Source organism: Hyperoodon ampullatus (genome assembly GCF_949752795.1).
Source record: "Hyperoodon ampullatus genome assembly, chromosome: 1".
NCBI lineage: Eukaryota > Metazoa > Chordata > Mammalia > Artiodactyla > Ziphiidae > Hyperoodon > Hyperoodon ampullatus.
Window position 1 is genome coordinate 17,459,737 of NC_136914.1, and position 232,840 is coordinate 17,692,576.

At 42.9% G+C, this 232,840-nt stretch overlaps 1 protein-coding gene and 1 pseudogene across 2 annotated transcripts; one reads left to right on the forward strand and one right to left on the reverse strand.

The window, feature by feature from the left end:
• Positions 1-24,497: 24,497 nt before the first annotated feature.
• On the forward strand, positions 24,498-199,827 carry TSPAN5 (tetraspanin 5; the record flags this gene model as incomplete). Its single annotated transcript, XM_079701806.1, has 8 exons — positions 24,498-24,578; positions 168,918-168,968; positions 187,929-188,075; positions 192,074-192,244; positions 194,508-194,633; positions 196,641-196,688; positions 196,785-196,901; positions 199,562-199,827. The coding sequence occupies 8 exons, from the start codon at positions 24,498-24,500 to the stop codon at positions 199,625-199,627; spliced, it is 807 nt and encodes a 268-aa protein (XP_079557932.1). The 3' UTR covers positions 199,628-199,827.
• Positions 182,549-183,145, reverse strand: LOC307052599 (large ribosomal subunit protein uL22-like; annotated as a pseudogene). The gene has a single exon. The product of its transcript is annotated as a large ribosomal subunit protein uL22-like (transcript).
• Positions 199,828-232,840: the final 33,013 nt, after the last annotated feature.

Consider the following 232,840-nt stretch of genomic DNA (forward strand, 5'->3'; position numbering starts at 1 on the left):
AGTAGGTCCCTATTACTTATCTATTTTTATCTCCTATTGCTTTTCTTATCAGTTTGCATAAACTCTTTATGTAGAAAATATATCAACTTTGACATTGTATTGAAAATATTTTCCCATTTTAACCTTTACTGTATGGTTTTTCGTGCATAGCATTTTTTATTTTTATATATTCAAATCTGTTGGTCTTTTGCTTTATAATGTCTTCTGTTATTTCCAAGCTTAGGAAATCTTCCCCCTTGTCGAAGTTTTATAAATAGATGTTGTATTTTCTTTTTTTAAAATTTTCTCTCTCTTTTTTTTTTTACTTATTTTTAAATTGCAGTATAGTTGATTTACAGTATCATGTTAGTTTCAGGTGTACAGCACAGTGATTCATTTATATGTATTGAACCTGGGCCATGGCAGTGAAAAACTCAGAATCCTAACCACTAGGCCACCAGGCAACTCCCTAAAGATTTAACTTTTAATCAATCTAGAATTTACTTTGGTGTGTAGAATGAAGTGAGAAAACAATTTAGTTTTCATATTTCTCAACACTTGTCCCAACACTATTTATTGAATAATTTATGCCTGCCCAATGGTTTAATATGCTTTCTAATGGCATAATAGTTTCTTATATAAATAGGATCAATTTCCAAGTATCAAAAGCAAAATTTTTTAGACAACTTTTTCTCAAACTCCTGCTACATTTTATTAACTTGCTGCAAGGACACCAGCAAGGTGACTGAAACAAGTGTGCCCGTATAAAATGGAGGGGTTGTATAGTGGAAGACAGAGTGCTTACATAGGCAAATAGATTATTTTTAAGTAAGAAAGATTTCATTTTACAAGGTCATAAAAACATCATGTCCATATCAGTTGTTAAACAGGAAATATGTGGCAGGATGGTCCATTATCCCAGGTGTGCATTAAGCTTTGCTGGTATGTTTTAGAATGATGCTGTCAGTTAATAAAAATAAATCATTGATATTTTTGATGGGAATTATATTAAGCTACTTATTTGGCTTCTGAGACTCCAAACTCTCCCAGGTTCTGTCCTATTTTATTAGCTGCTTCCTTTCAGTCTTCTCTAAAGGATCTTCTTCCTTGTCTCAAACTCTGAACACTGGTGGGCCCTGGGTCTCTCTGTGCATTCTCTCCATAGATGACCTCATCCAGTCTTCTGCCTTTACATTCCAGCTACATGCTGATGGCCTGAGAAGTTCCCCTGAGTTTCAGATTCATGGAAACTGCCTGCTCAACATCTCCATTTGGAGTCTGATAGAAGTTTCAAATTTGACATCTTCAAAACACAGCTCTTGGGCTTCCCTGGTGGCGCAGTGGTTGAGAGTCCGCCTGCCGATGCAGGGGATATGGGTTCATGCCCCGGTCCGGGAAGATCCCACATGCCGCGGAGCGGCTGGGCCCGTGAGCCACGGCCGCTGAGCCTGTGCGTCCGGAGTCTGTGCTCCGCAACGGGAGAGGCCGTGACAGTGAGAGGCCCGCGTACCGCAAAAAAACAAAAAACACAGCTCTTGATTTCAGTCCCCCAACTCCTGCTCCTTTTCCAGTCTTCACCTCACCTCATTAAGTAACACTATGATCCAGCCAGTTGCTTCAAGACAAAAACCTAGTGGCCAACCTTGATTCTTCTCTTTCTCTTACCCCTCTTACTCAACCCATCAGCAAATCTTTTATGTCTACCTCCAACCTATATCTGGATTCCACTTTGGATTACTCTACTCCACTACCCCATGCAGGCCTATTTTTTCCAGCCTGAATCATTGAAATACCCTCCTCATTGATCTCACTATTCTCCCCTCACCTCTACCTTAACTCTTCTCAGCACTGAGGACAGACAAATCTTTTTTAAAAATGTAATTAGATCACATTCTCACCTGATCAAAATCTACCAACGCCTACCATCAGACTTAGGACAAAACCCAAAGTCCCTATGTGGTCTACAAGGCCCACATAGGATCTGCCCCTCATTACCTCTGTCCTCGTCCCCTACCAATGACCACCTCACTTGCTCTGCTTCAGCAACCCTGGATTACTTTTTATTCCCGGAAGACGTCAAACATGGTTCCATGTCTGGGTCTTTGCATTTGCTGTTCCCTCTGCAAGAAACACTATTCCTCCGGACAGCCACATGGCTCTCCACTGCACTGTATTCAAATATCTGTTTAAATGTGACTTCTTCAGAGGCTTTTCATGACCCCTCTATTCTAAACAGCATCCCTGTCCTTCATTCTCACTTGACCCTGTTTTATTTTTATTCAATGCATGTATCATTTCCTAACGTTGTATAAGAGTAAGACTTTATATGTTTGGTGTGTCAACTCCATAAATATCTAAACACCGTGTGGGCAGAGTCTTTGTGTTACCTACTGCTTGCATGGTTATCCTCAGTACGTAGAAGTTTGTTAGGCATATAGTAGGTGGACTGATTACACTCGTGATTAAACCTATATTATTTTGAAAATATGTAAATATTTGTAACAATGTCCTCCTGCTCAGAAACACAGCATATTTTTCCATTTTCTCAAGCTTCACTAAATATATCTCAATAAGAATTTGCTCTGTTCTTTGCATAGATGAAAGAAATTATGCATTAAGTCTATTTGTAAGATGTTTTATATTTTTGTTGTTACTGTGCATGGGCTCTCTGTATTCATTTTTTCTCACAACCATTTCAAATCTGTTTTAGAATTACATATAAATATATATTTTTAAAGTTTCTAGCTTATAATTTCAACTGTATGGAATGCTTTTGATTTCTGCGTGTTTATCTTACATTCATCCCCTTGTGTTTAATCAGTTTTTAAATTATTTCTTTGGACCTATATAATGACTTCATCCCCAAATAAATGTCTTTTTATCTCTTCATTATTAATAATATACTTTTAATTTTGTATTATGTCATATTGTATTGGCTATAACTTTCAGAACAATATTAAGTAATATTCCTTCTTTTGTACATATTTTTTTAAATTAATTAATTAATTTGTTTGTTTGTTTTTGGCTGCGTTGGGTCCTCGTTGCTGCACGTGGGCTTTCTTTTAGTTGTGGTGAGCGGGGGCTACTCTTTGTTGCAGTGCGCAGGCTTCTCACGCGGCGGCTTCTCTTGCTGCGGAGTACAGACTCTAGGCGCATGGGCTCAGTAGTTGTGGCGCATGGGCTTAGTTGCTCTGCAGCATGTGGGATCTTCGCAGACTGGGACTCGAACCTGTGTCCCCTGCATTGGCAGGCAGATTCTTAACCACTGCACCACCAGGAAGCCCCTTTTGTACATATTTTTAATGGTGATATCACTAATGTTTTACTATTACATATAATGCTAGCTGTTAGTCTTAATCTTATACTTTTTCTTTCTTTTTTTTTTCGAACACTATCCATCAATAGAATTTACTAGTCATAGTTAGACACAAAACATGAAAAAATGTCAAAAACATAATGTTGAACAAAGTAATTCAGATAACATGATTACATCTGTATACCTCAAAAAGAGGTACATTTATTTAATGTTAACAGAAGTCACTTCTTTGCACAGATGCAGCTAGAGAATGGAATGGAAACATGAGGGCAGCACCTTAAGTATAGAGCATTATTTGTCTTTTATTCTGCATTCACATTTAATTTTTGAAAAATTTATTGAGCTATACATTTATCATTTGTACACATTTCTGTTTTAATGGAGTTTTTCTACAAAAAGCTGAACATTAATAGTCAGATTTTCTACTATTACATGTGTTAGAGGAATATCAGACTTACTTCTTTTTTATTTTTTTGAATTTTTTATTTTTATTTTATTTATTTTCTTATACAGAAGGTTCTTATTAGTTATCCATTTTATACAAATTAGTGTATATATGTCAATCCCAATCTCCCAATTCATCCCACCACCACACCCCCTGCCCGCCACTTTCCCCCCTTGGTGTCCATAAGTTGGTTCTCTACATCTGTGTCTCAATTTCTGCCCTGCAAACCAGTTTATCTCTATCATTTTTCTAGGTTCAACATATATACGTTAATATACGATCTTTGTTTTTCTCTTTCTGACTTACTTCACTCTGTATGCCAGTCTCTAGATCCATCCATGTCTCTACAAATGACATAGTTTTGTTCCCTTTTAAGGCTGAGTAATATTCCATTGTATATATGTACCACATCTTCTTTATCCATTCGTCTATCGGTGGGCATTTAGTTTGCTTCCATGTCCTGGCTATTGTAAATAGTGCTGCAATGAACATTGGGGGGCATATGTGTTTGTGAGTTATGGTTTTCTCTGGGTATATCCCCAGTAGTGGGATTGCTGGGTCATATGGTAATTCTATTTGTAGTTTTTCAAGGAACCTCCATACTGTTTTCCATAATGGCTGTATCAATTTACATTCCCACCAACAGTGCAAGAGGGTTCCCTTTTCTTCACACCGTCTCCAGCATATGTTGTTTGTAGATTTTCTGATGATGTCCATTCTAACTGGTGTGAGGTGATACCTCATTGTAGTTTTGATTTGCATTTCTCTAATAATTAGTGATGTTGAGCAGCTTTTCATCTGCCTCTTGGCCATCTGTATGTCTTCTTTGGAGAAATGTCTACTTAGGTCTTCTGCCCATTTTTGCATTGGGTTGCTTGGTTTTTTAATATAGAGCTGCAAGAGCTGTTTATATATTTTGGAGATTAATCCTTTGTCCATTGATTCATTTGCAAATATTTTCTCCCATTCTGAGGGTTGTCTTTTCGTCTTGTTTGTAGTTTCCTTTGCTGTTCAAAAGCTTTGAAGTTTCATTAGGTCCCATTTGTTTACTTTTGTTTTTATTTCCATTACTCTAGGAGGTGGGTCAAAAAAGATCTTGCTGTGATTTATATCAAAGAGTGTTCTTCCTATGTTTTCCTCTAAGAGTTTTATAGTGTCCAGTCTTCCATTTAGGTCTCGAATCCATTTTCAGTTTGTTTTTGTGTATGGTGTTAGGGAGTGTTTTTAATTTCATTCTTTTACATGTAGCTGTGCAGTTTTCCCAGCATCACTTATTGAAGAGACTGTCTTCTCTGCATTGTATATCCTTGCCTCCCTTGTCATAGATTAGTTGACCATAGATGCTTGGCATTATCTCTGGTCTATCTATCCTGTTCCATTGATCTATATTTCTGTTTTTGTTCCGGTACCATATTGTCTTGATTACTGTAGCTTTGTAGTATAGTCTGAAGTCAGAGAGTCTGATTCCTCCAGCTCCATTTTTTTTCCTACAAGACTGCTTTGGCTATTCAGAGTCTTTTCTGTCTCCATACAAATTTTAAGTTTTTTTGTTCTAGTTCCGTAAAAATGCCATTGGTAATTTGATAGGGATTGTATTGAATCTGTAGATTGCTTTGGGTAGTATAGTCATTTTCACAATATTGATTCTTCCAATCCAGGAACATGGTATATCTCTCCATCTGTTGGTATCATCTTTAATTTCTCTCATCAGTGTCTTATAGTTTTCTGCATACAGGTCTTTTGTCTCCCTAGGTAGGTTTATTCCTAGGTATTTTATTCTTTTTGTTGCAATGGTAAATGGGAGTGTTTCCTTAATTTCTCTTTCAGATTTTTCATCATTAGTGTATAGGAATGCAAGAGATTTCTGTGCATTCATTTTGTATCCTGCAACTTTACCAAATTCATTGATTAGCTCTAGTAGTTTTCTGGTGGCATCCTCAGGATTCTCTATGTATAGAGAATACATATAGAGTGTTAGCTCTTCTCTAAATGTTTGATAGAATTCACCTGTGAAGGCATCTGGTCCTGGACTTTTGTTTGTTGGAAGATTTTTAATCACAGTTTCAATTTCATTACTTGTGATTGGTCTGTTCATATTTTCTGTTTCTTCCTGGTTCAGTCTTGGAAGGTTATACCTTTCTAAGAATTTGTCCATTTCTTCCAGGTTGTCCATTTTATTGGCATAGAGTTGCTTGTAGTAGTTTCTTAGGATGCTTTGTATTTCTGTGGTGTTGTTGTAACTTCTCCTTTTTCATTTCTAATTTTTTTGGTTTGAGTCCTCTCCCTCTTTTTCTTGATGAGTCTGCCTAATGGTTTATCAGTTTTGTTTACCTTCTCAAAGAACCAGCTTTTAGTTTTATTGATCTTTGCTATTGTTTTCTATTTCATTTATTTCTGCTCTATTCTTTATGATTTCCTTCCGTCTACTAACTTTGGGTTTTGTTTGTTCTTCTTTCTCTAATTCCTTTAAGTGTAAGGTTAGATTGTTTATTTGAGGTGTTTGTTGTTTTTTGAGGTAGGATTGTCTTGCTATAAACTTCCCTCTTAGAACTGCTTTTGCTGCATCCAATAGGCTTTGGATCATCGTGTTTTCATTGTCATTTGTCTCTAGGTATTTTTTAATTTCCTCTTTGATTTCTTCAGTGATCTCTTGGTTATTTAGTAACATATTGTTTAGCCTCCATGTGTTTGTGTTTTTTATGTTCTTTTCCCTGTAATTCATTTCTAATCTCATAGCGCTGTGGTCAGAAAAGATGCTTGATATGATTTCAATTTTCTTAAATTTACTGAGGCTTCATGTGTGACCCGAGATGTGATCTATCTTGGAGAATGTTCCATGCGCACTTGAGAAGAAAGTGTAATCTGCTGTTTTGGATGGAATGTCCTATAAATATCGATTAAATCTATCTGGTTTATTGTGTCATTTAAAGCTTGTCCTTCCTTATTCATTTTCTGTCTGGATGATCTGCCCATTGGTGTAAGTGAGGTGTTAAAATCCCCCACTATTATTGTGTTACTGTCGATTTCCTCTTTTATAGCTGTTAGCAGTTGCCTTATGTATTGAGGTGCTCCTATGTTGGGGGCATAAATATTTACAATTGTTATATCTTCTTCTTGGATTGATCTCTTGATGATTATGTAGTGTCCTTCCTTGTCTCTTGTAACATTCTTTATTTTAAAGTCTATTTTATCTGATATGAGTATTGCTACTCCAGCTTTCTTTTGATTCCCATTTGCATGGAATATCTTTTTCCATCCCCTCACTTTCAGTCTGTAAGTGTCCCTAGGTCTGAAGTGGGTCTCTCGTAGACAAGATATATATGGGTCTTGTTTTTGTATCCATTCAGCAAGGTTGTGTCTTTTGATTGGAGCATTTAATCCATTCACGTTTAAGGTAATTATCGATATGTGTGTTCCTGTTACCATTTTCTTAATTGTTTTGGGTTTGTTTTTGTAGGTCCTTTTCTTCTCTTGTGTTTCCCACTTAGAGAAGTTCCTTTAGCATTTGTTGTAGAGCTGGTTTGGTGGTGCTGAATTCTTTTAGCTTTTGCTTGTCTGTAAAGCTTTTGATTTCTCCATCGAATCTGAATGAGATCCTTGCTGGGTAGAGTAATCTTGGCTATAGGTTCTTCTCTTTCATCAGTTTAAATATGTCATGCCACTCCCTTCTGGCTTGTAGAGTTTCTGCTGAGAAATCACCTGTTAACCTTATGGGAGTTCCCTTGTATGCTATTTGTTGATTTTCCCTTGCTGCTTTCAATAATTTTTCTTTGTCTTTAATTTTTGCCAATTTGATTACTATGTGTCTCGGCGTGTTTCTTCTTGGGTTTATCTGGTATGGGACTCACTACACTTCCTGGACTTGGGTGGCTATTTCCTTTCCCATGTTAGGGAATTGTTTGACTATAATCTCTTCAAATATTTTCTTGGGTCCTTTCTCTCTCTCTCCTCCTTCTGGGACCCCTATAATGTGAATGTTGTTGTGTTTAATGTTGTCCCAGAGGTGTCTTCGGCTGTCTTCATTTCTTTTCATTCTTTTTTCTTTATTCTGTTCTGCAGCAGTGAATTCCACCATTCTGTTTTCCAGGTCACTTATCCGTTCTTCTGCCTCAGTTATTCTGCTATTGATTTCTTCTAGTGTGGTTTTCATTTCAGTTATTATATTGTTCATCTCTGTTTGTTTGTTCTGTAATTCTTCTAGGTGTTTGTTAAACATTTCTTGCATCTTCTCGATCTTTGCCTCCATTCTTTTTCTGCGGTCCTGGATCATCTTCACTATCACTATTCTAAATTCTTTTTCTGGGTGGTTGCCTATCTCCACTTCATTTAGTTGTTTTTCTGGGATTTTATCTTGTTCCTTCATGTGGTACATAGCCCTCTGGCTTTTCATCTTGTCTATCTTTCTGTGAATGTAGTTTTTGTTCCACAGGCTGCAGGATTGTAGTTCTTCTTGCTTCTGCTGTCTGCCCTTACTTTTTCTTATATTAAAGACATATTTTTTCTATTTCTACTCTTAAAATAATGTTACTAGGGATTGGTGTTGAATCTTATCAAATACACTTTAAGCATCTATAGAAGTAATTTTTTTTGTATTTGATGTAATGATTTGATGTATTATGTTAATAACTGTCCTTTTATTTAATGACTTCTACCCCCCTGACTACAGTGGCTTATTCCTTTACATACTGCATAATGTAAGTTGATAGTATTTGCTTGGCAAAATTGTGGCCATTTTATGTGTCTCAGTATGTATTGCTGGATATCTTAATCCAGTGTTTTCTTGCTGCTCTTTCTTCCCTTTCCTGTCTACCAACCATTTCACTATTTCTACCAACCCTTATTATTATTGGCCAATAGATAAAAGGGAAGAAACCAATATTTTGTGTCAGAATCTTGTCTCAAAATTTTAAATAGCCTTTATGATCTTAATGAGTAAAAAGTACCAGGTGGTGAATATCTATAGAGGAAGATTCCCATAAAGCTGGGTTAGCAGGACATCACCTTCCATTATAGATGAAGGCCTGTCCAGCCTCCATTTGACATTTGCTAGTGGGAACCACAATTTTTTGAGGGTCTTTCTTGTATCAGGCACTTACATGTACCATATTATTAAAACTTCACACTAATCCTAGGAACTGCATATTAATATTCCCATTTTACAGATGGGGAAACTAAATCAGGGAAGGGGTAAATAATATGAACCAGTTCAAACAGCTGTTGGGTGGCAGAGCTGGAATTGCAACACAGGGCTGTCTGGCTCCAAAGTCCACTCTCTTTCTATATAGCTACAAGGCTCACAGGACATTCTCTGAAGAAGCAATGGCTCAGTAAAGGGGATAAGATATGGCCATAGATAACTACACTACAAGACAGGATATAATGACTGCCATGGAAGAGGGCCAAGCACAATGTTTTCCATTGTGCTTCAGATTCTTCAGAGAGAGCCATGCTCTTTGGTTGGTGTATTGTGTTCATGCTGCTATGTAATTGAAGATGAGGCTGGAAACTTAGATTGGGTTCCTACTGTGGAACCTAAAAGATGAAGGGGTTTATTTTTTTAAGGGTAGGCCATAGGGAACCATTGTAATTAGTTAAACAAGGGGCTAACAAAGTCAGATTAATATGGATCAAAGAGGGTAAAGATGGGAAAATGAGAGTTCTGTAAGTGGCTAAAACAATATAGACAAGACATAAAGGGAACGTGGTTGAAGAGTGGCAGTAGGAATAGGAGGCTGGGATCTGACTTAGGGTCAGATACAGGGTAGGTTTGTGAAGTTTGTGCAGATAGCAGGCTGGGAGCACAGGAGTGGCGGAATCAAAGATGCCTTCAGGTCACTGGAACATTAGACACTGGAAGAAGGGCTGGGCCACTAGCAGAATGATAGATATTGGAGACAAGGCTGGTTGGTGGGTGAAGAGCTTCTGAAACACTGAGATGGAAGATGGATGTCTCTTTCGAGTTCAATTTGGGGTCATCTGCCTAAAAATGATAACTGACATTGTGGGAGGTCATTAATGTCTTTTAAGGGAATGGTCTTAGTGATGGTTGGAGAGCTGAAGCCAAGCAGAGATTCTCAGTCCTAGTTGCACACCAGAGTGACCTATGGATCTTAAAACAAAAGCAAACTAAAATGAAGTAGCTGAAAAAACTCTGTCTCTACGTCTGTTGACTCAGAATCTCAGGAGCCCAGATCCCTGAATAATTTAATAGGCTAATCTGTTAGACAGTCAGAATTGAGAAGCACTGAGTAAGGGGTAGATATTGGCTGTAAGTAGGGAAGGAAGAAAGAGTGATACAGGTCTCCTTCCTAACCTGGAAATGAGATGCGCCATCTGGGTTTCTCTAAATTTCCTCTTTCACATCCTTCAAGCATCTCTTCAATTTGCAGATTCGATCAATATCTAGGTAATACTCTAACTGAGAACCTTCTGGTTGCTTTAGCAGGCATGCATCCCTCTTATCATTGAATGTTAAAGAATCAGAGGGTGTGAGAGCTGGAAGGAAGCATTTGTTTTAGTCCAGGGGTTTGCAAACTTTCTTTAGCATGGGATACCTTTCAGAAATCTTATATGAAACACCAACTTGGAAACAGAGAAAAGCAGAAGTGTTCTGAGAGAACCACAGCCTAGAACCCACTTACTTTTCCCACTCGCCCCAAGCAGGGACTTTAGAGAATTCTTCCAGATCAAGATCTTTATCCCACCGGTTTGATCTAACCTCCCCCGTTTCAGGTAAGGAGACAGGTTTTTGAGTAGTGACGTAACTGATCTCACGTGGCAAATGAGTTAGGGTAGATTTCCTAAGTCCTTATACAGTTTTCCTTCCTTCACAGGGTCTCCCCCTCTAACATCACCCTAAAAATCCATGTTCCATTTCAACAGAGAAAGGTGTGCAGGGAATCAAATTACCCACAGCAGCTTTGGTACAAGGTTAAGTGAGGGAAGAGGCCGCAGCTCCTGACTGCCCTGAATGATGTGCTTTATCTGCGAGGATCTCATCTGTCTGTACTGCCCCAGTTTCTGCTCTCTCTGGTGATTCTGAGTGGCCTGTAAACTCGTTATCTGGCCAACTCAGGGAGATAAACAGCCTTGTTAGTTTTAAAGGGAAAGTTTCAGAGGTTGAAATTTTGTCAGCAGGGTGGGCATGAAAAACCTTTTTTTATACATATCTGAGGAAAAAAGTGATGAGACCTAAAGAAGTATAATTGAAGATGAGAATGGTTAAGTGTCTCTTGCATATTTTATGTGACTCTCAAAAGAGGCTGCTCTGAGGCGTATTGGTCATTTAATATACTTTTGGCATCTAACGTATTTCCTAATTATCCCAGAGGCATCTCCTGGCTGCAACTCGACTCCTTGGGAATGTTTGTCACAACAGGAGGAACCAAAAAGTCTAAAGAGGCTGAGGTACCTTTCTGGTTTTGAGGAGCATTAACTGTGAAGTCCTGTATCTTCTAAAATTTATTCAGAGACTTGAAGGATTCTTCCCAAACAGTTGCATTGAGGAGATGTAACTGTCATGTTATTTATTTGTACTATGTGCCTTTGTTGAGTTGAGTTGCTAATATTTAGTCGTATAATCATGGCTTTAGATGAGATCATGAAAAGCTAGTCCATTTCTCTGTTACTATGCAGGAACATATTCAATCACAGAAGACTGCATTCATCTTTTTTTTTTTTTTTTTTTTTTTTTGCGGTACGCGGGGCTCTCACTGTTGTGGCCTCTCCCGTCGTGGAGCACAGGCTCCGGACGCGCAGGCACAGCGGCCGTGGCTCACGGGCCCAGCCGCTCCGCGGCACGTGGGATCCCCCCGGACTGGGGCATGAACCCGCGCCCCCTGCATCGGCAGGCGGACTCTCAACCACTGCGCCACCAGGGAAGCCCTGCATTCATCTTTTTAAGGAGACTTGGAGCATGATGTTCCTTTTCTTAGTGCCAGGTGATTCTACAGGCTGCTATTTAACTCACAACTTCTTGTTCAAGTCTCAGAAAAGAGTGGTTGTTATTTCTAAATTATCTCCCAGCATCCTGTAAGAATATGCACTTCTTTCATTTCTGGCATCATTGCAAATTTTCTTCATCAGTATTGTAAGGAAGGCCCTGGTCTTTGTGTCCATGGGAGAGGCAGTGCTCTAACTACAGATCCATCTTTAATTTATGGTAAGCCAGCAGCAAAACTGCCAGCCTAGAGGCTTTTCCCCAGCTGTGGCAACCTCATGTAGATGACTAAACCTCACAGGCTACTTTGCGTGGTGACCCATCATGCAGGTGCTTATCTTAGTATTGAGTTGTGTCTCTGAGTCCAACTCACATTTATTCATGTAGTAGTACTAAAAAATAAAATTAAAAGTTTAATAAAGGAATAATTCAGCTAACACATTCAGTCCTTAATATCTGGAAAATTCATGCTGTTAACATTTTCTCCCTGACTCTCCCTCCTTCTTCCTTTAATTTATATCAGCAGCCAGAGCAGCTGTGGATTGAAATACATATGTATTAATTTCCACATTCCAGCTTTTGCTTCTCCTCCTCCCTTTCTCCTCTGCTTTTGGCCACTCCTTATCCGCAGAGACTGGGGCTGGTGCTTTAGCCCTGCACACTGAAGAGACGTGTACCCCAGCTATCCATGTTGTCTGGGGGCTGTGGCTAGAGGTATATAATTATGATAATGATAGCACAGCTTGGATTTACAGAGAATTCCCAGTATACAAAGTACACTCACCTTCATTATCCCCAGAGATGACAAGGCTTGAATCCACACAGGGCAACTCCCTCCTACCAGGAGACTCAAGGAACACTTTGAAGAATGTGCTGAACTTAGTATTTCCCCAAATTCCCTGGTGAAGAGCATTACCTGAGCCCTTGTTAAATAATCAGATTCCTGGACCCCGTATAGACCTACTAAAAATGCACATCTAGGGAAAGGGCCTGGGAATCTGTGTTTATGACAATAGCCCTAGATGATCCTCATCACCAGGCAAGGCTAGAAAACACTGCTCTGGAAAGATTTCCATTGTCCTCCGTGGCTCAGTGCCGGCAGTCCTGGGAGGACCCAATGACCAAAGTGCTGGGTATTTATATGTTGCCAGAGGTATGTCAACAGCCATACCTGTTGTGCAAAGAGAGGCCGGGTGCCAGAGATTCTACCCAGGATACATCCTTGGTCCTAGAGCAGTACTCCAGATGGTGGCGAATCCTGAGGGACTGAGGAGTAAAGAGGAAGGGGCAGGGTGTCTCTCAGTAACAATGATTGACCCCCGTTTTTTTTTTGGCTGTGCCAGGTGGCTTGCAGGATCTTAGTTCCCTGACCAGCTAATCGAACGCGGCCCCTGGCAGTGGAAGCCCAGAGTCCCAACCACTGGAGCGCTAGGGAATTCCCTTGACCCCCTCTTAATTGTCTTGGGCCCAACCTAGGTTTGTAGTTTGGAGGTGTTCTTCCTCCCAGGAGGGTTGACAGGTCCATTAGTATAACAGTATACGGAGCAATTCTTCTGCTTCCCAGAGAATCTTCCCTGCTCCAGGGAGGAAATGGACTAGCTTTTCATGATCTCATCTAAAGCCATGATTATACGACTAAATATTAGCAACTCAACTCAACAAAAGCACATAGTACAAATAAATAGCATGACAGTTAAATCTTGATGCAATTGTTTGGGAAGAATCCTTCAAGCTTCTGAATAAATTTTAGTCTTGGAGAGAATGTGGTGGTGACGGACCCGTGGGAGCGGAGGGGCAGGTAGAAGCTGAAGTTCTAGAAGCTGCAACTTGAGACCTTTCACATTTCTGGGGTTATATAAGGCAGCAAGGTGCTAGGGTTCAACATGCTGTACTTTGGTTAATCCTCATTCATCGTATTGAAGGAGGATGGTTCCTGTTCTATACCTCAAATTTTAGCTTCCCATGGTGACATTAGGTATTTATAGAGCAAATTTGAGCATAAAATTTTAGATTCCCAATGATCTTATGCCTTTTTTATTTTTAGAGGATAAATGACCATTGAATTGAAATAAAACAAAAGTTAGCTTTTAGTTATAAACCATTACTGTGTATTTTATTTCTAATAACAATCATGTCACTGGGATTGATGAATCTGAAGAAACACGGAAATTTATTGGCTGTGGCTGTGAATCTAGTGATGTGGAGGTGCTGGATTTATGTATGTTAATTTGATTCATATGCAAGTCAAAACATGCATATTTTTAATCAGCGGATGGTTTAATATGCTTTCCACACTTGTAAAAAATGAAAAGTACTGCAAGCTATTTTTTGCCTTGTCACTCATTCTGTTGACAGTATTTATGGTGAACCCAGTGAATGGGGTGCATTTGGGTATAAGACAGAGTTACAAACACAGTAGAAAATAGGTCCCTTTTGCAGGAGAAGATAGGACAAGCGTGGACAGAGATTTTGCTCACTTTATGCTTTGAGGAGTGTTTCTCTAAGATTGTATGTGTCGTTTGAACTTTTATGACTCAAGTGCATTTCTTGTATATTAGAATTTCAGAGCTGCTTTATAACTATTTTTGTTTGACCTTCCTTTGCCATTTTGAACTAAAGTTATTCATTCATTCACTCATTTATTCAGTAAATAATATTATACACCCAGCACGTGTGGCATACTGGCAAGGCAACACACTACATAGAAATTTGATCCCTGCCCTCAAGGAGTTTGTGGTCTAATAGAAAATGTTGCTGAGCGATTGATATAAAACCTCAGATCATCAGCTTAGAAGGTAGCTAATCCTCTCACCACTGTATCCCCAACTCACAGCAGCTATGTTGGATTCTCCTAGAAGGCTTGAGAGGGCCCAGAGCTCCTCTGGGAAGAGAGAAACACAGGTGGCTGGTCTCCTGTGTGAGACTGTGCACTAGAGAGCAGCCCCAGCTTCCTGATACCTCTTTCCAGAGAATGTTCTGCTCTCAGCAGCCTTTGCTGTGTTGCTCCTGATCAATTAGCAAACAATTAAGTTTACAGGGGAAGCTCCTTGTTTAAAAGAATGCTTGGATAAATCCCTCTGTAAAACAGATCCTTTTATATGCAATCATCTCTGCGTTTATTTTTACACTTCGATTAGATTTCCTAAAGTGAGGACACACACAACTCATAGCCTTAGAATGCATATATTGGACATTTAATTTTGATCATATTTAGACTTGAGTAACGTATTTCTATATTTTGAATGATTCTTCAGTTTGTTATTTGTTATAAGTGTAGACTTTTTTTATTGTGCTAAAATATATAGAACATAAAATTTACCATTTTAACCATTTCTGAGCATATAGTTCAGTGGCATTAAGTATTCAGTGTTCTGCAACCATCACCACTATTCATTTCCAGAATTTTTCATCATCTCAAACAGAAACTCTGTATCTATTAAATAATAACTCTTCATTCTCTTTCCCCTCAATCCCTAGTAATCTCTGTTCTACTCTGTGTCTCTATGAACTTGCCTTTTTTAGGTACTTCTTATAAGTAGAATCATACAATATGTGTCCGTATGTGTCCATCTTATTTCACTTAGCATGTTTTCAAGATTCAGCCATGCTGTAGCATGTATCAAAATGTCCTTCCTTTTTAAGGCTGAGTAATATTCCATTGTATGTATACTGTATCTTGTTTATCCATTCATCTATGAGGGACACTGGGCTGTTTCCACATTTTGGCTCTCCTGCGTCTATGAGCATTGGTAAACAAGTAGCTCTTTGGTTCCCTGCTTTCATCTCTTTTGGGTATATGTCTGGGAATGGAATTGCTGAATCATATGTTAATTCTGTTTAACTCTTTGAGGAACTGCCAGACTGTTTTTCACAATGGTTATACCGTTGTGGTTAATTATAAATTTTAAAACTTATTCATTCAGAGTCCTGAACTCATTCAAATAAATGATTCAGATATAAGACATTCAGTCTTCATAAATGGAACTAGTTTTTGTCCCTAGTAGTTGCACCTTAATGCTACTACTACAGAAAAGAAAAAAAAAAAAAAAAGAAAAGAAAAGGAAAGATAGAACTGGAAGAAGTTTTTGCGGTACGCGGGCCTCTCACTGTTGTGGCCTCTCCCGTTGCGGAGCACAGGCTCCGGACGTGCAGGCTCAGTGGCCATGACTCAAGGGCCCAGCCGCTCCGCGGCATGTGGGATCTTCCCGGACCGGGGCACGAACCCGTGTCCCCTGCATCGGCAGGCGGACTCTCAACCACTGCGCCACCAGGGAAGCCCTGGAAGAAGTTTTTTTATGACTCTGTATCACACTCTACTTCGTTGGAATTGTAGCACTTAGTCCATTCTGACCTGTATCCTTACCTCTGTCTATTTCTTCCAGTTCACTCTTAGGGCAGAAATTATGACTACAGGTGCCTTAATGGGAGATGTGCTCAGTAAATATTTGTTGTTGAATCGATTGATTCTGCCTAATAAAACCTAAATGGATATCTGATGAATCTGCTAATATCTATTCCCTGCTTCTGGACATTAAGTTCAATGTTCCACCAATTATAGTTCCATTGGAAAGAGATATATCACAGAAGCAAAGTTTTTGTTTGTTTGTTTTTATAGATTTTCCAGCAGGGAAATCTTTTTTTTTTTTTTTAGATGTTGGGGGTAGGAGTTTATTAATTAATTAATTTATTTTTGGTGTGTTGGGTCTTTGTTTCTGTGTGAGGGCTTTCTCTAGTTGTGGCAAGCGGGGGCCTCTCTTCATCGCGGTGCGCGGGCCTCTCACTATTGCGGCCTCTCTTGTTGCGGAGCACAGGCTCCAGACGCGCAGGCTCAGTAGTTGTGGCTCACGGGCCTACTTGCTCTGCGGCATGTGGGATCTTCCCAGGCCAGGGCTCGAACCCGTGTCCCCTGCATCGGCAGGCGGACTCCCAACCACTGTGCCACCAGGGAAGCCCCAGAAGCAAAGTTTTTATATGGTGAAAGAAACCAAATGGTGAAAGAGGAAATTACTAGATATGATTAGCATGCCTAGTGTTAAATGGGGGCAGATTTTTATAAGGAGTTGAAATGCTTAACTGCAATATAATTTGATTTGGTGATGGATGAAAAGAAGGGTGGAGTTCGTGGGGTGGGAATGGAATTTTGAGATTGTTTGGCGGTAAGAGTGAGTTAGGAATGTAAGGGAGCATGCAAGACTGTTTGCCTTAGGAGAAAGGAAACAAAGACCGATACGTGGTGGAAAAGGAAAACACTCAAGGGTTAGAGATACAGGGCAACGAGGTTAGAATCTTGACTGATAACCACAGCCTGGAAAATGAGATGGACTTGCTTCTATTCTGATGGGGGATTTCTCCGCACTACTTGGGGGCACTGGCAAATGGAAAATGTAGTAGGTTTAAGTTTTTTTCTCTACAGAATGAGATCAGTCATACACAAATATTTGTTCATGAAGAAAATATGTCAAAATATTGACAGTAGTTTTCTTTGGAAATGTCATGCGGAGTCTAAAATTTTTTTCTGAATTTTCTAAATATTGTACAATAAGGCCATCCTACTTTGGAAATCAGAAAAAAAGTTAACATTTTTCTCTGAAAGTGCAGTTTCAGAAGTTCACCTAGGACTTCCCTGGTGGTGCAGTGGTTGAGAATCCTCCTGCCAATGCAGGGGACACAGGTTCGAGACCTGGTCCGGGAAGATCCCACATGCCGCGGAGCAACTAAGCCTGAGTGCCACAACTACTGAGCTCACGTGCCACAACTACTGAGCCCACGTGCCACAACTACTGAAGCCCATGTGCCTAGAGCCCGTGCTCTGCAACAGGAGAAGCCACTGCAATGAGAAGCCCGTGCACCACAATGAAGACTAGCCCCCGCTCGCTGCAACTAGAGAAAGCCCACACACAGCAATGAAGACCCAATGCAGCCAAAAATAAAATGAATAAAATAAATAAGTTATTAAAAAAAAAGTTCACCAAGTGTTGATTAGGAATTTTTTGGTCTAAGCCATTGAAGCAGGCTGATTTAATCAGAAGGGAAATTCACTCGAGGAAATAAGCTAATTTACGGAGCTAGAGGGAGGGCAGAAGAACCAGGAGGACCCCGAAGGTCCCAAGGGCAGCCTCAGACTTGTCCAGGGGCTGCAGTGAATGAACTCCAGGTATTTTTTGGTCTTTTCCTCCCTCTGTGTAGTAGCATGAAGGGAGCTTCTGACTGGCCAAATGTGTGTCACGCATCTGCCCCTGGTAAGGTGAGGGTAGGGCCTGGCACCTTGATTCAGACGGAGGCCTCGCTGACTATTTCCAAAGCAGTAGGAAATTGAGGTGGTATTTCCAAAAGAAGGTGGAACAGCAACATCAACAAAATCAACGCCTGTGCTGTCATGTTTTGTAAAAGATGGAATTCATTTTGTTACACAAGCAATTATAATTGATTTTTAAAAGTGAAACAACTGTGTTCTGCATATGCTTGTTTAATCATATTTATGAGACAGATATGCTTTCTTTTTATGTTCTTCCTGGGGCCCTGAAAACTAGACTTCTTTAATGGGTATGTGTGGGCGTGAGGTGAGAGGGGCGCGGGGTGATACTGATTCTGGGGGATCCTTTGTTTTTTAGAGAAATATAATATTTTAATTTACTCACTTTTTGATGCAAGAACAGTAGGCACAATATTTGATTCATTAACTACAACAAATATTTAGATTATGGCCAATTAAAAATGTTTTCAGTTGACCTCATTAGATAATGGATTTGAGGTGGGATGACTTGTTTTAATCAAGGTTCTTTGATTTGCAGATATGAGATGCCCACTCCAAAGTAGCTAAAGCCAAAATGGGGTGCAGTGGAAGAATCCTATCTAAAAACTTCTTAAACCTCAAGGATAGGGTCCTCTTGTAGAAATCCAGAAATAGAAAGCCTTTAGCAGGGCCGGAAGCTTTTCAGAGCACAAAACGTACAACAGTTTGCGTGGCTCACATTGTCAGAGACTCTGCCCCTGTTTCTCTTGGTGTTTGTGCTTCCTTCCTCTTTCTGCAGAGAGAGTGTGAGAGTCTTCCTCCTGGAAACACAGGCCCCTCAGCTCTCCTAAAAAAAACATCACCTCCATTTCAGCCCCATGCAGGGATTCCTTTGTTTTAAGGAACGCCGACATGGAGAGAGACAGACTCTGGGGCTGGCCTGGCGTGGATCCACCCAGGCCTGTCAGCCGTGAAGTATGAGTGTGGTCGGAGGTGGGGAAGCATTTTGTGGTTGAGAAAGTGAGAGAAAGGGGTGGGTGTAAGCTGGTCAGACTGTGCTAAACGTTCCCCCTGTGTTGTTGAAGACGGACAGGAACAGTTGGGGAAGAGATGAGAGGGGAGGGAGAAGGAGAAAAAGGGTGGTACAAACGTGGAGACACTGGTGGTGAGTCAAGAAGAGAAAATCAAAGGGTCAGGAGAGGACGCCAGGAGGAGAGTGGTTACAACAGAATACTTTGAGCTGCGCGAAACTGAAAACCTCTCTCACGGCGCCTTAACGAACAAGTTCTCTCCTGTGACAGGAAGTCCTGAACAGGCTGAAGTCAGCCAGGCAGTGATGGCATGAAGCCTAGGCTCTTTGCACTTTCTCACTGCCATGCTTGGTATGGTCTTTCTTATTGTCAGGCTGTAGGGGCCTCAGGTGTCACATCCAAACCCAATTACACCCAAGGCCACAAGGAAAACATCTCTTAGATGTGAGGAAGCTCCCAGAAGATTCTCCTCATTGGTCAGACTTGTGTCTCATGCCCATTTCTGAACTGAGCACTGGCAAGAGCCAGGTTCGGCTCACCCATTGGAGCTGACCTTCCCAGGCCTATGGCTGTGAAGAGAGGGGGGACATTGGAACATTAGGTGGGTGGACAACCACCCGTGCCGGCCACAGAGAAGGAAAAGAAAAATACAGGACTAGAGGAGCAGAGAGACAGACAGTGAAAGAGAGGGAGGAGGGAGGCAGAAAGTCGGTGGGGAGAGTGAAATACTGAGAGAGAGTCAAGCTCACTAAATTTGGTGTCTTAGGTTAAAATGCTCTTGTCATATCCTGCTTTTTAGGCAACTGTTAGAAGAACGTGCTTTACTTGTTCTTACTGCCGTTTGAAAGGCTGATTAACTTTTCAGTAATTAAACTTATTAACCATTTTTTCAACCTCAGAATTATAAAGGAGATGGCTGTAGCTGTCTCCAGGGAGAAAATGACTCTCCTTTTTTTTCCTGCTTAAAATAGGCCAGAATTTATTGAGTCATGAAAGGTGGTGCCGAAATAAATATAATGATTACTTAGTTATTTGTTTATGTCTTTATTTATAATTTTATCTTTGTCATTGTAAAAGCAGTATAACCACATTAAATAAAAAAGAAACCAGAAACGTGAAAACAAAATCACCCACAATCCCACAGTTGAACAACCATTATTTGTCAAGAATTCACGCCTAACTTTTTTCATAGAATTGCATACAATTTTGTAGATTGATTTGTTTTTCAAAACAGGTATATCATATACATGATACAAATTTTGAAAACAAACAAAAAATATATATATTTTTTATATATTGAAAAATAAAGCAGGCCTCCCTCCCATCATATCTTTAGGCCTCTAGTCTGCCCCCTGCCCCTCAAACCACTACTACCAGTTTATTTTCTTCTATACATAGCCTACCCATTAACAAGGAAATATGTGCATATATAAATTTTCCACTCTCCTTTGCCAACCTGCTTTATTATTATTATTTTTTACAAAATGGTAGCCTACTCTGTATACTATTTTGCACCTTGCTTTTTTCATCTAACTTTATATTACTTGGAGATATTTCCACAAAATTAAAATTGAACATTATAATGTATTCACTCATTGCCACATCCTCTTTATAATCATCCCTTTTTAAAATTAATTTTTATTGGCATATAGTTGCTTTACGATGTGTTAGTTTCTACTGTAGAGCAAAGTGAATCAGTTATATGTATACATATATCCCCTCTTTTTTTGGATTTCCTTCTGATTTAGGTCACCACAGAGCACTGAGTAGAGTTTCCTGTGCTATACAGTAGTTCTCATTAGTTATCTGTTTTATACATATTAGTGTATATATGTCAATCCCAATCTCCCAATTCATCCCACTCCCCCTTCCCCCCTTGGTATCCTTAAGTTTGGTCTCTACATCTGTGTCTCTGTTTCTGCTTTGCAAATAAGTTCATCTGTACCATTTTTCTATATTCCACATATAAGCAATTAGAATCAACATCCTTAATGTCTGTAAAAGTTTTGAGTAAATGATTTATCCTTTTTTTTTTTGGCTGTGCCATGCGGCATGCTGGATCCTAGTTCCCCGACCGGGGCTCGAACCCATGCCTCCTGCATTAGGAGCCCACAGTCTTAACCACTGGGCCACCAGGGAAGTCCCTGATTCATCCATTTTTAAATAAATATTTATCAAGCACCTGAAACATTGGCAGGATGCTAGTAATTCTAAGATTAAAAGGAAATGGTGCACACCCTTGAAGGAGATGTAGCAGAGTGGAAGAGACAGGGAGGGAAATGAGTAATTATAGGTAGTCTCCAAGGGCCAAAAGGGAAGAGCGTAGGAGGCCTTGTGGGGATGAAAGAGGGAGCCTGGAAAATGCTGATCAAAAGTGTTGAGGATAAGTGAGAGAAGAAAGCTCAGCTCACAGACACACGGCAAGGAGTGTCCTTGAGGTAGAGACCAGGAATATGTGCAAAACAGAGAAACATGAAGTAGCATCGTGGTCCAGGTGGCTACAGGGAGTTGGGTATAGTCCCTACCTCTAGCATCTTTAAGTTGTGGCCTAGTCTTCAATATAAATAATGCTGTGATATATAACTTGCAGCATATAACTTTCCCCATATTTTGGAGTATGTCTCTGGCTAGATTCCCAGAAGTGGGACCTCTGAATCAAAATGTAGGAGCACCCTGACCTATGACATATAGTCAAAATGCTTTCCAAATGGACAGTATCATTTTATAATGACACCCGCAGTGTATGAGCAAACCATTGCTTATTATCTCTATATCTTTATCACTGGTTTGTTTTAACATCTATTTCTTTAATTACTATAAGGTTAATTTTCACCATATATTTATTACTATTTGATGTCTTTGTATGTGATTTGTTTGTTTTCTGTTTATACTCAATAACTGAGATTCTATATTTTACTTTAGCTGTATGAGCCCTACTTATAGATATCCATACTTTTTTTTATATTTGCTGCCACTTTTTTTCTTTTTTTTGGTTTAGGTTTCTGTCTAAAATAATGTTTGACACATAGGAGTTTTAGGTATTACCCAGTCATATCCATTGATCCTTTCCTTCTGTTGCTTCTAAGTTGAGGAATACTTCTAGCCAGAGGTTTAACAAATAGTATTTTCTGGTTTGCTTTAAAAAATACATTTAACTCATAAATCTGCCTTGAACTTGCTTTTGACATATGAAATGAGAATTCAACTAGCCCCCCTGCCCCAAATTACCAGTGAGTTATCTGAACTTCCCCTTCTCTGTTGAGTTTTATTTCAAAGGTAAATTCTGCTTAGGGATCAACTCAGTCATCAACTGGATCTAATTTCTAGTCCTTTTCTGAGTTGTGTCATATCAGCTTAAGATAGACCTTTCCTTTGATTTATCCAGGAATCTGCAGGAACTGTTTTATTTATGTACAGAAAGAATTACAATATAGCACCAGTAGGCTTAGGTAAAGCTTGTCAGTGCCTTCCTGTCAGTAGGGAATCTGCTGCTAAGAGCAGACTTTACCTTTGAAGCCCACCAGATTGGTGGTAGTGCTATGCTGTGCGTTTTGGGTGGGTGGAGGACACTTTGGAGGTAAAGAGGGTTATTTCATCCAAACGGCTCAAGTCACTGTTAACCAGTGTCATAATTCTAGAATCTGCTGGTTCTTCCACCTTTGTGGGGACCCTGGCTCCTACCTGTGGCCTCAATATAGCCCCAATCCCTCTCAAGGCCAAGTCTACTTAAGTGCGATTTTTATTGCAAGAAAAAGTAACTTCTTGCTCTTCCACGTAACAGGTTGTCAACTAGCTAGCTCGTTTTTGAGAAAAGTGAGAAGTAGTTAACCAGGGAAGCCCTACGACAAAGGTTCTCAAGCATACTTAAGTATCACGTGAGAGCTTAGGAAACATGCAGATTTCTGTGCCCAGTACCAGGTTACACGGGGTGGTACTGGAAAAACTTCCTGATCTCATCTCTTTGTTTCTGAAGCTTTCTGAAGCCTTAAAAAAAATTCCCACAGATGTTTACACACAGTTCTGAGCGGTTCTTCATTCTATTTCTATGAAATACTGGTACCCGCTTGTCAGCACCTATGAAAGTGCTCCAGGCGGGAGGCAGATACACAGCTAACGGGCACACCTTCTCAGGTAGGGCTCCAATATAATTTCCAGGCACGTTCCATCCTTCCTCAGAGGTCAAAAGCGTAACCGTTCATGATCTATAAACTCAATGCGGATTCCCCGGAAGACCGTCCTGGAACGCCTTGCTGGATTCCTTCTTAGAGTTAAGACCAGTCAAGTTCCTTCGGCACTATTCCGTCTCGTGGGAGCATTTGCAATCCTGGTTTCTGTTGTTGGCAACTGGCCCTAGGGCAAGGATCGTAGCCCGGGTCAGGATTCCTTTGGGCCATCTCTCCTTCCTCGTCCCCATTTCTAGGATAAGCCTATTTCCCCCGCAGGTGGGGAGGTTGGGTTGGAGCCGCACTGGGATTCGGGGGCCTTTCCTATGCAACCCTCCCGATTCGCTCCCCCATTTCCCATCTCTCTTTTCTCCCCCTTCCCTAACACCTTATCCTTCCCCTTTGCTCCCAGCAAAGTTTACGACCCCTTTCCTCTCCGGCTCAGTGGCCCGGCGTCTTCTCTTGCCACAAAACCGGGTGGTGGAGCAGGGGGCGTGAGTGTGGCTACACCCAGAACGGAGGCTCGTCCGGGGGTCGCGGGGAGGATTCTCACTCAGGATCCCTACTGTCGCCCCAAAGCGACCCTTTCCCCCGCGTCCCTCCAGAAGCTGCCTGCTGCTGCCGGTGGCAGAGGGGGACCCGCTGCTCCTCAACCCCCGTCACTCCTCCAGGCTGCCCCCAATGGGCATGCTCCCCGGGTACCCATACTTCTCCCTCCGCCCGGCCATCCTCCCCACCTACCCCGCTGCAGAGCTCGCGGGTCGGCGGCGCTCCGGGCTGGCCTGAGGAGGGGCGAGGATGGAGGGAGCAGCAGGAGCGGAGAGCGCTGGAAGGAGGGGGCGGCGCGCGTACTTCGTCCCACCGCCATCCGGGAGAGCTCGAGCCCGTGCGCGCGCGCACCTCGCCGAGGCTCCGGCGGCGGGAGGCGGGGAGGCGGGCGGAGCTGCGGGCGGCGCGGGCGGAGCGATCGGCGGGCGGAGCGAGGGGTGGGAGGGAGCTCGCGAGCCGGCAGGCGGGCGAGGAGCGTCTCCTCCAGCATCTGCCGCGGCCGCGTTTTCCCGGAGACTGACCGACGGACGGATCTTCTGGCGGACGGGCTTGGGAGCTCGCCTTGTGCTCGGGGCCAGCTCCAGCGAAGCTCGGGGCTTGCAGCACGCGCTTCCCCGCCCGCTCGCGGCCACCCCGGCTCCGGCGGCCTCGGCGCGCGAGGGGCTGGACGTGCGGGAGCCGCTCTCCGCAGGTCGGTCCTTGCGCTGTTCAGCCCCGACCGCTGCGCTGCGGCCCCCGAGCGGCGTCCCTGAGCCCCAGCACCCCGCCGTGCTGCTCCGAGCAACGGTGCTCAGGGGCTCCAAACTCGGGCTGCCGGGGCAAGTGTCTTCATGAACCCAGAGGATGTCCGGGAAGCATTACAAGGGTCCTGAAGTCAGTTGTTGCATCAAATATTTCATATTTGGCTTCAATGTCATATTTTGGGTAAGTTGGAGCGCTTCTGGGATTTCGACTACCGTGGCCGATCGATTCGCGACGATTTCCCCCACGTTGCTCTCTGCGTTTACTTTCCGCAGCCCCTCGGGCGCTTGCGGTAGCACGGAGAGGCATTTGCCTTCCGCCTTTTCAGCCTGCGCGTTGGAGAGATAAACATTTAATCCTTTCTAGGAACGCGAAGAGGTAAAAAGAAAAACCGAGCCGGAAAGGGGGCACCCAGGCCTTGGGGTGGCTTTTTAAGGGAGGAATAGCGTGGATGCAGATGAAAGAAAGGGCTCGGCAGTTTGAGAGATGAGCAACCACTCGAATGAGATTTGCTCCGGGTGGGATATGGATGTTGGGCTGAGCGTGGTGTCATAATAGGGAAGGCTAATCGGGCAGACCCGACCCTGAGGTCCACCTTCTAACAAGGATCTGATTGGACGAGGGCTTGGCTCCGTGTTGCCGCGGCTGATCTGTGCCATGTTCAGCGTGTATCTTCTTGCACCATCTCGGGCTTTGTGTAGGATGCAGATGCGATGGTATACGGTTCTGTAATGTGCACGTAAATAACGCTTCCTGCGCGCTCTCCCCCTTCATCTGGAAAGCGCTCCTTTTGCGTAATGGACTGACCAGTGGGCGAGTGGGGTGGGGGGATTTATTTCTCTCTCTGTATTATTGTCAGGATAATAAGAAGTCACCATCAACATATGTTTCAGTGTGTTCGTGCCTCACGTCCTCCTTTTTGAGGAGTGACATAGAGCGGGCCGTTTGGGAGAAACCTTGGAGAAATGCAGAGGACAAGGTGTACGAGGCTTGTTTTATGGGGCTACCGGGAGAGCAAATGCTTGAAGGAAAGATTCACACCATGCTCTGCTGGCACTACAATGTGCTGGGCACCTATTGTAATTAGGCTGGGATGCCTACTCTTTTGTTTTGTTTGAATTCTTTTCCTTGATCTCACAAACATGTTCAGCAACCAGACAAAGAGTTCACTAGGACAAGAGGAAAACGTTGGTCCAAAGACCGTGTTATTTTTCCTTTCCATCCCATCCCATCCCATCCTCTTCCTTACTGGGCACTCCTCCTGCCCCCCACTCTTCCCCCCATGGAAAGTAAAGATGGTGGCTATCTCGGGGGGGGGCGGTTCTCCAAGTTGCTGTTCAGTGTAGGTTCAGTGTGAGATAAACAATAATCCAGTGGTGAGATGAATAATAATCCACAACAGTTTTAACACAGGGTGTATTTATTTTGATTCTCCTTTAATTTTGGCCATACGCTGTAAACATATACATCGATGAGAATAGTTGTCAATACAGCTCTTTATATTCTTCTTTTTTTCTGCCACACATTTACTAGGCTACTTTATTTTTATTTTCTGTTTTCTATAGGAGTACCTTGCACTGCTCATGAATGTTTTGCAAAAGGAAATGGAAGGGATTGGAGATCACTTTCTGTGTCAGCATGTCATCTGACCTCAGGACTGATGATGGAGGGGGACACATGAATAAATATCAGATCTAGTCTTTCACAGGCCATTTTTGCCAGGGATTGGACATGATTCCTGTTAGCAGTCACCCCCCTCCCTGCAGTCAAACGCTACTACAAATATAGGAAGAAGAAATTATTTTCTTTCCTTGCTTCCTTTTTTCAACCCTTGTTGGAAATGTTTAAAAGTCACATTTCTGGGTGAGGCATTTTGATTTTATCTGAACTTGAAACTTCCATAACTTTGAGAGTCAAGGACTACCGAATTGGGACTGGATCTTGTTGGCGTAGTGAGTCCAAGCCTCTTGACTCTACTTGAACACTTCCAAAAGTTGCACATTTCAGCTACTAGGCAACAAAAAGTACCCAGGGGCTTTCTCTGCAGTTTCGTAGCAGGAGGTGGAAAAGAAATAAAGGGATTTGGGCCTGTTTCCCTGACAGTTTGGTGTAATTATGTAGTGTACAGAGGCACATTGAGTATTTTCTGTGGATTAGGTTGTAGCAAAACCTCTGGAACTGTGGAGAGCTTCAAAGAATTGCAGAGTGCTTGCATAGAGAGTTGCAGAAGAGAGTCACGTCTTGTCTCATTTTGAAGGTCTTCATCTCTTGGGGGAAGTTTTATGGGAAGCCTGAAAAGAGATGTAGGCTGTGGAACTAAACCAGCTACCCCAGGCAGAATTGTTATGTAGATGCCTTTGTTACAAGGGCCCTTCTCTTACTCTGCTTTCTACACACCTTGTCCCTCCTTTCTGTGCCTAAAGCCTTCCACTCATATACGCCCTCATAGCTTTCCTATCCTGCTGTCTGCTTCAAAATTACCCCATATTGGAATCTCTGAGTTTTTAGTACCCTGGTCTCTAGAGTGATGATCAGCAGGAAGGTAGTCATGATACTTGATCACAGTAACTCAGACTAAGATGTTATTGGCTGAAGAACTGGGGTCAGGAATGGGCAGCCTGCTTTTGTAAATTTGTTATTGCCATTACAAATTCTGTAAATTTGTTTTTGCTACGTAACAAACAACCCCAAAGCTTAGTGGTTTAAAATAAAACTTTATTATATCTGACAGTTCTGTGATTTGACCAGGCTCATGTGGGTGATTTGCACTTGGAACGGCCCATGCAGTTGCAGTGAGATGTGGCTGGGCTGGAGTTAACTGAAGGCTCACTGGAGTGGGATACCCAAGGTGGTACCCTCACGTGACTGGCAGTTGATGCTTGCTGAGAGTTCAGCCAGATTTGTTGGCTAGAGCACCTAAACGTGGCTTCTTCCTGTCTCTGAGACTGGCAGAAGAAACTTCCAGCCAGTGAAGGCTACTCCCGGAACTGGCCCAGTGTCAGTTTCATCTATTCTACTGGTTTAAGCACGAGTGGAGCCTGCTCAACTTCAAAGTGCTGAAGAAGGAAATTCCCTCTTTTGTCAGACAAGTGTCAGGGTCGTGTGGGTTGTGGCCATCTTTGGAAAATACAGTCTTCTGCACTGAGCCTTAATTTCATTTATAAAGGAAAGATAACATTATCCAATAGAGTTGTAGATTCAAGGATGCAATCAGATAAGATATTACCCAGCACAGTGTCTCAGTATTTAACAAATGGTGAATATGGTCTGTGTCATTGTCTCCAGATTTTGTACTAGTTCCATCCTGGCTATAAAACTTCTAGAATACCTTAGCCTGGTACTTTGGCATCATTACTACCAGGTAATGATGCTTCTCTTAATATCTGCCAAGGAGATGAGGCGAATGGATTCCATAGATTGGATCATCACGTATTTGAAAAAAGCACTGTGGATCAGTGGAAGCCTTGAATGACTTGGGAGAACCAAGTCATTTTTCTCTTCTCTTTGCTGTACAAAGATTAGAAAGCCTTGGATCCTTGAGGCCAAATTTCTCTTTGATGTGCTTGCAAATATTACATGGTATCTTTAAGTGGAGGTTTATCCAAGTTTGATGGCAGAATGTTGCATCTCATTTGTTTCCACAGGGCTTAAATTCAGAGAGGAGAGAGATTTAGGGAACCTTGCCGGGGGCATAAGTATGAAGTCTTATCTTATGATTCACTATAAATTGTAAGATGTTCTGGAATGCTGATACATCAGCAGTTTATAAGTCATAATTTTTGTTTTAATTTGCTAGACATCTGTTAGCTTCGATGGCAACCATATGGGAGTCTCAACTGCCTTTTGAATCACAAGGAGATGGTATGAAGAAAGCTAAATATGGTTATGAAAGTGTCAAATGGGAAAAGTGTAAGAAGGGTGTATAGACCTAGGTGGGGAAAGTCATTGAATACTGACTTGCTTGCTCTGGCCTCTCACTCCTGGGTTAGTGAGAAAGCACTGAAGCATTCTCACTTGATGATATGCCTGGAAGATTGAAATAAAGCCAAGGGGAAAAGTTGGAAAACCAAATAGTGTTTCACCCACCATAAAATTGCCGAGGTGAGCTCATTTAGATGGATCCCTCTGTCTTACTTAATATGTCCACAGTAATCGTTAGTCCCTGGCAAAAGGTGAAAGTAACCTGTATCTTAACAGAGCTTTATAATTACGACGTCTTTCTTCTAAGCATCTCAAAGCATCTTCCAAGCATATTATGACATCTTTGTGACAGATGTAGAAATTGGAGAACAGAGACGTGGAGTGACTTTTGAAGAACATATCAGGGTTCACTTTTGGAGTGTTAAGTCTCTTTCAATAACTATAGCCCTAGCTTCTCATTTGAATCTTATTTTAGAAGGTGCTTGTTATTCTAAAATAAAACATCAAGCAAGTCATTTACATCTGTTCATAATTGAAAAGTGATAAAGTTTTTGCATATGTCTCAACACCACCCGCAAGCACAGAAAAGTTAGGATGAAAATGTTAAAGAGTATGATAGAATAATAAACCATTGTGTAGTTTCATATTCATAAATATGAAATATTTAAATATTCATAAATTTAAATATTCATAAATTCATATTCATAAATGAAAAATGGAGTATTAAAGACTGTTATTAAAGTGTTATTAAAGTATTAAAGTGTTCTTGAGTCACATGCTTCTTTCTATATGTAACACTGATGCCCGTCTTAAAATTCTAACTGCAGGCTTCTGAATCACCATCCTTCACTAGAATATAAGGTCTCCAACTGCAGGGACTGTCTCTCAGTTATTTTCATAAGCTCAGTGTCTAGCATATTGTCTGAAACAGTAGGTGTTTAATAAATGTTTGTTGAATGAATGAATGATGAAGTCATTGGAGAGTGCATAGGCATCATCTCCTCTACCTTACTATTCAGTGAGGCATTTTCTCTCTTACATCCTGCCAACCCTCCTTAGGATGGATCTGTTTGGGGACCACTTTAATCATTCGAGAGTTTCATTTTTCCTGCAGACTAGGTGTAGTTTTCCCTTGGAACTTCCATCTTCCTAATATACTGTTGTTGATTTTTAATTTTATTTTGAAACTGTCTCATACCTGCAGAGAAATTGCAAGTAGTACAATTTGTTTTTATCCTGAATCATCTGAGAAAAAGTTGCCAGCATGATGGCTATAACACCAATACTTCAGTGTATATGTTCTAGGATGTTCTCCTAGATAACCACAGTATAGCCATCAAAGCCAGGAAATTACCACTGATACATTACCACCATCTAAATCTTAGATCTCATTCAAGTTTCCCGGTTGTTCCAATCATGTCTTCTAAAGCAAAGAAATTCAGTTCAGAGGACACATTGTATTTAGTTGGATCTTTTTAGTCTCTTTCAGTCTTTCACTGTCAGGTTCTTGATGCTTTTGAAGATTTAAAACTAGTTATTTTGTAGAATGTCCCTCAATTTGGGTTGGTCTGCCATTTTTTCATTCTTAGATTCAGGCTGTGCATCTTTGGCAGGAGAATTACAGAAATGGTGCTGCGTTCCTCTCATGGCATCCATCAAGTGGCACTGATTTCTGTTTGTGTTTGTTCCATTACTGATGATGGTCACTTGATTCAAGTGTTGTCTGCCAAATTTCTCCACCATAAAGTGACTCTTTTCCCTTTTGTAATTTATACATATTTTGTGGCAAGTTATTGTGAAATTATGTATTAAAAAGCCCATTCCTCATGAGAATTTTGATTGATTAATTAATTAATATCGGTAAGAACTTTTGATCTCTTTTGTTCCAGTGTGTTTTAATGAAACGGTTACTCTCATTACTTACTTTGATGTTCCCATTAGTCCCAGGTTTGGCAGTCTTTTCATGCCCTTTAACTCCCATCACTCTTTGAGCCCTTCTGTGCTTTCTGGCAGAACAACATGTTCCAAGCTCATCTTTTGTATCAGCCATTTCTCCAAGGAGCCCTGGTTCCTTTGCATAGAGAATGATATTTAGAAGCCAAGATCTGGTTGCTAAGTGTGCTCATTGCTTTGAGGCTATCACCACCCCTGGGGCCTCTCAGTGGACAGGACTATGGAATATGTGTATGTATATACACATAGGTACACACACACACGTTTACATCTGCATTTCTATACCCAGCTATATATTTTGAAAACCACGAGCTCACACTGGTATCTCAAATCCCTATCTGACACGACAGGGTTTATTTTAGGTTTTTCCTTTTCCATATGTATAACTACCTTCTTTGACAGTGAGAATCCTAGCTCCCATTGTTCTTAACGATTGACTTATTTGATTAAATCTCCCCTTATGTAGGCAGTCTTCCACTGCTGCCCCTGCCCGGCACATGGTTGCCCTCCTTAACTGCTTTTGCTCCAGCATGCCGTGCCACAACCTACTTCCCACCGTGAACACCTTTCTCTGATACCCTGCTCTGGGCTTCCACATCCCTCCCCATACCTGTTCCTGGACAAAGGCTTACCTTCCCTTGTCCCCACTTTAGGACTGAATTTTTCAGGAAAGAGGAGGGGAAGGGCCTAGGTTACTCTTATGCGATACAATATAAGACTTATCTCCCTGTGCATAGACCTTCGTTATTTAAAAACAGCCATGATGTCATTCCTAAACCCTCTGCTTTCCATCTTTAAAGGCTCTTGGTTTTTCCATGTCTTCTTCATACACTATTTCCAGATTGTTCTTTGCCCTGATTAAGGTACTCTGCCTATGGTCCCATTTGGACACACCTCCATTAATGTAGCGACCAGAATGAAACACGTTTTTCACACACCATTCCTACCATCCAGAGAGCGGTGGGTTGTTATTCTCAAACTCCCCCTTAAGTCTGTAGCCCAGGAGGCAGAAGCCTGGATTCATCTTTGAGTAAGTTACTCTCACACATTATTTTCTCAGTTGCTCATCTAAAATATGGTGAAAATAATTCCAGTAGCTTGCAGAGTTATCCAGTATTAAATGAGATCATGCATATGAAGGTGCTTTCTACAAGGTACATCTCTCAGTACAAATAGTAGTTATTAACCCAGGCTAAACTGCACACGCTTTTCCTGGTAGCCAGAGAACATAGTTGGCTCAAGTTGTGTTTCTAGTGAAATGAAACCTTCATCTCTTTTTCAAGTGAACTTCTGTTAAACCCATCTCCCTAGACTAAGTGCTAATCAGAAGCCATAACCCTCCAGTTAATTATTTGAATTTAGATTTAGTACTACATATTTATTCCATCTAAATGTCTTATTCTGACCCAGTGGTTTTCAAACCATGCTACCAGCAGCACTAGGCTTCCTTGAGGTGTACCAGGGCCTGAGTGGGTTTCTGCCCTCTCTTTCCCCTGGAGAAGCTCAGCCAGTAGGTTTGATATTTTGAGATATCGTGAAGGGTTTTGCTCGCAAAAAGGGGTCTACTGCTTAAACAAACAATTGAAAACCACCATTCTAGCCTTCAGATAATTTTAAATCTTGAAGGTCAAGGCATGTTTGGAAAAAAGTATTCCTCATATGGGTTTTTCTCCTATGGGTTTTTCTTCATGTATAGGACGTCCCTCTCCCTGATCAGGGGTGACTTCTGTAGGATTAGTTGATATTTCAGGTGCCCTTATAGACACAGCAGCATAATCAGTGAATTGTTAGGAAATTTCAGGCTGATTCTGATTCTGTAGGTCCGGGATGGGGCCCTGGACTGATTCTGTAGGTCCACCAGGGAATCTGATTCTGTAGGTCCAGGGAATCTTGATTCTGTAGGTCCGGGATGGGGCCTTGGACTTAGTGGAGATTTTTTTGTTTTTTTTTGTTTTTAACCCCTGCAGGTGATTTTTGCCTTTTGGGAGGTCTGAGGTCTTCTGCCAGCGTTCAGTAGGTGTTCTGTAGGAGTTGTTCCCTGTGTAGATGTATTTCTGATGTATCTGTGGGGAGGAAGGTGAGCTCCGCGTCTTACTCTTCCGCCACCTTCCCCCTCTCCCCGCTGCAGGTGATTTTGATGCCCAGCAGAGGTGGAGAAGCTCTAGCTTGTTTTTCTTGGCAAGATGTGGCATCTCTTGCCATTACTCTCTGGAGGGGGAGCTGGGCGTGGGTGGTATAGGGCTATGACCAAATGGTGACTGATTTCACCAGCACATGCAGCTAGTGTTCTTTGCTTATGAGAAAAAAATAATGTGGCCTATTTTATCCCTCATGGAATTGTTTTTATTAATCCAAAAATGCCAGTTTATTTTTAAACCCGAAAGCCCTAAAAACAAAATGAGAAAATCTCTGCTAAAGAGAACCTCTTGTGCTGCAATTAGTAGGCTAAAAATTAGCATCATATTGGGATAGGAGCTAGTTATTTATTCGACAGGAACATTGAGGAAATAGACATTTGTTCCTTTGCCCTTGCTGTCCTGCACACTTCAGCACAGTGGACTGGGTCTAACCACAGATGCAAGACAGCGAACGGTCCTCCCCTCCACAAACCAGCCTCCCTGTCCAAGGTGCCCTTCCTTTCAGGCTGTTTCCAGAGGCTTCCTTCCATGCCCCCAGCCCTGAGTATCTTGATCTGGGGGTGGAGTTGCTTTCTGCACCTCTGTGGCAGTTCCGTTGACTTCCCTCTGCTGTCATGCCAAGCAGGGACATTTCTTCTCTCGTATCCAAGTTTGCAGCACTGTCACGGAGAGCTGACAGTAAAGCAAACACAGGAGACCCAAACCTGATATTTGTCAGTTTTCCTTACAAAGAAAAGTTTCAATGTAGAACATTCAGAGTGTGCACAGTGAAGTCTTTCATTTTTTCCCCCGATGTCTTCCTTTTCATCTACCCCTTTTAGAAACAAAAAAATTAGGTATTCAATTATGGCTAGGCACCTAAAGTGGAAATCTTTCGAAAGAAATAAAATTTTGAATAAAAACCTAAATGATTTCTCTGAGGTGTTTTACTGGGGCGTACTTATCAGCACTCCTAAACAAACATACCCAGAATGGCATACACACCCTGTGTTTAGCGCTATGGTATTATCTCTCTGTACATAAAGGATTGTTAATTATGAAATATAAGGTATAATTTTTAAGTAATGTAATCACCAACCTCAATAACAAAATATCAATGGCATTTGGAAGTGTTTGGCCAAACATTTTGGCTCTTCTCATTGAAAAGGCATAGTGATGTTCTATACCTCTTCCAGCTACTATTTACTATTTGGATAAGTATTGCAAGACATAGGGCTCTTTTTACTTGTTGAAAAATTTCTTTCTAAATTATAGTTGGCGCTTAGTCCTGAATTTCTAAAAATCTGGAGGGAACAGCTGTTGCTCTAATGAATATTCAGGCCAGCTATTTTAATGCTTTGTACTTAAGTCATCCTAATAAAAGAGGAATACTTGACTTGAGCATTTCTCAAAGTATAATGTTTTGCTCCCAACAAAAATTTCCCCCAACTGTTAATATTTCCCCCAAAGCAGCCTTAAAACTTAATTCTGCCAAGTGAGTAGTTCTAATCACTCCTGAAGCATTTAATGCCCAAACTCAGTTTTCCTGTTTTAAGGTACAGTTCTATCAATATAGCTCAGTCCCTTAACTTGTGAAGATTCCACAGTCACTGACCTTTAAGGAAAATTCTTTATAGGGTCTAGTATTAGAGAGTGATAGTTTTATGCTGAGTTGGGCATTCTGGTGCTCTGGGGGTAGGCAGGCAGAAGTCTGGTGTTAAGAAGTTTGGATTTTGAGGATGTCTGGATTTTTACGCAGCTCCATTCGCAGGCTTGTGATCTTAGACAGGCTACTTACTCACCTTAAGGTTATGTCTCCCCATCTGCAAAATGGCTTTCTTAGCAGTAGTATTAATGTTGTTATGAGTAATATTAAGACCCAACATCTACCTCAGAGTCATGAGGATGAAAGGAATTGATATGTATAAACTGCTTGGAATAATCCATAGGTATTAGCAATTATTACTCTATTCTCCTCAACACCCATGATTTCATTTGGTGGTTTTTTTCTTGACTTCTTTCAGAACCATTACAGTAATCTTACATTGTAACATGTATTTTTTGTTCTCTGTAATGTTCTGCCTACATAAGTACATTCCCAAAATAACTAAAGGAAAAAAAAAGATCTAACAAATATTCACAATGTTCTTTTCATTGTAATGAATAGCATGTAATTCTTATCATGGATACCAGACCATGAATTCATGTCTATTGTTTGTTGTTAATTTTCCCATTTTTCTTTACCCGTTAGCTTCACTCTTCTTCATTTTCTTTGCAAAATGAAACTGTCTCATATTGGTGTTTTGTACTGGGAAGTTGAGTTTCTGATGTTGGACTCTGGTGTTAGGCCTAACACCTGGGAGAAATAGAAACATTTTTATTAAAATCTGTTAAATCTGGATATCTTGGAAATACCTAGATGGCTATAAGTATATATATTTAGCTTTTATGGTGTCGTAAGTCCTGTATATTTTGGTCATTGTTTTCCTCTGTATTTCCGACGCATTCTTTAGGCTGTGAAGGTGAACGCTGAGTCAGCAACACAGGTAATTCAGGCTTTCCCCTTGGATGTCTCTCCAGCTGATGAAGGAGTAGGATTTTGGCCTGAACTACCTGGATCATTGGCTAATTGGGCCACCCATCTTGGGAATGAGTGACTGCCTGGCTTCTCCTTTGAAGCGTTACTGGGATGCCCTGAGAGCTGTGCTCCTTTGCTTCCAGTCCTGTCACCTGACGCAGAAGACCTGGGCTGCCCTATTTCCAAAGCATAATTCTCTAACGGGGCTCAACTCTGGGAGAAAAGGCCAGGACTTGCTGATTCAGTAGGTCCAAGGAGCCTTGGCACTCATTCCCATGCTGAAGATGTGCAGAAAGCCCCAGCCCTTGAGGGGGGAGAGGAGGGCTGAAGGGGAGGGTTAGGTAGAATTTTTACTGTAGTATTCATTAGTAACAAAGATGATTTATGTGGCATGATAGGACATTATAGGAGCGTATTTAAAGTCATTTTAGCTTCCTGTAGCATCCCCAACGCTGCCACTTTAGACCCACTCACTGACCTCACAGTCCACTGATGGTTTGTGACTCCCCGTGGGGAAAGCACTGAGTTTCCTCCTGGTCCGCAGCCCTCCGCTAGTTGGTTTCGCTGAGTGTCTGAAGGATGGCCACCTGATTAGCCAAAGCAGCGAATCTCAAAGCTCAGTCATTGGCAAACTGCCTGCATGGTTTTGGACAAACTTTTGTGCCACCCCAGAGTTTTGTAAAATTTAAGTCACGTGGGGATCTCGTTTAAAATGCAGATTCTGATTCAGTAGGTGTGAGAGGGGCCGAAGATCCAGTACCTTAACACGCTCCCAGGTGAGGCTGGTGCTTCTGGCCCGCTGATCTCATTTTCAGTTTCAAGGATCTAGACCATTTCAAACGTATTCTTTCCCTTTAAATCGACTCCGTGTTTAAACCTTAAATACAGTTATTTAAAAAGGAAACTTGAAAAATATCACTATTCAAATACATACAATGACAGTAGTATGGCTTGTTAACTTCTAGGTAGGTCTTGGTGCCTGCTGGCAGGCCTGACTCGAAGGCTTATTTTCCTTTGTTACAGTGGAAGTTAACAGGTGTAAAAGTATTCAGCATCCTGGGATCAAATGGAGACTTTCTCCTTGACTAGACCAGAGGATTAAAAGAGAGTTGAAAAGGAAATGACTTTCTTATTTAAGGTTATTTAATGCTGTATTCTAAAATTGTCACCTCTGGCACCCCAGGTCATTCCCCAGGGAATCTCACTTTGGGGAACACTGTTTTTAAGTAATTTGCAGGAAGACATGCATTTATAAGCTGAAACCTATTAGCAAGATGGGTGACTCTCTAGAGGTAAAATGATTGGGGGGATGTGTTCAAATTCCTGCCTACTCCAGGTTCTGTTTCCTGTTGGGAAAAAAAGAGGGGTACCCCCAATTTCTGAAAAATTGCTACCCCCAGGCCCAGTGAGTAATTACATCTTAGGTATAAAAGGGAAAATGCTTTGGAAAATTGGATTTCAGGCGAACAGAAAGTCAACCTGAAATACGTAGGAAATCTGTCTCAGTGGGTTTCTTTACTCCTCCGTCTCCTCTTCCTTCAAGTTACTATTGATTATGTTCAGTTTGGAATGAATCCATTTATTTGATGCATTTTTTAGAATAGGGTACTTTCTTTATACTTTTTTTATTGTAAAAACAATACAGCAACAGTAATATACCTTTTTTTTAAGGAAAAGAAATTCACCACATTCCAATAACTTTCAGTTCAGTTATATTAAAAGTAGAGACTCAGTCAAGTGCTCTGAGAGCAGTGAACAAACAAACAAACAAACAGCCCATTTTAGAGTTTCAGTGGTAGTCACTTACAAGGATTCAAATTTAGCAAACCGCAGTTACTTAACTTTGTAAAGGAAAAATGTGCTTTTCCATCACTAGCTTTTAAGCATTTCTTCTGACCTTACCAGTATTTCCCCCCTCAGGACAACATTTAGAATAAGTGTTTCAACATACAGAACAAATACCTTGTGAATAAACATCAATTTCACACAACGAAAAAAAAAATCAATAAATTTGCTTTAGGCATTTGAAAAACCCTGTACTTTTAAAGGAAGGAGTTATAGTGTTAAGTAACTGAAAAACAAAACCCCCCAAAACCCAGGCTCTTAGCTTTAAATGTTTTTCAACATGACCTTTACTTAGAAAAATGTAGTTCAAACTTTCTGAACACCTGCCTGCTTATTCAAGGATGGACAGCAACTGCTCACATGGCAACTCATGTGAGAAATTCTACTCAGTATTTTTTTTCTAATCTCATAACTGGAATCCTATGGAAAGTAGTGTTTTTTTTTGGTACCAGTTCTTTTTAGCTTTGTCTGTTGGGGTTTTTGAAAGAATAAATTGAATGAAGAGGTGGCTAGATAATATGTGGCATTTAAGGTTTTTGCAAGTCTGCAAAGATTTAATAATCCCTAATATTCTCACTGTATGCTTTGAGAGTTTCAAAGTTGCTCTCCAGTGAGGGTCTGAAACAATTGCATAAAAGTTTGAAAATAATGTTTTACTCATTCATCTTTTTTTAAGATATAGAGTCAATATTTTAGAAATAAAAGGATTGGTTTCACTAAAAAGAGGACTGAAATATCTTTTATATTTTGTGAAATACATACATTCCATTTAAAATTGACATATATCCTTGGATATTTAAAATATATATTATCAGTGTATATCCTTCATGCATATTAAATATTGATTTATATCCTTGGATTTTTTTTATGAGTAGATATATGCTTTCTTTGGATAAAGAAAGAAAAACTACCTAAATGACCATATGACCTCCAAACAATTTTATTCGTGATAAAAGATTAAAATTTCCTTATTACAGTATCCTATAAATATGCAAACTAAATGAAACTTTTTGTAAGTTAAAAATAAAAACCAGAGATCAGTCTTAGTACCTAAGACATAAGCAGGAAAAAACACTATTCTTGCTTTTTTGGTTCTTAGATGAAGACTAGAAAATAAACTCTTTTGAATTATGAAATTACTACAGCCTAGCTGGAGGCACCAACAGATCATTAATTATTGCTAAGAACCTTCAGAATGCAGTTTTTTAATTTCAAATATCCTTGCTGTTGAATCCCATCCTTCCCCCTGCCCCCCATTTTCTGGGAATTTAATTCCAGAACGGAGAAGATAGGGCTTTTTGCTTTGGGGGTAACTAAATCTCTTTCTTACTCTTTGAAAACGTTAACCTGCTGATGAAAGCACAGAAGGTTGGAATTATTTTGAACAGGAATGGCTTTGCAAATATTTAACTGAGTGTTCTTTGGCAAGTCTTTTCCTGCTGAAGTATTGGAACTATCCTTTAATTGGTCTTTTGCATTCTTGATTATATAATCTCAAAACATATGTTGAAACGGACCTCAAAAATCAGTTAGGCTTCTAGTTTTTACCCCCTTTCCTCACCTGTTTTCCATCCAAACTTTTCCTCAAAACACCCAATTTATAAAGCAGCCACAGCTGGTGCTCTGGGCGCAGAGCGTCTCTTTGGGCTCCGCGCGTCTCCGTGGGCTCCGCGCGTCTCCGTGGGCTCCGCGGTTCCCAGCCTCGCTGCGTGGGAAGAGCGTGCAGAGGGGACGGCGGCGGTTGTCTTGGAGGACTTGATGTCGTGCTGAGGACGGCGGAGAAGGTTTCTGTGTACCATTTACGCGTTGAACGAGGATGAAGTCGGCATTTGGCCTAGTAGGCTGTGTGCTGGTTGAATTGCCCAAGTTTCCAAGTCCCAGTGCTTTGACCGCATTTGGTTCTACTAAACAGCTTTGGCGCAGTCATTTTGATTAACATCAACTTGCTTATGTTAAGTAAGTATTCAGGTTATTTATTATGCATTACTCTTGCCTTTGGAATGAGTAGACTCGAAAACTCCTGCTTCATATGGATTCCATATGTGGCTTTTAAGTCAGCAGAGACGCAAAGGCTTCCAATTATATTGCACGTGAAGTTGCATATTGAATAGATTAATCTTGATGGCATAGGTATTATCTGAAATTCTTTGTCATTTCTAATATTGTTCATATTTCATTTAAACAAACTATTAGGTGTTGGAAGATTCTGTGGTGATGAACTTAACTTACGAATTCATGTGTCCTATTTGGGTTTTTTATTACTGAAAGCAGATACCCATGGTATTTGTTACTTGGTTTGCACTGATGTACTCCAGATAGTATGAGGTGACATTTAAAAAGAAAAAAAATCCGGTACATTTGCTCTTTATCCCCACACCTCCACCCCAGCCAAGCTGGGTAGAGAATATTGCAGTGTTTAAGACAGTGGTTAAGAGTGAGACTACTTGGGTTCAAATATTGGCCTTGGCACTTCTAAGCTGTGTGACCATGGACAGTTATGTCATCATTCTGGACTGTTTCTTTTGGGCAAAGAGTGGGTAACAGTAACCCTACCTCTGGGATAACTGTGAAGATGCAATGCGATGATGCATGTGCCAAGCCTCAGCGGGGTGAGCGCTCCGTGACTGCTGACCTTGGAATCAGGTGTGGAATAGGTGACTACTTGGGACAGGTGTAGGCTTTTGATTCAGTATCAGCCAGGAAAGATGTTGTCGGAGTCCAGGAACCTCAACTTTCCTTATTAGGGAAGCGCTGTCTGTATAATAGCACTTTTCTCTCACGTCAAACTTTGTTTCCTTTGGTGCTTCACCTACTGGAGGAGACTGCGTCTCCACACTTTCCTTCGGCAACTAGATCTGAGAGTTTAGTTTTCTAGCTGGGGCAGCTGCTCCATTCCCCTGCCTCCTGGGCCCTGATTTCTTCTCACGTTTAGCTGCAGCTGTTCACCATGTCCATTGCTGGCATGACCTGATCAGCCCTCTGTTTCTTTATCACAAATGCCAGCATTTCTCGTGTCTTGCCTAGAGGGTCATTTTGAGGCCACGAACCTACCTGTTTTTTTTTTTTTAATGGTAGTATATGCAGAATATTACAGTTCCCATAAAATAATAATTCTAATAATAGAAATATGCCTGGAAAAATACCTAAAATATAGCAGGTACCCAGTAATTATTAATTGAAATAAGTTAGTTGAATCTAAAGTAATTTTTTTAATAACCATTTTTTAATTGAAGTGTAATTAATTTACAGTGTTAGTTTCAGGTGTACAACAAGGTGATTCAGTTATATATATCTTGATATATATCTATCCTTTTTCAGATTTTTTCCATTATAGGTTATGACAAGATATTGAATATAATCCCCTGTGCTGTACAGCAGGTCCTTGTTATCTGTTTTACATATAGTAGTCAGTATCTGTTAATCCCGGAATCCTAATTTATCCTCCCCCCTCCCCCCATTCCCTTTGGTAACCATGAGTTTGTTTTCTATGTCTGTGAGTCTATTTCTGTTTTGTAAATAAGTTCATTTACATCATTTTTTAAGATTCCACATATAAGTGTTAGCATATGATATTTGTCTTTGACTTACTTCACTTAGTGTGATAATCTCTAGGTCCATCCACGTTGCTGCAAATGGCATTCTCTTTTGTTGCTAAGTAATATTCGGTTGTATATAAATACCACGTTTTCTTTATCCATTCATCTGTTGATGGACACTTAGTTTTCTTCCAAGTGTTGGCTATTGTAAATGATGCTGCTATGAACATTGGCGTGCATGTATCTTTCTGAATTAAGAGTTTTCTCTGGATATATGCCCAGGAGTAGGATTGCAGGATCATATGGTAATTCTATTTTTAGTTTTCTAAGGAACTTCCATACTATTCTCCATAGTAGCTGTACCAATTTACATTCCCACCAACAGTATAGGAGGGTTCCCTTTTCTCCACACCCTCTCCAGCATTTATTATTTGCAGACTTTTTGATGATGGCCATTCTGACTGGTGTGAGGTGATACCTCATTGTAGTTTTGATTTGCATTTCTCTAATTAGCGATATTGAACATATTTTCATGTGCCTGTTGGCCATCTATATTAATTTTCTCCGTTTAGGAACAAGATTAGCGTTCATCTGGGCCCCTCTACAAAAATTGTTATACACAAGTAGGTATGCTTATAAAGTTTAATTTATTAATATATAATTTATTCTGATTGTAATTACAAATTTTCTAACTGAATTTATATTTAGATGCTTACAAGTTTTTGTTACAAATGGTGTTTTATTGGCTGCTGAACTTTAAGGAATCTGGCATTTTAAATTGCTTTTCACTGTTTGGGAAATAAAAAAATGTAAGTCTGAAAAATCATTGACATTATAGTAAAAGAAAGCAGGTTCCCTCCCTGAAGTCAGTTCTTTTCAGAGTGTATTTGTCAAGTGGATTTTTGTCTCGTTTTTCATTTTCTGAACTATTGTAAGTGGTTTCTCTTCCTTCAGCTATATAGATGAAGATTTCTGGAACTAAAGTTTTGCCCAGATTGAGACTAGCTTCTATCTTGTACACTATATATATGTGAGTGTGTGTGTGTATATATATATATATATGTATATATATGTAAATGTATGTATATTTATGTATATGTATATATATAGTTTATTTTTTGATTTCTTGTGCATTTCTAAATATAGAAATGTTTCAAAAAGTGGGGGAGGTGAAACAGAAAGGGAGAGGAGAAGCAGAGGTGGTATTGGGCCACTGTATTGAGGGAAGGATATGCCTTGGGGTATCCCAGACTGTGCTGTTGAACAGTTAAACTCTGGAGTGTTTCAAAGTACCTTTCCAATGAGGGGCATAATGCTGCTGCTTTTGTAACCCATGACATGAAGAGTGTAGCGGGGCTCACGTGGAGGAGTTTTTGGGACCCGGAACCCCATAAGGACAGTCGTGTAAATTGAGGAATGTACACAGGTTGCTCAGAGACACTCCTCAGTGGGTCTCTTGTGCTTCGTTCACTATGTCTTGCCGGGTGGGTGGAAAATGCTCTTCACTTGGGCCATTTCTTAGGGCTGTGTTTGTGGTGAGCCTTGAAGGATGAGGTGATGTCTCTTGCTGGGCAAAGAGCAACCTCACCCACACTTGTTATTGAAGCAGCAGGTCCCCAAAGCATAGGTTCCACAGCTGTGCCGCAAACATAAAGCAGCACATGCAGCTTCCATCTGGGCCCCTCAGTGCTACGGCCGTTGGACTTTGGGGTGAGGAGAACTGACACACATGGCGCCCATGCTGCCTGCTGCGCTGCTGATAATACGGTCCTTTGTCTCTGACCCAGGAGTCTTGTGTCTTCTGCCAGCTTCCATGAAACAGTACTGAGGCTAAGGTATTACCCTGGAAGTAGGGTAAAAGCAAATCAAGACCAGACACAGGTGTGCTGTATATAAGTTAAATACATAGCCTGTTAAATGTGTTCAGATGTGTCCTGTTTAGAGCATAATCACCTGGGCCTCACCTACAAAGAATGTGTTTAGGAAGGCGACAGTGGGTGGCTCCTCAGAGCTTCCTTCTCAGATTTCTAAGACCCGATGAGGGCTTCTCAGGCACTTCACAGCTGCGCCACTAGTCGGTGCGACTCCAGGGAACCAAGGAGACCAACACATGGCCACCGAGAATATTGGTGCATCCTGATTGAGGTAAGCCGCAGAGCTGACACACGTGAGTGGCTGATTTTGAGAGTGTCGAGCAACAGGATCCAGAATTCTTGGTGGCAGTGGAGGAGAGCACAGAATATTGGGAGCCTGGGCAGCCCCAGAGGGCACAGGCAGGGCAAGATGCAGAGATGGTCAGAAGTCTGGCCCTGAAAGGAGAGAGATGGGAAAGTCCAGGCCAGGGCAGTGGGCTGCAGCTGAGGAGGAGGGGGAACAGCTCATCTCAGAAGCAGCCTGGCTCTGTTGAATTGGGCTGGGGAGGAGGCGTTCTGTGTGCCTTTTTTTTTTTTTTTTTTTTTTTTGCGGTACGCGGGTCTCTCACTGTTGTGGCCTCTCAGCACAGCCTCCGGACACGCAGGCTCAGCGGCCATGGCTCACGGGCCCAGCCGCTCTGCGGCATGTGGGATCCTCCCGGACCAGGGCACAAACCCATGTCCCCTGCATCGGCAGGCGGACTCTCAACCACTGCGCCACCAGGGAAGCCCTCTGTGTGCTTTTTGACACTTGTGGAATGAATTGTTTTCAAGCAGTCAGTTAACCAGCCTCTTGGAGAATGACACTGAGATCACCTCCAAGCTGGTATAGGCAATTTAGAGAAGAGTTTGTAATGAACGGTCGCGCAGCTGATGAGAGCCAAGTAAGGACATTTGTTCAGAGCAATAATTTTTGTGTGTATGTGTTTTTTAAAATGTGTCTGTAAAAGTGTATTTACCGGTTGTCTGCAGTAGGTGTTTAGTTCTTCCCCCATCAAAAGACTAATATGTCTGTCTGGTAATTAGGCCTGACATTAAGATTCTTGATGGAGAGAGGGCTCTCAGGGCTCAAATACATGAGATGTTGAAGCCCCACGCCTGGTGTTTCCAGTGTGAATCTTACTGGCAGTTAGACCCAAATTCTAGATAATATTTTTCATTCACTTAATGATGTGTGAAAATGATTAACTTCCTGCAGCCATCAATTGAGATCCATGATGACTGCTGAAATCTGGGGGTTCACGGATTAGGTAAAAAAATTCATGGGTCAGGAAGTGGATTTTGAGGGGGAATATCGCTCGCTGCCACACATAGCTACGCAGGTTGTGAACTGTATAACTCCCCAGGACGTGCATAGGGCTTGCTCCCTGGATTGTGCAGTGTGGCAGCTTGTGTGCATTGGGCAGCCATCCAAAGGTTTAAACAAGTGGCCTACAGGATAGAAAGCCCAGAGATAAACCCACGCACATATGGTCACCTTATTTTTGATAAGGGAGGCAAGAATACACAATGGAGAAAAGACAGCCTCTTCAATAAGTGGTGCTGGGAAAACTGGACAGCTGCATGTAAAAGGAGGAAATTAGAACACTCCCTAACACCATACACAAAAATAAACTCAAAATGGATTAAAGACCTAAATGTAAGGCCAGACACTATACAACTCTTAGAGGAAAACATAGGAAGAACACTCTTTGATATAAATCACAGCAAGATCCTTTTGGACCCACCTCCTAGAGAAATGGAAATAAAAACAAAAATAAACAAATGGGACCTAATGAAACTTAAAAGCTTTTGCACAGCAAAGGAAACCATAAACAAGACCAAAAGACAACCCTCAGGATGGGAGAAAATATTTGCAAACAAAGCAAGTGACAAAGGATTAATCTCCAAAATATACAAGCAGCTCATGCAGCTCAATATCAAAAAACCAAACAACCCAATCCAAAAATGGACAGAAGACCTAAATAGACATTTCTCCAAAGAAGATATACAGATTGCCAACAAACACATGAAAGGATGCTCAACATCACTAATCATTAGAGAAATGAAAATCAAAACTACCCTGGTCCTTAAAAAACTACAAATAGAACTACCATATGACCCAACAATCCCACTACTAGGCATATACCCTGAGAAAACCATAATTCAAAAAGAGACATGTACCAAAATGTTCATTGCAGCTCTATTCACAATAGCCCGGAGCTGGAAACAACCTAAGTGTCCATCATCGGATGAACGGATAAAGAAGATGTGGCACATATATACAATGGAATATTACTCAGCCATAAAAAGAAATGGAATTGAGTTATTTGTAGTGAGGTGCATGGACCTAGAGTCTGTCATACAGAGTGAAGTAAGTCAGAAAGAGTAAAACATACTGTATGCTAACACACATATATGGAATCTAAAAAAAAAAATAATGGTTCTGATGAACCTAGGGGCAGGACAGGAATAAAGATGCAGACGTAGAGAATGGAGTTGAGGACGTGGGGAGGGGGAAGGGTAAGCTGGGATGAAGTGAGAGAGCGGCATGGACTTATATGCACTACCAAATGTAAAACAGATAGCTAGTGGGAAGCAGCCGTATAGCACAGGGAGATCAGCTCGGTGCTTTGTGACCACCTAGAGGGGTGGGATGGGAGGGTGGGAGGGAGACGCAAGAGGGAGGAGATATGGGGATACATGTATACGTATAGCTGATTCACTTTGTTATACAGCAGAAACTAACACACCATTGTAAAGCAATTATACTCCAATAAAGATGTTAAAAAAAATAAGTGACCTATAAAGTGGGTGATCCTTAAGCTGAGTGGATTCAGACATTTCTGTTAGTGTGATAAGTATCACCTGTGCCTTTCACTCCTGGTGGAGGAACCTGGTGGTGATGGTGGTGAGGGTGGAGGCTTCTCATGTGGAGCTGGGAGCTCCCTGCCAAGCGAGAGGGTCCCCCCCGGCTGGCAAGGACTGCTCAGAGACCTTGGGACCTTGCAGACTGAGGTAAGAAACCTCAGACTAGCATCTGCAGTCCAGCTGGTCCCCACTGAGCCCAGGGAGACCAAAAGACTTGCAGGTGCTGAACCTCTGTTACTGTCCCCTTGAAGCCAAGCAAGTCATTTGTTCACTTTTATGTTAATAAATGAACTCTATCACTCATGTTCAAAATAATGAACCCCATTTAAAAAGTAATTGCCTGCAGTTACGTTTGATTCTTTTTTTAAAACGTTTATTTATTTTTGTCTGCGTTGGGTCTTCGTTGCTGCGCACGGGCTTCTTTAGTTGCGGTGCGTGGGCTTCGTATTGCGGTGGTTTCTCTTGTTGCGGAGTGCGGGATCTAGGCACGTGGGCTTCAGTAGTTGTGTCTCGCGGGCTCTAGGGTGCAGGCTCAGTAGTTGTGGCGCACGGGTTTAGTTGCTCCGTGGCATGTGGGATCTTCTGGGACCAGGGCTCGAACCCATGTCTACTGAATTGGCAGGCTGATTCTTTTTTTTTTTTTTTTTTTTTTTTTTTTTTGCGGTACACGGGCCTCTCACCGCCGTGGCCTCTTCTGTTGCGGAGCACAGGCTCCGGACGCGCGGGCCCAGCAGCCATGGCCCACGGGCCCAGCTGCTCCGCGGCATGTGGATCCTCCCGGACTGGGGCACGAACCCGCGTCCCCTGCATTGGCAGGCAGACTCTCAACCACTGCACCACCAGGGAAGCCCCAGGCGGATTCTTAACCACTGCACCACCAGGGAAGCCCCTACCTTTGATTCTTGAATCTGGTATGTTATCAAAATGAAAAGGCTGCCAACCAAATTCTTTTCAGTTTCTTATACAGTTACTTTACTTTCTTTTAATTATGTATGTGAAGTGTTAGCTAGTTTAAATGCACAGTTGAAGAGAGATCATTTTTATATGGAATGTTATTTTATTGCATACCTCTGTAAGTAGTTTTAGGAAATAAAGGCCAAGTATTCACATATAAACGTTTCTTCACCATTCTGAATGCATTCTCACCTAAAATTTAAAATTTTGCCGGGTGGATTTAGGAAGGGGCTAACGAAAGACTTGGGAGTAGAACTTTGCCACCGCATAGAGATGCATCACTGCTGTCTCCTATAGCAGCCTAGCTCTGTTGTGTCATTCGAGTTTTGAGCCCTATGACCCAGGGAGAACCTATATCCTTACGGCTAGGCAGAATTACCAGCCCCTAGTATGTCCCTTTTCCCTTCCCATGTGAGCTGACAACCTCCAGGAAAACCTGGAGGACCTATTTATCACCCCCATACCCGCTTCCGCTAGCAGAAACCCGTATGTTTTCCGTAATAGGATTTTGAATAATGAAGGGTAGTGGGACTTGGCATCATGAGGTCTGGGTTTGAATCTCACTTCTGTTACCTTCTAGCTATGTTACCCTGACTCCTCTTAAGCTTTTTGAGTCTCAGTTAATCCTCACAGGCAAAGTGAGTATGTCGGAAAACAGTTCTCCATACATTTCTCATGTTTCTGTATATCTTGCAAGCGGAGGTACTGACTGCCTTTGTTCTGGACCACCTTTTCAAGGATATTTGTAGAGTGAAAAGCCTTGGAAGGTAGACACACGTAAAAAAAATATTTGGGCTCCCTAAGTTCAAGGGTCCTCTCTTGCAGTGCAGTTCACGGTGTGACCCCTCTGCATGGTTCTGTGGGAATTGTTGCTTGGGGAACTGGTGCAGATGCTGATACTATGGCTACTGTATTGCTGTGAGTAATAAACCAGTCTTTGCCTTTGACCCAGGAGTTGCACGAGTCCTGCCAGCGTCTGTGAAATGGTGGTAGGCTGACTTGTTAGCTTACTAGCAGGTTGAAATCTCGGACCCTGAACGGTACTGTCAGCAGTAATACCTGCTCAGTCTGAACTCAGTGTGTTCTCTCCTCCTCCTGTCCACCACCTTTCCCTGCCTTGGTTGAGGCCATCAGCATTTTTCACTTGCGGGATTGTAGCACTCCCTTCCTTCCCCAGCGCTCCATTCTCCTGCAGGGAGGGTTCTCCAGTGGTAAATCTGATTGTGTCCCATTGCCTACTTTAAATTCTTAAATGGCTCTTAATTTGGACAGGATTAAAGCTAAACTCCATTATAGGAGTCTATTTCTCACCTCTCATCCACAGTCTGTTCCCCAGCCATACTTGTATGGAGCAAAGGGATAGGCATATATGATGTCCGTTATAAAAGTCGGGTTCCCTAAGTTCAGGGGTCCTGTGCTGTGAGGCAGTCTGTGGTGTATGCAGGTGTCACTGGGTTCTCTCCCCGTCACCCTGTGGGAATAGGGGCTTGGGAACTGGCCCCAGATTGTGAGCTTATTTATGTTTTCTGACTGTAACTTTGCACTCACCTCTGCTTTCAATGATATGTCCACCATTTCTGTCTACCTTCTAAGGAAGGTGTGGTATCTACCATTAAAAGTTGTAAAAAGCAAAGAGGCCATGAGTGCGAAGCACTTATCTCGGGACCTGAGTAGCTGCTGCTAGTGCTGCTGTAATTGTTCTTACAAGAGCTGGTTCTAGAATTACAACCTTCGAGAACTCTTTGCTAAACTTCCTCTACCCCCACCCCACTCCATCGTTTAGCTATATTCCATTTAGCTGTTTTGTCTTCAGCATAAATTCCTTATAGGTCTTTTTCAGAAACATTTTCAAAACCATTAAACATATACCAAAATCTACTATAATAGTGAAAAGAAGGAGCTTATATATCTTGCTTCTGGCCAGTTGGATGGCATATATAGAGCAGGGCTGTGGGATGCTCTTAGCTACAGAGTTCCAGCCTGGCACTCTGCCTTTCTCAGTTTGAGTGGTTCTGGGCAATCTGTTTTGTTTTGTAGTCTCTTTTTTTTTCCCTTTCAACACGCTGTTTTTTACCTCATTGTCTTTGATTCACAGCAAATTGTTTGTTTTTAAAAGGATACATCAAAGGTGGGTTTAAATGGTTAAAATCCAAGCTGGCTATTGTGAGTTTTACAAGCTATCAAATCACATGGATTGTGTTCTGTCTAGCTAGGTCCACCCTTGGAACCATTTTAAACAATGGTGAAAAGATGAAGACATCTGGCAGTAAATGCCTCCCTTGTGTAAGGATTAGGCTGGTGGAATTGCACCTCCATGGGGTGCTTGCCACAGTGGTTGTCTTTGGTGCCAATTTGGTTAGGGGGCCCGTTTCCACTGGTCTTTGAGGTCCTTGTGGGGCAGCACCTGAATGGGGTTTCGTTCCAGGTCTTGGCAGGGCCTGGCTCTTAGAAGGCATTCCAGAAATTGTTTTGAATGCATGAATGACTAAATAAGAAAATGTGAGAGTGCTTAGCTAGCTGTAAACCATTAGCCCAACGCGAACTAATTTGTTCCCACTTCCCTGATGTGGAAAGATGTGCTGGTTCTGGAGTGGGGCCTGACAGCGGGGATTGGGTGTGATGGGAAACGCCTGATTTTACTTGGCTTTCTCTCTGCTGTGCTCCCGTCCTCCTCTTAACCCTCTCCCTGAAAGCTCAGCAAGCCTGGCTGTGGAGGAAGGCCTCAGTGCTGTCGTCCTGACTTCTGTGATCCGTTCTAGCTCAGACCTGCAGGACTTTCCAGAGATTGGGCATCTTTTGTCTCTTCTCCCACTCCTCGCAGTTGGGTTTATAACCCCTTTAGTCCCTTACTTCTCTCCACCTCTGTTCTGACCTCCACCTGCAGAGGCTCTGATGCCGTTTTGCGTGTCCCTTCCAGAACCACAGAGCCCTCCTTTGTGTTCTAGGGCCTTTCTGTTTCGCAGTGAGTTAGGGTATGTCTAGTAAGATAAGAGAGTGGTGACTATATGTTTTTAAAAATTCAAATTGGGACAAAGCATCCACACAGATTTTTTCCCCACCTGTTTGTGGACTGCTTTTATAACAAACACGTTATAATCACAAACAGATTAAACCTCATTTAATGAATTGGTATTATTGCAAAGAATACAGTTACTCAAAAAAGGAAAAAAAAAAGTGCACATATGTATGTGTCAGTTGACAGTATTTGACTATTTGAAATCTGGGTCACAGCACTCTCAGATAGGGAAACTTTATGTACTGTAATCCAGACTTTGGTCCCAGACAGTTTTCCTTTGTTGGCTCATGTAGGGCCCTTGTGAAAAATCTTGATAGTCAAGTGCATATTTGCCTGCTTGTGCTTTCAAGGTAACTGAAAAAAGTTAGAGCTTTGCAAACTAGAGGGTATGACATGAATGTAAGTTGTAAGTAATTTTTACTGTGATCATTTTTAGTTATGTGCATGGGAATTCTTGACATACAGGAGAGGCTAGGCAATGTTCTATTTTCTATTTGTGATATATTTTATGAAAAGCTAATCTTTAGGGGTAGTGGTACAGGGTGGTATAACCACTGTAACCAAAATGATTCCTTTCCATTTATTTATCATATCCTCTCAAAGGGTGACTACCAGTCATTTTTAATTCTGTTCATCGAAGTGATGAACATCGAAATAAATGGGGACCAGATGTGATTTTACAGATTTTCAATCCTAGAAAGGATCTGCAATTTGAACACCATCTCTCAAGATGAAAGGCAAACTTCCCGTGTCACTCAGAACTCTTAATAACTTCATTTTCAATTGTATTATTGGGTGACATAACTGAAGAGGTCACGACAAACTGAGAATATTGAGTTGTTGAGATCTGTCTTGTTTAGATTTGTTGAAAGATTCATTGATTTGTGGGAGAGAGAAAACTGTGGTAGGGTAGCTTTAGCATTTGCATTTCATTTTAACATTATGTTGCTCAGGGTTTTTGAGGCTGTGTGAACAAGGTTACAAGGCAAGCCTAGGCAATTTAGGGTTGTGTAAGGAACCGGCTTTGCTGTCTTACGTTCAGGCACATTTTTTTCTGGCTGCGCCAGAATCTTGGCAACCTTCTCCCCCATCACCAGCATCGTTGGACGTTACATCTCAATTTTTTTCACATCTGCTCTCATTAATCCATCTGTATAACCATTGTCCTGGTCTGAGCTTTCATCCTCCTGACTGCCCTGACCTCCTGCGGTCTCTTACCTGCCTGTGGTCCACTTTGCCCTGAGCCAGAGTGGTCCAGTCCCAGGTCTGATCATGACGCTCCAGACTGAGTGATCTCCCCGGCTTCCCACTGCCCTTGGTCTCACCTAAAATCCTCCCTGTCATCTTTTCCTTCTCCGGTGCCCACCTTGCGGCCTTATCCCCTCCTTCCTCCTCTCCCACTGCAGGCCTCTGGCCTTTCTTTTCTCCCTGGTATTCCTTCCTACTTCAGAGCCTTTGCATATGCTCTTCTCAGAGCACATGGGATTCTGCCCCGCCCCCCCAAATCGGGTTAAGCCTTGAAATATTCTGTCATAACACCCAGGACTTTTCCTTCCCAGCACCCATCATAATTAGGTTAGATCACCATTACTTATTTGGGTGATTATTTGTTTGTATACTTCACTGGTCAGTCAGCTTTGAGAGGGTGTGGGCTACCCATTTAATGTGACTTTGATGGTAACCTCAGCACCCAGGGTTGCATCTTTAAAGTGCTTACTGGGTCTTGGTTTTCTGCAACAGTTTTGGTTTATACCTGTAGTCCCCATGTAGTGATTAATAGTGTCCCCTTTGACTTTGAAAATTACTCATTTTGGATGACAGCATACATAGTGATCCTACTGGAAGCTCAAGGGTGTTAAGTCACTCCAGTAAAGGGTTCCACTGTCAGGCTCCTAGAGCAGGAGACCCTCGCGCAGTGTGTGGGCAGGAGGGAGCTGTTGCTGAGTTCTGATTCTGGCTGAAGATAATTTATGTTTTTGAAACCCGGGCAGCATATACAGATATGCACGTTTGTTGTGTTTTTTTTTTTTTTTTTTAACATTTTGAAGAAGTGAGAACATTCCCTGTGCACCTTGGATTTTAGAATATGATAGCAGAGGCATCAGGGCTGTTAAAGAAATGGAAAATAAACACAGGGTAGCGACAGGTAGGTGCTTCCTCCATCAGAGGCTGACAAACTTTTGATCGGAAGGGCTTGAGGATGCTTTTACCTTTTGTTTGGCCAGCAAGCGAAGTCCCTGCTGCCCTCAGGTTAGCGTGAGCTGGTCTTAGTGGACAGTGTGTCTGGGGGGACCTGGTGGGAAGCACAGAGATCGTCTGTGCTCCAATTTCCCTCCCCATCTGTAGACTCAGAAGGTGACGTGGACAGTGCCATGTGATCTTGTTGAATTAAAAAAACAAAAACCTAAAAGGCAGCATGAGGAAGGCCCTGGTTTGTTGTACGGTCTGTTATGGGCCAGGCCCCCGGAGACTCAGTATCCTTCTGTCTGACTTGGAGCTGCCACGTGCCTGCCTCAGGGAAGGCTCTGAAGACTAGAGCAAGAACATGCTTTGCGAGACACTTTCAGATTGCTGGGTCCCTTTAGGGGAAAAGGGATTTTTGTGACACTAGACTGAAGACAATTTTTATCAGATTCCATAGCCCGAGGTCTCAAAACAAAACAGCTAGGGGCCCCTCTCAGGCCTGGCTTCTGCACAGTAGCCAGGCTGAACCTTGAAGCGGTGGCTTCCTTCATGCTGGCCCCGCAGGGCCGGGCAGCCCCTGAAGACCCTCAGAGGCCCAGGCAGGCAGAGGTGCCAGAGAACAAGACAGACAAGGGAACCACAGATGAGAGCGCAGGTGGGGTCATTAAGGGATGTAAGCACAGCCAGCCAGAGCCAGGGGTGGGAAATGCGCGTTAGGGTCCCAGGCTTCTGGGGTGTTCACGTGGACCTAACCAGAGTCCGCCATGGGCTCCGTGAAATTGAACACAGCCTGCCTTGCTTTTCTGCTGTCTTTCAGTTGGAAGGTTGTGTGCAAGGGGTCTCTCTTTGCTTTGCCCAGTCAGCTTAGGCCTGACCATCAGAATGTGGGAGATGTGAGGCCTTGTGGAGATTTTGCCAGTTGAATGATTCAGCAAAGCACTTGCAAGGTTTCCCTAATAGTTACCTATCTACAAACCTGTCTACAACAGGCGGAATTTGGATTGGCTGGAAAGAAAGGTGAAATAAGGTAATCGGAATTATAGGATTTATTTTTCTTTTTTTAAAGTTCTGGCATCTTGTGTTCTCTGCCTACCAGAAATATTCCAGCAGAACCGTGATAATGCCTCTCATGTGCTAAGCCTTCCAGATGGCAGCTGCTCAGCCAGTAAGCAAGAGAGGGAGTGGAGCGTTGGAGATTTATGAGTAAGTTGATTCCCTTTCTCGGTGTGACCCGGTGAACTCTCACTCGCTCTCTGTATGGTGTCCTGAAGTCCTCAGCCCTGCAGCGTCTTGGAAGACCACTACCCCTCATTTTAAGGGGAGGGGTCACGTTCTTCACGTTACTGGTAATGAATGGCTGTCTCGAGAGCGCGCTTACGGTGCTTTCTCAGACAGCTTTTTGGAGGCTGAGTGGACTCTAAGATCCTTGAGGACCGAGGCTCTGCCTTCTGCTGTGCAGCACCAACGTGCAGGGGAGCTTGGCGCTGGAACCTGTGGGCTCTACCTCAGTGCCTCCCCGTGTGTGTAGGACCCTTCCCCGGCTGAGGCGTCCTCCCCGTCACTCTCTCACTCCAGGGATGTTCGCTGAGCCTGCAGACCTGGGGCTGCAGTACCAGGTGGTTTCACGTCACTCTTGGAGCTCTCGGTCCAGTGGAGGAAAGACGTGTAAATAAATACACATCCAGGGAAGCGGCGTGTAAGCCCCAGGAAGGAGTGGTCAGGGAGTGCTCGGGGGAGGTGGTGTTGCTGTGTGTTTTGAGAAGGGTTAGGGAATTGCTGAGCAGAACAACGCTTGCTGTATTTGTTTCCAAAAATAGCAAACACCACCCCCCTCAGACCCCCAGCGAGCCGCCCCAGCTTGCTAGGAGGCAGCATGAGTTACGCGTGTTACGCTTTGCTGTGTGTAGCCTGGTGGACGGGGACGGCTGCAGTGCTGTTGCTCTGGGAGCCTCCTCCTCTGTGTGGATCCTGTTCCCATTCACTTTAAGGACACTTGCAGCATCCGCGGGGTGCACCTCTCTGAGAACTCTTACAGCGGATACTCAGAGGTCACAACTTGGTCTCTGTTAGTTTTGTTCCCCAGCTAGATTTTAGATTCAGAGCGGGGACCACGCCATCAGCATTAAGCACAAATGCATCAGTGCATACGGGAAGCATTGAGGGAATGCTAGTTGAGTATTTTTCATACATCATTATTACCTGGCTCTGTAAGTATGATGGAACAGTTCGGCATTGACTCTTAAGTATAAGCAGTATTTTTTCGTTGTTGTTGTTGTTGTTTTTAAGGATAGCACAAGTTTGTGATCAGCAGCGTGTCACCAGTTTGATGTTCATTCGTGGTCATTTATTTATTTTTTTTTTGTGGTACACGGGCCTCTCACTGTTTGTGGCCTCTCCCGTTGCGGGGCACAGGCTCCGGACGCGCAGGCTCAGCGGCCATGGCTCACGGGCCCAGCCGCTCTGCGGCATGTGGGATCTTCCCGGACCGGGGCACAAACCTGTGTCCCCTGCATCGGCAGGCGGACTCTCAACCACTGTGCCACCAGGGAAGCCCCATTCATTTATTTTTTAATTCATTCATTCACTTACAGGCTCTACCTTCGAATAATACTTGTCTTTTCCTGCATTGAGGCTTTTTTTTCTTTTTTTGAATGCTACGTTTTTACTGCATTGGGGATTTTATTCTTCAAACTTGATAATTGTTTCAATAAATCTCTATCTCTTGGCTACTGGCTTAGACCTAATTCTTTTCTATTAAGTACTTTTGAGAATGGTTTACCATAAACCATTTGAGATATCAGTGCTTTTATTAATGACTTTTGAGATTTGGCAGCAACTTAAATTGATAAAAATGGAATGTGCTTTGGGTAGAAAACTGTTATCAGACAGACAGTGTTTTACTCTGCAAACCAGGGCAGAGATGAGGATGCTTCCGACAAGAGAACATAACTTTATCAGTAATTTAGGTCATTGTGTCAAGTAATACAAGGCTGGGCAATAGTGATTGTTTCTTTTTAATTCTTACATGGCGCTTATGACGTGGTAGGCACTGTTCTGAAGTGCTGCTTGTGTATTAACTCATTTAATCCTCCCAGTGACCCCATGAGGTGTCTGTGCCGTTCTTCACATTGTACTGATGAGGGCACTGGGGCACAGAAAGTGTGTGACTTGTCCGTGGGCATGGTTGTGTGCCCACAGACAATCCCTCTGGGACTAAAGATGTTCTGATTTTATATAGTCTGCAACTGGAAAGTTGGGAAATATTCAGAAAGAAATTAGTATAGTCATTCTTAGGACGTCCTTGGTGGCGCAGTGGTTAAGAATCCTCCTGCCAATGCTAGGGACATGGGTTTGAGCCCTGGTCCGGGAAGATCCCTCATGCCACGGAGCAACTAAGCCCATGCACCACAACTACTGAAGCCCGAGTGCCTAGAGCCCGTGCTCTGCAACAAGAGAAGCCACCGTAGTGAGAAGCCCACACACTGCAATGAAGAGTAGCCCCCGCTCGCCGCAACTAGAGAAAAGCCCGCGCGCAGCAACAAAGACCCAACGCAGCCATAAATAAATAAATAAATAAATAAATTTATAGTAAATAAATAGTCATTCTTTTGACAGTTTAGGACAATTATGTTTGTTCAGTTGTTTCCATTACAGTATGTATGTGTTTATGATGGTTATTATTTTTTCTTTTCTAAATTGTGGTAAGATATGCATAACTATGATGGTTAGTTTTGAACTCATGTAGAGGGCTTCTAAAACAAACAACTTCACGTTTTGATAAGCTAAGAGACTTGCAAAACATTCCTGCTTCCACAGCAAAGTGGTTTCAAATGATAAACTTTGCCTCTGCCAGTGATGCTCGTGAGAATGACTTTGGAAGAATGTGAGTGTAATTTATTATACATAATGTTATTAATGTATGCTTTCTCTCTGAAGTCTTATTAGAGCAGAATGTGTAAGATACAGTTCGGTTTTGGTATCCTCTGAAGTTGGGTGTTTTGTCATCACTGTTGTTGTTCTGGATTTTTTCAAAGCTGGGGTTGCAGATTCCTCTGCTTTGAGGGACCAGGCAAAAGGCAAGCCATTGAGGGTCAGAGGTGGGAGTGTGGTAAAGGGTCAACCATGCTTCTGCCCAGTGTGGGTGGAGCCGCTTTCCTCCAGCTGTTGGTTGACTAGAGAATATGAGCCGGTGTTGCCAGATCTCACCATTTCCCAGGACCAGTTGAAACTTCATGTTTTTTAAATAAGCAATTTCTCAACGTTACTGCTTTGGAAGAAAATTTAAATCAAAACCAACCAATCCCAGAGAGCATGGTGGATTCCACATACAGAGGAGAGTAGGGAACTTGGAAGGGGCTCTGCATGTCTCCATAGACCCTTGCTGTGGCACTGAACTTCTGCTTTCACTTGCCTGTTGGTGTTTTGCTTGTACAGTGCATAGCTGCATCCCTGAGAAATTGTATGTAAACTAATTTCATTTCTTTGCTGTATTTTAGAATAGACTTGTACCTTATTATGGAAGATCAGGGAACTTCTGGTGAGTCCTTTGTATAGTCAGTGTATTTCTTTTGTATGTTTGTACTAATGTGTTTAAAATGGGGAACGCTGTTAGCTATCATACACTGCTTGAGTTAAGGAAGTCATTAGTTAGGTATGCTTTGGGTTACTCAGAAATTCTTGTGGCTGTGGTGTTTGCTGTAATGATATTTGACCTGTCACGGGAGCTGTAGCCGCTTGGAAGAGCGTTTGGTCCTTAATACTGGTGTCTAAATTCTAGGCATGTTGCCTGTAACTTCCAGTTTCAAAAAAAAAAAATCTATGTCAATCTGTTTCTTTATATCCCAGTGCTATTCCCGACCACCCCCCCCCCCCGTTTTATATTTAATCATTCTCTTTGGCTCACAACAGCAATCCAGTCCAAAGATTTACTTTTTCTATTTCCAACCCCATCATTATTTTTATGTAAAAAGTATGTTTTGAGTTACAGCAATTCATGGGGATCAAGCCTCTGCTCTGTAGGGAGAAGAGAGATGTCATTTACTACAGAGTTTATACAGACAGATGTCCTGCTGCATGCTGTGTTTCCACTGTAATCCAGGGGGTTTATCTGTGTTACACTTAAAGAAAAATGACCATATTTGGCCTGACTCTAAGCCAAGATGATATAGGCCCAAAGTTTTTCTTGGAGGAATGGGGGAGCAAGGGGAATAGAAACATTTGGAAGAAGTAGTCCTTTTTCCTCGTATTGTATTCTTTGGGCATTTAATTCACAGATTATTTAATGCATTACACTTACTCATATAATCCTGGTTCCTTTTGTGTTTTCCTAGCCTCCCCCTCCCACCATTTTTCTTCTTTTGAAACAATTTCAAACTTATAGGAAAGTTGCAAGAATACTAAAAAAAGAACTGCTATGTATACCTTTAATGATGGACTCCAGGTTTCTCTGGTTTTCCTAATAATGTCCTTAGAGCGAAAGGATCCAGTTCAGAATCGAGCACCACACCCAGCTGTCACGTCTTTCTAGTCTCCTTCAGTCTCGAAGAGTTCCTTGTTCTTTCCTTGTCTTTCATGACATTGACGTTTTTTTTCTTTTTTTTTTTTTTTTTTTTTTTGTGTGTGTGTGTGTGTGTTACGCGGGCCTCTCACTGTTGTGGCCTCTCCCCCTGCGGAGCACAGGCTCCGGACGCACAGGCTCAGTGGCCATGACTCACGGGCCCAGCCGCTCCACGGCATGTGGGATCTTCCCGGACCGGGGCATGAACCCATGTCCCCTGCATCGGCAGGCGGACTCTCAACCACTGCGCCACCAGGGAAGCCCCGTTTTTTTTCTTTTTAAATTTTTAATTTACTTATTGTATTTATTTTTGGATGCGTTGGGTCTTCGTTTCTGTGCACGGACTTTGCTCTAGTTACAGTGAGCTGGGGCTGTTCTTCGTTGCGGTGTGCGGGCTTCTCATTGTGGTGACTTCTCTTGTTGCGGAGCATGGGCTCTAGGCACGTGGGCTTCAGTAGTTGTGGCACGCGGGCTCGTTAGTTGTGGCCCACGGGCTTAGTTGCTCCATGGCATGTGGGGTCTTCCCGGACCAGGGCTCGAACCCATGTCCCCTGAATTGGCAGGTGGATTCTTAACCACTGTGCCAGTAGGGAAGCCCGACATGGACGTTTTTGAAGATTGCAGGCCAGTTGCCATGTAGGATATCCTTCCTTTTCTTAGAGCGTGTTCTCCGTTCTTCCTTCAAAACCCAGCTTGTGTTACCTTCTGTGAGAGGAGGCGGGCTGTTGCCATGAGGAACTGGTTGTCTCTCCTCTAGATTCCTACAACACTCCAGTGATACCTTTATTCGAGCATTTATGATATTCATTCATTCTTTCAGTGAGTACTTTTTGACTTCTGCCAAATGGGTTACATTTAAGAACAAAAGAGATTGAAAAAAAAAATCCCAGCTTCTTTTGAAGCTTACATTTTAGTGAGGGTAACAGACAACTAATAAAGATACAGAAGTATTGTAAATTGGTAAGTATTTCAGTTACTGGTAAGTGCTAAAGAGGATGCAATCAGAAAAGGGTACGTGTGGGCCTGGGGGGAGTGGTCCTTGATAGGGTGGCCAGGTGAGGCTGGAGCAAGACTCCCCAGGAAGTGAGGTGACAGGCTGTGCAGGTACCTGCAGGAGAGCAGTCTGGGCGGAGGGAACCTGCAGGGCACAAAGGCTCCGCCTCAGGTGGCCAGGTGTGAGAGGAAGCAGGTCGGTGACTGGCCGAGGGGAGGGGAGCGTGGTAGGAAAGGGGTCAGAAAGACAAAGCAGGAGGTCATTCAGAGCTGTGGCCGTGAAGGGGATGAGAAACACTTGGGGAGTTTTGAGCAGAGAAGCGACATGACCTGACCTTTAAAAGGAGCCCTCGGGCTTCCCTGGTGGCGCAGTGGTTGAGAGTCCGCCTGCCGATGCAGGGGACACAGGTTCGTGCCCCGGTCCGGGAAGATCCCACATGCCGCGGAGCGGCTGGGCCCGTGAGCCATGGCCGCTGAGCCTGCGCGTCCGGAGCCTGTGCTCCGCAACGGGAGAGGCCACAGCAGTGAGAGGCCCGCGTACTGCCAAAAAAAACTAAACTAAACTAAACTAAAAGGAGCCCTCTGTTTATAGAGAATAGCAGGTGTGTGGGGATAGGGAGAAAGGTAGAACCAGGGAGAGCAATTAAGGGGCTGAGATAAGCTCTGTGCATAGTTGTTTGAATCTTGTCGATGTGCCATAGAGGGCCTTGGTTCTCAAACTTTAGGGTACCTAAGACTTGTGTGCGCTGTTTGTGGGCGGCACAGAGTTCTTCACTGGGAATAGAACTCATTAGGCCTCACCTGTGTTAACAGCAGCCTCCAGGTGATTGTCATGTGGTTGCTCCTTGAACCACAGGCTGATAAACAGAGTAACAAGTGATTTTGGATTGAGTGAATAATTGGTTTATGAATATCCTTTAGGGACACTTAGATATGAAGTGTTTCCACTCTTATTGATTGATTTCTTATAAACATATTACTCCAAAAAATTATATGTGGTAGTATAAGTCTCCTCTTATGACTTATCTGGTATGTAAAGATCTAACTAGGCAAGGCTATTTTTTTCTTTTAAGAGAAGATGTGTATTGTAGGAAATAAACATAATATTCCAACAAGCTATTTTTCTGCCTCCAAACACAGGGTTTCAGAAGGAATGAATAAATTGTGCTAATAGGATTCATTCACAAAGAAGCTATTAAATGTATTCAAGAGGAGATTGCATTCAGGGAGTAGTAGCTTGGATGAAGCCATTAAAGTGTGAATGAGTATTTTTGATACAAATGAGTATTTTAGAGCTGGAGTGGACCAGATCTGGCTTGGCATTTTATCGTACCAGAGATCCACGGGACGTGTGTCAGAAGGAGCCCTGGAAACAGGGTTGAGTGCAAAGCATTAAGGGATTTTTGTTTCCTCTCCTTGGTGAAATAAGTTCAATCTTGTGTGGTTAATCCCAGGTTGAACGTGAAAACAAGTTGTGCCTTGTTTAACTGTAGCATGTCGTGGTCAAGAGCATGGACTTTGGAGCCGGACTAGCTCTGAATCCTGCTCTGAACTCTCAGTGTGACTCTGGGCAGCTGCCAGATCCAGGAGGGAAGTAATAGTACCTGCCTCACAAGCTCATAATGGACATTAACTGTTAGTCCTCACAAGGTACGTAGAGTGAAACGGTGTCAGGCAGATTGTACACATTCAACAATTATTAACATTTTTCCTTCACCCTCTACGATTATTATTATATTTCAGTGCTTTCAAATCATATGTTGCCTTCTGGAATACCACAGATTTTCAATCACTGTTGTTTGGGGATGAGTGTAGTTATTGTGTCTGAAAAGATGCTCATCCATGCCTCTGTATATATGAAGAATTTAAAGGCTTCAGTGTCGTGTTTGTCCTTTGTATTTGGGACGACACTTTTCTGGACGTAGGTTGCCATCGCTTTTGTAACACTGTTTTTTTCCCCCTCTGTGAAAGAGGGATGCTCATACTTGCTTCAGGGACATGTGGTGAGAATTAATGAATGAGTTAATATTTGTGGCTCTACCCCATTAAGTACTAATTAGCATTAGTTACTGCTCTTTTATAGTCTATAAGTACCAACATCAAACTGACTCTCTGAACTAGGGGCATCGAGAGGCCTTTTCCTTATGTACTGTGGGACATGGTGTTTTATAACACGTTGGCTGTTTCATTACTTCCCACATCTAAAACAACATGAAAATTACTCCCCATATCTAAAATGTTTATACCTCCCAACAGTAACAACAAAACTTAAACCATGTAACAACTTCTTGTAGAACTCTTAGTAATAAAATAAAATAATAAAATAAAACTCTTAGTAATAAAGTAAATAAAATTATAAAAATAATTACTTTATTAAATAAGTATTAAGTCATTATTTTTTCCTCTGGAAGATCACCATCTTTCATTTTTGACTTTATTTTCTCATTGTCATGCAGCAGTTCTATTTGTACTTAGCAATAACATTCTGAAAATTCCCACAACAGGTCTTTGAAGGCCTAGTGTGGTAGGGGCAGTTGTATTCTGGTTTAAAAAAAAAAAAAAAAAAAAAGTTTGTATTTCAATTCTGTGTTACCAGAGGCAAGATTTGGAGTTTCTGCAATTCCGGACCTTTGTCTGTAAAACAGGGATAATGATACCTTTGGAATAACACATGTCAAGTACCAGGCACTAATACCAGCGTACGTGGCTGACTGTGGCTAATACTTGCAGTGATTTTATTACTTTTTCAAATGTGATTCATTTTTCTAATGTAACTGGAACCAATTTCATAGTTTTCATATAAAGCAAAAGAATATATCTTCTAGGTCCTAATGTCAGTTGGATTTCTGCCTGACATGGACTTATCTTAAATAGCTAGTTTCCAAACTTACCCTGGGAGGACACCTCTTCTATCAATCGATAACATTAAATCTTTCAAAGGATGTGAATATAGAGTGAACATGGGAATTGTGTGTTTTATTCAAGTAAAGGAATTCAGTGTAATGTAATTTTACATTCCCCGATTTTGTATTAGTGTTGCAGGTCACCAAAAGGTGTAGCTAACCTGGGGCACAGGCCTGTATTCACATGTATGCAAAGAGGGCCATGGACTCAGCAGAGAACTCATTCCTTTGCTCCTCTAAAGGCAATGTTTATTTAACCCCAAAAGTCCTTTGTTCACCTAGTTACAAAGTTAAAATTCAATTCCTTGCAATGTAGGCCTGAAAGGATTAGCTGCAAGAGAGGTTTATAATCTCTGGATATGGCTTTTGAGGAACAAAATAATCTAAACTATAATTTTGAAATGGGACAGAAGATGTTATTATAGGTTTATTCTTAGGATTCTCATCTTTTGATTTGCCTCTGTCATTAAATACGTACTTGTCGGCAGGGAGAGTGTGTAGGGGAATGATTTTTCTCCCACTTTAATAACCTCTGTGGATTTCTTACTTTGAAGTGGTGTGTGACTGTCTTCCCTGGCTTGCAGATGCTTTGATGAAATAGGAACTTGTTAAGTATGTAACCAGATTCTTTCCACGCAGCTCCCTTACAGGAGGCCTATTTTAAATTAGGTTTGATGTCCAGACTGAAAAGCATTTATTCACCAGTTCTGATAAAAGGTCAAGTAGTTTAACCTCTCACAACATTAAGACTGAGGGAACTAAACTGCTTCCTCTCCACCACGCTCCCCTTTCCAAAAAAAAGGAAAAAAAAAAGGAAAAATGTAGGAAGAAGTAAAATGTAAAATGGTATTTATCTGATTCTTAAAGTATCAGGATTTAGTCTCTTTTCAGATCTTCTGTTTCTTATTACAATTTTGTCTCTTTTTTTGCTTTCTTTTCTTTTTTTTTTTTTTTTTGTGGTTTGTTTGTTTTGTCTCCTTCCTCTTTCTTAATCTACCAGTTTTACAGTTTTGTTCCATCGGATTTATTATGCTCCTTTTTCAGACTCAATTTTCCTCTCTCCCACCATTCATTTGGAGGTCCTCAAAGATCAGACCAAGCTTCTCTTTTTCTACGTTCTGTATTTTCTCTTGAGGAATCTTGTCCATGCTCTAGGCTGCTGAGTCTCGAATTTTAACTCAGAGCTGACTGACCTCTTGTCTAAGCCTCTCCTACCTGACATTTCCACTTGAATGTTTTAAAAGGCATGTCAGACCCAGCAGTACCAAATCAACTCACATTCTTTCAGAAAAGCTGATTCCTATTTTTTCAAAGCACAGTTCTGATGTTTACCCCTTTTGCTTAAAACTTTCCAGGGAACCCTAAGACTTTGCTGGTGGCAATGAAAATGGTGTAGCCACTGTGGAGGACACTTTAGTGGTTCCTCAAAAAGTTAAACATAGAGTTGCCATATGACTCAGCAATTCCACTCCTAGGTATATGCCCCAGAGAACTGAAAACTTATCTTCGTATAAAATGTGTCTAGGAATGTTCAATAGCACTGTTATACATAATAGCCAAAAAATGGAAACAATTCAAATGTCCATCAACTAATGAATGGATAAAATACACACAATGGAATATTAATCTGCTATATAGAGAAATGAAGTACTGATGCATGCTACAACATGGATGGACCTTGAAAACATGTTTCTTGTGAAAGAAGCAAGACACAAAAGACCACATGTTGTATGATGCCATTTTTTTTTTTAAAGAAGATGTTGGGGGTAGGAGTTTATTAATTAATTTATTTATTTTTGCTGTGTTGGGTCTTCGTTTCTGTGCGAGGGCTTTCTCTAGTTGTGGTAAGTGGGGGCCACTCTTCATCACGGTGTGCGGGCCTTTCACTATCGCAGCATTTCTTGTTGCGGAGCACAGGCTCCAGACGCGCAGGCTCAGTTGTTGTGGCTCACGGGCCTAGTTGCTCCGCGGCATGTGGGATCCTCCCAGACCAGGGCTCAAACCCGTGTCCCCTGCATTGGCAGGCAGATTCTCAACCACTGTGCCACCAGGGAAGCCCCTGTATGATGCCATTTATATGAAATGTCCAGAAGAGGCAAATCCACAGCGACAGAAAGGAGATTAATGGTTGCCATGGCAGGGGAGAGAAGGGAACAGGATTTCCTTTTCCAATATGAAAATGTTCTGGAATTGGATAGCAGTAGTTGTTGCACTATATTTTGAAGATGCTAAAAATCACTGAATCACACACTTTAAAGTGGTTTAAAATGGTGATTATATTAGTTCCCCAGGGCTGCTGTAACAAAGTACCACAACCTGGGTGATGTAAAAAGCAGGCATCTATTGTCTCACAGTTCTGGAGGCCACACGCCTGAGATCCAGGTTGGCAGTTTCCTCTGAGGGCTGTGAGGGTTAATCTGTCCCATGCCTCTCCCCTGTCTTCTGGTGTTTGCTGGCAGTCCTTGGCATTCCTTGGCTTGTAGACCCATCACGCCGATCTCTGCCTTCATCTTCACGTGACATTCTCCATGTGTGCTTGGCTGGGTCCAAATGTTCCCTTTTTATAAGGACACAGTCCTATTGGATTAGGACTTACCTTAAGTACCTCATCTTAACTACTTATGTCTACTGTGACCCTATTTCCAAATAAGGTCACATTTTGAAGTACTGGTTTTGACTTCGTATGCATTTTGGGGAGACATAATTCAACCATAAAAGTGACTTTTATGTTATGTGAATTTTGCCTCAATTGTAAAAAACCAAAAACCAACCCTTCAGGAACTTGCAACTGCTGACGAGTAAGAGACCAGAGCCCTGAACACCGTCTGGCCCCTGCCTAGCTCGCCAGCCTTTTGCTCTCTTCTCCCTCTGTGCTCTGGCCAGCTGGCTTTTTTCCTGTGCCAGCCATGTTTCCTCTGACCGCAGGGCCTGTGCTACAACCTACTTTTATTCCTTTTGGACCATCCCCTCCCCTTCTGTTTGTTGGAAGCCTTTTCACCCTTTAGCTCTCAGCTCCAGTGTTACTTTCATCCAGAGTGCTTGTATGACTTGCCAGGATAAGGCAGGCTCTTTTATTATAGACACTACCTTTGATTGGGTTGTCTACCACTGGGTAGCAAAGCACTCCAAAACTTCCTGGTGTTAAACAACCATTCTCTTATGCTCTTGGATTCTGTGGGCCAGGAACTCGGACACACTGAAGAGGACTTGTTTCTCCTCCGGGAAGACATGCCTCAGCTGGGAAGATTTGAACAGCTGGGGGCCGCAATAAGCTGGGCGCCTCTCCACTCGTGTGTCTAGGGCCTGGACTGGGGCGACTCAAAGACCAGGCTCGGCTGGGACTGTTAACCAGAGCTCCTACCCAGGGTTCCTTCATGTGGCTTAGACCTCCTCACGGCAGGGTGTCCTCAGGATAGTCAGACTGCTTACAGAGCAGTTCAGGGCTCCAAGACTGAGCATTAAATAGAAAGGAGCAAGAAGCAACATGACTTTTGTGACCTTGCTTTGGAAGTTACCTAGCATCGTTTCCAGCCTACTCTAATGATTGAAGCTGTCAGAGCCTACCCAGATTCACGAGGAGGGGACACAGACCTCCCCTCTCAGTGGGAGGAGTATCAGAACCTGCAGCCGTGTGTAAAGGCTGCCAGGGTACTCACCCTTTGCAGTGCTCCTTTGTAAATCACTCACTCCTTTGTGTTCTTATTTGGTTAATTTCTGTCTTTCCAACTAGGCAATAAGCTCATTTCACTCACCATAATATTCCCAGCCTCTAACACTGCAGACAGCACAGAATAGGTGCTTGGTAAGACTCTATGAAATGAAAGTCAACTGTGAAGAATTAGAAACGGTAGAGAGCAAGGAAAGACATTGGCTTAGATCGTAAACATCACAAGCACGTGAGGCTGATCTGAGCAAGATCACCAGTAAGTGTGCCCAATGGCCTGTAGCTTTATTGTTCCATCCTTCTGATCTGAGTTGTTCAGCAGTAAATCTGTGGCTGCCTTGTGACCATCGATATTGTCTTGAGAGCTGCTACCCAGGAGAAAGTCATATTGACGCCTGCAGTAAAACATAGCAACAGAAGTATAAGTGAAGCCAAATGTTTGTCGAATGAATCCCCCCAAAGAGAATAAACAGAATTAAAAATGTAAGGTTTAAATAGGCTAATATTAATAGGGTTTGTGTGTGTGTGTTCATGGATTTCTGTGCTCCTTAGGGGAAGAAGGGAAGGTTAGTAAGGGATACGGTTTCTGATTTTTTATTTTTAACCGACTGCCTATCAGAGCCGTATGGGACCGATCATGTTTATTTAACATTCTCTGCAGAATTTAGATTGAGAATCTCCCTCCCATCTCCTTGGCTTCTCATTACTTTTAAAAATTTCAAGCCTGAGACAGATGCCCGTATAACTTTGCCAGGCACACAGTTCACTCGTCCCTCCAACTCCTGCACAGCTGCTTGGCGTCTGTGCTACAGACTTGGTAGAAGAGTGCCAATTTCCCTTCCTTGCCTATAAAAATTTTCAGGGCAGTCATTTACACAGAACCTCTTAAAATGCAGAGGGATGTGGTTCAGTAAATTAAGATGCAGTTTTAGTTTTTGCTCCTACACACCAAAGACCCCAAGCCCGAGTGGAGTAAAGTTAAGAAGACCAGCTTTGGAGTCACAGGGACCTAGGTTTGAACCTTGACCCTGCTGCTTTTTATTGCTGTGACCTTTGGCAAGTTAGTTACCCTCCATATGCCTCCTTCACTTAAAAAAATGGGGGAGATGATAATAGAGCTGTTAGAAAAATTCAGTGAGATCATACATAAAAAGATCCTAGTGCAGTCTGGCCCGTAGTGAATGCTCAATGTTAGTTATTATGACTATTATTATACAAATGTAACTGCTTGGGGTTTACTTGGAATTTAAATGTAATACGATTGGAGTGGCTTTCAAAGAATGCTCAATCTCATTCTGGTTTTGCTCTTCATTGGAAAGTTAAGTTTTTGCTGTTTTAGGTCTGGGATATTAGTGTATTATTAGTGTGATCGTTCCTACCTTGTCTTTAATACTTGTGACTTTTGCTTTGAAAAGTGACTATTAAAGATAAATAAATGTAAATTGAAATGGAGACATGGTTCAAATTCTAGGACTTAGCAAATTGAATGTGTTTTTCTCGCATCTACTGTGGTTAATACCGCCAGACAGAGTACATGAAGGTGTTTGTTTCAGGATGTCTGATGTAAAACTGGTGGCTCCCTTGTTTCTGGACAAGGTCAGCGTGGGTGGTGTCCTCTCCAAGGTCGCCCGTGAGAGCTCCACATCCTCGGTTCAAAAGGCTCTCGCTAATTCCCACTTGCATAACCAGGGATGGTGGGAGATGCTGTGGTGTGTTTTGAAGTGAAGTTGGAGGAGGGAGGGTTTTGTAACAGATGGTTTCTTGGATATCTGGGGCCTATCCAGCTCTAAGCTTTGAAAACGATGGGCTAGACCCCGAACAAGCACAGATACAGTCCCGATTGCCAGAACAGCAAGTGAGGGCCTAGGGTGATGTCTTTGGGCAGCTGCTGCCGCTAAGCTGGTGGGCTGGCACGGCAGCACTGGCTTCCTGAGGTTTGGTGAGGTCATTGTATGTGGTGTGATAACAGAGATGAGGTGGGAAACACAGCCTGGAACCTGAGAAGGTCATAACCACTTGGGAGCTGTTGGCCTGTTTTGGAAGGAGTGTCAGCTACTGGGCCTTAGGGGACTTGGGCCGCCTTTGGCACAGATGGAAATGTGTGAATATGGGAGCCAAAGATATACGTGTCCTGCACCAATCAGCCCAGTGTTCTGGCTTTTGCGGAACAGTAAGCGGTGCTTTGTGGGAGGGCTTGGCTGTCCTCTTTGACATTAGCCTCCAGAGACTAGGAGCTTATCCCAGACTCTGCTAGCATCCTCTGATACCTTTCTGGAACGATTAGATCATTCTTGGCTGGGTTCTAGTATTTGGCCTGCCTTTCACTGGCTGGGTGGCCTTGGGAAAGTTACTTAATCTTTCTGTGCCTAACTTTTATCTGTAAAATGAAGAGGCCGGACTAGATGAAGTCATAGGTATGAGATGACCTTTAATGCCCAACTCTGATTAAATCATTTTATGTATCTATTCATATATTTTGGTATTTGCTTCTTTGAATAGTGGGCTCCACAAATTTAGTTTGGTACAAAGTGAAACATACACCTTTTCTTTTGCTCTTTAATTCTTCCTTAAAGATTCAGGTGGTCCTTCCCCATATCTAGTATTCAGGAGTTTGGAAATTAGAGTCTGTATCATTATCTCATGGAAAGAGGGACCCAGATTTTCTCTCTTTCTGCAGCCTGGAAATGATCTCTTCCCATTTGTTGTTAGGACAGTACTGATCAAAATTGCCATTGGGGAGGTAAGGTATAGAAAGCATGGTATAGAATTATAGAGGTGTCATATGGCAATGGCAGTAGAGGCCATCTGATCAACCCTCTCATGCTGAGAGAGGACTGAGGCCCTGAAAGGTTTCACCACCCGTCTGAGACTGTGCATCTGGACCCCATGAGGACCGAGGCTGTACTTGCTTCATCTTGACATCCCCAGTGTCTCTTGGGCATCCCATCCAGCTAATTTCTTTATCAGTGCTTGTCAGAGTGACCTTAGGTAAAGATGCTTCACGATAAATTCTTCCCTGACCCATTAGGTTCTGAAATGTCAAATCACCCATGTTTCAAAGAATTATCTCAAGGTAGAGCCAATTCCAGGAGCCTTGGGTTTCCTCTTCCGTATGGTCTATGTACACATGGGCTGCTTCTCAGGAGCTGGGCTCAGGCCCTGGAAGTGCTCTTCATGAGAGGTCACTTCTTACCTCTTCCTCCTCCACAATTCCTTTTTTTCTCTGGGGTTTTAATTTGTAAGAGGAACGCAGAGGTACAGTTCTGAGGAGTGATGCAGATTCTATGGAATGCAGGAGAAGCAAGAGCTAAGTGGGTTGGGTTCATATGGAACTAAGAAACCATTGTGAGGGAAAAGTGCAACCAGGAAGGCCTTGCAAATCTACCTAGTGTTTGGATCAGGTTCTTGTGCAGGGCTCTGGGAAATTGGAAACATTCTCTAGAGATTGCATGCGCATTGTCTAGAGTTCCAAGGTCTTTGTCTCGCTTCCTTTTGATTCTCATTGTTTTACTTCTTACCTTGCTGCAGCTGTCAAATGCCCCACATGACATGTCCTAGGACTCTGCTGCCAGCCAGATTTGGTCATTCCTGCTTTAATTTAATTTAATTCCCTTCTCCCTAACTGAAATAGACACACTTACCTTATTTTCTTCATTCTAAGACATTAACTGTAAAAAAACATGCCTGAAATTCCGGTGAGTCTAAGAATCAATGTGTATATTTAACGTAGTGTTTTTCTTTTCCCTAGAAACACTGTTAGGAAATCTCTGCATCTGAGCATCCAGAAATAGCAAGAGTTACACACTGGACTTTCTTAGTGAGGAGAGAAGCTGGGGGATTGAGAGCAAAATGATTAGAAAGAAAGGGCAAGGAAACCATGAAGGTGGGGATGATGTGCTAAGTGAGATGGACAAGCACCGTGTTCGGTTTGCCCCTTGAGGTTTTCCGGCTCGTGTAAATTTTGCAAAGGGGCAACCTCTCAAGGGTTTTCAGAAAAGCTGTGGCATTAGGCTCTCTTGGTCCCAAGGCACTTGGGTTATCATACAGGTTACATGTGGCAAGGGAGGTGGGACTCCCAGGACTGTCTAAGGGTATAAACGGTGTTACAGTACTGGGCTGACAGGTTGTTTTAGACCCAAGGCAGCATTGGGGGTGTCATCAGCAGGGGTTTATGACGAACGTTTCCTCCTTGAAACCTGCTGGGATGACTTAGGGTGCGTCTCGCTCATTACCAGCCTCTCCGTGTAAGGAGAACTTTGACTTAAATGCGTTGTCCTCCGCTGCTGGCCGTGGGGGCCTCAGCGTGTGTGTGTGTGTGTGGTCAGGGTGGATGGTAGTGGTGGTTGACTGCTAGACCATTCAGCTGGGGCTTCACATTCGTGAAGGGCCTCAAATTCATCCCTTTAGTGTTACCTCCGCAGGAACTTACACATTCAGTCACAGAGACAAACCGGCAAGATGGAAAGAAGATGGCATTCATCATCCACATTTAAATTTGTTTCTCATTCATAGTCATTTTGCCTGTAGTGCCCTATGAATTAATGTGTTTTATAAATCCCCTAACTGTCTTATGAAGAGCATAATTAGTCAGAAGTGTTTGGGTGTTAGAAATGTTAATTTATTCAATGTAGGCATTAAAATGTCTTGTCATCTCTTTATTTTTAAAGTAACTGGGAGCGTCAACAGTGGAGCCTCGCTCCATCCTCTTGACTCCGCAAGGCCCTGCTGAACTGTCTTCACATTGGCTGTCCTGGGTCACACGCTCACTTCTGGTCCAATCAGCTAGGAGCAGGGCCTTCACCTGATACAGAAAACTTTGCCTCCTGGGTACATGGACCAGCCTGGCACCTTTTGCCTCAGAAAGTGCTGTGGGTATGGCAGGCTCATGGCTGAACTGAAGCTGAGGAACCTGGGGGTCTGACTGATAAGACTGAAGAGGAAGGCCCTCAGCAGAACTCTGGTTGAGGCAGGAGATTCCTAAAGTTTTAGGCAGTTCAGCTCATTTCTCTGCATCTCCTCTTGTAAACTACAGATGAATGACACCAAATGACTTCTGGAAACTGAACACTGTAAAACTCATTTGTGCTTTGAGATATCAAGCCACTGCTAAAATACTTTCTTAAAAATGGAGTAATTGTTCAGGCAGTTGGCAGTTGTTTTGGTAAAGTTTCAGAGTGAAAGGCTCTATGAGAAAAACAGTTCCAGAAATAAAAAGGGGATAAAGAGATGCAAGGGGCCATTTAGTCAGCTAGATGAAGGCTGGAAATGATAATTTGTTGTGCTCAGGGAGGGATAAAATTGGAAAGCAGGGACTTCCCTGGTGGCGCAGGGGTTAAGAATCTGCCTGCCAATGAAGGGGACACCGGTTCGATCCCTGGTCTGGGAAGATCCCACGTGCTGCGAAGCAACTCAGCCCATGTGCCACAACCACTGAGCCTGTGCTCTAGAGCCCTCAAGCCACAACTAGTGAGCCCGTGAGCCACAACTGCTGAGGCCCGTGCACCTAGAGCCCATGCTCTGCGACGAAGAGAGGACCTGCGCACTGCAGCAAATAGCCCCCGCTCAACGCAACTAGAGAAAGCCCGCACGCAGCAACAAAGACCCAGCACAGCCAAAAATAAATAAATAAATTTATATTAAAAAAAATTGGAAAGCAATGTAAAAATGCAGCTTGAGTCATTGTTGGAGGGAACTCTGAAATGACAACCTGGTATTTAGTAGTAATAGTGACCGTGCATTTTAAATTCCTAAGTCTGCCTCCCTACCCCCATTTCTCTTTATCAACCTGTAATGATTTATGTCATAACGATCACCACGAGATACCGTGGGCAGGGCTGGATTGCATCAGTCACCATTTTTGTTGTTGTTACAGCAAAGCTTTGATGTCTGTAGTAGGGACTAGAACTAGAAAATTTTATGGGGAAAAATTGGCATGTTAACAGACGTTGAGGTAAGCAGTCTGGGACCTTGCTGCATTACGAAGGAAGGGATTTTGGACCTTGGTGTTTTGCAGAGACCCATTTGCATGATTAGGGAGCGCAGGATGATTTATGGGCAAAATGGTTGTAAGAACTAAATTAGCCAGTAGATGTGGATTCTTGTTCATTCACAAAATAGGTTTTTGGTGTGCTTGTGGAAACTATAATATCCTGGGTAGGTTTTATTACAGTCATTTGTGGTGTAGTCAACATGTCTGGAAATAGTATAAGAGGGTAGAGCACAGGCACCGCTTGTGTAAGCCTGCTGCTTTCTGGACACTTTGTGCTTATCAGAAATTGTTGCATTACCGTAAATTTCTCTTCAGACTTCTTTCAAATAGAGCAATTGACTTGGTATTTCAGGATACTATTTTGCCAGGAAAATGTCATGTTAGTACTCCTCTCCGTAGGGCATTGTGCATCTCAGTCACCCGTGGAGCTTAAAAAGGGGCTCAGCCCCGAGCTGTTTGACTTAAATCTCTAGGGCTGGGCCCATCCCTGTCCTTTCCATTCTCAGGTCTCTTGCAGCTGCCGTTCCTTCAGTGAATACATACTTGGTGACTGTCACTGAGCTGGGTATAAAACGATAAACAAAACCAAAAGGATTCTTGGCTTATTGTGTTTACGTCTCTAAGGGAGCAGGGAATAAATACATAAATACTGCAGGAAACAAATGCATACATTGCAGTGGAGAGAGAAACAAAGCACGGGGGCCATGAAAGAGAAGGACAGGAAGAGCAGTTTAGGCGGCAGGGAAGGCCTCTCTGAGGAAGTGATACTGGCAGCTGATCCGGGGATCCAGAGGGTTAGCCCTTTGAGGGGAGGGGCACTGTGCTGGAAGGCCCTGAAGTGGGAGGAGGCTCAGGGAGTTAGGAGGGCGGAGATGGGGGCCTTGTGGAGGGAGAGGGGGCAGTGAGAGAGGACTGTGTTTCTGGGAGAGATGGCTGCGCTGTGCCTATTCTGCGTTCACCGTTTAGGTCCGTTAAGCAAAATGCTAGGTGTCTCTTGGCTTTGTTTTGGGAGTTGTAAATGGATTTCACTTGAGAACATTACAAGAACTGAAAGATTAGTTTAAGCAAAAGAATTTAACTGAAGGACGCATCATTGTTCTTGCAAAGACTTTGATGCTTGGCCATTGTCTTCTAGCCTTTTCATTCAGTGTTCGCTCTGCTTGGAGTACTGGACGGCAGCCTTCACCTCCAGCCCGTCTTTTCGTAATGCTTGCAGCTTTCCTTTTTTTTCCCCCTAGCACACGGAAGGGAGATGGGAAAAAGTGTTCACTTTATTCCATTTCAAAGAAGCTATTCTTCTTTGAAATGGAGTATACCTCAGTTTCCAATGAAGGAATTCTGGCAGATTTAGTGACAGGGAGTGGATTCCCTCCAGAATGGGGATCCCCAGGAAACATTAGGTACAACTACCTTTATTAATAACGATGCCGTATGCACTTTAAATTTGCGACAGGGCCCTGTGTACAGTTATAGGGTGTTTCTTGGCAAAAGGGCCCCATGGCTGAACCCACTGAAACGTAGCCCACTCTCCAACCCAAGGCCGTGGAGATGGGTCAGCCTGGAGGAAGGGGTTGCCTTTTTCTGTTTGTCACGAAAGCAACCGAGCAAGCCAAGCCTATTTCTAAAATGCCCCAGAGGGGCCATAAGGGCTGGCAGTGGCCCTGACTGGGAGAAACCTCAGGACGCTGCCTTCCTTCCCAGGAATGCCCTGCCCTGCCCTGACCTGGTGGGAGGGGCCTAGAACCATGTTTAGTCCTTGTTACACCACACAGGGCTGCCTCACTTTTCTCTCCTGGTGTGTCACTGGTTTTAATGGACATAATTGTGCAGTCAGTGCATACAAATCGTATCTGTAAGTATTCAGTATATTTTAAAATATTTTCATCACTATGCTAAACTCCCATTTTAGCTGGTCCAAAATTGTACTAGTGTGGTATGACTCAAACCTAATTTCCTTTGGGGCAGTACTTTCCCCAAGTGTGTCGTGCCTGGATTACAGTTATATCATCTTCGTTCAGAGGCCGCCTCATATAACTTTCCAAAGCGTTTATACTTTAGTATTGCGTTTGATTCTTCTTATTAGTAAGATTGAGCAGGTAGTTTTGTCCCCTTCTTTTTTTTTTCTTTTTTTTTTGGTACGCGGGCCTCTCACTGTTGTGGCCTCTCCCGCTGCGGAGCACAGGCTCCGGACGCACAGGCTCAGCAGCCATGGCTCACGGGCCCAGCCGCTCCGTGGCATGTGGGATCCTCCCGGACCGGGGCACGAACCCGTGTCCCCTGCATCGGCAGGTGGACTCTCAACCACTGCGCCACCAGGGAAGCCCTGTCCCCTTCTTTATAAAGGAGGAAACTGTGGAAGGGGGGAAGTTTAAGAGGCTTGCCCCGAACAAATTAAAGGTTGGAGTTAGGGCTAGAAGATGGGTTCTCTGCTTCCTTCTGGAATTAGTCATGATGTGGTTTAATATCTTTTTGTGACAAGGGTACCTCCAAGTCCAGTGGTCCTCAGATCATAGTCCAGAGGTGAGTAGTAAGGGCTGGAGGGCTGGCTCTGCCTTCTTCCACTCCTGGCACAGATAGCTCCACTTGTCTACCATGTGTCAGCCAGTGGTGCAAGTGGCTGTGTCTTTAAGAAAGTGACCCCGAAGATGACATATCACTTTAAGTCATATCATATCACTTAGTTATAGGAGCTACCCAGCTTCAAGGGAGCCGGGGAAATGTAATCTTTACTAGGGGGGCCACGAGCCTGGTTAACAGTAGGGGGGCTTATTACCCAAAGGAGCAAGAGGAGGATGCTGGGAGACATCTCCCACATTAGCCCTCATCCCCCCCCCACCTTTTTTTTTTGTGGTACACGGGCCTCTCACCGTTATGGCCTCTCCCGTTGCGGAGCACAGGCTCCGGATGCGCAGGCTCAGTGGCCATGGCTCACGGGCCCAGCCGCTCCGTGGCATGTGGGATCTTCCCAGACCGGGGCACGAACCCGTGTCCCCTGCATCGGCAGGCGGACTCTCAACCACTGCGCCACCAGGGAAGCCCCCTCATCCCCTTTTTTTATTCTTATTTTTTAAAATTAATTTTTATTGGAGTACAGTTGATTTACAATGTTGTGTTAGTTTCTGTACAGCAAAGTGAATCGGTTCTACACATACATATATCCACTCTTTCTTAGATTCTATTCCCAAATAGGTCATTACAGAGTATTGGTAGAGTTCGCTGTGCTATACAGTAGGTTCTTATTAGTTATCTGTTTTACATATAGTAGTGTGTATATGTCAATCCCTCATCCCTTTTTTTAAATTGAAGTATAGTTGATTTATAATATTGTGTTAGTTTCAGGTGTACAGCATAGTGATTCACTATTTTTGTAGATTATATTCCATTAGAGGTTATTACAAGATAATGGATATAGTTCCCTGTTCTATACAGTGTATCCTTGTTACTTATCTATCTTGTATACAGTAGTTTGTATCTGTTAATCCCGTGCCCCTAGTTTGTCTCTCCCCCTTCCCCCCTCCTCTTTGGTAACCACAAGTTTGTTTTCTGTGTCTGTGAGCCTGTTTCTTTTTTGCATATACATTCATTTGTGTTATTTTTTGGATTCCACATATGACATATAGTATTTGTCTCTCTCTGTCTGACTTATTTCACTAAGCATAATATTCTCTCTGGGTCCATCCACATTGCTGCAAATGGCATTATTTCAATCGTTCTTATGGCTGAGTAATATTCCATTGTGTGCATATGTGTATGTATATATGTATGTACGTATATGGATACACACACACACAGACACACACACACACATATATGTATGTACGTGTTTTCTTTTTTTTCTGGATATATGCCCAGGAGTGGAATTGCTAGGTCATATGGTAGCTCTATTTTTAGTTTTTTAGGGAACCCCTCCATACTGTTCTCACAGTGGCTGTATCAATTTACATTCCCACCAACAGTGTAGGAGGGTTCCTTTTTCTCCACACCCTCTCCAGCATTTGTTACTTGTAGTCTTTTTTTTTTCAAAGCTTTTTTTGGATGTGGACCATTTTTAAAGTCCTATTGAATTTGTTACAATATTGCTTCTGTTTTTTTATGTTTTGGTTTATTGGCTGCGAGGCATATGGATCTTAGCTTCCCGAGCAGGGATCAAACCCACACCCCCTGCATTGGAAGATGAAGTTTTAACCACTGGACCACCAGGGAAGTCCCCCACTTGTAAACTTACGGATGATGGCCATTCTGACAGATGTGAGGTGATACCTGATTGTGGTTCTGATTTGCATTTCTCTAATAATTAGCGATGTTGAGCATCTTTTTTTTTTTAACATCTTTATTGGAGTATAATTGCTTTACAATGGTGTGTTAGTTTCTGCAGTATAACAAAGTGAAACAACTATACATATACATATATCCCCATATCCCCTCCCTCTTGCATCTTCCTCCCTCCCACACTCCCTATCCCACTGCTCTAGGTGGTCACAGAGCACCGAGCTGATCTCCTTGTGCCATGCAGCTGCTTCCCACTAGCTATCTATTTTACATTTGGTAGTGTATATATGTCAGTGCTACTCTCTCACTTTGTCCCATCTTACCCTTCCCCCTTCCTGTGTCCTCAAGTCCATTCTCTAGTAGGTCTGCGTCTTTATTCCCATCCTGCCCCTAGGTTCTTCATGACCTTTTTTTTTAGATTCTATATATATGTGTTAGCATACAGTATTTGTTTTTCTCTTTCTGACTTACTTCACTGTATGACAGACTCTAGGTCCATCCACCTCACTACAGGTAACTCAATTTCGTTTCTTTTTGTGGCTGAGTAATATTCCATTGTATATATGTGCCACATCTTCTTTATCCATTCATCTGTCAATGGACACTTAGGTTGCTTCCATATCCTGGCTATTGTAAACAGAGCTGCAGTGAACATTGTGGTACATGACTCTTTTTGAATTATGGTTTTCTCGGTATATGCCCAGTAGTGGGATTGCTGGGTCATATGGTAGTTCTATTTTTAGTGTTTGAAGGAACCTCCATACTGTTCTCCATAGTGGCTGTATCAATTTACATTCCCACCAACAGTGCAAGAGGGTTCCCTTTTCTCCACACCCTCTGCAGCATTTATTGTTGGTAGATTTTTTGATGATGGCCATTCTGACTGGTATGAGATGATATCTCATTGTAGTTTTGATTTGCATTTCTCTAATGATTAATGATGTTGAGCATTCTTTCATGTGTTTGTTGGCAATCTGTGTATCTTCTTTGGAGAAATGTCTATTTAGGTCTTCTGCCCATTTTTGGATTGGGTTGTTTCTGTTTTCGATGTTGAGCTGCATGAGCTGCTTATAACTTTTGGAGATTAATCCTTTGTCAGTTGCTTCACTTGCAAATATTTTCTCCCATTCTGAGGGTTGTCTTTTCGTCCTGTTTATGGTTTCCTTTGCTGTGCAAAAGCTTTTAAGTTTCATTAGGTTCCATTTGTTTGTTTTTATTTCCATTTCTTTAGGAGGTGGGTCAAAAAGGATCTTGCTGTGATTTATGTCATAGAGTGTTCTGCCTATGTTTTCCTCTAAGAGTTTTATAGTGTCTGGCCTTACATTTAGGTCTTTAATCCATTTTGAGTTTATTTTTGTGTATGGTGTTAGGGAGTGTTCTAATTTCATTCTTTTACAAGTAGCTGTTCAGTTTCCCCAGCACCACTTATTGAAGAGGCTGTCTTTTCTCCATTGTATATTCTTGCCTCCTTTATCAAAGATAAGGTGACCATATGTGCATGGGTTTATCTCTGGGCTTTCTATCCTGTTCCGTTGATCTGTATTTCTGTTTTTGTGCCAGTACCATACTGTCTTGATTACTGTAGCTTTGTCGTATAGTCGGAAGTCAGGGAGCCTGATTTCTCCAGCTCCGTTTTTCTTTCTCAAGATTGCTTTGGTTATTCGGGGTCTTTTGTGTTTCATACAAATTGTGAAATTTTTTGTTCTAGTTCTGTAAAAAACGCCAGTGGTGGTTTGATAGGGATTGCATTGAACCTGTAGATTGCTTTTGGTAGTAGAGTCATTTTCACAACGTTGATTCTGCCAATCCAGGAACATGGTATATCTCTCCATTTATTTGTATCATCTATAATTTCTTTCATCAGTGTCTTATAGTTTTGAGCATCTTTTCATGTGCACGTTAGTCATCTGTATGTCTTCTTTGGAAAAATGTCTATTCAAGTCCTCATCCCTTCTTGATGTAACATGAGGGTGAGTGAAAGACACTAGGTGAGTGGTTCGCTAATAAAGATATATAATGAAAGGCTTCAACAGAACATTTTATGATGGTTGTACTATAGCTGAAAATTTAGCAGACTGCTTTTTATACATATAGTTGAATGTGTTTCTTGGGGTCCAGTTCATTCACTCAACAAGTACATGTTGAGTATTGACTCTTCCTGAAAGGTCCAGTGATTGATGGTACCTGTAAGATAGCCTGGAACAGCCCTGCTCACGACTCACTACAAAGGTCCTGCTTTGGCAGCTAATTTTGAACCTTAGACAGGAAAGAAGGAGGTTGGCTTACCTGTCACCAAGTTTTAAAAGAAAGATTTTTGCTACTGATAACAACTGAGTGGAGCTTGAGAAGGAGGGAGGGCTGTGTGGGCCTGGGGCATTTCCTGTACCACAGCTGGGCTAATGACTGCAAATTCTTTTAGCTTGTTTGTGTTGAATGAGGGGCCCTCCTGCTTGTTCCATGAGGGCAGGGTGCTCACAGAGCCACAGAGATCAGATCGTTAGCCTCTGACTTACTGCATGCTCTTTTTCTGCTCAGAACCCGTGAGCTGGAGCTGGCTGTCACGCTCACTTTCACTCAGTCTTGGCTCTGTCTCCCCTGGTCTGTCCCAGGCCTGTGTTTTGGGGGGCAGGGGGGCTTCCTGCCTCGTTAAGGTAGGGGACAAATTCCACCTTGACCTTCAGGGAGAGGGAGTTTGGGGCATCAGGAATGCTCTGAACTGAGAGGTGGTAGTGATGGTGAACAGCTGCTGGAAGTGTTGTCCTTTAACACACCCATGAGTGAAAGGGACATGTGCACCCAGAACCCCAGAGGGTGGAGACTAGGTTTGGGGCCATGTTCTTGTCCCCTGTGCTACATGGGCTGCTGTCTGTCCCCACGATTGCTCAGAGAACAGATGCCCTGCAAACACCTGGCGTTGTGTCAAGTTGGTGATTGTTACTGGGAGGACCAGCAAAAAGGGACACACAGGGACAGTCTGATTTTTCCCTCCAGCATTCCAGGCACCACTTCTGCTTTTGCCCTGACGCTCTTTCCTACCCCCATTTCCCTTAGCAAAAGGGCTGGGTTGGGTGTTTCTCTACTCTGGCCTCCACAGTGGAGTAACACAGGAGCTTTAAAATATCCAATGTCCAGCTCCCACCTCTGGCAATTCTGAGTAAATTAGTTACAGATGAGGCTTGGGAAACAGTATTTCTTTAAAAAAAAAAAGTTCTTTTTAGTTGAATTTAATATTGTGATTGGGATTGAAAATTCTGGTCTAGGTGGACTGTTTAGTGTTGGTGTTTTTTTTCCTTTCTTTGTCTCCCTCCCTCCCTCCCTCCCTCCCTTTCTTTTTGCATCCATTTGTTTTACTACCCTCAAGACCATTGTGATTTACTAGTCTACCATAACATGCTATATAAAACCCTCTAAATTTAAGTCTTACACAAGGGAGTGATGTAAGCTTTGATTTACGGTAAGAGATACCTTGCTCAATAAAAAGAAATAAGTACCATTTATTGATAACTGCAGTTGTATCTGAGGGAACAACAGGAAAGATTTTAAGGCAGTGATGGGGGAAAGAAGAAACAAACAGCTGTCTTTGAGGGCAAGTACTAAGGTTTCGGACTTAGTGGAAAAAGTCCTCAAAAAATTCAAATCATGGGTGAATTTTATCAAACATTTAAGAAAAATTAACCCCAGTCCTTCTTAAGCTCTTGCAAAAAATTCTAAGCTCATTTTTTGAGGCCATTGTTATCCTGATACCAAAACCACAAAAGGACACTACCAGAAAGGAAAACTATAGACCAATATATTTTTATGAATATACAGTGGAATATTATTCGGCTATAAAAAATGAGGAAACCCTTCCATTTGCAACAACATGGATGGACCTTGAAGGCATTAAGCAAAGTGAAATAAATCATACAGAGAAAGACAAATACTATGTGATCTCATTATATGTGGAATCTTAAAAAAAAAAAAAAACCCCAAACTTAGAGAAAAAGGATCAGACTTGTGTTTACCAGTGGCTGGGAGGGAAACTGGAGGAGGGTGGTCAAAAGGCACAAATTTCCAGGTATAAGACAGTTAGGTACTAGGGATGTAATGCAAACATGATGACCAGAGCTAACACTGCTGTATCTATATAGGAGAGTTGTTGAGAGTGTAAATGCTATGAGTTCTCATCACAAGGAGAAATTTTTTTCCTTTTTGTTTTCTTTTTATTGTATCTATGTATGAGAAGTTGGATGTTAGTTGAACCTATTGTGGTGATCATTGACATATGTGAATCAAACCATCATACTGTAGGTCTTAAACTTATACAGTGATGTAGGTCCATTATTTCTCCAAACTGGGAAATAAATGATTCAAATCAGGGAGAAATACTCAGGGGAGAGGCTGAGGGAAGCACTGTGTGAATTTTTTTGTGGTTAAAAATAAGACGCTGCATATATCTAATCTGTTTCTTCCACAACAGCGGTAAAGTGTTAGAATGCGTCTCTTCAGGAAAAGGAAATCTATATCGCTTAATGGTAAAGATAGTGAAAATCATTAGAGCTCCTGGTGAGGTCAGGAGACCGGGGCTTCATTCTGCCACTGTCACCCACCAGTGTTGGGACTCTGGTCTCTCACAGAAGACTGGTCCTCTTGGTGGGGATTCACTGGGACAGGGACAGGAGGTTTAGCTCCACGTGGAGCTGCACTGCTGGGCTTGCTGGGTACAGGAAGGACTCCATGTGGCTTCCTGCAGTAGAAACCGACCATCTTCCCTGTCATTTCTCTGGCAAGAAGGAACCCAGATGGGGTGAGGGGTCTGTGAACACCTTAAATTATGTGTTAAACGTTGTGTGTGTGGATTCGAGGGCCCATGTTTTTCTGGGGAAGAAGTCCCATGGCTTTTAAAAATCGGAATCCTAAAGGGGTTCAACTGACTTTTAAGAGAAGGATTCCTATCATAGGTGTGTTTGTCTGTGTGGGGAGAAGGGGATGTCTGTATAATGTAGTAGAGAATCCCGTGAATTCAAACAGGGTTTTTTTTTTCCCTCAGTCACACACTGGCAGCTTATGTCTAGCATGTTACTCTAGAATGGATAAGGTTCCAAAGTTAAACTCTTTCTGACACTTTCTCAGAAGATACAATGCCGTTTTATTAATAGTTACAGTGTATATAAATTTTATTTCAGACGTTACAAAAGTTTTTCAAACTGTACTCTAATTGTAGGCAAAAAATATTTAAGGAAGATTATAACAATGTAACTGTAGACAAAAGGACTGATAAAATACAAATAAATGATAAAAACCACATAGAGGAAGGGGGAAATAATTGTACCAAATAACTTAGGCTAGTGAAGTTACTGCAAATGAGCATTACATTTAAATCTGAGCTTCCTGGAAACCAAGGTAAAAAGAGAAACATGGTGGGTATAAGAATTTTCTTATTTAAAGAAAGCAAATTATTTCAGTAGGTGAGATACTGTCTGTGGTTAATGTCTAAGATTTTATAGCATGTTTCCATGTATGTGTCATCCTCTGCACTTTTACCAAACATATGGAAATGCTTCTCTTTCCACTTCAACAAATGTTTTATAGGGAAAGTCTTTGTGTGGGATACCTAGCTAATGGGATCCCAGCATGTGACTCTTTGAGTTTTCTCTCTCATCTTCCTGAAGACTTAGTTGTCTTAGCTGCCAGCGATTGTAATAGCTGACAATGCAAGATTATACTCTGGAACTGCCCAGGGCGTGATAGTGTGCTTTGCTTCAGGACCTACCAGCATCAGTGATGATTTTCTGCTATGGGAATTCAGGATCTTGACCAGAATATCAGGGAGCTGAGCTGCGGGAAGGCCCTTTGTTATGGCCAGTCTACCCCTTGCCCCTTACGAAGAACTGTTTCTCTCACCTTCTTGCAAAGGACATTCACTTCATGACTGTTCATAAACGCCTCATGAAGGTGAAAATATATTTTAAAATTTGGAATGCGAATCACAATAAAGCCTCTTTAAAATCGAATTACCGAACTTCAAGGCTTTCTTTCTCTGCTGCTTTTCCTCCTTACGAAAGTCATAAAAATTCAGGAATACAAAAGATGTTTTATTCAATTCCTCATTTCCTTCCGTATGTGTTGAATAGTTGGATAAACTTTGGCACTTAAGCCATTACTAATAATAGCTTTTATGTTTTTTTTTTTTTTTTTTTTTTTGTGGTACGCGGGCCTCTCACTGTTGTGGCCTCTCCCGCTGCGGAGCACAGGCTCCGGACGCGCAGGCTCAGCAGCCATGGCTCACGGGCCCAGCCGCTCCGCGGCATATGGGATCCTCCCAGACCGGGGCACGAACCCGTATCCCCTGCATCGGCAGGCGGACTCCCAACCACTGCGCCACCAGGGAGGCCCTATGTTTTTTTTGAAAACAAAAAATTTCCTAATACATAAATACTTCAAAATGTATTTCCTTGATAATAGTGTTTGATCTGGGGTGAGGGGTAGAGAATGAGGTAGGGAGTGGAAAATATTTAAATACTTACATAGTTTTTAAGAATTATCTGCCTCCATTATGATTTTATCCAGAAATAGTATGTGGTGCAGACAGATGTTTCCTTATCTTCCTGGAGTAGCTCATGAGGAGAACCTAATATTGCGTTGGAAGGTTTTGTTGTGTGAGTATTTTGTGTTTGTCCTGGTTGTTTGTTTGTTTTGCCACCCCACGCAGCATGTGGGATCTTAGTTCCCCAACCAGGGATGGAACCCACGCCCCCTGCATTGGAAGCGCGGTGTCTTAACCACTGGACCGCCAGGGAAGTCCCCAAACAGGAGGCATTTTAAATTAGTTCATTTATAAATGAAGTGCGGTGTCCTGTAGAATACTTTGCTTAAAAATTGTTTGCTTGGGCTTCCCTGGTGGCGCAGTGTTTGAGAGTCCGCCTGCCTATGCAGGGGACACGGGTTCGTGCCCCGGTCCGGGAAGATCCCACATGCCGCGGAACGGCTGGGCCTGTGAGCCATGGCTGCTGAGCCTGTGCGTCCGGAGCCTGTGCTCCGCAACGGGAGAGGCCACAACAGTAAGAGGCCCGCGTACCACAAAAAAAAAAAAAAAAAAAAAAATTGTATGCTTGTTGTCTTCTGGGTGTTCTTTGTGTTAAAGGCTCCGAGTGTCCTACAGGCGAGCAGGTGAGAGCAGCTGCCATGGGAAGAGGTAAGAGGACAAAGGGGACTTTGCTTTTCTCAGCTGCTGTAGTTGTATGTCAGGGGCATTGTCCACAGGTCGGTCCTGGTACCAGCTTTGGAAGGGTGATGCAACTTTTTTGGGGTGAATTAATTAGCGTCCCCACAGTTGAACTTTAACCAAGTTGTTGCTTGATAATTGGCAGATTTTTTCCCCTGACATGCTGATAATCCAGTTATTGCTTCAAGGTTCTGTTAAAATGTCTGTTTGGCTCTTTCAAGCCTTAGGGTTTATGATGATGTCAGTAGATCACTAGACTTTGTGAAATAGTTCTTTGTTTTAAACCACTCCCCCCAAAAAAAATCACCAAAAAAAATTTTTAAAAACCCAGATGTGAAGACACATTAAGCAGTAACCTACTATTATTGATTGTTAAACCATCGTGAACTGTCTTCTTTCATGCATGGAAATATTTATTTAAAATTTTTAGTATACATCCTAATTAAAATGTGGAGCAAATGGGATGTGAATTCCGTTTTGGACCTGGTGAATTTGCACTGCCTGAGAGTAGCTGGATGTTGTAAGAGTGAGTCTGAGTGGGAGAGAGGGATGAGGGGTCCTAGTTGGATGTCTCTGAGCAAGCTGCTTCATATCTTTGAGCCCTGGTTTCCACAGTTTGTACAAAAAGCATGAAGACTGCTTTTTAGGATTGTATTAGAGATTAAACAGAGTCATGTAAAGAGTACTAAGCACATAGTGTGTGCTCAAGAAATATGCTCTTTTCCATTTCCCTTCTTTCTGGGTTTTGAGGATCGTTGTAAACTTTTTTTTTTTTTTTTTTGCGATACGCGGGCCTCTCACTGTTGTGGCCTCTCCCGTTGCGGAGCACAGGCTCCGGACGCGCAGGCTCAGCGGCCATGGCTCACGGGCCCAGCCGCTCCGCGGCATGTGGGATCTTCCCGGACCGGGGCACGAACCCGTGTCCCCTGCATCGGCAGGCGGACTCTCAACCACTGCGCCACCAGGGAAGCCCCGTTGTAAACTTTTTTACACATTTGGGAACACATCTTTCTCTAAGTGCAATAAGCCTCCTGGGCTTGTCCCAGTATCTTGAAAGTTGGAACCTCAGACGGCATGTGGTATGGTAGGGCGATTGCTTCCTAGTCCTTACATGCCTTCTTCCTACTAATACGTCTGATGTCATGTTAGCTGTTTTATAAGTTGATTCATTGCTGATTCATCTCGTCTCTTCAGTTCCAGGACGGCATAGTGTCAAGGATGCAGTGACTCTGTCATTTTGATGAGGAGATGTTAGAATGATTTTCCAGTGTGAGAATCTGCTTAGTATTACAAAACACTCATTTTTGTGGAAAGGAATCTTCACAAAGCCCAGGAATTGACTAAAATAACTGTTTTGGTTTAGATTTAAGAAGAGAACCTATTTGAAGTTCGGGCGGTTGGTGATAGGGAGAGTGATTATGTGAACTGTTTTGGCCTCGTTTCCTGGAGCGATGGTAACGAGTTGACCTGGTGCTGCAGCACCCCCGAAATCACAGAGCACCCAGAGCTCGCGCGATGCTGGATGATTGAGGGTGCTAATATCCCCTCTCTTTTCATCCTGGCTCACGCTATTTTCGTACAGCTCCAAAGGCTAAGTAAGCGTCAGACAGGGAAGAGGAAATAGCAGGCGAGCTGAGTGGTAGTTGAAAACGGCCAAATAATTCCCCAAATTCAAGAAAGTAATTGTTTCTCAAGTGCCTATAAGGATCGGGCTGCCTTAGAGTCTGCCCAACTTGGAAGTGGTTGGAGGGGTTTTGTGGCTTTTCTCTTCTCTGCTGGCTGGAGCTGGCTTCAGACTCCAGAGTAAGTAGTAGGCGAGGGAGATAAGAAATGCTGAGGAGCCAGTGCGGCACCGATTCTCTTTGCCATCGTGAAGGAGAGCTGTGTCTGGAACCTGCCACAGAATCAGCCTGCCACCTTAAACTGGACTCTTGCGTGGTACATTCACTTTACGCTATTTTATTGAAAGAGTTCTCATCCACTTGAAAGTGTTTGCTCCACTCGGACTCTAAGACGGTTGCGTAAGCCAGAAGTGGTTTATCCATTTCCTGGCTGTCCATCTGAGCTCTGTGGGTAACTTTATTCATGGGAGTTGAGATAGGAGAAGACAAAAAATCCACAGTGGCTTGGGTGTATCAAAGGCACTGGGTTTTTCTTCCATGCCCTAGTGCCGCGCTGGCTACCTAAGAATGGTTTCAGGCTTGCCCTCTATTGATAACAGACTTGTTTTGATAGTAAAATTGCTTTCAGGCTTGAGTTTCTGAAATCTGATCCTTTACAATAGGCCCATGGCAAGTGCCCTCTCAGAACGTCATGAAAACACGTGATGTTAATGATGTGGCTGGGGGATTCTTCAACAAGGTATGTGTGTATTTGTTGCAAGAATGCCATATAGCAAAGTACCTGGTAGGATGAAGGCTAAAGGAACTAGTAGGTAAAATGATTGTTCAAGATCTTATTCTAGTCTAGATGGCAGCATCCAGCTTACAAGTGACATCTCCTTGCCACCATCATGCTTGCTGTTACTACGGGTTTAGCGTAAAAAGAATCTGAGACTTTTTGAGAATTTGTGAATTCAGAGGTACAGGGGAAGGAAAGAAATGGTGAAAACCAGAAATAATTTTGGGGGACAGAATATCACTAGGCAGGTCTAGTTTATAAAGACAGTGAACTTTCTATCCTAAAATGATAAAATATATCTTCTCCTGCCTTAACTTGTACACCCACCTTTCATTATTTCACTCTACTTTATTGCACTGCTGTTAGGGACTCATTCGGAATAAGAGCAATATTGTAGAATTATAGACAGCCATCTCTAATCTTTTTTTGAACATCTTCATTTAACCAGTCCTTCATGCAAAGGTCCGCTTAATGAGATTGCCTTCCTAATTCCTAAACGCGAGCAGTTAAACAGAGGAACAGAAGTTTTGATTTGTAATGGGAGAGGAAGGCAAGGGGAGGAATGTAGCTTTGGAAAATGGAACACTTTGGAAGTGAGCTGGGCCAGTTCTGTAGCTTCATCAGGGGTTTAGAGTAAGGTTAGTATAAGGGCTGTGAGCACTAAGGCATCTATGGGGAAGGAGGAGTGAGGGAGAAGTGCTTAAATGGCACTTTGTCAAAAAAAATTTTTTTTTGAAATGGGCAAAATGCTTCTACTTTTGCCAATAGAAAAATAAGAAGGAATTTCTTCTCAACAACTCTCTTATACTGCAGGCCTTTTTTTTTTTTTTTTTTTTTTTTTAAACTAGGATAGTATCAGGCACAGAGCAGATTGAAAAGACATTTGTGGGTCAGCTTTTAAACTTTACCATTAATTGCAATGTAAAATGGTACAGTCATGTTGGAAAACTATTTAGAGTTTCCAAAGTAATTAAAACATGTGTCCACAAAAAGACTTGTGTGTGAATATTCACAGCAGCATTATTCATAATAGCTCAAAACTGGAAACAACCCAAGTGTCATCACCCAGTGAAACAAATTGTGGTATATCCGTACAACAGAATCCTGCTCAGCAAAAAAAAAGAAAAAAAAAAAAAGGACTGAACTATGGGTATAGACAGTGACATGCCTGAGTCTCAGAAATGTTGTGTGCCTAGTCAAAGCAGTGAGGCACAAAGGAATACATACTACATGAATCCGTTTATATGAAGTTCTGGAAGAGGCAAAAGCAGTCTGTATTTATAGAAAGCAGATCAATTGTTGCCTGGGGCTTGGCATGGCAGAATTAACAAAGGAATTTTTTTGGGTGGTAGAAATGTTCTATATCTTGATGTGGAATGACTACATGGTGTATATAATTGTCAAAACACCCTTTACTGTGCATCCTGAATGAGTGTATTCTAAATAAATATACCTCAAAGTTGCTTTTTTAAAAGTTTCTGTTAAAACGTGAAGACATTTGTGGGTTTTTTTGGTAAATATTACTACTCCTTATTACCTTGCTCTATAGACATATTACTTTCCAAGTCAAAAAGTCAATTTAAAAATGACTTTTTAGATTATAATCTGTATGAAATTGGGGATTATCTGCACTTTATATTGTTGGTCCATTTTGATTCTTTCTAAATAGCCTTCTGGATTATGTGCTATTTTCAGAAAGCTTTTGGAGACTTTTTAAAGTGTATGTTTTAACAGGATTTTCCTGTAGGTCTTTGGCAAATTTTACACTTCTATTGTTTAAGGAGTATAAATAACAACAGGACAGAATCATTTGCTGGCACATCTTCCTCTTGTCCTGATTCTTTTATGTTAAGTAACTCTTCAGTTCCTGTTGCTCCTGCCTTTGAACTCAGAAAAACAGACCATCTCTCATACACCTGAAATTAAGAGAAAACACAAAATACAGGAGAAGCTTGGCAGGGCAGAGATACTGGTTTCTAATGAGCTATCATTGACGGCAAAAAACAAGGGAAGTTGATTTCCTACCTGATCCACACACAGATATTTGAGGTTTTTACTGAATTTCCCAAAATGTGTGTTCCTTCTTGCCTTCTCCGTTTCCTGCACTGATGGCTGGTTATTTGGAGAGTCAGTTATTTTAAGACCTCAACATTTCCTAGCTGTTATCTTGTCAAGGTAAACCTAAATTTGTTGAACCCCAAATTAAAGGCAAATGTTGGAAGAAGTCAGTATCTTGTATGTTTGGCGTGGAAAACATGAGTTGAGGTGGTTAGGACAGGTTGTTGAATTTTCAAGGGGGTGAGGTCTGTTCATTTAGATAATACTTTGGCCTCCAAGACCAAGTCCAACTGTATTGCTAGACTGTTTATGGCCCAGAGTTATCCTACCCTCATAGAAGCAGATTGGATCACAGGCAGTTCTCAGCTTCTTCAAGATCAACTGCAGTCTTTCTTCATGCTGGTTGCTAGGTTAAACCACTTCACCCTGGTTTAGGAAGTGAGTAGAAACTGCACTAGACCTGGAGTTTGACCCATGTTCAAATCATGACACTGGCCAGCACTGTAACTTTGGACAAATTAGTTCATCTTTTGAGCCTCAGTGTCCTCATCTGTAAAACGGGGATATCAACTTCACAGAGTTTTCTGGAAAATGAGATGCAAGAAGAGACAGTGCTTGGTGTTGTGCCTGGCACACAGTAGGCAGTTTGTAAACCTGAGTCTGTTTCCTTTCTTTGTTGAGTAGCTCTTTCTGACTCTGGTCCCTGTTACATACATACAACTATATGTCCAGTAGCACCATATTCATTTTATAAAATGCTTGAATGATGAGAATGAAGTGAGAAGAGTTTTAGACCACGTGCTAAATGTTTGTTAATACGTAGTACCTTTGGAAATGGAGGTGGTGCACCTTCATTTCCTGGCCTGTGTTGTGTACTTTGCCTTCACGATATGCAGCGATGTGACTGGAATTGCGGACAGCAGGCTGGGATGCGGAGAATAAATCTGATCATCAGAGGCTCATTACTTGTGACTTCAGTGCGGGAGAGAGGAGGTGCGACTGTGTAAATGGAGCTTGATGTGCTAATGAAATAACTCAGATTCTTAAAAGAAAAAGAGGGAGGAAAACCTCGCCTTCCATGGCAACATTTTCTTGATATGCTTCTACTGACACTGCAATGCCAGATAGAGATTCAGTGTATTTTGCTCCAACATTTTACAGTTTGGTCAGAGAAAACACACTTAACACAAGGTAATGAATATTTTTGTGCCAGGGCAAAGTATTTGTAAAAAACTTAATTATTAAATCCATCATGGGTGTTTCCATTCTGAGTCTAATTCTGGTAGTCCGCATGTGGATGGTGTGCCAGTCCCTAGTTGTGGGTCTAGGCAATTGGAGAATGGAAGCGATTATCCAGCTAATATAAAGAAATCCTGCTACGGAGTTTCGAAAGAAAGGCGCCCTTCACCCTCTCATCAATTACTCAAAATTCGCGTTTCTAGAGAATTAAATTCTTTGATAATCGCCTGCTCTCTTCCTTTGTCTGTTAGCGCCATCATCAGAGGCCTCAAGCAAAAGCCCTGGGAGTATTTCCGGCCTTTTCTCTAAGTCGGGCCAGCGATCAGGCTGTGAAACACGCACTTGGATGGGGATGGGGCCCGAGGGCTTCTGTGGTGCTTCCAGGCCAGGATTGGTTTTAGTTCTAGGGGATTAGTTGACCCTTAAGAAATATTATAATGCAAATATATGCCCACCCTAATTTTCCGATCAGTGTGCAGGAATTCACAATGTGGTGGCCTGCAACTGGCCGGTGTTAAAGGTAAGGTGCGTCTTGTTTCCAGAATGGACCAGTCCAGGGTGATTTCTCCCCACCTAGAGAGCATTGCTGGTGGTGGTGGAGGAGTTGTTGCAGAACGAGCTCTGGATTAGGGGTCAAGGGTGTGAAGTTGAGTCACCTTCTAGCTGTGTATCATTTTCTAGGCCTCTTACCTGTTCTGGGGCTCACTTTTCTCATCTGTAGAAGGTGATAGTAGTAGCTTACTTTCCTGCCAGCCTCCTAGGGTTTTTATCAAAAAATAAATCTGACATTTATAATGATACATGATAAATGAAGACACCTTAAAAATCAAAGCACTCTACAAATGCAAGATGTTATTAACTGTAAATTCAATGACATCATTTCAATGCTCACGTTGGAGAAACAATATTTGTAGACTTCTGAGAGCGCACAAATAATTGTGAAGCTTGAATTTCCCCTTGGTGAGGCTCATTTAGGACAGATCGATATGCTGTAGGGCAAACTCATCTCTATGGACATCATAACTGAATTTTGTTTGGCTTTCTTTTTCTGTTGTTTAATCCTATTATCTCTGCCCTTTATTTCCAAGCATTGGGAATAATGGGAAAACTGGAAGATTTTTACACATAGTGAAGAATAAGTTGAAAGACCTCTGGGAAGAGAAAAGAGATTTTTTAAAAATGGGCAATGGTAATTTAAAAGTTTATTTTTTCAGAAGTGACAGACTCAGGAACAGAGTTGATTAAAAAAAAAATTTTTTTTTTTAAGTCAACACCCAGCACTGCCCTTTCTTTACTTAGTGAAACATATGGTAGAAACAAATTTTGTGATCCTCTGCGGGCTCCATTACCGGTCACCGCATTCATGTGACTCCTGGCACAGTTGGCTCATTTAAAAGATTCAGTGATGTCTTGGAAGCCTAATGACTCTCTATTTTGTGTTTTCGTCCTGCAGGATGTGGTGAAGCTAATTCCTTTTCAACTTTCGACCACTTTTTTACAAAACAGGAAAATGAAAGGACTTTCAAAAGTGAGACACCGAATATCCAGTTTGCAGAATAGACAGTACAGGGCTGCGCTCGGCCGGAGGCCGGCCATGGGTTTCACTTAAGAACTCCAAGTAAAAGGACAGGGGGGAAAGTGTAGGGAATGCCTTCAGGGAAATGCCAACGGGACTGATTATTATTAGAAAAGTTGGAAATGGCTGGGCCTCGGGGACCAGTGTCCAGGCGCCCTGGTCTCTCTGGAGGTGGCCTGAGCGCCTTGCTTCACTGAGGTCTGGACGGAAAGCGTTCCTCTTCCTGGCTTGACCGTGTCTCCCCGACCCCTGCCCACCGCCTTTAGAGTAGTGACATATGCTTACTCTTCACGAAGCTGAGAAAAAGGCAGACAGCCGAGGAAGAGACTAATAATTAGGCCTCTTTGGAAGGTGTGAGACAAATCTGCCCCGGGAAAACACAATGGGTCTTTGTTTTCAACTAAGAACACTAGAAATCATGGTGTCCCAGTGCTTCAGGGTCCTGTCGCTGTGGGGAGCCCGGCCCTGCCTGTGCGAAGCAGGGCCCTCTAATTGGTACACACACATGTTTCTTCATCATCTCTGGCCCCGTCTCTGCAGAGCATCTATTTGTTTTTGTTACTGCAGGATTGTGAATTGACCCATCGCGCCCAATCCCCCCCTTCTGTGGCTTCTTTCGTTCTTCTTGAAGGAGGGCTGGGAAGCAGCCGTTGGCGTGTGTGGTGGCAGCGCTGCAGGCTGGCCATCGGAGGATAGCCATCAAAGGAAAAGCTGCTCCCCCTCGGCCCCTCACCCTTGGCTTTGGGCCCCCCCGCTGCCTCCCAACTGCCAGCGCATTCAGCTCCCTGCCTTTGTCCAGGCGCAGGACACAGCGCCACCTCCTTGGCTTCCCTTTCCCATTTGGAAGCCAAAGTCACTGCTCCGGCTCGGGAGCTGTGAGTCTCTTGTGAATGCCACTGGCTTGGTGGGAAGATCAGGATTCTGGCTGCCTGTTGTGTGGCCAGATGCAGTCGGCAAGGATGCATGTGCTGTGCCGTTGTTTGTTATCTGTAAGCAAACTGCAGAAACAAGTGTCTAGAATTAGATGCATTGCTCCGGGACCCCTTTTCCTTTTTCCATTTAGACTTTCTCAACAGAAGCTCCTTTTCACTTGATTAACTATAACAAACTCTCTTTGGAGTTCTGTGTTTTGGAAACAACGTTGCCAGAGAAAGAATCACTGTGTCTGTGGTAAATGCCTCAAATAAATTCTTCCTCCTATAAATGGAGAAGACAGAATAGAAGGCTTTAATCTATCGTCTTGCCTGTTAGTGAAATACTACTGAGGGACCTAGTTCCTCTGCATGTCAAATGTGCTAGACCTGTCTCTGTTTTTTTTCCCTTACTTGTTACCTTGGAGATAATGCCCTGGCTCAGGAATTGTGCGAGGCATGCTGCAGACCTTCCGTATGGCTTCTGCGCTCTGAGAAGGCAGTTAATGGGGAAAGGTTGGATTTTTCCAGAGTGTCTTCAGTGGTTAATAGAGAAGGGAGAGGCAGGAGAAAAAATGAGAGAGGTTTATTCTTCTGGTAATATTTCCAGACTACTTTTAAATTAATTGCAGGCAGTTTACCTAGATTTCAAAAGAAAGTCAGACTGTGGCCTCTGATCACGTGAGACTGCTTTTAAGAAGAACCTTCCAGTGCCTTTGGCAGCACTGGCATAGGAAGATCAGCTACCAATTGACACTGCATTCCAAACCTACCATTAGGGAGTCTCGCCTCTCACTGCTTTGTTTAATAGCACTGTTCTTCCATATTGTCTCATGGCATCTTATTTTCTCAGGCCAACTTTTTCAGGAGACTGAGAAGCAAGATTTAAAAATAGGATTCAGTCAGCAGCCAGAGAGCAAAATTGGCCCACATTCCCAGCTGAATATGTAGGCTGCATGTCATGGTGCAGCAGGGAGCCTTCACAATCTTCTGCGGTCTCAGCACCCAGGTGAGGAGATCACCCACGGCACGCCTCTGGTTGGGGCAGGGTCTGGATTATACGTCAGACTTCCTGACTCCACGTGGTGGGCTCTTTCAACGTCAGTCCTGACCTATTAAATCACTTGCTCTGAGTTCTGTCCGAGGTGAAGTTGTGTGAAGGAAGTGTGAGAAGAATGCTCTTGTCTTGAACGAAGCCAGCCACCAGTCAACTTGGGAAACTTGGGAAGGAGGAGGGACTGTGTCCTCAAATTTTAAATCTCTTCCTGTTGGTATTTGTTGTCAACAGACGGAATTAGATCGAGGCTGGAACCACGGGTGCTCTGAGGATGAATTGTCAAAAGTGTGCCTTGCCATTCAAGGCACATTTGGTTCTCTTGGTAACTCTGTCTTCCCTGAAGTCCCGTTGACCACGCTTTGCCATGGCCGTAGTTTGAGGAGACAAGATGTCCCTTAGGCTTTTTCTCTTGAAAACTTGAATATGGACAAGTTAGCCCGAGGCAATCACAGAATCTTTAAAAAGAAACTTATAGCTAGGGAATGTTTTTTTTCGGTAGGACACGGGATTCTGGTCTTTGTGAACTGACAAGTCTGCAGGTAAGAGTAGGAGCCGTGTATAATATCTTCCGTATATTCGTTCCTCATTTATAAATGTTTTCTTACCTGCTGGTTATTTATTCATTCAACAGGTATTCAGCTTGTATTGATGTGAAGTGCTACGTACCATGAAGGTGCTTGGGAAGCAGAGTTGAGTATTATACATAGTCTCTGGCTTCAGTAATACGGAGGCATATGCTTGTTCAGTAACTGGACGATTTTAAAAAGAGATGAGCGTTTTGTTTTGACTGCTCACATTTAATGTGAAGGATTGAGTAACTTTTTAAAAGATGGCAGTGGTTCAGGCATCTTTATGATACTGAGAATTATTCAGAGGTCTTTCTTTGTAGGGTCTCACCACTCATTTTCCTCAAAACCAGATCTGGGTGCCACAGGGTATATGGGGTCCCATGGCCTCTGGCTGAGGGGGTTGTTTGAGATTGGAAGGTAGGGGCAGGAGGAACCAGGGCCAAGTATGGCAGAGTTCCCGAGGACGTATGGGTGTAAATACCACGGAGATGGGAACAGGGACGGGGAAGCAATGAACAGAGGCAACGTTCAGTGCCGTTTACTCTGACACCTGCCATGACCCAGGCTCCGTACTAGGCACTTTATATATATATATTCTCCCACTTATTTCTCTTAGCAACCCTGTGAGGGTGAACTGGTCGCATATTCCTGTATTGCTGGGGAGGACCCTGATGCTGTGAGCATCAGCAACATGGACAGGGTCCTGTGGCTACGTGGTGGAGCAGGTGTTTAATCCGGGGCTCTCTGCTGTCCGAGCCCGCCAGCTCTGGCCTTCGTACAACAAACACTCCTAACTCTCTTAATAAGTTGGAAGTTGGTCAGGACCATGGGGCTAACTTTTTCCCTCCTTTTAATCATTAAAATGGGATCTCTGTGGACCCTAAAGGGGAAACAGACTGAAGGAAAGTGACACTGCAGTGTCAAGAATAGAAGCGAAAATCTAAGACCCAACTGGTACAATGAAATAGGCATGAAAGGAATCCCATCCATACCTTTGACTCCCCATCCACTTTGCCTGAAGTCATTTCAGTCAACAGGGAGCTGGTGAGTTCTGGATAAATACAACTTTCTGTGTTCTAGATGGAAGTAGGTCCGCCCCCTCTTTGTGTATGGTCCCAAGGAGTGTGTTTTGCTTTCTTCTCACGTAGAGAGTTCATAATTAATGGTGGTTATTTTTACCTCTTCAGTGGGTACCATGCTACCACGCACACTTTTCGTCATTCTAGGGACTCATGCTTTGATGCAATAAAGCCAACATAATCCCTGTCTTTAGAGAGTTTGTAGGGGATGTGTGATTACAATGTAGTGGGATTAGTGCTGGGGAGGCACCAATAAACATAGTGTGAATTCATATTTAAACTTAAGTGATGTGGAAAACAAGCTAGTGGAAAGGTATTTTGGACTTTATTTTACAAGGAGCTTGAGGAACTCCTAAAAAATTGTTCTGCAGAATCGTTTGCCCTAAGACTTGTGATTTTCAGTTGTGATTTAGTGTTGATCATGGTGAGATTTCTTTGTCAGTGAGGCTTCTCTTCAGATCTGTGTGGTGGATGCCCTCCTGCACTTACTATCAGAACTGCAAACCAGTCTCTTGCGCACCCTTTTCCATCTCATTTCCTTTGTTAGTGCATGTGTAGTGTGCATTTATTTTCCTTGCTGGTTTGCCTGAATTTGGTCCTAGATAGCATCACAGTTTGAACCAGATTTTAGTGGTAATCATTCAAGGCATCTGAATCATCCTGGTCAGCATTTGAGTTTTTCCCTCCTGGGCCCCTAAGTGACCTCAACTGGTAACCAGTCTTGTGAAAAATAGTATAATTTGGTTTCACACAGCAGGTCTCTTAGGCAAAAATCACATTTATAGGCAAATTTACTGGCTGTGCAGGTTACTTTGAAATATTTTTAGTGCTTTAAAAAAAATCAGAAAGCCAGTGGAGCTGAAGGCAAAGGGAAAGAATTATATTTTTCTTTTCAATGTCCAACATAATATGCACTAATGATACAATTACAGTGTATTAAGTTAATACAATAAATACAAAGTTAATCCATTTTGGACTTTCTTGTGTTGTCCTTGTTTGTGGAGTAATGTAATTGTGACAGAGTAATTAATACCCTACAGGGGGATTAGCGGTAAAGATTGAGATAAAAGAACAAGGAGAAAAGAAGGACTGAGCTGTCTAGAAGACAGGGGAGTTTAGAAAGTGCTGAGACATGGAATTTCCTGAGGGTGATTTTAGGCTTTCCTGACTCTAATTACTGTATACATTTTTCTGTCTGCTAGTGATAATCAGCTGGGTTAGACAGGTAAAACGTATTAGAAATGATGGAGTCCTGGGATGGATCAGCAAGAATGATCCAGCCAGGCCACCGGCCCTCAACTGGGCCTTTGCTATTTTCTCAGAGGTTTTCTCATCTCTGTAATTTACATGTTTTTGTTATTAAAATATCTTTTGGGTCATTATCTCATCTACACAAATCTTAGAAAATCAGGAGGAGTTCCCCTAAACGAGTTCTTGGTTCCTCGGTTTTCTATCAGAGCATGGTGGGCCTCTCAGGGCCAGCAAACTGTTCCAGTTAATTTTTCTTGCCCCTTTTATTGGCTCTGGAGTTTCTCGTGGTCAGCCTGTGCTTCACATTGAGATCATTAACTTGGACCCAAACGAAAGGTATTTGAGAAGAAGAAGAGGCAGTAGAGAGGAGAAAGTGGAGATCTAGCTGGAATTTCTAGTTTTCCACAGAAATAAGTGCAGTTGGAACCAGATTAGGTGAGCCTTGCCCTTCCGTCACAGCCCCTGTGCAGGCAGCAGCACTTCTTTCTATACCTGTCTCCACCTGGCTGACATGGTAAATATTTTTTAAAAATATTTTTTAAAATTGAGGTCTAGTTGATTTACAATGTTGTGTTAGTTTCAGGTGTACAGCAGAGTTATTCAGTTATACACACATAGATGTATGTGTGTGTATATATATGTGTGTATATTCTTTTTCCTTATAGATTATTACAAAATATTGAGTATAGTTCACTGTGTTATACAGTAGGTCCTTGTTGGTTATCTGTTTTATATGGGAGTGTGTATATGTTAATCCCAGACTCCTAATCTATCCCTCCCTGCCTCCTCCTTTCCCCTTTGGTAACCGTAAGTTTGTTTTCTATGTCTGTGGGTCTATTTCTGTTTTGTACATAAGTTCATTTGTATCATTTTTTTTTAGATTCCGCAGATAAGTGATATCATATATCTGTGTTTGTCTAACTTACTTCACTTAGTGTGATAATCTCTAGGTCCAGCCATGTTGCTGAAAATGGCATTATTTCATTTTTTTGTGGCTGAGTAATATTCCATTGTATGTGTATGTATATATGTATGTGTGTATCTATATATTTCTTTATATATCTCATGTCTTCTTTATCCATTCATCTGTCCGTGGACACTTGGGTTGCTTCCATGTCTTGGCTATTGTAAATAGTGCTGCAATGTACATTGAGGTGTATGTATTTTTTCAAATTATAGTTTTCTCTAGATCTATGCCCAGGAGTGGGATTTCAGGATCATGTGGTAACTCTGTTTTTAGTTTTCTAAGGAACCTTCATACTGTTCTCTGTGATGGCTGTACCAGTTTGCATTCCCACCAACAGTGTAGGAGAGTTTCTTTTTCTCCGCACCCTCTCCCGAATTTATTATTTGTGGCCTTTTTTTTTTTTTTGGCCACTCTGCACGGCATGAGGGATCTTAGTTCCCCAACCAGGGATCGAACCCATGTCCCCTACAGTGGAAGCTTGGAGTCTTAGCCACTGGACCGCCAGGGACGTCCCATATTATTTGTAGACTTTTTGAAGATGGCTATTCTGATTCATGTGAGGTGATACTGCATTGTAGTTTTGATTTGCATTTCTCTAATAATTAGCAATGTTGAGTAAAAGAGTGGGTTTTTAAAAATAGATTATTATTTTTTTAATTGAAGTATAATTGATTTACCATGTTGCGTTAGTTTCAGGTATACAGCAAAGCATGGTAAATATTCTTTAGTGGCAGGATTCTCATTTTTGAATTGAAAAATAGGCTTTCATATTCAATTATTAAAAATTCTGTGGTTTGGCTTTAAAATCAAATAACTTGTTCACAGATGAATTAGACATTAGTTTTAGCTTTCTTTTAATTTTTTACCCTTCCTCCCCGCCGTGTTGTTCATCTCGGCCTTTTTGGCTATCGTCTTGATGTTCAGGTGTCTGCACTCCTCCTCTCCTTGGCACTGCTGCAAGCAGTCTTCTCCACGTTGGCTGTTGCGCTGTCCCCCACTGGTCCGTTCAGGAAGGTTGGAGCAGGTACAGGTGGGGCTTCCCATCTACCCTGGAAGTCTGAGCCCAGAGTAATTTTACCCTCAAAAATCTTTCCACAGTTGGCATCAGAGTCAAGGAGGTCAGCTGGACAGCTCAACCTCACTGGACCCAAGCAGTTCAGCCAGGTGATGCTTCCATGGACTGTTTTGTTGGGTCAGATGGGCTTGTCTGTCTGGTCAGCCTCCTCAGCCCCCATCTGCACTAGCCTGGTCATAGTGGGCGGTCACTACCTATAATATTTCTCAGAGACTTCTGCGTGTAAAACGTACATCTAGACATGTATGTTTACAATTGTGATGGGCAAGAGCCTTTTTTTCTTAAAAAGGGTAATGAAAATTTGTTTCCAATTTTTTTTTCCAGTTGTTTCCTATTTTCCTCTGGGAAAACAGGTGTGATTTTTTTTTTCCTAGACAGAAACCTGGAGGGAATCACTAATGGAAAAAAAATGCTGTTGTGTACTGTTAAAATGTCACAAAGCAGATATCCTAGCCAGTTATCATATATACATATAAATTCTTTTAAAGGATGATTTAATCATCCCTTTGGATTTATGGTGTTTTAAAAAATAACTTTACCTGGCACCTAAATACAAATGTATGAACAATTTTACATAAATTCTCACATAAAATTTCACATAATAATTGCAACTGAGTTATTTGCTTTTTTTTTTTTTAAACGTCTTGCCTTTCACATTGTTTATGCAGATCTGACTTGAATAAACACAACCTTGGGAACCTTTGCTTTATATAGATAAGCCGAAATGCTATCCTGATACTGCATAAAATAGCTAGGATTAGAAGAACTCTTGAAAAGCAAGATTGGTAATGGGGAGCGATAGCTGTGTGTGAAAGCCTTAATGTTGAAGTATGTTCCTGTAATGCATTTTTCTCATCCTCCTTGTTATCTTACAATTTTAGTGGGAAAACTAACAATAATGTTATTTCAAAGATGTGGTTAAAAAATAATCAAATTGGGGCTTCCCTGGTGGCACAGTGGTTGAGAGTCCGCCTGCCGAGGCAGGGGACACGGGTTTGTGCCCCTGTCCGGGAGGATCCCACATGCCGCGGAGCGGCTGGGCCCGTGAGCCATGGCCGCTGAGCCTGCGTGTCCGGAGCCTGTGCTCCGCAACGGGAGAGGCCACAGCAGTGAGAGGCCCGCGTACTGTAAAAACAAAGAAACAAACAAAACCCATAAAATTTAACAGAAAATGGAGCTCTAGCTTTTGGGTAAACATTCATTTACTTCTCTCTCTCTCTCCCTCTCTTTAAAAAACAGAACCATGGATCCTTTTTGTGCACAGTTGCATAGATTGGTGTTAACTCTTTCTCAGGTTGCTCTTTGGTTTGGGACTCCAGAGATTTAACTGGCTCCTGGTTCATGTGTGAAATGCTGCACTTGGTATAGGTTTGTCGGGTTGAGAATTTATTTTCTTCCTCCAATTGTTTTTTTTTTTTAATTTTTATTGGAGTATAGTTGATTTAAAATGTTGAGTTAGTTTCTGCTGTACAGCAAAGTGAATCAGTTATACATATACATATATCCACTCTTTTTTAGATTCTTTTCCCATATAGGTCATTACAGAGTATTGAGTAGAGTTCCCTGTGTGATACAGTAGGTCCTTATTAGTTATCTAGTTTATATATAGTCGTGTGTATATGTCAATCCCAATCTCCCAGTTTATCCCTCCCCCTACCCACCTTCCAGTTGGGTTTATGGAGGTTCTGACATGGAAAGAGGATGCTGGAGAATGTCAAGATGAAGCCAGGAACATGGAGGCACCAGAGCCAGCTTCGGCTCCCTGGGAAAGCAGTACCATTGTAGATGTCCTGTGGCAGTTGATGGTGCCCTTTCTGGGGACCTGGGGAGGCAGCTGTTCTGCTTCAGCCACTTTATGAGAAGGAAAGCTGCCCCCCACCTCAGCACATCCCCTCATTGTCTTGACATTCATACCATATCGGGGATATATATTTATGTATGAAAGAACACAGGACAATGTGGTCTGTGTTATGGGGCATACAGCAGTGAAAAAATAGACATCCTTACCCTTTGGAAGCTTTCAGCTGGTGTGTGTCGGGGGAGGTGTGCCTTAAGGAAGTGCTATATTTGGATGAGAGGAAAGGATTCCTGAGGCGGACTGGGGGAGGAGGTGAGAGCTTGCAACAGATCTGGAAGGAAAAAGGTGGCACTGTCCACCTGAGAAAATGGTAGAAACAAATATCTTCGGGTGGGTCCCTAACAAAGGGAACATTCCCTTCCTCAAAGGGAAGATGGGGAACGAATGTTCAGGTATGTGTGGACGTATAGTTTGGGATGTATAGTTTTGTATGCCATGAGGACCCTTTCGTCAATGCTTGTTTCACCCAGTAGCCCAGCAGTCCTATCTATTCCACATAACTTCACATTACTCTGAAGTGAATTTTTAAAAACTTAAATCTAGTGGGTATGGATTTTCTAAAGGGGAAAATGCTTCTCAGATTTCAAAAAAGGGAAGGGACTGTGGCTGTTTTGTTTGCATCCTATCCCCAAAGCCCAGCATAGGGTTTGACATATAATGAGTGCTAATAAATACTGGTGCAAAGAAGGAAAAAAGTCTAGGGGTTATAATTTGGGAAAGAGCTAAGAGAGGAATTCAGTTTTGAGTAGATAAACTGAATATAATTTCAGGATTATTTTCTCTTTAAGCGTTTGGGGGGACTGTGATGAACTTCCTTTGCAGGTGGGTTGGCTCCGCAGGGATAAAGGGGGTGGGGTTTTCAGCTCACGTTCCAAGTTCATGTCTCAGGGGGAGGTTCGGTGAGACTTAGGGCTGCCTCCGCTGACCACACAGCTTTGCATAATTGATTAACACTGCAGAGCTGTTTGCATTTCTTTCCTAGAATAAATTTCATTTTCTAATGGACTATCTGGAGTTAATAAGTGCCCAAAACCAGGATGTGTGTTGAATCTTGTGATCTGATGTGATACACCCAGCTCCTCGAAAAGGTGTAATTAATGGGGCTTCCCTGGTGGCGCAGTGGTTGGGAGTCCGCCTGCTGATGCAGGGGACACGGGCTCGTGCCCCGGTCCGGGAGGATCCCACATGCCGTGGAGCGGCTGGGCCCATGAGCCATGGCCGCTGAGCCTGCGCGTCCAGAGCCTGTGCTCTGCAACAGGAGAGGCCACAGCAGTGAGAGGCCCGCGTACCGGAAAAAAAAAAAAAAAAAAAGTGTAATTAATGATCTTGAATCTCGGGGCATTCTTAGTTCCTGAGTTGGTAAACAGGTCTCTGAAAAAGCTAGTATTTATTGTTTACCATGGGCCAGGCATTGTTCTGAGGGCTTCACCTAATTACCTCCTTTGATTATCTTTTTAAAAAATCATCTCAGACACTCTAAGAATTAGCACCATGAGTATCTCCATTTCCAGCTGTGAGAACAGACTCTCAAAATGATGAAGTCACTCCAAGTTGACACAGCCAGTAAATAGTAGAACTGGATTTGAGTTGAAACCGTCGGGCTCCTAAAGGCCAGGCGACATAGCTTCTTTCTCCTGGGCATTTCTGTTTTTCTTAGAACTTCCTCATAGCTTCTGTCTGTCATTCTGATACTCTTGTCAGATGTGATAAATAGCATTTAAGTGGGTATGGCACAGGTCCTAAATTAACAGACCCCCGAGGCCATAACACAGTTTAAGAAAGATTTTGGCAAATCACATCACTTGTATAAAGGTAGGTCATGATCACGTAGTGCGCTGGAGGCCAGTTTTGGAGCAATACTATGAGGAAAAGGTGTGTGATTCACACCTGCAGAGACCTTTGGGCTGAGAGAAGCCACATGATGAGGGGACTTAGGGTTTCAAGGGGGAAAAGATTAAGGATTCTGGTTGGCAAGTCTCTTGGAAAATTTAAGAGTAGTAAACATTTTACATTCAGTACATCAGTAACTTCTGAATGAGGTGTTCCAGGTACTTCACAACACTTAAGTTTAATGTGTGAGCATTGTGGTTGGTAAGTGGGGATGACACCAATTCTCTCTTCTGTGTTAACAAAAATATGAAAATGACAGAAGATGAATTTTTTTAAAATTGAGTTTTAGATTTTGGTAAAGCAGAATATAAAACAATTGAATACCAGGATAAAAGACTTAATAAAAAGCAATAGCTAAGTTTATGCTAGAAATAAAATCATTAGTCATGACATTTTTTGGATCAAAGTGTCTAGATAATCAAAGATAATCAATATATTCAGATAATCTAATTTGATGTACAACTTATTTTCCTTTTTTTATAAAAGGCAAATTTTGTGCATGTTATAGACTTGGTAGTACAACTTTATTTTATTATTTTATTTATTTATTTTTTATTTTTGTCTGCATTGGGTCTTCGTTGCTGCATGCGGGCTTTCTCTAGTTGTGGCGAGCAGGGGCTACTTTTCGTTGCCGTGTGCAGGCTTCTCTTTGCAGTGGCTTCTCTTGTTGAGGAGCACAGGCTCTAGGCACTCGGGCTTCAGTAGTTGTGGCTTGGGGCCTCTAGAGCTCAGGCTCAGTAGTTGTGGCTCACAGGCTTAGTTGCTCCGGGGCATGTGGGATCTTCCGGGACCAGGGCTCGAACCCGTGTCGCCTACATTGGCAGGTGGATTCTTAACCACTGTTCCACCAGGGAAGTCCCAGCAGTACAACTTTAAATAGCTTTTCTAGCAGTACAGGTTGATTTTGAGTTAATTGAACAGTTTGAAGTTTTAATAACATTGGGAAAGTGGATATGTGCACATAAATTTTGGGGAAAAGAAAAAAATAATACTGTTTGGTTTTGAAAACAATCCTCTTGTAAATAATGTGAATATCCAGAAGGTGAGAAGATCACCTTCTGATCACCTTCAGAAACAAAATGACATTTTTTTTTCTTTCAAGGGGATGGCATTGGATACAATATACAGGGTATTGTAGTTTTGAATGAAAGAGAAGAAGTTCCCAGAATATTGTGTAAATATTGTTTTAAGTGCTGATTATTTAGGAAAAAATTTAAATGCTAAGGAGATTTTTTTTTCATTAGTTAAGGTATGTAAAAGAGTTTAGATATTATTCGTGACCCTCCTTTGCAATCTGAAGAAACCCAGGGATAAACCCCAATGGCTCTGACTGGCCAAATCACTCAGTAAGTAATCATAGACAGCTTTGTAAGTAGGAAGAGAAGAAATAAGTAGAAGGAGCTAGGGAACAGCATGCTCTGAGGGCTCGCAGACTCTCAGGTCATACGTGTATTGAAGAGTTTAGATTTCAAAGATTAGCATTTCTCTTGTCTCATTGGGAAGGGGAATGACAGCGTGGGCTCTTTCTTCTTTCAAAACAAACTCACCCCCCACCCCCATTATAGATAATACTCTGTGTTCAAATCATTCCGGAAAACTTCGAACTTGTATATAAATAGAGAGAGAGAGAGATGGAGAGAGGGAGAGAGAGGGTGTGTGTGTGTGTGTGTCTGTGTGTTTGTAGTGGTTATCCCTGCTGATCTATATTTTTAAGCACTTTTCCACATTTTTTGTTTTTCAAATATTTGTATACATGTATCCACACCTTTTTATATAAAATTATATTTATTTTAAATATAAAATTATATATTATATATTTATATATAAAATATATATTATATTATATATATAATAAATATATTATATTATATATAAATATATAATTATAATTATATATCATTATAATATATTATAATGATATATAATATATAGTTATATATAATTATATATTATATATAAAATATATATTAAATATAAAATTATATTTTTAAATAAATTTATAAAATATAAAATTATATTTATTTTTATATTTAGTTTGTGCTTTGTTTTTTTCACTGTACCAGTATGTAGTGAGCTTTTCCCCTGTATCACTAGATATTCTTTGAAGAAGCGATTTGTAAGCTTTGCAGTTGTGTGAGTTTGGTGAGCCCTGATTTGTCCATCAGCAGTCGGCACTCAGTGCTCCAGCCTCTACTCTGCTCTCAGCTCCTGCATTTATTTTTTAATGTCTGAAACATTTATATTAACATATTTCCATACAAATAACCCAAAGAAAGTTTAGTATTAGTTGTTTTTTGTTTGTTTGTTTTTTTATACAGCAGGTTCTTATTAGTCATCAATTTTATACACATCAGTGTATACATGTCAATCCCAATCACCCAATTCATCACACCACCATCCCCACCCCACCGCGGTTTTACCCCCTTGGTGTCCATACATTTCTTCTCTACATCTGGGTCTTAACTTCTGCCCTGCAAACCGGTTCATCTGTACCATTTTTCTAGGTTCCACATACATGTGTTAATATACAATATTTGTTTTGCCCTTTCTGACTTACTTCACTCTGTATGACAGTCTCTAGATCCATCCACGTCTCAAAAAATGACCCGATTTCGTTCCTTTTATGGCTGAGTAATATTCCATTGTATATATGTACCACAACTTCTTTATCCATTTGTCTGTCAGTGGGCATTTAGGTTGCTTCCATGACCTGGCTATTGTAAATAGTGTTGCAGTGAACACTGGGGTGCATGTGTCTTTATGCATTATGGTTTTCTCTGGGTATGTGCCCAGTAGTGGGATTGCTGGGTCATATGGTAATTCTCTTTTTAGTTTTTTAAGGAACCTCCATACTGTTCTCCATAGTGGCTGTATCAATTTACATTCCCACCAACAGTGCAAGAGGGTTCCCTTTTCTCCACAGCCTCTCCAGCATTTGTTGTTTGTAGATTTTCTGATGATGCCCATTCTAACTGGTGTGAGGTGATACCTCATTGTAGTTTTGATTTGCATTTCTCTAATAATTAGTGATGCTGAACAGTTTTTCATGTGCTTCTTGGCCATCTGTATTCCTTCTTTGGAGAAATGTCTATTTAGGTCTTCTGCCCATTTTTTGATTGGGTTGTTTGTTTCTTTAATATTGAGCTGCATGAGCTGTTTCTATATTTTGGAGATTAATCCTTTGTCCGTTGATTCGTTTGTGAATATTTTTTCCCATTCTGCGGGTTGTCTTTTCATCTTGGTTTATGGTTTCCTTTGCTGTGCAAAAGCTTTGAAGAGTCATTAGGTCCCATTTGTTTATTTTTTGTTTTTATTTCCATTACTCTAGGAGGTGGATCAAAGAAGATCTTGCTGTGATTTATGTCAAAGAATGTTCTTCCTATGTTTTACTCTAATAGTTTTATAGTGTCCGGTCTTACATTTAGGTCTCAAATGCATTTTGAGTTTATTTTTGAGTATGGTGTAAGAGAGTGTTCTAATTTAATTCTTTTACATGTAGCTGTCCAGTTTTCCCAGCACCACTTATTGAAGAGACTGTCTTTTCTCCATTGTATATCTTTGCCTCCTTTGTCATAGATTAGTTGACCATAGGTGTGTGGGTTTATCTCTGGGCTTTCTATCTTGTTCCATTGATCTATGTTTCTGTTTTTGTGCCAGTACCATATTGTCTTGATTACTGTAGCTTTGTAGTATAGTCTGAAGTCAGGGAGTCTGATTCCTCCAGCTCCGTTTTTTTCCCTCAAGACTGCTTTGGCTATTCGGGGTCTTTTGTGTCTCCATACAAATTTTAAGGTGATTTGTTCTAGTTCCATAAAAGATGCCATTGGTAATTTGATAAGGATTGCATTGAATCTGTAGATTGCTTTGGGTAGTACAGTCATTTTCACAATATTGATTCTTCCATTCCAAGAACATAGTATATCTCTCCATCTGTTGGTATCATCTTTAATTTCTTTCATCAGTGTCTTATAGTTTTCTGCATACAGGTCTTTTGTTTCCCTAGGTAGGTTTATTCCTAGGTATTTTATTCTTTTTGTTGCAATGGTAGATGGGAGTGTTTCTTGATTTCTCTTTCAAATTTTTCATCATTAGTGTATAGGAATGCAAGAGATTTCTGTGTATTAATTTTGTATCCTTCAGCTTTACCAAATTCATTGATTAGCTCTAGCAGTTTTCAGGTGGCACTTTTAGGATTCTCTATGTATAGTATCATGTCATCTACAAACAGTGACAGTTTTACTTGTTTTCCAATTTGTATTCCTTTTATTTCTTTTTCTTCTCTGATTGCCGTGACTAGGATTTCCAAAACTATGTTGAATAACAGTGGTGAGAGTGGACATCCTTGCCTTGTTCCTGATCTTAGAGGAAATGCTTTCAGTTTTTCACCATTGAGAATGATGTTTGCTGTGGGTTTGTCCTATATGGCCTGTATTATGTTGAGGTAGTTTCCCTCTATGCCCACTTTATGGAGAGTTTTTATCATAAATGGGTGTTGAATTTTGTCAAAAGCTTTTTCTGCATCTATTGAGATGATCATATGGTTTTTATTCTTCAATTTTTTAATATGGTGTATCACATTGATTCATTTGCGTATATTGAAGAATCCTTGCATCCCTGGGATAAATGCCAGTTGATCATGGTGTGTGATCCTTTTAAAGTCTTGTTGGATTCTGTTTGCTAGTATTTTGTTGAGGATTTTTGCATCTATATTCATCAGTGATATTGGTCTGTAATTTTCTTTTTTCTTTTTATCTTTGTCTGGTTTTGGTATCAGGGTGATGGTGGCCTCATAGAATGAGTTTGGGAGTGTTCCTTCCTCTGCAATATTTTGGAAGAGTTTGAGAAGGGTGGGTGTTAGCTCTTCTCTAAATATTTGATAGAATTCACCTGTGAAGCCATCTGGTCCTGGACTTTTGTTTGTTGGAAGATTTTTAATCACAGTTTCAATTTCAGGGCTTGTGATTGGTCTATTCATATTTTCTATTTCTTCCTGGTTTAGTCTTGGAAGGTTATACCTTTCTAAGAATTTGTCCATTTCTTCCAGGTTGTCCATTTTGTTGGCATAGAGTTGCTTCTAGTAGTCCCTTAGCATGCTTTGTATTTCTGCGGTGTCTGTTGTAACTTCTCCTTTCTCATTTCTAATTTTATTGATTTGAGTCCTCTCCCTCTTTTTCTTGATGAGTCTGGCTAATGGTTTATCAATTTTGTTTATCTTCTCAAAGAACCAGCTTTTAGTTTTATTGATCTTTGCTATTGTTTTCTTTGTTTCTATTTCATTTATTTCTGCTCTGATCTTTATGATTTCTTTCCTTCTGCTACTTTGGATTTTGTTTGTTCTTCTTTCTCTAGTTCCTTTAGGTGTAAGTTTAGATTGTTTACTTGAGATTTTTCTTGGTTCTTGAGGTAGGCTTGTATAGCTATAAACTTCCCTCTGAGAACTGCTTTTGCTGCATCCCGTAGGTTTTGGATCATCGTGTTTTCATTGTCATTTGTCTCTAGGTATTTTTTGATTTCCCCTTTGATTTCTGCAGTGAACTCTTGGTTATTTAGTAGTGTATTGTTTAGCCTCCATGTGTTTGTGTTTTTTATGGTTTTTTCCCTGTAATTGATTTCTAATCTCATAGCGTTTTGGTCTGAAAAGACGCTTGATATGATTTCAATTTTCTTAAATTTACTGAGGCTTGATTTGTGACCCAGGATGTGATCTATCCTGGAGAATGTTCTGTGTGCACTTGAGAAGAAAGTGTAATCTTCTGTTTTTGGATGGAATTTCCTATAAATATCAGTTAAATCTGCCTGGTCTGTTGTGTCATTTAAAGCTTCTGTTTCCTTATTTATTTCCATTTTGGATGATCTGTCCATTGGTGTAAGTGAGGTGTTAATGTCCCCCAGTATTATTGTGTTACTGTCATTTTCCTCTTTTATAGCTGTTAGCAGTTGCCTTATATATTGAGGTGCTCCTGTGTTGGGTACATATATATTTATAATTGTTATAGCTTCTTCTTGGATTGATCCCTTGATCATTATATAGTGTCCTTCCTTGTCTCTTGAAACATTCTTTATTTTAAAGTCTATTTTATCTGATATGAGTATTGCTACTCCAGCTTTCTTTTGATTTCCATTTGCATGGAATATCTTTTTCCATCCTCTCACTTTCAGTCTGAATGTGTCCCTAGGTCTGAAGTGGGTCTCTTGTAGACAGCATATATATGGGTCTTGTTTTTGTATCCATTCAGCAAGCCTGTGTCTTTTGGTTGGAGTATTTAATCCATTCACTTTAAGGTAATTATTGATATGTATGTTCCTATTCCCATTTTCTTAATTGTTTTGGGTTTGTTCTTGTAGGTCCTTTTCTTCTCTTGTGTTTCCCACTTAGAGAAGTTCCTTTAGCATTTGTTGTAGAGCTGGTTTGATGGTGCTGTATTCTCTTAGCTTTTGCTTTTCTGGAAAGCTTTTGCTTTCTCCATCGAATCTGAATGAAATCCTTGCTGGGTAGAGTAATCTTGGTTGTAAGTTCTTCCCTTTCATCATTTTAAGTATATCATGCCACTCCCTTCTGGCTTGTAGAGTTTCTGCTGAGAAATCAGCTGTTAACCTTATGGGAGTTCCCTCGTATGTTATTTTTCCTTTTTCTCTTGCTGCTTTCAATAATTTTTCTTTGTCTTTAATTTTTGACAATTTGATTACTATGTGTCTCGGCATGTTTCTCCTTGGGTTTATCCTGTATGGGACTCACTGCGCTTACTGGACTTGGGTGGCTATTTCCTTTCCCATGTTAGGGAAGTTTTTGACTATAATCTCTTCAAATATTTTCTCAGGTCCTTTCTCTCTCTCTTCTCCTTCTGGGACCCCTATAATATGAATGTTGTTGTGTTTAGTGTTGTCCCAGAGGTCTCTTCGGCTGTCTTCATTTCTTTTCATTCTTTTTTCTTTATTCTGTTCCGCAGCAGTGAATTCCACCATTCTGTCTTCCAGGTCACTTATCCATTATTCTGCCTCAGTTATTCTGCTATTGATTCCTTCTAGTGTATTTTCATTTCAGTTATTGTATTGTTCATCTCTGTTTGTTTGTTCTTTAATTCTCCTAGGTCTTTGTTAAACATTTCTTGCATCTTCTCGATCTTTGCCTCCATTGTTTTTCAGAGGTCCTGTATCATCTTTGCTATCATTTTTCTGAATTCTTTTTCTGTATGGTTGCCTATCTCCACTTCATTTAGTTGTTTTTCTGGGATTTTATCTTGTTCCTCCATCTGGTACATAGTCCTCTGCCTTTTCATTTTGTCTATTTTTCTGTGAATGTGGTTTTTGTTCCACAGGCTGCAGGATTGTAGTTCTTCTTCCTTCTGCTGTCTGACCTCTGGTGGATGAGGCTACCTAAGAGGCTTGATGGGAGGTACTGGTGGTGGGTAGAGCTGACTGTTGCTCTGGTGGGCAGAGCTCAGAAAAACTTTAATCCACTTGACTGTAATGGGTGGGGCTGGGTTCTCTCCCTGTTGGTTGTTTGGCCTGAGGCAACCCAACACTGGAGCCTAGCACGACTCTTTGGTGGGGCTAATGATAGACTCTGGGAGGGCTCACACCAAGGAGTACTTCCCAGAACTTCTGCTGCCAGTGTCCTTGTCCTCATGGTGAGCCACAGCCACCCCCTCTCTCTGCAGGAGACTCTGCAATTCTAGCAGGTAGGTCTGGTTCATTCTCTCCTTGGGTTACTGGTCCTTCCCCTGGGTCCTGATGCACAGCACTTTGTGTGTGCCCTTCAAGAGTGGAGTCTCTGTTTCCCCCAGTCCTTTCGAAGTCCTGCAATCAATTCCCAGTAGGCTTCAAAATCTGATTCTCTAGGAATTCCTCCTCCCGGTTCCGGACCCCCAGGTTGGGAAGCCTGGCTTGGGGCTCAGAACCTTCACTCCAGTGGGTGGACTTCTGTGGTATAAGTGTTCTCCAGTCTATGAGTCACCCACCCAGCAGTTATGGGATTTGATTTTACTGTGATTTTGCCCCTCCTACCGTTTCATTGTGGCTTCTCCTTTGTCTTTGGATGTGGGGTCTTTTTTGGTGAGTTCCAGTGTCTTCCTGTCAGTGATTGTCCAGCAGCTAGTTGTGATTCCGGTGTTCTCGCAAGAGGGAATGAGAGCACATCCTTCTACTCTGCCATCTTGGTTCCTCGCATTCTCTGCTTTTAATCTTCATGTTTGTTTGTTTTTTTAAATTTAGATGGATTTTAATGCGTTGGGAAAGTGGGCAAAGCCCATTTTCACTGGATGAGATAAAGTAGGCTTCTTTGGTTTGGACAATCTCTAACCTCTTCAGTAATGTTATCATGTATTGTGTGTCCCTTTGGGGGGTGGTCAGGCCCCTTGTTAAGCACCCTTCATGCTTTGACATTATGTTTATAGTTACCCTGGCTGGGAGGTGGCCTTCTCATTTTAGAAAAGATGAAACCAAGGCTGAAAGTAAGGTATGAGGCGGAGCCAGGACTGGAAGCCACCTCTGTCTCTTTGTGTTTGATCCTATTTCTTTTAATTGTGACTCACTGGAACATGGCCCTCAGCAGAGTGGGAGAAATCTTGATAGGGCACTTGATGAACCACCACAGCTATGGTAACCATTAACAAGGCTCTGTTGGAGTGGAAATGGTGTTGGTTAAAAGATCTAGTCCTGAAATACCTTAAGTTAAGGAGGTCTCTGGGAGAATGTTGAAGACCTCTGAGGGATAACTGTTAAAAATCTAAGAATTAGTCTTATGCTACTTGTGTGTAAGGTAAATGATCTTGGCGCAGAAGGGAAAACAGGCTTTAACAAAATCTCTGCTCTCTGAGGAGAAACCCTACCCGTCGTTAGCAGTTGGTACATTTAAAAAAATAAAGAAATGCACCTCCAGTCCAGTAAGTCCATGAAATGTGATGTACTAACCTTTAAAGGTTAAATAGGTTGATTGTTTTGGTGACAAGGGTTAACTTAAGGATTAATGAGTCAAGAGAGCTACAAAGTGAAAATATCTTTGCACCATTCAGTTCAGTTCAACAAATACTTTCCTAGGCCAAATGGAATCATTAGCCTGGTAGGAAGGTCTTGGCCTTTTTTTAAATGATGAAATTGTGGCCAGTTTTGTAAATATAATTTATGCTTGACTCTGTAGACCATGGATCAGGTGAATTTTGTGATGCCCTAGTGGAAGCTGGTTGATGGAGAACTGGTTTCTCTGCATCTTACCTGCAGCATTAATGACCCATTTCTACCATGAGATTCTTATGTTCTTCAGTTATCTAAATACTTTAGTGTTCCCTGCCATATAATTTTAAATCATAGGCACATTTTGGGGATAAATCTTTTTCATATTTTGCTTAAAAAATAAACTAAACCAAACTAAAATCCAGAACATTTTGTACGGCTGCTTCTTATTAAGATTGTTTAGTCACTGGTGGGGGATATGAAGAGAACAGTATTCAACAGTTTGAGAATTCTCTCATAAGTCAAGACTGTTGGATGACAGATTTTGTACTGCTTCAGATGATGATTTAAAATCATTTATAGTCGTTACCTACTTTAGAGTGGAGTTACTCTGATGGAAAAGTTGATACTTGGTGACTTGGAGTTCTACAATGCAGCAGACAATAGATATGAAGGATTGTTTGTAAGATGCCTCTGCCTGTGTGTGTTTCTCTTCACGTGACCAGGTCAAACCACAGAAGAGAACCAAAATTCTGGGGCCCTAAGCCTGTTCACCCCATGTCTCCTGGAAGAGCCTTTACAGAAATTCCTAGAAATTGTTGGGGTTGTTTGGGTTGGTAGCCATGGACGAAACATAAACAGAACAAAATAACCATTTTTTAAATTAAAAAAACGTGGTAAAGGTGGAGTAAGTGTCCCCGCAAAACCCCCTGCACCAGAGGAAAAATGGGTCTGTAGCATTTTTCTTGGGGAGGGGTGTATGTTGCCTTGGTTCAGCTGTTGATGAAAACAACATATGGTTAGTTTTATGAGGACTTAGAGACAGATGGTGACCTATGGGCTAATTATGCAGTGGGCAAGATTCTTTAAACAAATCACCGTGATTATGACATGGCTCTTTCTCAGGAGTTAGACAATCTGGACTGTTTATTGTCACACTAGGTAAACATGTTCCAGGTGAATGGGGAAAAGGTGCTACAAGAGGGGAGTATATTTGCAACTTCTTTTCATCTTCATATTCATTTTAGTGGCTAAAGGGAAAAAAGAAGAGGTTAAGAGAAGCAGTTAAAACAAAACCTCAGCTCATGCTACCATTGCACTGTTTTGGACAGCTGCCTCTGGAGAGCTGAGGGCTTTCCTTGTTAAACATCAATATTCATCGCTTTGAATGGAGCCCTTTTTGAAGGCTTTGTTGAGCTCTGAAAACATACCATTGGGAGCAGAAGTAAGTTCTGAGATGAGCACCCCGCCCCCTGGAGTGAGTGCTGTTCCTGAGGCTCACGGTTCCCTTGGGCCCATCCCCGCTCTAAGATTGCACCCACTTCCGGGCTCTCCCTCTCCCTGACTTCAGTTTCCTTCACCACACTTTTCAGTCATCTGACAGATTATATATATATATATTTTTTACTTAAACATGTGTGAATTTTATAGCTCTTTCCCCAAATGTAAGCTTCATGAGGACAGGGGTCTTGGACTGCTCTCTGCTGTGACCTCGAGCCCTGGAACGGTGCTGGCACATAGCAGCTTTTACATCTTTGCTGAAAAAATTAATCGATTGATTACAATTCTGTTAATCTTACCACGGTGCCGCACAGTAGGCCTTGTTCTCTCTGGTCTGTGCGCTGGTCAGATGACCCTCTCAAGCAGTGCTTCTCTGCTTATGGTTCTCGTGTTCCGCTCACTATATTGTTAATGCCTTTTCTGGTCTGTCTCCCTCATTGGACTGTCTCATCCTTGACAGTGGCAATTGTAGAGGTTCACCATTGTGTTCACAGTGCCCAGTGGTACTGGTACTTGTTTATTGACTATATGAATAAACTAATTCACCAAGGGACATAGTCACTACCCTGGTCTCTTTCCTTCACAAAAGCCTATGCGGTAGGTGGTTTCATGCCCATTTCACAGACACTCAACTGAGAGAAGCAACCATGATTTGAATCCAGATTTGTCTGACTTCAGGACCCATCTTTGAATATGTTGGTAATTCCCAGCCTTTTCAAGCACAAGGACTGTTTTCATTGTCAAATTTCAGAAACCTCATACATGATGACAGATGTACTCTGTTTTTATTTTTATTTATTTATTATTATTTTAAAATACTTTTATTTTCTTAGGGAAGTTTTAGGTTTATAATAAAATTGAGAGGATGGGACAGAGATTCCCCATATACCTCCTGTTCCCCAGCATGCCTTTTGATAACCACCTCTATTATCAGCATCACTCACCAGAGTGGTACATTTGTGTGTGTGTGTGTGTGTTTGTGTGTGTGTGAAATCTCTTCGTTATGGGTCTTTTTTTTTCTTTTTCTTTTTTTTTTTTCTTTTTCAGAGTGGTACATTTTTAACCAAGGATGAACTTACGCTACCATAGCACCCAAAGTCCGTGGTTTACCTTCAGGTTCACTCTTGGTGTTGCACATTCTGTGGGTTTGAACAAACATATAATGACATGTATCTATCATTATAGTAGATACAGTTTTTTGATCAGATAAGTAAAAAATATAGCAATGCTATGAGATCAGTAGTGCTTTCACTTAATAGTTTTATTAGTTATACTAACATAAACTTGGAAAGCAGACGGCCTACTCTGTGGGAAGCCTTCTCATATGTGACGATGCTTGGTGCTCCCTGGAGTCTGCCAGCTTCTTGCAGTAACTCTGTGTCTGCCTGGCAGCCCTGGGCCCACCTCTCAGCCACCTCTGCACCCCCTGTGCGACCTCCCCTCCATGAGCGTCCACAGACTTCTGGGCCAGCTTAGTCTGTGCACCGCCTTTCAGGATGTGGTGTCTCCCTGACTGTCGGGCTTCCTTTTGTCAGCATAGCTCGTGGCCGGCCCCTTTTCTCGCTCCTAATTTGCTGCTCTGTCATCAACCTCTGGTTTGAAAGGCAGGTAATCAAGCCTGCTGGAACTTGTAAGAATGAGGAAAACAGACAGGTGGGCTCTGAGGGAGCTGCAGGGACCCGTGCGACATGGGATTTGTTATGTCGAGTCTGGCCTCAGCCCTGAGAGGCCCGGATCTTGCACCCTTTCCGGGTCCCTGCTGCCAGGGGTCGCCCGGGCACTTACTGCACACCAGCCAGTTCTGCTCGGTTCTGTGTGAAGTGGGCTCTGCACCTAAAGGAGATGGGTAGAAAGAGTAGAGAGGGAGAAAGGAGTGGTGAGATGATAGAGCCCGGCCCCGGGCAAGTCGCCTTCATGTCAGTGCCTCCTCAAACCCCTCTCCCTCTGCCTGAGCTACCCTGGCTCTGAGCAGTGCAGCTGCTGTCTTGTGGCTTTTCAGATACACGCTTTTTTCCTCTCACCTTGCAGAGGGCTGAAATTTGCAGCCAGGATTTATATATGCCCTATAAACAAGGCAAATTAGGGGTACAAATAAGATGCTGTCGTGGACTGTAGCCTTTCTACTACAGGGGAGTGGTGGTTTTTGTTTTGCTTTGTTCTTCCTCACAGACCAAAGCTAAAACTGCCATTAATGTGCGAGTCTCCGCTCTGCAGCCCAGGATGTACCAAGTCCTGCCTGGTGAATCGAGCCATTTGCCTTCGTTAGTGCCCTTTCTCCATGATTTGGTTGAAAAGCCACCACAGATGTGAAATACTGATCTGTTTCTCCACCTTGCAGTTCATTCATCCATCTGCCGTCTCTTCGTACCTTGACTTTTCCAGAAACAAAACTTAATATATTTAAATATATGAAACTTAATATCTATTAAAAATACTTACATGGTTTAAGGTGTCATAACATAAGGGATGTATGGATATTAGAATGTCTAATAATAAGCACTCCATAAATATTTGCTATTGACTCTTACACTTTTTTTGCTTTTGTTTATTGTTTTTAATTAGAATATGTGTGAAGGGAAAATCAGGGATAAAAGTAAAACTTTTACACTGGCAGGTGGTTGAACTTGCTGCAAGTGTGCTGCAAATGTTTTCTGAGCTTCCTATTAGCCAGTGCAAAAAGGGAAACATGTCAGCCTCTTGTTACAAAATATGTGATACTGCTTAGAGAAGTCACAGGGCCTGGTAGAATGGATACTTTGTGATAAAGTGGAAAACAGCTTTAGCAAAATCCCTGCAGTACACACAATAAGGAATTTTTAGAGTGGCCTCCTATAATATCCCTCAGTGTTGGCCACTGGGACAACCAAAAATATGCATCTCAATAAGAGCAGTCCAGCAGGGACAAAGTAGTTTGGAAGGTGTATTCTATAGAATGTGTAATGGAAATGTTTGTTCCCAGATCTTCCAGTTTCATCCTTCTGCAAACAGTACATTATACACAGTAATTAGTACTTTATACTAATATTGTAATGGAAATGTTTGTTCCCAGATCTTCCAGTTTCATCCTTCTGCAAACAGTACATTATACACAGTAATTAGTACTTTATACTAATATAAGTATATATTTATACTTTATACTAAGACTGGTGGAGTGTGGGGATAGGGGAGAAAATGTAGGCAGGAGATATGAGCTCTAACCAAGACTGTCGTTATTTCTGCTTTTTGACATCTGTCTCCGCATTTTTTTATGTCTGTCATTCAGTGCTCTTAGCTGTGTATTTTCCTGTGTACCTCTGTCAACTCTGTCATGGTGATTGAGGAAGATCCTATGTCTTTCCAAAATTTCCGGTTTTTGGTGACCCTGGAATATTTTCTTTGGTTTATACACTGGACATCATTACATTTTTGGAAAAGTCCATTGGGTTGCAAGGTAATAATATCCTGGAAAATTAAATTGTTAATATGAATTGCATTTGGGAATTTTGTACCAGATGATGAAACTGGATGGGTGTGTGGTCTTTACGTAGGCAGTGTCTTACAGGTTTGGTTTTTGGCCTGAATGTTGGATGTTTGCCTTTTCATGGGCTGTCATAGATCTGGCATCTACCTTTATTTTATTATTGGGAGTTTTCTACATATGTTGCTGCAATCTCTCAGCTAAGGTCATATTTTCCAATCCTTACTATTTCTTTTTCACCACTTATAAGATGAAAGGAAGTAAAATTAGATGTGATTTGATGTCTGATTTAAAATTCAACATTTTAGGGGATTCAGAAATACAAGAAGGTGAAAAAACAACATTGATTCTTTTCTTTGAAAAATGATTTATCTCTTTTGGCTGGAAAAGTTTGGTGTTCCTCCCCCATGGTGTTCATTATTTTAGATGTTCCCATCATAATCTGTGCGTACCCCCATCATAGCACTTATATTTACTAAAATAGTAAATTGACCTGTCAACACCACTAGACTGTAAGCTCCTTGAAGGCAGGAATCCCTGGTGACTGATGAAGTAATACCTGGCTGGCATATTGTAGACAGTCAGTAAACCTCTGTGGAATGAAGAGTGACCAGCAATGTAATAAATACCTTTATGGTCCCAGCCAGTCATTGGATTGGACATAGCTACTATCGTGTCATCTCAAAGGAACATCTCAAGCCAAATCCAGTTCAATAAACCTTTGCCCTGTGTTTTAGAAGCGGGGGCCCTACTCTGAGTTCCTCTGAGTTGAAAATCTTAGAGTCATCTTTGCATTTCTTTCGTCCCCTTAATTTTCTCTTGTATTTTCCTTCCCCCACCCCACTCCTATTGCCTCTACTCTAGTTTACACTTTTGGTCACCTAACTTCTGTGGCTTGCAGGCTAGCTTTGCTGACAGAAGTCTCCCTTGCTCACCCCACCACAGGCAGACTGGCTGCCTCTGATATCCCTCTCTGAGGTCGCCCCTGGAGATGGTCAAAGTGGGTTTTCCCAGGAAGTTGTGCAAAGCAGCCTCTTCCAATAGGCATCTTTGTTCCCTTGATGACCCTCAGCTCTGAAGGCTCAGAGACGGATTTGAGGAGCATAACAAGGGTTCATCTCTGCATCTTGTCAACCCGGTTCAGGAAGTGGATATATGAAACCAGGTTGCCAGCTGTACTGGCTTAAAATGAGAAGAGAACTGTTGCTATTTCCATTTCATGGCCTGGGATTCCAGTGTGGGAACAACTGGTGCATATTCTCTTCCTGTGGCCAGGCCTGTGTGGGAAGCCAAATCATAATCAGATGCTTCGTTGGCCAGTATGGAATAAAAACAAAGAGAAGTTAAGTGTCAAATGGCATCAGGTTAAGTCCGAGGCGTCCATTTCACGGTCAGAAGCCTTGCCAGCGGGAATACCCAGAAGGAGCTGGCTTCAGCTGCCTGCGTCCTGCTTCGCAGTGAGGCTGACTTTGCCAGTAGGTCCTGAACCCTCCAAGGACTAAAGAGGTTGCCTGTGGCTCTCTCTGTCTATTGCTTGGAGTGGCAAGGCCATTGTGAGTCTCTTTAATAAAATCTCCCCTTTCAGGTCTGACCAGGCCCCATCTGATTGACCTTCTTGCCCCTGGATTTAATACTTTCAAGTTTGTTGGCTTTGGAGCTGTTTCTCTAGGATGTCTTTGTGGATCTTGACTTTCAAAGTTTAGCTCTGAGAGCAGCACTGTTTCCCTGATTTCAGAGCCTTACTTTTATCTAACCCCACCCCCCCACCCCATAGCTCTTTTCCTCAGAAACCTTGTAAGCTCCCTGCCTCTTGTTGGTGGAAGTCCGAATTTCTCTTTTTTAAATATATCTTTATTGGTGTATACTTGCTTTACAATGTTGTGATTGTTTCTGCTGTACAACAAAGTGAATCAGCCATATGCATACAGATGTCCCCATATCGGCTCCCTCGTGAGCCTCCCTCTCTGAATTTCTGTGCTTCGCCTTCGAAGTCCTTCAGCCTCTGTTGCACCATTATCTGTTCTTCTCCCTGTTGGATAAGGGCCCAGAGCAGAAGCCCCAGTGCACATCCTTCTGTGTCTCTGCTGAAGTTTCTTGAGCTCTAAAACTGTCTTGTCTGTTTCACAGAAGTGCTGTCATGGCCAAATAAAGTAATGTCTGATCATTGATTTATCGGTGCAGGATTCTGCATGGGTGAGGTGACTTCTTTTTTTTAAGCTATCATATGTTGAGCACAAGCACTTTATATACATAGTTTCACTTAGTAGGTACTATTATAATCCCCATTTTACAGATGAGGAAGGTAAAGCTCAAAGTCTCAGGACTGATAGGGGCCGCCAGAATCTGTCCAACTCCTTTAATCCACTCTGAACTTCCCGTATTGTCTGCTACATCAGGCCGGACTCTCCACTCACCCCCGAACCAACCCAGCCTATTTCTGCATCTCTGCCTTTCCATCCCAGCCAAGACCTAGTCACTTCTCGAAGTCTCTTTCAGATTGTACCTTCTCTCACTCCCTGCCTTTCCTCTCCAGCCCTCTTTGCTCACCATTACCCCTGAACTCCGGTGGTACTTGAGGATGTACTAGAGTCAGACCATCTGGGATTACATCCAGGCTCTGCTGTGCCACTTTGAACAAGTTGGTTAACATCTCTGAGTCACTGAAAAAATGGGCAAGTTTCCTTATGGTGTTTCTGGATGATTTCATAAGAGTAGGTGTGAGAGCTCTTTGTAAATGGCTAGCTGTTCCCGTCTTCCTCACTAGATCAGCTACTTTCAAACGTATTTTTATTTTGACCTCCAGGAAGGAGTATATTTTAACACTAGGACTTGGTGGTGGTGAATACACACATTTGAATCAAAAGTTCCACAAGAGTTTTCTCTTTTATTCTTGTATGTGTGTGTGTGAAAAACAATGCTGATTTTGACCCATTTAATTGACTTTGACTACCCACTATGGAAGGCCACCCACAGTTTGGAAAAAACCATGTGGCCCAGATGACAATAAGCCCTTTGAGGGCAGAGAGAGTATTTCGTCAATCTGTATTCTCACAGGCCTAACAGGTTATGAGAACCTCAGGCGGGTCTGGTTGATGGGTTTTCATCTGAGGGGGCAGGAGGAGGAGACTTGAGCCAATCATATGGTCATTTATTTTTTTTTATTATATATATTTTTTTGCGTTACGCGGGCCTCTCACTGTTGTGGCCTCTCCCGTTGCGGAGCACAGGCTCCGGACGCGCAGGCCCAGCGGCCATGGCTCACGGGCCCAGCTGCTCCGCGGCATGTGGGATCTTCCCGGACCGGAGCACGAACCTGTGTCCCCTGCATCGGCAGGCGGACTCTCAACCACTGCGCCACCAGGGAAGCCCACGATCATTTATTGAACGCCCCTTTGCAAGACTCAGCCAACAAGATGCTGGGGACAGCTTTGTTTCTGCTCCACTCAGGAGCCTGCACCCTCTTGAAGACATCATGCCGGCGTCCCCCCACTTGGCCGCGTAGGCCGCAGCACAGCTGTTTCTGCGACAACCGACTATAGTGTTTGATTCCTCCTATCCCGGCCCAGGCACGTCCGTTGGCCTGGAGGGATGTGCTGTGCTGGATTTCGGATCTCCTGCCCTGCAGGCTCGGCCTCTGCTCAGGGTCCCACACCCACCCATCTCCGAGGCTAGCATCTCTGTTTGCATCGTGTCTTCCCTGCTGTGCTGGCGGGGACAGCCTCCCTCAGCCTCAGAGAGGCTCAGCTGTGTCTGTGCCGCCTGCTGGTCTCCCCAGCATCCAGGCTTCCAGGGTGAAAGCCTCTCACAGCTTACATCCTCGGGCCGGAGAAAACAAGGCTGCTGCTTGTGGTGCCCCTGCACCAATCTGTCACCCACTTCACTCGGCGCTGGCCCCCGGCTTCTCCTCTGTATGGAATCTTTCTTTCCCAGGGCTGCTCCAGCTGGGCTCTGGCCTGACATCGGAATCACATGTTCTGGCTCCAGCCACTGGTATTGTTCTCAGAGTTGTCGGCATACAACCCTACAGCCATCTTTCTCTGATGCAAAGGTATTTTCATTGACAGACGCTTTTCCCTTCGAGATCTGTTGAGGCTGAGGTTCCCCCACCCCTGCCCTAGCCCCCCAAGGATTTTCCATGCCAAGTCAGAGACTGGTTTCCAGCCACCTTCAGAAAACCGCTTTGGCTTCCCTTTGGTTTTAGCACAACCAACATACGTAACTCTTGTTCTTCTTCAGTTCCGTTAAATGGCACTTGCTTCTGACTCTAGAAAGAGTTTAGAATTACAGGCTTAGGGTCCGAAGCACTCAGAGTCTCAGGAGCCAGAGTGAGGAAAACTGTTTAGAGCCATTTGCCCCGAGCAGACTGAGCAGACAGCTGGTGCCCCCCGCCCTCATTTCCCATCCAAATGGATCCAAGATGCTCTCTGCCTCTTTTCCTTCTCTTCTCACTAAAGCCAAAGAACTTTCCCCCGTGTTTCCTTTCGGCTTCTAAATTGCTCACTTAGCTTTGTATCCAAGCTTGTATTAAATTGCTTCGTGATTTCGTGCCCGGAGAGCCTTTGCTATAACCTGGCTCAGAGAAGTGTTGTTTTTTTTTTGCGATTGGACCTCTTCACTGCGGAGGCATCTGCTTATGTCTGAGTCGGGCATGCAGGTGAGGTGTGTGTGCTCCGGGCGAGTGGAAAAGGAGAGAGCCCAGGCGTCCAAGCTGACTGTTGGCAGCTGTGACTTACTCAGCAGAGATGTTGCTTAGGTGACTTTCAGACAGCCCCTGGGGTCCTCAGCTGCTTGCGATAAGGGCTCCAAAAAAGCAGGCAACTTCAATCCCTGTGGGAAGTACATAACTTTCCTACTTTAAAGCAGGCTGAATTTCATGCAGAACAATGGAATTAGATGTATACGAATGATGTCACATCAACGATGATATCTTTAATCATTATTCTCAACAATTCTCTTTCAAGAGGATTAAGTGAATTTCGGAAATTCATATGGGGAAAAATTTCTCAGCCAGTAAATGTGAGGTCTACTGTGTGTCTGTAGCCTCCTCAATCCTTAAAGACCCCCAACATGGGATGAAAAGTTGCTCAAAAGTTCTCACGCAAACTCACAAGAGCAGGAGATCTGATCCACATGGAGCTATTAGGAAATGATCAGATAAATATGTTTCTAAAATCCTATTAAAATGCTCAACAGTTATATGAACCATGCAAGTACTTAGATATTTTAAAATTTAATTGGCATGGGGGGATTAGATGTTCCTGTGATTTTAATTTAAAAAATTTCACTGCACAAGGGGAAAAAAAAAACTAAGTGTCAAAAGGAAGAAATGCCCTTTATCTACTCATGCAAACAGTTCCCTTGTTCCTAGCTGTCACAAAGGACATGATGAGCCATATTGTGCAGGGTCCAAGGTTCATGAGAAGCAAGTTTGTAAGTGGCAGGTAGTGGGAAAGTGATTTATGTTCCATGAAAATCCATTCAGCAGTTGTAACACGCTCAGGGCATCTGATGCTTAAGGGAGCCATTGTCTTGACATTGGAGGGACAAAAAGCCTTCAGTTACCAAAGGGTGCTGGTTTGGGGTAGTGATATCCTGTCTCCTTTTCCATAAGGGCAGGAGCATGATTGTCTAGGGTTTTTAAAAGAAAAAAGCTTTTGTTCGTTCTCATTTAGTTACAGTGGAAATTAAAATAGAACCTTAGAAATTAGGAACACAGTCAGTTTTAGTGTCAGGACCCAAGCAAATGGTGGAAGTTAAATCAGCTGCCTCATTACAAAATGTGTGAATGTTGTTTACTTTCATTTAAATTTTGGGAAAACAAATGAATGGCTATTGAGGTTAGGCGTGGGAAGCAGTAATTAGTAATGGGATAAAAGGACTCCGAATGGATTAACTTAGATCATCTATATTTAGCTTCCACTTTTATTTCACTCTTTGGGTTTTTTGTTTGTTTGTTTGTTTGTTTTGCGGTACGTGGGCCTCTCACTGTTGTGGCCTCTCCCCTTGCGGAGCACGGGCTCCGGATGCACAGGCTCAGCGGCTATGGCTCACGGGCCCAGCCGCTCCGCGGCATGTGGGATCTTCCCGGACCGGGGCACGAACCCGTGTCCCCTGCATCGGCAGGTGGACTCTCAACCACTGCGCTACCAGGGAAGCCCTGGTTTTTTAATCAATCTAAATTAACTGCCAGAATTGCATTTCTCAATATGTAGAACAATGATGAAGAGGTGTTTGTTTGTATTTTATAATGGACCATTATTATTCTTATTACTTATGTGACTCTTTGAAGAATAATAATGGAATTTTACATAGGAAGATTTATTTACTCTTTTTTTTAAATAAATTTATTTATTTATTTATGGGTGTGTTGGGTCTTCGTTGCTGCACGCGAGCTTTCTCTAGTTGCAACGAGCAGGGGCTGCTCTTCGTTGCGGTGCACGGGCTTCTCATTGTGGTGGCTTCTTTTGTTGTGGAGCACAGGCTCTAGGCGTGTGGGCTTCAGTACTTGTGGCACACGGGCTCAGTAGTTGTGGCTGGCAGGCTCTAGAGCTCAGGCTCAGTAGTTGTGGCACATGGGCTTAGTTGCTCCGCGGCATGTGGGATCTTCCCGGACCAGGGCTCGAACCCGTGTCCCCTGCATTGGCAGGTGGATTCTATTTACTCTTAATGATTTTATTTGGGGCAGAAATTTAATATATTCTATAAGAATTTGACAGAAATTATAGACTTTGCTTTATCAGAAAGCACTTAAACTGTGTATATCATTTAGCTTTCTAACACTTCTTATTGGCTTTTTCTATAATCTGAATTGGGAGCCTAAACAGAAGGCAGTAATAGCAGGAGAGAAAAATAAATGAATTTGTTGCCCCTTTCTGCAATATAGTGTAATAACTGTCTTCCATTTAATTTTGTCTTATCAAACACTTTTGGGCATCAGAAGTACTTATTGGTCCTAGGCCTCAAGAAGCTTATAGTTTAACAGAATTTTTCTCAACCTTGACACCACTGACATCTTGGGTCAGCTAATTCTTTGTGGTGGGAGCTGAGCTGTGCATCGTAGGATGTTTAGCAGCATCCCTGGCCTCTACCCACCAGGGGCCAGTAGAACTCCCCCCACGCCGTTTCCCTGTTGTGACAACCAAAAATGTCTCAATATGGTTCAATGTCCCTTGGGGGAGAAGCAAAATCACCCGCACTGCAGAACCACTGGTTTGACTCGGTGCATCTTGCTGTAGAAACTCAGCAGCATTCCATGCCATTAGAAGTTTTCAATTACTTACGTTTTTTTCTAATTTTGGAAAAGCCATTTGGAAATACCCTGAAGTGATTTTTTATTCTAGGCCAGAGAAGAATTGTTAATCGTGTGTAGGCGAGTGTATATGTGTAGGGGTGTTTTCTTTATCATCATCATCATCATCGTTTTACAAAGAAAATGCAGCCCTGGAACCCGTGAGCTGAAGGAAGACCCAAATGAGATCTCACAAGCAAGCAGGGCCATGATTGTTTTTAGTAAATTTCTGATATTCCCTATAGTAACAGAACCCAGTGACACCATGAAAGTTCAGAGGTTAATAAAATTGTTGCAATCTTCCATGTAGAGGATATAGGAGATTTTTAGAGATCCGTTTTGAAATGGAACCGAAACAAAATGGATTTGCTTTATCCCTTTTCTCAACCCCCCTGCCTTCCTTTTTGTTCTCTTTCCTTCCTCCTGCCTCTGCTTGTTCAGGAGAAGCTCTTTTTTGGCAAACCTTTTGCTCATCCACACAATAACTCTGATGAATTAGAGAACAATGCCCTTCTCTCGAGATAACGTATGACACTTATCTACCAGAAAAGTGCCATGATAAGGGTACAAAACTGCAGTGACCCAGGGTAACTGGCACCTCAGGAGTTGGGCAGTGTGCAACTTGCGCAGCAGTACATGCTGGCCACGTTTGGGCAGTTTCTTTCCTTCCCATGACATTAGCTGTCCCCTGGATGCTGTTCTTCCATTTCTGAGCCCAGACCAGACCTCTTCCTGGAGCATCACAGCTGCATGCCCAGCTGCCTTTTGGACATTTCCTCTCGGAAGACCCTCAAGCATCCCAAATGTAATATATGCAAAATTGGATTACTGTTTTTTCTCCCAGCTCGCTTTTCCTTAAATATAAGAGTCATCTTAGATTCCCCTTCTTCCTTTATATATAAAACCATCACAAGCCCTCTGAGTCCCTCTCCCTCCATGTATTGGGTTGGCCCAAAAGTTCGCTCGGGTGTTTCCCATAACATCTTACGGTCACACCCGAACAAACTTTTGGGCCAACCCAAATAGTTCCTGAATCCTGTGATTTTCATTCTACAACCCCGCCCCCACCACCAGCCCCCTTATTTCAATTTTTATCTCCTCTCGCCTGGGGCCCAGGCCATTGCAGTCATCTCCTGAGGAAGTCCTCTGGTGTCACAACCCCTTCACCCACCTTTGCAACCAGAGTGTTTCTGTAAAATGCAAATCTGATCTTGTCCCCATCGGGGCTCTCTGATTCCTTCTCTTATCCAGTCCCCACCTCCTCTCCAGCCTTGTTCCTAAACTTACCCTCTTTCCCCAAATCTTACGGCATTCCCCATCTGCTAAGTGCAGGTCCCGTTCTAGGCACTGGGGATTCAGCGGTGAAGAGAACAAAGTCCTTGCCCGCCTGGAGCTTACTTTCTCGGGGGCTGGGCTGTTTGCAGTTCCAGGAACTCTCTCTGGCTGCATAAACCTCTGCTCCTCCCCTTCCGCTGGAGTGCCTCCCACAACTAATCTGCCCAGAGAGTATCCGCTGCAATTTCAGGATCAGCTACGGTATCACAGTCCTCACTACAGCGTCCCACTCCTTTTTATGTCTTCTTTGCACCCCGTAGTTCAAGATTCCCCTCGAGCAGGGCCTAGCCTTACCAGGCTTTGTGCCTCTAGTGTCTTCTGTAGTGCCTGGCACGTAGTAGTTGCTTAAAAATTGTTTACTGAGAGGTACACAACTGTGGACACCTTTTGGGGTCATGTTCCTCAAATGTTTCCTGTGTTTTCTTCCTCTCTTCGCTCATGCTCTTTTCTCTGCTCGGAATATCTACTCCTGTACCCCCCACCCCCGTCCCTTATAAAGCCACTCACTCTGTCCTTTAAAATGTTCTTATTGTGACCCCTTGCCAATTTCTTCCCTCAGTTACCTTTTCACAGAACTAATTGCTTTCTTTCACTCTTTCCGTAGCTTTTATTCCATGAGTGCTGGGAACCTGCCATTCACTAGGAGTTGTGCAGGGTTTTAGGGCTATGAGGATGAAAAAGACCTGATCCCGGTCCTCAGGGAACTCATGGTGTAATAGGAGACAGCATTGTGTTCATACCTTGCTGCAGGCTTGGTTAGTGGATGCAGTGATGCAGGAGCCCCGGCCCTTCCATGTGGCTCTGCTGACCTCACCGTGCTCTACGTCATGGAATGGAAAAGCGAGCATGGAATAGACATGCCTGCCTCTGAAAGCCTTGCCTCGAAGTGACACACACCGCTTCTCTCACGTTCCATTGGCAAAGACAAGTCACAGGGTTGCCCCAAACGGCAAGGGCAGCTGAGACCTGTGGTCTCACTGGGTGCCCTGGAAGAAGAGATGGGGTTTTGGTAGACAAGTAGCAAACCCAGTCACACCCCTCATGATGCTGGTTGCAAATTGTGTTATCATGAGTTGCCTGCATATGAGTTAGTTCTCTCTGTCTGGAATACTTTAACCCCCAAATTTGCAAGACTTGCTCCCTCACTTCATTTAAATCTCAATCTCATCTGAAAGATCTTCCAAGGATAAGGCCACCAGTCTAGAAAAGCTCCCCAGCCTCTTACACTGATTTTTTTCTCCTCTTTAGAGCCTCTGTCACTCACACTAGATTATATATATTATGTATATTTTTATTATATATAATCTATTATAATTTATAGTTTACATGTCTATATAATTCATTATTATTATATATAGTTTTAATATCTCACCTTTCACCCCACCCCTCACTAAAATATAAGGGCCTTGAGGGCACAGGGTTTCTTTGGCTCCCTGCTGTATCTGTGGAGCCTAGAACAGTGCCTGGCACTTCAGGGATTATGAACTCCTTGAAGACATTTACATTTCAGCAAATATTTGGTGATACTGCCTTGTTCTGGGCAGATCTTGGAGGCACATGCTGAACAAGGTATTTAAGCCCCTGCCCTCCTAGAGCGTATAGTTTATTCCATATCTTTTTCACCTTTCTCTTTCTCTCTGAGCATTTAGAAGTGTTTAAATATGTTTGTGGAGTGAAAAAACTCATTAACAGCATACTTAGAAAAAAAATCTCCCTGTAGTAAATACCTTATTTAGTTTTAGGAAATCATGATAATCTAAGTGAACTACTGTGCAGGTCACGAGAATAAAACTTGGGTGAAAATCTACTGTGCTCTGCTGTAGCCTTTGAAAAAATCTGCTTCTAGGTCACTCTCTTCATTGCTAATAATACCACCAGTGGGGGGACACTTGAATAAAGAGGCATTTGTCACCAAGTGGTAAGTTAGCAGCATGTCTTGTTATCTGGGTGGAACACGTAGTCATTAAGTGGCATTTGGACTGAATCTGATTAGAATTTAGAATCTACCTGGGGACAAACAGAAATATGCTTCTGCTTAGAAAAATTGCTTTTTTCCACCTCAAAATGTTTTGGATTAGAAAAAGATTAAAATTAATTTTTAAGGGAATGCCTGTCTTTGAAAGGATGGTTGTATGTTGATGGAAATTCTTCAGGGAATTGACATCTCAGGAGGGGGAAGCACAGAAACAGCTCAATACAGTCAGTCAGTTCATTTTACTTTGAAGAAAAATTAAAGTGCTTGTTGGTTTTCTGTAAGCTGTAACAGTTGGTCGACTCAAATTTTTACTTCCTACCAATTGTGAAAATTCAGCCTTAATTTGAAGAGTGCCTGAATGTTCAGGTTCTGTACGAAGATACAGGGGCTAAGGGATATAGCTATGGCCTGTGTGTGGTTAGATTTCAGCAAATGTAGAAAAGCTTTTGGAGCCTACTTATCATGTTTTGAAGTATTTCCAACTAGTCGTTATGAAAGTAATTCAAGCAAAATCAGTATCTAATGATAGTAAAAAGCTGCTTTAAAAGTGTTCAAGAAAATAGTGTGTGTACAACTTAGCATATATGAAGCCTTAAAGTCTCTTGTGAACTCCTAATCATCAATTTCTATATTATCCTATTTTAATTCATATTTATAAATTCTCCTTCCTTTCTGGATAAGGACAGGCATAAATAAGGATAGATATAAATTCCACCCCCCCTTTCATTGTAGCATCACATTAGACTGTTAATGCCAGCAACACATTTTAATATCCGGTCATGTTTAGCCATTTGTATTATATTTAAAATTATTCTTGATGATTCCCAAATTTGAGAGACTTGGAAGGGAGATTCTAGGCTGTTAGACATTTTACCAAACAGTGATGCCCTTTTGCTGTAGAGAGCGTAGGAGACACGCTGTCTTCCTGACTTTACTGATGCTGTTCCAGTTCTTGAAGGGCTGTTTCCATCTGTGTGCTGCTGCATTATATTCAAAGAAGGGAACATGTGAGCCAGCAAGAATACGGGTTTGGGGCAAAGAGACGTGAGCCAGCAAGAATACGGGTTTGGGGCAAAGAGGCGTGGGTTAGAATTCTGCTCTGCCATTCCTAGAGGGAGTTTCTTTTCACTGCTGATTCTGTGTCATTGTCACTAAGGTGGGGATATTTACAGGACCTACTCCATAGGGTCCTGGGAGATTGAACAAGAAAACATACCGAGGCCCAGCACAGGGTAGGCAGGAACTCTTGTCCCTGCTTATGTCCTGCTGCTAAAGAAAAGGAATGAAACTTTTTCAATTTGTTATCTAAATGACAGTCTGACAGACCTTGCGGTCTCTCAGTTAGACTTTGGCCCATTCCAATCAGATCAGCTTGCCCACATGGCTGAGTGCCTGTGGACCGGTGATCATAAACATGGACGGCGAAGGCTAAGGTAGAAGCTAGAAAAAGCTGAAACTAAATTGCAGAATTCAAACACTGCCTTCTGGAGTGTTCAGATGATGGCAGGGTTGTTGCAGGGGCTTGAAAGGCACTTTGAAATACTCTACATATGCTAATCAGGAGCCTCAAAGCTGATCTGGCAGAGATCTCTCAAGTCGACCCCCATTAAAATCCCCCATGGGGACTGTGCATGTTAGCTGGCAGCACTGCACAAGCCCTTTCTCTGCAACTTTTAAAACTTTCTGCTTAATAATCTCAGTTCTGCATTGTCTGGACTGACTTTGTCAGCTAGGAGATTGAGGTCCCAGGGCACTGCAAAGCATAGAGTTTAATTGTTAGTTTTATTAAAAATGACTTTTTCAAGCCTTTTTTTTTTTTTTTTTTTTTGAGCTTTTTAGTTTTCTAGTCTGACACTCCAGGAAAATTTGAAATGCTTTTAATGTTGAAAGGACTTTTAAAATATTGTAGTATTCTAGTATCTGAAATTTCCGAGAAAACTATTTTTCCTTTTAAGTTTATTGTTCTCAGCTCTCTGAGAAAAACATACCTTTTATTTTTGTTAGTCTTTCTGTTTTCAAATGACTATGTTTTAAAACTGGTATTTGAGTGATCAGTAAAATAGCTCAACCCCAAAGAGGATTCTAAGGCAGGTTCCTGTGTCCTACTCAGGGTCTTAGCCAGCTGAAAAGTTTGGGTAAATAAAACCCTTCATCAGCCACGTTTGATGACAGACATATTACAGTTTAACTATGTAAGTTATGTTATAACTACGGCTAGAACTGCTAGGAAGGGAGATGATTCCTTTCAACATTCATTAAATTAAATCTAGTTAATATTTTGGAGTGCCATGCAAACCTTCTATCTATAAACTTACTTGATTTTTTAAAAAATAAAATCATTCTGTTTAGTGAAGAAATTAAGTAAAGAAGAATGAATAGATTTGAGTAGAAAAATGTTAGTTTTTCACCATGAAGAGGTCACACCTCTTCAGCTGTTCTTAAGTCCTTAGAACATCAGCTTAGAAGGGAACTGCAGGCCCTGATTCCGGGCTGAGAAAGTTTCTGTTCTTATCTGCAGCGACTGATCCACAATTTATGAAGAAATTTTCCCAGAGTACTATAGCTCTTCTTTCCAAAATAAAGTCAGTAATCATATCTGTGGGGTGCACAACAGTGAGAAAATACACTTGTAAGCTTCTCTTTCTCCAGATGAAAGCACATGTTATACCCTGCCACCCCCAACTTTTAAATTGTAAGCTTAGATAGAAAGGTGGAAAAATAAGATAGAAATCCATCTGCTTCAATAACTAAAAATAACACCTAGTGGTGAACACTGTGGGGTGGGTAGATTCACAGTGTCAGGAAGCTAAGGCCCCTTCGAGTCCTGGGTGCCGTGGGGCAGGGCGGCTTGCCAGGCTGTTACAGGAGCTGTGGTAACACTGCATTAAGAATTATGTTTTCCAAAATTGTACCATGACGCCTAGTCTCTGGGGATGCCCCCCCTGCCTCAGTCTGTAAAAGTTTTCTGGTTGAAGAAGTTTGGAAAATGATGCGAAATATCATCTTTTTCACTCTGCACGTTGGAATTAGAAACCCTAAGATGTTCACCCACAAAGGAACTTATTTTACCTTGACGTTACTAAGCTTGCCAAGAGATCGTGGTGAGAACTTGTGCAACACACACCCACATTTGACTCTTCTCCATAATGGCTCTGTGGACCTGGCAGTCCTGCGTCTACTTTGGACAGGAACTAGGGAGATGCCTGTCAAATTTAATAGTGTAAGAGACACCACTGCTCCCTGAGAGGGGAGTAATAAGAACGAGCTCATCTTAGTCTTCCTTTTTTGGATGATTTTATTAGAACCTCTTTTGTTCTCATTCACTAGAACCACCACCTTCTGAATAACCATAGAAACATTTTAAAGGTTTAAAGAACTTTCATCATCATACTTCTATCTTGTCTGTGGGTATAAGGAAACTGAAACATCAAACTCATAGTTTTTAAAATAAACTTTATTTTTTGGAAGCGTTTTAGATTTATAAAAAGAGTTACAGAGATAGTGCAGAGTTCCCTTTTACCCCACACCCAGTTTCCCATTATTAACATTTTGTGTGCACATATGGTATATTGGTTACAATTCATGAACCAATATTGATACATTATCATTAACTAAAGTCCACACTTTATTCAGATTTCCTTAGTTTTTACCTAATGTCCTTTGCTATGCCAGGATCTCATCAAGGAAACCACATGACATGTAATCGTCATGATTTCTTCAGCTCCTCTTGTCTGTGACAGTTTCTTAGACTTTGTTTTTGATGACCTTGACAGTCTTGAGGAAAGTCTCAAAACTGTTCAGGTGTTTTGTAGAATTTGTCTGATGTTTTTCTCATGAGTTGACTGGAGTTACGGTTTTGGGAGGAGACTACAGCGGTAAAGTGCTGTTGTCGTATCACGGGTACCTACTAGCGTCAGCGTGACTTATCCCTGTTCACGTTGGCCTCGGGACCTCTCTGATGGAGGGTCTGCCGTGTGTCTCCACTGTAAAGTTACTTCTCACCCCCAGCATCCCCACTCTTCTCACTGGAAGTCACTATACAAAACCCCTACTTAAGGAATAGGGAGTTATGGCTCCCCTCCCACTGGGGAGAGAGTATCTACATATATTACTTGGAGTTGTTAAATCTATTTCTAAGTGTGTGACTTTAAAAACTACTTGGATGGTAGAACAGTTACTGTTGAATTCATTATAGTTACCTACAAACTTGTTCTGATAAACACTTTATTCTAACTAAGAGAGAAAAATAGCCTTCCCAAATTGAAGCCCCCCAGCCTTGATCAGAGAGTGTAGAATTTGTGTCCCTGCCAGTGTTTGTTCTTAGTAGCATGCCAGAAGTTCCAGATGCTGCCCTCTCTATTTTTCTGTGTCAAGATTTAATCCTGTTTGTGCATTTTCTTCTGCTTCAGTTGTGTTGGTGCCATTTTTGGAGCCCACAGACCTGTTTGTGCTGTATGTTACTGTACAGTGTGGACCTTGTTTAGGAAAGAGCTATTAGGACAAGACTTACTATTTTAACATCTTTATATATTTTAAGGGCATTCCCATCAAAGATATTTTTTCATGTCTATTAACTGCTTTGGCTTTAGTCACCCCTAGTAAGAGTATATAATTAGAGATTTTCTGTGTAATCAACTTTCAAATTACTTCATATTTAATATTTGTGCACATTTTAATACAATGTAGTTGTAGGGATCGTTTTGCTTCTTGGTTCTTTCAAAATATTGGTATCATTTTTTTAAAATTTTATCAAACATTTTTATTTTTATCTATTTATTTTTTAATTAGTTTCTGCTTTATAACAAAGTGAATCAGTTATACATATACATCTGTTCCCATATCCCTTCCCTCTTGCGTCTCCCTCCCTCCCACCCTCCCTATCCCACCCCTCCAGGTGGTCACAAAGCACCGAGCTGATCTCCCTGTGCTATGCGGCTGCTTCCCACTAGCTATCTACCTTACATTTGATAGTGTATATATGTCAGTGCTGCTCTCTCACTTTGTCCCAGGTTACCCTTCCCCCTTCCTGTGTCCTCAAGTCCATTCTCTAGTAGGTCTGCATCTTTATTCCCATCCTGCCCCTAGGTTCTTCATGACCTTTTCTTTTTTTAGATTCTATATATATGTGTTAGCATACAGTATTTGTTTTTCTCTTTCTGACTTCACTGTATGACAGACTCTAGGTCCATCTGCCTCACTACAGATAACTCAATTTCATTTCTTTTTATGGCTGAGTAATATTCCATTGTATATACGTGCCACATCTTCTTTATCCATTCATCTGTCGATGGACACTTAGGTTGCCTCCATATCCTGGCTGTTGTAAATAGTGCTGCAGTGAACATTGTGGTACATGACTCTTTTTGAATTATGGTTTTCTCAGGGTATATGCCCAGTAGTGAGATTTCTGAGTCATATGGTAGTTCTATTTTTAGTTTTTGAAGGAACCTCCATACTGTTCTCCACAGTGGCTGTATCAATTTACATTCCCGCCAACAGTGCACGAGGGTTCCCTTTTCTCCACACCCTCTGCAGCATTTATTGTTGGTAGATTTTTTGATGATGGCCATTCTGACTGCTGTGAGATGATATCTCATTGTAGTTTTGATTTGCATTTCTCTAATGATTAATGATGTTGAGCATTGTTTCATGTGTTTGTTGGCAGTCTGTATATCTTCTTTGGAGAAATGTCTATCAAAATATTGGTATCATTTTTAACAAATTTATTTTAGAATAGCCATTTCACTTTTTGATAAGTATAAACTTGGTGAGAATTGGAAATTTCTTCCCAACATAGAAGTGTATATAGGGACTTTCCTGGTGATCCAGTGTTTAAGACTCTGCACTTCCACTGCAGGGGGCGTGGGTTTGATTCCTGGTCGGGAAACTAAGATCCTGCATGCCGTGTGGTGTGGCCCCCCAATAAAGTGGATATGTATTTTTTCTTCTATGTATATTTATTCTCTTTATGTAGATATTAAAGATTAAAAAGATAAGATTTTAAAATATTAATATGAATATACATGTATTATGTATAAAGATGAATATATATATTTTCTTTAGCAAGAAATGATGATAATTGGACTTTAAGAGAAGCTGTCTCTTAAGGCAGTGATTCATGGATATTCCTCCAACCCAGCAATTTTATTGCTAAAAATGACTAATGACATATCCCTATCCACAGAAGAAAAAAAATGGGTTAATAAAAATAATTTTTTCAGTTTCAAGTTTTTCTCTTGTCAGCTTAAGCCTTTGGTATCAGCTACCACATACCTATTGAATATTAGTGGACATGAATAAATAAGCTGCAAAAGGATATTAACAGAAAAACTCAGACAGCTAATGAGTTCAATAAATCTATTAATTTTGTTGAGAACCCATGGGTTTAGGCTGTGGTTTGGTTTTTTTTGTTGTTGTTGTTTTTTGCCGTACGCAGGCCTCTCACTGTTGTGGCCTCTCCCGTTGCAGAGCACAGGCTCAGGACGCGCAGGCTCAGCGGCCATGGCTCACGGGCCCAGCCGCTCCGCGGCATGTGGGATCTTCCCAGACCGGGGCACGAACCCGCGTTCTCTGCATCGGCAGGTGGACTCTCAACCACTGCGCCGCCAGGGAAGCCCTAGACTGTGGTTACATGGCATTCATATGCTGCCTCTTCTGCCAGAAAAATTGTTCCTTGTTCATAAGAAGGAACAAAGTATTTCAGTATTGCATGCTTTTCCTCAATGGGCAGCATTCCTGCCAGGTGCTCCATCATCTGAGAAGTTCGAGACCCACTGCACTGATGAATAAGAGGTAATTAGGGAGCCTCTGGGAGCTTCCTGAGACAGGAAGGCACGAGTCATCCCAAAGTTGTGTAATAATTGCCTGTATATCCTTCTGCAGGAAGGAGAGAATTGGCTTTCCCACCCACAGATTTGGCATAAAATTTCTGTATTTCAGGCCAAGGCCGTGTGTAAGGATTACGAAGTCTCCAGTGGATAGGGTTGTAGGTGGAGATAGCAGTCCAGTGCTGGGGAGCCATTCCTGACAGAGGTGTGTGTGTGTGCATGTGCACGCACGTGTGTGCGCGCACAAATGCCTGAAGTGTTTTTCCAGTCTTTTTATAGGAAGGAAAATAATGAATTTATAGGATTGCTTTTTTTTGCCCCCCTAATAACATCCTAACAGTGTGGTAGGTCTTTTTAATTTAAAAGGCTAGGTTAAACTACTGAGAAGTTGTTAGCTTATTGTTTTGTCATTAGCATTATGATGATGCTGATGGTGGTGGTGAGTAAAGCAAGGTACGTGGAAGCAGCCTTTACATAGTTTTTATTCTATCTCATTTCAAACTAATTCTTAATTTTTAATTATTTATTTTTTTAATCTACCTTTTAGCATAATAACTGGAAAATTTTTGATGTGAGGTACCATTTATTCATTCAGCCAACTCGATTTTGAATACCTATGTGCAAGGCACTGTGTGGGGAAACACAAGTGGAAATGATATGTATGGTCTCCATCCTCATGAAGCATACATTCTAGTAGGGGAAGCAGCTGAAAAACAGCTACAAAAACAATTAAAAGAGATAATTTCAGGATGTGGTAAGGGAGGTGAAGGGGGCAATAAACAGGTGATGTAGTCAAGACTAGCAAGGGTGGGCAAAAAAAGACTTCTCTGAGGAGGTGTCATCCGAAATGAGCCTCTGGGGGATGGAATAACACATCTTTATAAAACGAGAAGGAAGAGATTTATTTAGCACTAGGGTTGAGATGGGAAATTTTGTGGTGTGTGGTCAAGGAGTTGAAAGTAGACCTGTATTACTGGATTGAATGGTGAGAAGTGAAGTTGGAGAGGTAGTAGGAAGTAGAACATGGAATCCTTCATGGGTCATGAAGTATGATGTGCCTACAGAAAAGTGCTCATAGTGATGGGTTTTCACAAATTGAACATAACTGTGTAACCAGCACTCAGATGGAAAAACTAACCATTGGGAAGCATTGTTTGGGGTTAGAGCTCACCCCCTGTTGTTACTTGTGTGTGTGATCCAATCAGGTGTCAGGTGCTTGGTTTGAGGAAACTTGTAGTTTTCTCAGGCTGTTTCTTTTATAACTACCCAATGCCTAAGTGCTTCTAGCAGCACACAGGGTGTTTTTTTTATGGGATTTCATCATAATGCCACATCTTCCCCCCAGCCTTCACCATGAACATGGACATGGAATTATTTGGTAACTAGGATACACATATGTTTTCCCAAAGTCTTTTCTTTAGAAAGCAAGAATTGTTCTTTCAGAGGATTTGTTCTCAAAGTATTTGTGGATTTGTCCTTTAGGTCCAAGCCAAAACTTTTCATTTGGAATTTATGTGTATGTTAACAGAGTTTATATTTTCTGTGGTAATGGAATATTTTAGGGTTTATTGCCTCATTATATTTATAATTTTATATAAAAACCCCACAGGGGCATCAGACCAAATTTAAGCTAGAAGTAAATTAAGGATAATATAGTAATTTCAAATAGTTTTATGTTCAAGATGAAGATTTTAAAGTGGTGATTCCAATGTGAATTTTAATGATTATTGTATACAATGGCAGTTATGGATATTCAGTCACCAAATGAATATAATTAGTGTGTTAGATTATGGATTTGTAAAGTGGAATGAGAACTCTTAATAAGCTTTCTCTGTAATGGTTCATGCTGTGAACACACAAAGTATGAGACACTGGGTTTTTGGAATCAGTAGGCTCATGTTTCAAATCGAGATGAGTTTCAAATTTTTAAAAACACAGCTAAAAAGTTAAAAGGCAGTTACATAACCAGATATTTTATAGCCTTTTGGGGATTTGGGACAAGATGTTTCTTTTTATAATGCAAAGAAGATTTTACTTTTGAAGGGATCAAGCATAAAATGGAATTGAAGTTATTACACTTTGAGAAAAACTTGTTGATTGCAAGACCCTGTTATTTAACACATCACTGAAAATACTTTTGGCATTTTCTTTGGGAGACTTTTGGAGAAGAACTAACTGAAGTCTGAAATTTGGTTTGGTGTGGTCTTGTCCAAACTGGTGGTTAGTCATTTTGACCCCCTGATCTGGTGATCCTGGGAAGCTTTCTGGAGACATACTTGAAAATGCGCAAATGCCTATTTCACCATTTAAAGGTTCTTTCAGTAAAAGCATATGAATAATATTTTTATGAAGTGAATCCATTCTTATGACATTTTGAAGAAGCATATTATTATTTTCACTATGTATCATTATCTTGTCTTTTATTTTTAAAAGCTCAATTTTTTACCCCTTATCAAGACAATATGAGTTGGATGGACAATTTGGGAGAGACACAAGATTCTTTTTGTTCTACTTTTCTGTAATACCACCACCTAGGGATAACAGTTTTCAAACTGCCTAGTACTTAGTGTATTGTTTTCACTTCCTTTAAGATGCATTTTAACGTTTTAACCTTGGACTTTAATTTTTTTTTCCTCTTGGAGATTTTGGTTGGTCCTGAAATACTATCATACTGTTTCAGCTTTTATTTAATTCACTCTATTACTTTTGGACAACAAATCAGATAATTTTATACTAATAGTGTTATCTAGCAATGTATTTTGCTTACTGTTACATTTTAAGACGTTAGCTCACAAAAAAGTTTTAAATATAAATACATATTAAATAAAATGTTGAAAATACATGCCTGTAATTAAAGACCATTGTGTTGTTGACTAGCCTAGTAGTGGCATCAAGTAAAGTAACAATAAATGGGCCATTCATTATTTTAGATCTTTCATGTTACATGACAAACAGTAAATTCCAGGTAGTCCTTGAGAGGTGAACTAATTATAGGGAAAGGATGGAGAAGTACAGAACCTGAACTTACTTCGGAGATCAATGCACTCCATGAGGTTGGAGTTTATTAGCTTATAACTTGAAAAGAGCTTCAGCCACAGCTGTATCCAATAGTCAAAGCATGTCATAAGGGATCCATCCATTTCTTGGCTCTCCTTTCTCCTGGGTTGACTTCATTCTCGGTCAGGGTACCCCCATATGGTTTCAAGATGGCTACCAGCAGCTCCTGGCATCTTTCCTGCCAGTTAAAAAACCCTAGCAAATGAGAGTTTCTCTTGCCAAATACTTAAGTAGAAGTCCCAATACTGAGTCTCATTAAACTAGCTTTGATCACTTGCTATTTTTAAAGCAATCATTGTGGTAAGGTAGGTGGAATGCTATGATTAGCAGTGTTGGGCCACATACCTCCCATCTCACCCTAGGGCACCAGGGTGTTGCCCCAACAAAGATCAGGATGATATAACTAGAAGAGAAGAAAGAGACTCTAAGCAGGCAGAAAAGCCCCTGGCTGTCTGCTATAATGATCAATAGTGAAGTCTAATTCCCATTAAACCTTTCGCTGGTGCCGTATGATTTAGCATATAACTGTGTGGGGACTTCTTTTTCCACCATTGCTTCACCTCATTGGTTTTGTTAAGATGAAGGACGGAAACTTCTACTGTTTTACCCTTTCAGCACTAAGAATGGTCCTGAATAACTGACCCTAACTACTTAACTGATTATCAGTTTCTGAAGTATAATAGAGTTAAGTAGGAAATGTTGAGATCATTGTTTAGTTTGTCTTGTTTTTCGGTATGTGTTTGAGAGACATCGCTTAACTCCACAAGCGGGCAAATTTTTTTTTGCTACAAGGCTGTGGGAAGATTTTTTGCTACCAATATATTTAATATTGTAAAGGTGACAGATGAGGACTGCGAATATTAACCTGGGGTTCATATGCTTTCTGAGAGATGGTGGAGAGCTTTCTGGGTGTCGGTGAACCCCCTAAAATCCTAGCAAATTTGTACGTGTGTGCACATCTCTACACCTGTGTGCAGTTTTCTTGATGAGGGTCCATAGCTTTCATTAGCTCCTCAAAGGGGGACCCCTAACCCATAAAAGGTTCAGAGCCACGGAATGAAAGTATCTCACACTGACCAATAGTTCCTGACTTTATGAGGTTAAACAATTTAGTGTGAGTTGCGGGGGGTGGGTAGTTCAAGGAGTAAAGCAACTTCGGGGAGACACAAGGGAGTTGAGGCTTCAGGATGCACTGTTAACTTACGTTAACAAATTCAGTCTGTACAAGGTTCAAACGAAATATATTCTGGGAGAGCCTGTAATAAAATGGGCTTCCTCAGCGCTGCCAGTTCGATGGTTACTGATTGTAGCTGTGCTGCCAGCTGATTTTGGCTCAGGCTCTGACGCAGGCACAGGCCCACCTCTCGCCATTTGGCAGTAAAGGGAAAGTGATAAAACACATTACTGTGCTCTCATAAGCAATTTATGACAACCATTTAATAAAAGTGTAAGAAGTATCCTTTCCCGGAGTGAGGAGGGGCGCTGGGAAAGCCTGGCTGGGAGTTTAGTGTCAGATGTGAACCTCCCCCACCCTTGCCCCTCATCCCCTGCATCTCTTTGTGGGAAAGATGGAGGGGGAGTGAGCCTGATGTTGCTTTTCACCCAGTCGGGGCTGCTGGTATGCTTGTCCGTTTTGATGTTTACCGCCCCCCCGCAAGCGCAAGTTGGCCCAGTGAGTCTAAGCTTCCGCCTCGACGCCTGCAGGGCTGCCTGGAGCGGGGCCGCATCACTGCCCGCGGTGTGAGCTTCCCTGGTTTATGCACAGGGCATTCTGTGTTAATATCACTGGCATCCGTCTTTTCAGTTTTGAATTACTACATAAACGTCAGATACTGAGGGTTCTGTGAAAGGACTCATGTAGTCGCTCATATTTAGTGAAGGAAAAAAAGTTCTTCCAGGGAGTCCAGTGGATTCGTGGGTTTCCCCATGAAGATGCAGTGCCGTGTTAGTCAGCTTAAACTTTCCTCAACTCTTGAGGCCATTTGATTTTAATGTCTCCCTCTCTCCCCACCCCGACCCTGTGGGTCCTGGTGTAGGTTATTTCACACCCAGCCTGCACAGAGCCGCTTGCTTACTAATGGCTTCAAACTCTTTTGACAATGAACTGTAGTATAATGAGATATATTTTACATCATGACTCAGTATATACCTGTATAAATGTATACGTAGATATAACTAAAAACAATATTTACTCTTATACACTGTGTTCTGATGCTATATTTTCTATTCCGTGGGGGAAATACTGCTGGTCTCTACTCATTAAATCAGTTTCATGACCCGCTAATGGTTTGCTACCTGTAGTTGGAAAGCCACTTCTCCCAGGGAGTTGCTATGGCATACTGACTTTTGTATCACCTGGTGAAGGGGGCTCAGGTCACACAGAGCGGCTGAGTCTCTTTATGTGGCAGAACCGAGTTGTGTGTTGTCAGTAGCACTTGTGATCATCTGGAGGCTGTAGCACATAGTGGTTAAGCGTAAATGTTCTAGTCAGAGTGCTGGCTTTGTGACATCACCCTTTGTCTCTGGTGCTGGGCAAGTTTCTTAACCTGAGTTAGTTTCTGCATATTTAAAATAGAGATGATAAGAATACTTCCTTTAAAACATTGTAGGAGTTGAGTTATAGAAAGCATTTAGCATAAGCACATAGTAACGTTTAGCAAATGTTTGCTATGAATGTTGTCAGTATAGCTTAATATTTACATGGGTCCCCAACTGGATTACATTTTCCTTCTGCCCTTTGGAATAATTTATATTGAGCCCATTTAGAGTATGTGGCTTAAGTGTAGCGCTAAACCCTGTGTTCCAAAGCGTAGATTGTAAGCAGTGTGGTTAAATGGAAACAATATATTGAAGCCATTTACACCTTGAATTAGTCAGGGCTGATTTCAATTACAAGTAACAGAAACCCCAATCAAACTGGCTTAAGTGAGAACAGGAAATTATCGATTCACATAACGGAAAAGTCTAGGGGTATTGCTCTCGGCATTGGCCATATCCAGCTGCTCTGACAATGTCAGAAATGTCTTTCTCTTCCTTTCTTGCTCTGCCTTTCCCTGTTGGCTTCATTTTCAGGCAAGCTTGCCCCAAGCAGTGGCAGAAACAGCCACCAGCTGCTCTAGTTTTATATCCCACTAGCAGAAAGAGAGAGCCTCTTTTTTTAGTGGTTTCAATTTAGTGCTACATCTGATGGGCATTGACTCCGATGGACTCAGGTCACCCCTCCTGACCTCTGCCACCTCAGTCACTGAGTCAAGTCAGTGGTACCTACCCTGGGTCCTATACCTGCCTGCCCCACTCAAACCACACAGGAATAACAGGGCAGGGCCGCTGCATGGGGAAATCACAACAGGTGTCCATGCTGCGCCTCCACCATTCCTTCTTGGAGTGTAGGACTTTCTGCATAAGGTACTGTCTTTGAATAATCCAACTGAGGGTAGTGTTACCACTTAGGTACTTCTCATTCCAAACTACATTTCATTTCCACTCGTATAGTACAGCCGTGCTGGAAGATGTGCCATCGCTTCTTTTCTGATCACTGCTTAAAAAAAAAAAAAAAGTTCTTTTCCAGCCGCCCCATCTTTTTGTTGCAACTTCAAAGTTATCATTTCCCCCTGTCTTGTTTTATGCCTCCCTCTCTAATCTGCTTTCCCAAGCTTTTAGCACTTGTTACTCTCCTTATAAACAACCAAATACAGAAATGTGACACCTCACTTCCCCAGTGGTCACTCCCTTTCATTTTGTGGTCTGGCCGGTCTGAGGGTCAGACTGTGTTTGCAGCACCCTTTTCATCCGTTGGCTGTGAATGAGGATCACCTGTTTGCCAGAATCTGTGAGGCTGGGTCTCTGAGTGGTTGGACAGCCCCTGACTCTCCCTGTGCCTGCATGCACAACACAACACACACACACACACGCACACACACACTCATTCATGCACACAGGCACAGATGGGGCCAGAGACATTGGGCACTGTGGTTTCAGTGGGGACGCCAGATGGTGAATTGTGTCTGCCAGGTTGTTTAACAGAACTGTGCCTCTGGGGCCAGCAAAGTTGAGGACACACCCCCAGAGCCTTTCATCTGCTGTGGGCAAGATATGTTTAACCCACTAATGAAATTAGAAATAAGATAAGCACTCCTTTATTTTTTATTGTGTTAAAATACACATAAAATTTACCATCTTAACCGTTTAAGTGCACAGTTCGGTGGTATTGAATACATTTACGTTGTTGTGGAGCCATCACCACTATCCATTCCCTTCATGCTTTGCATCTTGTAAAACTGAAGCTATGTGCCTGTTAAACAGTAACTTTCCATTCTCCCCTTTCTCCAGCCCCTGGGAACCACCATTGTACTTTGTGTCTGGATCATTTTGACTTTTCTAAGTACCTCATGTAAGTGGAATCATGCAGTATTTGTCTTTTTTGACTGGCTTGCTTCACTTAGTCTAATGTCCATCCATGTCGCAGCATATTACAGAGTTTCCTTCCTTTTTCAGGCTGCATAGTGCTCATTGTATGCATATACTAACGTTTTGCTTATCCATTCATCCACTGATGGACACTTGGGTTGTTTCTGTGTTTTAGCTGTTGTGAATAATGTTGCAATGATTATGACTGTACAGATATCTCTTCGATATTTCAGTCCTTTGGGGTATATACCCGGAAATGGAATTGCTGGGTCATATGGTAATTCTATGTTTAATTTTTTGAGGAACCTCCATCCTGTTTTCTGCAGCAGCTGTACCATTTTGCATTCCTACCAACTACGCAAAAGGGTTCCAATTTCTCCACGTCCTTGTCAACACCTGCTGTTTTCTGGTTTTTGGATGGTAGCCACCCGTTGGGTGTGAGGTGATACCTCATTGTAGTTTTGATTTACATTTCCCTAATGATTAGTGATGTTGAGCATCTTTCCATGTGCTTATTGGCCATCTGTACCTCTTCTTTGGAGAAATGTGTATTCAAGTCCTTTTGCAATTATTTGCACTCCTTTATTTTTAAAGCCCAATATTGTGCTGTAATACTTTATGACTGTGTAGAATAGATACCAAATGTTGTGGAGTCCACATATACACAAAGATACGAATTCAATTATTCCCAAAGTATTACTTTGGGGGCAAAATTAGGACATTCCCCAAAGACATTTAAAAACTCTTTTTAAAGTCACAAAGTTTTTATGTGTAAATTTATATGTGTGTGTGTGCATATTAAATACCAGGCAAGAAACATGTGATTTGCATATGTTATCTACTGGGAGCTTTGTAACTCCAAGCACGTCCACTTGTGTGAAAACACATTCACACACAGAGTTGCAGCCCCGTTGTCAAACTCAGTAGGACTGGTCACTGGTTAAGCTGGAGAGTCCATTAAAATGATGAGGACACATGAAAATTGACACATACTTTAAACATTTTATTTTAAATGAAAACATAATTTCTAAGCCGCATGTTGATGAGCATTTTGATTTTTCCCGGCTAGTAGTGTACACATGGAGACCCTGATATTTTTTTCCTGCTAGTACTCTGTCACTTGCTGTAAAATTTGGAGTACCAGAAATGTTCTGATGTCGGCCCAAAGCCTTTTCCTTGAGGAAGGCTCCTCTGACTGCAGTGTCTCTCTTATATAAACTCAGCCATAATCTATCGCCTACAACTTCCATTTATATTTCTTTAAGGCGGACCTAGAATTTAGCAATCCTTGCAAAGTTCATCTACGTTCAGGATCCTTCCAGACTTTTTCCAGTCTTTTAGAGTTGTCTCTCGCACACCTAATTCACCAGCAGACTTTTTCATGATTTGCCTTCACTGGGCCATTACAAGGTATTTAACTCAGTTTTTAGAGAAATGACTCCTTTCTGACATTCATAGTTAATTGCTTTTATTTACATGGTGCTTGGAGAGTATAAATGCAAAGCAAATACAATTGGCACAGAAAGGAAACCCAGCCCACCTGGCACGAACATGCAGCTCTATTGGTGGGAGGAAATGCGAGCAAATGTGTTGGCACTTTGACCACTGGTGACGGACACTCGTAGGCGACTGACTGGGAGTCACTGTGTGTTCTAAGCTCGTAGCATAGGTTGACTCATATAATCTTCCCAGTACCCCCATCGGGTAAGGCACTGTTATTTCTTTTTCCCAGATGAGGAGAATGATGCCCGGAGAGGTTGAGAGATTTGCCTAAGAGTAGCCTGCTAGCTGTCAGCGTTCACCCTGCCTTAGTCATTCTGTCTTGCAAAGGGAATGAGAGCATTTTACATGCAGGTAAATTAAGGTCAGGGAGAGCGAGTGAGAGCGAAACTGTGTAGAGATATTTATCCCTTAAACAAAACCCCCCTTCATAGCACAGAAAGCATTCTGAAACATTCTCTGTAGTGAATTAGAATCTAGGCTTTTAGAGGTAGAAATGACCTACATAATCACCTATCCTATCTCCCACATATCCTGACAGGATAACCAAGGCCCAAAGGGGTGAGATGATTTGCTTTACAGGGACCCAACTAGTTAGGGGCAGGTTCTCCGTGAGACTAAGCTTCCTGGCTTAATCCACATTTTCTTCCAGGAGAAAGGGATGCGTGCCTTCCTGAGAGAAGCATTCAGGAAATGAGTCAGAGTCTGCCAAGAGAGAAGGAAGGTTGGTAGACATGAACACCTTAGTGTTCATCGAATCCACATCTGTCTATCTCAAGCCAGTGTAAAGCTTGTACCAGAGATTCTTAGGGCTGGACAGGGTCTAGTGATGTGGTTTTATCTGTCCTGTCTAGAAAAGGAAGGAATTAGGCCGGCTGAGCCCCTCCAAGGCAGACGATGCTATCACTGCTTTGGAGGTGAGGAAGCTGAGACTCAGAGAGGTGACGTGATTATCCAGAATCACACAGCCAGGAGGAAATGGAAGCTGGATGTGAATCTCCTCTTGCTGAAGCCGAGGCCCATGGTCTTTGTGCTGCCTCAGGATGCCACCCAGGGGGCAGGGCAATTGTTCATCTGGTACGGTTGTGTGACAACAGGTTTTCTTGGCAAGAAGTTCTTCCAAAAGCTAATCCTAAATATCTCTTTAATTTAAATCTGTATCCTTCTGCAGCCCTCAGTCAGCAATGAAAGCAATTGGTCATAGTCTTTTGGGTAATAATCTTTATATATATATTTTTTTAATTGGGATATAATTGACAAATAACAATTGTATACACTTAAGGTGTACAATGTGATGATTCAATATGTGCATACATTGTGAAAGGTTGTTGTTGTTTTTTTTAAAGAAGATGTTGGGGTTAGGAGTTTATTAATTAATTAATTTATTTTTGGCTGTGTTGGGTCTTCGTTTCTGTGCGAGGGCTTTCTCTAGTTGTGGCAAGTGGGGGCCACTCTTCATCACCGTGCGCGGGCCTCTCACTATCGCGGCCTTGCGGCCTCTCTTGTTGCAGAGCACAGGCTCCAGACGTGCAGGCTAAGTAGTTGTGGCTCACGGGCCTAGTTGCTCCGCAGCATGTGGGATCTTCCCAGACCAGGGCTCAAACCCGTGTCCCCTGCATCGGCAGGCAGATTCTCAACCACTGTGCCACCAGGGAAGCCCTGAAAGGTTGTTTTTAAGGCTTTTTTTTTCTGTTATTGAACTTTTAAAAATTGAAATGTAATTGACTTTCAACACTTAGTTTCTGGTGCACATCATAGTGATTCGTATTTCTGTACATTACAAAATGATCACCACCATAAGTCGAGTTATCTTCTGTCACCGTACAAAGTTATTACAATATTGCCGACTTACTCCCCATGCTGTACATTTCATCCCCGTGACTCATTTATTTGTAACTGGAAGTTCGTACCTCTTAATCTCCCTCACCTATTTCACTCATCCCCCACCACCTTCCCTCTGGCAACCACCTGTTTTTTCTCTGTATGTATGACTCTGTTTCTGTTTTGTTATGTTTGTTCATTTGTTTTGTTTTTAGATTCCACGTATAAGTGAAATCATATGGTATTTGTCTTTCTGCTTGACTTATTTCACTTAGCATAATACCCTTGAGGTCCATCAATGTTGTCACAAATGGCAAGATTTCATTCTTTATTATGGCTGAGTAATAATACATTATATATGTATATACCACATATTCTTTAACTACATCTATTGATGGGCACTTAGGTTGCTTCCATATCTTGGCTGTTGAAAATAATGCTGCAGTGAACATAGGAGTGCATATATCTTTTTGAATAAGTGTTTTTGTTCAGAAAAATACCCAAAAGTGGAATTGCTGGATCATATGGTAGTTCCATTTTTAGTTTTTTGAGGAACCTCCATACTGTTCTCCACAGTGACTACACCAATGTACATTCCCACCAACAGTGCATGAGGGTTCCCTTTTCTCCACACCCTTGTCAATACTTGTTATTTGTTGTCTTTTTGATGGTAGCCATTCTGATGATGGGTGTGAGGTGATGTCTCATTATAGTTTTAATGACATTTTGTGAGTGAAATTGTATCTTGGATATTTTTGAGCCTACTTGAGGGGGGAAAAGAAGACCGATTAGGGGTGTTTGGGTACTAGTAGAATCTTAAGGTTGAAGGAATCTCTTTCACATCACCATTACCCATGCTCACATCTGCTGTGTAGCGTCTCCGTCAAGCCTGTGCTGGGTGGTTTTCAGCCCAGTAATTGAGAGACATAAGACAGAGGGACCTCACCACCTTAGACAGCCAATTCCATCTTTGGCCAGGAAGTCACACTCACATATAGTCTTTTACAGGATGAAGCTTTTTAAAACATTGCTTTAGATTTCTCTTATGTTTACAAAAGTAGTTCATGTTTAGCATGGCAACTTGGATAACTGAAGAAGGCTCAAGGAAGAATATGAAAACCTATGCGTATTAGTTATCTATTGCTGTATAACAAATTACCCCAAAGCTTAGCAGCTTAAAGCGACAAACTATTATTATTTCATATGATTTGACAGTCAGGAATCTGGAAGTGGCTTAGCTTGCTTAGTGGCTTAGTTCTCTCATGGAGCTGCAGTCTAGCTGTGAGTTGAGGCTACAGAAATCTAGAAGTTTGACTGGGGCTGACGGGTCTGCTTTCAGACCCAGTCACGTGTGTGCTGGCAGGAGGCTTCTGTTCTTGCCATACTGGCCTCTCCATAGGGCTGCTCACGGTATAGTTTCTCTCCACACCATGTGGATCTGAGAGAGAGTCAATTTGCATTAGATAGTGACCAAGATAGAAGCCAGAATCTTTTCTAAGCTCATCTTAGAAATGACATTCCATCACTTCTGTTGGTCACATAACCAACCCAAGTATAACATTGTCAGAGGGACTACCCAAGGCTGTGAATACCAGGAAGTGGAGATCATTGGAGGCCATCGTGAGGCTGCCTACCACTGTTTGTCAATTAAAATTTTGTTAGAATAAATTACATAAGTTTTTTTTTTTTTTTTTTTGCGGTACGCGGGCCTCTCACTGTTGTGGCCTCTCCCGTTGCGGAGCACAGGCTCCGGACGCGCAGGCTCAGCGGCCATGGCTCACGGGCCCAGCCGCTCCACGGCATGTGGGATCTTCCCAGCCCGGGGCACGAACCCGTGTCCCCTGCATTGGCAGGCGGACTCTCAACCACTGCGCCACCAGGGAAGCCCTAACTTACATAAGTTTTTACTCACTGTTTTTATTCCCCCAAGAGTATTACAAAATACAAAAGATCATCAGGAAAAAAAAATCTGAAGAGAACACAATGTTGAGGGATGAATGCACCAATAAACTGTTTATTGCTCTCCCATCCTGGAGACACTTGCTGATTTTGTTCCAAGTCAGCCGTATTGAGATGTGTGTGGTTTGGGGCGGAGGGGAGTAATGGGAGTAGCGTGAATGGAAAGGTCTGGGTGTGCCTTGATCCTGAGGTCGTTTGTGTTTTGGGGAACCAGAGGTCCTCCTGCCTCTGGGATGGGATGAGGAATGTAGGATTCTGTCCAAGCTGAAACATGGAGAGGCTCTTGGCTCCTGGACCCCTTCACTCTGCTGTTTTGGATGCAGTCTAAGAAGCAGAGGTTTGTAAGAAATATTCCAATTTTTACCAATAATTATTTGAAAAAACGGTGTAAGTACTTAAATCATAAATGTATATAGATGGTGACTTAAAAGTGTTTTGTGGCGGAAAGAATTTTGTTTATGCAAAAACAGTATACCAAGATCTGATAGGAAATCATAACATCTGGATAAACAATAATGTTCTATAATCCCTTCCCCCAACTATTAAGTCATACAGATAATATAGGAAACGCATGGGTACACAGTAGGTAATGCACACTTATAGATATGTGACATTTTAAAAGCACACATGCAGAGCTTTTAAAAAAAATGGCAATACCTGTATAGTATTTTGGTGACTAATGGTAATGCAGAAGCAAACGCTAATATCAAGTAAATTTGAATGAATTCTTTTATAGTCAGAGGAAATTTATCAGCAAAAATTGGCACGAAACAAACAACACAATGGAATAAATTTGAATAAATGCCTGCATAGGCAGTCACAGGACATGTTGATAAATATTCCAACATAAACTGATACAAGGTATAACAAAATATTAATTTTGAAGGAATCCCTATGTCATGCTTTCAACAGAAGCTAACATTTCACGGAATGGTAGTGTGTGCATACAAAGCAACAGAGGGGAAACTGAATCTGTTTTCCCAGGGTGGCTTAAGTCTAGGGTTTGTGACTGTGTGTCTGCTGCTTTGAGCTGCAGTTTGCAATCATCATAGCACTGTGGATCCTAGATGTCGGGGGCGGGGGAAGCCTCCATGGCCCCCGCTCCACCCATCTGGGGACCCTCCGGCAGACAGGGAGCGAACACAGCAAATTGGTGTGGCCTCCCTGCCCGGCCTCCCTCAGCCAGAGGCAACCCATGGGTTTCTCCATCCCAGGCCAGACCTATTGGCGGCCCCAAGTGGGTAGCGGGCAGGACAGCCACAAAGTAGCTACTCCTGCTCTTTGGCTGGACCCCGAGAGAGGTAAGGTGCTCAGGGTCGTCGTTTTGAAAATGGAGCAACTTCCTAACCAGCAGTTGGCTCTGAAGCCCTTTACACGTCCTCTGTTTCAGGCCTTGAGCTCTGTGGCCTTGGAACAGTCTGTGTCCTATGTTGGATCCAGATGTGGTCCCCCTGTGAGAGTGTGAGGAACCCGAGCCTTCACGTGATCGGGTTTCCCCCTGTTACTGCTCATACTTTAGAAAATTCTCTGGCAGGCATCAAGCTGAGCCCCTTATAGGTGGCTACGCAGCTCCCTTTGTCCTGCAGTCAGCCGGAATCGAGCCAGCCCAGCCCAGGGCACGGGAGAAGGTAAACCCTGACACCTCTCCGTGGGGAGCAGTGCTGCGCATAAAAGTGCCACCAAGGGCTTCCCTGGTGGCGCAGTGGTTGAGAGTCCGCCTGCCGATGCAGGGGACACAGGTTCGTGCTCCGGTCCGGGAAGATCCCACATGCCGCGGAGTGGCTGGGCCCGTGAGCCATGGCCGCTGAGCCTGCGCGTCCGGAGCCTGTGCTCCGCAATGGGAGAGGCCACAGCAGTGAGAGGCCCGCGTACCGCAAAAAAAAAAAAAAAAAAAGTGCCACCGAGAAAACGGAGCAAAGCCCGGTGACTGGATGCAGAGGGACGTGTCTGCGGATGGAAGCCACAGCTGGGCTTGTCACATGTGGAGTCCTCACCACCTCCTGGCAGGGAGAGGCAGCATTGGAGACCTGAACGTTGGCTCGTTGATTAGCATGCTGGGAGGGGGATGAGGGCTTTGTGGGGAGCACAGGATTTGGCAGCAGAAAGGTCTAAAATCAATTACGTAACCTCCTTTACACCTTAGCTTCCTCATCTGTAAAATGGGGCACCTGCCCGATGGGGTCGTGGTGAGGATTGAATTAGATAATGTATTTAAAGGCTCTAGGATCGTTTCCGGTACATAGTAAGGGTTTAATAATCCTAGTTTAAAAAAAAAAAAAGCTGTGTAATTCTGTATCAATCTAATAACCTCTCTAGTTTACTGTAAATGGAAAGACTAGACTCTTTGTTGGGTCTAAATAGCTCTTCCTCAGCTTAGCTCCCGTTCCTTTCTCCCCAATTCCAGCCGCCACCGAATCGCCTTGCTTGGAGCGGTAGCAGGAACTCGGGTGGAGAGGAACATGCAGCTGGGAAAGTGGAAACGGCTGGGAGTTTAGGGGGCTCTGCCCTCAAGCTGCTTCCTAGAGCTGTCTTGCTTCTGAGCCTCAGTCTCCTCATTTGTGTGAGGTGGGGGTGGGGGGGAATAGCATTGTCTACTTGGTGGGGAGATGAGAATTCTTACTATACAGAAGGCACCTGTAGTTCCTGGCATTTCCTGGCACACACTGATGACCAGTGCGAGGTAGCTGTTATCACCGTGTCTCAGTCAAGGGGCCTTTCATCCCTGGGCATCTCGAGCCATTTCACAGGGTGTGCTCGTGAGCCCTGTCTGCCTCGGGACTTTCCTCTGCCCTGGTCCCAGTGTCCTCGTCAGCCTCTGGCAGGACACATCCGTCATGTCTGCCTAAAGAGTGAGGAGATATCTGGGTGAAGCAGAACAGAGTGGGCCATGCCTGAGGCTCACGGGAGTCTTCAGCAGTCCTTTTCCTGCCAGGTAATACGTGCAAGAGATGATGCCACGTGGAGCAACTCACGGTGGTCTAGCTTTCTGACCAAAGCTGAGGTTTGTGCTTCCAGGGCATTGTGGATCTCTTTACTTGAACACTCTCAGACTCTTCATCTTTTTGTTTGTTTGTTTTGGTTTGGTCGCGCCGCGTGGCTTGTGGGATCTTAGATCCCCATCCAGGGATCGAACCTGGACCCTTGGCATTGAAAGTGCAGAGTCCTAACCACTGGACCGCCAGGGAATTCCCTCAAACTCTTCATCTTTAATTGCAGTTCTTCTTAGGGTCACACTAATTTTTGGTCTCAGAGCCAAAAGGTTCAGAATTATCACAGATCTGTGCTCTTCTGACAAAACAATGTCTCTTGACCAACCAAATAGGGCAGGCAGTTTACAGGTGAAGCTGGTTGCAGAAGTCCCAGGTTCTTCTCCAGCTGTAACGTAGAGGGGGTTCAGGTTCTGGCGTCAGATGCCTGGCTGCCTGCTGTAGTCCACGTCACTTATATCTTCTACCCTTGTAGAGTGAAGGTGGTAATGGCGTTCACCTCAGAAGGTTGTTGCAAAACGTCAGTAGGATAATACAGATAAAGTGCTTATCCGTACCAGGTCCATTTCAAGGACTCAAATAAACGTTAGCTCTTGATTTCATTTATAATGGGCATATCATTTTTAAACCTGTTGCCTGCATCTGACAGTTTTTTATTCTTTAGAAGTAATGATTTTCGAGTCCTGAATTAGACCCTAGCAGTTTGCAGGAAAAGTCTCTGATCTTTGAGGGCATCTGTCTTGGTTGAATGCAGAACAACCAGATGGAGATATCTAGTGGGCAGATAAAGATATTAGCATCTTCTGGATCATGTGCTCAACCACATTATAAGATAATGCTTGGATGTAAGGGCCGGCCTCTGTGTGTGTGTTCTCAGTGTGTGGATGTGGACCAGGTGGCAATTGCAGTGGTCAAGAAGCATTTGTGGTTTAGAGCTTGGGGTCTGGAGTAAGCCTTCCTGGTTTTACATCCTGGCTTCCCCACTGTCAATCTGACCATGGTGACCATGGGTGAGTCACTTAATTCAACTGTTTCCTCATCTGTTAAATGTGGATAAAGTGCATTTTCCCCTAGGGTAAGTGCAAAGACTGAATAAGATCAATGAGAAGCAGTTTGCACTAAGGTGATACTGAACTGGGGGCAGTCAGACCATACTCCTATTCCCTGCAGGAGAATGGGCAGGACCAGCCCTCGTATGTGCACCTTGCACTGTAGTTCATTGGTAGCGTCGCTGGTAGATACTCAATGAAAAAAAAATCTGTTTCTCACTTTAGCAGTGATTGGATTAGATATCCGTTTAATGCATGATCTCACTTATACGTGGAATCTGAAGAAGTCAAACTTGAAAGCAGAGAGTAGAATGGTGGTCGGCAGGGGCTAAGGGAGTGGAGGAAATGGGATGTTGGTAAAGGGTACAACGTTTCAGTTATGCAGGATGAATAAGTCCTGGAGATCTAATGTACAGCAATGTGATTGTAGTTAATGATACTCTACAGTATGGATGAAATTTGCTAAAAGAGTAGATCTTAAGTATTCTCAACACACACACACACACACACACACAAAGGTAACCCTTTGAAGCAATGGCTGTGTTAATGAGCTTGATTGCAGTAATTGTTTCACAGTGTATATCAAAACATCACGTTGGGGACTTCCCTGGTGGCACAGTGGTTAAGAATCCGCCTGCCAGTGCAGGGGACACGGGTTCAAGCCCTGGTTCAGGAAGATCCCACATGCCATGGGGCAACTAAGCCCATGTGCCACAACTACTGAGCCTGCGCTCCAGAGCCCGAGAGCTACAACTGTGGAGGCTGTGTGCCACAACTACGGAAGCCTGCGTGCCTAGAGCCCATGCTCCGTAACAAGAGAAGCCACCGCAATGAGAAGCCCGCGCACCACAACGAAGAGCAGCCCCTGCTCACTGCAACTAGAGAAAGCCCGCATGCAGCAACAAAGACCCAACGCAGCCAAAAATAAATAAATAAATAAAATAAATAATTTTAAAAAAACATCACGTTGACAAGTAAAAATTCTATTTAAAGTGTACAGTTATACCTCAGTAAAACTGGAAAATGCAAATTTCAATAATGCTGCAGTGCTACCTCTGAAGTGAATAAGAGAGCTTTGCAGAGTTTTCATGACTCCTCATTATAATAATTGGCTGACTTTGGGTTAAGTATGAGGTCTGATCATCCCAGTCTGGCCTCTAGGTTTTTTGCTGTTTTATTCAACATACTTTCATAAACAAGTGTTCTCTAGGTAAACATCTGTGAAAGTCAAAATATCAAAACAGATGAAAGCTAGAACCAGGCTGGATGCTACGTCAGTGTTTTAGTGGCAGCAAAAAAACATCATCTGTTACATTTAATTATTGTGTCTAGTTTGAGTTCTGTTGGTTTGGTAGTGTTTGGAGTTGATTTCTAAATTTACTGGGGATTTTATACCAGTTTTCTGTTTCTGCACATTTAAGGATTTTTTTTTTTTTTTTGCGGTACGCGGGCCTCTCACTGTTGTGGCCTCTCCCGTCGCGGAGCACAGGCTCCGGATGTGCAGGCTCAGCGGCCATGGCTCACGGGCCCAGCCGCTCCACGGCATGTGGGATCCTCCCGGACCGGGGCACAAACCCGCGTCCCCTGCATCGGCAGGCGGACTCTCAACCACTGCGCCACCAGGGAAGCCCCGGCTTACTTTTTTTATGTCAGCGTTTCGGCTTTCGGCAGACTTCTGCATTTGCACCTATTTTCGTATTTTCTACAAAGAGCTTTTCAAGTGATAACAGTCATTAACTTCATTGCTACAGAATGAAATAAAAGGGATACTAATGTAGCTATTGAGAAATATGAACCTTCACTCAAATCTTTTTAGGGTCATTAAGAAAGCACAGTTTTAACTGTTGATTTTGGTTTGATTTTTTTTTTTTGCCCCTAGGATTTGGAGTGTATTTAAATTGATCTTAAATTCTGAAGCTAAATGATCAAAAGAAACCCCTTTAATAATACAGTTGTCTAAAATCTATTCAGTTTAGCTGTTGGAGGGTGCAAGATTAACATGCTTAATGCCTAGCTCTGATCATTTCATAATTTTGTTTTGTTTCTTTTTAAACATTATAAGCTTTGAAGTCAAAAGACCTGGCTTCATTTTATGGGCTGGTTATATAATCTCTCTGATTCTCACTCTCTTTCTCTAAAATGGAGATAATAATACCTACTTCAAAGGACGGTTATGGCAATTAAGTGAGATCGTGTGTGTGAGATATTAAGCACAGTGTAGGTGTCAATAAAACTTAAAAGTAAAAAAGGTGGAAAGCTAAAAACCTATAAGGACCTCTCTGTCTTTACAATATAAAATCCAGATTCTTTGATGCCACATTCTAGACCCCTGAATAGTCTGGCCTACAGTGACCTCATAGCCAAGTTGTTGTTTTCCAGCCAGATAGACAACTTTCACTCTTCATTTTCCAGAAAACTTTCAAACTTTTTGACCAAGACCCTCAATAAGAAACACATTTTACACATGCAACAAAAGTTTCACGAAGCAGTACCTCTCACCTTGCCACATGAAATACATTCTGTTCTACATAGAAAATGCTGGTCTGACCATTAAACTGATAGCAGGTTTTCAAACTTGCTGGTTGAAAACCCACTGATCTAGAAGACTCTTCATCTCCATTTCTTGAAATTCGCACCCTCCCTTGAGACCCATGCCCCCATCATGAAATCTTCCCTCATCTTGGCAGCTGGTGGCCTTCTCTGAACTTACCAGTTTTTCTCAATCTCATTTATGGAATTTGCTGCAAGTTGGCTTTTATGTTAATTGTTGACTTATACCATCTCTGTGACTAGATGGCAAGTGCGGTCAGGGCTTGGTCCCTGTGGTCATTTATCAACCTGTGCGTGTAGCAGGAGTCCTGCCCATTGCTCTGAGGTCCAGACTCCGAGGTGTTTGTTAAATTGCATGGTGTCTTGACTGCTTCGCTGCCTTTGTGCTGACATTTGAAAGCCATAAAATCAGGTTTGCATGTGGACTCTTGGGGACAGCAGCTTCTCGCCGTGACTACTGCCTAGATCAGAGGTCATCATCTGTCGGGCTGCGTTGGCTTCCTGTGTATCTGGAAAAGAATGCTATGGGTTGGCATTGGGGTTCCAGCTTCTAAATGGAGATTCTCAATTTCCGGTTTTCTGACATGACTTTGCTAGACCTGAGGCTCCTTTCAGCTCCAGCAGTGTGTGAGCAAAGATCAGTAACAGCCTCCTCTCTGATTAAGCACAGCCTGGTATCTTTAAACCTCAGGCCTTTGCAGCATGCAACAGATAATGATTTTAGCCTATGAAACTCGCATTTTGTAACATAAGACGTTTTTAGATGTGTTTCCATGTGTGGATATACTGTTCTCTCGATCCTATATGTGAGGGTATTTATACACAGTATTAATGATGTAGAGCCTTTCATCTACAATGAAAAAATATTATATAAACCAGAATAGAATATTTATATCTTAACTCCGTACACTTACCTCATGTTGGGAGCCCAGTTTTGAGATCCTGACTAAGGATGAGATTTAGGGGAGGGCAGGACCCATTTTATGTTTACTCAAATTATCTACCCAAAGGTCAACCTCATTTAAAGGCACTGATTTAATTTAGGAAAGTTATTTTTCTCTTTTAAATCTAATTTAAGAAGCTTGACTGAAATAGTAATAGATAGCAGAGAACTGCCTGTGCAGCAGTGTAAACCAGCAGATCTGGACATAGTGACATCTCTCCACAGTGACCTACAGGGACAAAATACATAGCAGAAATATCTAGGGAATTGTGGATTAAAAACAAATTAACAGCTAATGAAGCAAACAAAAAGATAAACAACCCACTGATAACTGCATAATAATATCTAGTAGAAGTTACTGATGCACAGTTTTTATAATGACTTTCTTTTTTAAGAGGCTGATGGACCCTTAGGTTTTTATAGTAAATCTGTTCATCCATAGGCACATTTTTCTCTTTTGAGCATCACGCACTTGTAGGGACTTATGAAGTGAGTTTAGTTAAATTTGGCACTCAGAGAATTTGCACCCAAGCTTCCTTATTTTGATTCTTCCCCATCCCGTCTGCCATTTACCAGAGTTAAAATGTGTGTCAAAGGAAGCGAGATTTGTCTTAAAAGAGATTTGGAGAAAATCTTCCTTCAATATTTAAACTGCTTGACAAAGTCACGTTCACACGGAAGTCAGTATGGAGATGAGGAAGTTAAAATCAGGTGGCTTAGTTTTCATTACTGGCTGAAACCCATCGATAGGATTGCCATGGAGCACTAATTAATTACCCAGGGTCTCATTCACTAATCACATTGCATGAAACTTCCCTCCTGGCTGAGACTCAAGGGCAAACCATAGGCATCCAGCCAGCTGGTTTTTCATAGGCATTATGCTACCTCTATAAATTAATGTGAACCTAATATATACGGTCAGCAGTTTACTTTCCCTTGGCGACCCTCTCTGGTTAAACAGCTTTCAATGAAATCTTATATTGAGAGTGAAAAGTTTCTTGCAAAGGGGGCGGGGAAAGGAAGATTTAAAATCCTCTTCGTAATCTTTTTTCCCACGGTGTATACTATTTTGGCTCCAGTAAAAAATCTAACTCACAGATGACATGATTGCCTTTTGTTATCTGAAAAGTGAGCCTATATAATGCTTAAGGAAGAGACTTTTTCCATGATATTTTTTAACTGCAATAATAATCTGTTCATTAAAGGCATGCTGTACACAAACACATATCTTAACTCATATATTCTCACATCAGTCCTATGAGGAGGCTATTACTGCCACCATTTATGGGTGAGAAAATTGTGAGTCTGTCAACTTGTCCAGGGTCACATCTAGTAAATGCTGGGGCCCAGATTTGAACCATGGTATGTCACCAAAGACCATGCTCGTTTGATTGTGTTACTATTCATGACTCATCTGGTCCCTTTGTATCATTCCTTTTAATTTCAGGAAAATATGAATGGTCTTAGTCTTTAAAAATATTCCTGTTTCCATATTCATTTTTTACATTCATCTGGATTAGTAAATCATTTTAGAAGCATATTGATCTCTAGCACATTGTTTTATGTCTTCAAATCCCTTTAATGTCATGCAGCTTTTGTTAAGAGAGCAAAAAGTTGTGGGCATCTTTAAACCAGAGGAAACAGGTACAGCTTATTCACACGTCACTCACGCTGCTGTCCATCTTGAGACGCTTCCAAACAATTCCAATAGAAAAGGGAAATTCCAGAGTGCACATACACGGATGGTTTCCAAGGCAGTGCCTATTGAGAATGCAGCCTTCCATCCTGAAGCTGTGAATGGTTTGGCTACAGCTTGTCCTATATGTAAATTAATTTCCAAGAGCGTGTGTAATAAACGCTTCTATGAAAGGACATACAAAAGAGTGTTTTGTCACAACCCAGTTCCCCTGTGAAAAATACCTCACTAGAGACAGCAGGTTGATATTCATTGGTTTATGTGGGTCCTGTCTTAAGCCAACACTTTCCTCCTTAGTATGCAGTGCTGATGTTCTTGATTGAAAAGAATCCATTCCATTTCTTTTCATAGGGTCATGAAAAGTTGGAAAGAGGAAAAACTGAGCTGAACGTACAGAATAAATAACTAAATGGTGCCGGCAGTCGGCCCTTTTGTTTTCAGACGTTCTCTCTCCCCATCCTTTGTGAGTCACTGAGCCAGTAAGACCTATCAAAGACGCCTCAGTGTATAGAACATTTTATGTGGAGCTTTAGTTGTCATCCACAGCAAAGGGCCAATTGCCTCTAGGCCTCCTTTCAGGTGATAACCGATGGATTTGGACCTCCTGGGTGTGCTCCATGTATCCTGCATTCATCTCTCAAGATGTTTTAGGTTGTGATTGAATATAAAGCATCAGAAAGATGATGTCAGTCCAGTAAAAACGTTAAGGGGATTTTAAACATGAGTGTGGAAATGTAGAAAATGAGCTTGAAATGAAGGTACCTACTACTAGTCTTTTTGTGCATGGTTAATTGGATTAGAATTACAATGTCTGTGATAGCTATTAAGAAGGCTATATGGCATTACTAGGGTGTAGCATGTTTCTTTTAGAACTTAGCGTTTCAAAAGGCCCACTGGGAGAAAATTCAGTTCCTGTTTTAATATGAACTTGTGGTTCTCAAAGATGATTTCTTGGATGCCTTTGTTACTAATGTTATCAATAAGATTTCGTTTTACACATTCTGAATTCTAACAAGAAGTCAGTGTACTCTGAATGTAGTTTCCTGTAGTGGTTTTGCCTAAGTGGGGTGGGAGGAGGGTATGCAGGTGGGTGATGAGTGGGCGATGTGGGTGGAGAGGGTAGGCACCACCATTCCACTCACTCTATATAATGCCTGAAAAATTGGAGTTACGTCCCCCTGGCATTCTTTAACAATTACTTCTAAGTAAGGCACGTGATTACTAAAATTCACCTGAAACATGCAGTTATTTCTTAGAAGAATTTTTAATATTTACAGTTAAATGAGAACATTCTTAAATGAAAACATTATACATTGACTATAGCAAAGACATTTGTTTAGTAAGAGAGTCACCTTTTCCCCCAGAAAATGTGTAAATGTCACTATATTTCTTTGAAAAGAAAGGATATATATATATATATATATATATGTATATATATATATTTGGATAAAGAAACAAATTATTTTTAAAGGCATAACAAGGGCTTCCCTGGTGGCGCAGTGGTGGAGAGTCTGCCTGCCGATGCAGGGGACGCAGGTTCGTGCCCCGGTCCGGGAAGATCCCACATGCCGCGGAGCGGCTGGGCCCGTGAGCCATGGCCGCTGAGCCTGTGCGTCTGGAGCCTGTGCTCCGCAACGGGAGAGGCCACAACAGTGAGAGACCTGCGTAGTGAAAGAAAGAAAGGAAGGAAGGAAGGAAGGAAGGAAGGAAGGAAGGAAGGAAGGAAGAAATGGCATAACAAAATTTTAAAACACACAGATACATGGGCACAGAGAGTATTTGCATTAGGTTAAAAAAAAATAGAGAACTAGAACTAGCTGTGACTTAACAGCTCCTCCGCCCCCTCGGCTCTGACTGAGCTGACTTCCAACAGGGCAGACCAGGGCAAGCTGTGGGTGCCAGAGAACAATCTGTTGGGTGAGTGGGAAACACCCACCCTGCTTCTGTAAAACAATAACACTAAATGTCAAGAGCTGTGAGGGATCTGAGATTTTGCCCTACCTGCCAGCTAACAAGTTACCCTACCACAGTGTTGTGGATGCTGGCAGAGATGCCAGACTCCTGGGTCAGAGATACAGGACTTTATTAGTCACAGCAATACTAGTAGCCAGTGTATCAATATTTTTCACTCTTTTCCTGAGCCCCAATTTCCATAGGGTGATGCAGAGAGGGCCAGTCAACACCTGTATACGTAGTGAGTTGTGTTATAGGAGGGGAACCCTGCGTTTAGGGAACCCAAACTTTTATAATGGGCAGCAAGGCTGCTGGATCCTTTGTAGGATCTCTGCAAACACTATCTCTGTCTTCCAAGGCTGTCTGCTATACACATCTCCCTGAAATAGAGTCTGTCACAAACGACTCATTTGTAATTCCAAGCGATTCATAGGAAGTGCAGAAACTCGAGAAAATTATCTTCTAACATAAAATACTCTGGAAACAGACCCAAATAAGCACAGATTCCATGAACAGCTACTGTGCACTGAGTTTTAGGGCTGCATATGTTCTGATGATATAGCCAGTAGCGACAGCATGTATCTCACTGTTATTTTATCAGTTAGATAAAATGTGATACTTTAATTACATTCAGTATCTGTATCACACATCCTTTTCAAAATGTCTTCCCTTCCCTTGTGTTGGTCACCACGGTCCTGCGTAGCTGGGGCGGGAGTTGTTATTCTCCGTTTACACTTGAGGAGACTGTTGTCCAGAGTGACTTGACCAAATTCACACACTAGTTAATGTCCTGGTTGGCACTAAACCTGGGATTTCCTGATACCCAGTCTGTTAGTCTTTGAAACATGTTGCCTAACTCTGTTCCCCTTTTGTCTCTTACACAAGGCAAAGGACATTACCAGCCATTATAGAGGTGACCCAAGGCCAGTCCCAGGTTCCTTCTTGGTAGTTGCCATCCCTCTCCATTAACCTTGGGTGTTGCCCAGACATCCTGGGGGGACTGTCTGGTGGTGGTGCCAGTGGTGTCCGGGGTCAGGAAGGAGTTTGAAATCAGGGGAGCGATTGTGTTGACTGTTTCCTCATTGCTCTATGCTGTATTTTCAGTTTAATTGAACACAAGCAGTCTCCACTGTTTCAGCCCCTTTGCTTAGTAGAGCAGCCCCTGGCTCTCCTGGACTTAATGTATAATTACAGGTGTCAGACTCTCCATCTGTGCTTTTGGGGGCACCTGTCTGTCTCGGTTTCCTGCTGCCCCTGTGTCTGCTTCTTTGCAGCCTCCCCTCAAGTCCCCTCTGTGCACTTCACCATGAATCTTACTGTTCTCTGGGATGATGGCTTGGTCTTGTTCTCTACAAACTCTTTATGTGGCCTTAACGATAACCACAGGAACAGTTATTCATTGAGCGTATCCTGTGTGCCAGGCCCTTTGCAAAGCACATTATATGCATCATCTCATTCAGTCTACCCCAGTGACCCTACGAGATGGATACTGCTATCTCCACGTTTTATAGAGGGAGAAATAGAGAACTGAGAGAGTAAACTGTTTGTCTGAGGTCACACAGTTAATAAGGGATGGAGCTGGATTTCTAATCCCGAGTCTGCTGTCTGGCCTCCTGGCCCTCATACAATTGTGCCAGGACACTTTTACGTGCATGTCTGACATTCATCTGAGTTTGTAATGTGTCTAGAACTGAATTCGAAAATTGATCTTTCTCCTAAAATCTTCTCACCGACCCGTATCCCTAACTTTGAAAAGGACACCGTAGCCTATCAAGTTAAAATCCTGGGAATTTTCTTAGATTCTTCTCTCTTCCTCATCTCCCACAGGTAATTCACTAATATATTCAACAGAAATTTATTTAAGACCTGTGAAGCACACATTGTTCTAAGTTTGGTGGGTACAGAATGAACTGAACAGACAAGAATCTCTGCTCCTATGGAGCTTGTTTTCATAGAAATTAATATCCCCATTTTATGGATTTGGAAACTGAGGCATAGGGAGATTAAGTGACTTGCCTAAGGTCACATATTTAGGATTCAAACCCAGGCATTGTGGTTTAGAAAACCATGGTTTTGACCTTCTACCCTGTGCTTCCTGTCACCAAGTCCTGTAGAGTCTCCTCCTTAATCTTCTTGTCTGTCTTCATCCTACTGCCAGTGCCTCTGCCTCTGACTCTCTGGGCTGGTGTCAGTGTCACCAGGATGACTGCAGGAGTCTCCCAACTTGTCTCAAGACCTGCAGTCTCACCTCCCTTCAATTTATTCTCTGTGCTGTACTGGAATGATTTTTCTAAAATGCAGTCTGATCCTGTCACTGTTTTGCTAAAAATCCTTGGTTGGCTTCAAGTAACTTGGTGGTACCTTGGTCCCCAGGACACAGACAGCCTGCCGTGATAAGGTCCCTGCTTAGCAACCTCTAGCCCAATGGTTCTCAGCCTTCACTGTGTATCACAATCAGCTGGAGGGCTTCATAAGATGGGGCTTGCTGGGCCCCATCCCCAGAGTTGCTGAGGAGGTAGATCTGGGGCCGCCTGAGAATTTGCATTTCTAACAAGTCCCTGGAGCAGGACCCACGCTGTGAGAAGCACTGCTTGGCAGGGGCCTGGCCTGATGTCTCTGCTCTAGCCCTGGGAGCATTTACGGATTCCTGAGGGACATGCTGTTGCAGCCTTTGATCCTTTTGCACAAGCTGCTTCCTCTGCAGGAGATGGTCTTCCTCTCTCCTTCCCTTTAAATCTCAGTTCAAGTGTCACTTCCTAGGAAGCTTCCTCTGACTCCGCACAGCGATCCCAGAGCCTCGCCTCTGTGTTTCTATGGCACCGTGTCTCTGGGAAGGCGTCATTCCATCCCCTGTGCTTGAGCCTTGGTTTTACTTATCTGTTCCCACTCACTGACCCTCGACAGTTAGCTCTTTAAGAAAAGAGATCATCTGTTATGTTTTTCACCTTTCTGTCCCTGGCACCTAGCATAGTGCCCAGTATATACTGAAGGTATGTACTTACTAAATGAGTTGAAATGTATAATCCTACTTGTGCTTTAAAAAAGAGTAATCCTGGGGCTTCCCTGGTGGCGCAGTGGTTGAGAGTCCGCCTGCCGATGCAGGAGACGCGGGTTCGTGCCCCGGTCCGGGAAGATCCCACATGCCGCGGAGCGGCTGGGCCCGTGAGCCATGGCCGCTGAGCCTGCGCGTCCGGAGCCTGTGCTCCGCAACGGGAGAGGCCACAACAGTGAGAGGCCCGCGTACCGCAAAAAAAAAAAAAAAAAAAAAAAAAGAAAGAGTAATCCTATTTTAAGTTTTCTTTGCATTAACCTTTAAGTCTTGCCTAAGATGTTTCTTTAAAACTTTAAGGTGTTTCAACACAAAAGCAGTATACATCTGAAAGTCTTAAACTTTCAAAGCTGCTGCACTGCTTGGTTGTTTCATGCAAACCGCAGGAGCTTATTCCCACAAAGGCTGATGTTTGTCTACAGACAACTTACTTGTCGTACCTGTGGTTTGAAATACTTGAGTTATCCCTCAGTCCCCCTCAGCCTTCAGAGCCTCTCTCTGGTCTCTTCTTGGCCTTGGTTTAATCGAATCAGAGAATTACAGATGCAATAGCGCAGGTGGTGTAAGCCTGGCTTTTACTGAGACAAAGATCAGTGGGCTGTAAACGTGCAGCCTCCATGTTTCCATCCCAAATTACATAATCCCCCACGTTCCTTTCTGTGTGCCTGCGTTGCCTGAGTAATTCCCAAGAGGAATATAGGTTTTATTGCCTGTATAGCCCTCCCCCTTTCTTTTCCCTCCCATCTCAGATGACTAGTTCTTGCCAAAATGTTAAGCTCCAAATTCTAACACAGGAATTTCTGAACAAGATTGTCCCTGGGTTGTAGACATTTCTTCAAGAGGTGCTCTGACCTGCTGGGGCAGAACAAGCTCAAAGGCGGAGAGAGCCTTTCCATCCTCTCTGGGAAAACAGGAAGAGGAAACACGGGTCCATGACGCTTGGGAACCACTGCCCTGCTTTGGGAACCATTTCCTGGGTTCTGGCTGCTTCCAAAATTCAACAAGCAAGCAGAGGGCAGCCCTTTCTGTCAGGTAGAGTGTGGCTGAATCATGTGTCACTTCTCACACCAAGTCACAACAGCCAACCCGGTAGTTCAGAACCACTGGAGTCTCGACTCAGCTGTTTGGAAAGGGACAGCACTTTCCACCAGATCATTAGTCTCTCGAGCCCCATCACGCTCATGCCTGTTCCACACACTTAATTGTTTACAGTGAGCTTGTCACAGGACTAAATAGGAGGGAACTTAATCCGGTTTCTTATTTGCGTCTTAGGACCCTGTTGGTTGGAAGTAACAGGAAGCCCCCAAAGTAGCTTGAGCCAAGATGGGAGGGGGAGACGTACAATGGGGACCCAGGGGCATTACGTGGACCCCAGGATCAGGAAGTGCGGCCAGGGGACCTGGGGATAAGGGGCAGAGGGCAGACAGGAACAGAAGTTTTCCTTGGTCTCTTTTCTGCTTCTACGTGTGCATGCTCTATCCACAGCACCCCAGTCTGTTCTAGCATAAGGGAGACTGAAGCTGACAGAAATCACTGTGTCCAACACCCGATTTCTGGGGAAGAGAGACTCTGGCTCAGCTTCATATTTAATAAATGACTTTTCCTGAGACACAGCCCACCCTAGTCTGCTCCTCAGTCTAGAGAGAGGGTTGGGAGGGAATGGGCCCTCCTTGGCAGACGTGGCTGCAGGGTCTCACCCTTGAGGGTAGGAGACAGTTTTCAGAAAAAGGGGCGTATAGATGGAGAAGTTGTCCCCATCAATATTGCTGATAATTTCTATCCCACATTCTTCCAAAAAGATTCTGTTTTAAAAAATGGATATAATGGAACCAAAACACATCACAGAGGATATAAAATAAAAACGAGGAGTGATAAGATTAGGGAGAGGGACGATGCATCAAGAAGCTCTGATTGGGGCTTCCCTGGTGGCGCAGTGGTTGAGAGTCTGCCTGCCGATGCAGGGGACACGGGTTCGTGCCCCGGTCTGGGAAGATCCCACATGTCGCGGAGCGGCTGGGCCCGTGAGCCATGGCCACTGAGCCTGCGTGTCCGGAGCCTGTGCTCCGCAGCGGGAGAGGCCACAGCAGTGAGAGGCCCACGTACTGAAAAAAAAAAAAAAAAAAAGAAGCCCTGACGGGGAGAAACTTATTGTAATGTGGGATTTCAGAATTAGTAGGTTTTCAAGTTCTGGGGCCAATTACACCCAGAATTCATGAACCAGATTGCTAGGATAAGAGAGAGAAAAGATTTGCGGTTAAACCTGATCTTGGTATTCTGGCTAGAGTCTGTTTCTTCTAAATGCACAGGGATATCGTATCCACTGTTCCTGGAAGGAGCCTCCAGCCTGCGTCAGGGGAAGATGATGAATTGGAGGGCAGGTGTTAAACAGGCACATGTTCTCTGGTTAAGACAGCCCCCAGCGCTCCTGGAGTCTAACCTCAGGCCACATCACTCCTATCCGATCCCGTGTGTGTAAATGTCAAATTAAGGGTACATGCAGCGAGAGGTGCACAAGTTGAGAAGGGAGGGCCCTTCTCTTCTGGTCACCATTCTCTGGTCACCGTGAATGAGGATGCTTTCTCATCCTCGGAGTGGGCAGGACTGGAAGCAGGGTGCCACGCTGACCCGTGGTAGGTCCAGGGAGAGGGGTGGAGGAGGCTGAGAAAGGCCTGAGGACGGGGAGGGAACTAAGACGTAGGAAGTACCAGCTATTCTGGGCATGTGATTCGATGTTTGAATCTCACCCAGTCGCTCGTTGTCACATTGACCCCTGTAGCTGTTTTGTGCATTTCCGCAGGTGCCCTTAGTATCTCCATTTGACCGATGAGGACCAGGGGGCTCTAGGAAGTCAGGAAACCCTCCAGTGGTTCCTTCTCTCTCTGGGAGAAATCACAGTCACCACCCACCATAGCCTTCAAAGCCCAACCAGTGTGGTTCCTGTTACTCTCTGTCCTTTGCATCAGCCCTTGGGTGTCTGTTCCTCCAATGAGCCTGTACACCTCAGCCGCAGCACCTTAGCCAGGCTGCTGTTTTGCCTGGAACACAGTCCCGACAGTCAACTCCTTCATGTTCGTCCTGTTTTTGCTTCTGTAGCTTTCTTAGTGGAGACTTGCTCTGTACTCTGTGTTTCAGTGTCACACCTCCCTCCACCCGGGACCATATTTCATTCCCCTCATGCCGTTCTCTTTTCCTGCAGTGCTGCTAAAATTGTACGTTATCTAACTCATGTATGTTTCTCTTTATTGACTTTCCCTCCCCCCTGACCCAACTAGAATGTCAGCCCCAAGAGGAGGCACATTTGTCTGTTTTGCTTCCCAATTTATCCAGGGCCCCTAGAGGGCTGCCTGGCTCACGGTAGACGCTCAATAAATATGTGTTGAATGAATGAAGAACCTTTCCTGAGATTACAGAACCACAGAGTTCCAGAGCTGGGCTTCTGCAAGCTGTGTGTGTTCAGGCCGCTTGGAGGAGGCCGCGCGGGTTACGTGAAGTGAGAGGTTGACCCTGGCTCAGATGGGGAATGTCCTGTTTACAAGTTTGAACTTCGTCTGCCACGCCATCTTATCATGAGGATTCCAGACAGTTTGAATGTACAAACTGGGATGCGGGGACCCAGTGGCAAAATTGGGATTGCCTTTCTGTGCATTGAATTTTCCACCAGCCCGTATTTACTCCTCAGACATGGCAAGAATTATGCCAGAGACATTTTGTTCCTGCAGTCGGCCCCTGCTTGGTAGAGAGAACGTGGATTTTGTAAACAGAGGCATTTAGCACACTTGTGTGGACTGCTGCACCCCACCTACCCCTCGAGACCTGGAGTGTTGCTCATACTCAAGTGTCAGAAAAACATATTAATGAAACGTACATGTGTTGCAGGCTCAGGAAAACACATCTTTCCTAATGGCATTCTTTCTCTTTCCTCTCTTCTGGGTCAAATGTTTTAAATGCATCTCTCCTGTTTATTCAGGCAGAGCTTAAAAATTTTAAAAACAATGTCATCAGGATGATTAAAGGATAACAGTTCTTTCCATTGTTATTTAGGATAATATTTTCGAGATTCCAGTTAGGTGAGAAGATTGACCTGATTTTTATTTTCCTCTATTGTGTTTACCTTGCTGCATTGTTATTTTGAGTCTGTTCACAGGGTGCTGGGCAGATGCCATTGACGTAATTATTTTTAAGCAAAAAGGATTGAAAATGTCTGTTTAAGAATTGCCTGTGAACGTTAACATACATCTACACATAACTGCTTCCTTTTATGAATAAAAGTAGTAGGAGGTCATAGACATGTATATGGATTTTAAATAATTTATTTTTAAAAGGTATACAAGCTGAAACTTGTTTCCAAGAGAATTCACATAGCAGCCGAAATACCCATGAAAGAAAACTGTCCTTCAGAAATGCTGCTAGATCTCAAGCTAGTTATGAAATTGACACCCGAGAGTTATTTCTGTCAGAGGACATAAGATGGATTTAGAAGAGCCAGAGTCTCCATGTAGAAGATGCCAGAAACACAGGCATTATCCTTATATCTCCCTCTCCTTCACCCGTACCCCCACCCCTTCGCCATATCCAGGCATCACTGAAGACGTCAGTTTTACTTCTAAATATTCTCAATTCCATGTGCTTCTCCAGCATATTTCAGTCCAGGACACAATCAGGTCTTGTCTGCATGACCAAAGTGCCCTCCTTCTAGCTGCTGTGCATCTACTCTGAACTCTCTTCCAATCTTTTCTGCAACTCAGATCATTTTTCCAAAGCTCAAATCTGATAAAGACCTGCCTTCTCACCCCACCTCAGCTGACTACATACGTATGGCCCTGAATGCCTTCCTGTCACTCTTAGGGTCATGACTGAGTTCCTTAGTGTGGCTCAGGAGGCCCTGCATGGGCTGGTCCTGCTTGCATCTCTCATTGCAAACCTGCCAGACCTTCCCCTCTTCCCCCATTCTCTGTGCACCAGCCATACCTGTCACCTTTTAGACGCCCTTTACTTGCTGTGCTTCTCCCACCACAGGGCCTTTGTACATTCTCTTCTCTCTGCCTGAAACTTCCTTCCTTCCTTTCTTTGCCAGTTAATATCATCTCATCTTGCAGACCCCAGTTCCTACATCCTTTACTTAGGGAAGCCTTCCTGGACCTCTCTCTAGGTCAAATCTCCCTCTTATCGTTTGTATTGGCCTTATTTTTTTCTCCTTTAGAGCACCATCAAGGGTGGTTTCGCCTTTTACACTTTATTTGATAAAAATCTATCTTTTTTTTGGTAAACATTCAAGTATGGTATTTTGAATAGGCAATACATTAAAATGGTTCAAAATTCAGAAGACCCAAAAGGGTTCTTAGGAAGAGCCTTCCTCTTCTCCCATCCCCGCCCCCTGCGTCAGTTCTCTTTGCTGGAGGCAACTAGTAACACCCCCACCTTGCTTCCCCCCAGAAATCTGTTTTCTTACCTCCATTTATCCCAAGACAAAAGCAGTGCCTAGCACAAAGTAGGAACTCGAGAATACTTGTTGAAGGTTGTAGATAGATGGATAAATGGCTTCTTGAAGTACCCATTTTTGTACCAGTTAGAATGGAGCACTGGTGCATTTCTAATAAGTTGGAGGCTCAGCAAAGGTGAAAACAACAGATTGAGGAAGAGATTTTCTGTTTGTAGGCCTCAGAGAAAAGGGGGCAGATGTGACCCTCCTGGCAGAGAAGCCCCGGCACCCTAGTCACATCCTAGGGCCATTTTCCTCTCCAGCTTTTCCTAAGGATCAGCTCTGCTGGCTCTTGTCCTGCCAAGCCTGGCAGGCTTCCATCAGCATGCCACTCTCTGTTTCTACCCAGTGCCATCCTTGCTCCCAGTCAGGAAAACATACCTTTGCCTTGAACACCTCGAAATTAAAGAAGCGATTTGAGTCTTAGGACATGAGTTTCAGTATAATTCTCCATCCCTTATTTGGCTGGACAAAGATTTTATGCACATTAGCAAAGGACTATAATGGTTTTGAGTTTGGACTGAGAAGTCACGTTTCCTGAGCAACCCAGCTCAGGTGGCTGTGTAATCTTGGGAGACTTACTCAATGTTTCTAAGTCTGACTTTTCTTTTCTATAGAATGGGGATAATACTGCTACTACTGCATGGGGTTATTGTGGGACACTTTAGAACAGTGTTTTCCAATAATAATATAGTGCAGGCCACATATATAATTTAAATGTTCCAGAGGCTGTAGTTTAAAAATTATGTATAAAATAAATATGCTTCAGGGGTATATTACACAGCACAGGGAAATACGGCCATTATTTTGTAACTTTAAATGGACTGTAATCTATAAAAATATTGAACCACTATGTTGTACACCTGAAACTAATACGATATTTTAAGTCAACTATACTTCAATTAAAAAAGTAAAATGAGGGCTTCCCTGGTGGCGCAGTGGTTGAGAGTCCGCCTGCCGATGCAGGGGACACGGGTTCGTGCCCCGGTCCGGGAAGATCCCACATGCTGCGGAGCTGCTGGGCCCGTGAGCCATGGCCGCTGAGCCTGCGCGTCTGGAGCCTGTGCTCCGCAACGGGAGAGGCCACAGCAGTGAGAGGCCCGCGTACCACAAAAAAAAAAAAAAAAAAAAAAAAAAAAAAAAGTAAAATGAAATAAGTGAAATTAATTTTAATATATTTACTAACCCAGTATATCCAAAGTATTATCATTTCGACTTGTAATCAAAAATAAAACAACTGTAATATTACTCAGCCATAAAAAAAGAATGAAATAATGCCATTTGCAGCAACATGGACCTAGAGATTTTCATCCTAAGTGAAAGAGAAAGACAGAGAAAGACAAATATCATATGATATCACTCATATACTTTATATGTGGAATCTAAACAAGTGATACAAATGAACTTATTTGCAAAACAGAGATAGACTCACAGAAGTAGAAAACAAACTTATAGTTACCAAAAAGGAAAGGGTGGGGAGGATAAATTAGGAGTTTGGGATTAACAGATGTACACCACTGTATATAAAATAAACAACAAGGACCTACTGTATAGCTCAGGGAATTCTACTCAGTACTCTGTAATGACCTATATGGGAAAAGAATCTGAAAAAGAGTGGATATATGTATATGTATAACTGCTTCACTTTGCTGTCCACTTGAAACTAACACAAGATTGTAAATCAACTACACTTCAATTAAAAATAAACAATTGTTAATGAGATCTTTTACATTCTTTTTATTCATATTAAGTGTTTTAAATCCAGTGTATATTTTACACCTACTAGCACATCTCGGTTTGAGCTAACCACCTTTCAGATGCCCAGTAGCTGGGGCCTACTGTATTAGGCAGTGCTCTTTTAGCTCATTCTTATAAAACACAATACTTAGCACGATGTTTAGTTCATACTTAGCATTCGACAAATGTTAGCAAAATTAATATTCATTTAAAATCATCAAAAATTGGGTAGACTAACATTTGACTGTGTGTTTGCATATATTCCCACATGGGAAGATGCCTCAGATCTGGTTATTTCTGTTTCAAAGGAGTAAAGAGCTGACTTTAATGTTCTTGGTTGTTCCCTGTAAGGTGGCCTCTGGGTTTCAGAATGAGGTCAGTTTGGGGGTTTATGGTTGCCTTTTCTTTGGGAGGTGAGAAAGGGGAAACTCAGTGTGCTTCAAGTGCTGCGTGCCTGTCTCTGTTTTTTTGGCTCTTCTCTGTTTAATTATTTGGAGCTGGAACAACTTGATTTTAAAGCAAAACATATGGGCCGAGAGTAATTGGGAGGACGTTTACTGGTGATGGAGCAGCAAAGGTATGTACGGGTTTAGGCCCTGGCCCTGCGGCACTCACTTAGCTATTGACGGCTTTCCTGGGCTTCAGGTTCAGTGTTCTTTCTTCAAGTTCTCAAACCTTGTTTGGAAAGTCACAATTAAGGCAGGAAATATTGGAGCAAGATTGTAAAGGAAATTGTGAGTCTTCTTTAGGTCCTGATTTTTTTTTCTCTTCTTTGATGAAAACTTGGTTTCCAATCTGTTTATATATGATTTGGGAAAGAAAAAGGTTTTCCAAAGTGCCAGGAAGAGAGAGGAGAACTCCACACAAAGAGGAGGAAGTTGACCTACCACTGAAGTTTTCTGTTTTCCACTTTACTCCATTGATGATACCAGCACGGGGAACGTCTGTTCTCCAACCAGTTCTTAATGTGAAGGCAAGGTTTTCATCTCTTTTTACCTCCTCAACTTCCCTTTGCTTCCTGGGGAGGGAATAGATGATGCCCATGTCACATCCCATATAATTCGAACCTGAATGCCTCCACTTTCTGTCCCATAGGGGAAAAGGGGGATGTGTCAAAACTGGTAAGAACACGTACGTTGATGTTTAGACTCATCTTGGTTCAAATCTCTGCTTTTCCACTCAGAAGCTGTGTGCCTTTGAGCGGATTAAACTCTCTCAGCCTCATGTTTCTCATTCTTAAAATGGGGTTCATAATAGTGCCTATTTCAGAACAAAATTATTGTGACGCTTAAGAGAGACACAGCATACAAAGCACTAAGCAGAGTGCCTGGAAAGTAATAAAGAGAAGCTTAATGTTAGCCATGAGGCAGGGGCCCTCAGCAATGATACGTCCACCCTCTTCGACAGCAAGAGGGACAGGGGACCACTACGTCCTCTGCCACAACATCTCACCCATTGCTTGAGGTGACACTGTGATTAAATACTGCATCAGGGAAGCGACCAAACCTTTGTCCACAAAGAGCTTTAGCATCAGAAAGTCTTGCATTTCACTGGACTGAGTTTTGATGTCAATGTGGATGAAGTCAAGCGCTCCGTGTCTTCTAAGGTCTGAAGGGCTCCTGTGTATGCACTTGTCCCTTGTTACCCTACTGTGCCTAGGACCTATGAATATGAGAGTGACGTGCTGAATTGCTTTATTTGTGTACTGCAGAGTCCCCAAAACCTTTTGAGTCATTTGGAGGACTGGTGCATTTGTGGCTTCAGATCAGAACTGTAAAGCAAAATAGCATTCTGGCCTGGGCAGTAGAGGGGCTGGGCGTAGTGGGGGTTTTTTGCTGGGATGTTGAAGATAAATTTTTCTGAACACTTTTCAAACCTCTATGAGCAAGGGTAGGAAAAAAGGGGTCCTTGGTTTTTGCTAAGTCAAGGACACATTGCTGAGCTTTTCTGTGTAGGGACTCAGAAGGCATTGAATGCTATCTCACTACAGTGTCAGATAATTGTCCGGGGATTTGGAAAGTTCTGCTTTTAAAAACACCACCACCTTTTCAGAGCAGTCATTCCTTGGTGTTTTTTGCAGTCCCCTCTTTTCCCTCTGCTCCTGCTGTTTTCCCAGCCCTTTCAGATTTATTAGCCGTTGCCTACAAAGTGTCAGTAACTCCCCGCTGCGAACGGCTAAGGCCTCGCCAGGTGGACCCTTCTCAGATTTCCCTGAAACTGGAGAGAGTAACCACCCTCGCTCTTGTTTTCTCCACGCCCCCCTCTCAGTGGACAGCTTCCCTGACATTTAACTTGATCAAGATGTTAGTAAAATAAACAGCTGCTGTGAGACTGAAACTGCTTGTCAACCTGCCCACCCTCTTTTCACTTCACTGTTTGGAGAGGAAACTCAGAGCTGCTGTTGATAATAAAGATGAGGACTAAGATGTGTCTTTTTCTTCGTGGCCAGTTACACCCAGTCCTGATCACTGAGCTCTTAGTGGGTGGACAACCCTGTGCCATGTGTCACCAAACCTGTGAAACTCTGATTATAAGACACACCATTATTTTAGGTACAATCAAGGGAAAAAAAGCAAACTATGAGACATCATCGATTTTAAGACACATCCCAATTTCAGAGATATTAAAATGTGGTGGGAAAATGCGTATCTTAAAGGAGGTGGGATGCAGTGAGAACTAATTAAAATGGACCGTCCCCCTGGTTTCTGACTGCTTCTCTCCCCAGCCCCATACTCAGTGCAGCTGATGGAAGGCTGAGGGAGTCTGTGTGTTTTTCAACTCAATCTCAGGTGTTATTTGCGTACTCTGTGTTATGCATGAAGTTATAGCACTGAGTTGAGACCAGGCCGAGTCATGGAAGCCCTCTCAACTGCAATATAAGTATTTTAAGTTTCCGACAAGCAGAAGAATCCAGGTGTTTTCTTTGGGTCACCCTGGACTTGATAAGGTTCACGTTCCCTTTTATGTATTTAGTTATTTAGTTGCACCGGGCCTTAGTTGTGGCAGGTGGGCTCTTTAGTTGTGGCATGCGTGTGGGATCTAGTTCCCTGACCAGGGATCGAACCCGGGCCCCCCAGCATCGGGAGCGCAGAGTCTTAGCCACTGCGCCACCAGAGAGGTCCCTCACGTTCCCTTTTGAAGGAGTGATAAAGAGGTTGCTGAGGGACACTGGGGGCTTCGGCATGCCCTCCCCGGCCCCGCCCATTCATGGTGGCATGGTGGCGAGGAGAGAATCTCCAGCTCTTCTAAATTCATGGCCCTACTTATCCATTTTCTAGTGAACATCGTGCTCAGCTTTACTCACTGTTTCCTCTCCTATCCAAAAGGCAGCGTTAAACATTATTGATGACTTTAATTTTACTCAAGATTCTACCTAATTATTATTCTTCATGATCTGTTAAGCCTTAAGCTTAACATTGACAGTAAGCAGGTGCCCTTCCTCATACTGTAGTGACCTTAATCAAGGTGGAATCATGATATTTCTTTTCCTGTTAAAGACCGTTAGTCAGGTTTTAGAGAAAACTATTTCTCAGCAGGTAAAGTAACCAAAAAATTGATTGAAAACTTTGTATTAGTAAAACCATGGCATTTACCTTCATACTTACACGACTTTCTCCCTTTCTTTCAGTTTTTGGGAATAGCATTTCTTGGAATTGGACTGTGGGCGTGGAATGAAAAAGTAAGTTAAACATCATTAAAATGCACACATTTTGGTTGTAAGAAGCTGCACGTTATATGCTGTCTCTTTTTCCTCTTTGACAACTGCCAAGTGTATGGAAACATGGCTCTTTAATGAAAAAGTACTCTTGGAAGATAACGTCACAGTTCAAAGACCCTTTAAGAATGGAGCCTAAATTGGTCACTCTATAAGAATTTCAGTAATGCTCATAAATAATCCTAAAGCACCTGTAGCCTTTTTTCTCTTTTACTTTTTAAAAAACCCTTTGGAAGATTATTCAATCCATAAAAATGGTATTTTAGCGTGATAAAAATGGTATATTTTAGCATGATAAAAATGGTATATTTAGCGTTTATTATGTGCTGAGCTGTTAGCATGCGGTATGTATGAAGGAAGCTAGATATAATTCATGTTCGAACATCAGATAAACTTATCACTGTTGCTAAAGAATGTGAACACTTGTCTGCTGACTGAAAGTGTTAAGGAATATTCAAACTTTGTAATCAAATACAGCACAGAAAGGGATAAATCTGGCAGGAGAAGGCTGCATGAAGATACAGTGTTCTGGGTGGTTTATTCTGTAAACAACACACTCACGACACCACTGCCCTGTGTCCTTTCCTCCACTTCACTTCCCATCCACACCTTTCAATTTTTTTCTCTGCAACTTCTACTGAAGCCAAGCAGTGGAATTCAAATATAAACACAAACTCCTTTTTGCTTCCTTCTTTGGATGTGAGGTCACTGGCAGCATTTTATCTGTTCTGGTATTTGGCTACACAGTAAAGCTTTGTTATCTCCCACCTGTGAGAGCGAGTGAGTGGATGGATTGGTTAAAAGTTGTAAACTAAGACATTGGCTGAAATTTCCCCAGAAGACCATTCTCTTATCACTTTGGTATTTCACCCTCTGAGCTTGACCAAGGCCCAAAGTCAGGAGTTCCTCTGAAGTATTACATGTACTAAGAAAGAAGAGAAAAGCTACGAAAGTGCAGCAAACAAAAGCCCTTCAGACGTAGGAAGGGATTTCCACAAGTAAAACAATGTTTACATGGACTGCATCCAATAAATTCAAAATAAATCCAGAGTTTTGAAATTGAACCACCCTCTGTTTACTTACGTAATACTTCTACAGAGTGTGAAATGTTTTCTGGAAAGTGAACCACCTTCCAGCCACCTTATGAGGAAGGGCGGGGATTATACATCAAGGGAGACAAATTACGTTCCCAAAACAGAGGTAATTTTATCTCTAGAAACTGTTCTGTTGAATACTGGCCTTCTTCTGGATTATGATCAGCTTCTGCCTCAATCCCCTTGTAAGCTTGGAGATTTGTATTGGTGGAATCTCAGAAATTCCACTTTTAGAAGCCCTCTGTTTGGTTCAGTGACAGATCATATAGCTCTTTATAACTCTCCTTTAATCAATCCATTTCTATCAGCTTTGAGATGATGCTGGAAGGCATTATATGAACTAATTGTGTATTCTAGCAATACATAGAAAATTCATTGTTTTGAAGGTTTGTTTTTTCTCTTTGTGAAATATAATTATCCTTTTGTTTCATCAGTTGCCCCAGATGTCTCTTCTCTGATAAAATCACAAAATTCTAAAACTGGCAGTGTCATACAAATATCAGAGCAAGGGAATGATGTGGTCTCTAGGGAGGGATGAAACAGCAGTTCCCTCTTTTGTCAGGGCCAGTGGTGTCAGCAAATGGAAGGTTTCTCTGGAGAGCTGAGGTTACTTGGCCAAGGTTACCCAGCTACTGTGTAGCAGGGCTCTGTGAGCTGGGACCAAGCGGAGGTAGCAGAGGGTAAAAGATGCGCAACAGCCCAATTTGGTGTGTGCTGGCTACGCGTCTGGGCCCTGAGCCTGGGGGTGAGGATGCCGCAGTGAAGGATGCAGAGTCCCTGCCCCATGGGGCTTGCGTTCTAGTGGGGGCCTCGGCAGTAAGCGGTCAACTTGCCAGGAATACGCGCGCAGGTATGGTGAGTGCTGCTGAGAAACACCAGATGTAGCGTCAGGGTTAGTTAGAGAGTGGTGGGGAAAGGGGTCTCTTTTAGGTAGAGTAGTTGGGAACAGCCTCCCTGAGGAGGGGGCACCGGAGCAGAGACCCGGATGAAGTAAGAGGGATCTGCATAGCACTAGGGGAACAGCATTCCAGGCAGAGGGAATAGCAAATAGGGTGGCCCTGAGTCTCAGGGACTCAGCGATTCCAAGGAACAGGGAGAAGGCCGGTAGGACTGGAAGGGAGAGAGCCAGGGCAAGAAGAAGCAGAGGATGTGGAAAGAGAGGCAGGCAGAGCCCGGAGCAGGCAGCATCCTGCAGAAGTTGGATGAGAGGCAGTCACCGGGGCATTTTGGTAAGGGAGCGTCCTAATCTGGCTTTTGTTTTAAGATCGCTCTGGTTGCCGTGAGGAAAAAAGAAGCACAGCTCTAGGCTGAACAGACCAGAGTTCAGATACCGACCCCTCCATTTCGGTCGGTGTGACTTTGGGCAACTGCACTAACTTCTCTGAGATATCCTTGCCCTGTTTATGCAAGGGCCACTAATGTCACCTCATAGGATTGCTGTGAGGATGAAATGGGATGGCTCCCAGCACAGTGCTCGGTATGAGGTAAATGCTCTCTGGAGACACAGTTCCCTCCCCTGGATGCATTACTACGGTATGTTCACTCCTACGTGGGGAAAAGAGGAGAACGGTGGCTTTGAAAGCGGCCGCAAATTTTAGGAGCGTTCTAGGCTCTGGTCCATGGACCCGAGAATTGGCTTTGTTTTGGGGTCTCTTAAGGGGGATGTGATGTGCATTGATTGATTTGGTAACTGCAGAGGCTACTCTATTGAAGCCCTTTGGGTTAACTTCTAAGCTAGTCCAGGCCTCTGATGGGATGACGTTCTGAGGTGAACCACAACCAGCCAAGGGTGGTGGCCGCATGCACCTGCAGGGCGGATCACATCAGCCCATGAATCCATAAATCCGCCCAGTGGAGATGTGGTGACATTTACTTGAAAAGAGGCCTAGAGGGTAAATCCCCAAACTGGGTCACAGCTGGAAGGATCAGATTTCCTTAACAGATGGGGTCTTGCACTTTTTCTTTTTTTTTTTTTTTGCGGTACGCAGGCCTCTCACTGCTGTGGCCTCTCCCGTTGCGGAGCACAGGCTCCGGACGCGCAGGCTCAGCGGCCATGGCTCACGGGCCCAACCGCTCCGCGGCACGTGGGATCTTCCCGGACCGGGGCGCGAACCCGTGTCCCCTGCATCGGCAGGCGGACTCTCAACCACTGCGCCACCAGGGAAGCCCGGGTTTTGCACTTTTTTGTGTGGAGTACAGAAACATTGGAGGCAAAAGTTATTACCCCTCCTACTCACTTAATACCAGGTTGAGCTTTAAACCTAGGACTAATATTACAGTTGAATATTAGACATAATAATTGAATAATTTATATGATCTAAATTCCAAATAGACTGTCAAGATGCAAAGAATGAGTGTGTCTCCAGAGGGAACTGGTTTGTGTGCAGTTTTTCAGAAATCATAGGATCTGCTGTTTTAGAAGGAACATTAACAATCACGTAGCATGAATCACCTCTACAACAGGCTTGGCAACGTCCAGCCACAATCAACTCATTCATTCAAAGAACATTTGCCGAGCACATGGCATGGGACAGGGCTTGCGCTGAACTCTGGGCAAGTAATTCCTCAGGGAATTTATGGTCTAGGAAAGGCATGCATATATACATAAAACATGCGTGTAGAAATAAAACAATACATTGCAATAATGCTAATTTGGAGTGTATAGAAGTTTCACAATTCCTTTGGCAAAGTGCTCAGAACTTCTCTCTCTCTGGGTTTCTCTTACTGTTAGAAAGACCTTCCTCTCACCCCATTAGAATCATGTCCTACTAGCCTACTGGTTTTCCTTCATTGAATGTGGGTCTACCCTGTTGGGTCCCATAGTAAGCCCTTCTCCATATTAGTCCTTGGTTCCTTCTGAGTTTCCAGGCTGAACATTTGCTTCTCTCTGGGTGGAGCCCTTTCATGATCTCAGTCTTGCTCCTCTGACCTCCCTCTGGGGCGTCCTCTGCACCAGGGAGAGGGTGCTTTAGGGGCCAAAGAGGGTATGGCTGGATCATGTCCCTTCTCTCCTGTCTGCTGTCAGTGCAGCTTGAGATCACACAGTTAATCACCGAGAGTCCCAAATTGGTCTCAGATCCAGCTAGGTTTCCTCCATCCATCCCACATCTGGCTGATTTTCAGAGGCAAATGCAAGATGCCAAATTGACCCAGTTATATTCTACCTGCGTGTCTACCTGCTAAGATTGCTTTGGAGCCCAAAGCTGTCATCCAGCACATTCCGCATTCCATTTAGCTTGGTTTTAGCTGTACTTTTAATCAGCCTCCTCCCTCAATTGCTTCTTTTAACTCAGGCCTTCCTTTAGCTCTTTGTCCCAGTGCCACCTGGCAAATTCAAATTCAGTAGGTCTGGGGTAGACACCGGGAGGCTCTATTTTAGCAAGCCTCTTATATTGTTCTGATTGCAGTCAAGTGTAGTTGTCACTGATAGAAGCCACTGATATGTTGAGCAGGCCAAGGGCAGAACCCAATGACATGTCACTAGAACTTTCCTTTGGGGTTGACACTCATTCATTTATGTGTGCCCTTGGGTGTCATTAGTCAAGGAATTTCTAATCCATCTACTTGTCATTACATCAGACTGTCTTTCTGCATCTTGTCTTTTTCTCTGAATAACCAGCCTGGGACTTATTTGATCCTGGCACTTTCTTATTGAAACCATATGGGCCCTGAAGCACATCATTTTCTCACCCACGTACCCTGAAACTCTTAGCAGCAAAGCAAGGACTAAGGCATGTTTTATCATTCCTTCCTTCTAGGAACACTTTCCTCACTTGGCTTCCAAGAGATTACACACTTCTGGGTCTCCTACCTCGTAAGCACTGCCGTCTCACACTCCTTTGCAAGGTCCAGCTCGCCTCTCGGACCTCTGAATTTTGGAGAAACCCCTCTCTCTCTCTTCACTCATGCTCTGGGAGCTCTCATCCAGGCTTGGAGCATTAGGTACCATCTGTCCCTGATGACTTCCAAATTTAGATATTTGGTCCTGGCCTCATCTGAATCCCAGACTTGTCATATCCGCAAGCCTACCCAGCATCTCTGCTTAAATGCCCACTGGGCTTCTGAAGCATAATAATCCAAAGCAATGCTCCTGATTTCTCCCCCCAAACCTGCTCTTCCCAACTGTAGGAAATGGCAGCTCTGTCCTTTCACCCCCTTGGGTGTTCGTGACACCCTTCTATCATTTCTTCTCATACTGTGTTCAGTCTATCAGCAAACACCATCCGCTCTACCTTGAAACTACATTGAGAATCTGATGTCTTTGCACCACCTGCACTGCTCTACCTTGGTCTAAGCTGCCACTTTTTGCCTGTGTTAGTGCAGAAGCCTCTGTTGTTTCCCTGCCTCTGCTCTTGTGCCCCTACTCCCACCCCAGGCCGGAGTGATTCTTTTAAATATAAGACAGATGCTGTCATTTCTCTACTCCAAACCCTCCAATGCACTTACTGTCTCACTCAAAGCTATGTGTGGTGCCCCCTTACTTCTGAGACCTTATTTCCCACACTGTGCCCTCCCCTGATGCACTCTAGCCCCCAATCATCATCTTGCTGTTCCCCTGACATCTCAAATGGACCCACCACCCCAGGGCCTTTGCACTGCTCTTCCCCTACCTGGTATGCTGTCCCCCAGACGTCGACATGGGTGTTTTCCTTTACTTCCTGGTCTCTGCTCAAATGTCACCTTGGTCTGTTGGCCTCCCTGGCCTCTTTGAAGCAGCCACTCTCACCCCAATCCCAGCCTTTTTCCCCTCTTCCCTGTGTTTTTCCCCCTCTGTGTTTTCATAGGACTTATCACTTCTGTGCTAACAAGGATTTTTTTTCCCCCTAAAGAGGGACTTTTGTGTACTGCTACACTCTAGTACTTAGAACGTTAACTGGCACATAATAGACCTTACGTGAATGAATGAGCAAAAAGGGAAGATGAAAGCATTCTTTTAAACCCTGGCTCTATCACGCAGTATAGAAGTCAGTAGTCACCTCAGATCTCTAGTAAGCATATTATCAGTTCTTACAACCTAAAAGGAAGTAAAATTACCTGTGGTTTCTGATGTCTGATATGATAGGGGTTCAGTGTTAGAAATAGCAAATTTCTTACATTCATTAATTCTGGATATCAGGGAAAATTTTTATTTATTTCTAGCATAAAGTGGGACTCTATATATGATTATCTTGATGCGTGGAAAAATTAGGGGTACCTTTCCTCTTCCGTTTTGCCCAACGTTTATGCCTTCCCCCACCCACCTTCGCGTGGCCTGTGGGATCTTAGTTCCCTGACCAGAGATGGAACCCGGACCCTTGGCAGGGAGAGCTTGGAGCCCTAACCACCGGACCACCAGGGAATTCCCGTGTTTACGCTTTTTACTTAATTCTTAGGTCGGGGCCAGAGGCCGAGTGACAGATCACTGACAGTCGCCAGTGAGGCTGCTGCCAGCAGAGCTGTTGAGGGCTAGGGGGGAGACTCGGCTTTTCCGAGTGGGAAGAGCGTGCTCCCCTGGTCCTCAGTGTGAGCTCCTGGTTCCCGTTGGGCGTCCTGCCACTGCTTCCACAGCACCAGCCCCCTGGGCAGAGGGGGTGCCCGGCCTGGCTTGTCTGACCTGAAGACTCCTTGAGGGCAGGAGCCCATCTCCTTCACCGCTTTATGCTCAGGTCTAGCACCGTGCCTCCTGTACTGCGGATGCCCTGATGCCTGTGACTAAGTGAGTGAGAATATGCCGGAGCACTGTGTACATTGTGGATGCCCCCCACGGGCTCTCCCTCTCCGTCCCTCCATCGTCCTCACCTGGCCGGACTCTGTCGGCAGCGGCTGGAAGGAGAGGGTTGGTGCACAGTCCTGCCCCAGCAGGCAGCATGGCAGTGAGAAGAGCTCTAGCTTCTATCGCTTTTCTCCCTGGCTGTCCTGGGGACGAGGATGAGGCTTCTTCCCGGAGGCTTTTCGCCCTGACCACTGCCTGTAATTGTCAGTCTCACTTCAGAGCCCTCCAGTTGCTTGCTGTCACGATCGTACAGTAGACTCGCCTTGGAAATACTTTCCCTGTTTTCCCAGGAAGGAGAAGTTAGGCCAGGAGATGCCGTGATTCAGGCAGTTCTTAGCAGTAGCGGTCAAGGTAGCCAGAGGGAAGGTGGTAAGTGGAAGTGGCTACCAGGGCCTCGCCTGAGATACTACTTCAAGGAGACATTTCTGAGATGCTAAATATACTTTTGAAGATTTCAGTTTATTACCTGAAATGTAGGAAGTTTGCATCTCTTTCTCAATTGTCCATGTAATCCCCTCAAGTTCTCTGTTGCAGCTAAAAATCTGAAAACCAGAGGCTTCCCTGATGGTGCAGTGGTTGAGAGTCCGCCTGCCGATGCAGGGGACACGGGTTTGTCTCCCGGTCCGGGAAGATCCCACATGCCGCGGAGCGGCTGGGCCCGTGAGCCATGGCCGCTGAGCCTGCGCGTCCGGAGCCTGTGCTCCGCAACGGGAGAGGCCACAGCAGTGAGAGGCCCGCGTACCGCAAAAAAAAAAAAAAAAAAAAAAAAAAAATCTGAAAACCACCGCTATCGTTCAGTACCTGGAAAGTCAGCCTATGATCTGAGGTGCTTTAACCAGTCTGGTCAGCAGACACATGAAATATGTTGGAAAAAAACTTAATTTTTCACTTTTCGTATGTCCCGGTAAACTTTGCAGAGGGATTTCTCAGGAATGAAAATTCAGGTGGGTCAAAAATTGAGTGTCTTTGTTGTTTACCCTCAGATACCAGAGTCCTGCGCTCATTTTAGGCCCAAGTCCAGGCCCAGTTATTAGACAGGGCTGGATAATAAATCGAAACCCCAAACCTAACATTGCATTAAAATGTCCTCCCTTGCCCGGCACCGTTAGCCTCGCGCCCCTGAAGAGGGGAGGGGCTGAGGCCTTCACCCGCCCCCCTGCTTCCTCCTGTCACCCCTCCCCCGGTCCCCCTGAGGTTCCTCTACCCACTTCCTGTCAGGGCACAAGTAGGGATGGGACTTTACCCTCCGGGCCTGACAGTTGGTAAAGGGGATGCTGCCTTGGTCTTTTGGAAGCTTCCCCGCGAGTCCCTCTGCCTGGCGGTTCCCTTCAGCTTGGTGGGCATCCCTGTTCCCCGTGGCCGCCTTGCGACCCTGCCCAGACGTGCCGTCCACCTGCTCCTCTCAAATCTGCCTTCTCAGGTCTCTTCTCACCCCAAGCTGCCTGTCCTGTGCTGCCCTCATCTCTTCTCCTGGGCACGCTCGTCCGGGGGTGAGGCCAGTCCCCCCCGGGACAGCCCTTGTCTGCCCTGGAGCCCTCGTCACCCCCAGATTTCCAGGGCAGGGGTCAGACCTCAAGCCACAGCCTCCTTCCTGGGCAGACTCAGGCCCTCATCGTGGTGTCTCAGAGCTTCCTCAGGGGTCCCCTTGAAACTTCCTCACTAGGTTTTGGATCAAAAGAAACCTGCTCCCCTACCCAGGAAGGAGGGTCACACAGCACAGCACCTGCTTTCTCCGGAGAAATCTCAATTCCCTCACCCACTTTTTTTTTTTTTTTTTTTTTGCGGTACGCGGGCCTCTCACTGTTGCGGCCTCTCCCGTTGCGGAGCACAGGCTCCGGACGCGCAGGCTCAGCGGCCATGGCTCACGGGCCCAGCCGCTCCGCGGCATGTGGGATCCTCCCGGACCGGGGCACGAACCCGTGTCCCCTGCATCGGCAGGCGGACTCTCAACCACTGCGCCACCAGGGAAGCCCCCGTGACCCACTTTTCATCCACTTGGTTTCACTGAGATGTGCAAGAGAAGGAAGTCTTTGCCTGTGTGTGTGTGTGTGTGTGTACGTACGTACAGGGAGGTTGTTTCCTACTCCCTTTGGTTTTCAGATTGTTATCAGTAGAGTCTGAGGTTTGACTATCATTCTAACACCACGTTTCATATTTTTCTTAACATTTTAGAAACAAGTATATGATGTTACATTGGAAACAAGAACCGGCTTGCCCGCTGCTCTCTCTCTTCAGACAGTAGAGCATCATGGTTAAAACACTGCTCTGGGGTCGGGTGGCGGGGCTCAAAGCCCCTGCTCTGACACTTTCTCACCTGGGTCACCTGGCAAGTTACTCCGTCTCTGGGTCTGTGTCCTGCCGTGGATAGTAGCCGTACCTGGAAGGTTTACTGTGAGGGGGAAATAATCCGGGTAGCCCTGTGCCTGGCAGAGTCCGTGCCCAGTAGGGGAGCTCTTACGTGGCTTTCGTCCCAGCGTTCAGCATCTCTCGCCTGCATCACCATGGAACCTAGCAGCTCCTTAGCCGCTAGCAGCTGTGGCCGGTGTAAGTTTCCTCAGCACCTACCTGCTGCCCAAGGAGTAAGCTTTCTAAATGCACAAATGACCCTCCTCTGCTCAGAAGGCCTTGAGATTCAAACGTTGCCCCGCTCCACCAACCTGTCTCCTCTCACCACTTGTCATACTCACAGGTAGACCTCTCGGTGGGCCTGGTCCTGCCGCTTTGTCTCTGTACTTGCTGACGTGACCTCCTGTCTACACCCCCATAACACACACTGCTAATACCTCTGCCCAGCGCGCTCCTGCTAACTTGTCTTCCCTCTAGAGTAACTCCTGACGGTGTCACCCTACGTTTACTCTGAATACGCATGACTAGCACAGCACCCGGCACCTCTCAGCTGACTCCTGTTTGCTCAGGAACTGAATGAGTTGTGTATCTCTGAAGCACTAGAATACAGTGATCACCTGCCACTAGGCTAGACGTTGATTTTTTTTTTTTCCGCTTTAGTTCCAGGGCCACCGTGATCAGAGCCTCTATTACATATTTCAGTTTAAACTTTTTACTCAGGAATATTCCTGGGTATGTCTCTCATCTTCTGAACGTGCAAATGAAATATCTGGAGAGTGGCTGGGAACATGCTGGATTTCTGAAAAGCGACACTTTTGCAAGTGGCTGTTTCCTTGTTCAGAGAGGCAGTTGCTCCCACCAAGGTGGTGATGGTAGTTTCCCGGCATGAGAGTGGTACCAGCAAGGGGACTTGGTGCAGCTGTCCTCCCCAGTGGCTGCTTGATTGCAGGAGTTTATGGAGCCCTGAGATATGACTACTCCTCCTTTCCTTTCTCACCACAAAAGCAGGTCGTGGCCGTTTTTTTGTTTGTTTGTTTGTTTTTTTGTTTAATATTTCTAGGGTTATGGAAAGTAACTTTCCATATAAGAGACTAATTTTTCCCCCTTTCTGTTTATGTCAGGGAATATTTTTTTGAAGATGTTGGGGTAGGAGTTTTAGTAATTTATTTATTTATTTTGGCTGTGTTGGGTCTTCGTTTCTGTGCGAGGGCTTTCTCTAGCTGTGGCAAGCGGGGGCCGCTCTTCATCGCAGTGCGCGGGCCTCTCAGTATCACGGCCCCTCGTTGCGGAGCACAGGCTCCAGACGCGCAGGCGCAGTAGTTGTGGCTCACGGGCCTAGTTGCTCCGCGGCATGTGGGATCTTCCCAGACCAGGGCTCGAACCTGTGTCCCCTGCATTAGCAGGCAGATTTTCAACCACTGCGCCACCAGGGAAGCCCCGTGGCTGTTTTTTATCTGCGAGAAGGGATTACTTGAATCTCACCGATGACCTTTTCTGACAAGAAGAAAATGGAAAACCACACATCTTGGAAGCGTCGGGTCTTCCTTTAACCTTACATCTCTTCGCCAGGCCACGGGTTACGCTGCCCCTACGCCCCCACCTCTCCCTGACCTCAGGTCCCAGTGAGCTCCCGTTCCTCTGTGTCCTCTCTCTGGATCCTGCAGGAATTCCTTAGATACATGGGTGTTTTGGAGTTTGCAGTGTGGCTGTGCCCGGTAACATTCCTTGAGGATCTCCAATGAGTTGTTACGGGGCACATTTCCCTGCGCCCCTGTGCCCCAGCTTGGACTCCTGTGGACGTTGTTTCAAAACCCATCACCAGCTCTCCAGGGCCACCCTCTCTGAGTAGCTCATTTTCTTGAAAATGTCCTATCTTGTCATTCTTTCTCAGGTAGGGAAATGCTTCTCCCCCTCTTACTCTAGGAAAAGTGTGGCCAGTTTCACCCAGTAGTAGTTTAGGGTGGGTGGGTGAATCAGGGCCCAGGGTCATAAATCTCCAAGGGGTCCATCTGGCCTGGCTTTGGGTGCACATTCCATTTGCCTGTCTCTCTGTTTCTCATCCAGCAGTTGGAAGGAATGCGCCTGTATATGCCAAAGCAGAAGAGTCCCAGACCTTAGGGGCTTATTAATGCTATTTTTGCATTTCTTTGCTGAGTTGAGAGGGAAGAGACTGAAGCTTGCCAGGTGGCACACAGAGGCTGCTCTGTGCTGGTGGGGAAAACCACAGACACTCCTGAGGTTTATTGGTTTGAAACCCTTCTGGAGTTTTGCTTGCGTTTTCATTTCTGCATGTGTGTTTAAACCTCTTCCAAGAAGAAATAGTGACACTCAGAATATAGTGCTTTATCGCCGAACCCTGGGGAGGGGCTGCTTAAATTCCAGAGATGGTTGAATGAACGAGGTGCTGGTGAGGAGATGGAGGGTGGAGGGTGGAGTCATGTCCTCACTGAGACTTTCCATGTTCATCAGACCATTGAAGGACGAGATCTCGAAGGGAACAGGACATGGTTTAGTAACTGGAAAGTCGTTCAGGAGCCGTGAATCTTCAGCGACCGGCGTGCCCAGTCAGCTTCTTGGCAGCAGTGGTGTCCCTGGCCTGGTTCAGTGTGCAGCATCCCGGCCACGTGGCTGCCGGCTGCTGGGCATGCTCTCCACTGCTGGCTGACTTCTCACTGCTCTTTTCTCCCCTGCCCCGCTCCTGTGTCCTCTCAGCTTCCACCCCCTCATGGCTTCTGCCTACTGCTGGCTTTTGCTTACTCATGGCCTCTCCCTTCTGCCTTTACTCTGAATGCCTTTTAGGTGACTTCCAGTTTCTCAAGAAAGAAGATTGATTGGCACGTCGGTTCCTGCCACCTCCTTTAGACATGATCATCCAGTGTGGCCATGGAGGTTCTTAGAAGGGGGTCAGGCAGGGCAAGTGCCAAAGCAGAATAGATTCCTCTCCAAAGCCGTTGGGTTAGAAGCCCCTCCAGTGTGCTTTCTATAGCATCTGATGTCTTCCTCTTGGTCCGGTGTAGGAGTGGTGATACTGACGATGCTGATAAACTTTGATTGAATTCTCGTTATGTGCCAAAGACTCAGCATAGTGTTTGGATTTAACTTAGATTATTTCCTACATCCTCATGATAGCCTTATGATGTAGGGTGCCATTTCATAGATGTGGAAATTGAGGCTTAGGCAGGTTTGGTAGCTTAACCAAGACCACACAGGTAATAGGTAGTGGAACTGAGATTCAAGACAAGGTAGTCCGTATTGCGATGCCCCGTCTGTCTGTCTGCTCTACATCTAGCCCTTGTCCAGGCTGCCCTTTTCCTGGATTCCAGGGGAACTTGCAGGTGAGCCAGGTGGCTTGAGTACAGGATGGCTTGTGCCAGGATGAGGCTGACTCTGGACTGCTCTCTGCCACACCCTAGAGCAGACTTGTCTTAAGTAGCTGGAATTTCAGAGTCTCCCTCGTATGGTGACAGATACACATCAGTACATTTCTTGTTTGTTGGCTTTCTAAACTTCTGTTATAATGGTATTGCCTCAGCCATGTTCCATTAACGTGTCTTATTTCTTCTTAGACACATCTTGGTCTCCTTGCTAAGTTCTGAGAGATACTGTCTAGTACCTAGGGGTTAATGGAAATCTCCTATTTTCCTTGGCAGTCATCTCTTTTTTTTTTTTATATATAAATTTATTTATTTTTGGCTACACTGGGTCTTCATTGCTGCCCGCGGGCCCCCTCTAGCTGCAGCAAGCGGGGGCCACTCTTCGCCGCGGCGCGCGGGCCTCCCACTGTGGTGGCCTCTCTTGTTGCAGAGCATGGGCTCCAGGCACGCGGGCCCCAGCAGTTGTGGCACACGGGCTCAGCAGCTGTGGCACACGGGCTCAGTAGTTGTGGCAGGCGGGCTCTAGAGCCCAGGCTCAGCAGCTGTGGCGCACGGGCCCAGCTGCTCTGCAGCATGTGGGATCTTCCTGGACCAGGGCTCGAACCCACGTCCCCCGCATTGGCAGGCGGGCCCTCAATCACTGCGCCACCAGGGAAGCCCGGCAGTCATCTCTTAAAGGCTCCAGATTGATATGCCAAAAGCTAGTTGTCTAACAGCCAACTTGTGGAATGGCGAATTTGCTGAAAATATTTGTTTTAACTTTTTAAATTGACTGCTCTTCATTTTGTCTTTATAGCAGCACTTGGTTACGGTCAATTTGTTTTTGCCTCTGCTGCAGCAACAGCTGTAGACTTGGAGGAGATGAGTGAGGGTCACAAGAATATAGGTACAGGTGTATACAGTATGAATATGAAGAACTCTTATGGATGTTCATTTATACTAGTTTTTCTTAATGTAATCTTTTCTTTTCTTTTTTTTTTTTTTTTTTTTACTTTTATTTGCATTTATTTTTTGCAGCATTTATTCCCGGGCCATAAGTTTTTGTTTCTTCAGTTTCTTCTGGGATATCTTTTTCTTCTGGGCAACCTCCTCTTCTGGTTTAGGAACAATCTGTTCTTTTTCAGTAAGGATCATCTCAGTGTGGCGTGGAGAGCTCATGTATGGGTTGATCCGACCATGAGCTCTGTAAGTCCTGCGCCGCATCTTGGGGGCTTTGTTCGCCTGGATATGCTCAATGACCAGAGAATCTACATCTTAGCCCTTAAGTTCAGCATTACTCTCTGCATTTTTGAGCATGTGCAGTAAAAATTCAGTACTCTTTTTGGGCTGCCGACCCTGCATCCAGCCCCACTGTTTGGCCTGGGCATACCTACCAACTCCACCATTGTAACGACAGAATGGCACACACTGCTTCTTTAAAGTGACATCCTTCAGATACTTGGTGCCTTTTCAGATATGCATACCCTTAACGGCCTGGGCTGTTTCACGAGTGTTCTTAAAGTGAACACAAAGATTTGAACCTCTCGACTTGCATGATTTTGTGGGATTTTCTGGGTCAAGTGAAGAGCGAACCATTTTTAGAGGTCACCTCAGGCCGCTGACTGGAAAAGCTTAATGTAATCTTAATGTATTAACAAAGGATATGTGTATGAGAAATCCTCCTTTTATTCTTGACTCTATAGTATTCGAATATATTCTTCTTGTGACCTGCAGTCTTGGTCTCTGGCTCTCTCTCTTATTCTGACTCATTCCTTTCCTGTCTTTGCTGCTCCTGTTCAGAATTCCACCTTCACGTCAACCATAACAAATGGCTAAAGGAATAAGTACACGTGGACAACTGTTCCGCTCCTCATCCATTTATCCTTATTCCGGTTAGATTCAGCTTCATAGGATGCTATTTTCTGACCTTACGCACAAGGCCAGTACCCTTGACGTCTTTAACTCCCAGGGCTTTGCTGCAGGATCCAGGCAGGAGGAGGAGAACTTATTCCTGGGGTGCAAATTCAGGCTCTGTGTGTACTCTTCTCACGTCAGCAGCAGCTCTGGGTACAAAGGAGAGTAGCCAGATAACGTTTTGTATTGGTTTATTTTTTCAATAAGTTTGAGTTCTAAAAAGTTGTTATTTAAACCCAAGGACTGACCATTCAAGTCAGCGTGGAGAACGGGAGCTGAAATCATGTACGTATTGTTGGTGACATAGGCAAAACCTAAAAGTTCCTTCCAGAACTGATTGTTTCATTAATGATGCTGAATTGATAGTGACTCAACGTGAAGGAGATTATTTACATTGGCTCAGTTGCTGTGTTGACTGGAAATATCAGCCATCTGAGTAAAGGTATCATTAAATCCAACACTTCCCTCTATACTCCCCACCCCTCGCCATCTGCTTCCCACCCCTGACCCAATACTTTTTTCCAGTGTAGATTGTGAGCTTTAGTTTTGGTCGTGTGTGTGCTCGCACGCACATACATGCAACACTAAAGCACAGTTTATTCGAAGCTGTCGTGTTGTGTGGGACTCCTCAGGTGCAAATTCAGATCCAGATGCAACCACTCTATGTGATCGAAGGGTCTAAGGCTCCTGAGTGACTCACAGAACTCACGGTCAGGCCAGGGATTATAATTCCGTCAGGATTTTCTTTCCCTACCCTTGCTCTTCGTTTTTCGCTACAGACTGACTTTCTCCACATGGTGAAAAACACACTGCACGTGGCTCCAGAGTTGGGCCTTTTACAGCTTCAGCCACTAGAGACAGATGCCTGTTCCAGATCCCGGTGTCGGAGGCAGGGGATTTCAGGCTTTCCGACTCCTCCCGGGGCAGTGGGGTCACGTGAGAACTGGCAGCTCTGAGGAGGTCGTGGAGTGGGTTTGGGGAGGAGGAATCCTTACAAGAAGAGGGAGGCGCTGTTCCCTGAAGGAGAGGGTGGTGCCCACAGGTGCCCGGAAGACAAGGTGTCTGCTGCTGGTGTGCTTGCACATTCCTGAGGATTTACCACGAATCTCAATGTCTGTTTTAAATCACTTGGCAGACTTAACTGTAATCTTGGGTTTTTTTTTTTTTCTGCCGGCTTCTTGTCAACTACAAGCTTTAATTATAATCATTCTTCAGCTGGCGTGTCCTAGCGCTTCTTACTCAGCTGTCAAATTGAGCTTAACACAGTTAAAAAGTCCCGTGAAAGACCCCATCTTTGAGACAACAGAAGGCTGAACTGTCAACTGCCTGTCATTTTTGTAGCCCCCAGTCATTGTTGCCAGGATTATGTTCAGCTCCTCTTTGGTTTCTCCGTGTAGTTAGAAACAGTAAGACTGCTCTTCAGTGAGTATTTGGAGACGTTGCACAGGTGAAACAGTATGTCTTTTTTCTATCCCCATCCTAATCCTCAGGAAAAGAAAACTGGGCCTTGACTGCCGTACTTTGTGTTTTAAGATTCGAGTTAGTTTCCGACTGATAACTACCTGGAATCCATTAAAAATAAAGTTTTTGGTTGTCTTTTCTGTCCTCTGCAGAATATTATTTCCTACAACCTCTCCGTATCTGTCTCCAGCCCTGTCTTTTGCCAGAATGTGGGATTAAATGAGTAGAATCTTCAGCCCAGCTCAGCCCTCAAATGATTGTTGTTTCCATGGAAACAGTGGAAGGCCTCTCAATTAAAACTGCCCCTGCAGGCTGGGGAGGGTAAAAGTATGAAAATGAGTTTGAGAAGCCAAATTCTCACCCTCCAAATTAAACCCAGAGAGGACAGTGCTCCAGGAATCTACTGACAGTTGGGACCATACTTTTTTTTGCCTTTTGGGGAGGGAGGGTCTCGGTATTTCAGGCACAGGTGTGTGCTGGTTTGCTTGTTTTGCTAAATTCCTCAGATAACTTGTCCTGTTATCCATGGAGCCCTTTGTGTACAGCCATGGATCATGGAAGAGTGTTTGGGAACAATCTGATTTTTGCTCAGACTTTGGTGTGAGTCACAAATAAAAAGCCCATTAAAGATGGATGAAATCATAGAATGGTCTTAAAACTGGAAGGAACCTGAAGGACAGTAAGTGCCAAATTCCCCTCCTCTTTGAGAATCCCCCCTGGAGCGCTGCTGAGGGAGGCTCACAGCTTCGGCTCCCGCCCGGGGAAGCCCATGTTTCTCAGGCCGCGTTCGCTGCCCCTTTGCTGGAGACCCGCTGGTATTAGAAAGGCCTCTTTATACTGGAACGGACATCTCCTCCTGTGCCTTCCAGCTCTGCTGCCTCTTTTTGGTGCCAAGTAAACTGAATCTACTTCTTCTTCCATAATTATGTTGACTTTTTAAAGTTTAAGAATGTTATCACATACCCTCAAAGTCCTCTCTTCCCCTGGCTGAGCAGGTCCAAAACATTAAGACCTTAAATATTACCACCTATGTTTAAAGGCATTCTGAGGGGAGAAGTTGATTTCCTTCCAGTTCTGGACCCTCACCACTGTCGCTTAGATTTTGTTTGACTTCTGGCAATTTTTTTTTTTTTCTCAGCATCATTTGGGTAGGTGGAGAATTGGTTACAGTATTTCTGGGTTTTCCTTTTTCCCCCCCTGGAGTATTCATAGTTCAGAGCTTGGAAATCTAAGAAACACAAGGTTGGATCAAACCATTGATCTGTGCAGTTTCACGAAGGGTGTGGTTGCCTCGTATGATGTCACCCCAGACATTAGTGAATACACCCTACATTCCTGAGTGTTTAATAATCTCTCAGCCCTTCATCTCTGACTTTATAACTCTGGCCTTTTTCATAAGGTTTAAGTTGTGCACTTTAGGAGTCCTTTGTGTCCCATACGTGTTCTATTATTAGTATCCTATTATTGTCCTTAAAGTGATTCCTGCCCACCCTGCGCCCGCCCCTGCAAGAAACAGAAACCTTATAAACAAAATTCTCTTGTTCAGTGTTCCTACAACCTTAAAATGGGTTAAAACATAGAAACCCTAAACTCAGGTGTTGATTACTGCTGACTGAAGAATGCCGGGAAGCAAGTACATAGCTTCCACTTGGTAGAGAAAGATGATTGAAGTAGACGCTCTGTTCTGATTCTAAAAAATCAATAGCTGTGTGACCTTCAGCAAATCACCAAACTTCCCTGGGTTCTATTTTCCTCGAGGATAAAATGAGATGAGTATTCCTGTTTTTCCAGGTTGTTGGGAATGCTTTGAAAACAAATTGTTTAATATTAAGGCTTTACAGCAAACTATACCGTGGTACTCTGGGGGTATTTTGAGAGCTCAAAACAAATTTAATGATAAGAAAATAAGATACTGATGATATCGGGTATTTAAGACTCACATACCTCCACAGTTTCAAAATAGCAGTAGCTGGCCTCTGTAAGAATGAATAGTAAATATATACCTTCCATTGTAGAGGAAAAAAATCTCATAAAATTTCTAACTTAGGTTCTGGGTGGTATTTGATGTGGTATCACACTTAAGGGAGAAAGAATTTCAGTAAAGAAGTGGCATTGTTTGTGGAGAAATTACTCTGGGTTCTTTTGGCAGGAGAACAAACGGGTTGCAAGCCGGGGAGTAACCTTTGATTTTTAAGTCATTTAAATGAGGGTAGGGAAATACCCTAATAACTCAATGTGGAAAAGCCATCAGCACAAACCACCCAGGTGGGCTTTGGGGATCTGAGCCTGATAGGGTCTCCCAGGGAGCTGAAGGGTGGACCTGAGGTGAGCTTTTCCCTGGAAAACTTTTAGGGGCTTGTGGCTGGGACTGGCTGCTCTATTAGCTTTAAGATTCCAGCTCTACCCTATTTCCTGAGAAGTGCCAGTGGTTTGAAGGTGGCCCTTGTCTGGCATCTGCATGCCCTGGGGATGTAAGGATGACACCTCTCGGGTGTTGAGAGGTGTCTTTCTTACACATCTGTTTTTCACTCAGACCACTTATATTTGGAGACATAGAAAGCAAAGTAACATCCACGTCTTCTCCATACAGGGTCTGGTGACGGCTTCTAGGGGTCATGTCTTTGCTTTATGTAGTTTTACAAAAAATATGAACCCATCTAGATCTTGGAAAGTAGTTTTTCTTTTCTTTTGTTTTATCTATCTATCTACCTACCTACCTATCTACCTATCTTCCTTCCTTCCTTCCTTCCTTCCTTCCTTCTTTCTTTCTTTCTTTCTTTCTTCTTTTCTTTTCTTTCTTTCTTTCTTTTTCTTTCTTTCTTTCTTTTCTTTCTTTCTTTCTGTCTGTCTTGCGGTGTTTCTTGATGTGACGTGACAGTCAGATACCTCTCAAGTTTTTCTTGGGGTGGGGTGGGGTGGGGAAAGGCAGAGGCAGTCATCTTTTCATGATAGAAAACTGACCCCGCCTCCTGGCACCCTGTTGTGTGTTCTTTTCCGCTTCCAGGGAGTTCTGTCCAACATCTCTTCCATCACCGATCTTGGCGGCTTTGACCCAGTTTGGCTCTTCCTCGTGGTAGGAGGAGTGATGTTCATTCTGGGATTTGCTGGGTGCATTGGAGCTCTACGGGAAAACACTTTCCTTCTCAAGTTTGTAAGTACCGCACTCTGCTCTCAGGTTGAGAGCCAAACTCTCATCTCACATCAAAAGGACACCCTGTCTGCCAGCAAGAGTGAGCCGTACCGAAGGCACTGGCAGGCATGTGGCCTGGGTAATGCTTCTCCTGTAGGAGGGCTCCCTAGATACCCACCCTCCACCCTCCTCTGCCCCTGGCTTCTTAATAATATCAGCACCAGCCCCTCCCCATGCCATCCATGGAGGTTTGGTACATGGATGTCGTGAGTTTGCATTCCAATCCCTAAAATCGCTTTAGGACTAAGGTAGGTCTATCTAGGTCCCTAGTTTTCTTCTTTTGAATGATTTTTTGCCCCCTCTTTTAAGCACATAGTCAGTAGAAAGCTGTTTAGGTAGTTGGTTTAGAGAAACCAGACCTAAGCACAGTGTCTGTGACATGTCCAGATTAAATCTGTTAAGCAGTAGGTTCTGGTGAACAGAAACAGTAAATGCATACCTCCTGTGTTCTCTGCCAGCGCAAAGGCCTCCTTTGTGTGACCAGCATAATTTTTAGATCCCTTGCGGGGTATTTGGTGTGATCATTGTTAGCCTGAATCTTTTTGGAGGAGGAGTTTAACCAGGGGGTAGATAAGTATTAAAAGTCGAGAATGAAAAGTAAAAGTCTTTTCCTTTGGAGACTCCTTCCTCAGGAGATCAAAATGGCATGTGTTAACTTGTGTGTGTTTGAAATCAGTTTGGTAGGTGTCGCCAGTGGTCAGCTTCAGCTAAGTGTGTCTGTCTGTCTCGAGCTTGGCATTCTGGTGAGCGTCTGTCTCACAGCCCAACGTACGACAGCATCCACTCCCCTCCCCAAGAACAGAAAAATGATTTTTCAGAACCCCACCATCCTGTGGTGAGGGAAGATGGTGGGACTTTGGAAGAACAGCCTTAGCGTTATATCCCCTGTTCCTAGGGTCATTCTCCACCTCGGCTGACACATCATCATCTAACGGCATTTTCATTTAAAACAAGAGCATTGCCCAGAACTAGCCCCAACGGCCATGCCCTGTGTGATTCCCTTCCCCCGCACTTCTGCCACATCTCCTCTGGCATCTTTTCTTGAATTGCCCTAAGAAGAGCAGACTCGCTGTCCCCTCACTGTCCCCCTGGGCTAGCTCATTTTGCATTTGGGCGTCTCTGCCTCAGACAAGGTTCTGGAGGCTGTTCTGAAAGTTCATATGACTCATGCTAACAGGGAAAACCAAGGGATGCTTGGTCCTGTGTACAATGTAATGAGCAGTTGGTTCTCTGTTCTTTATACATAGGTCTGTGTTGGGAAGAGTTTTCCAAGACTCCCTTTGTCTTACACACACACACACACACACACACACACACACAATTACTTCATTCCTCACCGAGTCTTGACCTCTGGAGCCCTCAGGAGAGCTTTGTCCCTGATTGTGACCTACCAGCCTGCCCGTCTTCTTGGTGTGAGATACTTGTAAATGCTTGAGCTCACCTCACTCAGCTTTTCTGTAGCCTCACTGGGCCACAGATCATACTTACTACTGGCCACTATTTTATTAGCGTTAGTCTCCCCTTTAATGTGACTTACTTGCATAGAGTTTAGTTTATAAGGGTAGCCTGTTTAATATAGTTGATGATTTTTGTAGTTGAAGATACCAGAGCTAGCTGAACAGGCAGAAAGACATACATTTCTCTAGACTGGCATCTTAATTTATAAAGTCCCACATTGGAAATGAAGAGAACTGTGTTGTTTCTTGGCTTTTTTAAGTCTTGGAGAATATTTTAAATGCCCTCTCTCTCCATTTAGTACAAACAATCAAAATGGGCCTAGAATATGCTTTGAGCAGGAGATATGAAGGAAGTAGGAAGTAATGTCAACATGGCTCCAAACAGCTTCAAACATCTGATGTCATAAAGCTAAGAGAACTGCTGGGGGGAAAAAATCCGGGAGCTGAGAAAATGGAGCTTCCTGACTGACTGAGGCCCCTGGATGAAGCCTGTGAGTCAGTCTCTGCACCTTCAGAAATGGGGGAAATTAGCTCATAGGACCTGAAGGATGCTGATTTCTGCCAAATATTTGATAAGAATTTAATTTGGACTCAATTTCTGATACATATATTATGTAACATTATGAAAAAACTTACCAGGGTGACTGGGCCTCACCTTGATAGAGAGGAGAACAAAAATCTAATGAAAACCTTTGCATGACCTCTGTTCTGCTATTTTGCGTGTGCGCGCCTGTGAACTAGCTATGATTCTCTCATTTCTGTAGTGTGATAACTGTCGTATTTACCTGTGTAGAGTAGCGCCCGCTAAAGGAGGGAGTCATTTTATGTGGTGGGGTAGGCATTGTGTGAAAGTGATAGGATTTTTTTTCTTTCCTTTTTTCTAGATTGAGGAAAGCTCACTTTGAAATTATGGGTACCACTGATGATGGTTAAGAACTGTTTAGATTCTATTTCTAAAGTGAACTCGTCAAGGACAGATGACCAGGAGCTCTATGGAACCTGAGGGGCTGAGCTGGAGCGTCTAGCGTTGGGACCTAGACCTTGGGGCCCTAGACTTGGGCAGGCACTTCTTCCTTCTTTCCACCCCTCCCCTCATGCCCATCCTCCCAGAATGGCACTTGGCACCCTGGATAAACACTGCCAGATATGCTGACATCTAATGTGGGAAGACCTGACCCCACGGCCCTTTCCCACCCTCACATAAGACTGGGGGCTCTTTGGAGGCAGGGCTGTGGTCCTACCTCTGCAAAGCCCACCTAGGCCCGAGCCTGATGTCTTGTGGGCCATTCAGTAGGTGTTTGCTGACTGAATAAACGTTTTTTGTCTTTTATTTTCGTAAGTAGCTGTAGCTTCCTTTGCAGCCGTCGCCAACATATTTTCCTCTTGGTCGGCTGCTTGCCGTCTGCTCGCTGAATGCAGGCACAGCAGACTGTAGCCTCTCTACCTCCCCAGCCTCTCCTGTGTGGCAGGAGCCCTCAGGAGCTCGGCTCAGCAGGTGGCCCCAGTGCCACCCTTTCTGCCCTTGTCCACGGAAGTTTGCCTGCCGTTTACCCTCTGGTCCTTCACAGCCTCATTTCTCGTAAATGGCTTGAGCAAAATAGCTTGAAAAGGGTGAGAACATGGGGGTGGGAGGAAGTGGAAGGAACCGTGGGCGTGAGCGGGACGTTGATGTGACTAAGATGAGACACTTCTGGGTCTTCTAGATGAAAGGGAAGTTTCTCCAGATTTATGGGCAATTACCTTGCAACCCATGGTCTCCAGCCTTCCTTTTAAATTCTCGTTGTCTGCGTCAACCGGAAGTCTTCCTCTGGCTGTGTGTTGATGCTCTTTAAAATATTCTGAGCCTGGTGCTTCACAAAGGAAAGCTGGCACAGCTTGCTGTCCCAAGAAAGCCCTCAACCCAGTGGTTTCATTTTGTTTTCATCATGGGAAGTTATTTTCATGTCACAGCTGCCCCCACCCAGTTCCTCTTTGACCTTTTCACCTAAAATGAACCCATCTGCTGTTTCACCCCGTGTAGCAGGTGCAAAGGGGAATTAACACAGTATCTGAATCCGGAAAAGGACTAGATTGCATACAGAATCAAGGCCACAGTAACAAATGACAGGCGATCTTAAAATACTGGGCTGATTTATCTTTCAGCATTACAAAAGCTTACTAGAGGTAGGAGCAGGTCGTTGTTCAAGCGTCTGACGAATGCATTAATCAGGAGAAATTCATTAGGCCTTAATGTGGGTCTAATGAGGAATTCCTATTATCCACATCTGCTTATGCGCTTTGTTGGTTAATTACCAAATGGAACACCAGAGCCCCTAAAATGTGATTCTGAAGTGATTTTTTAAAACCCTTTCTTGGAGTGTACTATTCTATTAATGAATCTTAAGAAACTGACATGGGTAACAACCCAATGGTATTATAAACCTTTTTAGAAGGAAACATTTGACTGTATAGGATCAAAATAGCCCTTATAACTGTTCTCTGTGTATGTGCCTTTTGTTTTAGTTTTCTGTATTCCTGGGAATTATTTTCTTCCTGGAGCTCACGGCCGGGGTTCTGGCATTTGTTTTCAAAGACTGGATCAAAGACCAGCTGTATTTCTTTATAAACAACAACATCAGAGCGTACAGGGATGACATTGATTTGCAAAACCTCATAGACTTCACCCAGGAATATGTAAGTTTAAATTTGGTTTATTTTCAAGTTGAAAGCCTTCTCGGAAGGGTGACCCCAATGAAAACTCCTCCTGGCTTCTGCATCTGCCAGCTGGAACCTACCTCTGACTTTTCTGCATGGGTTTTTGTCTGTTTGCTTGTGTATTTATTATTTTCTGACCTGTTCTAGGGCATACACGATATGTACCCTAATGGGAAATGTCTTATTTTCACTTACCTCAATTTCTACTAAGAACAAGGAAGAAACCTCTTAGGCAAAAAGGTTAGAGTCAAAGGTGCCCATTCCTATCAACATTTGAAGACTATTGTTTTGCTGTAGGTTTAACCCCGTTCTTTGGTGTTAGATGTGGGTTCTTTCCTCTTCTTGGCCCCCTTTTTGATCATTCTCCACACTTCATAGCTCATAATAATATACTTAGTCAATAGAATGTTTATCCACAAAGTTCCTAGAATTGTGCCTATCCAAATATTATTATAGCACCTGCAGCTAAACTGAAAGTCAAGCCTTGGTGGCTTCTCACAAGTGAAGAACCTGTGGAGTAGAACCATCCCACTCAGGTTTCTCAACATTACGACGTGACAGCCTCTGCGATGCGAACGAAGTAGCGGATGCCCTGTTCCACTCACAACGCAGAATGGTATAAACAAGAGTTTGGAAGACACAGCTAGTGCCAGAATCTGATTAGCTAAGTGACCTTGGGCTAATAGGACCTTGAGCTATTTCCCCAAGAGTAAAATGGGAATAATAGTAGCAACTACTGAACTCATGGGGATATCATGACACTCTCATAAGACATACATGGTTTTATATGAGGCTTCAGGTGTTATTGTCCTACAAACTGACAGGCCTTTATTTGCATGCACTGAGAAACTGGATAAGGTGAGCAGACCTGGAGAGCCGTGTCCGTGACATTCACGTATATGGCAGAACTGGAGGGCAGACAGAAACTCAGCGGACCAGTGGCTGGCTCTTGGTTGGACAGTTTTCCAGAGTGAGCTGGGGTCCCTTTGATAAAGGGAGGAGAGGGCTGCATCGGCGCTCGCCGTGAGGGAGGCCCCCTGCCCTCCTTAGGTGCTCGGAAGGGAGCTGAATTGTGTTGCCTTTGTTCGGTGACAGCAAGGACTGTCCTGGAGCCTGCTGTCCCTCAGGTGTGAAATTAAGCCCTGTTTCATCTCCTCAGCAGGCTTCACTGTTTTGTTGGGTCATAATGGATGCAAGCTCACACCTTGCCAAGTATTATTGCTGACTAGTTTGCGTGACAAATCTGATGGAGCATTGTAGGCAAACTGGAGATGCACAGCCCAAACCCTCGGAGGACTCGATGAGTTGGAAGAACATGCGGATACACGTTCTCTTGAGATGCTGTCTGCTTTATATGGAGATTCTGTTATTTCATGTGATTTCACTTTTCTCTCATGGCCTTTAATACTTTGAAGTAGCTGTTGGTCTTGAAACCCTTAAAATGGTCAAGGCTTGATGTTTATTTAACTTGGAGAAGCAGGGCTAGTCCAGCATGGGGAGTGTCAAAGGGGCTTATGATGGAGCGGCCCTTGAATCAGGCCTCGTTTAAGACCCACTGAATTTAACAGCTTGTTTGATTATATTTTAATTAGATGATTGAATTTGTTTCAGGTTGAAAATGTAAATACATGCTCTTGTTTATAAAAATTCAGAGTAGAAACAGATAGAGAATGAAAAGTAAGCCTCTAAAACTTGGGGGACGGTAACGAGTACATTCACTATCTTGCTTGTGGTGGTTTTACGATGTATAAGTGTGTCAAAACTTACAAAATTGTATACTTTAAATATGTGCAGTTTATTGTATGTCAATTACACCTCAATAAAATGGATTTTTAAAAAAACCGTTCAGGTGTAGAGATGGAAATTTAAAAAAAAGTAAGCCTCTAGATCTCCTACCCACAACCCCAGCTGCCTCCTTCAGACACTACCACTGTTTTCTGTCTTGCTTATCTCTAACTGGGCCCTGCTGTACAACTCCTGCTCTGCCCGTCTTCCACCTAACGCCACGGGTCTCATCAATTGTTTTCTAAGTCTCACGCCAACACATCCTTACAAACCTTCAGCCTTACCTTGGAAGCTTTTACAGGGGCCCTTTAGGTTCAGTTGGTTTAAAAATAAATTCTGAGATACAGAGAAGGTTAGAGCTGGCAGAGGCTGGGTGTGGGTCGTCCTGGCGGGTGCAAGTGTAGGCACCTGGTCGCCTCCAAGTCGAGATGTTCTAATTCTCTCCTGTTTGCTCTAGTGGCAGTGCTGTGGGGCTTTTGGAGCTGATGATTGGAACCTAAATATTTACTTCAATTGCACAGATTCCAATGCAAGTCGAGAGCGATGCGGCGTGCCCTTCTCCTGCTGTACTAAAGACCCCGCAGTAAGTGGCTGCCAGCAACCCGTTGGCCTGCTCCGCGCATCACACCGAGAGCGTGTGTGGGATGAGCAGAGTGGTTTTTTTCTGGAAACCTCTTCTTAGCCTCTCATTCCTAACTGTAGCTCCTGTAGGGGGGTTAGTGCTCAGATCTTCCCCGTAGGAGTAATCATCCCTGACATTAATTTAGCGGTACGTGCTGGTTCCTATTCTAAGCCTTTTTGTGTGTTGGCTTAAGTTTGGAACATCCCTACTGGCAGATACCACCATTATCTTCCCTTTTCAGGTGAAATCAAGGCCCGTGGAGTTTAAGTAACTTTCCCAAGCTCACATTGCTGGCAAGTGATGGAACTGAGCTTAGGCTCAGGCAGCTGCCTGTATTGCCTGTGATTCCTTCTTTGCAAGAAGGATGGGCTTGTGTGGAAGCTCTCTGCATTGCTTGGGGTTAGTAACCCTTTTCTTGCTGACTTAGCTCCGAAGGAATACTAGGAGTAGCAGAAGAGTTTGAGACAAGATAGGACGAGACCACTTGCAGGAAGACTGCAGCTGCCCAGACCCTGGGCCGGAATGACTACAGTCATTCTTTTTTTAAAAAAACAAAAACATAAAACCTGTTCACAAGCCACCCTCTTTACCACAGGTTTGATTGTATTTTGAGTCAAATCATGTGCCTGGTATATAGAACAGCTTAAACTGCAGCACCCCTGCTGTAAGTTAAAAGGCAGAATTGAGGGTTAGAACAATACATGTGAGAGAGAAGGTGCCCCCGGCCCTCTTCAGCCTCTCTCTGGCTGGTCAGTCCCCAGGTGTCCTCTCCCAGACCCGCCCTTCTCCACAAGGAACAGAGCGGAGTGGGGGCTGATGAGTTAATGGCCGATTTTCCCCTGCAAGGGAGGGGGGGTGCGGGGCTCTTTAAAAGGGGGCGTGGCTCGTCTGTAAGGATGCTGAATCGTTATGCTGTACCCCTGAAGCTAATACAATATTGCAAATCTACTACACTTCGATTTAAAAAAATGAAAAAAAAAAAAGAGAGAGAAGAGGGGACAGTGGTCTGAGGTAGCAAAGCACAGCTTCTCGTAGGCTGCCCACCAGAGGTGGTCTGAAGGAGACAGAATCGGTGAGGACTGTGCTGCCCCGCTCTGAGCCCTCAGCGGCAACACCAGCCTTTCCCACTAGCTCACTTCTCCTTTCCTCTGAGGAGGCTGGGAGGCAAGAGAGCGCACAGCACAGAGCCCAGGGCGCCCACCCAGGCAGTAGATGCAAGCCCTGCCCTCTCCGTCTCCAGCCCCTGCCCTGAGTTACCGTTCCATCAGAAGAATTCTGAAGATTCTCAGGTGTTGTGCCCCCCTTTCAACGACAGATCCTCTGTGTAGAGATATCTCATTCCATAAATGCTGAGCTAATAAAATCCACCCCATACCCTCCAGAGGGGAAACATAAACAAACCTAAAGCAGCGGAACCCACGTTTCTGATCAGGCCTATAAGATTTCAGGGCATCTGTCCATGTGCTATGTGGTCAGGGTATCATTTTTAATTACCAAAATAATTCATTCTCATTGAAAAATCATTTAAATCACATACAAGTATATAGATTCAAAAGTAGAATTCCCCCCAGAAGATCACAAGTGAAGATAGTCATTATGAAAGTAATTATAAGAAACCTTTAACTGTGGTTTTTATGTCTCCAGTTTCCTAGACCCATAAGCTTCTTGAGATGATCAACTTTGAATCTAGAGCCTCCCACATAATGGAATTACTAGTCTTTCTGATATTTCCTGAGTCTCAGTTTTCCTCATTTGGAAAGGAAGGGATATTTAATACCTACTTATGAGGATGGTTATAATAATTTCATGGAATTGTGTGTAAAGGTGTTTAACATGGTGCCTGGGACGTCTGTGTGCCCAAATAAACATTTTCTGACCAGCACTTAACAGGGGTCTTCTGCTGACCCCTAGGTGGGCTTTCTCTCTGACGAGAGTGAATTTCACTCTTCTGTTTCTTTTCTCCACCAGGAAGATGTCATCAACACTCAGTGTGGCTATGATGCCAGGCAAAAACCAGTAAGTGGAAACTCATCTTGTCGCTTAGCACGAAGGGTGTTGGAGGAGCTTTTGAACTTGCTTAGTGACGCTGTGCTCTCCTCTTCCCTTCTGAAGGAAGTCGATCAGCAGATTGTAATCTACACGAAAGGCTGTGTGCCCCAGTTTGAGAAGTGGTTGCAGGACAACTTAACCATTGTGGCTGGTATTTTCATAGGCATTGCATTGCTACAGGTAAGATGGATGTCGCAGGGAAATGATGCCCTGGGAGAGCGCTCACCAGGACAGGAGCTTTGCTTATTCACCGTCATTTCACAGTTTTTCAGACACATTGGAGGGCTGGGGAACAGACCTCAACTATATTTGGTGTGTATTTTATTAAAGCTCTGATTTTAGATGCTACTGTCCTGAAAGACTTTAGGAAACCTTTTTTTTTTTTTTTTCCTTTTCAAGAAAGAGAAATTGACTGGGTCAGTATCTGCCCGCTGGCATTCCAACATTGCCATGGGCTCAGTAATGCGGCATTGTGACAACTGGTCAGACAGGAATGGTCAGATGTAGAGCCTTGCCCAGTGGCAAGGCTGAGGCTTTTGGGAGTTTCACGGATACTCTCTGCTCCTTTCTCTCTCTGGGCCACCTTGGCAAAGTGCTAGTGAGGGAAGGGAGCACCTACTTTTCCTCCTGGGAAGTCCCAAGAGCTAGGCTTTGCATCTTATGGTGATGTGATACCTTTAACTTAGAGGGTCACAAATGAGGCGCCATGGTTGAAAGAAATTAAAGAAGACCTGAATAAATGGAAAGCCATTCGCATTCACAGATTGGAAGACTTAATATTGTTAAGGTGACAGTACTCCTGAAATTGATCTACAGATTCAGTGCAACCCCTACCAAAATTACAACTGCCTTTTTTGCAGAAATGGACAAGCTGATCCTACAACTCATATGGAAATTCAAGGGACCCAGAATAGCAAAACAAACTTTAAAAAGCACAAAGTTGGAGACTCCACACTTCCCAATTCAAAACTTACTGCAAAGCTACCGTGATCAAGATAGAGTGTACTGGCATAAGGTTGGACCTACAGATTAGTGGAATGGAATTGAAAGTTCAAAAAAGCCTTTATATCTATGGTCAGCTGATATTTTGACCAGGAAACCAAGACCATTCAATGGAGAAACAATAGTCTTTTCATCAAACGGTGCTGGACCAACTGGATATCTATAGGCAAAAGATTGTATTTGGACCCCTAACTCACATCACATATAAAAATTAACTCAAAATTCCCTGGTGGTCCAGTGATTAGGACTCTGAGCTTCCACTGCAGGAGCCCTGGGTTCGATCCCTGGTTGGGGGGGTCGGGGGGTGGGGCTAAGATCCTGCTAGCCGCATGGTTTGGCCAAAAAATAAAAATAAAAATTAACTCAAAACAGATCAAAGACCTAAATGTAAAAGGTAAAGCTATAAAAGTTTTAGAAGAAAGTATAGGTGTAAATCTTTGTGACCTTGAATTAGGCAGTGTTTACTTAGATATGATACCAAAAGCACAAGCAACCAAAGGAAGAGTGGATAAATTGGGCTTCTTCAAAATTAAAAACTTCTGTGCTGAAAATGATACTATCAAGAAAGTGAAAAGAGAACCCACAAAATGGGAGAAAATATTTGCACATCAGTACATCTGTTAAGGATCCTGTATATAGAACATATGAAGAACAACTCAACAATAAAAGAAGACAAACCCAATTTAAAGGTGGGCAAAGGATTTGAATAGACATTTCTCCAAAGGAAATACACATTAGCTGTTTGTAATGACATCATTAATTGTGAGGGAAATTCAAATCAAAAGCACAATGATATACCACTTCAAACATATCAAGATGGCTATAATAAAAAAGACAAATCAATAACAAGAGCTGGTTAGGATGTGGAGAAATTGGAACCCTCATACATTGCTGAAGGGAATGGAAATGATGCAGTCTCTTTGGAAAACAATTTGTCAGTTCATGAGAAAATTAAACAGAGTTACCATATGACCCAGCAATTCTACTCCTAGGTATGTGCCCAAAAGTACTGAAAACATGTTCACCCAAGAAGTTGTACACAGATGTTCAGAGCAGCATTATTTGCAATAGCCAAAAAGTGAAAACCATCTAAATGTCTATCATCTGAGGAATGGATAAACAAAATGTGGTGTATCCATATAATGGAATATTATTCAGCCATCTAAAAGATTGAACTACTGTTGCAAAATGGACGAACCTTGAAAACATTTTGCTACATGAAAGCAGATCAACACAAAAGGCCATATATTGTATGATTCTATTTATATTAAATGTCCAGAATAGGCCAATCCATAGCGATAGAATGTGGCTTAGTGGTTGCCAGGCCTGTCGGGATGGGGGTGGGGTCTGGATGACTGCTCATGGGTACAGAGTTTCTTTTTGGGGTAACGAAAATGTTCTGGATTTAGATAGCGGTGATAGTTGCACATCCTCACGAATATACCGAAAATCACTATAAATTATACACTTTAAAAGGATGAATTTTGTGGGATGTGAATTCTATCTCAATTTTAAAAAATCAAAGATTTTTAAAAAATGGAATTCAGGGCTTCCCTGGTGGCGCAGTGGTTGAGTCTGCCTGCCGATGCAGGGGACACGGGTTCGTGCCCCAGTCTGGGAAGATCCCACATGCCGCGGAGCGGCTGGGCCCATGAGCCATGGCCGCTAAGCCTGCGCATCCAGAGCCTGTGCTCCGCAACGAGAGAGGCCACAACAGTGAGAGGCCCGCGTACCGCAAAAAAAAAAAAAAAAAAAAAAATGGAATTCAGTAGCCAAAGAAAAGCCTAATCTAAAGTTAAAAGTTCTACTGTTTGACTGTCTTTTCCTTCCTTGCTCAGATTTTTGGGATCTGCCTGGCCCAGAACCTGGTGAGTGATATTGAAGCTGTCAGGGCTAGCTGGTAGAGTACCTGCAACAGCTGCCTCCAGACACTGGACAGACCCCGCCTTCCTGACCCTCCAGTGCGCCCAACTGATACCCATGCTGCACGGACCCTAATCACAGAGGCATCCTGCGATCCCACCTGATGGAGCTGCCATCAGAACTTAGTTTTTGGGGGGTAGAACTGGGAAATGCTGCTCACTGACAGAATTAAAAAAAAAAAATTAACCAGTATGAAAGCCGTTGCGCCGTGAATCTCTATTGTAGCCATGAATTTCTGGGTGGTTGGATACTTACCAAATGAGAAAAAAAGGGAGGGTGGGGGACCCAGATGTACTGAATTTGTGGAAAAGGCTTGTTCTCTGCTTCGGTAGTTGGAGGGCTGCCTTCTGTGCCATGGCCTGAGGAAGTGCGTCTTTTCTAAAACTCAACCCCTTACCTGGGAGGGCTGTGGTTTCTCGGCATCCCTTCACTGTACATTTCAAGGAACTGCTACAACCATGGTCCCAAGAAGAAAACAGCTTGCCTTTGGGTTCGGATTTTGTGACCGCATTCAACAAGGAACTTGGGTGGGCATGTCTGGTCTCTCCTGAAGTTTCTCCTCATAAGAGAAGTTGTAGATTCCTTGTGTGCTGAGCAGGGGCTTTGGAACACTTCATGATGCTGAATTTTAGCAGGACAGATCTCTTTTCTAAGTAGGCCTGAGCTTGATTTATCAGTGAAATCCAAGGAGAAAATGAGGTTAATGAGGAGGTAGTAAATGCTGCAGACTACCAAATTAGTCGCCGGATTCTTTGGAAACTCTGGAATACTATGGGTTTCGTTTTGTTGTGGGTGTTTTTTTGTTTTTGTTTTTTTCTTCTTCCAAAAGTGAAAGCTATGATACAGTTTCTTAAATTTTAAAGATTTTTTTTACTCAGCTCGAATATTAATTTTTTATATAATCTCCCTGCATGACCTGTGAACCAATCCACCAACTCCTTTTCCTGCCATCTTTTCTGCAAACCTTTAAAAACGTTATTCGGTCAGCATTTATTTCGTGGGTTCACAGCCTTAAGAGATGTGTCCTCCCTGTCTGCGAAGGGACCGTCTGGGCCATCGCAAATGCTTCTGTGGACTCAACACTCTCTGAACCGTGTCGGTTGATCATCGTGGCCTCTTCTGCAGCCTCCCCGTCTTTCTCTTTGAAGGGACTTAAACCCAATTCTGAAATGATGTGGACACAATCAAAGCTTCTGATGGTTTCTTTCTTCTGGTTTTAGTTCGTTTTTATTAAAAACAAAAACAAAAAACCCCAGAGTGCATGGCCAGAGCTCCTTCTTTTCTTAGTACAGACTCACCATCAGGATGGTAACAAAGCACAAACTCTTTGGAGGGGAGAGCATTGATGGGGCGAGTGTTCTGTGACACAAGGTGGGAAACGCTTCCAGATACTACCACCTGCCCCCATTCCAGGTGGGAGGGATGAGTTTTGCCCCCAGATTTTAATCTTCCAGGTCCACCAGGATGTCGCACCCCCTGGGGAGGAGATGTTAGTCTGTGGAACACTGGGAAGACCACAGGTGTATTTTACGGTGATGACACACTTAACCAACACAGAACTGGGCAGCCAGCTAGCATAGTTGGTGGAAACTTAGCAAGGTTTTCCATTTCAGCCCCATGTTGCATCGCTGTGGCTGATGAATGTGTCCATCTGCTCAAAGGACAAAAATTCTTTGAAAATCTAGTCTCCAGAGTTAAGGTGTGTATGACTCTGCATGTGTGTGTTTCTGTGTCTCTGTGTAGTTAGAGATGTTCGTTCCATATGCTGGCTGTAAGATGATTTTGTTTCATCTCTGCCCCCACCACTGTTGTCCTTCCATATTGTCATTCCAACGTGGAGAAGACTTGAGCTCTCCAGTTGGCACTCTTGTCTTGTTTGTTACCTCATTCTCTAGTGAACTCCACCTGACCAGTTGATTCAGAATCAGGCGAGCTTCCCACCCTTTGGCACATCCAGTGAAAGGCCAAACAGCAAGTCCAAGTGAGTTCTAAATTTTAATTAATCACCCTTTATTTTTTACACTTGAGAGTGGTTGTAATAAAGGTTGTCATTAATAAACTTGGTTCTACCTTATGTGGAGTTATGTCTGTCTTCATTCTCTCTTGCAGTTGTGAAATTCTCCAATCCAGTGGTGATCAAACTTAAGTGTGCATTGGAATCACCTGGAAAGCTTGTTAAAACACAGGTTACTGGGTTTGCCCATCCCCAGGATTTCTAATTTAGTAGGTCTTGGGTGGAGCTTGAGAATGTGCATTTCTGACACGTTTCCAGGTGATGCTGTTGCTCCTTGTCTGGGAAGGACACTTGGAAAGGCACCATTCTCATCAGGTTCTCTTAGAGGGGAAAAGGAGAGGGGACATTTTGTGGCTGGGGAGGGGAGGGTCCCTTTGTGCTGCTGGACACGGACTGATGAGAGACGGGCAGAGCTGGGGATGGAGGAAGATCTCTGTCTCTGAAATCATTGTTTGCTGGTCACAATCACCTGGGCACCACGTAGAATGCAGATCAGGCCCTGCCCCAAGCAATTCTGGAGTGGGAGAGCCAGAGCCTGTATTTTTAAGAAGCTCCCATGAAAATTTAATGCACAGTGAGATTTAGGACCCATGGACTTAGGTAAATCTTAATGATATTCACAGGCCTTTTATGAGAAAATAATTTCTAGCAGTCTCAGAGCAGGAATCTTAAAAATCTAAGGTTTTTTTGTTGTTGTTTTGTTTTGTTTTTATAAATTTCTTAAAAATCTAAGTTTTTAAGATTAAAATGCCGATGTAAATGTCCTTTCATTGTGAACTATCACTGCAGAAGGCTCTTTCAAACTATTAAAGACTATTTTCAAAGATCAAAAGAAAACAAAATTTTATGGTTCACATAGTATTCTCAGACCCTGACACTATGTCTCAACACTTGTTTGAGAAACAATGTGCCTCACTTCCCTGGATATTTAAGACAAAAATTTTACTTTGACTATAAGGAAATTTATCAGGGGTAACTGGAGATAACTAATCCCTATTTCTTGAGTTTTCTTAGCTGTGCTATAGAGATTATCTGTGCACGTGAGGTAATTGGCCCTCCTTGTTCAGAGCAAACTCTGGGCCAACAAAGGAGAAATGTTACAGCTCAGAGGTAAAAAGGTGCTTTGTCTACAAAACTCAGAACTTACAGGAAGTTTCTCCCATATTTAGAAGGTAGACTTTGGAGGATGATTATTAAATTTCTCTATCTCTGTTGTTTGACCAGCTCCCACAAACATCATTTGTTTCTGTGATTTAAAAATATCTGATAGTTTTTTTTTTTGAAATGAATGCAGGAATTCAAAAGCAGAATTTCGTGTCATGAAGCACTTGAAAAAGAAGTGCCTTTCCCTGTTGTTCCTCCTTTTTCTTCTCGCAAAGGATAAACCTCTACTTCTCTTGCAGCTTTCTTCCTGCCCCAGGTCCCAGTCATCTTGCTCTCAAGGGGATGCTGAAAAGTGTCTCTTGGCTTGTTCTTATCATGCAGACTGTTTCCTCCTCCGTGCCCCGTGTGTGTGTGTGTGTGTGTGTGTGTGTGTGTGTAGGGGGTGGGTGGATGCACTCATTCTGCAGTTTCCTGGTTCTGCGGGCTTGGACCAGAGCCCTGGGAAGCCGGTGGGCTGAACAATGAGAAGCCTGAGCCCAGCGACCTGGCAGGCCTTCCCCAGCTCTTTGTCATTTATTCCACGAAGCCCTCCTCCTCTAGGGAAATCCTGTTGAGACCTCCAAGGAAGAACTGGGAAGCTCTCCATAAACACTGGCCAATGAGGTTGGTGGCCAGCTCTCTCCAGGGAGGCTGGGGGGCTGTTTCTAAGTGATGCCCTTTCAGGAGTAGGAGGCCTAGTCTTTGAATGAGAAGGAAAATGCACTGTTTGGGAAATACTTTAGTTTTGGCCTTATCATGGTGACACGATAAAGTCTATACATGACAATAGACAAGACAGATGTATCTAGGTGCGGGTAGGGGACAGAGAAGGGAAGCCAGATTCTGCATGGGACCGAAGCCATCTGTAGACTTGAGCGTTTCTTTTTTTGGAAGAGTTTGCGACAGAAGAGTTTATAAAATTATGGTTTTTAAGACTTATTTGAGGAATTAAATACAGTTTCCTTTGGGGGGTGTTCATGCTGAGTAGTACTCTTGTAAGCTTGGCACCAAGGGGAGGATGGGTGCCTGAGTGAGTTCATCCTGGTATCCTTTAACCTAAACCAAACTCCTCAGGACCTGCCCTGGCCAGTAATTCCTTCACTTCCAGGAACCCCCAACAGAAGGAAAGCTGAAGGAAGAGCAGGTTAGTTCCTGGGCTTTACACTGTAAATTTACTCTGAAAAGAAAATGGTAGCTTGCAAGCAAGGTAGCGCTTCGCATGCTGTTGGCCTTCATTGAATGTGTAGTTGCAGTACATGTAGGAGAGGGCCAGCTAGAAAGCCGCCTTTTAAACCTGGAGCTTGTCAGCTTGTATTAGCTTTTGCTTTTGCAGAACGACTGGTTTGAAAGGAACGTTTTAACAGCCTGCCCTCTAGTGGCGACCTTGTAGAACCACTCCTGACTTGAGTTGGAAGAGTCACTGCAGTCTATTCAGAGGCCCTTGCTCTTTGGAGAAGCTTGAGGGTGTACAGCTGTATGTTGCTTGCTTAAGGTGGGTAGGTGTTTTATTCCTTTGACACTCCTGAAAAATGATAGAGTTTGTTTTGGAAAGTTAGGGAGCAGGTGTTAAGCTCCCTTCACCATCTAAGTCCCAATCTTATGGCTGGGACTTCCCAGGGTACTGTAGCAATGTGTACAGGTTGAAGCTGGGCCCTGCCCTCCTGCCTAGACTCAGACAAAGTTTCTAGAAGGGGTGGAGACAGTCTGAAACTGTTTATCTGCCAGGCAAGAGGCACTGCCTCCGTCAAAATGCCCAACGAGGAGGGGAGGTGCACTGAGCTTTTACACTTTCCCTCCCAGCTCACCCCTACTCTCCACTGGCGCTCTGGAGGCTCCTGTGACCCAAGGCCCCAGTGTCCTGATCTGCATCTGTATTCCTCTTCAAGACAAGCAAGTCTCCTGAAACAAAGTTGAGACATTCCTTGTATTCCCTCGAAAAGCACCCCTGGGGAGTTTGCTTTGATCTGAGAATTTGCAACCTTGATTTTAAAGGCTGTGAAGACTGGTAGAGTGTTCTGACTGTAACTTGTGTTTTAGGAGTTTGTTATAGGTTGAACTGCGTCTTCCAAAAATTCATGTGAAGTCCTAACCTCCAGGACCTCAGAATGTGACCATATTTGGAAATAGCGTTGTTGCAGATGTAATTATTATGAGGTCATACTGAGTGGGTTCCTACTCCAGTAGATGATTGTCCTTATAAAAAGGGGAAACTTGGACACAGACATGCACACAGGGAGAAAGCCATGTGAACATGAAGGCAGAGATCAGGCGATGCATCTGTAAGACAAGGAATGCCAAAGACTGGGAACGAGTCACCAGAAGCCAGGAGAGAGGCGTGGAATCGACCCTCCCCCAGAGCCTCCAGAAGGAGCCAACCCTGCCAACAACTTCATTTTGGACTTTTAACCTCCAGAATTATGAAAGAAATTTCTGTGCCTTAAGCCATCTACATTGTGGCATTTTGTTTTAATAGCGCTAGGAACCTAATAGAGCTTGAGCACCTATTGCTGGCTTTCAGGCTGGAAATGGTAGGACCATGTGCTGCTTTTAGCTGGTAGGATGTGTATGTGGCTCTTATTATTTGAATGGATGCACCCGAACATGGCTAAGGACTTGCTCTCTGTATCTGCTTTCAGCTCTTTGAAAACAGCCTTGATACGTGTTGTGGGGCATTTAAAACAAGGGATGCTTTATTACATGATGATTAAAAATGGTCACATTGGGGTGGCGTCAAGACGGTGTACTAGGAGGATGCAGAATTCGCGGCTCCTCACGAGGGCACCTACCAGGCACGAGTGGGGGACCACGGACACCTAAGGGGACAGGAGGAACCCCCAGCTGCCGGGTAGGATGTGGGGCGTGGGGGGAGTGAAGGGGGAGGAGAAGTGGAGGAGGGATGGGAGTGGCGTCCCTGAGGGGCGGCTGGGGGAGGGGAGGAGTTCCTACACCCAGCAGGACCCACCCACGGTTAGGGGTCCAGTGGGGACAGGGGAGACCCTGTGGGAGACAGTGGGGGAGGGATGCGAAGGAACAGAAGGGAACGTGGCCAGCACTTTCCCTGTCCACTTAGGCATGGGGGAGCCTGTTTGGCTCCTGGGCCTAATCCTCTGCCCTTGGAGCGTCCCTCCTGCCACGCAGAGCCCAAGCTCCACCCCTACACCCCCACCCAGGGCCCCACCTCTACACTCGGAGACCCCCTTGGAGAACCCCTCCAAGGTGCTGGGCCTAAACCCCACCCACACACCCTCACTCAGGGCCCTACCTCCAAAGTCTGGAACTCCACACTCCAGAGGCCCTCCTTTCCAGGTGCTGCCTCTCCCCTTCCGGAGGTCCTAAGCAGAGGCCCCGCCCCACCCCAAACCCTGCCCCTGCCTAAGTTCCACCCCCCACCTAAACTTCGCCCCCATAGCCAAGGCTTTTTTTTTTTTCCCTCTTTTAGATTAGGGTTCTGTTTTACCTTGTTGATTCATTGTTGTTGATTCTTTAAAAATTTTTATTTTTCCTAACAACTCTTATTTTTCTAATTTTATTTTATTCTTTATAATTTGTTATTGTTCTCTCCTTTTGGCTTGTCCCCCCACCCTTTTTTGTTTCTTTTCTCTGTTGTGGTTTTATTTTACCTTGTTGCAGTTGTTTCAATTATAGTTTTATTGTACCTAATATATTTAGAAATTTTCTACTTGTATTTTGCTTTTTATTCTTTGATATTGTACTGCTCCCTTTTCTCTTTCTTTCTTCCTTTTTTTTTTTTTTTTTTTTTTGCAATTTACTGCACCACAAAGCTTGCGGGATCTTGGATCCCAGGCCTGATGTCGGGCCCAAGCTCCTGTGGGGAGACGTCCAAGTCCAAACTGCTGGACTAACAGAGAACCTCAGACCCCAGGGAATATCAATCGAGTGAGGCCTCCTGGAGGTCCTCATCTCAGCACCAAGACCTGGCTCTATCCAACTGCCTGCAAACTCCAGTGCTGGATGTCTCAGGCCAAACAACCAGTAAGACAGGAATACAGCACCACTCATCAAAAAAAAAAAAAAATTGAAACAACAAAAAAATATGTTACAGATGAAGGAGCAAGGCAAAAACCTACATGACCAAATAAATGAAGAGGAAATACGCAACCTACCTGAAAAAGAATTCAGAGTAATGATAGTAAAGATCCAAAATCTTGGAAACAGAATGGAGAAAATACAAGAAACATTTAACAAAAAACTAGAAGAACAAAAGAGAAAACAGTGATGAACAACACAATTACTGAAAATAAATATAGTCTAGAAGGAACCAATAACAGAATAACTGAGGCAAAAGACGGGTAAGTGAGCTGGAAGATAAAATGCTGGAAATAACTGAGAGGGAGCAGAATAAAGAAAAAAGAAGGAAAAGAATTGAGGACAGTCTCAGAGAACTCTGGCACAACATTAAACACACCAACATTCGAATTATAGGGGTCCCAGAAGAAGAAGAGAAAAAGGGACTGAGAAAATATTTGAAAAGATTATAGTCGAAAACTTCCCTAACATGGGAGAGGAAATAGTCAATCAAGTCCAGGAAGCACAGAGTGTCCCGTACAGGATAAACCCAAAGAGAAACATGCCAAGACACATATTAAACTATCAAAAATTAAATACAAAGAAAAAATATGAAAAGCAAGGGAAAAACAACAAATAACATACAAGGGAATCCCAATAAGGATAACAGCTGATTTTTCAGTAGAAACTCTGCAAGCCAGAAGGGAGTGGCAGGACATATTTAAAGTGATGAAAGGGAAAAAAACTACAACAAAGATTACTCTACCCAGCAAGGATCTCATTCAGATTTGATGGAGAAATTAAAACCTTTACAGATAAGCAAAAGCTAAGAGAATTCAGCACCACTCAACCAGCTTTACAAGAAATGCTAAAAGAACTTCTCTAGGTAGGAAACACAAGAAAAGGAAAAGACTTACAAAAACAAACCAAAAACAATTGAGAAAATGGTAATAGGAACATACCTATCGAAAATTACCTTAAATGTAAATGGATTAAATGCTCCAACCAAAAGGCATAGACTGGCTGAATGGATACAAAATCCAGACCCATATATATGCTGTCTACAAGAGACCCACTTCAGACCTAAGGACACACACAGACTGAAAGTGAGTGGATGGAAAAAGATATTCCATGAAAATGGAATTCAAAAGTAAGCTGGAGTAGCCATTCTCATATCAGACAAAATAGACTTTAAAGACCATTATAAGAGACAAAGAAGGACACTACATAATGATCAAGGGATCAATCCAAGAAGAAGATATAACAATTGTAAATATTTATGCCCCCAACATAGGAGCACCTCAATACATAAGGCATATGCTAACAGCTGTAAAAGGGGAAATCGACAGTGACACAATCATAATAGGGGAATTTACACCCCACTTTCACCAATGGACAGATCATCCAAAATGAAAATAAATAAGGCAACAGAAGCTTTAAATGATACATTAAACAAGATAGACTTAATTGATATTTCTAGGACATTCCATCCAAAAACAACAGAATACACTTTCTTCTCAAGTGCTCATGGAACATTCTCCAGGATAGATCATATTTGGGTCACAGATCAAGCCTTCATAGATTTAAGAAAATTGAAATTGTATCAAGTATCTTTTCTGACCACAATGCTATGAGACTAGATATCAATTACAGGAAAAAAATCTGTAAAAAATACAAACAGATGGAGGATAAACAATATGGTTTTAAATAACCAAGAGATCACTGAAGAACTCAGAGAGGAAATCAAAAAATACCTAGAAACAAATGACAATGAAAACATGACGACCCACAACCTGTGGGATGCAGCAAAAGGAGTTCTAAGAGGGAAGTTTATAGCAATAGAATCCTACCTCAAGAAACAAGAAACATCTCAAATAAGCAACCTAACCTTCCACCTAAAGCAACTAGAGAAACAAGAACAACAACAGAAAATAAAACCCCCAAAGTTAGCAGAAGGAAAGAAATCATAAAGATCAGATCAGAAATAAATGAAAAAGAAATGAGGGAAACAGTAGCAAAGATCAATAGTACTAAAAGCTGGTTCTTTGAGAAGATGAGCAATATTGATAAACCATTAGCCAGACTCATTAAGCAAAAAAAGAAGACTCAAATCAACAGAATTAGAAATGAAAAAGTAGAAGTAACAACTGACACTGCAGAAATACAAAGGACCACGAGAGAGTACAAGCAACTCTATGCCAATAAAATGGACAACCTGGAAGAAATGCACAAATTCTTAGAAATGCACAACCTTCCGAGACTGAACCAGGAAGAAATAGAAAATATGAACAGACCAATCACAAGCACTGAAATTGAAACTGTGATTAAAAATCCTCCAAAGAACAAAAGCCCAGGACCAGATGGCTTCACAGGTGAATTCTATCAAACATTTAGAGAAGAGCTAACACCCATACTTCTCAAACTCTTCCAAAATATAGCAGAGGGAGGAACACTCCCAAACTCATGCTACGAGGCCACCATCACCCTGATACCAAAACCAGACAAAGAGGTCACAAAAAAAGAAAACTACAGGCCAATATCACTGATGAACATAGATGCAAAATTCCTCAACAAAATACTAGCAAACAGAATCCAATAGCACATTAAAAGGATCATACGCCATGATCAAGTGGGGTTATCCCAGGAATGCAAGCATTCTTCAATATATGCAAATCAATCAATGTGATACACCATATTAACAAATTGAGGAATAAAAGCCGTATGATCATCTCAATAGATGCAGAAAAAGCTTTTGACAAAATTCAACACCAATTTAAGATAATAGGCATAGAGGGAACCTACCTCAACAAAATAAAGGCCATATATGACAAACCCACAGACAACATCATTCTCAATGTTGAAAAACTGAAAGCATTTCCTCTAAGATCAGGAACAAGAAAAGGTTGCCCACTCTTACCACTATTATTCAATATAGCTTTGGAACTTTTAGCCACGCCAATCAGAGAGGAAAAAGAAATAAAAGGAATCCAAATCAGAAAAGAAGAAGTAAAACTGTCAATGTTTGCAGATGACATGATACTATACATAGAGAATCCTAAAGATACCACCAGAAAACTACTAGAGCTAATCAATGAATTTGGTAGAGTAGCAAGATACAAAATTAATGCACAGAAATCTCTTGCATTCCTATACACTAATGATGAAAAATCTGGAAGAGAAATTAAGGAAACACTCCCATTTACCATTGCAACAAAAAGAATAAAATACCTAGGAATAAACCTACCTAAGGAGACAAAAGACCTGTATGCAGAAAATTATAAGACACTGATGAAAGAAATTAAAGATGATACAAACAGAGAGATATATTATGTTCTTGCATTGGAAGAATCAACATTGTGAAAATGACTGTACTATGCAAAGCAATCTACAGATTCAGTGCAAATCCCTAATGGCATTTTTCACAGGACTAGAGCAAAAAATTTTGCAATTTGTATGGAAACACAAAAGACCTCAAATAGCCAAAGCAACCTTGGGAAAGGAAAATGGAGATGGAGGAATCAGGCTCCTGGGCTTCAGACTGTACGACAAAGCTACAGTAATCAAGACAGTATAGTACTGGCAGAAAAATAGAAATATAGATTAATGGAACAGGATAGAAAGCCCAGAGATAAACCCACACACATATGGTCACCTTATCTTTGATAAAGGAGATAAGAGTGTACAATGGGGAAAAGACAGTCTCTTCAATAAGTGGTGCTGGGAAAACTGGACAGCTACACGTAAAAGAATGAAATTAGAACACTTCCTAATACCACACACAAAAACAAACTCAAAATGGATTAAAGACCTAAATGTAAGGCCAGACACTATAAAACTCTTAGAGGAAAACATAGGCAGAACACTCTATGACATAAATCACAGCACGATCCCTCCTCCTGGAGTAATGGAAATAAAAACAAAACTAAACAAATGGGACCTAATGAAACTTAAAAGCTTTTGCACAGCAAAGGAAACCGTAAACAAGACGAAAAGACAACCCTCAGAATTGGAAAAAATATTTGCAAATGAAGCAACTGACAAAGGATTAATCTCCAAAATTTACAAGCAGCTCGTGTAGCTCAATATCAAACAAACAACCCAATACAAAACTGGGCAGAAGACCTAAATAGACATTTCTCCAAAGGAGATACACAGATTGCCAACAAACACATGAAAAGATGCTCAACATCACTAATCATTAGAGAAATTCAAATGAAAACTACAATGACGTACCAACTCACACCAGTCAGAATGGCCATCATCAAAAAATCTACCAACAATAAATGCTGGAGACGGTGTGGAGAAAAGGGAACCCTCTTGCACCGTCAGTGTGATTGTAAATTGATACATCCACTCTGGAGAACAGTATGGAGTTTCCTTAGAAAACTAAAAATAGAACTATGATATGACCCAGCAATCCCACTACTGGGCATATACCCTGAGAAAACCATAATTCAAAGAGAGTCATGTACCACAGTGTTCACTGCAGCACTATTTACACTAGCTAGGACATGGAAGCAACCTAAATGTCCATCAACAGATGAATGGATAAAGAAGATATGGCATGTATATACAGTGGAATATTACTCAGCGATAAGAAGAAACGAAACTGAGTTATTTGTAGTGAGGTGGATGGTGTAGTGAGGTGTCATACAGAGTGAAGGAAGTCAGAAAGAAAAATACCGTATGCTAACACATATATATGGAATCTAAAAAATAAAAGGTTGTGATGAACCTAGGGGCAGGACAGGAATAAAGACACAGACGTAGAGAATGGACTTGAGGACCCGGGGGGGGAAGGGTAAACTGAGATGAAGTGAGAGAGTAGCACTGACATATATACACTACCAAATGTAAAATAGGTAGCTAGTGGGAAGCAGCTGCATAGCACAGGGAGATCAGCTCGGTGCTTTGTGACTACCTAGAGGGGTGGGAGGGAGACACAAGAAGAAGAGGTTATGGGGATATATTTATGCATATAGCTGATTCACTTTGTTATACAGCAGAAACTAACACAACACTGTAAATCAATTATACTGCAATAAAGATGTTTAAAAAAAACCACTTGGCACTGAACAAATAAAATATAAAAAACTTTAAAAAAAATGGTCACACTGCAGTATGTATTTCTTTGAAGTAAACCATCTTAAATGCAACTTGTGTGAGTGATTAAAGTCTTATAAATAAAACAGCTAATTTCCGTGACTCTGCTTTCTTTAGTCTTGTTACTTTGTGACCGAATCAGCCCACTACTTCACCAACCCCTGCTGCGAGCCAGCTACCATAGGTGAATGCATCATCCATCTCTTGAAATAACAGGTAACATTCACTGAAAGTTTACTGTGTTCCAGACACTGTGCTATAAGCACTCTGCATACATTTTTGAGGAAATGTAAACTGCAGGAGAGAAAAAACCCACACTCGTGGAAACTATAAACTTTGCCAAGAGCATATGTCCTCCAAGGTGGTGCTGGCTGAGATGGGAGGATCATGGGTAATGGAAGAAGAGAGGCCTGACCTGGGCCCTCAGGGAGAGTGGAGGAAGACACTCCGGGGCAGGAATGAGGAGGTGAGTGCCGCTGGGGAGATGGGGAGGCCCCAGAACTTCCACACTGCAGGAGTGTGGAGAAGTGCAGGTAAGCCATGAGAAGTTCACGTAGAGAGTGCTGGAGTTGTGGCCAGTCTCTGGCCCATGCCAAGCACTCAATAACTTGCTGAATGACGAGTTGAGATAATTGAGGTGATGGGTATGAATGAAGAGGTGACTTATGCAAAGTAGAATTTAGGGTAAAGCTGGTCAGTGTCTGCAGGTGCAAACCCCCTACCATCTGGGAATATTTAAAAAATCATTCCAAAAAGTCTGCCAGAATTGTCTATCAAAGCATTCTGTGGAAGGCAAAGTGCCAGTTGCAACACCCCAGGCCTTCTAAAGAAGTCACTGTAACTTTACAGGCCACAGGAAATGCCATGTTTTATCCTTGTTCTGGAATCCAGTTTTTCCCTCCATCCAGTTCCTGTGTGCCTCTGAAATTTCTATGATCTGGGGGCTGGCACGGAGCTCACCATGTTGCAGCAGGGGACATTCCCCTGAAGCAGGTGGAGGTTGGAGGTGACCAGGTCCTTGCGTTTGACAGTGGTTCTCAGCTCTAGATGCCCATGAGCATCACCCGGGAGCGTTACACAAACCACTGTGCAGCCCTTCCCCACCCCCCACCCCCTTTTAAAGCTTCCAGGTAATTCTAATGTGCCACCAGGGTTTCTCAAACTTCAATATACATAAATTACCTGGGTCTTAATTCACCTGGGTCATATTTCACTTTAAATTTTCTGGGTCTGATTTAGCCAGTGTTAAGCGGAGCTAGAGAGTCTGAGGCTCCAGCAGGCTCCCAGGTGACACTGATGTCATCTGCAGAACAGAGTTTGAGAGGCAAGGACAATCTACAAGTAGGCCTTATTTAGAACCGTGCAAAATTAATACCTTATTGACATTTCTGGGTGATATCTTTCCTAAAACTACTAAGCTGAAATTTTCAGGTCTGGGTAAGAAAATACAGGGTGATTATAAATAGGTAATGTGTATATGTTTGTTAAATACATTTTATTTTGATTACAAAAGAAAAATGTGCTTAATGCAGAAAACACAGGAAAACAGAAAAAGAAATAACATGTATTTTCACCATCTAGAGGCCTATGCTGATATACGTCATCTAGAGGTATGTTAGTGTGTGTCTTTCCATTACTTTTTTGTGTGTTTTAAATTGTATAATACTGTTTATAATGTTCTGTAGTCTTCTCTTTTTTGTTTCTTTTTCAAAACAGAACGTGTTCAATGTCAGTGAATATTCTACATAATAAAAATTTGTGGTCACATAGTATTCTATTGTATAGATCAGGGGTCCTCAAAATGTGGAAATGTGGACAAGGGAATTTTGGGGCTTCCCAAGACCCTCTCAGATAGTCCATAAGCTCAAAATTATTTCATAATGTTATATTATTTCCCTTTTTTGATACCATTCTTTCTGAGTGTACAATGGTGTTTTTCAGAGACTACACGATCATGTGATATCATCACTCTGACAGCTAATGGAATGTGTATGTATTGAACATTTCTGTGTTTAAGTATTTCTCCCTTTTAATTTCTGATATAGGAAATACTCATACAAATAACCCACATACACAAAAGTTGTTTAGGGGCTTCAGTCATTGTTCAAAGGGTAAAGGGGTCCTGAGGCCTAAAAGTTTGGGAACTCCTGGTGTAGATAAACTATAATTTAATTAACCAACCCATCACTATTAGAAATTTAGACTCTTCCCTATTAAATAACTTTTTTTTGAATTTTGTTGTTTTTTATACAGCAGGTTCTTATTAGTTATCTATTTTATAAATATTAGTGTATATATGTCAATCTCAATCTCCCAATTCATCCCACTACCAGCCACCCACCTGCTTTCCCCCCTTGGTGTCCATACGTTTGTTCTCTACATCTATGTCTCTATTTCTGCCTTGCAAACCAGTTCATTTGTACCATTTTTCTAGATTCCATATATATGCGTTAATATACAATATCTATTTTTCTCTTTCTGACTTATTTCACTCTGTATGACAGTCTCTAGGTCCATCCACGTCTCTATAAATGATCCAATTTTGTTCCTTTTTATAGCTGAGTAATATTCCATTGTATATATGTACCACATCTTCTTTATCCATTCGTCTGTCGATGGGCATTTAGGTTGCTTCAGTGACCTGGCTATTGTAAATAGTGCTGCAATGAACATTGGGGTGCATGTGTCCTTTTGAATTATGGTTTACTCTGGGTATATGCCCAGTAGTGGGATTGCTGGATCATATGGTAATTCTATTTTTAGTTTTTTAAGGAACCTCCATACTGTTCTCCATAGCGGCTGTATCAATTTACATTCCCACCAACAGTGCAAGAGGGTTCCCTTTTTGCCACACCGTCTCCAGCATTTGTTGTTTGTAGATTTTCTGATGATGGCCAGTCTAACTGGTGTGAGGTGATACCTCATTGTAGTTTTGATTTGCATTTCTCTAATAATTAGTGATGTTGAGCAGCTTTCATCTGCTCCTTGGCCATCTGTATGTCTTCTTTGGAGAAATGTCTACTTAGGTCTTCTGCCCATTTTTGGACTGGGTTGTTTGTTTCTTTAACATTGAGCTGCATATATTTTTTGGAGATTAATCATTGGTCCGTTGATTTGCTTGCAAATATTTTCTCCCATTCTGAGGGTTGTCTTTTCATCTTGTTTATAGTTTCCTTTGCAAAAGCTCTTAAGTCTCATTAGGTCCCATTTGTTTATTTTTGTTTTTATTTCCATTACTTTAGGAAGTGGGTCAAAAAAGATCTTGCTGTGATTTATGTCAAAGAGTGTTCTTCCTATGTTTTCCTCTAAGAGTTTTATAGTGTGTGGTCTTACATTTAGGTCTTTAATCCATTTTATTTTTGTGTATGGTGTTAGGAAGTATTCTAATTTCATATTTTTACATGTAGCTGTCCAGTTTTCCCACAACTACTTATTGAAGACACTGTCTTTTCTCCATTGTATATTCTTGCCTCCTTTGTCATAGATCAGTTGACCATAGGTGTGTGGGTTTATCTCTGGGCTTTCTATCCTGTTCCATTGATCTATATTTCTGTTTTTGTGCCAGTACTATACTGTCTTGATTACTGTAGCTTTGTATTGTCTGAACCAGGGAGTCTCATTCCTCCAGCTCAGTTTTTTCCCTCACGATGGCTTTGGCTATTCAGGGTCTTTTGTGTCTCCATACAAATTTTAAGAATTTTTGTTCTAGTTCTGTAAAAAATGTCATTGGTAATTTGATAGGGATTGCATTGAATCTGTAGATTGCTTTGGGCAGTAAGTATAATCATTTTCACAATATTGATTCTTCCAATCCAAGAACATGGTATATCTCTCCATCTGTTTGTGTCATCTTTGATTTCTTTGATCAGCATCTTATAGTTTTCTGCATACAGGTCTTTTAACTCCTCAGATAGGGTTATTCCTAGGTATTTTATTCTTTTTGTTGCAACGGTGAATGGGATTGTTTCCTTAATTTCTCTTTCTGATCTTTGGTTTTTAGTGTACAGGAATGCAAGAGATTTCTTTGCATTAATTTTGTATCCTACAAGTTTACCAAATTCATTGATTAGCTCTAGTAGTTTTCTGGTAGCATCTTTAGAATTCTCTACGTATAGTATCATGTCATCTGCAAACAGTGACAGTTTTACTTCTTCTTTTCCAATTTTTATTCCTTTTATTTCTTTTTCTTCTCTGATTGGTGTGGCTAGGACTTCCAAAACTATGTTGAATAATAGTGGCAAGAGTGGGCATCCTTGTCTTATTCCTGATTGTAGAGGAAATGCTTTCAGTTTTTCAGGATTGAGAATGATGTTTCCTGTGGCTTTGTCATATATGGCCTTTATTATGTTGACGTAGGTTCTCTCTATGCCCACTTTCTGGAGAGTTTTTATCATAAATGGGTTTTGAATTTCATCAAATGTTTTTCTGCATCTATTGAGATTATCATATGGTTTTTATTTTTCAATTTGTTAATATGGTGTATCACATTGATTGATTTGTGTATATTGAGGGATCCTTGCATCCCACTTTATCATGGTGTATGATCCTTTTAATATGTTGTTGGATTCTGTTGGCTAGCATTTTTTTGAGAATTTTTGCATCCATATTCATCAGTGATATTGGTCAGTAATTTTCTTTTTTTTGTAGTTTCTTTGTCTGGTTGTGGTATCAGGGTAACGGTGGCCTTGTAGAATGAGTGTGGGTGTGTTTCTTCCTCTGCAATTTTTTGGAAGAGTTTGAGAAGGACGGGTGTTAGCTCTTCTCTAAATATTTGATAGAATTCACCTGTGAAGCTGTGTGTTCCTGGACTTTTGTTTGTTGGAAGATTTTTTTTAAATAAATTTATTTATTTTTTATTTTTGTCTGTATTGGTTTCTCATTGCTGTGCATGGGCTTTCTCTAGTTCTGGTGAGTGGGGCTACTCTTCATTGTGGTGTGCAGTCTTCTGATTGTCGTGACTTCTCTTGTTGTAGAGCATGGGCTGTAGGCATGAGGGTTTCAGTAGTTGTGGCTTGTGGGCTCTAGAGCACAGGCTCAGTAGTTGTCATGCATGGGCTAAGTTGCTCCTCAGCATGTGGGATCTTCCCAGACCAGGGCTCAAACCCGTGTCCCCTGCATTGGCAGGTGGATTCTTAACCACTGCACCACTAGGGAAGCCCTGTTGGAAGATTTTGAATCGCAGTTTCAATTTTATTACTTGTGATTGGTCTGTTCATATTTTCTGTTTCTTCCTGGTTCAGTCTTAAAAGGCTATACCTTTCTAACAATTTGTCCATTCCTTCCAGGTTGTCCATTTTATTGACAGAGTTGCTTGTAGTAGTCTTTTATGATGCTTTGTATTTCTGCAGTGTCCGTTGTAATTTCTCATTTTTCATTTCTAATTTTATTGATTTGAGTCCTCTCCCTCTTTTTCTTGATGAGTCTGGCTAAAGGTTTATCAATTTTGTTTATCTTCTCAAAGAACCAGCTTTTAGTTTCATTGATTTTTGCTATTGTTTTCTTTGTTTCTGTTTCATTTATTTCTGCTCTGATCTTCATGATGTCTTTCCTTCTACTAACTTTGGGCTTTGTTTGTTCTTATTTCTTTAGTTCCTTTAGGTGTAAGCTTAGATTTTGTATTTGAGATTTTTCTTGTTTCTTGAGGTAGGATTGTATTGCTATAAACTTCCCTCTTTGAACAGATTTTGCTGCATCCCATAGGTTTTGGATCATTGTATTTTCATTGTCATTTGTCTCTATGTATTTTTTGATTTCCTCTTTGATTTTTCAGTCATCTCTTTGTTACTGAGTAACGTATTGTTTAGCCTCCATGTGTTTGTTTTTTTTTACGTTTTTTCCCTCTACTTTATTTCTAATCTCATAGTGTTGTGGTCATAAAAAATGCTTGATATAATTTCAGTTTTCTTAAATTTACCAAGGCTTGATTTGTGACCCAAGATGTGATCTATCCTGGAGAATGTTCCATGTGCACTTGAGCAGAAAGTGTAATCTGCTGTTTTCGGATGGACTGTCCTATAAATATCAATTAAATCTATCTGGTCTATTGTGTCATTTAAAGCTTGTGTTTCCTTATTAATTTTCTGTCTGGATGATCTGTCCATTGGTGTAAGGAGGTGTTAAGTCCCCCACTATTGTTGTGTTACTGTCGATTTCCTCTTTTATAGCTGTTAGCAGTTGCCTTATGTATTGAGGTGCTCCTATGTTGGGTGCATATATATTTATAATTGTTATATGTTCTTCTTGGATTGATCCATTGATCATTATGTAGTGTCCTTCCTTGTTTCTGGTAACATTCTTTATTTTAAAGTCCATTTTGTCCGATATGAACATTGCTACTCTAGCTTTGTTTTGATTTCCATTTGCATGGAATATCTTTTTCCATCCCCTCACTTTCAGTCTGTATGTGTCCTTAGGTCTGAGGTGGGTCTCTTGTAGACAGCATATATATGGGTCTTGTTTTTGTATCCATTTGGTGAGCCTGTGTCTTTTGGTTAGAGTATTTAATCCATTCCCATTTAAGTAATTTTTGAATTATCAATATGTATATTCCTATTACCATTTTCTTAATTGTTTGGGGTTTGTTTTTGTAGATCCTTTTCTTCTCTTGTGTTTCCAACGTAGAGAAGTTCCTTAAGCATTTGTTGTAGAGCTGGTTTGGTGGTGCTGAATTCTGTTCACTTTTGCTTTCTGAAAAGCTTTTGATTTCTCTGTCGAATCTGAATAAGATCCTTGCTGGGTAGAGTAATCTTGGTTGTAGGTTCTTCCCTTTCATCACTTCAAATATATCACGCCACTCCCTTCTGGCTTGTAGAGTTTCTGCTGAGAATTCAGCTGTTAACCTTATGGGAGTTCCCTTGTATGTTATTTGTCATTTTTCCCTTGTTGCTTTTAATAATTTTTCTTTTTGTTTAATTTTTTTCAATTTGATTACTATGTGTCTTAGTGTGTTTCTCCTTGGGTATCCTGCCTGGGACTCTGTGCTTCCTGGACCTGGGTGGCTGTTTCCTTTCCCATGTTAGGGAAGTTTTCAACTATAATCTCTTCAAATATTTTCTCGGCTCCTTTCTCTCTCTCTTCTTCTTGTGGGACCCCTATAATGCAAATTTTGGTGCATTTAAAGTAGTCCCAGAGGTCTGTTAGGCTGTCTTCATTTGTTTTCATTCTTTTTTCTTTATTCTCTTCTGTGGCAGTGAGTTCCACTGTTCTGTTTTACAGAGCACTTATCTGTTCTTCTGCCTCAGTTCTTCTGCTATTGATTCCTTCTAGTGTATTTTTCATTTCAGTTATTGTATTGTTCATCTCTGTTTTTTCCTTAATTCTTCTAGGTCTTTTAAAAACATTTCTTGCATCTTCTCGACCTTTGCCGCCATTCTTTTTCTGAGGTCCTGGATCATCTTCACTGTCATTATTCTGAATTCTTTTTCTGGAAGGTTGCCTATCTCCACTTCATTTAGTTGTTTTTCTGGGGTTTTATCTTGTTCCTTCATCTGGTGCATAGTCCTCTGCCTTTTCATTTTGTCTATGTTTCTGTGAATGTGGTTTTTGTTCCACAGGCTGTAGGATTGTAGTTCTTCTTGCTTCTGCTGTCTGCCCTCTGGTGGATGAGGCTATCTAAGAGGCTTGTGCAGGCTTACTGATAGGAGGGACTGGTGGTGGGTAGAGCTGGTTGTTGTTCTGGTAGGCAGAGTTCAGTAAAACTCTAATCCACTTGTCTGCTGATGGGTGGGGCTGAGTTCCTTCCCTGTTGGTTGTTTGGCCTGGGTGACCCAGCACTGGAGCTCACAGACACTGTGGTGGGGCTAATGGGGTCACACCAAGGAGTACTTCCCAGAACTTCTGCTGCCAGTGTCCTTGTCCCCGTGGTGAGCCACAGCCATCCCCTGTTTCTGCAGGAGACCCTCCAACAGTAACAGGTAGGTCTGGTTCAGTCTCCTATGGGATCACTGCTCCTTCCCCCGGGTCCTGATGTGCACACTACTTTGTGTGTGCCCTCCAAGAGTGGAGTCTCTGTTTTCCCCAGACCTGTCAAAGTCCTGCAATCAAACCCTGCTAGCCTTCAAAGTCTCATTCTCTGGGAATTCCCCCTCCCATTGCTAGACCCCCAGGTCGGTAAGCCTGATGCAGGGCTCAGAACCTTCTCTCCTGTTGGTGGCTTCTGTGGTATAATTGTTCTCCAGTTTGTGAGACACCCACCCAGCAGTTATGGGATTTGATTTTATTGTGATTGCGCCCCTCCTACCATCTCATTGTGGTTTCTCCTTTGTCTTTGGATGTGGGGTATTTTTTTGGTGAGTTCCAGTGTCTTCCTTTTGTTGATTGTTCAGCAGTTAGTTGTGATTCCGGTGCTCTCTCAAGAGGGAGCGAGTGCACTTCCTTTTACTCCACCATCTTGAATCAATCTCCGCAGTGAACATTCTTATATATTTTTTATACTTTGCACATTGATAGAGCCCTCATAGTGGAATGACTGGATCAAAGGATTAAAAACATCTCATTTGTGGCACCAAATGAATACCTTACCATAGACATTTAAACTTTAAAGTGAAAATGGTTTAAGTCAGGATTTGCACCCAAATCAAAAGAGGAAAGATTAATGTCTCCAGATTAGCATTTTTATTTACCTAACAAAAATAGAATTCCAGTTACACCACAAACCCAGACCTGTTGCAGTGGAGGTATTTAATTACCATTGTGGTGTCTGGAGTGCAGAGCTGCATGCCCTACCCCTGTCTTTTGCTTGGAGTGTGAGAACTTAAATGAGAAAATGGCTCTCAAGGTTCTGTCAGGCCATTTTAGGAAAGATCATCTCAGGACTCTGGCTTCATGTTCTAATTTAATTTCTACTGATGTTAATTGGTAATGAGGACTCTTAGCACAATTTTTTTTAACAAGAAAAACATACAAATTTAATTTTTTTTTGCCTGTACATGGGAGTCTTCAAAAGGAAAATGAAGACCAGAAGTCATTAGGACCAAAAGCTTAAATACCTTGTTACACAGAGAACAATAAATTGTGGGGATGTGAGAAGACAGAGGGGCTGGTGCTACGAGTAGTATATTGTGGGACAGTGACTAGCAACTAAATGTGGGAAACTAATGGAGGGTCACTTTAGTAGGTGTGTTTGTACAGGTCCATTTTGGCATTGACTCCCAGTCTCTGGTGATATGAATGTTCTTCCTGGTACAGGGAGAGCACCTTTCTCAGGGGAAATTTCATGTCCTGCTTTTAGGTAGAAAGGGGGAGTCACAGAGCCCTTCCTGTGTCTGCTGTTTCTCAAGCTTAGTGCACATTTTTTGAGTCTAACATATATCAAATATTCTACTAAGTTCTAGAGCGAGAGAGGGAAGAGCGGGAGGTACTAAAACCAGAACAAAGAGTAAGGCAGGGCTTACTCCTTTCACTGCAGTGCAGAGCAAAGGCTGGAAGAGATTTGATTCCTTTATTGACTCTGTCATGGAAAGACCTGGAGTCAAGCTGGACATTGGAACAAATGCCTTAATGATTCGGCCTCTGGGGAGACCCTAGGAGGCTTGTCAGTCACTAAGCCTGAATAATATCGTACAATCTGTACTCAGTGAAAAAGCTCCTCAGGTTGCTTTAGCAAAGGAAACCCATGCGTGGCAAAGTAAGAAAGTCACAGACAGTGTGTGTGCTGGTTGGACTCAGAGCTTGGCCACTGGTTATAGTGTGGGTGTGACCTTAGACACGTGACTTTCTCCTATCCTCAGAGCCTCCCTCATGAGATGGAGGTAGTCATGCCTATACCACAGGGATGTTGCAAAGATGAAAAGTGTCGAACTGCTCTTCTTCCCCAAACCCCATTCATGCTTCAGGTCTCACCTAAATCAGCTTTCTCAGGGAGCTCTGTTAGCCCCCTCCTCTCCACACCAAGATGTGCTCCTGCAGCATCCTCTCTGGAAGAACTTACTTGATTGGCATCTCTTTTCCGTGGAATCAGGAACCACTATGTCTCTAGCACCCAGACCAGGCTACTGCTTTGAGCAAGTCAAAGGGGATGAGCATACCTTTGTTTCTGCATAGAGAGTATGTCCTCACCTAACGGATGGACTTTTATTCTGAAAAAGAAAACTATTTCTATTTTCCTGTAATATGGCTTTTTCAAAGAGGAACTGACCCTGGATGGGCTCAGGCCTGTGCACTGAGTACAGTAAGTGCCTAATCCTCCCAGGGCACCTCCATCTCCCCCGCCCACCAATCCTGTTTAAGCATCAAACAAGAAAGGCAAAGGTGGGTGAGGATTAAGCCTTGGAAGAAATTATTTTGCTAATGAACTCTTGAGTTTTTTCCAGGCTTTCAGGATTTCTGAACTCAATATTTTTTGAAAGAGCTATGTTGCCAGGAGGTGGGATCACAGTTAAGCTGAGAAAAACTCGTGCAGGATTGCCAGATTGAATTGAGACCCTCTTGAATCTCATGCTTTTAGGTTCAAACAGTAGTAACAGTGTATGTGCTGGAGGACTTCCCTGGTGGTGCAGGGGTTAAGAATCCGCCTGCCAGTGCACGGGACACAGGTTCAGTCCCTGGTCCAGGAAGATCCCACATGCCATGGAGCAACTAAGCCCATGAGCCACAACTACTGAGCCTGCACTCTAGAGCCTGTAAGCCACAACTACTGAGCCCATGAGCCACAACTACTGAAGCCCACGCACCACAACGAAGAGTAGCCCCCCACTCGCTGCAACTAGAGAAAGCCCGTGCACAGCAATGAAGACCCAACGCAGCCAAAAATAAATAAATTTTATAAAAAAAGGGTGTATGTGCTGGAGTAGATGGCTACCCTTCATGTCCTGCAGGGGAAAGGGAGACCAAGCTTTCCAAGACAAGTGGAAGTCATGAGTCAGCCATGACTGTAAGGCTGTCAGGCTCACTTGGACACATGGAAAGCTTATGAGGAAGGTTCTGTGCCCCTCAGGAATGCAGCAACTCCCTTTGTCTTCTCTGGATGCTCAGGGCCCCAGACTATCAGCAAGAGGCTCCTGATGCCTGGCCCTTCTATCAGGGTGATGGAGGACAGGCTGCCATGGTGGATGGTTGTTTCTGGGCTGTGCCCAGTAAGACTAAGCAAGTGTGAGGGTATCCAGATGATTTCTCCAGAGGATGTGTCGGGCAGCATAGATTCCAGGTAGTTCAGGGTACCATTCTGGGAGATGTCTACCATAGACCACATCTGGAGTTGAACAGCTCAGGAAGTTGGCTTGCTCTAAGTGCAGCAGTTTACTTGGCAAGTGATAACGGGTCCCTGGGTCAGAAGTGAGGGACCTCAAAAAGGATGGAAGTTGAATAGTAATCCTGGGTTACTGATGCAGTAAATGGCCACCTGCTTGCCCAAATAGGATGATGACCCTTTTGTTGGCTAGGTCAGCCTCTCTCTGAGGACTTTAAGGAAAGTTTGCTTGCCCTTCATTCTAATAGAACAATGCTTTTCCATTCTGGCTGCAGATCAGAAATCACCTTTGGAGCTTTAAGAAATTCAGATGTCAAGGCTCCAGCTCCAAAGATTTCATTCTGTAAGTTTTGGGTAAATCACCCCTTTTTCTTTTCTTAGAGGGGTCTGTTGGTGTTTCTTGGGGACTCTGATGTGACACAATGCCATGTGAGTTAGGAAGCACTGAAGGGAGGGCTGTGGGCTGAGGGGCTCCGTTGTTCTATCCATAGTCCAACATGGTGCCTGATGTACACAGTACGTGCTCAGTAGATCTTTGTGTAGTGAGGAAGGCTGCTAGGTCAGCAAGTCAGGCTGTTTGGGGTTCTTCTGAACTTTGAGGGTTAAAGCTTGTAGCCCCAGTTACTTCAGTCCTCTGGGCTTTGTTTTCCTGAGTTCTGTGGCCATAACCTGTAAGCACAAAAAGTTGTTCTAGGGAGGTCTTGATGCTTTAGTGACTAGCCACGTGAATCAAGATTTCATTCCGATCCAAATAACAGAATACCTTGCTCTAGGGGTTTAAACAGGTAGGTGTGTGTCTCCTGCATTATCTAAGGTTCCTCAGTACAGGGCTGATCCTTTGGTTCATTGTGGGATCCAGGTTCTTTCTACCTTTCTGCTCTACTGTGCTTAATGTGGAGGCTTTCATTCTCAGGTTCATACTTCCTGGTTGCAAGAGGGCTCCTGCACTTCTGGGGCCCATGTCAACATTTGAGGTAGGGAAAAGGAAGAACATGAAAAGGTGAAGGGCCAAAGGCCTTCTAGCAGGTCTCTGCCTTTTTGTTTACTGAGGGATGCCCCTCCCATGAGCTTCTATAGAGTGGTAACACCAACTTGGAAAGCCGGGGAATTGGAGTATTTTAAGCTTGGTACATTGTCCTTCTGAACAAAATTGGGGTTCTGTAAATAGGGCAGAAGGGGTAGCTGGATATTGGGTAAATAACTTGCAATATCTGCCCCAAAGACAGATGTCCCTTTTCTTTTTTGTCTTTGTATTGTTCTTTTTTAAAAATTTTATTTCATTGAAGTACAGATTGATTTACAATGTTGTGTTAGTTTCAGGTGTACAGCAAAGTGATTCAGTTATACATATACATAATGCTTTGCATCTGCTAATCTGTAGTTTCTTTATTTATTGGTCCTACCAACGTGAGCTTTTGCCCAGGCCCACTGTTCCTGTGTCCGATGACTTTGTGGACATTCATGTCCTGAGTCCTGAATGATTTTTCCTTCCTCTTTCTCTTTCATGCTCTGCCTTGTCTTCTCAGAAACTGAAGGCATTTTTGTTTGTTTGTTTGGGTCTCTAATTGATATTATATTCCTCTTCAACCACGGCAGGGAGGTGGGGAGTTCTGGCATTTTTTGGTCCTGGGTTAGTCACCTCTAGAGAAAACAAGGTTGGACAACCACTCCTGTGCTGTAGCCACACTTTAGCTCCTGGTCTGTGCGTTCCCTGGTGGTCTGAGGCGTGGAGACTTACCTGGTCCTCTTCACGCTGGGGGATATGAGGAACATACTCTCCTTTGGTGCGTTATGTCAATGAAACATTTAGGAGCAGGCTGTTTCTCTTCAGGGGTGTTTCGGCTGAGAGTGCATTGAAACTTTTAATTGTATGAGCCTTCTTAAGTGAGGAGACTCATATCTGAAGGGTTGGCTACAGAGAGGAAATTGTGGTTGATCACGTTATCCCGGGAGTTTGGCAGGTGTTAGAATTCTCTGCTTCTCAAAGAGCAGAGTGTAATCGCTTGGGTTAGCAGGGCCCCGTATTCCATAAGAGGTCCTGAATCATGGGATAAAGGGGGTGGGGAGGATACTTTTGGCCTCAGGAGAAGGGCTGCATTCCTGATCCAGCCAAGAAAGGATGTCCTAAATTCCTACAGTCCCCTCAGGCTGCTGCCAGCCGTGTGAGGGGACAGGAAGGTCAGCACCAGCCCACTTCTATCAGCAGGATGGCGTGGGTACGGGCGTGGGCACGGCTTACAGCTGTTTGGGTTTCCAATATTCCTGACACTTGACAGTCAGACTGCAGCTGTCACTGGCCTTCAGAATGTCGAGTCTTTTCTCTGAGGGGATAAAAACAATCCAAGTTTGCACAGGTCATAAAAATGCCCTGGGGTCAAGTATTTGGACCTCTGTTTGACAAGGCCCTTCCCATGGCGCTGCTTCTCTTCCCCTAAAAGTCCCCACCCCTTCTGCTCTGAAAGCAGACAGACTACACATGAGGTCTCCACAGGGTCAAGCCACGCAGGCTGCCGGGGGCTGTGGAGTTGAGGGGAACGGAGTTGGGGGGGGAAGGTGGGGCCTCTAACAGGCTGGAGACGCATGCCCTGTCCAAAGGCACAGGGTCAGAGCCACACACTGCCCTCCTGGGATGCAGAATGCCTGGTTGCCAGCTCTCCCCCTTTTACAAGAAAAGTCAAATAACTAGATTTTTATGCAAAATCATCCAAAATTTCAGTGTTTACAGCTGTTCGTTTTTTTTTTTTTCCTCCCCCAAAATACCATGTGGAACCAACAAAGATGTATGAAGGCCCCCAGTCTGCCCTGGTCTCTAGAGGAAGAAATGGATTAGGCAGGTCACAGAGGCCTCAGGAGTGTGAAATGAGGGTTCTTGTGGAAGAAGAGGCCCTCCACCCCTCTCTTCTCTCCATGTGAGTGGTGCCTGGAGTGTGTTTATCACTTGGAACCACAAAGGCTTGGCGACAGGTGCAGAAGTGTTGGGCGCGGTGGATGACAGTGCTAAGAGGCACTAGACTCCAATTAGCTGAACACCAGCTCCAGTGGGTACTTGGTGGTGTGCTCTGTGCCACCTCTTTTTAGAGGCCCTCTCTGATACATCTGGTAAGCGGCGCTGGTGAAGGGTGTGTGGGTGTAGCTGGTCTAAGGCCCGGATGCCAGGAGGGAGGTGCGGCCACCCCACCCTTGCGACGCCACTACTCCTTGTGGTGGGTCCCCTTAGAAGACTAGCAAGAACTTTGCAGGAGCAGAGTGTCCAGGAGGTGACAAACGTACAAGTGGATCAGGAAGGGTGCAAAGAGGCCGAATTGAGAAACTGCTAAGGGCTCTTGAAGAAGAAAGGTGTGGAGGTTTTAGTTTAGGATTAGAGGCAGAAAGCAGAGGGGACTTACGGGTCAGATGTTTTTAGTTGAGCATCTGCAAATGCTCACGACTTAGCATTTGAGGTTTGTTTTTCAAAACCTGGAATACGTCTTTAATGTCCAGATGTGGGAAAATGGCTAAGTAAATTATGGTGCATCCATATAATTGGAGAATATGCAGCCATTAAAAATGAGGTTATGAAACAGAGTTCTTAGTAATGTGGAAAAATGCTTATTGTGTAAGTGGAAAAAAAGAATGTAGCTACATGTGGCATAACACTTCAGCTATGTAAAATATGCACACACACAGGGCAACTGCTGTGGAGAGCACGCCAGAACATCCTTCCAAAACTGCATCAGATGAAGCCTGCATGTCACAGAGTAAGGGACTACCAAGTCAGGTTATAAACATCCAGACGTACAGGTAATTTCCGCTTTCCATCTCTTGCTTTTCTTTGGTCAGTGCAGGGGAAGGCCCTGCGTCTCACAGTGATCCTGGCAAGGGGAACAAGAGGGCAAGGGGTAGGAGAGGGGGAAGCAGAGGATTTAACAGATTGTGTAGATTGTGCTATTATGGAGCTCAATGGTCACTTTGCTGTGTCACTTCCCCTAACTTCTACTGGGCACCAGGGGGTGAGGGGTGTGGGTGAAAAGAGTGGAATATGAGTCATTAATAACTCCTTCCATACTTACCTGCACGAAAAGGGAACTCATTATAGGAGGGGCATGGTGGAGAGTGGGATACATTCTAGAACCAGAAAAAAACGGAGGGTGAGGGTGAAGGAACTGTGTACGGATAGTTGGCACCAGTTGAAGTTAGGGACTATTTTGGGTCCTGCAGAGATGGGTCTAAAATCAAAGCCGCTCTGGTTAATATTTCCTCCCCATGGGTCACTCTGATTAGGGCAGCACTTTATCTTCTACTGTTGGGTTGCAATCTTAAGAGTATGTCCAAAGAGACATACTTTACCTTTACCTCCTTCATAAGTTCTAGGTAATCACAGGTATTCATCTCATGTGCTTATGTTAGACACAGGGAAGAACGGAGCACCAGGAAGCAGAGCAGATATCCCTGAAGAGTGCTCAAGATCAAAGGCAGCTGACCTTCTCTGGTCCTGGTGGTGGGGTGATGGTGACTGCAGGAGCACTGTGAAATGTCCTCAAAGGAGCAGGGGTTTTTCATCTGAGGGCACGGACACCCTAAGGGCAGGGGTGTAGCCAGCTTCCCAGCAGGCTTAGCTCTGTTCTTTGTATGACAGTTCATTAAAAATGAGCCAAAGAAACCACAAAAACACCATTTGGCTAGAAGGGAGGCCTATTTTAAAGTAGATATGGTTATAAAATTCAAAGTGAGAATTCATGTAGGAATTTATTTTTGACAGTAATCTGACGGTATAGTTTGAGTTTCTTTCCTTCGGAATTCCTGGGAATCAATAGATGACAAAATAACTACTGCAATAGTAATATCTGTCAAGTATACTTGAAAATCAGATTTTTAAAAAACTTAAGTACAGTTGATGTACAATATAATGTTTCAAGTGTACAACATAGTGATTTGACATTTAAATACATTATGAAATAATCACCATGTCTAGTAACCATACAAGTTATTACAGTATTATTTATATTCCCTATGCTGTGTATCACATCCCCGTGACTTTATAATTAGAAATTTGTACCTCTTAATCCCCTGCATCTGTTTCATCCAGCTATACACCCCTCTCCCCTCTGGCAACCACCAGTTTGTTCTCTGTATCTGTGAGTCTGCTTCGGTTTTGTTTTTGTTGTTTTTAGATTCCAAGTATAAGTGAATCATATGGTGTTTGTCTTTCTGTCTTACTTCACTCGGCATAATATCCTCTAGATCCAGCCACGGTGTTGCACATGCTGAGAGTTCACTCTTTTTTTATGACTGAGTAATATTTCATTGCAAATACAGGTAACCCTTAAACAACACAGGTTTCAACTGCACGGGTCCACTTATACGTGGATTTTTTCCAATAAAAACTACAGTACTACACAATCTGTGGTTGGTTGATTTCACAGATGCAGGACCATGGATACAGAGGGCCAACTATGGTACTTGAGCATCCATGGAGTTTTGGTATCTGAGGCAGGTCCTGGAACCAATCCCCAGTGGATATCAAGGTACGACTGCATACACCACTGTATATTCTTTACACATTCATCTATTGATGGACACTTAGGTTGCTTCCATATCTTGAACACAGGGGTGCATATATCTTTTCAAATTAATGTTTTTGTTTTCTTTGGGTAAATACACAGAAAGGGAGTTGCTGGATCGTATTGTAGTTCTATTTTTAATTTTTCAAGGAACACTAAATCCAACCATAGATCTTCTAAAAATATATATAAAGTTTATATACTGGAAATCTGGGTTAAAGCTTTAAACTTTTTTATCCTGAGATAACAGCAATCTAATAAAGATCTTTTGAATTATTTAATTAAAAAAAAATCCCAAACTTGAGACTAAGAGGCTTCAAAGTAAGTATGACAGGATTAGTCTTTAAACTTCCATGTTGAAGATTAAAAAACCTAGCTAGTTAATTTTCTTAAACCCTAATCCTGAAACAGAAAATTCTCTATATATGTGACCAACACCAACTAAACACTATAAAGTTCCACACACCACTGAATGTGGTTTTACCTTTGTATGGTTAAGCAGATTAATATAAGATTGCACACATGCCTACCAGCAAAACCACAGATCTCTGAGTCATGGAAAAGTTCTAAGAATGTACTCTGAGGTTGGGGGTGAATATGAAAATGAAGTTTTTTTTTTTAGATTGTAGATGGTATTTGAATCAAGTCACTTCTCCCCTGAGCCCCTGTGTCCATGACTTAACCATCCTACTGGCTCCATTTTTACTCCTTAAAAGCTGCATTCATAATGCTGGGGATCAGAGAAACCATTAAAACCACTTGGGAGAAGACATCACCCTGATCCTCCAGTTTGCTTAGGAAGTGGGAGGCTCTACATTTCTCTTTGGACAAATGTGACATCAGGCAGTAGAAAAGCCAGGGACTGAGGAAACGCATGTCAGGAGAACCCAGGCATCAGTTCCTACCTGGCTTAAGTTTGGTCTAATTATAATTGGTTCCAGTATATAAATGAATTGTTGCCATATTAAATGTGTACCTAGTGTTATTAATAAATAGCAGACAGATGCATATTGTCCATTTCTGAAATGATGACAGATTACAATCTCTGTGGCCATGGCTAAAAAGCTCAATTTGGTAAAAGGGTTTGTTTGTTTCTCTGGGAAGAAACAAAGTAAGGATAAGGAAATAATGAACTTCAAAAAGTCAACTGAGAAGGAAAGAATACATAAATTGAACTTAGGAGCATAAATTCCATGCAAAGCTCACCTTTTCCTTCAAATACTGTAGCTTATCATTCACGGCATACAAGGAACTAATAACAGCTTACCCCTGGAAACCTCCAGCAAGGGACTCTGCCTGTCTAGTCAAGAAGCATAATGATAAATGGGTGGATTCTATTACAGGATTCAGAGCACAGTTACCATAAACCTTTATGCAAAACACACAGCATTTATATATAAGAAAAAGACGAAAAACATATAATGAGAAGTATGTATATTAAAAAGGTGTATTTTATATATACTGATAAAAATTTGGCAGCACTGAAAATGGGAAGGGGGGATGGTTTTGTTTCTATACTGAGGAAAAACTCAGTACTACAGCTTTATCTATACTGACTTAGTAATAATACTAATAAAAGCTAATATCACTGAGCTAGTACTGTTATTCCCACTTTACAGATGAAGAGGTCTGAGACAGGAAGAGGAAGTACTACAGTGGGAGCTACACTGAAAGGCCTTCTCTGCCCACCTGGCCATCTTAGTTTCAGGGGGAAGGAGGTAAGAGGTTATGCACTCTGTATGGAGGATAACTGGGTGCTCCTCAAATTAATAGACACTATTAATACATTATTAATACACTATTAATAGAGACAGAGTCTACTATCAAAAGAAATTCTCTGAAGTCAGACAAATATCTAAATCTCAATTTCTCTATCAATCTCTCTAGAACTAATTCTCCTATTTGGCTTTTGTTCTTTGAATTCCTTTAGCCAGGAATCCTGTAGGGGGAAGGTGAGCAATATAGTTTAGGCCATAAGATGTCACAGTTCCCTCCAGCTTCACCGTCAACCCCTGAAAGTTTGAATTGTCACAAAAACCCTGGGAAGGACGAATTATTAAACTCATTGAGAAAACAGGCCCAGAGAGTTTAAGTAATTGGCAATGGTCACATAGGTAGTAAGTAATAGAACCAGGATGTGACTACGGAAGAGGCAGTATCCAGAGACCTTACTCTTTCCACTTATCACACTTTTCAAATAGTTTCCACAACATTTTAGCAAGACAGACCTTTAAAACATATCTGTGACACCACATGGCATATAATGATGTATCTTTGTATGTAAACTAAGAGATCACATCTGTGAAAAAAAACCCCTCAATTTTCCTGGTTACAGCCATGAAGATTCACCCCAGATATCATTAAGTGCTTTCTTTTTGCGGTACGCGGGCCTCACTGTTGTGGCCTCTCCCGTTGCGGAGCACAGGCTCCGGACGCGCAGGCTCAGCGGCCATGGCTCATGGGCCCAGCTGCTCCGCGGCATGTGGGATCTTCCCGGACCGGGGCATGAACCCGCATCCCCTGCATCGGCAGGCGGACCCTCAACCACTGTGCCACCAGGGAAGCCCCTCATTAAGTGCTTTTTAATAGACACTTGTATGATTCAAATGTATGGCTTCCTAGAGTTAAGAAGTGTCTTTTAAGCTTACTGATTCTAGTAACAGCTGGATACAAAGGATAATGCTCACCTGAGTAATAGACATCTTGACCCCTTATGTTCAACAGAATTAGATAATAAGCCTTCTAATGATACCAAGGAGTATTTCTTTTTGAAATCTTCACATGCAGGGGTTTCTCAGAACACTTCACACTAATGCTTATATCTGACAGCATTCTGTTCCACCCAAGAGGAAACTGTATTAGAACTGAAAACTTTTGTTCCACATCTCCACTGTTATCAGATAGTATGCTCAAAGCATGTTTTATCAAGGAAGACACAGGATTATGGGCCAGTATTTAATCAATTTTGCTTTGAGCACAGTGAAGTTACACTCTGGGTGGGTGGTTAGCGAGATTCCAAGGAGCTAATGGGACTGGGAGGGAGGGAAGGAGGACATGTCAGTGCATTTCACTCAGACATCTTCTTCCCTCTAAGTTTTGGCCTTTTTGCTTTTCATCTATGCTCTAGTCCTGGCACAAAGTGGTAATGAAAGCTTTGTTGTGCAGCTCCTCCCATCTTTCCCTTAGAATGCACTCTTAGTGAGTAGTAAACTAACGTAAAGGTGGTCTCTAAAACTAGGACCAAGTAGTAGGAGAGGGATGGTATTGTCTGTGGCCTCCCACCCACTGCCATGGCACAGCAGCACATCACCGAGTTTGGCGGAGCCCTGTCATCATAAGGGCACAGCCTCTGGTCTGGTCACGCCGCAGAACAACTGGTGATTTGAATTGCATTTTGTTTTGCTGAAGATGAGAGTTCCTAGCATATCAGCAAATTGGTTGCTGGCAGCTGGCCCAGACAGTATTTTTTCTCAAGTCTGTGCTTTTTGGATGCTTCTGTTCCAAGCTTTTCTATATAATGCTTTTCAATACAGACAGATCCTACTATCAAAAAAGAAAAATTCTTTGAAGTCAGATAAATATCTACATCTCAATTTCTCTATCAATCTATCTAGAAATAGTTCAGGCACTCTGGAAATTTCATGGAAGTAGGGGTTCATTCAACAAATACTTACTGAGCACCAACAATGAGCAGGCACTGTTCTAGGAGCTGGAAATAGAAGTAAAATATACAAATAAACCAAATGATGTCATTACAGTTTATATACTGTTTATTTAGTTATTAATATGGACAGCCTATGATGCAACATTACAGATGTCTTTCAAAATCTAAAATAAAATACAGTCCACTATCCAGCCCAGGGGGAGACAATGAACAAGATCATTCTTACAGTAAATGTGGCATAAGCACTCACAATAATCGTCCTTTGCTTGGAAATCAAAGAGAACAGTCACTCAAAAAGTTCTTTACCTCCACTGGGGTTTTAACTTTCTCGAATTACACCTATTTCAGAGTCAAAAGTCCACTTCGATCACCCCATAGAGATGCGCAGCATCAATTTTGGAGAGCAAGGAGCCCACCTTACCTTTCAGCCAGTATTTGTCACACACGGGCATTCGGAGAAGGCAGGTATGTCACAGGGATGTTCATGTGTTTCAAAGCTCTAAGACCCGTTTGGTGTGG